The sequence below is a fragment of the Callithrix jacchus genome, chromosome 1, assembly GCF_049354715.1.
Source record: "Callithrix jacchus isolate 240 chromosome 1, calJac240_pri, whole genome shotgun sequence".
NCBI classification, from domain to species: Eukaryota; Metazoa; Chordata; class Mammalia; order Primates; family Cebidae; genus Callithrix; species Callithrix jacchus.
Genome location: NC_133502.1, coordinates 218,612,501 through 218,842,037, shown reverse-complemented (window position 1 = coordinate 218,842,037; position 229,537 = coordinate 218,612,501). Strand labels below are relative to the sequence as shown.

General features: G+C 54.8%; 10 protein-coding genes, 1 long non-coding RNA gene and 1 other non-coding gene across 69 annotated transcripts in view; 5 read left to right on the top strand and 7 right to left on the bottom strand.

Annotated features, from left to right (window-relative positions):
• The first annotated feature begins 793 nt into the window (after positions 1-793).
• Positions 794-11,609, top strand: MAPK12 (mitogen-activated protein kinase 12). 2 transcript variants are annotated; one of them, XR_008475439.2, is made up of 13 exons: positions 794-1,106; positions 1,194-1,323; positions 3,976-4,034; positions 5,066-5,177; positions 5,296-5,325; positions 5,616-5,663; positions 6,144-6,258; positions 6,458-6,529; positions 7,289-7,368; positions 7,452-7,530; positions 7,613-7,786; positions 9,591-9,773; positions 11,252-11,609. XR_008475439.2 is itself a non-coding variant. In XM_035274130.3 (12 exons), the coding sequence occupies exons 1-12, from the start codon at positions 982-984 to the stop codon at positions 9,668-9,670; spliced, it is 1,104 nt and encodes a 367-aa protein (XP_035130021.1). In that variant the 5' UTR covers positions 794-981; the 3' UTR covers positions 9,671-10,151. The 2 variants fall into 2 exon arrangements, 1 of the variants encoding a protein (XP_035130021.1); XM_035274130.3 differs by lacking the exon at positions 11,252-11,609 and having other exon boundaries at positions 9,591-10,151.
• A 50-nt stretch (positions 11,610-11,659) lies between these two features.
• HDAC10 (histone deacetylase 10) lies at positions 11,660-17,800 on the top strand. 12 transcript variants are annotated; one of them, XR_013524411.1, is made up of 20 exons: positions 11,660-11,971; positions 12,040-12,174; positions 12,413-12,509; positions 12,773-12,870; positions 12,954-13,058; positions 13,195-13,263; positions 13,439-13,565; positions 13,663-13,728; positions 13,943-14,002; positions 14,083-14,172; positions 14,352-14,458; positions 14,536-14,603; positions 14,682-14,937; positions 15,041-15,125; positions 15,995-16,086; positions 16,209-16,282; positions 16,579-16,657; positions 16,865-17,047; positions 17,130-17,282; positions 17,434-17,800. XR_013524411.1 is itself a non-coding variant. In XM_008980634.5 (20 exons), exons 1-20 carry the CDS (start codon positions 11,913-11,915, stop codon positions 17,455-17,457), a joined length of 2,010 nt encoding a protein of 669 aa, XP_008978882.3. In that variant the 5' UTR covers positions 11,660-11,912; the 3' UTR covers positions 17,458-17,800. The 12 variants fall into 12 exon arrangements, 4 of the variants coding, with proteins under 4 accessions (XP_008978882.3, XP_078200147.1, XP_054098782.1 ...); XM_008980634.5 differs by having other exon boundaries at positions 16,226-16,282; XR_013524412.1 differs by lacking the exon at positions 16,579-16,657 and having other exon boundaries at positions 16,226-16,282.
• Positions 17,801-17,967: 167 nt separating this feature from the next.
• On the top strand, positions 17,968-45,995 carry TUBGCP6 (tubulin gamma complex component 6). 10 transcript variants are annotated; one of them, XR_013524367.1, is made up of 25 exons: positions 17,968-19,247; positions 21,839-22,002; positions 30,393-30,603; positions 34,717-34,890; positions 36,123-36,244; positions 37,045-37,123; positions 37,254-37,363; positions 37,642-37,733; positions 37,830-37,969; positions 38,066-38,215; positions 39,326-39,407; positions 39,498-39,586; positions 39,660-39,775; positions 41,344-41,482; positions 41,800-41,874; positions 42,059-43,517; positions 43,757-43,815; positions 43,999-44,134; positions 44,229-44,397; positions 44,480-44,621; positions 44,800-44,987; positions 45,073-45,205; positions 45,277-45,490; positions 45,568-45,767; positions 45,860-45,995. XR_013524367.1 is itself a non-coding variant. In XM_054242787.2 (25 exons), the coding sequence occupies exons 1-25, from the start codon at positions 18,510-18,512 to the stop codon at positions 45,949-45,951; spliced, it is 5,202 nt and encodes a 1,733-aa protein (XP_054098762.2). In that variant the 5' UTR covers positions 17,968-18,509; the 3' UTR covers positions 45,952-45,995. The 10 variants fall into 10 exon arrangements, 8 of the variants coding, with proteins under 8 accessions (XP_054098762.2, XP_008978865.4, XP_078200074.1 ...); XR_008475405.2 differs by having other exon boundaries at positions 36,108-36,244; XM_054242787.2 differs by having other exon boundaries at positions 44,800-44,994; positions 45,151-45,205.
• A 69-nt stretch (positions 45,996-46,064) lies between these two features.
• On the bottom strand, positions 46,065-62,323 carry SELENOO (selenoprotein O). 5 transcript variants are annotated; one of them, XM_003732155.6, is made up of 9 exons: positions 60,002-62,323; positions 57,363-57,562; positions 55,498-55,678; positions 53,922-54,052; positions 53,385-53,665; positions 47,855-48,005; positions 46,796-46,981; positions 46,566-46,722; positions 46,065-46,489 (listed from the first exon to the last, which is right to left on the bottom strand). In XM_003732155.6, exons 1-9 carry the CDS (start codon positions 61,031-61,033, stop codon positions 46,325-46,327), a joined length of 2,484 nt encoding a protein of 827 aa, XP_003732203.5. In that variant the 5' UTR covers positions 61,034-62,323; the 3' UTR covers positions 46,065-46,324. The 5 variants fall into 5 exon arrangements, with proteins under 5 accessions (XP_003732203.5, XP_035130001.2, XP_078200087.1 ...); XM_035274110.3 differs by having other exon boundaries at positions 57,363-57,566; positions 60,002-60,578; XM_078343961.1 differs by lacking the exons at positions 46,065-46,489; positions 46,566-46,722; positions 46,796-46,981; positions 47,855-48,005 and adding an exon at positions 48,954-51,193.
• Positions 61,805-76,704, bottom strand: TRABD (TraB domain containing). Of its 11 annotated transcripts, none has more exons than XM_078344072.1 (11): positions 75,587-75,663; positions 74,112-74,424; positions 68,794-68,860; positions 67,816-67,894; positions 66,688-66,854; positions 66,144-66,284; positions 64,029-64,139; positions 63,792-63,931; positions 63,380-63,552; positions 63,190-63,301; positions 61,805-63,030 (listed from the first exon to the last, which is right to left on the bottom strand). In XM_078344072.1, the coding sequence occupies exons 3-11, from the start codon at positions 68,824-68,826 to the stop codon at positions 62,856-62,858; spliced, it is 1,131 nt and encodes a 376-aa protein (XP_078200198.1). In that variant the 5' UTR covers positions 68,827-68,860; positions 74,112-74,424; positions 75,587-75,663; the 3' UTR covers positions 61,805-62,855. The 11 variants fall into 11 exon arrangements, with proteins under 11 accessions (XP_078200198.1, XP_035130051.1, XP_035130061.1 ...); XM_035274160.3 differs by having other exon boundaries at positions 74,331-74,424; XM_035274170.3 differs by lacking the exons at positions 74,112-74,424; positions 75,587-75,663 and adding an exon at positions 76,456-76,704.
• Positions 76,705-81,162: 4,458 nt separating this feature from the next.
• On the bottom strand, positions 81,163-90,601 carry PANX2 (pannexin 2). Of its 5 annotated transcripts, none has more exons than XM_035274093.3 (3): positions 89,847-90,601; positions 83,169-84,647; positions 81,163-82,662 (listed from the first exon to the last, which is right to left on the bottom strand). In XM_035274093.3, exons 1-3 carry the CDS (start codon positions 90,070-90,072, stop codon positions 82,319-82,321), a joined length of 2,049 nt encoding a protein of 682 aa, XP_035129984.2. In that variant the 5' UTR covers positions 90,073-90,601; the 3' UTR covers positions 81,163-82,318. The 5 variants fall into 5 exon arrangements, with proteins under 5 accessions (XP_035129984.2, XP_035129989.2, XP_003732204.5 ...); XM_035274098.3 differs by having other exon boundaries at positions 81,163-82,536; XM_003732156.6 differs by having other exon boundaries at positions 83,169-84,623.
• Positions 90,602-99,119: 8,518 nt separating this feature from the next.
• Positions 99,120-171,298, bottom strand: MOV10L1 (Mov10 like RNA helicase 1). 12 transcript variants are annotated; one of them, XM_078343967.1, is made up of 27 exons: positions 171,128-171,298; positions 169,271-169,455; positions 161,048-161,207; positions 153,419-153,531; positions 152,830-153,017; positions 149,678-149,818; positions 149,164-149,405; positions 148,454-148,586; positions 146,291-146,485; positions 142,408-142,522; positions 136,229-136,406; positions 135,849-135,919; positions 133,724-133,815; positions 128,269-128,327; positions 127,679-127,812; positions 120,586-120,688; positions 119,415-119,593; positions 118,465-118,611; positions 117,185-117,306; positions 113,786-113,885; positions 112,661-112,825; positions 110,351-110,524; positions 102,393-102,542; positions 101,189-101,296; positions 100,502-100,639; positions 99,768-99,859; positions 99,120-99,460 (listed from the first exon to the last, which is right to left on the bottom strand). In XM_078343967.1, exons 1-27 carry the CDS (start codon positions 171,222-171,224, stop codon positions 99,379-99,381), a joined length of 3,663 nt encoding a protein of 1,220 aa, XP_078200093.1. In that variant the 5' UTR covers positions 171,225-171,298; the 3' UTR covers positions 99,120-99,378. The 12 variants fall into 12 exon arrangements, with proteins under 12 accessions (XP_078200093.1, XP_035129884.2, XP_035129890.3 ...); XM_035273993.3 differs by having other exon boundaries at positions 127,712-127,812; XM_035273999.3 differs by lacking the exon at positions 171,128-171,298 and adding an exon at positions 170,083-171,046 and having other exon boundaries at positions 127,712-127,812.
• Positions 171,299-171,419: 121 nt separating this feature from the next.
• Positions 171,420-181,174, top strand: LOC103787903 (uncharacterized). 7 transcript variants are annotated; one of them, XM_054242839.2, is made up of 5 exons: positions 171,420-171,847; positions 173,669-173,825; positions 174,005-174,088; positions 175,857-175,900; positions 180,510-181,174. In XM_054242839.2, the coding sequence occupies exons 2-5, from the start codon at positions 173,693-173,695 to the stop codon at positions 180,672-180,674; spliced, it is 426 nt and encodes a 141-aa protein (XP_054098814.1). In that variant the 5' UTR covers positions 171,420-171,847; positions 173,669-173,692; the 3' UTR covers positions 180,675-181,174. The 7 variants fall into 7 exon arrangements, with proteins under 7 accessions (XP_054098814.1, XP_078200223.1, XP_017819755.1 ...); XM_078344097.1 differs by having other exon boundaries at positions 175,778-175,900; positions 180,510-180,612; XM_017964266.4 differs by lacking the exon at positions 180,510-181,174 and adding an exon at positions 180,386-180,453 and having other exon boundaries at positions 175,778-175,900.
• Positions 176,935-185,910, bottom strand: LOC118147718 (uncharacterized). Of its 2 annotated transcripts, none has more exons than XR_004734208.3 (3): positions 185,824-185,910; positions 185,166-185,282; positions 176,935-177,070 (listed from the first exon to the last, which is right to left on the bottom strand). It is a non-coding gene; the product is annotated as an uncharacterized LOC118147718 (long non-coding RNA). The 2 variants fall into 2 exon arrangements; XR_004734207.3 differs by lacking the exon at positions 176,935-177,070 and adding an exon at positions 178,817-178,954.
• Positions 185,911-186,040: 130 nt separating this feature from the next.
• On the top strand, positions 186,041-195,715 carry TTLL8 (tubulin tyrosine ligase like 8). The gene is given in 10 exon segments (XM_035274012.3): positions 186,041-186,378; positions 187,544-187,908; positions 189,723-189,845; positions 189,971-190,107; positions 190,175-190,241; positions 192,664-193,076; positions 193,078-193,133; positions 193,136-193,164; positions 193,951-194,446; positions 195,574-195,715. Coding segments are annotated over 10 exon segments (2,022 nt in total). The 5' UTR covers positions 186,041-186,050; the 3' UTR covers positions 195,582-195,715.
• A 15,129-nt stretch (positions 195,716-210,844) lies between these two features.
• Positions 210,845-210,985, bottom strand: LOC118147946 (U4 spliceosomal RNA). The gene has a single exon (XR_004734653.1). It is a non-coding gene; the product is annotated as a U4 spliceosomal RNA (small nuclear RNA).
• A 17,135-nt stretch (positions 210,986-228,120) lies between these two features.
• LOC144578751 (uncharacterized) overlaps positions 228,121-229,537 on the bottom strand; it is a 10,989-nt gene continuing 9,572 nt past the window's right edge. Inside the window, exon 6 of the mRNA XM_078346503.1 lies at positions 228,121-228,142. Within this exon, the coding sequence (XP_078202629.1) occupies positions 228,121-228,142 (22 nt within the window). The remainder of the gene's footprint in view (positions 228,143-229,537) is intronic.

Genomic DNA, 229,537 nt, shown 5'->3' with positions numbered 1-229,537 from the left:
CCACACGGAGGGGACAGGCTGAGGGCCCAGCAGGTCCTCGTCCCTGTAGGAGAGAGTGCAGCCATGAGCTTTGCAGGACGGAACAGGCAGGGGTGGGACAGGCAGATGCACTGACACTTGCAATGCGTGGAACAAGCACCCCACAGAGGAGAGAAGGGGAGGAGCTGGGGGTGCAGGAGGGCCCACGGGGACCTATGGGACTGGGAGGCCCAGGGTCAGTGGCCACAGCAGTGGGGTTGGGCATGCAGCTTGAGGAGTCTGGGAGACAGGGACGCAGGCAGGACAGGTGCAGGTGGACCCCACGTGCGGGGACAATGGTCAGGCACAGCGGCAGGGTATCCTTGGGGGTGAACCTGGGAACACAGGGCTCAGCCCAGGGAACTCAGGGCAGGGGGACAGTGACTTGCAGCTGCAGACCCAAGTCGGTTCTCAGGCTGTCACGGATGGGCCTGGAACTGTGGGGAGTAAGGACTGGAGCCCGGCGGGGATCCTGCTGAGAACGCCCCTCCTCACCCCCCAAGGCAGGGAAGTTCAGCCAAAGGGCAGAGGCTGGCATGGGTATCTCCGCGCCGCGTCCAGCCCTAGGTCCGGACAAAGCTGCGGGGCGGCGCTCCCCTCCCCCTGCGCTTCCCCCCAGGCTCCGGCCCTCCCCCGGCGGCGGCCGCCTCGGGTTTCCGGAGGGGCCGGAGGGCGGGCGAGGGCGTCACGTGCGCGCGGCCCGCGGGCCGGTTGGTCCCCGGGCGGGGGAGGGGCCGTGCGCTGCCTGGGTCGGGGCTGGGGTCGGGCAGGGGTTGGCACCTGGGACATCCCTGCGGGAAGAGCCGGGAGCAGGAGCGCCCCAGCGGCGGGCGGGCGGGCGGGCGGACAAGCCGCGCGGAGCGGGCCCGGGGCGCGCGCCGAGGGAGCCCCGCCGATCCCGGGTTACCGGTCCTGGGGGAACCGCCCGCGGGCTCTGCGGAGTGGGCGGCTCCCGGGCCTGCCATGAGCTCTCCGCCGCCCGCCCGCAGTGGCTTTTACCGCCAGGAGGTGACCAAGACGGCCTGGGAGGTGCGCGTCGTGTACCGGGACCTGCAGCCCGTGGGCTCGGGCGCCTATGGCGCGGTGTGGTGAGCGCGGGCCGGGTGGGGCGGCCGGCGGGGCGGGCGGGGCCTGCGCGGGGTGCCCGGCCTTCCCGCTAAGCGTGTGCCCCGCAGCTCCGCGGTGGACAGCCGCACCAGCGCCAAGGTGGCCATCAAGAAGCTGTACCGGCCCTTCCAGTCCGAGCTGTTCGCCAAGCGCGCCTACCGGGAGCTGCGCCTGCTCAAGCACATGCGCCACGAGAACGTGAGTCGCGCGGCCCCGCTCCGGGAAGGCGCCGCACCACGGCTCGGCTCGGCTTCCCCACCCAGCGACGCCCCCTCAGCAGGCGGCTGCGGGGCGGGGCGGGGACCGGGCCGTGGATCCCCAGGGGAGGAGGAGAGCAGGGCTCAGCCCCCGTCTTCTCTGCCAGCCCCGGGAAGGACTCACCCCCTCAACTCCGCGCCTCAGCCAGGCCCTGGTCAGGGGACACGAGTTGGCCAGGCTCAGGGATTCTCCAGCTCTCATGCCAAACCCTGCCCCCAGCCAGGAAGCCCGTGGTGAGAGGACGCTCCCAGTGGGCCGATTTTCCTGGAAGGGGCACCTCCCCTCTTTCCCATCCGGACCCCTCTCCAGCTCCTCTGTGGAGCCCACTCTGTTGCGGTCCATTTCCCGAGTCTTCTGACCCAGCGGGGGGCGAGGGGGGCGCGTCCAGAACGTAGGGAGTGTTGGACCCTCAGGAGCCCCTGGGGGTGCAGGGTGTAGGGAGCTGGGGTTTGGGGGCCACTGGGTGCGGTGGCCATCACACAGACACCCTCCCGTTCCTTGGGTGGTGGTGGGGGCCCATCCTTTCCAGCCCTGCCCATGAGATGCACAGCTGCCCTGGGCCTCTCTCATGGCTGTGGCTGGCTGTTGAAAGCCCTACCTTTCTGCCAGGGGCGCTCCCGTTTCTGGACACAGTTCCACTTGTTCACTGCCCCCCACGTCACTCCTGCCCTGCCATTTGAGCTCCTGGACCCTAGCTTCAGGGTCACACGCTCTGGACCCTCCTGGGTCATCCAAGCCACCAGCGCCCTGGGAGAACGAGTCCCTGCGTCCACCAGCAGACTGCCCCCACCACTCCCTCAGCCCTTGAGTGGGTGCTTTTCTCTGAGGCTTCCCATGCCCACCCTGACCCCAGCTCACCCCCCTGGCCCTGTGAAGCCCCTTTGTGGTGGACAGCAGTACCGCCGCCATCTCACCACCTCCCAAGTCACACCCAGGCCTTGTCCCAGGAGTGTACCCGCCCCCACCCTTGGTTTTATCCAGCTCCTCCCCTGCAGCCCCCTGGCCCCACCCACCCACTCACCTGTCTGTTCCTTGCCCCTGTCCAGCCAAGAGCCCCGGGCTTTTCTTTTTTCTCTGGAGACTTGTTGCCCAGGCTTGAGTGCAATGGTGAAATCTTGGCTCATCGAAACATCTGCCTCCCTGGTTCAAGCAACTCTCCTGCCTCAGCCTCCCAAGTAGCTGGGACTACAGGCACGCGCCACCACACCCAGCGGGGGATTTTGTATTTTTAGTAGAGCTGGGGTTTCACCATGTTAGGCTGGTCTGGAACTTCCAACCTCAGGTGATCCGCCCACCTTGGCCTCCCAGAGTGCTGGGATGACAGATGTGAGCCACCACGCCCAGCCACCAGGGCTTTTCTGTAGTCACTGCTCGCTGTGCCTGTGGGTCCACCCCCTGGGCTCCTGGCCTGCAGCTTCGGCTCTTCCCCTGGAACGCCATCATCCTGGGAGACTAAGGGTTTGCAAGGCCATGTGCCTTGCTCAGCTGGGGAGGAGGCTCTGGCACAGGCCCCAGTCCTGACGTTTCCAGGCGGGCCCCCATACCACAGAGGCCAAATCCATCCATCTGATGGCCCCAAGCCCACAGGACCCTGTTCTCCGTCGTGGGCTAAACCACTCTCCCAGGCACCCTCCAGCTCTCATGACTGCAGTCCCGGCTGCTCCCAGGCCTCCCTAGACCTCGCCCCACCCACCGTTCCTTCTCTTTCCACACTCTTGCCCTCAGCTCTGGCCCACGTGGCTACAGTGGAGCTGTCCTTCCAGCTTGTGCCCATTCTTGCCTCACTCCGGCTGGTCCCTATACCACAGCCAGGACACATTTAGCATCACACCCCTGTTTAAATCCTTCCCTGTCTCTTGGGATCAAAGCCAAACCTTCACCTGGTGTGTGCTTCCTGCCGGCTCCCTCTGGCCTCTCCTCAGCCCCTCCCTGGCCTGGGCCTCGGCCACCTGGCCTCCCTCCCTTTGTTCCTCAAACTCTCCCAGTGTTTTCCCTCCTGCCTCGGCTACTCTGTGTGTGCCCTCTGCCAGTTTCCCTCTGTCCACACGTCCACCTGCTCCTCTGTCCTTGGCTATGCAAAACTCCAGGCCTCTCTGGGACCCTGGAGGCCCTGTCACCCCAAAATGCTGAGGTGGCAGTTATCTTATGACCTGTCCACTGTCCGTCTCCCCAACCAGGGGCGTTGTGGGGACCAGGTCTGACTGGTCACGGTGCTGCCTGCCTGGGCCTCTCTCCCTATAGCGCTGTCCTCACCCTGGGCCTGGGTCTGCTTGGTTGGGGAGAAGATGGGAGAAAGGGTCAAGGGGCAGGAGCCCTTTGGATGGCAAGCCAGCCTAGGCTTGGGGTTGCCCCTCCCCCAGAAGATCCCGGCTGTCACCATCCAAAAATAACCTGTCTGTGGGTATGTGTGCCAGGGCTGGGCCACACTGCCAGTGGCCAGTGGGCAGAGCCAGGCCCTTTGGACAGTGGGGCATGACAACAACAGCTGCAGAGGGGGTTTTCTGCCCAGAGGGCTGTGCCACTCTTGGGGGGGTGCCCCAGCCCATGTCCTCTACGGCACCCTCAACCCTACCTGCCCTCCCCCCGCACCAGGTGATTGGGCTGCTGGACGTATTCACTCCTGATGAGACCCTGGATGACTTCACGGACTTGTGAGTGCTGACCTGGGCTGGCTGCCAGGCACAAGGGGTGTTGGGCAGCTCTGGGTACTGGCTTCAGGTTCTAGGTTGGCATGGGGCTCTCTTCCTGCAGGCTGAGTGGGGGATGCACATTGCCCAGCCCCTCCCCCACATGCTCCTGGGACCCACGGGCACTGGCACTGCCCAGCAGAGCTGGGGCTGCCGCCTCCCTCCAAGTCTGGCACCTGGGCCCTCTCCAGCACTGGAGGTGTGAACCTTGGACCTGAGCATTTGTTAACAGGAAGGTCCCGTGCCTGGGACCTTCCTGGCACCAAGTGTGTGGCCTGTAATGGGAGCTGCTGACCTTTTCCGACGGGTACAGGAGAAGCAGTAGGGAGGACCTGCCCTGCCCGTGCCCTGTAGCCGACCACCCTGAAACTCACACCTTGTCGGCCAAGAGTGAAGGTCCAGGCTGAGGAAGAGCTGGAGAAGGCAGCAGGCTCCTCTCGCCTGACTTGCAGAGGTCAAGGACCCACGCTGGCCTCAGTGGCCACTGAGAGGGGCTATACCATGCTTCTGTGTCTGTCCACCAGCCCAGCTGACCCCACTGACCCAGATGCCTTGTGAGCCCCTAACACCTCCAGGCACCTCCCTCGTCTCTGGCACAAAGTTCTGAAGTTGAAACCTGACTGCTTCCCTCCCCTGCCTGTGAAGACTTGAGCCCTGCTGCCTCCACCACGCAGCCTCAGCCCCTAGACTGGCACGCAGGGCACTCAGTGGAGGGTTCAAAAACCCCAAAGTGCATCCTCCACTCTGCCTGACAGTCCTCGGGGTGGGAGGGAGGTGTGAGCATTGCTGGCAGTGATGGGGTTGGGTCTGGATGGAGCCTGGCACTACAAGGTGCAGCTTCGAGGATGCCGAGGCCAGTGGGGATAGGTGCTGCAGGGGGATCTTCCCAGAGGCACTTGCTGGAGCGGGATGGGTCTGAGCCTGGGCCTGCTGGGTGGGCCTCCAGGATGCAGAGGCTGGCCCTGCCTACTGATGGCACCCGGCCCCTTCCACAGTTATCTGGTGATGCCATTCATGGGCACTGACCTGGGGAAGCTCATGAAGCACGAGAAGCTGGGAGAGGACCGGATCCAGTTCCTCGTGTACCAGATGCTGAAGGGGCTGAAGGTATGGACCCCGGGGGAGGCTGCAGGGAGGTGGCAGGGCCTGGTGGCCGGGTGGAGGAGGGTCTTGTGGCTCTGAGACCTTGGTACACTGATGCCTGCCCAACCCTCTGCCCCCACAGTATATCCACGCTGCCGGCATCATCCACAGAGTGAGTCCTGGAGAGGAAGCCACCCATCAGCCCTCTCCTGGCGCAATTTCCCCGCCTCCACGTCCCACCTGTGAGGATCTCACAGGGTCTGGGGGGGACTGAGCCATGCCCCATGCACAGCCCCTGTTGGGAGCCTGCCTGGTGTCCAGGTCCCTCCCTCCATCCTTGAAGGGCTGCAGAGAGCAAGGGGGCCAGGTCTGGTGGCCCTGTCTCTAGGTCCCACCCAGGCTCTTGGCTGTGCCCATGCCTGGGAGGGTGGGACACAGTGGCCACCTTTCCTCTGCCCCCAGGACCTGAAGCCTGGCAACCTGGCTGTGAATGAAGACTGTGAGCTGAAGGTTTGTGCAGCAGGCCCTGAGCTGGGGCACGGGCTCCCTCAGATCTACCATCTATCTACCTGTCCTCAGGCCTGGGCAGGGGACCTGATCCCAGACTCTAGGCAGTAGCTGAGGAGCGGGTGGGTGGTTGAGCCCCAGGAGGCCGTGGTACAACCCATTGCCATACCTGCAGTGGGTGAGGGTGGGAGGCGCCCCCAGGCCCCTGCCTGGTCCAGGGCAGGGCTGAGGCCTTGTCAGGCAGCAGGTGACAGCAGGGAGAGGGCACCTGCTCTGGAGGGCAGCTGGGCTCAGTGCATTGGCCACAGCGAGGAGCTCAGGGCAGTTTGGGGTCTGGGGCTGTGGCCTCAAGCCCTAGAAGGTTGTCAGGAGGTCCCCGATTGGGGGGTTCAAGTCCAGCCCTCTTGGGGTCTCCTACATTATGGGTGGCCTGACCACTCCTTGGGAGTGCCCTAGACCCCACTTCCCCAATTTTTCCCACAGATCCTGGACTTTGGCCTGGCCAGGCAGGCCGACAGCGAGATGACTGGGTATGTGGTGACTCGGTGGTACCGGGCACCTGAGGTCATCTTGAATTGGATGCGATACACACAGACGGGTGAGGAGCTGCCCAGAGATGTGGGCCTCTCAGGCTGCACCATCTGCTTCCCCTCTTCACGGAGAGCCCCTGGTGGCTGCTTCCAGGGAGGCTGTTGAGCTGGGGTGGGAGCCGGGCGAGTGGGCTGTGTCAGTGTCTCCTCCCTTCCTGTCTCATTCTGGCCCCCTGCCCACGGAGCTGACCAGGGCTTCTATCTCAGTGGACATCTGGTCTGTGGGCTGCATCATGGCAGAGATGATCTCAGGCAAGACACTGTTTAAAGGCAGCGACCGTATCCTCCAGCAGCGGGGCGGCACGGGGCAGGTGGGGCTGGCTCCTGCCCACGTGGAGGGTATTGGGGGAGGATGGCTGCTGCCCAGGTGGAGGGTATTGGGGGGGAAAATGGCTTCTGCCCAGGTGGAGGGTATTGGGGGAGGATGGCTCCTGCCCAGGTGGAGGGTATTGGGGGGGGAAATGGCTTCTGCCCAGGTGGAGGGTATTGCGGGAGGATGGCTCCTGCCCAGGTGGAGGGTATTGGGGGGGAAATGGCTTCTGCCCAGGTGGAGGGTATTGCGGGAGGATGGCTCCTGCCCAGGTGGAGGGTATTGGGGGGGAAATGGCTTCTGCCCAGGTGGAGGGTATTGGGGGGGAAAATGGCTCCTGCCCAGGTGGAGGGTATTGGGGGGGAAATGGCTTCTGCCCATGTGGAGGGTATTGGGGGAGGATGGCTGCTGCCCAGGTGGAGGGTATTGGGGGGGGAGTGGCTCCTGCCCAGGTGGAGGGTATTGGGGAAGGATGGCTCCTGCCCAGGTGGAGGGTATTGGGGGAAGTGGCTCCTGCCCAGGTGGAGGGTATTGGGGAGGGAATGGCTTCTGCCCAGGTGGAGGGTATGGGGGGGATGGCTCCTGCCCAGGTGGAGGGTATTGGGGGGGGGTGGAATGGCTCCTGCCCAGGTGGCAGGTATTGGGGGTTGGGAATGGCTTCTGCCCAAGTGGGGGTGGTGAAGGTCCCAATCTCTGGCACCCGAGCTGTGCTCCTGACCTCAGTACAGACCTGGACCAGCTGAAAGAGATCATGAAGGTGACAGGAACGCCTCCAGCTGAGTTTGTGCAGCGGCTGCAAAGCGATGAGGTCAGTGGTCAGTGGGGCGCTTGGTGGGATTGGGGGCAGACTCAGGCCTCGGTGCTGGCCCCTCACCCTTTCTTCCCACACAGGCCAAGAACTACATGAAGGGCCTCCCTGAGTTGGAGAAGAAGGATTTTGCCTCCATCCTGACCAACGCAAGCCCTCTGGGTAGGGCTGGCTAGCGTGGGGGCCACAGGGTGCTGTAGTGTGGGACCTCCTGAGGTCTGGCCTGACATACCTTCCCCCACAGCTGTGAACCTCCTGGAGAAGATGCTGGTGCTGGACGCGGAGCAGCGGGTGACGGCAGCTGAGGCGCTGGCTCACCCCTACTTTGAGTCCCTGCACGACACGGAAGACGAGCCCCAGGCCCAGAAGTATGATGAGTCCTTTGACGATGTGGACCGCACACTGGATGAATGGAAGCGTGAGTGGGGGCTCTGGGCAGGGGCTCTGGTCAGGGCCTGTGTGGACTTGGTGGGCTCTCTGCAGGTGGTCAGGCTCAGAGTGCTGGATCCCTGTCCCCGGGATGCAAGTCAGGTAAGGAGGATGGGAGGTCAGAGGGCAGTGTGGGGCCATGTGGCCTGGTGGAAGTGACCTCTGGTTGGAGCTGAAAGATAAAGGGAGGGTGTTCCTGGTGGGCTTAGCACAGAGGCTGGCACAGAAGGAGCCTGGGAATGGTGAGGGGCACCTGTGAGCCAGGGCACGAGGGCCCACTTAGCTCTGCCTGGCCCCCAGACCTGCTGCCCTTCCCCATGTCCAGGCTAGAGACCCAGGCCCCCCCGACACCCCCACCACGTCCACTCGTCCCTATGGCCAGAGACCCAGGCCCCCCCACACCCCCACCACATCCACTCGTCCCTATGGCCAGAGACCCAGGCCCCCCCGACACCCCCACCACGTTCACTCGTCCCTATGGCCAGAGACCCAGGCCCCCCCGACACCCCCACCACGTCCACTCGTCCCTATGGCCAGAGACCCAGGCCCCCCCCGACACCCCCACCATGTCCACTTGTCCCTATGGCCTCTCTGCTCACAGCTCCTGAATTCATCGTTGCCTTTCCTTGCCCCATTTTGGGATTCCCCCCACCTGGACAGCCGTATACCCAAGATAGTCCCCAGGGCCTCATCTGTCTCTTCCTAGCCCCCGTGAGCAGTCTAGACCCCAAGCCCAACAGCTGGGCACTATGTCCTCTATAGCAGGGGCCATCCCCTCATCTTGGAGGGCTGGCCAAGGCCTATGAAGCCTCAGGCTGCACTCAGGGAAGCCTCCCCAGCTCCCATAGCTATGATGCAGCCTGGGGCTGTGCTGGACCTGGCTTTATTTCTGCCCCAAGATGGCAGGCTGTGCTGTCTTCTTCATAGCTGCATGACTAGCCTGGGGCTGGGTGCCTGGGGACAGCAGGTGGGCTCTGGGATCAGTGTCGTGTTCCAGGCCCTGTCCTGGCTCTGCCTTGGGCTAGATGGGCTGAGATTCTTTACCTGTGCTCCTTAGGGCAATGGGTCCCTGAATGCCTGCAGTAGGGCCTCTACCCTTAGCTGTTCTTAGTCATGTGCTTATGAGTTTGGGCCGAGAGCAGTGGCTCATGCCTGTAATCCCAGCACTTTGGGAGCCTGAGGCGGGTGGATCACAAGGTCTGGAGTTCAAGACCAGCCTGGCCAACATAGTGAAACCCTGTCTCTACTAAAAATATAAAAAATTAGCTGGAAGTGGTGGCAGGCACCTGTAGTCCCAGCTACTCAGGAGGCTGAAGCAGGAGAATTACTTGAACCCAGGAGGCAGAGGTTGCAGTGAGTGGAGATCGAGCCACTGCACTCCAGCCTGGGTGACAGTGTGAGGTGTTAGGCTCTGTCTCAAAAAAAAGAAAAAAAAAAAAAGATTGTTTATGAGATTGGGTTTGTTTGATGAAAGGTTTCTGCTGCTGAACAAGATGACTTGAAACCATGGGCCGTAGGAGCCTCTGTAGTTCCCACCCACAGCTGTGGCTGGGGCTTCCGCTCTTAGGGCAGACTGTGGTGGACATGCGGCCAAGCTCTGGTCACCTCCCCTTCTCTCTGGACATCCGGATCTAGGGCAATGGCCTCTTCACACAAACCTTCCCTCAGTGGCTCATACCCATTAGGACTAGAGAAAGGCCCCATGAGGCACCACCAGGCATGTCTGTGAGTGATTCCTGGGATGGAAGGCAAAGGCTGACCCCCATTTCTGTTACACCCTGCTCCCCTGCCAGGTGTCACTTACAAAGAGGTGCTCAGCTTCAAGCCTCCCCGGCAGCTGGGGGCCAGGGTCTCCAAGGAGACGGCTCTGTGAAGACCTCTGGGCTCTGGGGGTGGCAGTGAGGACCACCTTCACCTTCCACCTGAGAGGGGACCCTCGTTGCCACCTTGACCTTGGCTGGGGCTTGCATCCCAAGGTATCCGTCAGAGTGGACCCCAGGTTCAATGGATCTTCCTCCCCAAGCCCGTGCCTTTGCTCTTGGGCACCCATCCTGGAGGAGCACCTGAACTTTATGGACAGGACCTCTGCCTGACCTGGGATGGCCTCTGAACCCTGGAGCAGTGGCCCCCTTGCCAGTTGCCTCAGAAACCTCGGAGCTGGTGGGGCTTCAGGTCAGGCCCTGCTCTGGGCCATGCAGAGGAAGGACAGAGGGTGGGCACAGGGCACCGACTCAGGGACATCCCCTCTCCTGGGGGGCATCAGTGGACCTTCCTGTACCCCCAGCCTGGAATGTCATTCAGTTGTGTGGCACCCACATGGCTGGAAGGAAATAGACCCTTTTGTAGCTCCCTGCTCTCGCTGTGCATCCTCATGCTGGGTCCCACCTTGAGGCCTCCAAGCCCTTGGCCTGCATAGAGGAGAGTGGCCTGAGAGTTCAGACCCTAAGAGCTAGTGGGGGGACGTGAGCATCCCATCTACGCCAGGCCACAAAGCTGGTGCCCACTTCCCTAGGCCTGTGCCAGTGAGCCCTGAGCCCCCAGATTAGGACTTGGCCTCTTCCCCTCTTATGGGGTGAGCTTCCTCTAAAGGCTTAGAGTGTAAGCCACTGTGTGTGGATCCGAAGCCAGACCCAGGGCAGGGCCTGACGGGGAGGAGTGTAGGATCTATCCTAGCTCTGCACCCTCCAAGGCCAGCAGGTTCCTGGGGCGGGAGGGACACACTGTACACGTTGAGTGGAATCTGGTCCCTGCGGTGGAGTGGTGAGCACAGAGGGCTGGGTTTTGTTCTTGATCAAACCTTTAGCCCCCACCCACTACAACGCCCCCGTGGTATCTTCATGCCTAGGCTGCCCTCTGTGGTCCATTCCGTGTTTCCAAGGGTGGCTGGCGGCTGGACCACAGGCCACGGGCGCCTCCACACCTGTGCCAGGGCAGGGGTCACAGCAGAGACCAGTGAGGGGCAGGGCAGGCTGGGCATTCTCCTTGGTGGACATGCCCACAGCTGGCCCAGCCAAATTGGGCCCAATGAGCTGCCACGATGGACTCTGGCCTTCTCTATCCAGCGACCCTCATGCCTTTCCAGGCATGGAGGCGGGGGGATGTGACCATTGGCTCTGATGTGACATGGCTGATTTGTGACATGGCTGCTGCCTATGCTGGGCCCAGCTTCCTGCCACAGCTGGCCTGAGGAATGGGACTGGGGGCCCCAAGACTGTGACCCAGTTGGACACGAACTCTGGCGGGGGCAGGGTGGTTCCTGGGCTCCAGGTGGGCTCAGGTCTCTGCAGACACCTTGCCCCATCCCACGCCTCCTGCCTTCCTCGACCCCTCTTTGTCCCCCTCTCCCTCCGCCCCCCACAATTCCAGTCCAGCGTCCCTCCCTCCACCCTGACCTTGACTCTGAACTTGGTCCGGGGTCTTGTAACTAGAGCCGGACTCTCACTCCCTCCTTAAGCCTCGGGATGCAGCCACGACCACCGCCCTGAGCCCTGAGCCGGCTGCAGCGCCACCTGCGTCCCCACCGGCTCCTCCCACCCCGTGTTTTTTACCCTGAGGACCCCGCGTCTCACTTTCCCTTCACCCCGACTCTTCCCGCGCCTGGCCCGGGTAGGCCTTGAGGCTGCGCTGGACCCTGACCCGGGAGCTGGGGCAGAAGGGAGCTCGCACGGGTGGGCTCGGGCACGGACGCTCGGGTGGGACCGCGCCCCTCTAGGAGGGGATTGGGGTGGAGCCGAGGGGGAGGCGGAGCCGCAGCAGAGCTCGGAGGGCGGGCGGCCCGGGACGCCAAGGTGTCCGCGCCTGCTGCTTCCTCGCTCCGGGGCGGGGCTCGCGGCAGCGCCGGAGCAAGGCGCAGGGCGGAACCGAGTCCCAGGAGAGGAAGCCGGAAGCCGGGCGCGGGGAGCCTCCCGCTTCGACCTTCGCCCTGCTCGGCGCCTCTTCCGCGCCTGGGACCGCGGAGCCTTCCTGGGTTCTGTGCGCTCCCGCCGCCCGGTGCCGCTCCCCCCGCCCGGTGCCCGCCGCCCGCCTGGGCCCCAAGCAGGTCCCAGGTCTCTGGCTAATCCTGGCCTCACCGCTAGCGAGGGCGTTTGGGGACCCTGGGTGACCACGGCGCAGCCATGGGGACCGCGCTTGTGTACCACGAGGACATGACGGCCACCCGGCTGCTCTGGGACGAGTAAGTGGGACCTGGCCGAGGTGGGGTGCGGGGAGGGAGCTCTGGACTGAGCTCCCCATCTGCCCCAGCCCCGAGTGCGAGATTGAGCGTCCTGAGCGCCTGACCGCAGCCCTGGACCGCCTGCGGAAGTGCGGCCTGGAACAGAGGTGTCTGCGGTTGTCAGCCCGCGAGGCTTCCGAAGAGGAACTGGGCCTGGTGCACAGGTCAGGACGAGGGCGGGCCCCATGATCAGGGGACGGCTCACCTAGAAACAGAGAAACCTGGGCCGGCCCGAGCCTGCCAGCCTCGAGGACAGAGCCTCTTCCCATGGACCTCGGGTGGGCTTGAGGAAGCAACAGGGTGGCCACTCCCACCACGAACCCCAGCACACACAGGCTTCCCCTCCTGCACTGCCACCTGCTCCTGCTGGTGACCCTGCCTCTCCTGCCTGCCTGTCTACAGCCCCGAGTACGTGTCCCTGGTCAGGGAGACCCAGGTCCTGGGCAAGGAGGAGCTGCAGGCGCTGTCTGGACAGTTTGATGCCATCTACTTCCACCCGGTGCGTGTCCCTGGACACTCAGCCGTCCTGACACACATGCACGTGCCTCTGTGTGTTCATGGGCATGGCTGCCAACCCCAGCCAGTGTACCCTGGTCTGTGCACATGACCATGCCCTGCATACCTGCCTGCTGGCACTGCCAGCACCTGGGATGGCCTGTTCTGCTCAGCAGCTGGGGCCTTGCAGCCTGGCACAAGTGTGGGTATGACTTGCAAAGGGCAGCAGGGAAGGCAGGGGGCTCATCCATGCCCCTGTCCCCACAGAGTACCTTTCACTGTGCACGGCTGGCCGTGGGGGCTGCACTGCAGCTGGTGGATGCTGTGCTCACGGGAGTGGTGCAAAACGGGTTTGCCCTGGTGAGGTGAGAACTGCTCCTAACCCCGGCTGCTCCTCCACGGGCCTTGTGAGGCGACCCTGACATGCCCTAAATCTCTCACGCAATAGGCCACCTGGGCACCACAGCCAGAGGGCAGCTGCCAATGGGTTCTGTGTGTTCAACAATGTGGCCATAGCAGCTGCACATGCCAAGCAGAAACACGGGCTGCAGAGGTGTGTGCCAGGCTGGCTGCAGGGGTGTGGCCAGGCCACACAGCAAGGGGTGGTGCAGGTGGTGAGACAGCCCACCCCACACCTTCCTGGAGGTGGGAGGCCCTGCCCCTCGGCCACCAGCGCTGTCTGTGTCCAGAATCCTCATCGTTGACTGGGATGTGCACCATGGCCAAGGCATCCAGTATCTCTTTGAGGATGACCCCAGGTGAGCAGGGGTGTGGAGTGTGCATCCCCATTTGTGGGGTGCGCAGCCTGGCCTGGGAAAATCCAAGGGTGAGATACAGACATGTGCTCAGAGGTCAGGGTTCTACCGGGCTGCAGAGCTGTTGAGGGTCCTGACCTCTGACCTCTGACCTCTGACCCTGGCTGGCTGTTGGCAGCGTCCTTTACTTCTCCTGGCACCGCTATGAGCATGGGCGCTTCTGGCCTTTCCTGCGAGAGTCGGATGCGGATGCGGTGGGGCGGGGACAGGGCCTCGGCTTCACTGTCAACCTCCCCTGGAACCAGGTGCCCACCCTCAAGCCCCAGGACCCCCCCCAGCTCCCTCCCCCCAAACCCCTCCCCTGCCCCACAGTTCAGGATGTAGCCTGGGATGTCCCGCCAGGTCGGGATGGGAAACGCTGACTATGTGGCCGCCTTCCTGCACCTGCTGCTCCCACTGGCCTTTGAGGTGACTGCATGGTGGGCCCCTCCAGGGCAGTTGGGTGGGAGGGGGACTTGGTGCCTGGAGCGCCACAGGGAAGGCAGGAGAGGAGAGTTATGAGCTGTTCCACTCCTGTGTGGCTGGGGAGGGTGCTCAGGAGGGGCCAGGATGGGCCTGGCTCACCCTCACCCGGGCTCCAGCCTCTCTCTTTTAACCCTCTGCACCTCTGTGTGGCCTGTAGTTTGATCCTGAGCTGGTGCTGGTCTCGGCAGGATTTGACTCAGCCATCGGGGACCCTGAGGTGAGGACCTAACCCTAACCAGGGAGGGCTTCTAGGGTCCTGGGGTCCAGTCCCCCCATCACACATGGCTCTGGTTCCAGGGGCAAATGCAGGCCACACCAGAGTGCTTCGCCCACCTCACACAGCTGCTGCAGGTGCTGGCTGGTGGCCGGGTCTGCGCCATGTTGGAGGTGAGTGACGGGAGGGCACACAAGGAGGGCTGGGCCAGGAGCGTGGGAGCCAGCCAGGTGCCCACGGGGTATGTGGGAGGGTTGTCCTGCCCAGGATAGAGAGCCAGCCAGGGGCCCTTCCAGTGATACCCCACCCCAGTGACATCCCTGCCCCAATTATGTCTCTGCCTTCCTCCCAGGGCGGCTACCATCTGGAGTCATTGGCAGAGTCGGTGTGCATGACAGTGCAGACGCTGCTAGGTGACCCGGCTCCACCCCTGTCAGGGCCCATGGTACCGTGTCAGAGGTATGACGGGAGGGAGGGAGGGTGGGCAGGGCTGGGGCGTGAGGCCAGCCATCACCACTGTTTTGTCTGCCCCACAGTGCCCTGGAGTCCATCCAGAGTGTCCGTGCCACCCAGGCCCCATACTGGAAGAGCCTCCAGCTGCAAGGTCACCTGGCTGGGTGCTGGGCTACAGGACCCCACCTCAGGCTCCTGTGCAGTGGCTGTGACTTTGAACTGTCCCTAGATGTGACCCCCGTGCCGACGAGTCCCAGCACCCATTCCCCAGAGGGGAGGCCTCCACCTCTGCTGTCTGGGGGTCCCGTGTGTAAGACGGCTGCATCTGTACTGAGCTCCCAGTTGGACCAGCTGTGCCTCCACCCTGCACCCCCTGTCTGCCCAGCTGTTGCCCTTACAGCGCCAGATATCACATTGGTCCTGCCCCCTGATGTCACCCAACAGGAGGGGGCAGCCCTGAATGAAGAGACAGAAGCCTGGGCCAGGTGGGCAGGGCTGGCCTGGAGAGAAGGATGGGGCCGAGTCTATACCTGTGACTGATGTGCAGTCGCTTCATGTCTGTGTGTCCCTCTGGTCTCTCTACTACAGGCCACACGAGTCCCTGGCCCAGGATGAGGCCCTCACTGCACTTGGAAAGCTCCTGTACCTCTTAGATGGGATGCTGGATGGGCAGGTGGGGGTGCCTGGGAGGGGTTGGGGGTGCTGTGGACCCAGGGGCAGGGACCAGGACCTGTCAAGGAAATGTGGCCTGTCCAGAGGAGGGGTGGGTGGTGCAGAACCACATGGATGTGAATGTCGTCTTATGCCAGGGGTTGCTCCCAGAACAGCCCCAGGGGTGGGGATCACTAGCGTGTCTGACCTCAACTTCTTCAGTTAAATGCTCTGTGGCAGAGAGGTGAAGGGGATGATTTAAAGTATAGATTTAGGCACGGTACAGTGGTTTGTGCCTGTCATGACGGCAGTTTGAGGGGCCAAGATGCGAGGATTGCTTGAGCCCAGGAGTTCAAGACAAGCCTAGACAACATACGGAGACCCTGTCTCCACAAAAAATAAAAAAAATCAGCTAAGCATGCTGTCATGTACCTGTAGTCCCAGTTACTTAGGAGGCAGGAGGCTGAGGCAGGAGGATCGCTTAAGCCCAGGAGTTTGAGACTGTAGTGAGCTAGAACTGAGCCACTGCACGCCATGCCAGCCTGGCTACAGAACAAGACCCTGTCTCAAAAAAAAAATGTGTGTGTATATAGATAGATACATACATGCACACACACACACGCACACAGCCTTAAGCATCTTATTTACAGAAATGGAGTGATATATACATATGTTACATCTACATATAGACTTAATGACTTATATAGACTTACACACACACACACACATATATATATATAGACTTAATGTCTTACAGAAATGGAGTGATTTGACCTGAGTGTAGGGAAAGGCTGACAACAGCCACGTAGAGACCGAATGAAGGGAACTGTGGGTCTCTTTAACTTGGGAGTTGGCTGGTACCTCATCCTCCACTGTTTCTTCATTCTGCAGGTGAGCAGTGGGATGGTAGCCACTCCACCCTCGGCTGCAGCAGCCACCTTGGAGGTGGCTATTCAGAGAGGCCTGTCCCACGGAGCCCAGAGGTAAGCCTCACTTGGCCACCCCGAGTCTCTGAGGGCAGGACCCGTGGGCACCCCAATCTGGCTGGCCAAGCAGAGGGCTCTGGGAGTAGGCTCCAGACAATGTGAACACAACCTGTCCTCAGGCCAGCTCTTCCTCCAGGCTGCTGTGTGTGGCCCTGGGACAGCTGGACTGGCCCCCAGATCTCGTCCATGATGGGTAGGACTCTCAGGTCTTTTATCTGTCCAGCCATGCATGCGGATGGGCATGTGATGGGCATGTGCCTGTGCCCCAGGGTGACGGGGGGGGGTGGGGCACTGTGTGGTCCTGAATGGAGCCTTCCTCAGCTGGGGTTTGGGAGGGCTGCTGGAGGAAATGCCAGGTGGGTCTCCAGCAGAGGCTCAACAGTCATAGCACCCCTGCCCATGGCCTGTGAATGCTCCTCCACCTCTGCCTTTGCTGCCTGGGCTTAGAGGGGTGAGCAGGGCCTTACGCTTATGCATGTGTCCTGAAAGGAGGATTTTGTGGCTGAACATCAGGGGCAAGGAGGCGGCTGCCCTATCCATGTTCCAGGTCTCCACACCACTGCCAGTGGTGAGTGATCACGCCACGTGGCAAGGCAGGTGGTGGGGAGACTGGATGTGTGCAGCTGCTGCTCGCTGGCACTGTTATGACAGCAGGCCTCTGGCCCTTCCTGTCTCCCTGCTCCTCCTCCAGGGGCTCTGATATTGGGAGGTGGGGGGCCAGAGCCAGCAGGAGGGATATCCGTAGATGAGGAGCTGTGCTCTGCTGTCTCCACAGCTGACAGGTGGGTTCCTGAGCTGCATCTTGGGCTTGGTGCTGCCCCTGGCCTATGGCTTCCAGCCTGACCTGGTGTTGGTGGCGCTGGGGCCTGCCCATGGCCTGCAGGGCCCCCACGCTGCACTCCTGACCTCAATGCTTCGGGGGCCGGCAGGGGGCCGAGTCCTGGCCCTCCTAGAGGAGGTAAGTTGGGCAGGGTGGCGGTGCTGTGGGGTGGGAGGAGGGGAAGGACCAATGACTGCCTCCGTCTTCGCCCCTGGCCCAGGACTCCACACCCCAGCTAGCCGGGATCCTGGCCCGGGTGCTGCACGGAGAGGCACCTCCTAGCCTAGGCCCTTACTCTGTGGCCTCACCAGAGGACGCCCAGGCTCTGATGTACCTGAGAGGGCAGCTGAAGCCTCAGTGGAAGATGCTGCAGGTGACCAGTGAGGCTGACTGCGGAGGCATGGCCTTGCCTTGGGGCCCGGCTCTGCCGCAGAGCTCGGTGGGGAGGGCAGGGCATGGGAGTGCCCTGAACCAGCTCCAGCGCGGGAGGCCAACTGCGCGCCTCTTCCCGGCTCCTGTTGTAGTGCCGTCCTCACTTGGAGGCTTGAAATTGGCCAAGGTGGGAGCATTTACACCGCAGAAAGCACACCGTACGCCAGTGCCCCGCTGCCTGTGGCCGCCGACCCCAGGTCCAGGCCGCTCCTGCCGCTGCGGTGACCCGGTGACCCGGTGACCCGGACCTCCGGCCCACAGCTCCCGCTGCACCGGGGCACGGAGCCCCGCCCACTCCCACGCCTGCGATTCGGCCTCGCCCCGCCCCCTCACCCCCCTGCTCCCCCGCCTCACCCTTTCCGGCCCGTACGCCCCACCCTCGGTCCCATCCTGGCCCCTGCGCCCCGCTGCACTTCGCTCCCAGCCCTGATGCAGTCAGTAAATATCGGCCAAACGAAACCCTGGCTCTGCTTCCTTTATTGAGGACGCTCGGCCTCAGTCTTCCACCCGTGGTGCCGGACTCAGGCCGGAAGTGCGCCGGTGCGCAGGCCTCGTCTCCTCCACGGGCCGTCGGCGTCCTCGTGACGTATTTCCGGCGCGTCCGCACTAGCGCTCTCCCCAGTCGCGGCTATGACGCGACGGAGGCGGCGGGAATGGTAGCAGTGTGCTCTTTCCGTGGGTGAGGCCTGGAGAACAGGCGGACCTGCGGGAAGACCCGTGCAGGCCAGACCCCGGGACCACTCCGCTGGGCTCCCAGACTCTTCGCTGCCTGCGAGCCTCGGAGTGGCACCCTCTCCTGGCCGTCTCTTCTCGTGGGACCTGAAGAACGCGTGCAAAGCCGCGTTCGTCCGCTGTGTACTGCCCGGGCTCACGTTCCGTTCTTCGGGTTTGCCACGGTTCTGTGACTCCCTAAAGGTTGAGTGTTAGTGAATTAGAAGAAACACCGAGCTGGCTTCCGGTGGGCTGCCGGGTGCCGGGCAGCGTGCTTACTCCGAGTAACCGCAAGACCTGCTTTAAAAATACCAGTTCTGAGCTTCGTCGTTGGAGAGGCTGCCTGTCATTCAACCCCTTCCGACCCTCTCTCACTCCCTGTCTTCTGGAGCGTGAGTGAAGCCCGGGTGAGGTGTTTTCCCACATGCCAGGGGCCCGGAGCTGAGAAGGGGCGGGCATGGCCAGCATCACGCAGCTGTTCGACGACCTGTGTGAGGCCCTCCTGCCGGCTGCCAAGACTTACCTGGGCCAGCGCAGTGTGAACCGGAAGAGGGCAAAGCGGAGCCTCAAGAAGGTGGCCTACAATGCTCTCTTCACAAATCTTTTTCAAGAGGAGACTCGGCTGCAGCCTGACACATCAAAACTACCAGCGAGAAACAAGATCCTCATGTTGTCCTTTGACTTAAGAGTGGGTGGCCTGGGCCCCAGGGCTGACCGTTTGGAGGAGCTTGTGGAGGAGCTTGAAGCGGCCCCTAGCTGTCCGCTTGTGGAGGTGGGGTCTGTTTTGGACCTCCTGGTTCAGCTGGCAGGGAGCGGTCCCCCTCAAGTGCTGCCGAGAAAACGAGATTACTTCCTTAACAACAAGCACGTGGGGAGAAACGTTCCGTACGGCGGCTATGATTGCTACAACCTGAGTGTGTGGGAGAGGGACGTTCAGTCTCTGATCTCCAGAGAGGAGTATTTGTGTCACAGCATGATCCAGGATACACTTCAGGTTATGGAGGCTACTCCAGGCACTGGCCTGCCCACCGTCGGGCTCTTCTCATTTGGTGACCCTTGTGGTGACAAGTTCGAGAGAGACACCCGGGTCTCACTCTTTGGTGCGCTTGTGCACAGCCGCACCTACGACATGGATGTCCGACTGGACCTGCCCCCCGTGCCGGACAATGCAGACCTCTCTGGGCTGGCCATTAAGGTAGAGTGTGTGTTTTTTCTTTCATCCCTCTCAGGGTTTGGAGAATGCTTTCTGTGACTCTTCTTCTTCTTCCTCCTCCTTCCTCATTCTTCCTCCTTCTCCCTCCTTCCTCCTCCCTCCTCCTCCTCCCTCCTCCTCCTCCTCCTCCCTCCTCCTCCCTCCTCCTCCCTCCTCCCTCCTCCTCTGTCCTCCTCCCTCCTCCTCTGTCCTCCTTTCTCCTCCTCCCTCCTCCTCCTCCTCCTCCTCCCTCCTCCTCCCTCCTCCTCCCTCCTCCCTCCTCCTCTGTCCTACTTTCTCCTCCTCCCTCCTCCTCCTCCTTCGACAGGGTCTCACTTTCACCCAGGTTGGAGTGCAGTGGTGGGATCCTGGCTCTCCACAAGCTCTCCCGCGCTTAAGCAATTCTCGTGCCTCAGCCTCCCAAGTAGCTGGAATTACAGGCACCCGCCACCATGCCCAGCAAATTTTTTTTTTTTTTGAGATGGAGTCTTGCTCTGTCACCCAGGCCGGAGTGTTAGTGGTGAGATCTCGGCTCACTGCAACCTCTGCTTCCCGGGTTCAAGTGATTCTCCTGCCTCAGCCTCCTGAGTAGCTGGGATTATAGGTGCCCACCACTATGCCTGGCTAATTTTTGTATTTTTAGTAGAGACGGGGTTTCACCATGTTGCCCAGGCTGTCTCAAACTCCTGACCCCAAATGATCCACCCGCCTCGGCCTCCCACAGTGCTGGGGATTACAGGCTTGAGCCACCCTTCCCGGCCCTGTGATCTTCCTTTCATCATGGTAAAAGGAGGATAGTCTGGTGGCTGCGTTGTTCTGAGGTGGGGCTGCTGGAGTGAGCTTACTGGCGGCCACTGTCTTCTGCAAGGACAGTGCTGCCCGTCTGCTGGCCAAAGCAACATGCTGGTTTTCACCTTTACCTAACAGGGCATGCCTTTAAGCCACTTCTGCCTTGTAGAGCTGCCGTTTAAATTTAAGTTAATTAAAACAAAATGAAAAATTTAGTTCCTCAGCCCCACAAGCCACATTTCAAGTGCTCACATGTGGCAAAAGTGTCTGTTTATGTTATATAAAACAGGCAATTGGATATACTTTTGCTGTCTGTAACCTGAGGCTTTTTCCTGTGGTATTATGTAACTCCTCACTGAGTTTTGTATGTTACTGCTTTATCAGGATTGCTAAAAGGATACATTGTTATTAGTCATTCTATTCCTATGAGATACCCGGCTATTTATAAACATAATGCTACAGCAAATATCTTGGTGTACAGTAGTTTTGTTTTGTTTTTTTGTGTTTGAGAAGAGTCTTGCTCTGTTGCCCAGCTGGAGTGCAATGGCGTAGTCTCGGCTCATTGCAACCTCTGCCTACCGGCTTCAAGTGATTCTCTTGCCTCAGCCTCCTGAGTTCAACTGGCTAATTTTTGTATTTATTTTTATTTTTATTTTCTTTGATTTCACATAGTTTTTTGAGATGGAGTCTCGCCTTTCTGCCCAGGCTGGAGTGCAGTGGCACAATCTTGGCTAATTGGAACCTCTGCCTCCCAGGTTCAAGCAATTCTCCTGCCTCAGCTTCCCGAGTAGCTGGGACCACAGGTGCACGCCACCATGCCCGCCTAGTTTTTGTATTTTTAGTAGAGATGGGGTTTCACCATGTTGGCCAGGCTGATCTCAAACTCCTGACCTCAGGTGATCCGCCTGTCTCAGCCTTCCAAAGTGCTAGGATTATAGGTGTGAGCCACCATGCCCGACGTGTATTTTTAGTAGAGATGGGGTTTCACTATGTTGGCCAGACTGGTGTCAAACTCCTGACCTTGTGATATGTCCACCCAGCCTCCCAAAGTGCTGGGATTACAGGTGTGAGCCACCGCACCCAGACAGTGGACAGTAATTTTTTAATGTTTAGTGTGATTTTTTTTTATGCTAGGTTTCCTAAAATGGAATTTCCTATAATGGAATGGTCAGAAAGTTTCTCAAAAGCATCTTTTCAGAAAGCATCTCAGAAAGTCATTGTAGGTTCCACTGAGGATTATGTGTTATATGGAATTGGAAATTTGTAGTCTTAACAAATTATTTTGGGCCGGGCGCGATTCCTCAAGCCTGTAATCCCAGCACTTTGGGAGGCCGAGGCGGGTGGATCACGAGGTCAAAAGATCAAGACCATCCTGGTCAACAAGGTGAAACCCCGTCTCTACTAAAAATACAAAAAATTAGCTGGGCATGGTGGTGCGCACCTATAGTCCCAGATACTCGGGAGGCTGAGGCAGGAGAATTGCTTGAACCCAGGAGGCGGAGGTTGCGGTGAGCCGAGATTGCGCCATTGCACTCCAGTCTGGGTAACAACAGCGAAACTCCATCTCAAAAAAACAACAAAACAAAACAAAACAAATTATTTTGTTTAATTCCTTAAATGGCTCATTGGGGAAAAACATTGTATGGTACACCTGTGCTTGAGAAAAACAGAGAAACGTTTTGCTAGGTCTTTGCCTCTAAGAAGTAAATGGAACTTTGTGGATAAAGTTTGTGGAATTCTTATTGCCCTTGGATGAAATGTGGACACAGGAATGAGTGGCGGTTTGTTCTTCCCTGTGTCTCCAGGTCCCACAGAGTGTGGATCACTGGGAAGATGAAGGGTTCCAGTCAGCATCCAACCTGACTCCTGATTCCCAGTCTGAGCCCAGCGTGACCCCAGACATGGACCTGTGGGAAGCCGCACTCACCTACGAGGCCAGCAAGCGGAGGTGCTGGGAGCGAGTTGGATGGTGCGTGCCCTTCTTTGCCTTGGCATGCAATGCCCTACACCTGTGTGAGCATGGCCTTGGGTGTGTGAGGGGCATTGCTGTCTCAGGGGCCCAGGCAGTTGTGATGGGTTAGGGACCTGGAAGTTTCGGTTAAGGTAGTGTCCAAATGCAGAGGGGCAGAGACCAGCAGCCTTTAAGGGGATCTCACCTCCCTGTGCCAGTAACCAGATCATATCTTCCAGGCAGAGCAGTAGGGGACAGCTAAGATATGTACTCACTATCAGTCAGAGGTGCCTGAGAGCTGCCTGGCAGGGTGTGTGGTCAGTGCCAGGAAATGCTTACCGGGCACTGGGTGCTGATGGAGCCTTTTCCATCCATGTCTGGAGGAGGTGGGGTGCTGAGGAAGGACCCTTTTCCATCCATGTCTGGAGGAGGTGGGGTGCTGATGGAGCCTTTTCAATCCATGTCTGGAGGAGGTGGGGTGCTGATGGAGCGTTTTCCATCCATGTCTGGAGGAGGTGGGGTGCTGATGAAGGACCCTTTTCCATCCGTGTCTGGAGGAGGTGGGGTGCTGATGAAGGACCCTTTTCCATCCGTGTCTGGAGGAGGTGGGGTGCTGATGGAGGACCCTTTTCCATCCGTGTCTGGAGGAGGTGGGGTGCTGATGGAGGACCCTTTTCCATCCGTGTCTGGAGGAGGTGGGGTGCTGATGGAGGACCCTTTTCCATCCGTGTCTGGAGGAGGTGGGGTGCTGATGAAGGACCCTTTTCCATCCGTGTCTGGAGGAGGTGGGGTGCTGATGAAGGACCCTTTTCCATCCGTGTCTGGAGGAGGTGGGGTGCTGATGGAGGACCCTTTTCCATCGGTGTCTGGAGGAGGTGGGGTGCTGATGGAGGACCCTTTTCCATCCGTGTCTGGAGGAGGTGGGGTGCTGATGGAGGAGCCTTTTCCATCCATGTCTGGAGGAGGTGGGAGTGGCACTCTGGGTGATGAGAAGCTGCAGCTGCAGCAGCTTTTCCCTGCCTGGTGCCAGCAGCTTGCTCTCTGGATGCAGTAGCCACTCTCTGGCTCATCTGGGTCCAGAGGCCTCTGCACTCAGGACCTCTCAGTCTGTAATGTGGTGGTATCTTTTCATAACTTCCAGAACCCAGGTAGAGAATATGCATTTTGGCTGGGTACGGTGGCTCACACCTGTAATCCCAGCACTTTGTGAGGCCAGGATGGGCAGATCACTTGAGGTCAGGAATTTCACCTGGCCAACATGGTGAAACCTCATCTCTACTAAAAATACAAAAATTAGCCATGTGTGGTGGCACTTGCTTGTGATCCCATCTACTCGGGAGGCTGAGGCACGAGAATCGCATGAACCCAGGAGGCAGAGGTTGCAGTGAGCTGAGATTGTGCTACTGCACTCCAGCCTGGGCAACAGAGTGAGACTCTGTCTAAAAAAACAAAGAGTACACATTTCCCAAAATGTTTGTTTGGCCATGGAATGCCCTGTTCACATCCAGTCCACTGGGGATTCTGTTGATACCGGTTTGGGGAGTGTTAGGTGAGAGAGTCAGGGCTGGCCAGGAGCTGAGTGCTCTCAGATGCAGTGTTGGGGCTCCTGCAGGGCCTGGAGAGGAGCATGTGCCCCCTTTGAGCTTTCCTGACATCATAGATTCCTCCAGGGATGGCTAGCTCCCTGCTTCCCAGCACAATGGTGGTGGTGGCATTGTCCTGACTGCCGGGGGCTTTCCTGCTTCTCAGCACAATGGTGGTGGTGGCCTTGTCCTGATTGCTGGGGGCTTTCCTGCTTCTCAGCACAATGGTGGTGGTGGCCTTGTCCTGATTGCTGGGGGCTTTCCTGCTTCTCAGCACAATGGTGGTGGTGGCCTTGTCCTGATTGCTGGGGGCTTTCCTGCTTCCCAGCACAATGGTGGTGGTGGCCTTGTCCTGATTGCTGGGGGCTTTCCTGCTTCTCAGCACAATGGTGGTGGTGGCATTGTCCTGACCGCCGGGGGCTCCCTGCTTCTCAGCACAATGGTGGTGGTGGCCTTGTCCTGATTGCCGGGGGCTCCCTGCTTCTCAGCACAATGGTGGTGGTGGCATTGTCCTGACTGCGGGGGGCTTTCCTGCTTCCCAGCACAATGGTGGTGGTGGCATTGTCCTGACTGCGTGGGGGCTCCCTGCTTCTCAGCACAATGGTGGTGGTGGCATTGTCCTGACTGCGGGGGGCTTTCCTGCTTCCCAGCACAATGGTGGTGGTGGCATTGTCCTGACTGCGGGGGGCTCCCTGCTTCTCAGCACAATGGTGGTGGTGGCATTGTCCTGACTGCGGGGGGCTTTCCTGCTTCCCAGCACAATGGTGGTGGTGGCATTGTCCTGACTGCGGGGGGCTCCCTGCTTCTCAGCACAATGGTGGTGGTGGCATTGTCCTGACTGCCGGGGGCTCCCTGCTTCTCAGCACAATGGTGGTGGTGGCATTGTCCTGACCGCCGGGGGCTTTCCTGCCCTGTCACTTCCTGCTGGGGCATCAATCCTGTCTTCCTGTACGTACAAAGCAAATCTAATGGTCCTGCTGTCTGCCAACCCCTCACATTTTTAAAAACTGGTCCTCTGATTTATTGCTTTGTTCTGTACATATTTGCTAATAGTATTTTTTTTTTTGTATTTGTTTATCTGAGGTGGAGTCTTCCTCTGTTGCCCAGGCTGGAGTCCAATGGCACCATCTCGGTTCACTGCAGCCTCCGCTTTCAGGTTCAAGTAATTTTCCGTCTTAGCCTCCCTAGTAGTTAGGATTACAGCTATGTCCCACCATGCCCAGCTAATTTGTATAAAAACTTAGAATCGGCCGGGCGCGGTGGCTCACGCCTGTAATCCCAGCACTTTGGGAGGCCAAGGAGGGTGGATCACGAGGTCAAGAGATCGAGACCATCCTGGTCAACATGGTGAAACCCTGTCTCTACTAAAAATACAAAAAATTAGCTGGGCATGGTGGTGCGTGCCTGTAATCCCAGCTACTCAGGAGGCTGAGGCAGGAGAATTGCCTGAACCCAGGAGGCAGAGGTTGCGGTGAGCCGAGATCGCGCCATTGCACTCCAGCCTGGGTAACAAGAGCGGAACTCCATCTCAAAAAAAAAAAAAACCAAAAACTTAGAATCTTCTAATACCAGGTTTCCTCTGCCTGGAACATTTTTCAGCTTACTGTAATTAGGCAACTGCTTTCATCCTAAACAAACTAGGTCCTTCAAACTCTCCTTCATAAGTTGGTTTGTTTCTTTCTTTTTCTATCTCTCTCTTTCTTTCCTTGAGATGTAGTCTCACTCTGACACCCAGACTATATAATTCAGTGGTGTGATCAAGGCTCCCTGCACCCTCTGCCTCCTGGGCTCAAGTGATCCTCTCACCTCAGCCTTGCTATTAGCTGGGGCCACAAGCATGCATCACCACACCTGGCTAATTTTTGTTTTTTCTGTAGAGAGAGGGTTTTGCCATGCTGCGCCGGCCGGTCTTGAGCACCTCAACTCAAACGATCCACCCGCCTCAGCTCGCTAAAGTGCTGGGATGACAGGTGTGAGCCACCGTGCTGGCTGTGTTTCATTTATTAGCTCCCACATTTCTAGGTTCAGTTTTTCATGTCACTGATTAGGAGACATGGTTGCTTGCTTTCTTCATCACCCTGTTCTGAATACACTGGAGACTGTAGCGCTCTGGTGCTGTGGGTTCCTGGTGGTGTTCCCTACACTGTGGAGCTCCAGTGCTGTGGGTTCCTGGTGGTGTCCCCTACACTGTGGAGCTCCGGTGCTGTGGGTTCCTGGTGGTGTTCCCTACACTGTGGAGCTCCAGTGCTGTGGGGTCCTGGTGGTGTCCCCTACACCCTGGAGCCCTGGTGCTGTGGGGTCCTGGTGGTGGTTCCTACACTGTGGAGTTCCGGTGCTGTGGGTTCCTGGTGGTGTTTCCTACACTGTGGAGCTCCGGTGCTGTGGGGCCCTGGTGGTGGTTCCTACACTGTGGAGCCCCGGTGCCGTGGGTTCCTGGTGGTGTTCCCTACACTGTGGAGCTCTGGTGCCGTGGGTTCCTGGTGGTGTTCCCTACACTGTGGAGCCTTGGTGCTGTGGGGTCCTGGTGGTGTTCCCTACACTGTGGAGCTCCGGTGCTGTGGGGCCCTGGTGGTGTTTCCTACACTGTGGAGCCCTGGTGCCGTGGGTTCCTGGTGGTGTTCCCTACACTGTGGAGCTCTGGTGCTGTGGGTTCCTGGTGGTGTTTCCTACACTGTGGAGCCTTGGTGCTGTGGGGCCCTGGTGGTGTTTCCTACACTGTGGAGCTCCAGTGCTGTGGGGCCCTGGTGGTGTTTCCTACACTGTGGAGCCCCGGTGCCGTGGTTTCCTGGTGGTGTTCCCTACACTGTGGAGCTCCGGTGCTGTGGGTTCCTGGTGGTGTTCCCTACACTGTGGAGCCTTGGTGCTGTGGGGTCCTGGTGGTGTTCCCTACACTGTGGAGCTCCGGTGCCGTGGTTTCCTGGTGGTGTTCCCTACACTGTGGAGCCCCGGTGCTGTGGGTTCCTGGTGGTGTTCCCTACACTGTGGAGCTCCGGTGCTGTGGGGTCCTGGTGGTGTTTCCTACACTGTGGAGCCTTGGTGCTGTGGGTTCCTGGTGGTGTTTCCTACACTGTGGAGCTCCAGTGCTGTGGGGCCCTGGTGGTGTTTCCTACACTGTGGAGCCCCGGTGCCGTGGGTTCCTGGTGGTGTTCCCTACACTGTGGAGCTCTGGTGCCGTGGGTTCCTGGTGGTGTTTCCTACACTGTGGAGCCTTGGTGCTGTGGGGTCCTGGTGGTGTTCCCTACACTGTGGAGCTCCAGTGCCGGGGTTTCCTGGTGGTGTTCCCTACACTGTGGAGCCCCGGTGCCGTGGGTTCCTGGTGGTGGTCCCTACACTGTGGAGCTCTGGTGCCGTGGGGTCCTGGTGGTGTTTCCTACACTGTGGAGCTCTGGTGCTGTGGGTTCCTGGTGGTGTTTCCTACACTGTGGCGCTCCGGTGCTGTGGGTTCCTGGTGGTGTTTCCTACACTGTGGAGCTCCGGTGCTGTGGGTTCCTGGTGGTGTTTCCTACACTGTGGAGCTCCGGTGCTGTGGGGTCCTGGTGGTGTTTCCTACACTGTGGAGCTCTGGTGCTGTGGGTTCCTGGTGGTGTTTCCTACACTGTGGAGCTCTGGTGCTGTGGGGCTCTGGTGGTGGTTCCTATAGGAGGTTCTGCTGAGCACCTGGCAGTGTTCTGAGCACAGCCTGGGCAGCTTCTATAGGGACTTTGTCTGGTCAGGGCCCTGCAGAGTGAAAGTGCTGTGGTCATCTCAGTGTCTAGTGGCTGACCTGCACAGGGCCACACAGTGGCTGGACCTGAGTTGACATCCCTGGGCCCTCTACTCCCTGATTCCACAGCCCCTGACACTGTAATCCTGTCAGCCTGATGCTGTGGTTCCAGTTCCTTTGGCAAATCCTTTGATCTTGTTTCCTTTTAAATCCCAGCCACCTGCTAGTTTGCTCCTGTGATGACCTCTGAGCAGCAGGTGGCTGAAGAGCTTGCTGCCCACAGGAGATGGATGCAGCAAACCACCATGGCACGTGTGTCCCTATGGAACCTGCACATTGTGCACATGTAACCCAGAACTTACAGTATAATTTTAAAAATTAAAAAAAAAGCTGCTGCCCAGCCAGAAATTGAGCTTCCTTCAACTCTGCTGCTGTCCCAAGACTTCATGGTGGGCCACTCTCCCCTGTTCTGGCCCACCCTGGGAGCCAGCATCGTCAGGCTCTTACGGCCCCCCTGCTGCTGGGCTGCAAGGGCTGGGTTAAGGTGGAGTGAGGCCTTTCAGACCCAGGAACGTCCTCTTTTTTTGCATGTGCCACCCACCTGAGGGAAGTGTATTGCTACATGTTGGGCTGTGTTCTTACTGGGGATCTGGGGGGGGTAGGTGTTCACTCCGTAGCCCCAGGGTGCTGCTCTGTGTCTTCGTGTTCCCACTGTGGGTTTTTTTCCCCTCAGCTCTGAGTCACCCAGAGGGGTACATGGCCATGGCAGTGCTGGGGGCCAGTCCTGGAGGATCTTGGGTGGGACTGGCTGCAGGGGGAAGCGGGGTTGTGCCAACAGCTTGCACCCCTGCCGAGGCTGTCTGCAGGAAGAAATGCAGGGGCAGACAGGTTCTGAGGGGCTGTCTTTCCTATGCTTGTCTCATCCTGAGGGAGCCTGGGTGGGTGCCCGGGGTCCAGAGAGGCCCCTTCTGCTGACTGGACACCTCAGGGCTTGTTTCCTTCCTCCTGCCCCCCTCCAGCCCCCCTTCACATAGCAGAGGTGGCCAGTAAAAGTGTTTTTTGAAGCTGATTGTTTTTGCAGGGAGGGCAGGGGTGCTAGTGTGTGCACGGAGTGAGTGCAGGGAGTGCAGGGTCCATGAGTGTGTGCAGGGTGTGTGTGTGCAGGGAGTATGGATGCAGGGAGTGCAGGGTCCATGAGTGTTGCAGGGTGTGTGAGTGTGCAGGGAGTATGGATGCAGGGAGGGCAGGGGTGCTAGTGTGTGCACGGAGTGTGAGTGCAGGGAGTGCAGGGTCCATGAGTGTGTGCAGGGTGTGTGAGTGCAGGGAGTGTGAGTGCAGGGAGTATGGATGCAGGGAGTGCAGGGTCCATGAGTGTTGCAGGGTGCACGAGTGTGCAGGGAGTGTGAGTGCAGGGAGCGTGTGTGCAGGGAGCATGAGTGTGGGGTGAGTGTGCAGGGTGTATGAGTGCAGGGAGTGCAAATGTGTGCAGGGAGTGTGTGCAGGATGCATGAGTGCAGGGTGAGTGTGCAGGGAGTGAGTGCAGGGAGTGCAGATGTGTGCAGGGAGTGTGTGTGCAGGATGCATGAGTGCAGGGTGAGTGTGCAGGGAGTGAGTGCAGGGAGTGCAAATGTGTGCAGGGAGCGTGTGTGCAGGATGCATGAGTGCAGGGTGAGTGTGCAGGGAGTGAGTGCAGGGAGTGCAAATGTGTGCAGGGAGCGTGTGTGCAGGATGCATGAGTGCAGGGTGAGTGCAGGGTGCATGAGTGTGCAGGGAGTGAGTGCAGGGTGAGTGTGCAGGGAGTGAGTGCAGGGAGTGCAAATGTGTGCAGGGAGCGTGTGTGCAGGATGCATGAGTGCAGGGTGAGTGTGCAGGGAGTGAGTGCAGGGAGTGCAAATGTGTGCAGGGAGCGTGTGTGCAGGATGCATGAGTGCAGGGTGAGTGCAGGGAGTGAGTGCAGGGAGTGCAAATGTGTGCAGGGAGCGTGTGTGCAGGATGCATGAGTGCAGGGTGAGTGCAGGGTGCATGAGTGCAGGGAGTGAGTGCAGGGTGTGCAAATGGGCAGGGAGCATGTGTGCAGGGTACACGAGTGCAGGGAGTGTGAGCGCAGGGTGTGCAAATGTGTGCAGGGTGTGTGTGTCAGGGCGTGAGTGCAGGGGGTGCAGGGTGCATGAGCGTGTACAGGGAGCATGAACGTGTGCAGTGCAGTGCCAGTACACATGGTTTTGCAGCCTCATAGCACCAGTGGAAGGCAAATTCCTCAGAGTTGCATGTGCCCAGGGCTGCCTGTACCAGCCCACCTTGCCTGTTTTAAAAATTCGTGAGCTTTTTTTCTGTATCCATCTCTTGTGTTTTTCTGAGGTGGGTTAGTAAAATTTATGTTTTTACCGTCTTAACCAGTTGTTCAGCTCTGTAATGCTGTGTATTTTCACTACCACACAGTAAATCTGCAGATAACTCTGAACCCTTTAAACAGCTCGCCATTCACTCCACTTTCTGTCTCTAGGATTTTGGCCGCTGTAGGGCCCTCATGTAAGTGGAGTTGCACAGTGTTTTGTGATGGCTCTTTTCACTCCTCGTGGCGTTCTTGAGCACAATCCCTATGGAGCGTGTGCCTGAACTGGCTTCCTTTTTATGGCTGAATGATGGGCCAGGGTCTGCACAGACTGCCTGTGTTTATCCTCCTCCTCTGTTGGGTGCTCAGGCTCCTCTCCCTCTGGCTGGTGTGGATGATGCTGCTGTGGACATGGGTGTACAAATCTGGTTTTGTTTCTAACAGAATACATTATGAGTGAGTCACCATCCTGAGGGCCACTGGCATGGCCTGGGGTGCTCTTCCAGGGCTGAGCCAGTCGGATACCCCGGCCACGCCCAGAACCCCAGGCAGGTACCCTGGACACACTTCCACACGAGTTGTCCTGATAGAATAGATTGTGCTTGTACTCACAGCAGCATTGTCCACAAAAGGCTGCATGGTTAGTGACAGTCATACCTGGTTGTGTTTCTTAGAGTTTGTTTTGAATAACTTCCATTCTTCTGTTCATGTCCATTTCTGAGAGAAAGCACCCAGGTGCTGAGGTGCAGGTCGCACGTCTGCTCATGGCCTCTCTTCTGCCCCCTCTCAGCCCGCCTGGTCACAGAGAGGAGCCTTACCTGACAGAGGCCGGAAGGGAGGCTTTCGACAAGTTCTGCAGGCTTCGCCTTGGGGAGCTACAGCTGCTTGCCGGGGGCGTCCTGCAGGCCCCACAGCCCGTGCTGGTGAAGGAGTGCGAGCTGGTGAAGGATGTGCTGAACGTCTTGATTGGGGTTGTGTCTGCCACGTTTTCCCTCTGCCAGGTGAGAAGTGCTCCTTGCCAGTCACAGTAGCGTGGGGCTGGCCGAGAACAAGACTCTCAGGGAGTGGGGAGTGGCAGGGAAGGCCAACTCCAAGGGCCACCAGTGATGACAGCCAGAGTCATCCCATTTTGGTTCTGAAAGGTGTAATTTATTAATGTTCTTTTAAAAAAGTAGAGCAATAAGATGTATATTGTCATTGATGAAGCAATAGAAAATGTCCCTCCCCCACGTTTCTACTTCTGTCCTGGAGAAGTGTCAGGTGTCTTCTGAGCCTTCCCACCTCGGGAGGAGCACCTGGCCTGCCAAGCGCGTCCCGAGATTGGGACGTGCAGCGCTCTCCTCCCTGGACTGCGGTGTCTCTCTGGGATGGGGCCGGGACTTGCTGATTCTGGCACCAGCTGCTCTTACTGGACACTTAAGAAGTAAATGAAGGCCGAACTCGGTGGCTCACGCCTGTAATCCCAGCACTGTGGGAGGCCGAGGCGGGTGAATCATGAGGTCAGGAGCTCAAGACAAGCCCGGCCAAGAAGGTGAAACCCCGTCTCTACTAAAAATACAAAAATTAGCTGGCACCTGTAATCCCAGCTATATTCAGGGAGCTGAGGCAGGACAATCACTTGAACCCAGGAGGTGGAGGTTGCAGTGAGCTGACATCGGCCACTGCATTCTAGCCTGGCGACAGAGCAAGACTGTCTCATAAAAAAAAAAAAAAGTAAATGAATACATTCAGAAAAATGAAGTCTTGTCCTGCAGCTTTTTCATGTAAGTGCTTATCCTTTTCCTTTGTCTGAAATGTTGTGTGGTGGCCATTCTTAGACTTCGGTGTGTACTAGAAGCACAGCCAGTGACTGCCCCAGAAAAGTGCTCACGAGCAAGCTCTAGCTGCAGCCGGCGCTGAGGGCACCTGTTTGCAACACTGTTCTCAGGCTCGTCGAGTCTGTTGTGGGGATAGCCTTACTGTGTGGAACCAACCCTCACTCCGGTGTTTTTTTTGAGACAGGGTCTTACTCTTGCCCAGGTTGGAGTGCAGTGGCGCCATCACAGCTCACAGCAGCCTCAATCTCAATCCTCCCACCTCAGCCTCCTGTGTAGCTGGGACTACAGGCACACACCACCACACCCAGCTAATTCTTTTTTGTTTTTTAAGACAGAGTCTCGCTCCGTCGCTCAAGCTGGAGTGCAGTGGTGCTATCTCAGCTCACTGCAAACTCCGCCTCCTGAGTTCAAGCGATTCTCCTGCCTCAGCCTCCTGAGTAGCTGGGATTACAGGTGCACACCACCACGCCCTACTAATTTTTGTATTTTTAGTAGAGATGGGGTTTCACCATGTTGCCCAGGCTGGTGTCGGACTCCTGACCTCACCTGATCTGCCCACCTTGGCCTCCCAAAGTGCTGGGATTACAGGCGTGAGCCACCGTGCCTGGCACCCCTGGCTAATTTTTAAAATGTAGAGATGGGTCTTACCGTGTTGCCCAGGCTGGTATGAACTCCTGGGCTCAAGTGATCTGCCTGCTTCACCCTCCCAAACTGCTGGATGTACAGGTGGGAGCCACCGTGCCCAGCTCTTTCTTTTGTTTCTGATTTTATTAATTTGAATTTTTTCTCTCTCTCTTTTTTTTTTTGAGACAGAGTTTCGCTCTTGTTACCCAGGCTGGAGTGCAATGGCGCGATCTTGGCTCACTGCAGCCTCCGCCTCCTGGGTTCAAGCAATTCTCCTGCCTCAGCCTCCCAAGTAGCTGGGACTACAGGAGTGCGCCACCATGCCCAGCTAATTTTTTTTTTTTTTTTGTATTTTTAGTAGAGATGGGGTTTCACCATGTTGACCAGGATGGTCTCGATCTCTTGTTCTTGTGATCTACCCACCTTGGCCTCCCAAAGTGCTGGGATTATAGGCGTGAGCCACTGCGCCCGGCCTCTTTTTTTAAATAGTCATTTTTTTTCCTTCTTATTCTAGCTAAGACTTTGCAATTTTCTTGATATTTTCAAAGAACCAACTTCTTTTTTTTTGGTTCTCTATTGTTTTCCTTTTCTGTGGTTTTTTTTTTTTTTTTTTTGAGATGCAATCTCATTCTTTTGCTCAGGCTGGAGTGCAGTGGTATGATCTCAGCTCACTGCAGTCTCCGCCTCCTGGGTTCAAGTGATTCTCCTGCCTCAGCCTCCCAAGTAGCTGGAACTACAGGTGTGCACCACTAGGCTAATTTTTTGTATTTTTAGTAGAGATGGGGTTTTACCATGTTGGCCAGGCGGTCTCAAAATCCTGACCTCAAGTGATTTATCCACTTTGGCCTCCCAAAGTGTTGGTGTTACAGGCGTCAGCCACCATGCTTTGCCTGCTCTCTCTCTCTCTGCTCTAATTGTTGCTTGTTTCCTTCTGCTAGTTTTGAATTTAACTTTTTTTTCGGAGGTGGAGTTTTGCTCTTGTTGCCCAGGCTGGAGTGCAGTGGCGCAATCTTGGCTCACCACAACTTTGGCCTCTCAGGTTCGAGTGATTCTCCTGCCTCAGCCTCCTGAGTAGCAGAGATTACAGGCCAATTTTTTGTATTTTTAGTAGAGACAGGGTTTCATCATGTTGGTCAGGCTGGTCTTGTCTCCATGCTTCATCATGTTGGTCAGCCTCCCAATTACAGGCGTGAGCCACCACATCCGGCCTGACCACCTTTTTTTTTTTGAGATGGAGTCCTGTTCTGTCCCCCAGGCTGGAGTGCAATGGTGTGATCTCAGCTCACCGCAACCTCTGCCTCCTGGGTTCAAGCGATTCTCCTGCCTCAGCCTCCTGAGTAGTTAAGATTACAGGCGCACGCCACCATGCATGCTACTTTTTGTTTATAGGAGAGATGGGGTTTCACCATGTTGGTCAGGCTGGTCTCCAACTCCTGATCTTAAGTGAGTCACTTGCCTTGGCCTCCCACAGTGCTGGGACTACAGATGTGCGTCATCGTGCCTAACTGCTCTTTTTTTTTCTGGAGACAAGATCACCCAGGCTCAAGTGCAGTGGTTCGAAGATGACTCACTGCAGCCCCAACCTCCCAGGCTCAAATTGATCCTCCTGCCTCAGCCTCCTGCGTAGCTGAGACCAACAGGCATGCACCATCATGGCTGGCTAATTTTTTAATTTTTTAAATTTTGAGATGGAGTCTCCTTCTGTAGCCCACGCTGGAGTGGGAAGGCACAGTCTCTGCTCACAGCAACCCCGCCTCTCGTGTTCAAGTGTTTCTCATACCTCAGCCTCTGGAGTAGCTGGGACTACAGGCACACACCACCACACCTGGTTAATTTTTGTCTTTTTAGTAGAGACGGGCTTTGCCATGTTGGCCAGGTTGGCTCTGAACTCCTGACCTGAAGTGATCTGTCTGCCTTGCTCCCCAAATCCTGGGATTACAGGCGTGAGCCACCATGCCTGGCTAGTTTACAATTTTTATAGGGCTGTGTTGGCCAGGCTGGTCTCAGGCTCCTGGGCTCAAGTGATCCTCCTGCCTCAGCCTCCCAAAGTGCTGGGATTATAGCCGAGAAGCAGCGTGGTTGGCCTGATAGCTCTTTTTAAAATCTCTTTAGAGTTGGCACAGGGTTGCTGTGGGTTTGGTATCTTTTTCGTTAGTCATTCAGGTGTTTGCAGCTGTAACCTTCCCTCCTGGGGGGCTTTTGCTGCATCCCATACATTTTGGTTGTGGGTGAGCCGTCTGTTGGGGTTTCCACTCTCTGGTTATAAACATGTAGAGAATGTGCTCTGATGAGTCCGTGTGTACATCTTCCATTATTTCTTTTAATTCATCCCTGAGAGTAGAATGAGCAGGTCTCATGGCAAACATGTTTTATAGCTTCTGCCCAGGAGGCTGTCTGTGTACTTGTGTCCTGTGAAGGTGCTGTTTTTTCCTACACTTTGTGTTTTAAACGTGTATTTTTCAGTGTGGTCAGTGAAAATTTATACCTTGTTTTGGCTTGTATGTTTTTATTCCTCAGTGCAGGAGTTCTGGGTATGCCTTTTGAGCATTTGCCTTTGGGTCCTGTGGGCACTCTAGGCGGTGTGGGGTTGGGTACAGCGGAGGAGGGAGATGGCCCCCTCCTGGGCATCTGGGTGCCTGTCCTCTGCGACCTGTGTCCTCTGCCCCTGTGTAGCTGGCTCAGGCCTTTATGGTGAAGCGGGGCGTCCACGTGTCAGGAGCGTCTCCCGAGAGCATCAGCAGCCTCCTCTCGGAGGTGGCCGAGTATGGGACCTGCTACATGCGCCTGAGCCGCTTCTCTCTGCAGCCTGTCCTGGACTCCTCGTACAGCAAGGGCCTTGTGTTCCAGGTACGGTCTCTGCCTCATGGTTGTCACGGACCTTTGAGAGAACGGTGCATGTGTTCTGGAAAAGAGAATCTTAGAGGCCCTTCTGCGGGACCACAGAGTCTAAACCTTTTACTTCCTTGTTAACATCTGAAACCCGACAGTGACTCTTCAGGGATGGGTCAGTGATGATGTTTTCCCTCACTGGAAACCTGGGGCAGATGTGTGTGGGCCCTGGGTTGGTGGGAGGCAGGGTGTGCAGGGCAGGCAAGGCAGTGAGTGGGGTTCTTGCTGCCTGTACCTTGGTGGGAGCATCATCCACATTGTGGGTGACTGACAGGGCAGGACTCTCGAGTTGGGTAAATTTATGGTGCTGGGAGTTCTGAGCCAAGCCTGGCTCTGGAATCTGCTGTTTGCGAGTCTTGAAGTTGGCTCATGTGTTGGGTAGAGGCCCAGGGGATGGGGGATGCACCTTGAATGGGAGAGAACAGGCAGGCAGATGACAGGATGTTGGGGGAGTGGAGAGGAGGGTACTGGGGAGCTGGGCAGAGAGCCCTCAGGAGAAGCCGTGCGGCCCTGGTGCCTTCGACTGTTGGTGCCACAGCAGGGGCTGTAGGGTGGGGTGATGCAATGAGGTTTAGGTTTTAGACGGGCTCAGGAGGTAGGCGTGGTGGGAGCTGCATGGGGTGGGGACAGCTTCTAGGCAGATGAGCAGCTCTGGGGTTCTTGAGGGCTGGAGATAGTGGAGGAAGGGGTCAGCAGTGGACACTGAGAAGGGTCGGACTGGTTCTCGCTTGTCTGGCAGGCCTGGCCAGGCCAGGCGGCTCCTGGGGTGGGTGGACTGAGATTGGTCCAGGGTTGCTGTGAACTTCAGCGCCTGCTGCTGTGGCGTTTCCCAGGATGCTGGTGCCACCAACACCACTGTGGTATGAGCGGCTGCAGCCCTCCCAGCACTAGTGTCTGTGCATGGAGCTCAGCTGCTCTTTCTACCCTCACCCCCAAATCCCGAAGCCACGTCCCTGGGCAGCTGGTCTCAGATGAGAGGAGGGATTGGTGGTGGGCCATGGCTTGTGGAGGTCCAAATGTCTACCTGGCCTGGTGGCTGGACGTGGCTTACAGAGGCCCATTGCTCGGAAATGAAGCCCAGAGCTGAGGCAGGGAGCAAACTGCTGTGCCCAGCACTGGTGCCCTCAAGCCCTGGGCGCAGGCTGTGTCCATGTTCCTGGCTGCCCTCCTCCCAGCCCCCTTGCCTACAGGCCTTCACCAGTGGCCTGAGGAGGTACCTGCAGTATTACCGGGCCTGCGTCCTCGCCACTCCGCCCACCCTGAGCCTCCTCACCATTGGTTTTCTCTTCAAGAAACTGGGCCGGCAGCTCAGGTGAGCCTCAGCATAGCGGCTGAGCAGGGGACTTTGTGGGCGAGGTGTGGGGCTTGCTGGGCAGTGGGGGGGTTTGCCCTGCTCCCCGGCAAGGAGGGCCTGTGAGAAGAGCCCTCAGCAGGCGACTGGACAGTCCTTGCCCTGCTGAATTCAGGTGCCAGGTGCTGAGCAGGTGTGTCTGCCTTGGGCCCACGACAGCTGGTCCATCCAGGCCCTCCAGGCCCAGCAGCTCCTGCCTAATCAGTACTCAGGGTCCCTGGGGCTGTGGCATCTGGCACACAAGCTGGTTAGTGAGCAGCCAGGCTGGGGGGCCGCTGGCAAGTGCTGCTGGAGAAGGAAGAATGAGGTTGGGGGGGCGGGAGCTGGTGGGACAACCTTCCAAGCAGAGGAGCAGTGTGGCAGCCCAGAGGAGACCCAAGGACTGAGACAGCGGCAGGCACTGTGGGGCGGGGAAAGCGGGCTGTGGCAGATGCTCGGTGCCACTGTGGATGGGAGGGGCTCTCAGGTGCAGCCCCCATGTCGGGTGAGGAAGTGGGAGGATCAGGGTGATTTGGGTGTTGGCCAGCGCCTGGGAGGGAGGTGCCTGTTCGGTGTGGGTACGTCAGTGGGGTCTGTGTGGACAGCACAGGGCTGGGCGTGAGTCCTGCAGGGCCACTAGGGTCCATCTGGTTTTTAAGGCCAACATCTAAAGTCAGTTGCTCCAGGGAGCATGAAGATTTATGGAGATTTTGCTCACAGTCTGATCCAGGCCTGGGGACCCTGAGCCCAGTCACCTGGTCTGATCCTGCCTCTGGGTCTAGGTACCTGGCCGAGCTCTGTGGTGTTGGTGGTGCACTCCCAGGCACCTGCGGAGGAGGGCCCAGGGCCGAGTTTCCCACTGTGAGTCCTGCGTCCCTGTGGAGCATGCGGCCTGGTGGGCTCCAGGATAGGGGGTGGCTGAGTGTGTCCCTGGGGGGCTGCTGCTGGCAGGGGTGCACCTCACTGAGCTGCCCCCCCTTGCCATCTGCAGGGCGTGAAGCTGCTGTCCTACCTCTACCAGGAGGCGCTGCACAACTGCAGCAATGAACACTACCCCGTGCTGCTGTCCCTGCTGAAGACCAGCTGCGAGCCCTACACGCGGTGGGCAGCGGGCTGGGGGGCTGGGCTGGCGTACACTCCCACCAGGCAGAAATCTGAGAGCAGCCCCTTGTCAAGACACCTGTTGAATGTGGGGTTCACACAGGAAGGGGAGAGCAGGATAGGTGGACTGGGCAGGAATCCCCCACCCCCTACCCCAAACCCTCATGGACAGCATGCCCCACCCCTGCTTCCATGGACAGCCATGCCCCCTCTCCTCACTGCTGGCCCCACCCACCTCTCCACTGACCACACCCACCCCTGCTGCTCTCCCACTGCAGCTTCATCCACGACTGGGTGTACAGTGGGGTGTTCAGAGACACGTACGGCGAGTTCATGATTCAGGTGAACCACGAGTACCTCAGCTTCCGAGGTAGGTGGCAGCTGGCTACAGGGCGGGGCTCCGTGCCTGTGGGCCTGGGTTCAGGGCCACAGTCATGCCAGCCATGCTGGTATTTCCCCACCGTAGATAAGTCATACTGGACCCATGGCTACGTGCTCATCTCCAAAGAGGTGGAGGACTGTGTTCCTGTGTTTCTGAAGCACATTGCCCACGACGTGTATGTCTGTGGGAAGACCATCAACCTGCTGAAGCTCTGCTGTCCCCGGGTGAGGAGGGGCTCCTGCGCAGGGAAGGGAGGGGCCGGGGCCACGGCTGAGGCCAGGGCTGAGTGCCAGTGGCTGTGCCTGCATACCCTTTGGCAGCATTACCTCTGTTGGTCCGACGTCCCTGTTCCCCGGATCTCAGTGATTTTCTCCCTGGAGGAGCTGAAGGAGATTGAGAAGGACTGTGCCGTCTATGTTGGGCGCATGGAGAGAGTGGCCCGCCACAGCTCTGTCAGCAAGGAGGAGAAGGTGCGTGGCACCACAGGTCTTGGGGGCTTTCTTTGTGTCTGCCTCTGCTTCCTGGGGTTTCAGGCTGGTGGGGAGGACGTGAGGGCCGTGCAAGATGGGGGGCCCCCTTCTGGCATTTTCTGTTCTGGTGGTGTGGGTGGGTGGGTGCCAAGGGGGAGTTGAGACGAATGTCCTGGAGCCAGATGCCAGGGAGGGGCTCTGTCCTCTCCTCCTGGGTCTGGGTGGCTCAGCCTGAAGCCCAGGCTTTGCTGGCTTGGGAAGCTCCACTGGGGCTTCCCTTGGGCCTGCTGGCTGTGGACAGATAGTCCCGATCGTGCTCCAGGGCGGCAGGTGTGTGGTTCTACACTCAGGTGGCCTTTGCAAGCTCCCCTCCTACTGGGAAGGGATGATGTGTCAGAAACGGGCCCCACCTCTCCTGCGTCCTCGGGGAGGGGCTCAGTGGTACATTTGGTGCCATTCCCAGGAACACGCTTTCTGGCCTGGGCAGGGGCAGGCCCAAGAGGCTGAGCAGGGAAGCTCCCTCTCCTCTCTGAGGCCCCTTGGTTTCCCTCCGGGATGGACACACAGCCTGGGGTCCTCAACCCCCAGATGTCTCTGTGAGAGCTGGTCAGCTTCAGTCCGTGGCCTGGAGCCAGCCTTGCCATTGTTGAGAGACGGGGCGGTGGGGAGGGGTGTCCTGCCATCACTCGGTGCCCTCCTCTCACCCTTGGGCTGTGTCTTGCCTGCCAGCCCTGATCCCAAACGTGTCCAAGATGAGGGGTCAGAGGACTAGTTTGCTTTTTTTTTCTTCGTGACAGGGTCCCACTGTGTCGGCCAGGAGGCTGGAGTGCAGTGTCACCAACATGGCTCCCTGCAGCCTCCACCTCCCAGGCTCAAGGGATCCTCCTGCCTCAGCCCATCCCCCAAGTAGTTGATACTACAGGCGTCCGCCACCACACCTGGCTAATTTTTGTATCTTTGTAGAGATGGGGTTTTACCATGTTGTCCAGACTGGCCTGGAACTCCTGAGCTCGCACGATCCACCCACCTCAGCCTCCCAAAGTGTTAGAATTACAGGCATGAGCTGTTGCGCCTGGCCAGCGTGCTTTGTTTACCAATTGTCTTTTTTAGGAATTACGTATGGAAATTGCAAAACAGGAATTAATCGCTCATGCCCGGGAAGCAGCCTCCAGGGTCCTGAGTGCACTGAGTGGTGAGTGGCCCCAAGTCCTCCCTTCTGCAGTTCCGGGGGGCCTTGCTGGGGCCTCCTTGTGACTGTGTGCCCCTTATTTTCCCAATGCAGACCGGCAGATGTCGGAGCGGATGGCCTTGGATGCCCGGAAGCGCGAGCAGTTTCAGAGGCTGAAGGAACAGTTTGTGAAGGACCAGGAGGTGGGTGAGACCTGTCCCTGCGGGGTCAGGCCTAAGTCCTGATTTCACAGCCCAGGCTGTGTGTGCTTTATAGCGACGCCAGGCGGCCAGGCAGGAGGAGCTGGATGACGACTTCAGCTACGCCCGTGAGCTCCGAGACAGGGAGAGGAGGCTGAAGTCCCTGGAGGAGGAGCTGGAGAGGAAGGCGAGGTAGGGCAGCAGGGGCCCCAGGCCCAGGGGTGCAGGTGCGGCAGGGGCGCCGGAGCTCTGCTTTGATCTTACTGATGATTTTACTTTGTATTTTGGAAGCCTTCAGGCATACATTAAGGTAGAAAGACCAACATGCTGAACCCAGAGTGGCTGTGACCATTCTGCCATACGCAGGCGTCCGCACCCGTCCTAAGTGTTGCCTTGTGGGTGGTTTGTGTGGATTAGGGTCTGAGCAAGGCCTGTGTGCTGTTTGGGATCCTCTTTATCTTCTTTCTAAATAGGTCCCAGCCGGGTGCAGTGGCTCACGCCTATAATCCTAGCACTTTGGGAGGCTGAGGTGGGTGGATCACGTGAGGTCAGGAGTTCAAGACCAGCCTGGCCATCATGGTGAAACCCCATCTTTAAAACATAAATAAATAGGTCCCTTATTTATTTTTAAGTCTGTTATTGGTCTGACGAAGAGGGTGTTTTTTGTTTACTATTTTTTTTTTTTTTTGAGATGGAGTCTTCCTCTGTCGTCTAGGCCAGAGTGCAATGTTGGGTGGAATCTCAGCTCACTGCAACCTCCACCTCCCAGGTTCAAGTGATTCTCCTGCCTCAGCCTCCTGAGTAGCTGGGATTACAGGTGCCCGCCACCACGCCCGGCTAATTTTTCTAATTTTAGTAGAGATGGGGTTTCACCATGTTGGCCAGGCTGGTCACAAACTCCAGATCTCAGGTGACCCGCCTGCCTCAGCGTCCCAAAGTGTTGGGATTATGTGCCCGGCCGAGATGGTGTTTGTCCAATACAGCAGTTGAGTCTCTCTATGTTGTCATCAGCCTGTCGCTAGTCTGAGCAGAGCTGGAGCTTTCAAGGGGCTGTTTGGGGTTTTAGAGAAAGACCTTCTCAGGAGGGTCTGGCTGCTTCCCGCTCAGCCCCACACGATGCTCAGCTGTCTCAACCCTAGATCTATTCATGGAGCCAGCGAGGGATGTTTGTGGAGGGGTGCATGTGCCTGTGTGCACACGTCTGTATGCATTTATGCATGTGTACGTGTTTGTGCATGTATTTGAGTAGATACTGTCCCATTAACATATGGAGAAAACCAGGCCTGGACACCATGTCCCTGGCCTATCATGGGCAAATTAGAGCTGGCCAGTTCAGGTTTCAGCCAGGGTTCCATTGGAGCCCAGCACAAGTTGCCTGCTGGAGAAAATCTCAAAAGCAGGGGGCACGATAGGTGAGGCAGGCTTTGAATTCAGCAAATAAAGCGTTTGTGTTGGTTTTGCTTAATCAGGTCTGCACCTGTAGGAGAAGAGGCCTTGCTTCTTAGGGGTCTGGGGCCCTCAGCTTCCTGCTCAGCCCTTGCTTTAGGCCATGCAGGATCTTATTCTGGTTTTCATCCAACAGACCTTGCTGAGCCCTGGCTGGGCACCGACTTGCCAAGGTTTTCCAGCCTGGCAGGGGGAGATTAGGGGCAGGGGCCCACTGGGGCCTCTATTGTACAGAACCATTCTTACCCGAGGGGCGCCAGGTGGATGGGGTGGGGTGACTCTTGTGGCTGTGTCCTTTCTGGGTGTGGCTTCAGGCAGGCGCTGGTCGACCACTATAGCAAGCTCTCTGCAGAGGCGGCTCGTCGGGAGCAGAAGGCGCTGTGGAGAATCCAGAGGCACCGACTGGAGAGTGTACGGCTTCGTTTTCTCTTAGAAGATGAGAAACGCATTCAGGTACTGCAGCAGCTCTTCCCCTGGGCTTTGGGGGTCTGGTAACCCCCTGAAACTGCACACAGACCTGCGTGCTCTTATGGGAGAGGGCTGGTGGTTCTCGTGTTTGTGGCAGTGCCACTGAATTGCAGATAGAGGTGGTGAGGAGCTTGTGGTTTTGGAGTGCTTTCTGCAGGCTGGGGTCCCAGTGGAGCCCGGCACAAGCCTTGTCTGGTTCGGTGCACATGGTTGCTGTGGGCGTAGGGGCTGTGGATTCTGTGTGGGACTGGGGCTGTGCTTTTCTCCAGCTCTGCTGGTCCTCCCTCTGGCTTGAATTTCAGGAGATGCTGAAAGCAATGCCTGAGGCTCACCAGTCCCGGGAGCCGCCAGACTGTCTGTTGAGCCCACACTCCCAGGTGAGCGGCAGAGTGGAGCCCAGGGTGCCCTAGCTCTGAGCTGGGGGTGCCGTGCCTGGCTGTTTGCTGTAGCCCTTGGCACCTGCTGAGTGTCGGTCATGGCTGCAGAGCTGAACTTGAGGACAGAGTTTGAGGGCTCGGGGAGCCTGAGACCAGACTGGGTCTGATGTCATGTGTGTTTCAGGTCACATCTGGCCCTGAGCACCCAGACGGAGGCCAAGGCTGTGATTCTGGCACTGCAGAGCAACATTCGGCTTCCTGTGATTGCCCAAACAGGCCCAACCTGCGGACCCCACAGCCGCCTAAGCCTTCAGCAGTGGGAGCTGGTGGCACAGGGCTGCAGCAGGCAGAGGAGCCTGGGCCCTTCTCTGATGGCCTCAGCATTGGAGACTTCCTACCTGTGGGCCCAGGGGCTGAGCAGTCTGTGCAGACTGGCACAGTCCCTCTTCTGGAGGCAGCGCTGCAGACCATCAGCTCGGACCTGCCTGCCTCAGCTCCTGGGGAGGCACCCGCAGCAGCCAGCACTCAGCTCGCCAAGCCCCAGGAGTATGACTTTAGTACTGTCCTGAGGCCGGCTGTGGCCGCCTCACCTTCACCAGGGCCCCTCCAGGCTGCAGAGTGCAGCTTGGGAGGCTCAGGGCTGCAGCCGTGGGAGGACACTGGTGGGAAGCTGGATGCCTGTGTCTCTGCCTTGCAGGTGGCCCTGCCTCCCTCACAGCCACCCAGGTGTGCCGCCCTGGAGGAGGGGAGCAGCCAGCACACACAGCAGCTTTTTGGGCATGTGTCAGGGGGTGGTGTTCCTACAAGGGGCTACAATTCTGGAATAGCTCCCACTCTGCCACGGAGGAACACGCAAGGGCACTTGTCCGATGCCAGCATCAGGGTCGGGGAGCAAATGTCAGATGTGGCTCCTACCCGGCCACGGTGGAACATCCATGGGCACGTGTCTGATGCCAGCATCAGGGTTGGGGAAAACATGTCTGATGTGGCTCCCACCCGACCACGGTGGAACATCCATGGGCATGTGTCTGATGCCAGCATCAGGGTAGGGGAGAATGTGTCGGACGTGGCTCCCATGCGGCCACGTTTGAACATCCATGGACATGTGTCCGATGCCAGCATCAGGGTTGGGGAGAATGTGTCAGATGTGGCTCCTACCCGGCCACGGTGGAACATCCATGGGCACGTGTCCGATGCCAGCATCAGCTTGGGGGGGTGCATGTCGGACGTGGCTCCAACCTGGCCACGGTGGAACACCCACGGACCCATCCCTCCGCCCCATGTGATGCTGGGGTCCCTCTCACCAGAAACTGAGCCCAACACACCCAGGCCCCAACAGAGCCTCCCTGGCCACATGTCCCAGTCAGTGCCTAGCCTGGAAGCACAGAACGCTGCTCTGGACTGTGGGCCACAGTTGCCTGTAGAAGTGGGGCCATCTCTCTCCTCCCCCAGCTTAGGCTGTGGGGAGGAGAGCGTCAGCATGGGAGAGAACGTGTTGGACGTGGCTCCCTCCTGGCCACAGTGGAACATCGAGGGACACGTGTCTGATGACACCATCAGCATGGGAGAGAACATGTCAGATGTGGCTCCCACCCAGCCATGCTGGCCCAACACCCCGGGAGACAGCATCTCTGAAGAACCAGGTTAGAGTTGGGTGACCGATGGCCAGGAGTGGGACTGTGGGACCTAGAGCCTGGGAGGTAGGTGGGAGGTGGGGCTGGCTGCGAGTGAAGGTCCCCTCAGGACTCCTTGTCTGTCGGGTAGGACCTGAGCTGCTGTTTGGGGGACATGAGAGGGGCTGCCTGAGCCAGGGCTGGCTCTGCTCCGTCCCCTCCGCACGCACTTGGCCCAGACACTCCCATGTCCACTTGTGTCCACACAGGCCCTGGGAGGAATGGGGACACTGAGGAGCTCTCTTCAAATTGGCCTCTGAACTCACAGGTGAGGCAGATGCAGCCTGGGGATCACACAGCACACAGGGAGGGCTCTATGCCTCTAGGTTATCACGTGGGCAAGTCCCACTTGCGGTTTTCCTTTTGACACAAAGTGGGCGAGTGGCGGCAGCAGCATGCGGCAGGGGCAGCGTGATGTGGGGAGGTGGCTCTCAGGCTGGTGTTTTGTTAGGAAGACACAGCTGCCCAGAGCAGCCCAGGACCTGGTGAGGAGGCGGCGGAGGCCTGGGACGGGGAGCAGTCCTACCTGGCAGGCCTGGCAGGGCAGTACCACCTGGAGCGGTACCCGGACAGTTACGAGTCCATGTGTGAGTGCAGTGTTGCTGAGGGCAGAGGCAGAGGCAGAGGCAGAGGCAGAGCCCTGGGTCAGCAGGTTTCTAGCACGCTCTCCGTCTCCCACAGCCGAGCCACCCATCGCTCACCTTCTACGCCCCATGTTTCCACGGGCCTTCGCCTTCCCCGTGGACACCCAGGTGCAGTCCGCCGCAGACGAGACCGCTGTGCAGCTGAGTGAGTTGCTGACGCTGCCTGTGCTGATGAAGCGCTCCATCACGGCGCCGCTGGCGGCCCAGTGAGTGCCCTCACCCCAGCCAGCCTGCCCGCCCCGCCCTGCCCGCCCCAGCGGCAGCCTGACTCCAGCTCCCTCCTGTCAGCATCTCCTTGGTGAATAAGGCCGCCGTTGACTACTTCTTTGTGGAGCTGCACTTGGAGGCACACTATGAGGCGCTGCGGCACTTCCTGCTGATGGAGGACGGCGAGTTCGCCCAGTCCCTCAGTGACCTGCTCTTTGAGAAGGTGACCTCCAGACATGGAGCTGGGGTGGGGCCAGGGGTAGAGGGGAGGCCCTGGGGAGGGGGAGACTGGCTGCAGGGCCTCAGCTTCCCTGCCGCTCTGGCACAACCCCATGAGGTGCCGGTGCGTGGCCAGGGATGTGCTTGGGGCTCCTGGGGACGCTAGTCCCTTTTCTGCGCAGCTTGGGGCCGGGCAGACGCCTGGGGAGCTGCTCAACCCGCTGGTGCTGAACTCCGTGCTGAGCAAGGCTCTGCAGTGCAGCCTGCACGGGGACACCCCGCATGCCTCCAACCTCTCCCTCGCCCTCAAGTACCTTCCCGAGGTGTTTGCCCCCAATGCCCCGGACGTGCTGAGCTGCTTGGAGCTCAGGTACAAGGTCAGCAGCAGCCCTGGCCACGGGAATGGGGCACGGGCCTGCCCATGGGATGCCTGCTGAGCGGGGGGCTCCTGGCAGGTGGACTGGCCCCTCAACGTCGTCATCACCGAGGGCTGCCTGAGCAAGTACAGCGGCGTCTTCTCCTTCCTGCTGCAGCTGAAGCTCATGATGTGGGCACTTAAGGACATCTGCTTCCACCTCAAGCGCACAGGTGAGGCCTCGCTGGACCCTGGTGCCCTGGGGTTGAGGCTGTGCTCACCTCTGCCCTCTCCTTTCTGCCAGCCCTGCTGAGCCACACGTCCAGCTCCGTGCAGTTCCGCCAGCTGCAACTGTTCAAGCACGAGATGCAGCACTTTGTGAGGGTCATCCAGGGCTACATTGCCAACCAGATCCTGCACGTCACCTGGTGCGAGTTCAGGGCCAGGCTGGCCACCGTGGGCGACCTGGAGGAGATCCAGCGCGCGCATGCAGAGTACCTGCACAAGGCCGTCTTCAGGTGAGGCCTGGGCACGGCTGCGTCCCTTCGTCCCTGTGGTCGAAGCTCAGCCCACCCAGTGGCACTGCTTCCCCCAGGGGCCTGCTGACGGAGAAGGCGGCGCCCGTCATGAACATCATCCACAGCATCTTCAGCCTTGTGCTCAAGTTCCGCAGCCAGCTCATCTCCCAGGCCTGGGTCCCTGCTGGGGGCCCGCGGGGTGCAGAACACCCCAACTTTGCACTCATGCAGCAGTCCTACAACACCTTTAAGTACTACTCCCACTTTCTCTTCAAAGGTGAGGGCCACCCCCGCTGGGAGAGCCAAGTTGGGGGGGCAAGGCGGGGTTCACACCGTGGGCAAAGGCCTGAATGGCTTGCTGATCCCCAGTGGTGACCAAGCTGGTGAACCGCGGCTACCAGCCTCACCTGGAGGACTTCCTGCTACGCATCAACTTCAACAACTACTACCAGGATGCCTGAGGCTGCCCTGGGCACACGCACAATAAAGGTGTCCTGGGACCCTGTCTGTGTCTGTTTCTCCCAGGCGGGGGCTGAGGACAGGGCAGGGGGGAAGAATGACCACGGCGATGGGGCCTGAGGGAGTTGCTGGTTTATTTAGGAGCCTGGGTCCAGCCCCCAGGGGCCAGAGGGGTGGTGGGGCTGCCCTGCTGAGCCAGCGTCAGACAGAGACAGGTCAGGTCCTGACTGGATGTCTCTGCCTTCATGGAAAGACGTGTGCGTGGGCCAGGGCAGAAGCCCCCAGCACAGAGGAGATAGCCTGGCACCGTCTCGGCCACTCAGCAACACATGGGGGCCTCGGAAGACTCCAGGGGTGTGGAGCATGCCGAGGCCATTACGATGATCATGTCACACACAGTTCTGCTGCCCAGAGCGGGGGCTTGCTGCTGTAGGAATGCTGCCCGCCGGTCGCCCCTCTGGCCTCCGTGGCCTCGGGCTCTGTGGCAGTGCCTGCCTCGCATTGGTAAGGGGTCTCCAGCAGCTTCAGTACCTGCCGAACCTGGAGGAGTGTGAAGGTGAGAGGGGTCTGAGCCTGACCCTCCTCCCACGGACCACAGGGATAGTCACGTGCTTGCCTCTGAGAAGTCCCCACGCTCGGCAGCCTCGATGGCGTTCTGCGCGATGTAGTTCCTCAGGACATACTTGGGGTTGCTGGCGCGCATCACACGCACACGCTCGGCCTGCCAGGCAGCAGCATCTCCGGCGCCTTCCAGGTCCTTGTCCAGCCGGGCTCTGGAATTACATCAGACTCTCGAATCACAGCCGGGCTGGACCTTCCCAGCATGACCGTGGACGCAGAGCTCACCTGTACTCCTGGAGCCAGGTGGCCCAGTGGTCGTGGTTCCTGCTCTGCAGCTCGGCCACGCTCAGCTGTTCCAGCTGAGACTGCTGCTCCACGCGCTCCAGCTCCCTGGCGATGCCTGCCCGGGTGCCCATGAGTGCGAACAGCTGCGGGTTTGACTGTGCCAGCACCAACATCATGGACAGCTGCCTGCAGGGAGGCCGGGGTGTCTGGGAGGCAACCCCTGACTGGGTCCTGCCCTGGAGGCAGGTGTTCCTTCCGCCCCACCCTTGAGACCCACTGGCAGAGATGGACCCAGGTGGGCACACACCAGCCATGCCCATGCTCTGCTGCCCAGCTTCCTGCTGGAGAGTCTGCGCCTCCAGAGTTCAATGCTTGTGGGAGAGGCACTGCTATTAGCACTTCCCTTATTTCCAGAAGGGTCCAGATGGGCAGGGGGCTTTATGTCAGCAGGGCCTGCTGGCCAGTGCTCCCTGCCAACCCCACTAGTATTGTTTAAGTTAAAAGCAACAGCTGGTGTGGTGGCTCATGCTTGTAATCCCAGCACTTTGGGAAGCCAAGGCAGGTGGATGACCTGTGGTCAGAAGTTCAAGGGCAGCCTGACCAACAGGGAAAAAATCTCCTTTCTACTACAAATAAAAATTAGCTGGGCATGGTGGTGAATGCCTGTAATCCCAGCTACTTGAGAGAATGACGCAGGAGAATTGATTGAACCCGGAGGCAGAGGCTGCGGTGAGCCAAGATGGTGCCACTGTACTCCAGCCTGAGCAACAAGAATGAAACTCCTCAAAAAAAAAAAAAAAAAAGCAACACCACTTGGGCAGGACTTCCCTTTGGAAGACAGTGCAGGAAAGGGTGGCCTCTGGGAACCTGTCCTCTCTGGCAAGTCAGAGGCTTTCTCTGAAGCTCACCTGCAGCAGAGACCACTGTCTCCCCTACACCTGTGCTGGCATCATCACCCTCTCCTCTGTAACCACTGGGCCCCAGCCAGCTCTGCCTTCAGCTTCCCCTCCGGCCCTCTTTCTGGAAACAAATCCAAGGAAGTAGGAACCAAGTACCCACCGGGGATCCATCTGGGGCCGGAAGGCTAGCCTCAGCTCCTCCAGGGAAGCACACTGCTCCATCAGCCTGGCCAGGAACTCCGCCAGGCCTGGTGACTCCGGATCCACCAGGAAGGAGCTCAGCAAGTAGAAGGTATTTGTGAAGTCGGCACCTGGAACACAGGCTGCTCAGAGAGCCAGAAGCAGAAGGCCCAGGGTCCTCATCCTGGTGCCACTTGGACCCACACACTCCCCTGGCACAGGTGCTGCACACACCGCCTCCCCCACCCCTGCCGCACACACACATCACCCCTGGCACAGGTGCCACACACACTGCTTCCGGGTACAGGTGCTGCATGAGCCCTGCTCAGCCTCGGATCCTGGGACTCCTCAGCCTCCACCCATCCACCACCCAGCAAGGCTGCCACTCTGACCCTGCAAAGCCACCTGTAACGTGGGCTAATACTGGGAAGGCATGGGGGCTGCTGCTGGCCTCACACCATCACAGTCACCACTGCCTGCTCTGGGAGCTACTGAGTGTAACCCACCTGCAGAAGACCCAACATGTGAAAGACAGATCCTCCCTGATCAGGGAAACACCGTCATGTGTGACCACGGTCAACCCTAAGCCCACATCTAAAAACACACAGAGAACGAGACAGGAATCAAAGCAAGTGCTGCGAAGTCCAGTACACACGGAGGAGGCAGCGACGGAGAACGCAAGGGACCAAAAACATGGCGGACGTTGTCCCTGATAAGTAATAATCCTCCAACAAGAAGCAGACAGGCAAAACAGGTGAAAGACAATTTCCATGCTGTCTACACCATCTGCAGGATGTTCAGTCACCAACAGGCTGAAGTGAAAGGGTGGAGAAACCCAGGCAAAGAGTGACCTGAAGAGAGGTGAGGCGACTGGAGTGCAGTGGTGTGATCTCGGCTCACTGCAGCCTCCAACTCCCGGGTTCCAGCGATTCTCCTGCCTCAGCCTCCCAAGTAGCTGGGTTTACAGGTGCCACCACCACCATGCCCAGCTAATTTTTGTATTTTTAGTAGAGATGGGATTTCACCATATTGGCTAGGCTGGTTTCGAACTCCTGACCTCAGGTAATCCGCCCACCTTGGCCTCCCAAACTGCTGGAATTACAGGCATGAGCCATGGTGCCCAGCCGGGTAAGATTTTAAATAAAAATTGTCACAAGGGCCGGTAAAGGTAGCTCACCCTTGCAATCCCAGCTACTTGGGAGGTAGAGGTGGGAGGATCACTAGAGCCCAGGAGGCGGAGGGTGCAGTGAGCCATGCCCAGGAGGCAGAGGGTGCAGTGAGCCGTGCCCGTGCCCAGGAGGCAGAGGGTGCAGTGAGCCGTGCCCGTGCCCAGGAGGCAGAGGGTGCAGTAAGCCGTGCCCGTGCCCAGGAGGCAGAGGGTGCAGTGAGCCGTGCCCAGGAGGCGGAAGGTGCAGTGAGCTGTGCCCAGGAGGCAGAGGCTGCAGTGAGCCGTGACTGTGCCCAGGAGGCAGAGGGTGCAGTGAGCCGTGACTGTGCCCAGGAGGCAGAGGCTGCAGTGAGCCGTGACTGTGCCCAGGAGGCGGAGGGTGCAGTGAGCCGTGCCCGTGCCCAGGAGGCGGAAGGTGCAGTGAGCTGTGCCCAGGAGGCAGAGGCTGCAGTGAGCCGTGACTGTGCCCAGGAGGCAGAGGGTGCAGTGAGCCGTGCCCGTGCCCAGGAGGCAGAGGGTGCAGTGAGCCGTGCCCGTGCCCAGGAGGCAGAGGGTGCAGTAAGCCGTGCCCGTGCCCAGGAGGCAGAGGGTGCAGTAAGCCGTGCCCAGGAGGCGGAAGGTGCAGTGAGCTGTGCCCAGGAGGCAGAGGGTGCAGTGAGCCGTGCCCAGGAGGCGGAAGGTGCAGTGAGCTGTGCCCAGGAGGCAGAGGCTGCAGTGAGCCGTGACTGTGCCCAGGAGGCAGAGGGTGCAGTGAGCCGTGACTGTGCCCAGGAGGCAGAGGCTGCAGTGAGCCGTGACTGTGCCCAGGAGGCGGAGGGTGCAGTGAGCCGTGCCCGTGCCCAGGAGGCGGAAGGTGCAGTGAGCTGTGCCCAGGAGGCAGAGGCTGCAGTGAGCCGTGACTGTGCCCAGGAGGCAGAGGGTGCAGTGAGCCGTGACTGTGCCCAGGAGGCAGAGGCTGCAGTGAGCCGTGACTGTGCCCAGGAGGCGGAGGGTGCAGTGAGCCGTGCCCAGGAGGTGGAGGCTGCAGTGAGCCGTGCCCAGGAGGTGGAGGGTGCAGTGAGCCGTGCCCAGGAGGTGGAGGCTGCAGTGAGCCGTGCCCAGGAGGCGGAAGGTGCAGTGAGCCGTGCCCGTGCCCAGGAGGCGGAGGGTGCAGTGAGCCGTGCCCGTGCCCAGGAGGCGGAAGGTGCAGTGAGCCGTGCCCAGGAGGCGGAAGGTGCAGTGAGCCGTGCCCGTGCCCAGGAGGCGGAGGCTGCAGTGAGCCGTGCCCAGGAGGCGGAAGGTGCAGTAAGCCGTGCCCGTGCCCAGGAGGCGGAGGGTGCAGTGAGCCGTGCCCAGGAGGCGGAAGGTGCAGTGAGCCGTGCCCGTGCCCAGGAGGCGGAAGGTGCAGTGAGCCGTGCCCAGGAGGCAGAGGGTGCAGTGAGCCGTGCCCGTGCCCAGGAGGCGGAAGGTGCAGTGAGCCGTGCCCGTGCCCAGGAGGCGGAAGGTGCAGTGAGCTGTGCCCAGGAGGCAGAGGCTGCAGTGAGCCGTGACTGTGCCCAGGAGGCAGAGGGTGCAGTGAGCCGTGCCCGTGCCCAGGAGGCGGAGGGTGCAGTGAGCCGTGCCCGTGCCCAGGAGGCGGAAGGTGCAGTGAGCTGTGCCCAGGAGGCAGAGGCTGCAGTGAGCCGTGACTGTGCCCAGGAGGCGGAGGCTGCAGTGAGCCGTGCCCGTGCCCAGGAGGCAGAGGGTGCAGTGAGCCGTGCCCAGGAGGCGGAGGGTGCAGTGAGCCGTGCCCGTGCCCAGGAGGCGGAAGGTGCAGTGAGCTGTGCCCAGGAGGCAGAGGCTGCAGTGAGCCGTGACTGTGCCCAGGAGGCGGAGGCTGCAGTGAGCCGTGCCCGTGCCCAGGAGGCGGAGGGTGCAGTGAGCCGTGCCCGTGCCCAGGAGGCGGAAGGTGCAGTGAGCCGTGCCCAGGAGGCGGAGGCTGCAGTAAGCCGTGCCCGTGCCCAGGAGGCGGAGGGTGCAGTGAGCCGTGCCCGTGCCCAGGAGGCGGAAGGTGCAGTGAGCCGTGCCCAGGAGGCGGAGGCTGCAGTAAGCCGTGCCCGTGCCCAGGAGGCGGAGGCTGCAGTGAGCCAAGATCGAGCCACTGTACTCCAGCTAGGGTGACAGATCGAGACTCTGTCTCAGAAACAAAAAACAAACCCCAAACACAACATATCAAAATGGATGGATACGGCAGAAGCAGTGACCAGAACATACACAACTGTAAATGGCTACACTGAGAAAAATATCTCCAATCATTGACCTCACCTCACGCCTAAGGAACTGGAGAAAGAACAGCCAAGACCGAAGTTGGCAGCAGGGAGGAAAATATGATTAGAGGGAGAAAAAGGAAAAACGGAATAGTCTGAAGAAGCAGAGGACAGACACTGCGTAACTCCACTTACATGAAGGATTCAGAGCAGGCAGATGCCCAGACTCGAAGTGGAGAGCTGCTACCCGGGGCTGCAGGGAGGGAGTGGGGAGCTGGTGACTGACACGCACAGGGTTCTGGTGGTGACGTGAACGGGCCCAGGCTCTGCTGTCCAGCACTGCTCATGTGCTTTCAGACAGCCAAGAGGATCTATGTCAACTGTTCTTACCACAATAAAATCGTTTTTAAAAAGCTGCTTTGAACAATTATATGCCAAAATTGCCTACATGACATGGATAACCCACAGGACACCTAGAAAACTGACTCGAGAACAGCAGGAAATCTAAATTGATCTAAGAGAAGCAAGGAGATTGAGCAGTAATAAAAAATTTCCCAACAAAGAAAATTCAGGACCAGGTGGCTTCACTGGTGAATTCTATCAAACATTTTAAGAAGTAATAGCAATCCTTCCCAAACTTTAAGGAAAAAAATGGAAGATGTGGGAATACCTCCTAACTCACTCTGAGGCCAGCACTGCCTTGATGTCAAAGCCAAACAAACACTAAAGAAAAAACGAAGCAAAACGATGAGCCAGTATCCCTCACGAATACAGATGCAAAAATCCTCAAAATATTAGCAAAATTCAGCACATTAAAGTAATTGTACAGCATATGGCCGGGCGTGGTGGCTCATGCCTGTAATCCCAGCAACTACGGAAGCTGAGGCAGGAGAATCGCCTGGACCTGGGAGGTGGAAGTTGGGGTGAACCAAGATTATGTCACTGCATTCCAGCCTGGGCAATGAAAATGAAACTCCGTCTCGGGGGCTGGGAGCAGTGGCTCACGCCTGTAATCCCAGCGCTTCGGGAGGCCGAGGCGGGTGGATCACGAGGTCAAGAGATCGAGACCATCCTGGTCAACGTGGTGAAACCCCGTCTCTACTAAAAATACAAAAAATTAGCTGGGCACGGTGGCGCGTGCCTGTAGTCCCAGCTACTCAGGAGGCTGAGGCAGGAGAATTGCCTGAACCCAGGAGGCGGAGGTTGCGGTGAGCCGAGATCGCGCCATTGCACTCCAGCCTGGGTAACAAGAGTAAAACTCCATCTCAAAAAAAAAAAAAAAGAAACTCTGTCTCAAACAAAGAAACAAACAAATAAATAATTACACAGCATATTAAAAGGACCAAGTAAAATGTATCCCCAGAATGCAGGGAGATATGAATGAAACAATAAAACAACATGATCATTTTCATTGCAGGAAAAAGCACTGAAGAAATACAATAGCCTTTCCTACGAGGTCAAAGCGCTCTAAAAGAAAACTTCAGCATCGGAAACGTTATATCTAAAAAAGGCCACAGCTAACATCACGCTCAATGGGTGAAACCCTGAACACTTCCCCCAAAGGTCAGGAACAAGAAAAGGATGCCCCTTCTCGGCTACTTCTATTCAATATGCACAGCTCCAAGTCCTGGCTAGTGCAGTCCAGTGAGTCACCCACATGATCCTGCAGTCCTACCAGCCGTGTGCCACAAAGACCCGAGAGCGGGGACCTGGAGACCTCTGCACTGGCGTTCACAGCAGCACTGCACCCCGTACACAATACGCTGCACACGACAGCCAGGAGGGGACAGTGTAGGTCAGAAGGTCACGGAGAAGCAGCAAACAGGCCTGTCCATGCAACAAGATGCTTCTCAGCCTTCAAATGGAGTAAAATCCTGACAGACCTGGATGAACATTCAGCATGTTACGCTACGTGAAATAAGCAGTCACGGAAGGACAGACACTTAGGAATCCACTTACAGGAGGTCCCTAGATTCACCAAATTCATAAAGACAGAGGAGAATGGGTATGCCAGGGCCTGGGGTGGGCATGGGAGTGAGTGTGCACCTGGAAAGGTAAACCATCGCTAACCACAACAGAATCAGAAACGCCTGCTGTGGACACACCTGGCCACTCACCTGTCAGGTGCATGGTCTGCAGGAGCCTGGACACCAGCGCCCCGTCTTCCTCCAGCTCCACCTGCACAAGGCCCAGTTTCCTGCGCATCTTCTGCAGGTAGTGCCTTTGGAACTCGGCGTCAAACTCCTCGGCCAGGATGGCCTCGCCCAGCTCCAGGGGCAGCTCCGGCTGCAGCGCCTCAGCCAGCTTCTGCAGGTTCCACTTGCACACCTCGGGCTGCTTGCTGTATGCATAGCGGCCGGTGTTGTCTGAGGCGTTGCACACGTGGTCGGGGTCGTACCTGTCACATGGGGCGAGAGCCACGCCCTGCCTGAGGGGACGCTCCCAGGAGATGGCACAGGCAGCCTGGAGGGGAGGCCCAAAGGAAGTTCCTGTGTGGCCGTGGCTCTCCTGCCCTGTCCCACAGGGGTCCTGTCTCTGCAGTGCCCCGACTCTCTCCTTCCTGTATTGGCCGCCAGCCCCGTGGGCTTCCCTCCCACACCACGGGCCAGCGCCTGGGGCAGCAGGTTTCAGGCAGCCTGCACTTTGCTGCTCACCTGTCCAGGAAGCCGAAGGGCCCGTAGTCGATGGTCAGCCCCAGGATGCTCATGTTGTCAGTGTTAAGCACGCCATGGCAGAAGCCCACGCACTGCCACTCGGCCACCATCCTCGCCGTACGCCGCGTCACCTGGGGCGGGACAGTGTGCTTGCTCCCTTGGGGTCCTCCCCAGACCCCCCGACTTGCAGCCGCCCTTCCCCTCCTGAAACCAGCTGAGCTTCACTGAGAAGCTCTCACTCTGGTATCTCCGGGCAATCTGTCCGGAGGACCCGTCACCGCTTCAACCACAGGGCAGCGATTAAGAGTGTGCTGCCAGGGTTCTCATCCCCACTTACACCATCTGCTCTTCTATATGCTCATAAAATCTGGCTTTTACCGAAACTAGAAAAATCAGGGAAGCCCAGACTCAGGCCCAGGAGAGACCCCAAGAAGCAGGGAAGGGCTGGCGCACTGCGGGGCCATACCTGCCCCAGGGTCAGGCCACTGTCCACTCCGGTGCCATCAACCAGACAGCAGATCCCACCCAGCCCAGCACTGGCAACCTTGAGAATAGGTGCCAATCAACAGGGAGGACAGGAGCCCCCAAGATGCAGGGTGCACTGAGGGCCCCGCCGAGCACAGGCCCGACACTGCCTCACTCCTGCAAGACCACTGACGCTCCTGGGAGGCAGTCAGCGCCGTCCTCTGAGGCGCCAAGGGGCAGAGTGACCTGCCCTGACCACACACCCACATGTACGCCAGAGCATAAGGCTGCGCCCAGTGGCTCCTCCCGGCCTTCTGTGGCCCCACTGCCCATCCACATGGAGCATGGCTGACGCGGACTGAAGGGATGGAGCCGGCACAGGACACGGCCCCAAGAGCACCTGTCTGGTGCCCACTTCTGCTGATGGCAGCTCAATAGCTCCCAGCCACATGCAAAAGCAGGTCCCCACACAGCCCTGACTGCAGCTGCTCCAGGAATGGCCTGAGACCTCTCAAAGAAGATGCTGTGCCCGGGCCCCCTGAACCCCCACTTGGCCTAACCCCACTGATGCTGCAGGACCCTAGCCCAGCCAGACCAGGCGCCGGGTCTCCCTACTGTGCCCTGAATGCCCTGTGACAAGGACGACACGATTAGACCGTGTGGGACGTATATGCTGTCCGTGGGGCAGGGACCCAGACCCAAGCTGGGCGCCCAACACCTCCCCAGTCAGGACCTGGCCGGCTGCTCTGGGCATCATGACATGTCGACCCACATGGGAGGTGCCCAGTGTCCATGGTTGCTTCCACCCAAGCCAGCTCCTCCCCACCCCAACCCCCCGAGCTGGCCCTGCAAGGCCTCCAGCAGGAGAGCACACCCAGGCCCCCAACGCCACTGAGCACAGGGGAGCTTCAGGTTTGTCCCAGGGCCCGATCACACGGTATTTGTGAGAAGTTGGCGCGAGGGATGGGGTTTGTGAATAGGACGGGGAGCTCGGAAAAGGGTGGGTGGCTGGGCAAAAGCCTCTGTCCCCTGGCCAAAATGAGGGTGTCTTCAGCACAGGTGGGGACACCCAGTACCCTCCCACAGAGGGGACGGTGTGCAGCCCACTGACCTCCCGGAAGAAGGCGGCGTTTCTCTGCACGCTGTCGCTGGCGTGAGCAGCCTGGATCTCAGGGTAGAAGGAGCCGATGACGTAGTCGAGCAGCTGCACACGAATGTCGTTCCTCCCCACGCTGGGGCCTGCGCGCCCCGAGTGCTCATCTGTGGACTTAAAAATCTCAAAGGATCCAAACCTGGAGGGAAGACCCGAGTTGTCTACAGGTCAAACCTGACCCCAGCCCCTTGTGATAATAAGAAAAAGAAAGACGTGTTGTGGCTGCTCGATCCTGTAGCTCTAACGCAGAAAGAGAACCCTGATTAAGACAAAATCAACCATCCAAGACGCACCCGGCCTGACCTGACACGAACACAGACATGCTCCACTTTTGGTCAACATCCGGCCACTGAACAAGCCCTGTTCGCAGTCTGGGGCACGTGCCGGGGAGGCCCATGGGCTAGAAACCACCAAGGCTCCCTGCACCCCGACCCCAACCCCATGAGGAGGCTTTCTGCAGGTTTTACACATGGAGGGGCTTGGCCTGCCACTGTGTCCTTGAAGAGGGAGCGCAAAGGAGAGTCAGCTTCTACAGACACGCATCTGTGAGCACTCAGCAGTGGCCATCCTCCAGGCTGACCCTTCCCTAGGGGACATCAGGCAATGTCTAGACACATCTTTTGTCGTCACAACTGGGGTTACTGTTGGCAACCACTGGGCCCAGGGCAGGGAGGCTGCACGGCGCACAGGATGGACTCCACAGTGATGCCCGCAGACCTGCTGGACGGGGCCTCAGAGGAAGTCGATGCCCCAGATCCTTCCCATCCCCCCAGAGGACAGGAAAGGCCAGAGGCCCACAGGCAGCCTCAGGTGTGGGCGGCTGGACAGGGCCACAAGCCCAAAGGCCACCTCTGGACCACTCTATATTCAGGCGTTCAGGAGGAGATGCTGGATGCCAGGTGGCAAGGTGACATCGAAACCTGATGGCTGGGCCTGTCATCCCAGCACTTTGGGAGGCCGAGGCGGGCGGATCACCTGAGGCCAGGAGTTTGACACCAGCTTGCGAACATGGTAAAACTCTGTCTCTACTAAAAATACAAAAAGTAGCTGGGTGTGGTGGTGCATATCTGCAGTCCCAGCTACTCGGGAGGCTGAGGCAGGAGAATTCTTGAGCCCAGGAGGTGGAGGTTGCAGTGAGCCTACATGGCAGCACTGCACTACAGCGTGGGCGACAGAGTGATGGTCCGTCTCCAAAGCAAAACGAAAACTGGTAACTGATGGCTCATGTCAGACAGGATCCAGCTCAGAAGGACGGCAGGCCAATGAGCAGCTGGACCATCAGTGAGAAAGCAGGAGCGCAACACCAGGCACAGCACGCTCGCAGCTCCTGCTGCTTCAGCGGCCCTCACAAAGGCCATTTCCTCGGTCAGGTCTGAGGAGTTCCTTGTCATCAACTCCAGCAAACAGCTCTGGATGCTGTCCCCCAACCTCAGGCAGCCCCTCCTGGGAAGCCCCAGGCAGGAACCCTTCTCTCTGCCCGTGGCCCTGTACCCTGCTGCTGGTGCTCCGAGGCATGCCAGCTCCCACAGGGCCGTCTCTGGCTGCAGCGAGAGCCTGGACAGGCACGTGGGAGGGCTTGGCACAGGTGTGCCGACCCAGGACCGAGCGCCTTTGTGTTCAAATCCTGGCCAGTGAGTGTGACGCAGCTGCTTTGCGGACAGGCAGCTTCTCAGGCTGCCAGGGATGGGCTGGACTCTGAGAAAAGGCCACGGCAGTCATCTGGGTTTCTTTGTTTCTGCCACAATCCTAGCAGCATAGGCCCAAATCTCCTAAGACTCTATAAGCAAGTGCGCATAGACAAGCCTAAAGGACCCCGGCATTACCTTATGAAAGTGGAAGCTATACGCAACACAACTGTGCATTTTTCATATTTGGGATTACCATCATAGAACACATCACGCGCCACTGTGGACTCAGATGTGACGCAGGCGCCGGCCCGTGTGGTGGGGACCCCCAGGTGGAACATGGCTTCGCTGCACAGGAACTCCCGAATGCTTGACCGCAGGACCTTGCGACCGTCGGCCTGTCTGAAACCAAACACAGAGTTCACTACACAGGCGGGCGGGAGTCACCCAACACCAAGACTCAGGGCAGCACACTGAGAGGAGGGAAAGCATGTAAGAGCCACAAGCGGCTCGAATGTCACTGAAAACAGCCCATCCTAGGGGACACCACCCAGTTCCAGCCACTGCATATCCAGCGGGTTGTTGGCACAGCCTCTGATGAAAGTGGGCCTGAACACATGAAGCAGCCTGTCCTGCCCAGGACAAGGTTCCACAGAAGAAGCTGGGACTGTGAGACTGTGCTGCAGGGGCGAAGGGCCTGGGGCAGCCTTGCCTCATGGGACAGGTCCAACTACAGCCTTTGTCTGCACCAGGACGGTGCCCAGGTACGGGCAAGCCAGGGAATCAGCTCCTCTGTGTCTGCTGGAGAGGTTATCCCGAAGCTCCCACACCACCTGCCAGCCTGCAGAACCCCACTCTGGGGCTCCAACAGTGCTGGGCTCAGGCCACTCACAGCCACTTTGGACCCCCAGATCTCATATCCCTTCCCTAGCCCACATCGTAGCTTCCTGGCCTCGGCCGGGCACTCTAGGATGCGTGTGGGGAAGGGGCTGCGAGCCCTGAGGGCCAGATGACTGCCCCTTTCTTCTCCATTATTTTCACTGTGGTAAAATACATATAATACAAATATACCGTCTTAAGCCACTTTTCTTTTTTCAAGACAGGGTCTCACTCTGTCACTAGGCCTGGAGTGCAGTTTTGAAATCAGGAAGCATGAGTCCTTCAGCTTTCTTTGTGTTACTTTTCAAAACAGGCTCTCACGCTGTCATCTAGGCTGGAGTGCAGAGAGACAATCACTGTTCACTGCAGCCTTGAATCCTGGGCTCAAGCAATTCTTCCACCTCGGCCTCCTGAGTAGCTGGGATTACAAGCACACGCCGCCTTACCCAGCTAATTAAAAAAAATTGTTTGAAGATACATGGTCTCCAACTTGTGGCCTCAAGCAACCCTCCTCCTCCCTTGGTCTCCCAAAGTGTTGGGATTACAGGAACGAGCCAGCACCACTGACCCCATGTGAACTTTAGAATGGACTCTTCTATTTTTGCAAAAACTGTCATTGCTGCCACAATCTCTTCAAAGAGCTTCTTTCTTTTTTTTTTTTTGAGACAGAGTTTCGCTCTTGTTACCCAGGCTGGAGTGCAATGGCACAATCTCAGGTCACCGCAACCTTCACCTCCCAGGTTCAAGCAATTCTCCTGCCTCAGCCTCCCGAGTAGCTGGGACTACAGGCACGCGCCACCACGCCGGCTAATTCTGTACTTTTAGTAGAGACGGGGTTTGTCCATGTTGACCAGGCTGGTCTCGAACTCCGGACCTTAGATGATCCATCGGCCTCAGCCTCCCAAAGTGCTGGGATTACAGGTGTGAGCCACCGCACCTGTCCGGGAGTTGTCTTTCTAGTAAGTTATCCAACCCATAGACAAGGGATGTTTCTACGTGTTTATGTCTTCTTTACTTTCTTTACTTTTTTCACTGTACAAGTCTCTTCCTTCTCACGGCCACTTCAGACATTAGCCTCAATCTCAGAGTCTGCTGAGGCCAGGGACCCCAGCTGCTCTCAGCCAACTTTTCAGACACAGAACCGAATGGGTTTGGGGGGTGGTGAGAAAGACCCCTGCCAGTCTGAGGAGCTTGCTGGCGAGATGGAGCCCTGGGAAAGGGACGCTGAGGGGCATTTCAGGCGCTGGATAGGGAGGAGATGAGAGCACAGGGAGGGGTCCGAGAGGCGGATTTAGCATTTTTCTGAACATAAAATATACACTTGTGGATATTTTTTTCTTAGTCATTCCTCAAGCAGTAAAGAATATGGAGTAAGTTCATTAACTGTTTAGTGGAAAAGAGCAGAACAGCCCGAAGCGCTGTCTGTACACAGGAGGCAGGTGGCGAGTGCATGGCCCCCCTGTGGGCCTGGGCAGCATCTGGACCCAGGTCTTGCCTTGGACGACCTGTGTGTCCCCCCCCCAGGAATCGAAACGATGCCCACCTCACTTCGGGGTCAAAGAGGGCTGCCCGCAGGGAGTCAGGGCAAGGCTTCTGTGAAGTCAGTCGCAGAGCGAGGCTGCTGGACCAAGCGGCCCGCCCCACAAGCTATGGGAGGAAGGCTGGGGAGCTGCGGGTTAGGGTTAGCCTAATCCCTCACTCCGGCTCCCGCCCCTGGGCTTGGAGCCCCAGCGAACGTCGGTAAACACCAGCGGCGTCACTGGTGGAGCTGACTCCAAGGTCCTCTGCAGGCTCATGAGCACAGAGCGCGGGCGGTTGGCAGCACCGCGTTCCCGCGCATGGAGGGCAGGCCCCACCTGGCAGAGGCCGCAGGACGCCCCCAACACCGCGCCGAGCGGAGAAGCAGGGGCGCCCCGGCGGGGAGGACCCACCCGCGCCCCTCGCCCGCCCTGGCCCACCTGGAGAAGGGCGTTGGCCCGGCGCCCTTGAGCTGCAGCTCCCAGCGCTCGCCGGCCGCCGTGCACACCTCGCCTAGGTACATGGCGGCGCCGTCGCCCAGCTGTCCCGCGAAGTGGCCGAACTGGTGGCCGCAGTAGCAGTGCGCGGCGGGCTCGGCGCCCGGTAGGAGCGCGTTGCCGCTGAAGAACAACGCGGCCTCGGCCTCGGCCTCGGGCGCGGGCGGCGCCCCCAGACCCAGCAGCGCTAGCGCGGGCTCCGACAGCGCCACGAGGCGGGGCTGCCGCAGCGGGGTGGGCCGCACGCGGGTGAAGCAGGCCCCGGGCACGAGCCGCGGCGTGGTCGAGGCGCCCTCGGGACCGGCAGGCGGCGTCTCCACCGGCAGCGCGCGCAGAGCGCGGTTGTCGAAGCGCAGTCCCGCCAGCCAACGCGGCGCAGGCTCCATGGCGGCGCCCGACAACGCAGAGCGGGGCACGGGCGACAAGCGGCAGCGGCCGAGGAGCAGGAGTCGGGCAGCAGCGAGCGAGGCGCCGACAGCTACCCTGTGCGCTGCCATCGGCGGCGCCGATTCCGCCGGAAGCCGGCCTGCCCCGCCCGGAAGCCCCGCCCCGCGTGCCCCGGAACCCAGTCGCCCGTGGGAGGGGCGGGGCGGTGTCGTACCGGGCACCGATTGGCTGCCTCGTTCGTCTGTTCGCGTCTCTGGTCCAGAGAGTCGGAGGTGTAGGGGTGGCAGCCGGCGTCTTGTGGCGCGCGCTGCCGGGGCGCGGGGTGACACATGGTGACGTCCCCGAGACCGCCACAGGCGACCCCGCTCGGGCAGCCCTGGATTTTCTCCGCTGCACCGGAGCTGGCAGTCTGTTCGGGTCGGGCAGGGGCTTAGCGCCGCGCCCCACATCTCGCCGCCTCTCGGGCCCCTCCTGTTGTCTAGGACGGAAGGGGTCTTGGACCCGGCACCGCCCCCGGAACCCAGCCCGGGCTCGGAGAGGCCCCGCGAGGCCGCAGGCGCAGAAGCTCCCGGAGGGCTGGGCGGGCATCGGCGTCCGCGGCTGGCTTGAGGGGCCCGACCCCCGGGGGAGGAGTTTGGGTTCCGTTTGGCCGAATGACCGCGGGGGTTCAGACGAGCCTGAGGCCCTCCCGCTTTCCGTCTCCTCCGCGATCGGGCCCCAGAGGACCGTCTGAGAGGCGGGTGTCCGCGGACCCTGGACGCGCTTCCCGCCTGCCTGTGGTCTCCGTTTTTTCCGGCAGCGCCGCGAGTCCACCCTTCACTTCCAGGAGCTGCATCCAGAACCTTGTCCTGGGGCCACAGCGTGGGCTTCCGAGACCCCTCGTGACCGCAGCTCTGTGCTTCGGGGCAGCCTGGCGAAGCCCTCAGGACCCTCCGCGTGGGTGGGTGGGTGGGTGACGGGGATAAGGCACAACGTGGTGAGGTCCCGGTGCCCGACACTACCCTGCAGTCCAGCCTTTCCCTCGGCAGCAGCCCCCACCAGGCACTCTGGCCACCCCTGCTCCGAGCATCCTCCCGGGCAGGTGTTACCCCCGGGGCCCTGGGCCCTCCTGACCCATCTTTTCGTTCCCTGGCCTCAGTCTGATCCACACTCTGGAATCTGTGGGACTGGGTATGGAGGGTCGCGAGTGTCAGGCCACTTGCATCCCACAGGCCAGCATGGAGGGACAGTGGCCCTGTGTCCTTTGCCGCGAACCAGGCAGGTTCCCCCTGAGCCCCGGCAGGGCTGCCCGGCAGCACAGGGAAGAGACCAGGGTCCTTCATTCCCTGAGCCCCATTTCCACACGTCACAGAACAGGAGTTTCCAAAATTAGAATTTATTTCAGTTTCTATGGAACAAATCCCCGAGTGTGGCAGGAAGGACACGGCCAGCTCCTGACGCACACCTGATTTGATTCAACATTGAGTCAGCAGACACAACCAGAGATTGCCGGGGTCCAGGCTGAGGCTGCACGGGGTACGTCCTGGTCAACCAGGAGGGACTCCCCGCACACAGGTGGCCGCCGGGCAGGAGGCCTGAGGGGGCAGGCCTGGCAGGAGCCAGGCACACACAGTCTGTCCACAGAGGGCCAGGATGCCCCTGGGCACCCCCTCGCTCCGGGGGGCTCAGGACACAGGCTCCCAGCTGAAGCCCCGCCTGGGCCCAGAGCTGACGTTCGGCTGTACACGAGCCCACTCGGGACAGACCCAAGAACACAAATTCTGTCCCCCCGGATTTAAGGCTGGTGTTTTTTTGACATTTACTTCAGTTTTTCTCTTTGAAGTTAAAATTACCTGAGTAAAGATTTTGAGACATTAAAAAAGCCAAAAACACAAAATCCCTGCTGGCAGACAGCGTTGGGGAGGTGGCAGCCAGGCCCAGGATGCCAGGGGCATGGTGGGGTTGGCTGGAGCTCGAGGGCCGGGCCTTTCCCAGTTCTCGCCTGCCAGGGAGGTCCCAGGAGCTGCCCCTGGCATGACGCTCCCATGGCCAGAGCACAGGAAGGCACAGTGAGGTAGGGACAGTGGCCATTGTCCCCCACCCGCCACCAGGGCTGAGAGGGCGCATGCCTCGGCCTCTTCTCCAAGCCCTTGCCCCCCCGGGAGCTGGGCATCTTGTCCAGAAGCCGGTGAACGGCCCCTGCAGTGTGGGAGGGGAGGGGCTGCGGGAGGCCTGAGCTGAGACATTAAATAATTCTTTATTTGGGTGGGCTGGTGGAGGGGTGATGGGACTGGGAGGGCAGGTGAGGCCCGGCCCAGACCCCCATGGGGGGTGGTGGGGGCCTCGGGTGGGCTTGGATGAGCCTGGCATCCAGCAAGTGCCTCGGGGGCACTGGCTCCTCAGGGGCTCCTGAGCGTGTGGGGAGCAGCTCCTACTTGTGCCTTGCCTCAGTCACCCTCTGCAGGCAGTACTGCGTGGCAGGCAGCGACAGGACCAGGCTGGCGGTGCGGCGGCCCATCCAGTACAGGCTGTAGCCCAGCAGGCCGAAGAAGGCGGCCTTCACGGCCAGCCGAGACACTCTGCTGGAGATGGACGGCGGGGGCACGCTGGGGGAGGGAGGGGGCGCTGGGCCTGGCTGGGCGTGGGCTCCCCACACCCTAGCCCCCAGGCCTGAGTCACTGCCACGTATGGCTGGCCTCCCAGGGGCTCAGCCTCCACCTGGGGGGCTCTTGGGGCGGGCTGGGCCTCGGGAGGTGGGCACTTACGTCATGATCTCCTGGATGTTGAGGTCGGTGCTCCAGTTCTTCTCTATGCCAGGCACGTGCCCCATGCCCACGACGCCCACAACCACGGAGGGGACACACTTCCTGGGCTCGGCTGTGGGGGAGGACAAGGGATTAGTATCTGCTCAGGCCTCAGCCTCACAGGGGCCCCTTGCCCACGGGCGGCCGTCACCGTCAGAGGCCCGAGGCAGCTCGAGGCGCCGGGCGGCCTGGCGCAGCATGTAGGTCAGGTAGACGTCACGCTCGGAGACGATGGTGCGGTGCAGGTCGGGGAACTCGCCGATCATCTCGGCCATCATCTGCTCCAGCAGGTCCTTCTGCTTGCAGCGTTCCACGTCATCCTTGCTGTGGAGAGGGGTGGCTGCAGCCCCACAGGGACGGGGCAGCGGCGGGGCTGGCACCGGTGCCAGGCAGGGACCACAGCACGTTTGTTTGGGATTCATGGTGGAAACGAAGGGTAGGAGGGAAGGCCTTGAGTGAGGCTCAGCCTGGGCAGGCGTGGCCACGCTTGGACACACACAGGAGGACCTGGAGCCTCCACAAACTACCCTGCAGGCCACCCGGGGTTCCGGGGGCAACCCTACCTGATGGGGTCTGACAGGAAGCACAGGCCCCAAGCCAGCCTGACTTTCTGCCAGAAGGAAAGTGCGGCAATGGCCCTCTTGAAGGTGACGGGGATGGGCCGGTCACCCAGGTGGAACTTGCAGAAAGGCACCTTGCTGGCCTGGAGCAGAGGCTGCGCGTTGGGAAGCAGTGGGAGCCCAGAGCCACCCCTGCGAGCCACGTCCCTGTGCTCACCCACCGCCTTGCCCTGTGCCCACCTCCTTGAAGGCCTCCCTGAACTCGCCACCTGGAGCCATGCCCAGCTGCTCGGTGATGTGTGCAGACACCTTCAGCAGCAGCATCTGCATAAGCCCCGACATGAGCCCGTTCTGCAGAGAGAAGGGTGGGGGTGGGGGGCACATGAGCCCGTTCTGCAGAGAGAGGGGTGGGGGTGGGGGGCACATGAGCCCGTTCTGCAGAGAGAGGGAGTGGGTGCCGGGGGTGGGGGGCACATGAGCCTGTTCTGCAGAGAGAGGGGCGAGGGTGGGGGGCACATGAGCCCGTTCTGTAGAGAGAGGGAGCGGGTGTCAGCTGGGTAGGGTGCAGGGGTGCGCAGGGGGCACCAGCACAGAGCCCCGCCGCAGCCCCCGTGTTGTGTCCTCTGCCCCCTTCCCGAAAGGCACAGGACCACCCTAGCAAACAGAAGGTCAGACCAGAGCAGGGAGTTCTAGCCAAACAGGCACTTCTCAAAGGTAGCTCCTTTCAGAAAAGGGCTTCATGAGGGAGCCTCAAAGGCTGAAACTCTCTGAAGCGCAGCGCTGGGCAGGCAGGCTCGAAGCTCACACCCGCCTGCTGGGGCCAGTACAGCACCGCCACAGGTGCAGACGCCAGGCCACTCACATCACAGCAACCACAGCCTAAGGCCCAGCTGGGGCCAAGGGGCTGTCCACATGTGAAGGTGATGCCTCCCTGGGAAGGGGGGCAAAGCCCAGGGGCCACACGCCCTGCACATGCCCAGGGAAGGCCTGGCTCTGAGCCCTGGGCGAGCCCTGCCTGACGGAGTGCCTGTGTTTCCCAGGGGCCCAGGCCACCCTGGAGAGTCCAGGCTGAGGGTGAGACGGGCACCGGGCCTTGGTTTGCTGGGACGGACTCTACCTCTGGAGGGGCTGGGGCCGGCGCTGGGTCAGGCTTATGACTGACCCCAGCAGAAACCCAGACGCTGGGGCACAGGGAGGTCTGCAACAGCCGTGAGTCACACCTCGGGGACACGGCCTGTTCCGTGCCCCTCGGCACAGCGGGCACCAGCACTCAGGGCCCCTCCCCGGCTCCCTCCGGAGGGGACAGGTGAAGTGGCACCTGGTGTCTCCCAGACCCTGCCCCACATCCTCTTCCCTCTGTGACGCTGCAGCAGTGAGCACCACAGCCCTGCCGACGTCTGTGCCGCTTTGAGATTCCTGGGCCCCAGGCTCTGGCAGAGTGGCTGCCCGGTGCTGGGCCCCAGCTGGACTGGAGACCGCCCTCTGCAGGGCAGCTCGCAGAGGTCTTTGGTGACTTCCCTCACCTGGAGAAACTAAAAACTGAAAGGCAGGCGCCAAATGTTTGGGGATATTTCTACATCTCATTTCAATGGTTTCCTTTAATCAAGGGGGAAGGCAAGCTGACCAGGGCTGGGGTCAGGCATGCTGAGTCCCCTCTGAAAACACAAAGACTGACCAGGCACAGTGGCTCATGCCTGTAATCCCAGCGCTTTGGGAAGCTGAGGTGGGTGAATCATGAGGTCAGGAGTTCAAGACCAGCCTGGCCAACATGGTAAAACCCTGTCTCTACTAAACATACAAAAATTAACCGGGCATGGTGGCGCACGCCTGTCGTCCCAGCTACTTGGGAAGCTGAGGCAGGAGAATGGCTTGAACCTGGGAGTCAGAGGTTTCAGTCGGCCGAGATCACGCCACTGCACTCCAGCCTGGCGACAGAGCAAGACTGTCTCAACAGAAAAAAACAAACAAAACAGAGACATGAGAAAGTCCTGCCTCTCAGGTTACCACAGGTCTGGAGGAGGGGACGGGCTCGGAGCCCCACTCTGGGCCTGGGAGGCCAACCTTGCACCGAGACCTGCCCCATCCAGTGATTGCTTAGCAACCCCATCCTCAGGCGACCAGCCCCTGCCTTGGCTCGGAGAGGCACCCATCTCCTCCTCCCTTGCCTGAAACCCAGTAACGGAGCCTCATTCCTTTCCCCTGGCCTGGGGGAGGTCCCCAACCCAGCAGAGCCCCAGGGCAGGCCAGGCCACGCTGACTGGGGGCACGGGCTGTGGGAGGGACCCAGGCACACAGGTGGCTTTGACCGCAAGCCTGACCCCGACCCCAACCCCAACCCTGGCCCTCGCTGCGTACCTGCCTCACAGCCTGCTGCAGCTTCTCCAGGCTGAGCTCCTGGGCCTCTCGCAGCAGCGTGCTCTCATCCATCTTCAGCATGGACACGCGGTACTGGCAGAGCTCCACGACCACCACATCAGGCTGGACCTCCCGGATGGTCTGCAACAGCCGTGAGTCATACCTCGGGGACACGGCCTGTACTTCGCCCCTCGGCACAGCGGGCACCAGCCCTCAGGGCCCCACTCCGGGGCCAGCCAGCATTGGCTTCGCCCCAGTGCTAGCTAACCCCGACGCTAGTGACCGTTCAATTCTTTAACAAGGAGGGAAAGCTGAGAAGCTGGCCCACTTGTTAGAGTGGGAAGACACACAAGGCGTTCACGGCTCCCAGGCAGGAAGCCCACCTCGCCACTCCCAGGGACCACGGAGTGTTGGAGGTAGCCTACAGCGCACAGGGGTCTCGGCCCCCATGGTGGCCACTGAGACACATGGGCCCTCCACGAGTGCAGGACGCAGGAGCTTATCACCGACCTGCGTCCGGGCCGTGGCGGGCCACGGTGCTCACCTTCACCACGTCCCTCTTGCTGTCGTCACTGAAGTGGGCTGTCCCTACCACGTACACCCTGCTCCCGTCCTCGGCTACCAGCTGGGTCACAGTGCGTGGCAGGTTGGGTCGCTGGCGCCGCCGCTTCAGCTTCATCTCCAGGAGCAAGTTGAAGGCGTCCACGTCGGCTGCAACGACAGCACAGGCCATTGTGGGGCGGTACCCGCTGGCAGCCTGGGTCTGGGACCCTCCCAGGTTCTGAGGACTGAAAGGTGCGGGGCACAGGCTCCCCGACGAGCCCCACGCCCCACACGCACCCCGACGAGCCCCACGCCCCACACGCTCCCTGAGCCCCACGCCCCATACGCTCCCTGAGCCCCACGTCCCACATGCTCCCCGACGAGCCCCACGCCCCACACGCACCCTGACGAGCCCCACACCCCACACGCTCCCTGAGCCCCACACCCCATACGCTCCCTGAGCCCCACGTCCCACACGCACCCTGACGAGCCCCACGCCCCACACGCTCCCTGAGCCCCACGCCCCATACGCTCCCTGAGCCCCACGCCCCACACGCTCCCCGACCAGCTCCACGCCCCACACACTCCCCGACCACATGCTCGCTGAACCCCATGCTCCACACACTTGGCCTGCCTGTGGCGAGAACACCAGCTACCACCTCTGAGCTGGACGCCTTTGAGAAGCCAGGGCCTCAGGAATCCTGTGCCCCATACACACCTTGAGGGCGAGCTTAGGGGCTGCGGTGGGTGACACACAGCATGGTGGACGGTGGAGGGGCGGGCGCCCCAGGGGGCTCAGCTAGGAACAGGGCTCTGAGGAGGCAAAGCTGGCATCTCCACCATAGGAGGGCTCTCATACTTCTCACACTCCTTGTGCTCAAGACCCCCTATGCCCAAGTCCAGCCTGTGCTGCTGGCAGCCCTTCCAAGAGGCTCTGCTGCCAGGCAGGGCCCAGAAGCAGCTGCTGTTGGGGGTCAGGTCTGCCCTCTGGGGCACTGGGCCTAGCAGCACCCACCCCAGGTCTCGGCCACAGACTCCAAGCCCCTGACAGTGGTCGGCCTCCCCCGCCTTCTCCCTGACTCAATAGCCCAACACCAGGGAACGAGCTGGGGCCCTGAGGGAGACGTACACAGGTTCTGGGGGTCTCCAGAAAGCACCCTGGGCACCGACTCTGAAGCCTCCGACGGCACAACAGGTTCCACATCGGCCTGCAGGTGAAGGGAGAGTTCAAGTCAGGGTCCATGCACCCCGAAAAGCTGGGGCTCCATGCCTACCCCATGGACCATGCACCCCGAAAAGCCGGGGCTCCATGCCTACCCCATGGACCATGCACCCCGAAAAGCCGGGGCTCCATGCCTACCCCATGGACCATGCACCCCGAAAAGCCGGGGCTCCATGCCTACCCCATGGACCATGCACCCCAGAAAGCCAGGGCTCCATGCCTACCCCATGGACCATGCACCCCGAAAAGCCGGGGCTCCATGCCTACCCCATGGACCATGCACCCCGGAAAGCCGGGGCTCCATGCCTACCCCATGGACCATTCACCCCAGAAAGCCGGGGCTCCATGCCTACCCCATGGACCATGCACCCCGGAAAGCCGGGGCTCCATGCCTACCCCATGCACCATGCACCCCGGAAAGCCAGGGCTCCATGCCTACCCCATGGACCATGCACCCCGAAAAGCCGGGGCTCCATGCCTACCCCATGGACCATGCACCCCGGAAAGCCGGGGCTCCATGCCTACCCCATGGACCATTCACCCCAGAAAGCCGGGGCTCCATGCCTACCCCATGGACCATGCACCCCGGAAAGCCGGGGCTCCATGCCTACCCCATGCACCATGCACCCTGGAAAAGGCCCCGTAGCCGCTCCATGGAGCCTAGGCCCTGCACTGCCATCACTGGCACGGCCGCCATCAAGCTGGGCAGACAGGGCCACCAGGCACGCCAGCCCAGGACCCCTCTCCCTCAGAGGTGCCTCCTGCCTGACCCTAGAGAACCTCGTGAAGATCATCTTTGCAGAGCAGCAGCCACGGACCGACCCCAGGAGCCCACATAGTGGAGAGGCCCCCACGCCTCTGTGCAGATAGCCCACCCTGCCTTACCTCATGCGCTGGCTGCTGCTCCTCCCCGTCCATGGCTGGGTGGTGACTTCCTGCACCAGTGGGGAGCCTGAGGAGAGGCATGAGAAGTGGAGTTTCCACCTGGAGCCCCAGGCCTGACACAGGGCTCACTGCATAATGCCTGGTCTAGAACCATCTGTTGGGCGGGACTGCGGCCTCCTTCCCCCATATCCCCGACTGCCTCCTGCCCATGAAAGGCTACTGAGGTCCAGGGTCCGGTCCGGTCAGGGCTGGGTGGGGAAAGGCCAGCAGGTCCCCAGGGACCCCCACCCTATGCAAAATGCAGACGGGCCTAGGTGGGTTGCTGATGCACAGGCCTCACTCAGAACAGGGCCAGGGCGGCCCACTCCCACAGCGGCACAGCGGGCACAGCCTGGGGTCCGCGCATGGTCTCAGGACACAGCAATGTGGCTGCTGACCAGTGGCGCAGACCCCAGGGCCTTCGTAAGAAAGCCACTTCCCCTTTTGGTAACCACAGCCCCGGCAACAATGTTAGCACAGAGTCGGTACAGATGGAGGAATCCACAAAGCACACAAGTCAGCGTGTTCGGAGCCAAGACCTTCTCTCCCAGTTTAAGATTAAAAAAAAGGCAAATGAAGCATGGAAGGCCCATGCTGGACAGGCTGGGGCCGCCACGCGAGGAGGCTGCCCCGAGGTGCCATAGCTCCCCACCAACTCTCCTGAGAGAAAGGAAACAGCCAGGCGCCTGAAGCGCTGGAGGCACACACCGGCCAAGGCCCGCAAGGCACTGCAAGACCTGCCTGGAGCTCTCCGAGGCCGGGGCAGGGACTGTCCTCCCACGTGGCTCTTCCTGAATGTGCTCAGCCCCGGAACGCCAGGAGCAAGTGTTTACAAAGTCACCAGCTTGTGCATGTCCTGGTGGATGGATGTATCGCCAGGCAGTCATTAAAATACTCAAAACAGGCCGGGTGCGGTGGCTCAAGCCTGTAATCCCAGCACTTTGCGAGGCCGAGGCAGGTGGATCACGAGGTCAAGTGATCGAGACCATCCTGGTCAACATGGTGAAACCCCGTCTCTACTAAAAATACAAAAAATTATCTGGGCATCGTGGTGCGTGCCTGTAATCCCAGCTACTCGGGAGGCTGAGGCAGGAGAATTGCCTGAACCCAGGAAGCAGACGTTGCGGTGAGCCGAGATCGCGCCATTGCACTCCAGCCTGGGTAACAAGAGCGAAACTCCGTCTCAAAAAAAATAAAATAAAATACTCAAAACAGGCCAGGTGCAGTGGCTCATGCCTGTAATCCTGGCACTTTGGGAGGCCAAGGAGGGTAGATTGCCTGAGCTTAGGAATTCAAGACCAGCCTGGTCTCGAACAGACTAGCCTGGCAAAACCCCATCTCTACTAAAAATACACAAATTAGCCAGGTGTGGTGGCACACACCTGTAATCCCAGCTACTGGGGAGGCCGAGGCAGGAGAACTGCTTGAACCCGGGAGGCAAAGGTTGCAGTGAGCTGAGATCACATCACTGCACTCCAGCCTGGGTGACTCCCGTCTCAAAAAAAAAAAAAAAAATGTGAGCTGGGTGTGGTGGCTCACACCTGTAATCCCAGCACTTTGGGAAGCCAAGGTGGACGGATCACCTGAGGACAGAAGTTGGAGACCAGCCTGGCCAACATGGCGAAACCCCATCTCTACTAAAAAAAATACAAAAATTATCTGGACATGGTGGTGCATGCCTGTAGTCCCAGCTACTGAGGAGGCTGAGGTAGGAGAAGTGCCTGAATCCAGGAGGTGGAGATTATAGTGAGCTGAAATTGTGCCACTGCACTCCAGCCTGGGCAACAGAGCGAGACTCTGTCTCAAAAAAATAAAGTAAAAAATAAAAGCGATGAGCTGTTGGAAACCATTCTAAGCTGCCTAGTTGTGCCCAGTATTGTGGTTTTGTCTTAAAGTGTCTACATCAGTCAGAGACAAGCATCTGGGGGGAAACAACAGGGCTTCTAGGATGCGCCTGGGAAGGTCCTGTGGCCGGGCTTCTAGGATGTGCTTCAGAAGGGGCCGCTGCCAGGTTCTCCTGCCTGTGCATCTGGGGTCATTTCCATGTCACTGTTGCTGCCCACTTCTCAGAACTCGTAGTAAAGAGGAACAATGAGTAAGAAGATGCTATGTCAGGTTCCTTTTCTCTGCACACCCTGTTGGCTTGCAACAGCTGCGGCAAGCACAGACTCCGGCTCCCGCCAGGACTCACAGACATCCCAGTTAACATGCCTCCAAGCTCGGGTTTCCTCACCTGTGAACAGGAAGGAGCTCTCCGTACAGCGTCTGGGAGGGCAGCTCACCCTGAGAATGGCTGGGACTTCTGGAAGAGGAACTGGCCTGGCCTGGCCTGGGGCGCATGGCGCAACAGGGCCATGGGGTGGGGGGAGGTCAGCTGGGATAGCTGATAAACACCTGGCTGGCCTGGGGACCTCATCCTCATTCCCCCAGGGGCCTTGAGCCTCTGCAGAGGGCAAGGGGAGCCCACCTACAGGCTCCCCTCTGGGGCCTTTCAGCCCTGGCAGGGGGTCCCACTCCTTTCCACCTGGGTTTCAGTCTGGACCTGACCCGGCCTGGGTGTCATAATGGTGGGCACATCCAGGAAGTGCTGCTGCTGGCACTGGTCAAAGCGAGGCCAGGCCTCAGCTCTTCGGGCTGCCTCCTTCCCCTTTTGTAGGCAAAAGCTCCACAGATGCAACCCATTGGGAGCTGTTGTGAGCAGCCGCCAGGCCAGCACCCAGACAAGCACCCAGCCCAGGGAACGGCCACCTCTCCAGGGTCCAGCTGCACACACGAGGTGCACAGGAAAGCTCCTTAAAGAAACATCCTGTGCGGCCGGGCGGGAGGCTGTCGGCCCAGCCAACGGCAGGCGGCCACGTCGCCACAGCCCTTCCCCCAAGGGTGTGGCAGCCCCAGGTCTGCGGTCAGCCCCGCCCTCCATCCAGCCTGGCCAGACCCGCCTCTGAGGCCGGCCCAGGGTGCACCAGTGGCCATGGACAGGGCAGGACCTCCATGCAGCAGCAGGCACTGGTCCTGACCCTAGCTGTGCCATGGGGTGGGCATGCACAGGTCTCCTGACCAGGAGCCAGGCCTTGGGCAGCGTGAAGTAAGGGCCACCGGAGGTAGCACCAGCCCCCAGCCCTGGACCCTGCAGCCTCTCAACAGGTGTACTGCCCGCACAGGGTCAGGCAGGAAGGCCCCTGAGGCCCCCCCAGCACCTGAAGCCTGTGATTCTGGGGGTCTCTCTGACAGTCACCCTCATACTCCCAGCACTCTCTTTCCTTCCTGGCCGAGGCCCTCTGGATAGGTGGTTTCAGGAGGTTACCAGGCCCCTTCCCTCTAGCCTGCTCCCAGGCACTGTGCTCTCAAGACACGTACGGCTGGGCCCCAGCCTCTCCCAGCTGCCTGTCGGTCAGCAAAGGGCCCTACCCGGAACACCCGCAGATGGACCTCGACTCCCTGCTCCCAGGCTGTACCCACTGTGCTTCCTACCGCCAACCTCTGGGTCCCAACAGAGCATCGCCTAGGGGTCCAGTCAGTGCACACGGCAGCCACCCACTTCCTATCTGTCCTTTTCATGTACGCTCGGGCCCATCAGCGAGACCAGCAGACTGCTGGCTGGCCCTCCGGGGGGACAGGCACCTTTCCTCTCTTGGCTGCAAGCACAAGCCACATTCAGACGCTGCTTTAGCCCCTGAGCTTTCCTGCTGCGGCGTGTTCTGTCCCTAAGGCACAGAACAGGGTGGAGACCCGTGGGGCGAGAAAAGACTTAGCACTCTGATTTCAGGAGACCCTAGAGCTTCTGAAGACACTTGTTCTCCACGCGCTGCTCCTCATCTGTAAAAAGTGACATCTGGCTTTGGAAACCAGGATCCTCTGCAGATAAAGCCTCTGAAAATTCCCAAGCAACAGCCCGCACAGCCCGCAGGGCGTCCGGTGTGAGCATCAGGCTCCAGGGCTGCCTCAGGCGGCATATCCCACCTGCCTGCTCAGGTCCCGCTGCTCAGACCGACCTATGTCCCCAAAACCCACAGGTTAAAGCCCCAACTCCCAATATGAAGATATTAGAAGGTGGGGTGATGAGGTTCAGATGAGGTCATGAGGGCGAAGCCCCTGTGACAGGCTCAGTGCCCCCTCTGAGAGACACCACGCAGCTCTCGCTCTCCCCAGGTGAGGATGCAGCCAGAGCGGCCCGTCTACAAGCCAGGAAGATGCATGGCTACCAGTGACCAGCACCTTTCATCCGGGACATCCGGCCCCTGGAACCGTGAGAAAACAGATTTCCCACCACCAGTGGGGCACAGAGGAGGAGCCTACTAACCCACAGCCCCAGCTACTCAGGAGAGGCTGAGGCAGGAGAATTGTTTGAGATCTAGAGTTTAAGACAAGACCTCATTTTTTTTAGATGGAGTCTTGCTCTGGTGCCCAGGCTGGAGTGCAGTGCACTATCTTGGCCCACTGCAACCCCTGCCTCCCAGGTTTAATTGATTCTCCTGCCTCAGCCTCCAGAGTAGCTGGGACCACAGAGGCACGCCTCCAGTCCCAACTAATTTTTGTACTTTTAATAGGTAGGGGGTTTCACTGTGTTGGCCAGGCTGATCTCGAACTCCTGACCTCAGGTGATCTGCCCACCTCAGCCTCCCAAAGTGCTGGGATTACAGGGGTGAGCTGCCGCACCCAGCCTGTTATTTTTTAAAGTTTCCTGCAGCCAGAGCCGACACCATCCTACCCCTTCCACCCTACTAGAAACTGCCTCCCAGACTCCAGCCTAGCTTCCTAGTACAGGCCAAAAGCTGGCTGGCACCAGACCAAGTTCCCGGAAAAACCCTCACCTCTCAAACATCCCACTAGACCAGCTCAGAAAGCCAAGGTTCCAACCTGGTCAGACTTGGGTGTTGCAGAAATGACAGACTTGGAGGGACCAGGGTGTGGCCCAGAGCTCTGATCTCCCCTCCTTCCCATTTCTGAGGCCAGGCATCTTTGGCCACAGGAAACCCCTCCCGGGTCTGGCAGGGCGCTTCATGCAGGTGTGGCAGAGCTGGGGGGTGAGGGAGGCGGAGCCCGAGGCCTTCTTGCCAGCACACCTGGTACCTCCCCATCCCTGGGGACCTGGTCACAGGCAATGCCGAACCCCCCACACTGACCACCACGCCCCAGGCCCTGCAGGCTCCTGCCACCCACCCACCCCGCCAGGCCCTCCTCAGATCCCACAGCATCAGGGTCTCCATCGAGGCTGGCTAGCAGCAACTCCACCAGTCACACTGCAGGGGTAGTGGCAGCAAGGGGGAGGAGAGACATACAGGGCCGTAGCCTGGCAGCCTCCACAGCCTCATCAGGGACCTGAAACCCAGGACGCGTCCACCTGGAGGCTGCCGAAGCCGCAGGAGTCCCTGCAGGGAGTTCAGCCCCTCAGCACGGTCCTGGTTGTTTCCGGGAGGCTGATGCCCAGACGGCTCCCACTCCGTCTTTCTAGTAAGAGTTTTGACAGACACACGGCAGCTTCATGGCAGCTGTTAGACCTTTCAAGTTTGGGCGCGCACAGTGCGGGAAGATCTGGCGTCCACTTCACCCATATGGGAACCCTGCTCTGCTCCACTTGAAGGGCAAAGGCACCTACAGACGAGTCAAGCCCCAGGTCTCAGCGGGGCTGGAGGGACAACAGGGGTCTGGGGCCTCCCGCTCCGCCTTCCCCAGGAGCACCCCGAAGGCCCGCAGGACTGGGCCGCCTGCCTTCCTTGGCTCCCACCTCGGCCGGGTCCACCACAGGCAGTAGGCGGGGGTGGTTGGGGCCTGGGGCTCTCCTGACCCGCAAGGACCCCGGGACTCGAGGTCCGACCCACGCCCTACCGCGAGGCCGCTGCTGACCCTCCTGGCCCCAGCCCTGGGGGCTTTGCTGCTCGGCAGCACTTCCCGGAAGCGGTGGCCGGGGACGCGCGGGGCCTGCTCCGGCCCTAAATCTGACCCAGGCCTGACCCCCACGAACTGCTCCCGCCCTAAATTTGACCCAGGCCTGACCCCCACGACCTGCTCCGGCCCTAAATCTGACCCAGGCCTGACCCCCACGAACTGCTCCCGCCCTAAATTTGACCCAGGCCTGACCCCCACGACCTGCTCCGGCCCTAAATCTGACCCTGGCCTGACCCCCACGACCTGTTCCCCCGGCCCCACAACTGACCCGGGCCCGGCCCCCCACGATCTGCTCCCCCGGCCCCACAACTGACCCGGGCCCGGCCCCCCACGATCTGCTCCCCTGGCCCCAAAACCTGACTCGGGCCTGACCCCCACGACCTGCTCCCCCGGCCCCAAAACCTGACCCGGGCCTGCCCCCCACGACCTGCTCCCCCGGCCCCACAACTGACCCGGGCCTGCCCCCCACGACCTGCTCCCCCGGCCCCAAAACCTGACCCGGGCCTGACCCCCACGACCTGCTCCCCCGGCCCCAAAACCTGACCCGGGCCTGCCCCCCACGACCTGCTCCCCCGGCCCCACAACTGACCCGGGCCTGCCCCCCACGACCTGCTCCCCCGGCCCCAAAACCTGACCCGGGCCTGACCCCCACGACCTGCTCCCCCGGCCCCAAAACCTGACCCGGGCCTGACCCCCACGACCTGCTCCCCCGGCCCCAAAACCTGACCCGGGCCTGCCCCACGCCCCCATCCCCCGACTCGGGCTCGTTCACCCCGCCCCCCACAGTCCCCCCACTGCCCCGACCTGGGCCCGCCCCCAGCCCGGTGGCGGGTCCTCACGCACGCGCCGTAGGCGCCACGCGGCGTACCGAGGCAAGGCGGCGGCGCTCCTCAGCTGGCCTCCATGCGGCGAGGACCCTCTACGGACGGGGCGGGCCGGGGCCGCGGGCCGGGGCGGGGCAGACGGACCGAGGGCGCCGACGGCCCCGCGGCATGCCGGGAAGGGTAGTCCTAAGCGCCTCCTACTCGGCCCTGGCCCGCGACTCCGGACTACACTTCCCAGGAAGCCGCGCGCGAGGCCCCCGCCCCGCCCCTTCGCCCCCGGGTCCTAAGGATCATTGGCGCGCACTCCAGAAAGTGGGTTCGAGTCTCGCCCCTGCCGCGGCCTTACGAGGCGCGCCCACGTTCTCTGGACGCAGCTCTCAAGCTGTAAAATGGGGACAGTGCTCGCACGGCGTCCACAGGATGGCTTTGCGTCGAATTAGATACCGAAATGTAACTGTTCTGCGAGCCGTCAGTCCCGCACGAAAGGGACAGCTGATAGTGGGCCAGGAGGAGCTGAGTACAAGGGATCAGGGAACGCGCCGACGTGGCCTCCGCCCGGCCCCCTCCCCTCTGGGGATCGGCCTCTTCCGTCCTCCCGGGGTCGCCCCAGAACCCTCCCCCACCCGGGACTCTTGCCTCAGCGGGACCTTGGCGGACCACAAGCTGGGGCACCCCGGGAGGTCGATGGCCAGCTCGGCGGAAAACCCGGACGCGGCGGGGGTCTCGGGGCTCACGGACCCGGGTGCGCGGCCACTTCCGATCGTCCGGAGGCCCCTAGGGGGGACCCGGCTGGCCGCAGCCATCCGGACGCCCGACCCTCCCCGCGCGCCTTCCGCCCCGAGGGGTGAGAGGCGGCCCAGCCCCACCCGCCGCGCCCTCCTGCCCGGGCGCCCGGACCCCTCGCTGCGCCCACCCTCTCCGCGGGCGGCCGGGGCCAGGCGGTCAAGGAGCTGCGCGCTGCGGGCCACGGCGCTGACGGGGGTGCGGGGTGAGTGGCCAACGAGGGGTCCGGGCGATTTGCCGCCGGTGCAGAGGACTCGCTGCCTGCCAGCTGCTGCGCCACCTGCCCGCCCCGCGCGCCTGCTCTGGTCCGGCAGCGCAGCCCGGGCCCACGACTTCCTCCGCCACGACCCGGCTTCTTGGCTGCCCCGGCGCTGGCGCTGGCGCTGGGCTTAGGCGTGGGCGTGGCGATGGCTCGCCTGTGGGCTGCACGCGCGGACCCCACAGCCAGCTCCCCGGAGTGTGCCCACCTCTACAGCCCTGCCCCAACCCAGGGATCAGGTCCTCAGAGCGGGCCCGCCCTGGGGCCGGGACTCCAGTCACAGGGAGGGCCGCTGTGTCTTCCTGCCAACACTGAAGAGTTGCCAGAAGGGGCCAGGTGGGCCCGGCTGGGGCCCTTTAGAAGACGGAGGAGGGCGCACCTCTCTGCTCAAGAGCCCTAGAACCTGCTACTCTCTGCAGCCAGAGTGAGGACCTCCGTGAAGGCTGCTCAGAGCGGGAACCTCAGCGAGCCTGGAAGGCCGACACAACAGGCTGGGGTTGGGGGAGTCCAGCGCAGTGCCTGGGCCTGGTGTGGGTGTGCCTGAGGCCGCCCATCAGGACTTGGCACTGGGGAGCCTGCTTCCTTCCAGGCTCCAGGAAGAGAGGCTGTGGCCCCAGCTCCAGGTTCTGAGGAGCTGCCCCAGCACGGGTGGCCTGCAGGGGTCCCAGGTTCCTCGATCCCAAGCCTGCGGGTGGTCCTCCCGGGGTCAGGCAGGTGGGTGAAAATACATGTCCACACAGCACCAGGCCGGGCTCCCCTCCAGCAGGCTGGGCTGGCTGCCCGCCGAGTTCTCTTACACAAGAGGCCCCACTCCCGCCTACAGCTTCCTGGTCCCCAAACGGCTGGGCCTGGCCTTAGAGAGGCCTCTGTCCTCCTTGGTGAAGGACACTCACTTCTGGCCGCAGGGCCTCGGGTTCACACCTTCTCCATTCATTCTCACTGTTGGCTGCCTTTGAGGTCAGTTTGCCTTTCTGACCATCTGGGTCACATTCTCACAGGAGGGCAGTGGGTGGCAGTGGCCCCAGCTCCACCTCACCCATTTCTCAGCGCCGGGCTGGTGTGGAGGGAAGATGCCTGGCCTGGGGGCTGGAGGCCTGGGTTCTTAGTCCTGGCCATCTGGGATGGGTGCAAGGTCCTCCTGGAGCCCCTCCTTCTCCAGGAGAGGGACAGCGCAGTCCATCTGCCATGCCTGTCCATCTTTAGGGAGGAGGAGGAGCAGACAGGGGCAGGGAGGGGCTCTATTTCAAACCAGCACCCACCCAGGGCTGTAGAACCACCCTCCGACTCACCTGGGCAAGGTGGCCAGTCAGGGAGGGGAGGGTGTCGGCGATCCCAGCCCCCGATGGGCAGCAGACACTGGAGAGGCAGGAAAACTGCCCTCCAATCCAGCTCGGTTCCCTGCAGGGCTGCACTAGGCTGTGAGGGGCGAGAACCAGAAAAGGGGGCGATTGAGTCCTGGGGAGTGTGCTTGGGGAAACTGAGGCAGGTTCTTAGCCACAGGCCCTGGGCCACCCCGCATCTCAGGCTGGGCCTGTCTGCTAAAGGTCTGCTCCCAAGCCTGCGTTTCTCTGGGCAGGCTCTGCTCCTTCCGCCACGGTGGGCAGGCGGGGTTGCCTTGGGAAGATGGTCAGGTGCAGGTGGAGGATGTGCACCCTGGGGTGCCAGAGCTTTTGAGGCCCCAACCCTGGGAGACTAGCCATGTGGATGCTGTGTTCATGGAGCAGCCAGAGGAGGGGTTTCTTGAGGTGCTCTGCAGGGAGGGAGGAGTTGTCCTGGGGAGGATGGGGGCAGCACAGCCTGAGGGGCAGAGGCCAGTGCCTGGACCAGCCCGGAGGGTGCCTGGGGCCTCAGGAACATAAACACACTCTGTGTGCTGGGAGGGAGCATCTTGGTCCCCAGCTGGCTCTGTCCTCAACGGGTGGACCTTGGTGGGGGGTGTTCAGTCCCATTCAGAGCAGAACAACAGATCCCACAGAAGCAGGCAAGGCAGCAGGGGGAGGGAGGGAGTCCCACGGGGGAAGGGGGTTGGGGCTGGTTCAGTCCTGACCAGTGCCAAGGGTGAGTGTCACCTTTACAGGCCTCTAGGAACATGGCACGGCAGGGCTGGTGAGGACACAGAAGAACAGGTCTGGGGACGAGATGGTGACGTCGCCTGGGAGAGGCGGGAGCCAATGTCTCACTGAAGGATGGACATGGGCACGGACTCCCCAGCACAGGCCGCATGGGGAGGGAGGGCTGGCCCAGCACAGGGCGAGTGTCACTCGAGGCAGGAGCCACTTTCCAGACAGGACTTGGTCTGACACCTCCTGCCAGGCAGAGGCCCACAGGAAGGGGATGGGCAGCGTGGCTGCTGCCCATGGCCCTGGTTCCATCGAAGACTCCAGGTGGCTCCACGTGGCCCCTCCTGTGTCTGCACACTCAGCTCAAGCCCCACCTTGGCCTAGATGTTTTCTGGACAGCCTGTGGGGGAAGGTGCAGGAGCTGGACTCACCACCCAGACTGGCTGCCCCCAAGGACTATGGGACATCACCCCTCTGGGCCGAACCATGTGGGATGCCGGGCAGCAAGGAGGACAGGTGCAGGAAGGCAGGTGCACGTATGAGGGGTAAGGAGGGCCCGGGAGGTGGGACCCCAGCCCCAGCTCGAGAGCAGCAAGGACGCCCATGGCAACTGCTGCCACCAAGGCCATCATCCCGTGGGTCCCCTCAGCTGCTACGCCCTGCCCACCCTCGCCACTGAGCTGGTCTGTGGGTGCAGGCCAGGGCTCAGCCCTCCTGCACAAGCAGGCTGGCTTGGGCAGGGATTTGTGGGCACCAGGTCCCTCCCCGGGATGCAGGAATGCTGGGCACATGGGCAAGCAGGCTGGGGAAGTGTCCTGATTAGGTGAATGTGAGGAACTGCGCCTTTTCTTTTTGGGACAGTCTCACTCTGTCACTCAGGCTGGAGTGCAGTGGTGAGATCTCAGCTCACTGCAACCTCTGCCTCCTGAGTTCAAGTGATTCTTGTGCCCCAGCCTCCGGAGTAGTTGGGATTACAGGTGCCTGCCACCACGCCCGGCTCATTTTTGTATTTTTAGTAGAAATGGGGTTTCACCATCTTGGCCAGGCTGGTCTCAAACTCCTGACCTTGTGATCCACCTGCCTCAGCCTCCCAAAATGCTGGGATTGTAGGCGGGAGCCTCTAATTATTTTTCGTTTTGTTGCTTTGTCAGCAAATAACTTTCTATGCAAGCCACAGTGTCCAGCAACCACACCCCCTCCAGGCCTCGTCTGTGGGCTCTCACACCCTAGACCCTACTGCCTGCCCTCATCGCCCTGGGCCACACACTGAGCAGCCAGAGACAGCCCCTGCCCAACACCCACTGGAGTGTCCACATGGAGTCCCGAGTCCATGGCCCCACCCTGCCCACTCCTTCTGTGGAGCCATAGTGAAGGCTTTGCCCTTGACAACCCCAGTGCCCTCCTGCGTGGCCCTGCGTGGCACAGGGTGTCCCTCCTTCGGGGATCTGAGTACATTTTTTATTTGTTTTAGAGATAGTGTCTGGAGCTGTCGCCCAGGCTGGAGTGCAGGGTTGCACTCACGACTCACTGCAGCCTTGAACCACCACCTCAGCCTCCCAAGGCACTGGGATGACAGGCGTACGCCCAGGCTCCTGCCCAGACTCCTGGAACCAGGCTCTTTTCAATGGCAGGAGGCCTCGCCAACCAGAAGGTATAAAAACCTCCATTTTAACATGGATGGCAGGGTGCACCCTCCAGCTGTGTCCTTGTGTGCCTCACGCTCGGGGCCCTGGCTGTGGGGGCCATACCCTGGGCTGGTGTCGTGGAGGATGGACACCTCTTCCTGACTCCTAAGAACCCAGGGGGCCCTGCCCCACCCGCTCAGGGCTGCTCCAGGAGGGCCTGGCGATGGGGCTTCCAGGAAGCCTGGGCCAGGTGGCAGACGGGCCTGCTCTGATCTCAGCCTGGCCCACCCTTGCAATTTGTGTCCTACACCCCCAACCCCACTCCGGCCCCCATGGGCCTCTCTCCTAGCTGCCCAACCACCTGTCTTCAAGGAACCTCTGTTCAGACCCTCAGGGTCACCTGCTGGGGTCTGCAGGGCACGTGACTCCATGGTGCACCCACAGGACCAGCCTTGTTCCATGCAGTCCTGGGCCTGGCAAAGGGGCCTGCCCAGGACCTCTGTATTGTTTTGAGCATCCCAGACCACACTGAGGGCGCCTCCTCTGGGAAGCCTTCCTGGATCCTGCCAGCTCTCTGTACCCCTAGAGTGTGTCTCATAGTCCCCCTCCTCTCTCCCTGCAGGAGCAGGAAGACTGAGGGGGTCATGTGTTCGTCTCCCAAGCCTGTGTGCCCCAGGGCTTCAGGCCACAAATGAATTACCTTCATGCCCACAGCCTGAATCCAGGGTGTGTCCTGCTCCAAGCATGACACCTGCCGTGGGTGCAGAAGGGCCCCTTATCATGCTTCTGGACGCAGGTGGTCCCTGCCCTATGTCCCCCAGCGTCCCCCACGCATGGCGCCGAGTTAGGGGATGGGCGTGGAGGGAGACGAAGGCCCCAGTGGGCACAGGCAGTTATCAGAATAATATTTATTGATATGCTCGGTGCTACCTAGTTAATTCTGCGTCACATGGCCTCCATGGCTGAGGTATTCGGGGTGGGACCCTCCGGGTGCTGGCCAGGGCTCCCACGGGAAGCCATGTGGCTTTGGCTGTGGCAGGGGCTGGGTGGGGGATGTGGTTATTGCGTTGGGCCCCTCCCTCCTCATACATGAACCACGTGCCAGCGTGCACCCACGCACTCACCGCCTGCTCACACACTCCCAAGCTGGCCCCTGCACACACCTGTGCACCACACCTTCTGTGCACACAAACACACGTGCACACACACGCACACACCTGTGCACCACACCCTCTGTGCACATGCACACATGCACACACCTGTGCATCACACAATCTGCACATGCACACACGTGTACACACACCCCTGTGCACCACACCCTCTGCACACACACATGTCCACACACGTGTACACACACACCTGTGCACCACACCCTCTGCACACGCACACGTGCACAAATGCACACACCTGTGCACCACACCCTCTGTGCACACACACACCATCCTGCTTTAAACACATCCTAAGTCTCCTGGTGATAAATACAGCAGTCTTAGGAAAATAAAATGTATGTCAGGCTACAAGGAGAAAGTGCAGGTGGATCTTTGACCCGAGGGTGGACCTCGGTCCCTCCCACCAAGGGCATCAGGTCCCTGCAGGGGTGACCCCTGAGCATGTGACCCCATGGGCATGACTGCCCACCCGGGCAAACTGGCCCCAGCTTCCTCTTCCCTGGCTCTGGGCTGGGGGTGCTGGGCTGTCTGGCCCCAGCCCGGGGCCAGAACGAAACCAACTAAAAAAATAAACTCTTCGCCTCCTGGCCCCCCGCCCATGGCTGGGCACCTGATGCAGGGGTGTGGGAGGCCGACTTCAGCCTTCCTGGCCACTGGCTCCACCTTTCCCTGCCCAGCCAGTGCCTGGTGATGCCGTGGGGTGGGTTCCCCTATCGACTGGGTGGGGGTGAGGGCCCCAGGCATGCGGACAGAGGCTGGGGGTGCGGGCAGTGCAGGCGAAGCAGAGGCCACGTCCACGCAGGGCAGGCATCCCTGGAGGTCAGCCCGGCCACACCACACTCACGCAGAGGGGTGCTCCAGGCCTGGGCGGTGGCATCCCTCAAAACTCCACAGTACTCACGACTGTTCTCGGCTCATCGAAGGTGGCGATGAGGATCTGCTGCGGGGCTGGGATGGCGATGAGTTCGCCCACGTCCTGCGGCAGGCGGGGACCCCCTTCATCCTCCTCGCGGGCCTCGTACAGCGTGTTGATGTGCAGCAGCGGGTGCGTGGCGTTTCGGCTCAGGATGGTCAGGGGCTCTGCTTTGCCCAGGCTGGCTGGTGACAGAGGGGCCACAGCAGGGGCGGCAGGAGGTGAGCGGACGTGGAACGGGGCCCCCGAGGGAAGCCCTGCCCGGGCTGGCTCTGAGGGGAACGAGATTTCCTTCTCGGGGAGTGGAGCATCTGCAAACAGCCAAGAGCACAGGCATCTCACACTGGGGCTGCCACTGCGCCCCTCCCAGCGCCCACTCAGTGCGGGCCGGCAGCGGGAAAGTGCCCTGGAGAGCCTGGGGCGGGACGCCCCTGAACACAGCAGCCGTCCTGGACACACGCGCAGCCCTGCTGTCCATGGGGCCACAGTGCCATCTATGGAATTTCCTCACCCGGGGAACTTGGCTCCACCATGCACGCGGAGCTCAAGGAAGCCGACCAGGAGCACATCCCTCCCAGCCTGCGTCCTTCCCATCTGCCTCCAGGGGGTCTCCAGGGCCAGGCCGAGGTGCACCTTGACGGTGAGCCCGTTTGATGGAGCTGGTTCAAACCTCCGCCTCCTCTACGCGGCTCCAGGCCCCCTCCCTTCCCTAGTGCCCTGGCCGGGCTCCCACAGGCCGCTGTGGCTACGGGCGCCCCTCCAGTCCCCCGTCCCCCGTCCCGCGTCCCGCGTCCCCAGTCCCCGGCCCAGCCCCTACCTTTGGCGGGCACCAGGCCCAGCCCACAGTCATCAGCCTGGGACAGGAAGCCTCCCTCCTGGCTCCGGGAGGCGGGCAGGGCAGCGGGTACCGCCTCGGGCTTGGCCTTCTTGGTGCCCAGGATGTAGGGGTGCACGTCCAAGGAGAAGTGGCGCGCATGCTTCTTGTCGGGGGCGGGCGGTGGGGCGGGGGCGGGGCCCGGGTCGCCACCTCCGCCTTTGTAGTGGTGGGCGGCACGCGCGCCCGCATCCAGCAGCGGCGCGATCAGCGTGTCCGTGGCCGTCTTCCTGCGCGCGGGCTTGGGCTTCTCCGCCTTGCTGTTCTCCACGCGCATGATGGCCAGCGGCTCCTTGAAGGACTGCGGCAGCGGGTTGCTGGTGGGTATCCACTTCATCTTCTTGCGCGGCCTCTTGACCACGGGCGGCTCCGCGGCGCCGTCGGGCTCGGCGGGGTTGGCGCTGGGGTCCACGGTCTGCACGCCCGAGTCGCGCACCGTGGGCGTGGCGTCGTGGTTGGACTGCGCCAGCGCCGCCAGCAGCTGCCGGACCACGTTGTCGTACATGAGGTCGCTCTCGTTGGTGATGAAGTCCAGCCGGTTGAGCGACTTGATGTGGTCGCGATTCTCGTTGCAGAACATGGCCAGGATGTTGATGTCGCAGAACTGCGAGCGGCGCCACTGCCGGCGCGTCTTGATGCCCACCTTGTGCAGCTTGTCGAAGATGAAGTTGCTCTTGCGGAAGATGAAGAGGTGGATGAGGTTGACGAGGATGATGAGGTTCATGACGCACAGCAGCACGATGTCCACGCCCGCGATGATGCGCTGCAGCTGCACGGACGGGAGCTTGCAGCTCACGCGCACCGCGGACCCCGCGCCCGCCGGCCCGTCCGGGGCTGCGCCCAGCGCGCAGGTGAACTCGTTCTGCTTCTGCGTGGCGTAGTAGGTGCACAGGTAGGAGATGGGCACGGCGCTCAGCAGCAGGATCAGCACGTGGCGCGCCAGGTACAGCTTGGCCAGGAAGTTGCTGCGGCCGCGGCGCTCCAGATACTTCTCGAACAGGTTCTGCTCCGGGCTCTTCTCCTTCTCCGCGTTCTCGATGATCTCGCGCTTCTCGCGCTCCGTGATGCCCGGCCCCTTGGACTGGATCTGCTTCTCGATCTTGGGCGCGCGGCCCTCGGCCGCCCGGTGATAGCAGTTGTCAATTTCCTGCAGCAGGAAGTTGAGCTCCGAGGTGAGGCGCGTGGAGGCCAGGAACTCCCAGCCCAGCGCGGGCACGTACATGATGGCGGCGAAGGCCAGCAGCGCGTAGGGCAGGAACTTGTGCTCGAACAGCGACGGCCACAGGCTGGCGTCCACGCCGGGCAGCGCGTCCCGCAGCTCCGTCCAGCAGTAGCCGCGGGCGTACAGCGCCTGGTCGCGCGTGAAGTTGTGCGGGGTGTAACAGTAAATGGGTTCCTCTGGGGGCAGAGAGGAGACACGGGCTGGGGCGGGGAGGTGGCACTGGCTGGGGTGAAGAAAGCCGGCTGGACCTGACCTCGTCCCTGCTGAACCACCCCCACAAAAGCCTCTCCAGCCTCCTCCCACACAGCGCCTGCTTCCTACAGGGCCTGCTGCTCCCCAGATGAGCCCCACTCCCCTCCCCCCACCTCGGTGGTGTAGGGGTCCTGCCCTGAGCACCCTCACAAGGTCAGCTGCGGTGCACCTGCAGGTTGAAGCCACGACCCCCCCGGGAAACCACTTGAGCCACGCATCTCTCCAAATTCCACAAAGACTGTGTGCACAAGGGGACACTGAGTTCCAGAGAGGGCCAAGGCAGGCTGGGAGTCCCAGCCAGGGTCTTTTCCATGCACACAGCCGGACCCAAACCAGGTCCCAGCCACCGGCCAGGTACAGCCCGGGGCTGCCCAGGGCTTGTGACTCAGGTGCTGCTAGGTCCCGGGGAAGCCAGACTGGGCTCTGCCAGGCCTTGAGGGTGAGGGGTGTCTCCCTGAGACCCACCGTTCTGGGGACCCCAGACACCAGGTGGGTTGGGTGAGGATGTCACCGGCTGGACTTCGGTATCTGCTGCTAAAATCGCAAAGAGGGAGCCTCTCCAACTGTAGGCAAATGGCCATTACTGAGCTTTGTTTTCCCTCAGAGCCTGTCTCTGCCTGCAGGTGACAATTCGCATGAACCGGCAATAAAGACGTGTTCAGGACACTTGCGCCTCGGCCCGGCGTAGGGTCCAAGCAGCTGGGATCTTGCTTACGTTTCCCAGGAAGGCTCTGGGCCTGGGGGCTGACAGCCATCCTGCCGTCCATCCAGGCTGGGCCCTTCACACAGCGCAGGCCCCGGGGCCCACACCAGCCTCAGCCTTGTCTCACAGCCCCAAAGAATGGCCCCAGGGCAGGGCCCATGTCAGCATGATCCCCTCTGCACCAAGCCCTAATTAGGGACAGAAATCGAGGCAGATGAGAGACCCCTGCCCATTCTGGGAAGAGCAGCATTCACTCTTGATGCCACACACGGCCTGGGGCTGGGCACAAGAGCATGCAAACCCCACAGCCTGCAGGCGCCTCCAGCCCTGACCCCGGCTCAGCTACGGGCCCCTGGGACCCCAGGTGGCCATCCTCACCGCGGAGGCACATCCACACAACCTGCTCAGGGAGGGTTCGAGGACAGCCCCTAAGGCAGGGCTCCCACAGGCCATCAGACCCCCCTGAGGGTCCTGGAGACTCTGGAGGGCTTGGGAAGGAGCCTGGGAAGGAGCAGGAAAAGCTGGGACCTGAGGCCCGCGTCCTCGTTGGGGACGTCGGGCTGGAGATGAGCTGGGCTCAGAGAAGAGCAAAGCGGACAAGGCAAAGGAATCCACTCTCTTGGTTGAGAAAATGGCATATTTTATTTACTTATGTTTTGTCCTCACAGCCAATCCCAGGAGCCAGAGAAGAGCGTCCACCCTGGGGAAGAGAACAGGGACAGGTTTGTGTCCCATCCTGAGCTGGGCGCATCCCTAGCAGCCACCCTTGCTGGGCACATGTGGCCAACATGGCGGGGAGAGGCCCGGGAACCCCTGGCCCTGACTCCAGTAGGGCCACAGGGAGACTGGAAGGAGGGATCCTTCGTTCTGGGGCACAGGGCAGCCTGTCCTCCTCCAGGGTGGATGAAAGCTGGAGCCCCACGCCCCGCCACATGTCTGGTGAGCTGCCCTTACTGTGAGGAGCCCCACTGGGACCGGGGCTCCTGACACCTGTCACAATCTCCCTGCTGTGTGGCGGCAGCAGCAGCAGGGGGAAGGCAAGCCCTGCTTTTCACTCTGACGTCAGTCTCCTCATCTGCTCAACCAAGGATACTGCCCTGGCTCACCGCAGGTGAGAGGCCTGGCCCTTCGGGGCCCCGGGGGCATGTCCAGCAAGGCCTCCCTCCTCCCCCGATCCGCCACACCTGCAGGGCACAGGGTGCTCCTGGAGGCCTCAGCAGGTCCTGATGGACTCAGCTGTGCTGGCGACCGGGCAAGGCCAGCCCTCTCCCAGTGCTGTTGGGGATGCTGGCCCGACTCGGGGTGGGGCCGCAGAGAGGGCCTGCTGACCCCAAATCCACGGGCCCATCCCAGACACAGTGGCTGCCACGGGTCTTCTACCTGAGGCCCTCCTCTGGGACTTGCCAGGGACAGTGGGGTCCTGCCGGGCCAGCGCAGGTGTCTGGGGGGAGGCAGGAAGGCCTGGCCCATCCAACAGGGCGGACGGAGCCGCGGCCAGGGCTTCTGGGAAGTCAGCACTGTGTGCACCCTGGCTACCCCAGCTGTGCCCCAAGAGAGGACACTGGCTTCCCAGCCAAGGAGCCTGTCCACACCGTCCTCAAACCCCTAAGGACAACGTCAGAGTCGGGCCTGGTGCAGCCTGAGGGAGGAGCACCTCGGAGTGGGTGTCTGAGCGTGCCCCAACACAGCCCATGTTCATATTTGGAGTGCTGTCCCCAGGGCCCCAGGCCACAGCCCAGCCCCCGAGTCCTCCCCCAGTCCTGCCCTTTCTGGTCCTGCCATCTCCAGCCCACCCCTGCACATGGCCCTGCAAGGGTGAAGCTGGGTCCCTCCCAGCCGCCCGGCAGTCCTTCCTGCCCCATCTTCTCATCTGGGGAGTGGGGATGCCTCTCCAGGACCCCCAGCTTTGCACAGGCTCCTCCTGTCTGCTGGCCGCACCCTGTCCATTCACCCCAGACCACTGCCACACCTTTGAAGACCTCGGCCCAGTCCCTTCCCCGATTCCCCTGGCCTTACAGACCTCCACAGGGGGTCTGCAGTGAGCGGAATGAAGACCCCAGAGATGCCACATTCCAACCTTGGAACCCAAGGCAGTGTCACATTTCCCGGTTCACGAAGACTTTGCAGCCATGACTAGGTTGGGGGTCTTGGTGGGAGGCAATCACAGGGCTCCTCTAAGAGGGTCAGAGTCAGGGACGGAGATGTGAGGACTGGAGGGGACGTGGGGAGAGGACGACACGGGGCCACCTCTGAGGACGCAGGAAGGGCTGCAAGGCCAGGAATGTGGAGGCCTCTGGAGGCCGGAGAAGATGGGAAGCAGATTCTCCCCTGGAGCAGCCCTGCTGACACCTCGTTGTAGCCCCATGAGACTACATGGCTTCTGGTTTCTGACCTGTAGGTTTGTTCCAGCAGCCACAGGAAGCTAATCCCGGTGGTGCCTGCTACCTTCTCCCGCCTCTGCAGGCTGAGGGCGGCTGAGAGCCTTCCTCGGCCCACCTGGAGACCCGGGGACTCGTCCCCTACCTTTGAGGGCACTGCATCCCCAGACAGCAGCTGGTCACACAGGCCCTCAGGCCCAACCCTGCCCTGTGGCATCAGGGAGACTGAGGCCAAAAAGAGGCACTAGCCATAAGGCTCCTGGGTGCTCAGGGGCAGAGCACTTCCTTCCTTTCCGTTCTAAAGAAGAAAGGGCGGGGTGTGGTGGCTCATGCCTGTAGTCCCAGCACTTCGGAAAGCCGAGGTGGGAAGATCACTTGAGCCCAGAAATTCGAGACCAGCTTGGGCAACATGGCACAAAAATTAGCCAGGCGTGGTGGCAGATGCCTGTGGTTCCAGCTACTGGGGGCTCGGGGCTGAGGCAGGAGGTTCACCTGAGCCGGAGAGCTGGAGGTTGCAGCTTGCACCACTGCACTCCAGTCTGGGCGACATACCAAGACCCTGTCTCAAAAAAGGTAATTTGGACACAGACAGGCAAGGAAGAAGCCCGTGAGAAGACAGAGGCAGAGACTGGGTGGCGGGCCACAAGCCGAGGCTCGCCAAGGAGTGCTGGCAGCACCAGAGGCTGAAGAGGAGGGAAGGTCCCTTCCCCAGATCCTCGGGAGGGAGCAGGGCCCAGCTGACACCTTGATTTTGGGCTTGTGGCCTCCGGAACCACGAGAGAGAAATGTCTCCTGTTTGAAACACTTTGTTGCCACGAACACAGAGAACACACATGGTGCCTGCGTACCCTGGGCCCGCCCCAAGGCCCCACAAGAACCTGGGTTCCCTGCTCTGCCTGAGTGTGCTGTGCACCTGCCACAGGGGTCCTCTAATTCTGGGTGTCTGAGCTCCAGTGTTCCAGAGGAGACCAGCAGAGGCCTCCTCCACCCCTGGGTGGGATCAGGCAGCCTGGCCAATGTCCACCCTCGGGCTGGCATCTCCAGGCCACAGGCCTCCTAAAGCCAAGGCACCTGGGAGATTTGGGAAGCGCCAGTGCTAAGGCAGGGTCCCTGAGGTTTAGAGGCTGCAGGAAAGGGGCCCCAGGGCCCCAGCACCCCCTCTGTGCTGCATCTCTGGGCCAGGAAAGCCAGGAGACCCGAACCCTGACCCCGTTGCCTTGGCCTAGACCCTAGGGAAGGAAGCTCTCGGCTGCACCTGCCTCACCCCACTCCTTGGGGAGGGCAGAGGTACCAGGTCCCCACCACACAGAGGCTCACAGGCAGGCTGGCTGCTGTGTCCCTCTCCTGCCTCCCTGGGTAGCTTCAGGTGCCCCCACAGGTCCTGCTCTAACCAGCTGGGTTCTGGGTTCCGCAAACAGCCCCTCTGTCCCTGCCCTGGTCCACCCCCATCTCCCTGCAGGAGCTCTGGGCTCCCTGCTCCACAGTTACCCCACCCCATACTAGTCCCCCTGTTTCAGATCTTCAGAGGCCCCCAGTGCACCGGGAAAGGCCTCGATCGCCTGAGGGGTGGAGGGTCTGGGCCTCTCGGAGACTCTCTCTGCCCTCCTTCCACCCAAGTCCAGCCTAGGGACACTGCCCAGCAGCGTGGGGGCTCCACCGGACCCTGGCACCAGCTCTCTGCTCTCAACAGACGTCCAGGCCTTTCCTGGTCCCCGCCTGGCCACCCTTCCACCCCCTCAGACGCTGCCGTGACGTTCTCCAGACCAGATCCCCAGTCTCATTGCATTTAAGACCCCCCAGGTCAAAAGGCCTAATCCCACCCGCGGCTCACGGGCAGACGAATGGAAGGCAGAACAATAAAAAGACGGGTCTGGGGCCGCCCCAGCGACCAGCGACACCTGCGACGATGGGGGCGGCTGTGGAAGGTCCCTGGGACGCGGCGGACGCAGCCAGGCCAAGGTGGGCGCGGCTGGACGGAGCCACCACGCACGCGGGAAGCGCCAGCGCCCGGACACCTGCGGACGCGCCCTCTCGGCCGCACCCCGCGCCCCGGCCGCCGGCCTCACCTGCGAAGTTCTTGGTGAAGACCAGGGTGACCAGCAGGATGGGCACCAGCACCGTGCCGATGGTGACCACGCGGTCGAACGGCAACTCCAGCTTCAGCTGCAGCAGCAGCGCGGCCAACGCGCCCGCCTTGTCGTCCTGCGCGCCCGGCAGGATCAGCTCCCGCAGCTTCTCTCCCGCCAGCAGTGCGGTCGCCATGTCCGCCGACTGCTCCAGGAGGTGGTGCATGGGGGGCGGGGGGCGCGGCCCGGCGGGGGGCGCGGGTGGGGCGGGGGGCGCGGGGCGGGGCCCGGCGCGGGGGGCGCGGGCGGGAGGGGACGCGCACGGCGCGGGGGCGGGGATCGGGGCCGGGTGCGGGGAGCCCGGGGTGCGGCACGGGGACGGAGGGCGCGGGAGAGGGTAGCAGGGGACGCCGGGACCGAGCGGGGGGCGCCGGGGGATGGAAGTAGCTGGGGGCGCGGGGCGGGAGCGGGACTGGCCGGGCGCGGAGCCCGCGTCGGGGCTTGGGGGTCGCTCCGCCGCCGCCCCCGGAGGCAGGGGTCGGGCGGCCCAGGCCGGCGCGGGGGTGGGGGGCACCGGAGCCGCCCGCCTCCGCCGCAGCCCGGCCCCCGCCCTGGCGCGTGCCTCCGGCGGGGGCGGCGGCGGGATCCCGGCCCAGAGCGCCGGCGGCTGCTGCTGTCCCTGCCTGGGGCCGGCGGCCCCGCTCCCGCGGCGGGGAGGGGGCTGTTTACCTGCGGCGACTCCGCGGCGTGGCTCCGCCCCCCCCCCCCCCCCCGCCACGCAGACGCGGCGTGGGCAATGACTTTGCAGAAAATATTTAAATGAAATGAAATGAATTAGTAATGACCGGTCCCTCTTCCTGGGAACGCGGGGCGGCTGGCTGGGGGCTGCCTTGGCCCGCGGGAGGGTGGGCGGCGGTGGGGGCGGCCCTGCGGGGCTCGAGGGCTTCGGGCCGGGGCGGGGGCGCCGCGAGGACTGGGAGCGCGCTGGGGTTGCACCCGCCGCACTGCAGGGCCCCTCACCCGGCCCAGGACGCGGAGGGGGCTTCCTTGCCCCGGCCCCTCGCCTGGGGTCGCCTCCTCTGCCTTCCTCCCTGCCTCGGCCGCGCCTTGCTGTGGGCCCGGAGGCTACCCCGCTCCTGGGGTGCTGCGGCCACGGGCGGGGAGGCCGGCGCCCTCTTCCCCGGGCTCGGGGGCCCCTGTGCCAACAATGAGGGCACCTCCCTGCCCCACTCGAGCCCCCCCCCAGTCCCGCCCTGAGTGGCCCCATCACCTCCGCGGGGGCCCCTCTCCTGCACCCAGCACTTCCTTCCCACCGCCGCATCCCATCCCCTGTTCCACAGACGTTCAGCTCAGGGGGTCCCCTCCGCTCCCCACAGCCGTCGCCCTCCGTCCTCTTCTCCCTCCTGGCGCCGCCGGGTCTGGTTTCAGGCGCGTCCCGAGTCGTCCGCGCCCGCAGGGCCTTCTTCGGTCAGCGGTTTTCCTTCGTGTAGGTCCCCTTCCCAGTATACCGGGACGTACGTACACGATCTTTTATATGAAAAGATTTATCGTGATTGGAGTTTTAAATTCAATCAATAATTCATTCCAAAAATGTAACTTGAGCCCAGTGCTCGCAGGCCCGGCCACCGCTGTGAGCAAGCCAGGAGGTCCCCCTGCCTCCCTGGGCTGCAGAGGGTGTGCACGTCCGCTGTGAGCTTTCACCTTGTCTGCGCTTTTAAAGACCCTTGCATGTTTCTGAGAGAGGCTGGCCCACAGCTTCCAGCAAACTTCATCCTGAGGCAGGCAGTTGTCCCTGCTACATCCAGTCCCTGCACCCAGTCACCCCAGATGAACCCAGTTACCCCAAGTAACCCAAGCACCTCCAGTTAGCAGTCCCTACCAGGTAACCCAGTCACCCCAACAATGCAGGCACCCCAGATAAATCAACTCACCTTCAGATAACAGTCGCTTCTCCCATAACCTATTCACCCCAGATAGTCACCCCCAGATAACCCAGTCACTACCAGATAAACCAATCACCCCAAATAATGCAGGCACCTCTCACATATTCACCCGGTAAGTCAGTCATCTCAGATAAAATAATCACCCCCAAATAACCAAGTCACCCTTCAGATAACCAGATAAACCAGTCATCTCCTGGATAAGCCAGGTACCCCTCAGATAACTCATCCCATATATCCATCACCCCCAAATAACCATCACCCCAGAGAACCCAGCCACCCTTCAAATAACCAAGCCAGCCCCAGACAACTCAGTCACTCCCAGATAACCCAGCACAGTGATTTCCAGACCCTCTGAGTGCCCTGGGTGTGGCTGCTGAGTGGGCACCTGTTTGTCAGATGCACTTTCTGCTTTCGCAGGGGTGCCTCTTGGTGCTTTCCACAAGTGCTGGGCCAGTCCATGCTCTCACCATCGGTGAAAAATCTTCCTGTCCCTGTATTCTTTCCAGCTCTCAGCCCTATCCACCCTCTAGTATCTGCCATTCTGAGGGGTGGAGTGTAGCTTCACAGTGCTTTTGAGTTTCTTTATTCCTCGTGGTTTGTGTACATGGGCTGTTCAAACCCCCTGCACACTGCATCACTGGTGCTCACTGCAACCCTGAACTCCTGGGCTCAAGCAATCCTCCCACCTTGGCACCCCCAAGTAGCTGGCATTATAGCTGCACACCACCACGCCCTGTTTTCATTTTTCTTGAGACAAGGTCTCAGTTGCCCAAGCTGGAGTGCAACAGTGTGATCTTGGCTCACTGCAACCTCCATCTCCTAGGCTCAAGGGATCCTCCCACTTCAGCCTCCCAAGTAGCTGGGACTGCAGGTGTGCACCACCACACCTGGCCTTAAAATTTCCTTATCTGTAAAAACAGGGTATCATTATATTGCCCAGGATGGTCTCAAACTCCTGATCCACCCTGCCTTGGCCTCCCACAGTGCTGGGCTTGCAGGCTTGGGAATGAAGGCGTGAGGCATGCTGGGCTTGCAGGCGTGGGACTGCAGGCGTGAGGCATGCTGGGCTTGCAGGCGTGGGACTGCAGGCGTGAGGCATGCTGGGCTTGCAGGCGTGGGACTGCAGGCGTGAGGCATGCTGGGCTTGCAGGCGTGGGACTGCAGGCGTGAGGCATGCTGGGCTTGCAGGCGTGGGATTGCAGGCCTGAGCCATGCTGGGCTTGCAGGCCTGGGAGTGCAGGCGTGGGAGCTTGAGAAGAGGAATGTCTGTGGCAGAGCCGAAACCGGAACTCAAACTCGGCACCCTGGCTGCCATCCTCATTCCGGAGGGGCCTGGACAAGCATAGCAGGGGCCAGAGTGAAACGGTGAGCAGAGGTCCATGATGACATCCTGGCCGCCCACCCTGTTACCCTCGTGAGCAGGATGTGTGGGAGGAATGAAGGGTCTACCCCTGTGGTCTTCGCACTCCAGTGGCCCAGACTGGAGGACACTCTTCCCAAATCCTGTATTGTGGGAGCAGATGGTTCTTTCTCTTGGTGATACATTTACATGAGATTTCAACACATGGAAGGATCTAGAAGACCGAGAGTGCTACACAAACTTGTGTTCCCATCTCTTTCTTTAGGTGAACAAGCTTTCTGAGCTTCTATATCCATGAAGATGAAAAACAGGAAAAGAACTGTCTCATTTCAGCCCTAAGTAATATCTTCCCATGAAGATATGAACTGTTTGCAAAGAAACACCATACAGATTAAGTAATGCATTTCTGGCCAGGCATGGTGGCTCTTGCCTGTAATCCCAGCATTTTGGGAGGCTGAGGCAGGTGGATCACTTGAGGCCAGGAGTTGAGACCAACCTGGCCAACACGGCAAAACCCTGTCTCTACTAAAAATACAAAACTTAGCCAGGCACGGTAGCACGTGCCTGTAATCCCAGCTACTCAGGAGGCTGAAGCAGAAGAATCGCTTGAACCTGGAAGGTAGAGAGGGCAGTGAGCCAAGATCGCACCACCCCACTCCAGCCTGGCCAAGAGTGAGACTCAGTCTCTCAAAAAAAAAAAAAAAAAAAAGCATTTCCAATTCAATTTTATTTTTATGCTTATTTTTGAAAATTGGAAATATATGCATATCGTTTTTTTTTAAAGAAAGATTTTTCAAATCTCCTGTAGATAGAAAATGAAGCCCCTCTTATTTGTGATGATGCTTTTAGGCCACTGTTTTCCTATGTCCACCTTTAATTGCCTCAACATGTATCAGGTTCGTACGTCATTCACATTGTCACAGGAAGGACAATGCTAACATAGTGATCCCTAGTTCCTGTTAAGTGCCATTTGTGTCATGGGACAACCTAACATTTGCAATACATTTCTAAATCAAGTTGGTTTTATTTATTTATTTATTTGTTTTTACATGCTCCCACCTCTCAAGCCAAGGAGCAGATGGGGGATAGGAGGAACGGTGTGTGTTGTTTTATTTTTATTTATTTATTTTTGCTGATCATTTATTTATTTATTTAAAGAAAAAAAAGGAGAGAAGGAGAGGAAGAAAGAGAGGGAGAGAGAACAGGAATATTGCTTTATTCTAAAGATGGGTATTAATAATGGCCGATCAATATTTTGTGTATTTAAAGTGGAGAATGTATATTTTGTGCATTTAAAGTGGAGAGCTCTATAAATATTTATTAAGTTTACTTGTTCCGGATCTGAGTTCAAGTCCTGGATATCCTTATTAATTTTGTCTCATTGAGTCTAAATCTCTTTATGGGTCTTATGTATCTGGGTGTTAGGATCGTTAGCTCTTATTGTTGCATTGATCCTTTTACCACTGTATCTTTGTTGCTTTGAAATGTTTTATCAAATGTGAGAATTGTAACTCCTGCTTTTTGTTTATTTATTTTTGCTCTCCATTTGGTTGGTAAATTTTTCTCCAACCCTTTGAGTCTTTGTGTATCTTTGGATATAAAATGGGTCTGGATGTAGCATACCGTTGGGTTTTGGCTGTATATTTTGATTGGGGGATTTAGTCTATTTAAATGAAGGGTTACTGCCATTTGATGTTAACTGGCTATTTTATCCATTTGTTGATGTAAATTCTTCTTTATGTTGATGCTCTTTACTTTTTGGTATGTTTTTAGAAAGGCTAATACTGGTTGTTCCTTTCTATGTGTAATGCTTCTTTCAGAAGCTCTTGTAAAGCCGGCCTGGTGGTAATAAAATCTGAGTACTTGCTTGTTCATAAAAGATTTTATTTTTCTTTCAGTTGTGAAGCTTGGTTTGGCTGGATATGAAATTCTGGGCTGAAGGTTTTGTTCTTTGAGGATGTTGAATATTGGCCCCCACTCTCTTCTGGCCTGTAGAGTTTCTGCCAAGAGATCTGCTGTAAGTCTAATAGGCTTCCCTTTGTGGGTAACCTGACCTTTCTCTCTGGCTGCCCTTAGTATTTTCTCCTTCGTTTCAACCCTGGTGAATCTAACGATTATGTGCCTTGGGGTTGCTCTTCTTGAGGAATATCTTTGTGGTGTTCTCTGTATTGCCTGGGGTTGAATAGTGTCCTGCTTTGCTAAATTGGGAAAATTTTCCTGGGTAAGATCCTGAAAAGTATTTTCCAGCTTGGATTCATTCTCTCCATCACATTCAGGTACAACGATCAAACGTAGATTGGGTCTTTTCACATAGTCCCATATTTCTTGGAGACTTTGCTCATTCCTTTTCATCCTTTTTTCTCTATTCTTGTCTTGTCGTTTTATTTCATTAAGTTGGTCTTCGACCTCTGATATCCTTTCTTCTGCTTGATCCATTCTGCTATTTAAACTTGTGCATATTTCACTAAGTTCTCGTGTTGTACTTTTCAACTCCGTTAGTTCATTTATATTCCTCTCTATATTGTCTATTCTTTTCAGCATTTCGTCAAACCTTTTTTCAAAATTCTTAGTTTCTTTACATTGGGTTAGAACAAGTTCTTTTAATTCCCAGAAGCTTCTTATCATCCACCTTCTGAAGCCTACTTCAGATAATGGAACAGAGTCCTTTTCCATCAGGGCTTGTTCCGTTGCTGATGAGGAACTGCAATCCCCTGTAGAGGGAGAGGGGTTCTCATTTTGGGTATGCTTGGCCTTCTTAGGCTGATTTTTTCCCTTTATTATAAATTTATCCATCTGTCGTCTTTACAATTACTGCCTTTCTAATTAGGTTTCTGAGTCGACATCCAATTTATTGATTCCCAGTGCTGGGATTCAAGCAACCCACTACGCCGGCCAAAATAGCAGCGATAAGACTGATGGTGCTCTTCTGCCCGGGAATCTCTGGTCTGGCTTCCTTCTTGAGTCCGCAACAAGCGGCTCTGCCTTCCCGGAGCTCCAAACTCCGGTCAGCAGGGGAACCAGTCCCGTTTACTCTGTACGAAGAGCTGCCGTGCCGAGGCACCGGCAAAACCGCTGCGCCGGCCACAAGAGTCACGCTGGTGACCCGTGGGGCTCCTCCACTGGAAGTCTTCTGGTCCTTGAGCGACGAAAATTCATCTGAAAGTGTGGTGTCCTCTCGTTCTCTGCGCTTTCACTGGGAGCTACAATCCCGAGCTGTTAGCGATCAGCCATCTTGGATCTCATTCATGCATATGCTTTTGATTGGGTACTTACAATAATCATAACTGACCAGATTATTGTTCTACGTTAAGCCTCAGTGCGTGTCTTTTGCCAGGGTGCTCTGAGACTGGTGTTTGGTACGGCCAGGCCAGGCTTCAGTAACAGATGCCCGGCAACAGCCCAGGTTGTTTGGCCCCACATTGCTCACAGCAGGGCGGGGGGGGGGGGCTCTGTGCCACCATCCTCAGCCTGGCACATGGTGGCCCCCACCCCAGGTGCCCAGTGGGGAGTGGGGATGAGCTGCGTTCTACCCTCAGAGCCTCCCCATTAGCGACACCACCAGCTTGACACACCTGTGGTGTGAGGAAAAGTGGACTGAAATCCCATCTGTGCCCAGGAGAGTAACAGAAAATATCTGTGATGCCCACACCTTTCATCGTAACATATTTTGCATTAGGACACAAATATGTGGGGGAAGTGGAACAGAAATAGGAGTTCGAGGAAAAGAAGAAATACGTTCTAGCTGTGGAAGAACAGCTTGTTGGTGTCCTCTAGGTGGAGGATGGTGTCAAATTGTAATGGTGTTTTTGTTCCACTGGATACACTGAAAAGGCTGTTTAAGCTGTTTTGCTTTAAAATGGCAATATTTACAATATGCTGTAAATTACATCATAAACAGGTTTAAAAAATGATGAAGAAAAATCTTAGATAACTAAAAAAATAAGGGAAGAGACACACTGCCTTAGGGTGTCATTTTGGGGATTCCAAACACCGAAACCTCTGTGCACCAGCCTGGTCAACACACCGAGACCCTGTCTCTACAAATAATAATAAACACATTAGCCAGGTGCGGTGGCACATGCCTGTGACCTCAGCTACTTGGGAGGCTGAGGTGGGTGGATCACTTAAGCCCAGGAATTTGAGACCAGCCTGGGCAACTTGGTGAAACCCTGTCTCTACAGAAAATTAGGTGTGGTGGTGCACACCTGTAAGTGTCACCTACGTGGGAGGCTGAGGTGGGAGGATTACCTGAGCCTGGGAGATTGAGGCTGCAGTGAGCCATGATATACCACTGTACTCCAGCCTGAGCAACAGAGCAGGACCCTGTTTCAAAAACAGCACAAAATCCTGTGCAGATGACACCTGCCTGCAGGACCCACCTGCCTTTGCTTCCTAGGTGGGCAGGGATGCATGGCTGGCGGCGCAGTGTTGCCTTCCCTTAGCCTCAGCCCCTCCAGGGCAGCCTCCTCACCCACCCCTTTCTCCTCCCCCTTCTTCCCTGTGATCTGACAGACCCCATGGCCACTCCTGCACCAGCACACAGGTGCCCCAAGTCCTTTATAGAATGACCCTGCCTGCTCTCCTGCCACCGTGGACACACCAGGTCACTGCTGAGGTGTCCCCCAGGTGAGAACACCTGCCCAGCCTCAATGCCGGCTCTGGGCATCTCTGCTCAAGCGCACTCCCCTCAGGCATGGTCCTCTCTCCCCAACATGCAGCACATCCAGGTCACTGAGCCCCAGGAGGCAGCCTGTGTGTTATCAAGGCTGACCCCACTGATCTCCTCATCTGCTCACCTGGGTCAGAAAAGTCCCCAGCCTCCCTGGGTGCATCAATTTGGGACTGACAGGATGGAGAGGTGCTTGGCTCAGGACTTGTGCTCCAAAGAGGGAGCCAGCAAATGCTGGCTGCAGGAGCACTGGGTGCAGTGGCCTCTGTGCCTGGGGGCACTGCCTGGGCCTTCATGCACCCCTCAGCACAGCAATCCCAGCTCTGCCTGGAGCAGCCCTTCAATTCCTAAACACAGCTCATGCAAAGCCACAGCAGGTGATGCAGGCCTGCAGTCCTGGGCCCTTACATGATCCACCTGCCTGGAAAGCGCTTCCTCCATCAAATACTTCGTGGAGCTGTGACCACAGATCTTAGTGTCACCCACAAGCTTAGTACATAGAGGTGATCCCTGGTGTCTTGAGACCTTCAGGAGACAGTGGTTTCTGCTTGGGAGGCAGATGCCATACCTGAGCGGAGATATTGAGCCTTTGTTTCCTAGGGGCAAATCCTGGGAGGGGGGACGGGAGAGGGCGCAGGATGGAGGATGAGGGTCCCAAATTTTGAGGTGGGCCAGGCCTGCACCCTTTCAGGTGGCCGCAGGTCTGTGTCTCGCTGTGGGGATGGTGGGCTCAGGCCAGCTAAGACCCCTGTAAAGTGGTGTCAGTCATCCTCCTCTGGGGCCCTGGGTGTACGTATGGGCAGTATCTCCGAGCCCGGGGGGTCCTGTGTTCTGCCCGGGCTGCTTCCCTGAGCCCCTGCAGCAGGTTGAGGACAGTGCGGGACTCACCCCAAGTGTTCTTCCCGCCACTGCTCTGCTCCGCCCGGCCTGAGATGCATCTCCAGTCTCTACATGTTTTATTTCTGGCCCAGAAATGTGTTCTAAGGACCCCCAAACACGGTGCCCTAGGATGCCGGCCTGCACCCAGGAACCTGCCCAGCTGCAAACTCCCAGAAACACTGGGCCTAGGGCAGGCCTGAGTGCCATCCCCCAACCCTGGCCCCATGTAGAGCCTCTGGCCCTATGGGCCCTGCATGCCTGCTCCATGGAGCTGGCAGCCTTGCCTGGAGCCTGGCACACAGGTGGTTCAGGAAAAGAGGACAACAAGCCATCCCCCAAAAACTGTGGCAGCAGGGGTCACAGGCCACACAAAATCCTGGTCATCATTGACACAGGGACATATCACAAGCTGGAAAGGATGCTGAGGGTCACTCGAGGGTTTATTTCAGGGTGGGGGGGGAATGACTGCCTGGTGGCAGAAACAGGCTGGCAGGTGCCAAAGTCAGGACAGGAGCAGCTGGGATTGAGCTGGCAGCCACACACCCACACGCAGCCCTGCCTGGCTGTGAGACAAGAGCAGGCCACATGAACCACAGAGCAGACTGAAATGGCGACATGGCCAGGCTGGGCTCAGGAGTCCACAGGTGAGCATGTGGCCTCCCTGCTGTCAGCCACTGCATATCAGCTGGGCTCGTGATGCTTCTCTGGTCCTGTAGATCCTGGCACCACTGGGCAGGAGGGGTCTGCCACCCCCTCACCACAGCTGCAGACAGAGGAGAAGCAGATGGCCAGGGAGTCAGGCTCCTGCAGGGTCTGGGGGCTGCACTTTTCCCAAGGTAGGTTTTACAAGGGACTTACTTTGCACTGTTGGCCTATGTGGGGAAAGGTGACATGACCCTAAATGTCCAGGAAACAGTGGCTGCTGCAGCCCAGGGTGAGCTGAGGAAGGTGCCAGTGGGGGACCAAGGCTGCAGTGGGGGGTATGTGGGTGGGGGTGAGGGGAGGAGGGGAGGACAGCCAAGAGTGTGTCCTAGAACCAGCCTGTCCTTGAGGAAGACAGAAGTGCTCACTTTTGCAGAGACTGCAGTTCAGGAGGTAAATCACATCCTATGTAAACACCATTCGTAATACTGTATTCCAGCAAAGCACCAAAACAGGGGTCCTGTTGGAAATAACAAGTAACCTGATGTGAGGGCAAGGGAAGGCCCCATGCCTCCTGGTGTGAGGGCACAGGGAAGTCCCCATGCCTCCTGGTGTGAGGGCACAGGGAAGGCCCCATGCCCCCTGGTGTGAGGGCACAGGGAAGGCCCCATGCCCCCTGGTGTGAGGGCACAGGGAAGTCCCCATGCCTCCTGGTGTGAGGGCACAGGGAAGGCCCCATGCCCCCTGGTGTGAGGGCACAGGGAAGGCCCCATGCCCCCTGGTGTGAGGGCACAGGGAAGGCCCCATGCCCCCTGGTGTGAGGGCACAGGGAAGGCCCCATGCCCCCTGGTGTGAGGGCACAGGGAAGGCCCCATGCCCCCTGGTGTGAGGGCACAGGGAAGGCCCCATGCCCCCTGGTGTGAGGGCACAGGGAAGGCCCCATGCCCCCTGGTGTGAGGGCACAGGGAAGGCCCCATGCCCCCTGGTGTGAGGGCACAGGGAAGGCCCCATGCCCCCTGGTGTGAGGGCACAGGGAAGGCCCCATGCCCCCTGGTGTGAGGGCAAGGGAAGGCCCCATGTCCTGGTGCCGAGTGTCTCATCCCGAGTGACCCAGACCCTCCGTCCCAAGTGATCACAGCCCACCCAGCGCCTGCAAACTCACTCGAAAGAGAACATGGGGGTTTCCCAGCACAATCAGCAAAGCTTTGGGTCTGGTGACTGCAACATTAAATCTTTTTGAGTTGGATAAGAAACCCAAAAAGTATCGATCGTCTTCAAATCTATCTTCATTGGACCGCACCTAAATGCACACAGAGATGAATAAAAATAGTATTTTAAGTTTTGGGGGGGTATGAAGAGAAACTCTTGATACATGAAAACATTTAGAAATGTTAAATAGCCGAATGACCTCATTTTTGGTTCAAGAAGAAACAGGAGGAGGAGGGGGAGAAAGGGGACCAGAGGCCAGCCTTATCGGCACTGGGTCTGCAGACAGGGAGCCCTGCACACTCATGGTGGTCTCAGGATGGCGGGGTCTTCAGGGCTGTCCTGTGGGTGCCTGCCCTCCCACTCTCTGCTCCTCAGCTGTCTTTTCTTCTAACTTCGTGTCCCTCCTTCTCCAAGGCATTCCCCATGCCTTCCTGGATCCCTTCTCTTCTGTTTCCTCGGTCTTAATCTTTGAGTATCCACAGTCACTGCTTAGGATGGCTCCTGGGCCCAGGGAGTCTCCGCCTGCAGCTGCTGCTCTGTGCTGGGAATCTGCCTCCACCCCTTTAGATCTGAAGCCCCTAGAACCCCAAGGGCACCAAGCGCCTGACTGGCCATCCCCACGGAGAACAGGGATACCTACTGTGGAAATGATGATGACCAGATACTCCTGTCCTTGAAACTCCTCTACGGACCCCACTTTTACGTCCATCAGATCAACGTTACGCAAAAGAATTCTGATCTTCTCCACCTTCAGAACAGATGAAAAGAAAGACGAAAGATAACACTGTACAAATCCATTTCTTCACACATCACGGTGTAAACCAAACACTGGCTGATGTGCAATACTGCTTTTCAATTCTTTATTGCATTGCTTCCAATCGGAGTTCATTAGAACACAAATTCCAGTTTTAGTAAAGCTAGGGAAAGGGGTCAATGCTTATTAGGAAAGCCAAGTTTCATGTGGAGAATCCTCCTCCCCAAAGCTCACACCAACCATGGAGGACACCCTGCAGGAGAAGTAAGGCGTGTCTGCTGCTTAGGGCTGAGGTGTGTGTCTCAGCAGGATGGCCCCTGAACCCACAAGGCTGCAAGCTGAGGCTGAGACAGCAGGACACGGGCCACGCGATGTCTCCATAAGCCTTCGTAGTCGCTGTTCCTCTGGGAGAACTAAGTATTCACCTCTTGAGGTCCCAGAGTCAGAACACAGGAAACGTGCCATCTGTGAAGGGCTCTGCATCTGGCACTCATGGTCCAGGTGATGTGTTACTGTGATGACCTAGGGGACCCACCTTCTCTTCTGCATGTTGCGGGTTCTTTCCAAGATCCGCTTGCTGGTGTGAGCACCACAGGGACACGTGCTTCACGAATGAAACCTTGTGTTTGGCATGGGAGGCACCCACGTCCCCACCAGGGCCACTGTGACTGTGTGGAGATGCTTCCTGGGAGCAGCCCCTGGGGGCTGGGGACACTAACCCTCCTACAATCACACTACAGAGTCATACGAAATGAGAAGTGGCCCTCCTGAGAAACACTGGCTTAGAACTTGGGGTTGGCAAATGTTTTCCCAAAGGGCCAAATATCAAGGGACATGCAAATGTAACCATTTCAAAATATAAAAACTGTTCTAGGCTCTGGCAGCGGAAAAGCTGGCAGCTGCCTGGAATGGACCTGTGGATGGCAGTTTGCTGATCTCTCATGCCAAACATCACTCAAGTGCAGTCCTGCTTCTTTAAAAACCCGCTGCCACTCACAAGGAGCTTGTTTCTGCCTTTGTGGAACTGCAGGAGCCAGGGAGCTGGACTGCAGGGACCTCACGACGCCAGGAGTGCCTGGGCAGGGCGTACCTGCTTCCGGTAGGGTGTGATGACGCCAATGTCGCTGGCAGACACCTGACTGGAAATGCTCCGGGTCAGGAGGCAGCAGTAGCGCAGGACCTGGACGGCCTCAGCCGGGTTGAACCATGACGGGCTTCTTCCCTCCCGTGCCTCACTGCCCTGAGTTGATGAGGAGAGAAAAACTCCTTTACTCCATGAATGTTCACCAGAGGGCTGCAATCCAGGAGCTGAAGTCAGTGCTGAGAATACACACTGAGTATGTCAGGAACAAATCGCTACTCTCACGCAGAGCTTACATGTGAGCAGAGGAGATGCCATATGTTAGATGATGATGAAATGGCTCACAGCTGTGTTAAACGCTACGGAGGAGGATGGGTCACATGAATCCATCACTCAGGACTGAGCCCTGGAGTGGAAGGCTGGCTGGTATTTCTTTCTTTCTTTTTTTGATATTAGACCTCGGATATAGCTATTTCTTATCTGACTCTTCCTTAGAAATGATTAATGAGATGCACTGACATGAAGGACAAACACATAGATCAAGTGGCAGAACGGAGAACCTCGACATAAACCCTTGCACACGTGGCTGGGCGGAGAACCTAGACATAAACCCTTGCACACGTGGCTGGGCAGAACGGAGAACCTAGACATAAACCCTTGCACACGTGGCTGGGCAGAACGGAGAACCTAGACATAAACCCTTGCACACATGGCTGGGCAGAACGGAGAACCTAGACATAAACCCTTGCACATGTGGCTGGGCGGACGGAGAACCTCGACATAAACCCTTGCACACGTGGCTGGGCAGAACGGAGAACCTAGACATAAACCCTTGCACACGTGGCTGGGCAGAACGGAGAACCTAGACATAAACCCTTGCACACGTGGCTGGGCGGACGGAGAACCTCGACATAAACCCTTGCACACGTGGCTGGGCAGAACGGAGAACCTAGACATAAACCCTTGCACACGTGGCTGGACAGACGGAGAACCTCGACATAAACCCTTGCACACGTGGCTGGGCAGAACGGAGAACCTAGACATAAACCGTTGCACACGTGGCTGGGCGGAGAACCTAGACATAAACCCTTGCACACGTGGCTGGGCGGAGAACCTAGACATAAACCCTTGCACACGTGGCTGGGCGGAGAACCTAGACATAAACCCTTGCACACGTGGCTGGGCGGACGGAGAACCTAGACATAAACCCTTGCACACGTGGCTGGGCGAATGGAGAACCTAGACATAAACCCTTGCACACGTGGCTGGGCAGAACGGAGAACCTAGACATAAACCCTTGCACACGTGGCTGGGCGAATGGAGAACCTAGACATAAACCCTTGCACACGTGGCTGGGCGGAGAACCTAGACATAAACCCTTGCACACGTGGCTGGGCGGAGAACCTAGACATAAACCCTTGCACACGTGGCTGGGCAGAACGGAGAACCTAGACATAAACCCTTGCACACGTGGCTGGGCGAATGGAGAACCTAGACATAAACCCTTGCACACGTGGCTGGGCGAATGGAGAACCTAGACATAAACCCTTGCACACGTGGCTGGGCGGAGAACCTAGGCATAAACCCTTGCACACGTGGCTGGGCGGAGAACCTAGGCATAAACCCTTGCACACGTGGCTGGGCGGAGAACCTAGGCATAAACCCTTGCACACGTGGCTGGGCAGAACGGAGAACCTAGACATAAACCCTTGCACACGTGGCTGGGCGGAGAACCTAGACATAAACCCTTGCACACGTGGCTGGGCAGAACGGAGAACCTAGACATAAACCCTTGCACACGTGGCTGGGCAGAACGGAGAACCTAGACATAAACCCTTGCACACGTGGCTGGGCGAATGGAGAACCTAGACATAAACCCTTGCACACGTGGCTGGGCGAATGGAGAACCTAGACATAAACCGTTGCACACGTGGCTGGGCGGAGAACCTAGACATAAACCCTTGCACACGTGGCTGGGTGGAGAACCTAGACATAAACCCTTGCACACGTGGCTGGGCGGACGGAGAACCTAGACATAAACCCTTGCACACGTGGCTGGGCGAATGGAGAACCTAGACATAAACCCTTGCACACGTGGCTGGGCGAATGGAGAACCTAGACATAAACCCTTGCACACGTGGCTGGGCGGAGAACCTAGACATAAACCCTTGCACACGTGGCTGGGCAGAACGGAGAACCTAGACATAAACCGTTGCACACGTGGCTGGGCGAATGGAGAACCTAGACATAAACCCTTGCACACGTGGCTGGGCGAATGGAGAACCTAGACATAAACCCTTGCACACGTGGCTGGGCAACGAAGAACCTAGACATAAACCCTTGCACACGTGGCTGGGCGGAGAACCTAGGCATAAAGCCTTGCACACGTGGCTGGGCGGAGAACCTAGGCATAAACCCTTGCACACGTGGCTGGGCAGAACGGAGAACCTAGACATAAACCCTTGCACACGTGGCTGGGCGGAGAACCTAGACATAAACCCTTGCACACGTGGCTGGGCGGAGAACCTAGACATAAACCCTTGCACACGTGGCTGGGCAGAACGGAGAACCTAGACATAAACCCTTGCACACGTGGCTGGGCGAATGGAGAACCTAGACATAAACCCTTGCACACGTGGCTGGGCGAATGGAGAACCTAGACATAAACCCTTGCACACGTGGCTGGGCAGAATGGAGAACCTAGACATAAACCCTTGCACACGTGGCTGGGCGAATGGAGAACCTAGACATAAACCCTTGCACACGTGGCTGGGCAGAACGGAGAACCTAGACATAAACCCTTGCACACGTGGCTGGGCAGAATGGAGAACCTAGACATAAACCCTTGCACACGTGGCTGGGCGGAGAACCTAGACATAAACCCTTGCACACGTGGCTGGGCAAATGGAGAACCTAGACATAAACCCTTGCACACGTGGCTGGGCGAATGGAGAACCTAGACATAAACCCTTGCACACGTGGCTGGGTGACTTCTGACAGGGTGCCAGGGCAGTTTTTCAACTAATGGTGCTGAGACAACTGGAGATCCACATGCATAGGGATGAGGACGGACGCTCGCCTTACACCAGCTCGAAATGTAAACTCCAGGTGGATCAAAGAGCTAAATCTGAGACCTGAATTCACAAAATTCTTGGAGGAAAATGGGAATAGCCCCATCACGCTGGGTCTGGTAATGATTTCCTGGATATAATGTCGAAGCCACTGGCACTAACTAAAAGTGATCATCCAAATGGTAACTATCTGGGCATCGAAGGACACAATCACCAAACTACAAAGGTCATCTGCAGAGGGGAGAAAACCTTTGCAAACAGTAAACATGAACTTAATATCTAAGACTATAAGGAAGTCTTAAACTCACTGACAACACCACCCCAGTTAAATAAGGGCAAAGGACCTGAATTCTCCAAAGGAGACATACACATGGCCAACAGGTACATGAAAGGCTACTTAATGTCACAGATTATTGGGGAAATGCAAATGAAAACTACAGTGTGATACACCTCACACCCACTAAGATGGCTACCATAAATAACAACCACCACCCAGAAAATATGTGAAGGTGAGGATGTGGGGAGACTGGACCCCTGTGGCGCTGCTGGCGGGAGTATGAAATGGTAGTTACTATGGAAAACAGGCTGATGATTTCTCAAAACACTTAGAATTAACCGGCTAAGTGTGGTGGCTCATGACCTGTAATCCCAGCACTCTGGGAGGCCAAGGTGGGCAGATCACTTGAGGTCAAGAATTCAAGACCAGCCTGGCTAATATGGCAAAACCTCGTCTCTACTAAAAATACAAATTTAGCCAGGCATGGTGGGGCACCCTTGTAGTCCCAGCTGCTCAGGAGGCTGAGGCAGAAGAATTGCTTGAACCTGGGAGGTGGAAGTTGCAGTGAGTCAAGATCATGCCACTGCACTCCAGCCTGGGTGACAGAGTGAGACTCTTATCTCAAAAACAGAAAAAAAGGTTATTAACATGACAAATTTTCTATTATGTTTACATGTATTTATTTATGAATGAATAAATGAGACAGGGTTTCACTCTGGTCGCCTAGAGTGCCAGGACATGATCACAGTTCACTGCAGCCTCGACCTCCCCAGGCTCAGGTGATCCCTCTTCACACTCCTGAGTAGCTGGAACTACAGGTGTGCACCCATCATGCCCAAATAATTCTTGTATTTTTTGTAGAGATAGGGTCTTGCTATGTTGCTCAGGCTGGTCTTGAACTCCTGGGCTCAAGCAATCCGCCTGCCTTGGCTTCCCCAAGTGCAGAGGTTATAGTTGTTAGCCACCAAGTCTGGCCCTACAATTTTAAAAAGTGACCACCAGGTTGGGTGAGGTGGCTCACGCCTGTAATCCTAGCACTTTGGGAGGCCAAGGCGGGTGGATCACTTGAGGTCAGGAGGCCAGACCAACGTGGTGAAACCGTCTCTACTAAAAATACAAAAATTAGCCAGATGTGGGGACAGGTGCCTGTATTCCCATCTACTCAGGAGGCTGGGGCCTGAGAATCGCTTGAACCTGGGAGGCGGAGGTCGCAGTGAGCCAAGATTGCGCCCCTGCACTCCAGCCTGGGTGACGGAGTAAAACCCAGTCTCAAAAACAAAAACAAAAAATAAAAATGAAAAACCCAAAAAGGTGACCACCAGATAAAACAGTAAGAATTTACTCATGTTTTTGTTAAGCCATGTAACTTATTCATTTACTGTAAATAACTGAAGAAACTAAAAAAAAAAAAAAGAAAAATCAGTGGGATGGAAACTTAACAGCAGAAACTTCTAAATTGAGAAAAAAATTAAATGAATAGCAACCAATCAAGTAGAAAACATAAAAAAAGCAAAAGAAGATAACTAAGAAAGGTAAGGAAGAAAGCATGTGAAATCACTATAGACTGGGCTGATTTATGTCACTAAAAGAAAACTGACTCTCAAAATGGATCAAATATAAAAACCCAGCGGCTCCTAGAAAATACAGCAATAAGAGAACGAACATAGAGGCAAAGACATATCAGGTAAAGAGAAAAAAGTGGCAGGCTGGACGCGGTGGGCTCACGCCTGTAATCCCAGCACTTTGGGAAACCGAGGCAGGTGGGTCACTTGAGGTAGGAGTTTGAGACCAGCCCGACCAACATGGTGAAATCCTGTCTCTACTAAAAATACGAAAATTAGCCAGGCGTGGTGGTTTGTGCCTGTAATTCCAGCTACTCAGGAGACTGAGGCAGGAGAATTGCTTGAACTGGGGAGGCGGAGTGTGCAGTGAGCTGAGATCATGCCATTGCACTCCAGCCTGGGTGACAAGTGAGCCTCCATCTCAAAAAAAAAAGAAAGAAAAAAGTGGCAATGTTAAATATTATGATTATGAGGTGGAATTTAAGACTAAAACACACAACAGTATGGAAGAATATTACATAATGAGGAAGAAGATAAAGCATGATAAACTGTATGGGTGAAACATGGCAGTTAAAATTCCTAAGACGAGAGTGATTAGAAACCCAAGGATAATTTGATAAGGAGCACAATTAGAATGAGAGACTTCACTACTCTTCTCCACCATGGCGTACCTAGAGGACAGACTCTAGGTCACAGCCTGCATGCATTTACTTATACACACAGACACACACACACACACACACAAATATATACACACATATATGTACAGACACATACACAATATATATACCCACACATATATACAGACACATATATAGACACACACACAATATATACACACATATATGTACAGACACATATAGACACACAATATATACACACATATATATACAGACTTATATAGACACACACAATATATACACACATATATGCAGACACACATATATACACACACACACAAATATATACACACATATATGTACAGACACATAGACACACACACAATATATATACCCACACATATATACAGACACATATATAGACACACACACAATATATACACACATATATGTACAGATACATAGAGACACACAATATATACACACATATATATACAGACATATATAGACACACACAATATATACACACATATATGCAGACACACATATATACATACACACAAATATATACACACATATATGTACAGACACATAGACACACAAATATATACACACATATATAGACACATATATAGACACACACACAATATATACACACATATATAGACACACACACAATATATACACACATATATGCAGACACACATATATACATACACACACACAAATATATACACACATATATGTACAGACACAGACACACACACAATATATATACCCACACATATATACAGACACATATATAGACACACACACAATATATACACATATATGTACAGACATATATAGAGACACACAATATATACACACATATATGCAGACACACATATACACACACACACACAAATATATACACATATATGTAGACACATAGACACACACACAATATATATACCCACACATATATACAGACACATATATAGACACACACACAATATATACACACATATATGTACAGACATATACAGACACACAATATATACACACATATATGCAGACACACATATATACATACACACACACACACACATTATGCATCAGATCTTTGGCCATATTTATATATTTTTTAAGAGACAGGGTTTCACTCTTTTGCCCGGGCTGGGGTACAGTGGTACAATTACAACTCACTGCAGCCTTAATCTCCTGGGCTCAAGCAGTCCTCCTGCCTCAGTCTCCCAAGTAGCTAGGACTAAGGGCACATGCCACCATGCTTGGCTAATTAAAAAAAAGTTTTTTTTTAAGAGATGAGAGTTTCACTATGTTGTCCAGGCTGGTCTCGAACTCCTAGGCTCAAGCAATTCTCCCGCCTCGGCCTCCCAAAGTGCTGGGATTACAGGCGTGAGCCCCTGTGCCTGGCCACTAATGTGTTTTCCTGATACCCAGGAAAGCTTCTGAGGATGGGCAGAGCTAGCAGGACAGATGGCAGGGGAGACCACTGCTGGGGTGCAACCTGCCTCAGAGTAAACCATGTCTCAAGGCGCCCGGCTCACCGCAGAATCCTAGGACTCTTTCACCCTAGACGCGAGCATCCCACAGCCGCCATACGCATAACCCTACTCCACACGCTTCGGACAGATCAGACAGATTTTCTCCCCCAGGAACTTATGAAGAGCAACTGAGGGCCACCGCTGGGTGGAGCATGGAATGCAGAGGCCCGAGACAGTGGCCGGTGTAATCTGAACCCCTGTCCTCTGGCGCCTGAGGCATGGAAGGTACACTGGCACCAGGGCTTCCCGTGCGGTCTGGGCACAGCCCTCACTGCAGATCTCTTGAGTGCCCCTTCTTTTGGGGTAGGGGGTTAATGCAAAACTTGATTTCTGGTTCTAACAACCAAATTCCTAATACAAACTGTGATTTTAGTGAATGCTTGAAATTTTGCTTGGCCACTCAGCATCTAACTCCGTCCCTCCATGAAGCCTCCAAGAGGGGGAGGTGGCCTATCACTCCTCAGGCCTGGGCACAGGGCTCAGGCTCGTGGCTGTTGTGTTCCCTGCTGGGGTCTTTCTGACAGCGCCAACCCTTGAGGGAAGCCCCAAGAGGGAGGTGGCGGCACCCTCTGGAAGCTTCCTGTGGTCCTGTGGTGTCCCCAGCCTCATGACCCCATGAGCTTCTCCAGGCCCCCCAGAGCTCACTGGGCAGCTTCACTTCTCTTGGAGCCCAGGGCTTGTCTGCTGCAACCACCTGAGCGTGGTGCCTGCAATGCCCTGTTGGTGCCAGGCACAACTCATCTGGAAGGAAAGATCTTTCCACTGTCTGGAGACCAGCAGAGCATCTTCCCCGTCACAGGTGGGTGACAGAAGCTCACCTGGGAGGAAGGACTTCCTGCCACACTGTCCTTACCCGACACAGTCACCTATGGGTTCAAGACACAACTCACCCGGACACCATGGAAGATGAGAGGGAAGCCTTTCTTAGGTAACTTCTCCCAGCCCAGCAAAGAGGTCACCACTGTGGGGTCCGCACAGACCTCCAGCTCCCTGTGGTAGAACAGCTGTGAGGGCAGCGCCAGCAGGGCCTCGTGGGACCGGTAGTTCTTCACCAGCTTTGTGATCTGTGAGGAGAGGGTAATGGGTCAGAAGGGGAAGGTGGCACCCGGCAGTTTGTCACAGGAAGAGGCTCTACAGGGCAAATGTGAGGTCCACCTGACTTCCAAGCCCAACTCTGCCCCTCTGCCCCTGTGTGTCGCCTGCCCCCAGACCAACCCCTTGGACAATGGTCAAGCCAAGGGTCCATCTGAATAGAAAATGTGAATGTCAAGAAGAAAAGGGTGAGACAGCCACCCATTGTTCCTCTCTTGGGTCTGGATTCGGCTGAGGGATCTCTTAAAGGGCTCCTGCCATCTGGGACCTGGCGGCTGGGTGGAGGGCACGTGGGTGCCTCCCGAGAGCTTCACTCTGGAACCAGCCCCATGCAGCTCCGTCTCTGCTCAGCCACAGGGAAGGAAGGGCTCCTGGGCCCCTGGGCCAGGATGGTAGATGCTGTGACTCTAGGGACAAAGTGTGGCTGTGACTTCACTGATACAGCTGAGCACGACTGTGATGTCACCAGCACGTGGGACACCTTTACTGTCTGCCTCCAACCTAGTCGGAAGCTCATCTGGGGTGGGTGTTCTTCCCCAGGCCTGGTGTAAGCAGGCAGGGAGGGTCTCCGGGGATGACAGGAGTTCAGCCAGTCAGAGCAGTGCTCAGTCTTTTGGCTTCCCGTCTTACAGCCTGTTTTTTCTAAGCCCTGTGTAGAATGCAGTCTTCTCACTGGCTGGAACTAGTTCCTGACAGACCCCAGCAGCTCACAGATGAACTGAGTGAATGTTGCTCATGGCCACACTCACGTCTCCACTCTGGAGGAGCGTCAGCATCAGCACATGTGACCCACGTGCTGGCGAGGACTCACTGTCTGTGCCGCAGGGAGCCCTCCTCTCACTGTCCCTCGGGGAGGACACACCCAGAGCTCTCCCTCCTTGGGATGAGTAACAAAGCCCGTGCTGGTGAAAACCTGGGTTCCCATGGTGTTGTCTGTTACTCGGCAGGTAAAGGACTGGTGCTTTCAGGTAACACTGGCACGAGAACGTCATTATTGGCCTCCTGACTGTCAAACCTAACTAGAACATGTCCAGCCTCCAAGGTGCTACTCAAAACTACAAATGTGACCTAGCGTCATGATGCCTCTGCTTTAGCTGGACACGGGCAGGTGCCGGGGAAGAGAAAGGAAGCATGCCGCGTCCTGGGGTTACTGTGGCAGCTGCTCCAGTTGGAGGGTGAGGGCACAGGACAAAGCCATCACCCCCGTGCAGTAGCGTCTGTCGGTACCTGTGGCCGTGTGCTGCATGGACGGCCCTGAAGGCTGTGTGGAGGGGACAGTGGTGACGGCAGCGTGCTGGTCTCCCCTGCTGCGGCCATGTCACCTGCATCCACACCTCCAGAAAAGCAGCCAGTGGGTGGAGGGGTGCAGCAGAGCTCTCAGGTGCCCTGTGGGCCCAGCAGCTGCGAACGTCTGGCCTTCTCTTCCTGGGTGCAGTTTCATGGGCCCCTGGCACAGCTGGTGCCTGTCTTAAGGGTGGTCCCTCATGAGACCTTCCTTGGCCTGAAGACCCCTACTGTTGACAACCAGGAATGGGTTCCAGTCTTTTTCTCTCAAAGTCTGCCCATGGTCACTGCCCCTCATTTTCTACTGATGTTAATACTGGCAATGGGAATCAGATGGAGACTGTTCTTCTGTGGGCTACAGGGGCTTACAAACTGGTCACTGCTTAATGACAGGCCCTGGAGGCCCAAGCTCAGTGTGCTGGGGGCTCCCAAAGATACAATTCCAAAGGCCGTCCCTCAGAATTTGGTACAAGGTTGGCCGAGAGCCCAGAACCTGCACTTCAATGGAACTCAGGTTGAAGACCGCTGAGGAAGACACTGCCTGCAGTCACTCTAGGGCAGGCTTTTCAAGTTAAAAAAGTTACTTCCTGTTTTTCTTATGTTAACAGAGTAACGCAAAGTTTAACTTATTTTACTGTATCTGACCCCAGAGTCTCAGCCATCAGCGTTAGGCTGCACTTCCTGTTGATGGGGGAGGTGCTGTGGTGGGTGCTCCCCTGTATTCTGCCTACGGATGGAGGTGACTCAGGTGGACAGAGGGTGAGCTGCTTGACTGCCCCGAGCCCATGTCAGCTTAACTGGGGACTGGAATGCGCTAGACTCACCAGCAGGGGGTTATGTGCGCCACAAGCACCAAAAGCATTTTTGTCCCTCTGGTATGCAGGTCGAGACATCAGCCGTTCCAACAAAGACACGTTCAGCCCATAGGCCATGGCGAGTCTGGACTTAACGACTGGGCCAAGCTGCATGGGGTCTCCTGCCAGCACGATCTGCACACAGAAGGCCCACCTCAGCTCACGCAGGGAGGGTGCCGCTGCGACTCCTACAGGCTCAGGTGGGAGCGGGGCTGTGCGCAGGATGGCCCCATGCTCACTCTGGCTGCAGGGGATGAGGGGAGGGGCTGGGAGACCAGGGGACACTGACAAGGCTTGGAGCCATCCCTCCGGGCTTCTCCCCAAAGTCCTGCCATCTGCCCGGCTCCTGCAGCCTGGCTTTCTCTCCTGCGAACCTCTCAAAATGGTAGGAGCCTCAAGGATGCTGTCTATCATGTGGAGGGTTCTGCGTGGCTGCCATCCTGCTTGCCCATTGCCCATGGTTGCCTTGACCTGGTGAGACCACCTGACGCCACTGCTCTGCCCCGACCAGTCCCTGTTCCCTCCCCAGGTCCGACCCACAGTGTCTGGTGACCGGGATGTGCATCTAGCATAGGTGCCAAGGAGAAGCCTGAAGCATCTAGCGCTGGATGCTGGATGAGCTCGCCTCGATGCAGTGCACACGGAGCGAACCATGGGAGTTTAAGGTGATGCCTGTGCCACCATCAGGGGCACCCAGGGAGAAGGCAGGCAGGAGCGGAGAACGAGGATGCACAGAGCTGGAGGCCGGGGCAACCCGAGAAGTGGGTGGGTCAGATGCGGGAGCACCGGCTCTGTCTGCCCCTCCAGGCACTGGGCAGCTGGCTCACTCAGACAGGGACCACATTTCTGGCTTCCACACTGCATCCTCAATACCTAGAATGGCTCTTAACCTCCATTTTACAAGTGAATGAGTCAAGATACTCACTCAATAGTCAAAGGAATAAGGTATAATAGAGACCCACGGCCCTAGCACCTTGGGGTCCTTGGCACAGCCACATGACCCCTGCTGTGACGGTTCCTGGCAGGACTGTAGCCCCTACCCCCAGAGGAGAACAGGATGAGGAAGAAGCAGCACACACGGCAGTGGGGCCTTACCTGGCTGCTGACGTCTGACATCAGCCCCAGGGGAATGAGGCATTCCGGCTCACTTGCCTGCCCGGCTTCGTCCACAAACACATGAGTGAAGTGTCCAACTCTAGAGCAAAGATGTTCTAAACGGTAATTCCTGCCAAATTGTTTTAGCAATGGATGCCTCTGACACACTGGCAAAGCCAAGCTCAGCACCACGGGGGCACAGCGGGGCTGCCCAGGGTGTGTGGTGGAGCTGGGGGTCTGGGTATCACCTGGCCGGAGGGAGGAAGGTCACAGGTGTCAAGAGAGTTGGCTAAGCCACATCAGCACCTGGTGCTGTGGAGGGAAGAAGGGGTGGGGCACAACACACGAGCGCCTCCTGGGGGCAGCTCATAGGAAGCGCTGTAGGCTCCTGGCCTGCTCTCCACCTGCATCTCACTCCTGTGATAATCAAAATGCCCAGGGTTGAGTGCTGACTTCCCCTCTGAGTCTCCACCTTCCACGTGTCCCTCAGGAGGCGGGTGAGGCAAGAGCAGCTGAGCTGGCCGCTGTAAAGCAATGGGAGCAGGCCTGGCCGGGCAGGCGGCCACAGATGGCTCATTTCCTCTTGACTCATCCTTGTGAGCCATACTTAGCTGGGCACTGCCCAGCCTGCCATGCCGACAGGCTGAGGCCCCGGGAGCCACTTCCTAATCTGAAGTGCCATTAAGAAAATGGGGTCTCGGCTGGGCGCGGTGGCTCAGGCCTGTAATCCCAGCACTTTGGGAGGCCGAGGCAGGTGGATCACGAGGTCAAGAGATCGAGACCATCCCGGTCAACATGGTCAAACCCCGTCCCTACTAAAAATACAAAAAATTAGTTGGGCACGGTGGCGCGTGCCTGTAATCCCAGCTACTCAGGAGTCTGAGGCAGGAGAATTGCCTGAACCCAGGAGGCGGAGGTTGCGGTGAGTGGAGATCGCGCCATTGTACTCCAGCCTGGGTAACAAGAGTGAAACTGTCTCAAAAAAAAGAGAAGAAAATGGGGTCTCTAGAATGGCTCCCCACAATTCTACAAACTCAGTGAGGTTCCCAGCTACAGAGCAGCCTCTCCTGGCAGGAGCCTGTCCGGCTCTCCCTTCTCTGTGTGTCCAGGCATGACAAGGGAGGTGCAGGGGCAGAGAGTCCACAGCATTGCTGATGGACAGGGTGGGGATTTTGCAGGAAGGAGTCGTCAGATGCGACTGCCAGGCCTGTGGCTCGGCCCCCACAGGAGAAGCTGCGAAGGCCGTGGGACTGAGGAGAGCAGGAGCTTGCTTGGCACACTGTCTGCTTCTAGAGTGCAGAGGAGCCACCCCACATGTGGCCACGAGCCGAGGAACAGGCACCCAGGCTTTCCTGGCTCGCCCATCCCAGCCGCTTCTACTCTATGGTCAGGAGGCCTCAGTGGGGAAATGCTGTTGGGGCAGAAACAGGTCCCGACGCCCGAGGAAGCAGATACGGGACAGGGAGAGTTCTGGGCCATGCCAACAATCGACAGGACACACTTTGGGCCTTCTCACTGCTGAGCACAGGTTCTCCTGTCTCCGGCCCGGGACAACAGGCAAATCCATCACCTCTGAGCCTCTGGTGTCCCACTGTGGGGTGAGACCCCATGGTCAGACCTGTGCTGGGGGTGGGTTCCTGCTCACAGCAGTGCTGGGTCCTGCATCCACTCATGGTCAGCTGACACCCTTAACTCCAGGTCTGAATGTGTAAATCTCAAGACATGGATTTCACAAGTGACCCTGTGCACCACTCCCAGTGAAAGATGCGGAAATCAGCACACTGCCATTTCCCCATCTCATGTCCCCATTTCTGTTGAAAAAAGTTAACATTATGTATCTTTCCTAGAATGTAAGCATTTGGGTTTCAATTCTGTATTAACTGCAGTCACTTTTGCCAGATGACACTGCTACTCATTTGCCCGCTGAAGAGACGTGAGCGACCGCTCTAGCCACTGTCAGCTGACCCTGGGGCCTCTGCAGCTGGGCTGCAGCACCTATGCTGCTCCTGCACAGAGTTTCTGAAACAGCAGCCTGCCCCGGCCGGTCGCCTCCTCTCACTATGTGAACATCAGCTCCGGGGTGCAGGGTCCACGCTGTGCTCGCCCCGCCCCGCCCCACCCCACCCCACAGAGCCCTCTGCACCCCAGTGAGGCCTGGCTCTTCAGCTCTGGACCTTTGACTCACCCACACACATGAACAAAAACAATCCCTCTCTTGTTCACACCTGTGCTGTGCGACCCAGTAGCCACACATGGCTCTCCGGCACCACACGGTGGCTGGTCTGAAATCTGACATGCTCTAAGTGTAGAAGACATGCTGGATTTTGAAGATTTGAGCCAACACAAAAGTAAAGTGTCTCCTCATTCATATTTTACTAATCTCATGATGACAAGACATCATGTGAGTGAAATGCAGCCATGAGACCATTCATAACACGTTGTGACAGGCGTGGTCGGCTGTGCCTCTGTTCCGTGTGGAGCTGACAGATCCCCAGAGCCCACAGCACCTCCAGGTGGGGACATGTGTGGGCCCAGGTGAGGCCCACCTCCTGTGGTCACCCACACGACCACTGTGACACTGGACACTGCCCAGGGTGACCCGTTTCTGGGCCATCAGGGATGGGCTTTGCTCAGAGGCCCTGGCTTCTTCCTCTCATCCTCAGCCTGTGTCCCCTACACTGCCTGGCTCTGCTCACTGTGAGGAAGCTGCTTGCTGCCTCCCAGACCTCACCTCCCTGCACTGGGGTCTCAGAGTGCCTTGGTCCTCGCTCAGTCTCCCTGGGCTCAAAGCCCTTCCTCCCAGTCCCCAGGAGGGCCCACCTATGACAGCTGGCACCCTATGCTGCTGCATCTCCTCCATCTGTCTCCCCTGCAAAGCCCCCAGAGCCAGGGGCACAAATGGTCCCCAAAGATCTGACCTTACAGAGCTGAGCTGTTTCCTAAGCAGCCTGCCTCCCATGCGCACTCCAAGTGACTCACTCTCCTGTTCAGAAGCCCTTCACTGGCTTCCCACCTCACCAGAGGTCAGTTCAAAGGCCCCTCCACGGCCCACCAGGCTCAGGCTCCAGGCCTCCCCTTTACCACTCCTTTCTGGCCGCTTCTGCTCACAAGGCTCCAGCTCCGCAGTTCCCTTTGGGGAGACATCAGTGCTCTCCAACTGCAGGGCCTCTACACATGCTGGTTCATCTGCCTGCCCATCCACTGCTGGCTCCTAAGAGTCCTTGGGGTCGCAGCCTCCCCGGCTCCATTCGAGCACAGCCTTCCCCCGACAGCCTCTCTCAGCCATAGCCCTGCCTCCCTCCCTGAGCACTCAGTCCCTGGGTCATCTGCCCCTCAGATGGAAGCTAAGAGAGGACACCAACCTCTGTCCTGGGAGACCCCCTGTGGCCCAGGGCTCACCTCACTCCTATTTGGTAAAACAGCCCTGAGCTGCTGCACGTGGTGATGATTATCCGAAAGCGCGAGGCTTTCCAGATGTCTTCTCCATCTCTGCAATACGGTCTGATGGCATCAGTGATCATCTGGGGGCACGGAGGGGTGGAGTTAGTTTACTTTTCCAATGGCTAAGCACTTCTATAAACTGGATGGGATCACCAGGCCTAAAATAATTCCGAGAGGGAACCTTGCCCTGGTGCCACTCCCTAGTTACATCTAAAGTCATAATTTAAGATTTTTTTCTCAAAATATTACATACTTATCAATTCAGTCTGTTTTAGAAACTCCAGAGCCACAAATATAACACATAATCCTGCAGATCCTTCCCCAAAACAACTTTGTACATTTTCTATTGTTTTGTTTTTGTTTTTTGAGATGGAGTCTTGCTCTGTCACCTAGGCTGGAGTGCACTGGCACGATCTTGGCTCACTGAAACCTCTGTCGCCTGGGTTCAAGCAGTTCTCCTGCTTCAGCCTCTCGAGTAGCTGGGATTACAGGTGTGTGCCACCGTGCCCAGCTATTTTCAATGTCTTTTTTAAAAGTAATACTTCACGCCGGGCACAGTGGCTCAGGCCTGTAATCCCAGCACTTTGGGAGGCAGAGGCTGGTGTATCACTTTTGGTCAGGAGTTTGAGACCAGCCTGACCAACATGGTAAAACCCTGTCTCTACTAAAAATACAAAATTAGCTGGATGTGGTGGCACAAACCTGTAATCCCAGCTACTTGGGAGGCTGAGGCAGAAGAACTGCTTGAACCCAGGAGGTGGAGGTTGCAGTGAGCTGAGGTCACACCACTGCACTCCAGCCTGGGCAACAAGAGCAAAAACTCCATCTCAAAAAAATAAGTGAATAAAAAACAAAAGCAATACTTCACTCTATAAGCAAACAGGCAACTTAAAATTTCCTTAAAGGGACATTGAAAGCCAAACCAAGGAAACTCTTTTAAAAACAAACAATACATTTGGGGATTAAATAAGAGGAAAGTGATAATTTAACAACACTGCACATGCCCAGGACAGGTCTGGTGAGTCACACAGAGGGAGGGTGTGATGAAATATTCAGGAATCAAACTTTACTATTTAGTGGTAAGGGAGGACCCAGGGCAGAGCCTCATTTCTCAAACACAGCTTTCTGTGGCAACTCTCTGCCCAGGCCCCTACCCCTGCCCTTCCCTGCCCACTTGGCATTTTCTGCGTTCCAGGAAGGGGTTCTGGTGCCCCTGCCTGCTTGCACTGAGGGCTTACCTCCTCAAACCTGCAGGTGGCGTTCACCCGGACCATGGCGGCTGGCTGCAGCACCCTGGCCTCGTGTAGCCGCAGACACACGAGGTCAGCGGCACTGTTGGAGGGCGCACAGACCAAAATCCGACTGTCCGGCAAGGCAAAGTGTACCTTCGTCAAAGACACACAAGAGACCAAGGCTCAGGAACATCCATACCGCAAGGTGGAAACTCGGAGTCTAACCTCAGCACGCACATTTGCGTGCAGGGACTCAGCTGCATGGGCTCGGATGCAGCCTCCAAGCCACTGAGACCCGGGCACGGCTCTGCCTCATCACACGGCTGCCAAGACCTGGGTTAGGTGGGAAAGTTCTCCGCACTCTCTAAGATTCTAAACCACCTTCCAGGGCAAACAGAGTCAGATTAACCTGCACACATCTGGCGTGCAATACAATTCTGCACTCAGCCTGTTTGCCAGTTTGAATCCTGAATCACACTAAATGTGGATGGTCTTCAGCTGACAAAGGTCTGACTTCATGATGGCGTAAGAGCCGTCCCCAGTCAGCCTGCTTCTCAACTTACAGTGGGTCACACCTTGCTGCATTTATTTGGTGGGAACCCCATCAAAAGTCAAGAAGCATCTATATATGATATTTTCATAAACTTAACTTCCATTACAAATGAAGACATCTGGAACTTCTGCAGAATGGTGGCTGTAGCTACTTTTCCTTTCTGCAGCAAAATTTCATGATTTGGTAGAATATAGAATAGTTGGCCAGGCTAAAAGTGAGTTTCCTTCTAAACCTATGAAATAAGCCTTTGAATACCTATATATCCACATACATAGACTTAACATTATGAATAACTTTCTCAAGCTCCTTACAACTTTCGGATTCTACAATCTAGACTCACACTTCCTGAAGACACAGATGACATGTGTGAACAGCAGCACACAGCCACAACCGCCGTAGTTACCTGTAAAATAGCCTCTATTATTGTCACGGTCTTTCCGGTCCCAGGTGGTCCAAAGAGAATATAAGGGAGGGGACGGCAGTCACCACTCAGAATCCTTCTAACTGCCAACTTCTGATTTTCATTTAGCACTGGATTGAAAAACTCTATCTTTCTTGCTTCAGGGGTCTGAATTTCATCTACTGTATTCAAAGTGGAAAAAGTTTCAGTGAGTTCCAAATAGCTCACGACAACTGTGGACACGTCTTCACTTAGGTCAGGCGTCAGCACGGCTGTGCAAAGGCCAAAACAGAGCCACAGACAGGGAGCAGCTCTTCAGTCTGACTGTGGGTAAGACATGCACAGGGCATTCCCTTTAATAATCTGCCTGTGCTTTTTTTTTTTTTTTGAGACAGGGTCTGGTTCTGTCATCCAGGTTGGAGTACTGTGGCGTGATCTCAGCTCACTGCAACCTCTGCCTCCTGAGCTCAAGCAATCCTCCCACGTCAACCTCCCAGGTAGCTGGGACCACAAGCACCCGCCGCCACACCTAGCTAATTTTTGTATTTTTTTTTTTAACAGAGACAGGGTTTCGCCATGTTGCCCCGGCTGGTCTCGAACTCCTGAGTTTATGTGATCTGCCCACCTCAGCTTCCCAAAAGTGTTGGGATGACAGGTGTGAGCTCCATGCTCAACCTGTCTGTGGTATGTTAAGGAGTCAAAAGAACTAACACAGCTTCTGAGAGGAAAACAACAGGCTGTCAACTGATTCTGCCGCTTTAGAGATCACCCTCAAATATTAGAAACTGGATTAAAAAATGTCCATCTCGTGGCGCGTGCCTGTAATCCCAGCTACTCAGGAGGCTGAGGCAGGAGAATTGCCTGAACCCAGCAGGCGGAGGTTGCGGTGAGCTGAGATCGCGCCATGGCACTCCAGCCTGGGTAACAAGAGTGAAACTCTGTCTCAAAAAAAAAAAAAAAAAAAAAAGTCCATCTCTGAAAAGAGCACCCGGAAAAAACAATCCAGAAATAAAAGTCTTCTTAAAGTATAACCTAAAACACCAAGTCTCCAGTCAAGGTGGAGACAGCAGCTGCCTGTCACAGGCCATACGCCTTCCCATGAGCACCCGCTCCCCAAAGTCCCAGTTTTCCAGGCGTGAGTCTCCGAGCTGCTCTTCTCCTCGCCAACACATACCCAAATCACTTATATCTGCAGCCAAGGGTGCCGGCAGGTCCTGGTCACCGGCACGCTTCTCCTTTGTTCCATGTTCAGCTTGGTCTTTCCTGGTTTTCCTATCCTAGAAATCATCATGCAGAAAAATGGTTTAAAAAAACAGCTCAGTGTTTACACTAGCTTGGCTGAAAGAGCAAACATAAACATCTAGGGTTCTGCTTATTCTATTTATTTAACAGCTCTTTGGATGGGTCACAGGTCAGACTCTTTGAAAAATAAAGAAAAAGCAAACTATGAGACAAACAGCTGCTAAACTGCTTTTTTGAAATTACTTTTAGAAATAAATATAAATAAGGCCGGGCGCGGTGGCTCAAGCTTGTAATCCCAGCACTTTGGGAGGCCGAGGCAGGTGGATCACGAGGTCAAGAGATTGAGACCATCCTGGTCAACATGGTGAAACCCTGTCTCTACTAAAAATACAGAAAATTAGCTGGGCGCAGTGGCGCATGCCTGTAATCCCAGCTACTCGGGAGGCTGAGGCAGGAGAATTGCCTGAACCCAGGAGGCAGAGGTTGCGGTGAGCTGAGAACGCGCCATTGCACTGCAGCCTGGGTAACAAGAGCGAGACTCTGCCTCAAAAATAAATAAATAAATAAATGGAAATAAACTAAAATTTGTAATGATGAAACCAAAGCACAGGACTAAATTTTCCTCTGCTAATCTCGTCTTCCCTTGTTACATCCTACCTGCTTTCCAGGCTGGACAGTGGGGAACCTGCAGGGGGAGTGGTCAAGGGTACAGCCCAGGGCTCTGGGTCTCCCAGGGACAGCCTCAGCACGACCTCACTGCTCTCACACCTGTCATCCCAGCACTGTGGGAGGCCGAGGCGTGCAGATCACTTGAGCCAGGAGTTCAAAACTAGCCTGGGTAACATGGTGAAACCCTGTTTCTAGCAAAAATACAAAAAAATCAGCCAGGCATGGTAGCACGCACCTGTGGTTCCAGCTACTCGGGAGGCTGAGGTGAGAGGATCACTTGACCCCAGGAAGCGGAGGCTGCAGTGAATGGAGATTGTGCCATTGTACTCCAGCCTTGGTGAGAGAGACCCCATCTCAAAAAAAAAAAAGGCCGGGTATGGTGGTTCACGCCTGTAATCCCAGAACTTTCAGAGGCCAAGGTGGGCGAATCATGAGATCAAGAGATCGAGACCAGCCTGGCCAACATAGTGAAACCCTGTCTGTACTAAAAATACAAAAATTAGCTGGGTGTGGTGGCACTTGCCTGTAGTCTCAGCTATTCAGGAGACTGAGGCAGGAGAATCGCTTGAACCCAGGAGGCAGAAGTTGTAGTGAGCCAAGACTGTGCCACTGCACTCCAGCCTGGGGACACAGCAAGACTCCATCCAAAAAAAAAAAAGATCCTGCATAAGAATTGGTTTCGTGTGTGTTTAACATAAATGGCATTTGTCCTGAACCAGTGGGATTTTCAATTTTTTCAGTATAATCTGTAATTCACAGCTTTGCACATCTATCTTTGTTAAATAACTTCATTACTTGTATAGGATAAATTCCGGAATCTGTGAAATCAGAAGTTCTGTGGCCAGGCATAGTGGCTCACACCTACAATCTGAGGGCTTCAAGAGGCTGAGGTGGAAGGACTGACTGCTTGAGTCCAGGAGGTCAAGGTTGCAATGAACCATGACTGCATCACTGCACTGCAGTCAGGGGAACGGGGGGAAAAAAGTTTCACATTAAAACATTTACACGCATTGCCAAGTTTTAGTCTAAAACAAGCTTGTCCAGCCAGCGGCACGTGGACTGCACGCGGCCCAGGATATGGCCCTGAATGCAAGTCCAACACAAATTTGTAAACTTTTAAAAACATTGAGTTTTTTTTTTGTGATTCTTTTTTTTTTTAAACTCATCAGCTATCGTTAGTCTTAGTGGATTTCATGTGTGGCCCAAGACCATTCTTCCAGTGTGGCCCAAGGAAGCCAAAAGATTGGACAGCTATGGTCTAGAAGCTTATGCCAATATATCCTCTTCCCACAACGACTGTGTGTTGCAGAGTGTAACTGGCACACAATGAGGTGCACATAGGGAGTGACTTGACAAGTCTGACATGTGCACATACCCATATAACCATCGGCACAACTGAGATGACAAACAGAACCGTCAGTCCCTGGAGCCTCCCTGGTCCCCTCTGGGGGCAGCTCCCTCCAGTCACAATGGCTGGCCCACGTGCTCTGGAACTTCATATAAACGCAACCTCACAGTGTAATTCATTGGAGACCCATCTGCGGTGTCTCACGTCAACAGTTTACTCCTTGTATTGGTGAGTCATGTCCCACTGTATGAACGTAATGTAACCTGCTTATCCATTCACCTGCTCACGGACGCTGGGCTGTTTCCAGTTTTTGGTGATTAACAATAGAGCTGCTGTGAACTTTGTGTATGAGTCCTCGTGTGGCTGTATGTCTTCATCTCTCTGGGGCAAACACCTGGAGAGGAATGGCTGGGTTGGATGGCAGGTGCACATCCCACTTTTTAAGAACACGTTTTCCACAGTGGTGTGCTACTCTCCATTGCCAGCTGCCCCACGTGCCGATGATTCAGCCCAGTTTCTGGCCATTCGAGTAGGTGCTCAGGGGCGCTTGCTGTGGTTTGTTTCCCTAACAACTAATGAGGCTGAACATCTCTTCATGTGTGTATTACGATCGTATGTATTCTTTGATAAGTGTCTGTTCAAGTCTTTGATCCATTTTAAAAATTGAGTTCTTAGTTTGTAGAGTAATATGTTTTCTGAATACAAGTTCTCGATCACATGTGTGATTTGCAAATATTCTCTCTAGTTTGTCACTTTTCCTTGTCTTACCAGTGTCTTTTTTTTTTTTTTGAGACAGTTTTTCTATGTTGTTCAGGCTAGCCTTGAACCCCTGGGCTCAAGAGATCCTCCAGCCTCAGTCTCCTGGGTCACTGGGACTAAAGGTATGTGCCATTGTGCCCGACTGTCTAACAGTGTCTTTTCAATAACAAAATATTTAATTTCACTGAAATCCAATTTATCAATGTCTTTGTAAGTCATGCTCTCAGTGTCACATAAAAAAAATCCTTACCCAAACAAAGGATGTACAGATTTTCTTCTATGTTGTTTTCTAGATGTCTAGTTTTAGGCTTTACATTATGGCTAGGAACCACACAATACGTTAGTTTCTGTCTATACTGTGAGGTATGAACCCAGGTTCACGTTTTTGCACGTGTCCTGCATTTAGAGGTCAATTTAGGTAAAATACGCAACTTGATAATAATGGAGTCTTCCGACCCAAGAGACACAAATAGTATCTCTCTCCATTTACTTATGATTTTTTTTTTTTATGAGACAGAGCCTTGCTCTGTCACCAGGCTGGAGTGCAGTGGTGCGATCTCGGCTCACTGCAACCTCTGCCTCCTGGGTTCAAGTGATTCTCCCGCCTCAGCCTCCTGAGTAGCTGGGATTACAGGCATGTGCCCAGCTAATTTTTCTATTTTTAGTAGAGACAGGGTTTCATCATGTTGGTCAGGCTGGTCTCGATCTCTTGACCTTGTGATCCACTTGCCTTGGCCTCCCAAAGTGCTGGATTACACGTGTGAGCCGCCACGCCTGGCCAGTGTTTACATCTTTTATCATCTACCTTTTGTCAGATTTATCCCTAATGTTTAAAGCATTTAGGTGCTACCTAAAAAAAAAAATTCTGAGTGTTTACTGGAAATATATAGAAATAAAGTTATTTTTCTATACTGATCTTGTATCTTCCAAAATCACTTATTAGTTCTGACAGCTTCATTTTAGATTCCATCAGATTTTCTTCTTCTTCTTTTTTTTGAGACAGGGTTTCACTTGATCACCCAGGCTGGAGTGCAGTGGTACAATCATAGCTCACTGCAGCCTCAACCTCAACCTCCCAGGCTCAAGTGATCCTCCTGCCTCAGCCTCCTGAGTAGCTGGGACTACAGGTGAGTGCCACCCACCATGCCCAGCTAATTTTTAAATTTTTAAAAAAGAGAGAGAGGGACTTGTGTGTTGCCCAAGCTGTTCTCAAGTTATTTTCCCACCTCAGCCTCCCAAGGTGCTGGGATTACCGGCATGAGCCACCACGCCGGGCCTCCATCAGACTTTCTATGGGATGTGGATGCCTTTTCTTCCTGCTTCATTACCTGTCTATAACGCACAACGCTGGGCAAAAATGTTGAGTAAACTGCCCTCATCCTGATCTTACAAGGAAAGAGCATTTAGTTACCACTAAGCAGGTTTTTTCTTAGGTAAAGGAAATTTCCTTTTATTTCTAGTTTGTTGAATTTTGACCAGGAATAGATGCTGGATTTTGTCAGGTGCTTTTTCTGAGTCTACTGCCGTGATTTACATGGTTTTTGCTTTTCAGTTTGTTAATATGGTATATTACAGATTGATTTTTGGAATGTTAAGCCATTCCTGGGATGAACCCTCTTGGTCTCATATACACACATTTTTGAGGCAGAGTCTTGCTCTGTCACCCAGGCTGGAGTACAGTGGCATGATCTCGGCTCACTGCAATCTCCACCTCCCAGTTCAAGTGATTCTCCTGCCTCAGCCTCTTGTGTAGCTGGGTCTAGAGGTGCATATCACCACGTCTAGCTAATTTTTTTCTGAGACAGAGTCTTGCCCTATTGCCCATGCTGGAGTGCAGTGGTGCGATCTTGGCTCACTGCAGCCTCTGCCTCTGTTCCATTTTAGGTAGTTTCCATGGCTCTCTCTTGAAGTTCACTAATCTTTTCTTCTGCATCATCTAGTCTGCTGATAATTCTGTCCAATCTATTTTTCATCCTGGGCAATGAATTTTTCATTCCTAGAAAATAAAGCTGTCTTTTATATATCTTTCGTGTCTCCGCTTTACATGCGCACGTCTTCTACTTTCTCGGACACATGGAGCATATTTATAACTGGTTTAATGTCAATGTCTGCTAATTTACCATGTTATTTTGGGGGTTTGGTTCCAGTTGACTGAATTTTTTCCTTTTATGTTTTCACTTTCTTCCATCTTTAAATCAGATGTCGGACAGTGACTTGCTGGGTGCTGGGTACGCCTATATTCCTATAAATATTCTTAAACTTCGTTCTGGGATGCAATTAAATGATCTGGGAACAGCTTGCTTCTTTTGAGGATATCACATTTTGTCAGTCTGGGCTGAAGCAGCCTTCAGTCAAGGGCTAGACTTTCTACACTCCTAAAACAACACCCCCCCGCAAGCACTCGACCTGTGAATTATGAGGTTTTCCTTCTCTGGCCGTGGGCACAGCTATTTTTTGGTACTGTGTCAACTTTAAGGATTGTTCTTGCTGCTCTTTCTGGCAGGTTCTTTTCTAGGCCTGGATATTTTACTCACATCATGCACTGATTAATACTCAGCTGAAAACTCAAGGAGGAACCCCAAATGTAGGTCCCCAAATGCTCTCCATCCCCTGCCCTCTCTCCAGCAATCTACTGTCAGCTTTATCTCCCCCTTGTTCACTCCACCCTTACAAATGCTATCTCTTTACTAGGATAGGCCACCAAGCTCAGCCTGGGCTCCCTCTTGGTGCTTTCTGGACTAGACACTCTTGGAAGGCTGTGAGTTGGGAAAACCATGAGGTCATCTCATTTGTCTCCTCCCTCAAAAATCCCTGTCCTATGATAGGTGATGTCACTGTCTGAAATTGTTGTTCCATACAGTTTGTCCGATTTTTTACTGTTTCAGGAAGAAAGGCAAATCTGGTCCCTGAAATTCAATCTTGGTTGACATATGAAATATTCTTGAGTTTATTTCCAATCTAGTTAATCCATAAGAAGATAATGTTCTGCATTTTAAAATCTTCAGATTCAGTCAATTAGGAACGTGTCCACCTAAATAATAACATCTCCCCCACCTCATATGCCATCAGCACCACAGACCCTCCCTGAGAATCAGGCAGTAGAATGAACCAGTAACAAGGTGATGAGATAAGAAGAAAAGCACTGTCCAGGAAGACCCCTACCTATTCGCAGACTAAAAAAAGAGATCAACTATAAAACACACCACAGATGACTTTCAAGGATAACCTCTGCTGCTTCATTCATTGTATTTTCCATGGTCGTGTAGGAATTCTACAACTATCATGTCTGCATTTCGTGGGAGGAACTATAAAATGGTAAGTGTTTTTGAATATTAGATATAACTTAAAACTTCATGTTATTCATTGAAAACATGCTCATAAAACCAAATTTGAATAGCACAGAGTAAGGTAGAAGCTCCACCATGGCATGGATGATTTTCTTGTTACTGGAAACACAAAGATAAATACAATTACTTCTATTGCATTCACAGAAACATACTGAGAGCCTAGGACAATACCTGACATGCAACAGGCACTACATTACTATTTGTGGAGTGACTGGACTGTAGAATTTTTTATAAAATATCTTTGGAACATTCATGAAGTTTGCAAATGTTAATTTGTGGGCTGTGTATCCTTCCAGACATTTTCTATGCATATACAATCACATACATGTACCTGATTGTACACATAAGCCATATAATTTAAAAGTAAAACTCTAAGGCCAGGCATGGTGGCTCACACCTGTAATCCCAGCATTTTGGGAGGCCAAGGTGGGTGGATCATGAGGTCAGGATTTCAAGACCAGCCTGTTTAACATGGCAAAACCCCACGTCTACTAAAAATACAAAAATTAGCCAAGTGTGGTGGCACGCGCCTGTAGTCCCAGCTACTCGGGAGGCTGAGGCAGGAGGATCGCTTGAACCTGGGGGCTGCAGTGAGCTAAGATTGCACCACAGCACTCCAGCCCGGGGTAACAGAGCGAGACTCCATCTCAAAACAAACAAACGAATACATAAAACAAAACTCTAAGATCATATAGACATCGTACTTTGCTTTTCCCACTTAATATATTGTAGCCATCTTAGCCCTACATCTTATCCCTTGCATATAAATTTACACTAAATTTATTTTGTGAATATTTTAGTTTGTTTCATTTTAGCTGCAATTTTGAGTTATTTGCAAACCATGCTGCTCTGGCAGTCCAGTCAACTGAGTGCTAATAGGCCAAGAAGGAAATTCCCATCACCTGCATAGAGACAGTAACGCCGCTCAGCACTACCTTTTTGCTGGTGGACTGCCCATCGTTTTTGGTGTCTTGTACATGGTTCCAATTTCCTGTCACTTGGGGAGACTGTAAAATAATTTCTTCCGGAAATAACACTTTTAAAACAAAAAAAGGTAAGAGCATAGGTATAACTACCAAGCTTAAAAAATACGAGTAGAGGCTGCTTATGGCTGACCCTAAAGTAATTAATATTCTATTCCCTTCCTTTCTTGACCTTCCTGTTATACTGTTTCTAAATTACATACAGCATCATAATTACTACATACTCTTCACAACAAAGTCATGTACTGGCCCATCTGTAAGAACAAAAATGAATTACATTTATGAGGGGAAAAGCAAGCAAGGTGAACTTATTTTCAGTTACTTAAACATGCTATTATTAATTGTTCACTAAGTGGAAATAGTAATAAAACACTAAAACTTGATAGAAAATTAAAAACATGGTAACAAAGTTTATTATGACTGAAGAGACTATTTTACACGAAATTTTACATGAAGCCTATAAAAATACTCTGTGAAGATGTAACACTATCATTCTATAAAAATAATACCTTTTACACCTAAGTGGATGACTTGTTCAAGTGCAAAGTGACACCGTCTGCTTGTGGTCCTGCCAGAGGGAAAATAACAAAATAACTAGCCTACATTCAGAACTCTTAAGGCTGACACAAAGAAATGAAATCTGGTTATACAATCTTTAAGCCAATGTAAAAAACAATCACAGCAACAATTCAACAATCAATGAAATAGAGAACAGAAAAACACTAGAGAGGCTGCACGTGGTGGCTCACGCTTGTATTCCCAGCACTTTGGGAGGCCATGGTGGGTGGATCACCTGCATGTCAGAAGTTTGAGACCAGCTCGGACAACATGGGGAAACCCTGTCTCTACTAAAAACACAAAAATTAGCCAGGTGTGGCGGTGGTGTAAGCCTGTAACCCCAGCTACTCAGGAGGCTGAGGCAGAAGAATCACTTGAACCCTGGAGGTACAGGTTGCAGTGAGCTGAGATGGTGCCACTGCACTCCAGCCTAGGTGACAGAGTTAGACTCTGTTTAAAAACATTTTTTTAAAAACTACTAGAGAATACCAATAAAGCCAAAAAAACATGTGACAAAATCCCACACTGATTCTTTCTTTCTCTCTCTCTCCCACCCCGCCTCTCTCTCTTTCTTTCTTTTTTAAAGAGACAAGGTCTTGCTCTGTTGCCCAGGTTGGAGTGCAGTGGTACAATCACAGCTCACTGAAGCCTCAAATTCCTGGGCCCATGTGATCCTCCCACCTCGGTCTCTCAAAGTGCTGGGATTAAAGGTGTGAGCCACCACACCTGGCCTCATATCCATTCTTGTTTAAAAACTCAGTAAAATAAGGATCTATCTCCTCAACCTGAAGGAGGGCCACCATGGAACCTACAGCCCACACCGTACTAACTTGTTTAGGACTGAATGCCCTGCCCCTAATACCAGGAATGAAGCCAGTGCATCGCTTCTCACCAGTTCTATTCCACACTGGCACAGAAGTTCTAACCAGTGTAGGAAGGCAAGGAAAAACAAATACAGGGAATCCAAATAAGAGGAAGAAGTAAAACTGTGGGTTTTTTTCTTTTTTTTGATGGGGTTTTGCTCTGTTGCCCATGCCGGAGTCCAATGGTGCAATCTCGGCTCACTGCAACCTCTGCCTCCCAGGTTCAAGTGATTTTCCTGCCTCAGACTCCCAAGTAGCTGGGATTACAGGCACCCACCACTATGCCTGGCTAATTTTTTAGCCAGATTTCACTCATTAGAGATGGGGTTTCACCATGTTGATCAGGCTGGTCTCGAACTCTGACCTCAAGTGATCCACTCTTTTTTTTTTTTTTTTTTAAGATGGAGTCTCGCTCTGTTGCCCAAGCTGGAATGCAGTGGCATGGTCTTGGCTCACTGCAACCTCCACCTCCTGGGTTCAAGTGATTCTTGTGCCTCAGCCTCCTGAGTAGCTGGGATTACAGGTGCATGCCACCACGCCCAGCTGATTTTTTGTATTTTTGGCAGAGACGGGGTTTCCCCATGTGGGCCAGACTGGCCTCAAACTCCTGACCTCAGGTGATCCACCTGCCTCAGCCTCCCAAAGTGCTGGGATTACAGGCATGGACCATTGTGCCCAACCTAAAACTGTCTTTCTTTGAACGTACAATTGTTTCTATCGAAAATCCTACAGATTCTATGAAAAGCTTCTAGAGATACTGAGTTTAGGAGACTTGCAGAATACAAGATAAACATATAAAATCAATTCTTTTTTATAAATACTAGAAACAAGCAATTGGAAATTTAAGTTCAAATTACTGTTTATAATAGCATTTTAAAAAGTTTAAATAGGGATAAATCTGACAAAAAATATGCAAGACCTATATGATGAAAAGTATAAAATATTGCTAAAAGAAATGAAAAAAGATGCAAATAAATGGAGAGACATACCATTTCCAAGACTCATTATTATTAAGATTTCAATTCTCCCTTAAACCGACCTATAGATTCAATGTAATCCCACTCAAAATCCCAACAGGTTTTTTTGTAGAAACTGACATGATCTAAAATCCATATAAGAATAAAGAAGACCCAGAATAGCCAGACAACTTTGAAAAGAAACAAAGCTAAGGGCTTGATACTACCTGATTTTGAGACTTATCATAAAGGCACACACATCAGACACTGTGTTTGTGTTCCCCCCAGCTTCATGTGGTGAAACTTCATCCCCAGTATGATGTTACTGGGGATGAGGAGTTGAGGCCTTTGGCAAGTGATTAGGTCATAAGGGTGGGGCCTCATGAATGGAATTAGTGCCCTTATACAAGGGAGCACAGAGAGCTCTCATCCCTCACGCCGTGTGAGGACACAGGGAAAAGACAGCTGGCTACCAACCAGGAAGCAGCCTCAGTAGGACACTGAACCTGCTGGTGCCTTGACCTTGGACTTCCTGACCTCCAGAGCATGAGAAATATATTTCTGTTGTTTTGAAGCCATCCTGTCTATGGTGCTATGCTACTGCAGCCTGATGGACTAAGACAGACAGTAAGACCCAGTACCATTCGTGTCAAGGCAGAACAGAGAGTCTTTAGAAACAGATCAACAAATATTTGGTAAACTGATTTTTTTTTTTACAAAGGTACAATAGAATTCATTGGAGAAAGGGCAGTTTTTCATCAAATAATGCTTGGACAACTGATGTCCATTCCACCCCCCAATTTCCATTCATACCCCACATCATTTGCAAAGCTTAATGAGATAGATCATAATTCTAAATGTACAGGTTAAAGCTGCCAAGTTTCTAAAAGAAAACAGGATAAAATCTTTGAGATCCAAATTAGTCAAAGATTTCTGAGATGCATCACTAAAAGATCTGTGAAAGAAAATGCTGATAAACTGGACTTCATCAAAATTAACAATTTCTGCTTTTCAAAAGGCACTATCAACACAATGAAAATACAAGCTACAGTCTGAGAAGATATTTGCACAAACACGTATCTGATAAAGTACTGTACTGAGACTACACAAGCATCTCTGCAAGCTCCATCATGAGAAAACCGCTTTTTAAAATGGGCCCAAAGACTTGAGGAAAGACCTCAACAAGGATTTTGTACGAATGGCAGAAAAGCACATAAAAGATGTTCAGCACCATTAGTCATCAGAAGAACACAAATTAAATCCACAAGGAGAAACCCCTTCACACACAAGATCACCTCTGCTCCGGAGTTAAAGCGTTCACTGGAGTCCAGGCTTACACATCGGCTGCAGTCTCTCTGGCTGCCACCATGGAGGCTGTGTGCCTTCTGCCAGTGCTGCCGCTCCCTATGGCCCCAGCCAACCCTCACACAGCGCCCAAGACAGCAGCGATGTCTTCCCCATTCCTGGGCCTTCTCATGCCACTCACATGCTGGGGTCTCTCATCCTGCACAGCAAACAAAAAGCACCCCCTCCCTGGGCCTCCTTACGTCTTTGGCCATCAACTTCTAACTCTTTCTCTATCCTGCCCTCCCTGCTTTGAAGGCCAAATGCCTTAAAAAGAAATCAACAACGTTTATCCATTCCCCCATAGTCCATTCATTCATTCTCAACACATTCCAATCTGGCTGTAGCCCAAACACTGCCGATTTCTCAGAAAGAAATAAAAAAGCACTAATATTAAAAAAAATTTATAAATTTGACTATGTTAAAACTAGTACCTTCTATTAATCAAAAGACATATATTGAGATATGTTAAAAATACATATATATTTTTAAGACAGAGTCTTGCTCTGTCTCAGGCTGGAGTGCAGTGGGGTGATCTTGGTTCACTGCAACCTCTGCCTCCGAGGTTCAAGTGATTCTCCTGCCTCAGCCTCCCGAGTAGCTGAGACTACAGGCATATGCCATCATGCCCAGCTAAGTTTTGTATTTTTAGTAGAGACAGGGTTGCCCCATGTTGGCCAGGCTGGTCTCAAACTCCTGACCTCAACAGATCCGCCCACCTTAGCCTCCGAAAGTGTTGGAAGTATAGGCGTGAGCCACCGTGCCCAGCCTCAAAAGATAGTTTGTAAAAAGCTGAAAGACAAGGAACAAACCTGGAGAAGATATGTATCTAAGAATAACTTGTCATAAAGAATACAGAAAGGACTCCTACAACAATAAAAATCAGATAAATTACTCAATAAAAAAGAGGGCAAACGACACGAGCGAGCATTTCACAGAAGACGAACATTTTATGGCCCACAAACAAAAAGATTTTCAGCCTTGTAAATGAACCAGAGAAAAGTAAACCAAGACCATCATAAGATGGATTACACACCTACCAGACTGGCACCAATTAGGAAGCCTAACAAAATCAGACTACAGGAAGGGCACCCAAACAGGTGGTCATACACGCTGATAGTGGAAGTCACTTGTAAAGCTGGAAACAGAAACACACCTCGAACCCAGCAACCCGACCCCTACACATGCAGCGGCTCTAGGGACAGCAACAAATGGACCATCATAACAGGAAACAAGGAAGATGAAGAGTGGGTGTTCACACAACCATAACGAACAGCGGCTACAGACAGCAACACGGAGACAGCTCAGGAACACAATGTGTAGTGAAAAACTGCAACTCCTAGGAACCAAATACAGCAAGTTTCAAAAGAATTAAAACCGAAGAATACATTTTTTGTGCCTATCTAGTTAATGGTTTTGTGGAGGAAGAAAAAGCCAGCTGGATGACAGGTCACAGCACCCCTCATCTGACAAGAAAATGAATAAAGGCAAGGAGCTCGTAGCTGACAGTGGCAGTGAGGCATGAACCAGAGATCTGGTGCATGTGAGGTCTGAGAAGGAATAAACATGCAAACGTATGCACCTTTATATCTCAAAACAGAGTTGACAATAAAGCTATAAACACAGGGCATGCAAAATGCTGCAGGAGCTCACTTCCATCCATGAGGCCTACACATGTCAGCCATAGGCATGGTGGGCACTCCTACATCACTACTTAGATGTCAGTGGACATACTTAAGAGAAGACTGACCAATCAAAGAACGAAGAGACAGATTAACTAGGCATGGTGCCTCACGCCTATACTCCCAAAACCTTGGGAGGCCGAGGCAGGAGGATCACTTGAGCCTATGAGTTCATGACCAGCCTGAGACCCCATCTCTATTTAAAGAAAAAAAAAAAAAAGAAAAAGATGGCCAGGCATGGTGGCTCATGCCTGTAATCCCAATACTATGGGAGCCCCAGGCGGGCAGATCACAAGGCCACAAGTTCAAGATCAGTCGGGCTAATATGGTGAAACCCCGTCTCTACTAAAAATAAAAAATGACCTGGGTACGGTGATGGGTGCCTGTAGTCCCAGATACTCAGGAGGCTGAGACAGGAGAATCACTTGAACCCAGAAGGCAGAGGTTGTAGTGAGCCAAGATCACACCACTGCACTCCAGCATAGGCAACAGAGGGAGACTCCATCTCAAAAAAAAAAAAAAAAAAAAAGACATTGAAAGAAGACTCACTAAAACCATTACCTATTATATGTAAATTCCACATCCATAGGTTCAAAGTTATAGGCTTGTTCAAATTCTGGATTAATTTTAAGAGTTACATCTTCTTCATGAATCTAAAAAGGAAACAAACAATATACCTGATTTCTTGGAATAATCTGATATCTATATCCAGCAACACATCATCAAAAATTCATTCTATAGCTTTAAAATTTGATATCTGCAAAATTAGTTGAAAAGGATTAAATCATTATGCCATTAAATAATACAAGCAAGAGGAAATGGTTGACTATGCACTCATGCTTACCGAACTTCTATTCACTGGGCTCTGGGCTCGCCTAAGACTCTGAGACTACAGAATGCATGGGAGGTCACAGACTCCACAAGTGTAGCAAAGCATTACCCACTGTAAGAAAGCATTGATAAGGAGGTCTGCTGGGTGCAGTGGCTCATGCCTGTAATCCCAGCACTTTGGGAGGCCAAGATGGGAAGATCACTGGAGGTCAGGAGTTTGAGACCAGCCTGGCCAACAGGGCGAAACCCTGTCTATTAAAAATACAAAAAGGAGTCGGGAGTGGTGGTGGGCACCTGTAATCCCAGCTACTTGGGAGGCTGAGACTGGAGAATCTCTTGAACCTGGGAGGTGCAGGTTGCAGTGAGCCAAGATGGTACTACTATACTCCAGGCTGGGAGACAGTGAGATTCAGCCTCAAAAAAAGAATGTCATTACAAGTCTTCTTCTTTTAGTAGAAAAGCCCTCCAGCTGAAGTAAGATCCTGCATATTATTTCCTAGACAGTATGGGTAGAAAAAGAAGAAAATTCCTGAGCTGAAAAGGAGTTCAAGGTCTTCTCCAGGTGACTCGGGGGACACCCTGGCAGGGCGGGTTTCCTGAGCCTCAGGGCTGACACCAGCAGAGAGTTGGGAAGCTATGCCCTGGGCTTGCTTCCAGCTCTGTGAGGAAGGCGAAGCAACAGTGGTACAAGGCTGTGGGATCGTTTCCCCTGAGGGTGAGGAAGACAGACTAAGTCATCACTCTACACAGGAGACATTTGTGAGTCTACCTGAGAAGAGGAGGAGGTGGCATCCAAGATAGCCTGAAAAGGCGAAAACAATTTTTGGAGGTAAAAAGGATAGGGAAGGTCATTTCAGATGCAAGGGTTTGAGCGATGGCATGGAGGCCAGGCCATGTGGCTCAGGAACCAGGAGTGGAGGCGGGCGGGTGTCTCACACCTGAGGTCTCTGGCTTTGCTTCCTTGGAGGTTTCGGTATGCAGGGCTTCCTTTCCTGGCACAGCTGGTCTACTATTTGGAGGCTAAGATGGTCACATGGCCATCTTGGGCTCCTCACGTCAATCTGGTCAACAGCAAAAGTGGGTAATGGAGAGCTGGTGAGGTCATCTCACTGGGGTCTCACATCTCAGTCCACAGGTGATGGACTAAGTCATTACAAGATCTGAGATCCTGCCATGATTTTGCTTTCTGGGAACTATCCCATTCTACAAAGTCAGCCACAGTGTGGACCCTGTGTGAATATGTAGCATGGAGTGACTATGGCGGCAAAGGTCAGAGGTTGCCTCTTCTCGTTCTCTCAGCCCTTCTTCCCTCTGACAGTGAAGCCTTTGACATTCTCCCTTCAGGTTTTCTTCTCTGATACACAGATGAAGCACCTCCCTTCTCATGCAGATCCCGGCATCCTTCCCAGTGCTGTGCTCAGTACCTGCTCAGTAAAATCCAGCTCAAGAGTCACATCCCATGCAGATATATCTGGAGCACCAGGAGCTACTCAAAGCCAAATAATGGCTTTACCTTCACATGAACGTCAGAGCTGCAAACTTTTAGAGACGTTTTTCCTTTTAAGGCTTCCACTCTGTTAGCTCTTCCAGAATATACTCAGAATGCGCAAATATAACTAAATGCAAACATCATGACTTACATATCACTTAAAAGATAAATATGCTTTACACGGTTGAAAATTATAGTATTGTTTCCTTTATGCATCAAAAATGTAAAGATTCTCTGTATCTTCACATTTTCCAAAATAGCCAACACACACGGGAACACCTCCCCAAGAGCTGTGGGTAGGATGTTACCTTTCTAACAGGTCAGATGGGGCAGTCCAACATTAATGTATGAAGAGTGTCCTCTCACCTCAATCACATAGCTGATGTATTCGATGGCATGTCCATTGTACTCTTGAGTTTTTAAAATCAGTTTATCACCTAGTTAAAAAAATATATTACCATGTTTAAAGCTAATACAAAATCACAAATTTCTGTGCTGTCCTATAAAATCCAGTATGACGAGGTTCCATAAAACATGACTGAGGTCAACTGCTTAGAAATAATGAAATACAACAGAGGAACCTGCTTGAGGTACACAGGCTGCTGATTTTTAGTGAAATTCTAACCCATAAGAAAGAAAACGCAGTAACGTGACTGTCATGTTGCCAGTTAAACAGAACTTTCTCTCTCGTTAAGTGTGGTTTGCCTGCTAGTCTACCAAGGGAGGCAGGCAAGTAACAAACATACCCGCATACAGAGAAGGCCTGCCTTCGGCCAACCCTGGGACCTCCAGAACCAGCAGATCCCCATTCCTTTTCAAGATGACCCCGCTCATGTTGTACTCTTCCAGTTCCATTTCTGCATGAATCTCCTCAAGCCACAGCAAAGCCGAGAACTTCTCCTTGTAATTTGACATGTTCAGAAGCTGGAAAACACCCAAACGTTATAAAATCAGTGAGAACACAGCAGCACGTGGAACACACCCACATCTGGAAAGCAGCAGCTCTGGAGCTGGAAAGTCCCAGGGGCTCCAGTTCAGCAGATGGCCTCCGAGGTGGGGCGATCCTTCCCAGAGTCTGCTGATGCCTCAGTACCGTGTGGCTCCAGCACGCTCCCTGGCCTTTGCCACGTTCCCCGGCCTTCGGCACGAAGCCGTGGGGCTCTAGCTGCTGGTGTCCCTCCGTGCATTGCTCACCACTATCCACCCTCCCACTCTTTTTCCGGTCTTCCAAGTTTATTCTGGAAAGGCAGAGCTTGGCTTCCAAAGACATTTGTGAAAAAAGGACAAACTTCCAGGTTGGGCCAAGATGGACAAACAAGGACCAGATTTACCCTTCTACTTGAAAAAAACAAAAAAACTTAGAGACAGAGAAATACGAAATGATGGTGTTTAAACAAAGAACATCATACGCAGCACAGGACTGTGATCCCAAGACTGGGGAAATAATCCATGGTAGGCCCCACCTGCACCTGAACAGAGCTCCTAGGCCCCAGCACAGAGGACCCAGGGGAGCCGGGTGGTCTCTGAGACGAGGAGAGGAGCTGAGTGCTGAGAAGAGCAAGCAGCACAGAATGGTCTGGAGAAGGTCAGGAGACCTACCCGGGACCATCAGCTTAGCACTGATCAATGCATGAGGCACCATCCTGCAAGACCCATTGTGGGGCCAGACCAGAGCCTCAGCACAATGGACCCTTGTGGCTGGGTCATTCTGTGGCAGTGGCCGTCCTGTGCATCACCGGTGCCAACGGCACCCCTGTCTATACCCACCGCATACTAGCAGCACCCCCTCACCCAGTTGTGATGACCCAGCATCTGCTGGGAAAACAGTCACCTATGGCGAACCCCCAAATCAGGAATGACTCCTCACGCTCAAACAGACAAGGGTGCTGTGGGCCCCACCGGCTGGAGCAGGAAGGCTTGTGATAAGGGGAGCACTGGGTGGAGTCTTCAAAAAGCATGACACTAAATAAAAAGTCACTCTGCTCCCACCTAACAAAACTGAAACGCCAGGCTTGCAAATATCCAGCCGTTTCTAAGTAACTTAACTGTATCCCAGAAAAAAGATCGAAAATTTCTTTAGAAAAACAAAAAACATCCAATACAAAACACAGCAAAATTCAGAACATTTGGCATCCAAACAAGATTACCAGGCATGGAAAGAAGCAGAAAACTACAACCCACAATGAGGAGAAAAATCTATTGATACAAACACAATCAGGAATAATGCAAACAGTTAGTTAGTAGCAAGGACATGGGAACAGCTGTTAAGACTGCAGGACGGACAGCCAGACAGCAGAGAGACTGGGCATGAGGAGCAGGAAAGGAGAGGCATAGGCTGGGTGCATGGAGCAGAAATAGGGGAGGCAGAGACTGGGAGGATGTGTGGAGCAGAAATAGGGGAGGCAGAGACTGTGGCGAGCATGGAGGAGGAAAAGGGGAGGCATCGACGGGGGGAGTGGGTGAAGTAGGCACGGGGGAGGCATAGACTTGGGGGCTCATGGAGCAGGTATGGGGAGGCGTGCCCACGTGGGACTTGTAGCAATGACAACTACAATGTCTGATTAAAAACATACTGGATAGATGACACATTGCAAAGAAAAAAATAGAGCAATACAAACGACTCAAAATTCAACACAGAAAGGACTGGAGGAAGGCGAGCCGGGCATGACTGGGCCAGGGGGAAACGAAAATCGGTAAGTGGGAGGGCAGAAAGTGCATCTGAACACATGGTGGCTGAAAATTTCCAAATCTGAAGAAAACTCAGGCTCACATAACTAACAATCCCAATGATCCCCAAGCATGAAAACAGGAAGAAAAGTACGTGAACCACCACACATTGTAAACCGCATCTATTAACACCAGCCATTGAAGAGAGAATCTTAGAAGCAGCTAAGAAAAAACGTTATGTGCAAAAGAGCAGAGATAGGAATTAAAGCAAAAGAAGAAACCATAAGAAAAACTAGAAAATACTTGAGAGATAAATGAAAACAAAAACAGAACATGCCAAGACTTACAGGGGCAGCGCGAGCGGTGCTGAGGGGGAATTTATGACTCTGAGCACTGGCAAAGGAGAACAAACCCAACCCACATACAGCAGGAGGAAACAAAGCTCAGAGGAGCGATGAACACAACGGAGAGCTGAAAAACAACAGGGAAAACCAGGAAAACCAAAAGCTGGTTCTCTAAAAAGAGCAACAAAATTGACAGAGGCTTAGCAGATTAACCAGAAAAACAGAGACGATACAAATTACTAAAATAAGATAGGAAAGTAGGGACATTACTATAGATTCTACAGAAATAAAAAGGATTATAAGAGAGTACGAGCAACTCTGTCCCAACACCCAGATGAAATGGACAATCCCTAGAAACACAAAATCTACAAAGACTAAGCCATGAAGACACAGAAAATCTGAACAGACCGATCGCTACTAAGGAGGTTAAAACAGTCATCAGTATTCTGAAAAGGAAAACCCCAGGGCCGGATTGCTCCGTAACTAGATTCTATCAAACACCTGAATAACTAATACCAATCCTTCTCAACTTTTCAAAAAGATGAAAGAGGAGGGAACACTCTCTGACTTATTCTTACCAGGCTGGCATTACCCTGATGCCAAAATCAGACAGAGACACTACAGGAAAACTACAGACCAATAAGAACACTGACGTAAAAATCCTCAGCATGATACTGGCACACAAAATTCAGTGGCATGTGAAATAGATGAGCTGGGTGTGGTGGCTCACTCCCGTAGTCCCAGCTACTTGGGAGGCTGAGGTGGAAGGATCGCTTGAGCCCAGGAGCTTGAGCAGTGAGCTGTGACTGAGCCACAGCACTCCAGCCTGGGCAACACAGCAAGGCCCTGTCTCAAAAACACATATATGAAATAAAAGGATTATATACTATGATCAAATGGAATTTATTCCTGGGATGCAGGGAGAGTTCAACATTTGAAAAGCAATTACTGTTACAACACACATTAACAGAAAGAAGGGAAACTTCACATAACCATCTCAATACAGAATAAGCATCCGAAAAAAATGTTTTTTTTTTTATTTTTTATTTGAGACCGAGTTTCCCTCTGTCCCCAAGGCTGGAGTGCAATCGTGCAATCTTGGCTCACTGCAGCCTCTGCCTCCTGGGCTCAAGCGATTCTTGTGCCTCAGCCTCCCAGGTACCTGGAATTACAGGTGCGTGCCACCACACCTGGCTAGCATCTGACAAAATCAATACCCTTTCATGATAACACTTAATGACCTAGGAAGAGAAGAAAACCAGGTTGGGTGCCGTAGCTCACACCTGTACTTGCCTGTAAATCCAACACTTTGGGAGGCCAAGGCGGGAGGATCACAAGACCCTGTCTCTATAAGATATATAAAAGTTAGCTGGGCATGGCGGTGTGCCCCTGCAGTCATGGCTGTGGGCTGCGATCACACCACTGCACTCCAGCGTGGGTGACAGGAGGAGAGCCTGTCTCAAAAAAATTGGAAAAAAAAAAAAAAAAGGCTGGGTGCGGTGGCTCAAGCCTGTAATCCCAGCACTTTGGGAGGCCGAGGTGGGTGGATCACGAGGTCAACGGATAGAGACCATCCCGGTCAACATGGTGAAGCCCCGTCTCTACTAAAAATACAAAAAATTAGCTGGGCATGGTGGCGCGTGCCTGTAATCCCAGCTACTCAGGGGGCTGAGGCAGGAGAACTGCCTGAACCCAGGAGGCAGAGGTTGCGGTGAGCCGAGATCGCACCATTGCACTCCAGCCTGGGTAACAAGAGCGAAACTCTGTCTCAAAAAGAAAGAAAAAAAAAAAAAACAAGGGAGAGAGAGAGAAAAAAAAAAAAACAAAAAGGAAAGGAAAGAAAAGAAGGAAGAAAGGAAGGAAGAAGGAAAGAAAGAAAACCACCTCCTCAACATGATAAAAGTCACACATGAAAAACCCACAGTTAACATCATTCTCATACTCAAAGGTGAAAGATTGGAAGCTTTCCCGGTAAGATCAGGAACAAGGGCAGGGTGCCTGTTTCACCGCTGCTATTCAGCGTGCTACTAGAAGTTCTAGCCAGAGCAATCAGGCAAGAAAAAGAAATGAACGTCATCTAAACTGGAAAGGAAGAAGTAAAATTATCTGTTTGTAGATGGCATAATTTTATATGCACAAAACTCTAAAGAGTTCACAAAAAACTGTTAGAATATATAAATTCAGCAAAGTAGCAGGGTACAAAATCAAAGGGCAAAACTTATCTTCATTTCTAAATAACAACTATGTTTCAGGAAAAGGGAACTACGAGAGCAATTGCATTTACAATAGCAGCGACTTAAGAATTAACTTAACCAAAGAAGTGAGAAACTTTTACAGAGAAAATGAAAAAAACACTGCTGTAAGAAATTAAAGAAGAACTAAATAAATGTCAACAAATTCCATGTTCATAGCCTGGAGGATTTAATAGTTAAAATGTCCACATTAACCAACGCAATCTACAGATGCAATGCAATTCCCATCAAAATTCCAGTGACAGGTTGGGCATGGTGGCTCATGCTTGTAATCCCAGACTTTGGGAGACTGAGGTGGGAGGAATACTTGAAGCCAGGAATTTGAGACCTGCCTGGACAGTGTAGTGAGACCTCATCTCTGGGAAAAAAATTCCAATGATGGATTTTGCAGAAATAGAAAAATGCATCCTAAAATTCATATGAAAGATCCCAAAAAGCAAAACAAATTTTGCCAAAGAACAAAGCTGGAGAACTCACACTTCCTGATTTCAAAACTCACTACAAGCTATAGCATCAAACATGAAATCGATGGCCCTAGGAAGGAACTGAGGAGCACCTCTCCAGCCCAGCAGACCCAGGTCCAGCTTTTTCTGTCACTTCCTTTCAATGAACCATTCAGGCATTTGCCTGCAAACTCAAAGTGACTGGGGGAGAGAAGACCGCCCTCCTGACTCATGGCATCCTCCCCACCCAGGATCCGTAAGTAATACGTGTTTGAACTTGTTTCTATCATGGCAGTGGACTGAATTTGCACCTTCCATCCCAAGAACCCAGGGCTACCCAGACTGAGTTTGCCTTCATGTTGGGGAACACAAGGTTGGGTTCCTAGTACCAGATGTCAGGCAGGCATAACCTGGACACAGGTCAGATGGGAGCCACTGGGACATCTGCCAGTATAAATAAGTTTCCTGTGTGAGGAACCCCTGGTCATGGGCGAGGTAATTAGGCAACAGCCCGTTTTCCTAGTAAAACAAGGATCCCCTGAAAGGTACATCGTGAACACCCAGGTCCTGGTCCCTTCATTCTCCTTAGGACAGGGCTGCCAGCTGCTCTGGCACTAGAACTCCAGTTTAGCTGGGGACTCTCAGAATACCTCAAACCCCTACAGAAAAAGCCCTCCTGGAGAAAGGACAGCGTGCTCCCCTCAAACTGCCAAATTTCAGACTTTTCCTCCTTCCTGGACTTTTCTTCTCCAGCCACCCCACTCAGAACATGCTCCTCTGTCTCCCATGTGGGTGGGGGACCTGAGTTCTCCTCCCCTGGACCCTTGGCCTGCTGGCTCTGTCAGGGTGATGTTAAGAGCCTGGAATGGTTCCTGCTCATAACAAAGGCTGCCTAATCTAGCAAGAGAGGCTGGGCTGATGGCAGAGGTATCCCTCAGTTCTTCTTCTGCTCCGGACCACAAAGGCCCCGTGTGTGACCCAGTGAGGCTGCAGGACACAACCCCCTGGTGCACAGCAGGTCTGGCGGCCTGAGTACAAAGGTGCCTCATCCCTCATCTTTCATCCTTCAGGGCTAGGCAGTGACCCTCATTATCCCAGCTACCTGTGAAGAAAATGAGCCAGATGAAGGTCTGAACCTGAGAAGGAACCTCCTGGCTTTGTCAAAAAACAAGAGGGTTAAAAGATGCAAACACCCCACATGCCATCAGACACTTCCTACCTCTGCAAGTAACGGCTGGAAAGTCAGGATGTCAATTTTTTGTTCCACACATTTTCTAAGTCTATCTGGGATTGGATATTGTGGAAGAAAACTTGGAAGTTGTCGTCTTGAGTTCCTTAAAAAAGTAAGTTCACAAGTTAAAACCAGGCATCGCTAGACATTCTTATCCAGACGTCCTTTCCTACCTTAGCAGGACCAAAGTTCATCCCCTCACTGAAAAGAGCTGATGTATGAACAGGGTCTAAGGCGGTGGTTTGAAGCTGTCGTTTTAGCTCTGGGATCCTTTCCTCACACAGTTCCCACAACGTGCTCTACCATTTGTAAAGAGGCAAGTGCGGGAAAACAGGGCTGGACCCCCCCGAGTCTCCTGGAACCAGGAGTTTGAAAACAATGAGCTGAGCTCTTCCTACTGTATTTGTCATCAGGACCCCATCTGGGCCCATCCCTGCAGAGCACGCATTAGGAGAAGGCTGCTCTGTCTGGCTCCTGCCTTCCATTTGTTGTTGTTTTGTTTCCCAGCCTGTGGTTTCTCTGGGGAAATCCGGTTTGCTTGGGATGAAGAACACCGCTGCTCTGGAGGCAAGCCCAACGCAGTAACAGGATCGACGGGAAAGGGACAGACAGCGGAGGAGAAACCAGGAGAGAACAGGGAAGCAGAAAGTCAGAGTGAGGTCAATGAACCTGAATCCAGTGACCAAGGATGCTGGGCCTTTCTCCCTCCCTCCTAGCTCTCCGTCTCAGTGCAGTCTCACCTGGGAAGCGCACACCGCTCTCCTTATTGCACTCACTGTCATCTCAATTTGGGTTTCACTGGCTCAGCCCTCAACAGGAGAAATGGGGTGAAGACATTCCCCACAGTTTGTGGCGAGGGTTATGCCAGTGCTCATGTGTGAGTTGGTTTGGAAAGCACCGATTACTAGCATGAACAAAGTAAAGGGAAACTAGGATGGTCACCACAGGCTTAGGTAAACAGCCCGAACAGCAAACAGAACCACATGGCCTCAACAGACACGCTGGATTAACAAAAGGTGGCTATGATGATGGGCGGCTGGAAACTCGACTGGGAAGGTGCTGGCCTACAGAGACCCCCGGAACAGATCTGCTAAGTGAACACACTGTTCTAAGAGCCAAAGCTGCCTGGCACCAGGGGTCCTAACAGGATGTTCAGGGCCTTTGATGGCCGGCATGGATGGACAGCTCTAGAAGCGGGCACCTGCCAATGCCCGGTGGGCAAGTCCAGAAACCTGGTGCTGCAGGTGTGCTCAAGCCAACCCGGGCCAGGCACTCTGGGTCACCAACCTGACTGGCAGGAAACTAATGTCCTTGTTTTAGAGACGCTCCCACACAGCATGTTAATATTCACAGGGAAGTAACTGACCAGAGGGTTAAATCCTTGTGGCTGTCGCTCTGTGTATTTCACTTTGTGTTAAGGCAAATGATAACTAGAAAGTTGCTTGGTTTGTCCTTAGATGAGAACCAGGGATCCTCCAAGGCTCCTGCAATTAAAACTTGATCCTTGGGGACTCTGCTCTGCCTGGCCAGCTGAGGGCCCTTCCTGCTCCTTCTCTGGGTTACATCCCTACAGCCCCTTGATGTTGAAACTGTGCCCCGGGCCGGGCACAGTGGCTCATTGCCTGTAACCCCAGCACTCTGGGAGGCTGAGGCAATCATGAGGTCAGATGTTCAAGACCAGCCTAGCCAAGATGGTGAAACGCTGTCTCTAATAAAAATACAAAAATTAGCTGGGCATGGTGGCAGGCACCTGTAATCCCAGCTACTAAGGAGGCTGAGACGGAGAATTGTTTGAACCCAGGAGGTGGAGGTTGCGGTCAGCTGAGATCGTGCACTGCACTCCAGCCTGGGTGACAAAGCGAGACTCCATCTCAATCAATCAATCAATCAACGGAAATAAAGAAACTGTGCCCCAAAGAGTCAAAGGAACCAATGACCAACAGAAATTCTTGAGCCTGCAGGATGGGTGATAAGAGAAGAAACAACTCCAATACTGAGGCTCCCTCTGCTTATGACATCGAAGGACTGGCTGAGATTAGCTGGAACCAAGATGGACAACTGGAGTTTGTGCAGAACCTGCTGATGTCCCAGCCTGGATTCCCACCGTGTGCTTCATGCTAACTCCCTCTGAACTGGCACATGTGACTCGTGCGGTAGCATGAAGAGGTAACTGCGCACACCCAAGGACTTTCCAGGCCTCCATTTTCCTTCCACCCATCACCGACTAATCCCAGAGTCCACCTGCTAAACATTTTCTGATAAAACTACTGTCTTAAAGCCAGCACAGAGAGATACATTTGAGCTTGACTCCTGTCTCCTTGGGGGTTGGTTTTCGATACAAAGCTCTTTTCTCAGAAACCCAGGGCCACAGCAATGTCCCCTAGTGCATCAGTGAGCCCCTCCTTCTCAGTAACAATGTGCCCAGGGACCAGAGCTGCTTATTCCCTTACTGAGCAACTGCTCTGTGCCAGGAACTACACATTTTACCTGCCTGACCTCATTCAATCTTCAAACCACATGAGACAGGAACTATCATTTTACAAATGAGAATAAAGCTCAGAGAGGCTAAGAAACTTGCCCAAGGTCACACAGCTTCTTGGTGGTGGTGCTGTGATTCAAACAGTGGTCTAACCTTCAAAGGTAAACAACCACATGATATTCTTCTCTGCTAACAGGTTTTTCCTTTAGTCTGCAACTTAGTAGTAAGTCCGTAATCCCTCGTCTTGAACTATCATGGGGCAACACGTGATCTGAAATTCAGAATTTTCCTCCAGGTGAGAGGTACACACACACACACACACACAAAAGAAATTCAGAATTTTCCAACATTGGAAAAGTGACCCATCTCACCCTCAGGGTGCTCTGGGGTAGTAGCAGAGCTCAGACCCATCAGTTATTACAGCTGGTGGAGGAAAAGTCACATTACGAGGGACAAAGTCATCATACTTTAAAGCTGGCTATTCAGGGCTTTTTGGTTTTACAACCACAGAAGAGAACACGTGAACGTGAAGCACTTTCCTGAGACTGTACTCCAGTTAAAATCTGGGTGGTCCACCTGTTCCTCAGCCACAAGTAACAGATCACACACTGCTTCTCCTAGCTTCATTCTTTTTTTTTTTTCTTTTTGAGAAGGAGTCTCACTCTGTCGCCCAGGCTGGAGTGCAGTGGCACAATCTTGGCTCACTGCAACCTCGGCTCCCTGGGTTCAAGAGATTCTCCTGTCTCAGCCTCCCGAGTAGCAGGGATTATAGGCACCTGCCACCACGCCCGGCTAATTTTTTTATTTTTAGTAGAGACGTGATTTCACCATGTTGGTCAGGCTGGTCTCGAACTACTGACCTCAGGTGATCCGTCTGCCTCGGCCTCCCAAAGCGCTGTGATTACAGGCGTCAGCCACTATGCCCTGCCCCTTGTCACTTCATTCTTAAGTGGTACCACAATCTTCAAACAGGCTTCGGGTGACCCCACAATCCTGCTGGCCCCAGTACAAGCTACATGGGGATGCCGTGCACTGCACACCGCACACCAAGGCCTCATCAGGATGGAGAGGTAGCGGAGGCTGGGTGAGGCCAGCCTGCTCTGAGAGCTGCCTTGAGAACTGCCAGGGCAGAGTGGGGCCTGGGGGAGTGAAGGCCACCTTCCTTGGGCTTCACGCTACTGTCGGGCAGCTGCAGAGACGACCTTGACCTTTAGAGCTCCATGGAAATGTGCCCCCACACCCCAGCTACAATCAGAGAAAGAGGCTCGAACCCCAGCTTCACCCTCTTTGTCACCTCCCCAGCCAGGTGGTGCCCACTGCCTGCCAGCGCATACCCGCTTTCCTTCACAGACAAAGCTGCCAGATCAGACACACTCCTTTCACTTACGCTACCTTTTCTGTGTGGTCACAACAACTGTAGTTTTGGCAGATGTTAATGCTTGGGAACCTTTAGGCTTTTTCCAAGAGAACGGTTCACGGACAGCAATCAGTGACTCCTCCCCGCTGATAACGCTGACTTCCAGGTATCGCCCAATTAGGAAATTGGAAAAACAAAGCAAAAGGAGCTCCTTGCAGCGGCCAGGATCTCTTGAAAAAACAAAATGAAATTTAGTTTTAGTCATAAATAAGATAGGCAGAGTCAACACAATTTTCCTTTGTACATACAAGAAAAGTGACAGAGCTAACAAACAGTCATCTTTTTTTTTTTTTCCGAACTCCTGACCTCAAGTTATCTGCCTGCCTTGGCCTCCCAAGGTGCTGGGATTAATTAAACTCTTTTTTTTTTTCCTAGGATGTTGAAAAGTAAAAAAAGGAGAGAAGGAGAGGAAGAAAGAGGAAGAGAAAGAGGGAGAGAGAACAGAAATATTGCTTCATTCTAAAAATGGGTATTAATAATGGCCGATCAATATTTTGTGTATTTAAAATGGAGAACTCTATAAATATTTATTGAGTTTACTTGTTCCAGATCTGAGTTTGTCATCTTCAGTCTTCAATAATTATTTTTACAGAGAAAAAGGAGATCTTCTAAAATAAGCTATGTAATTAAAATTCTCGCAAGATAAAATGGAGCATCTCTGGGCTGAGTGCAGTGGTTCAGGCCTGTAATCCCAGCACTTTGGGAGGCTGAGGCAGGCAGATCGCTTGGAGTTTGAGACCAGCCTGGGGAACATAGGATGAACCTGTCTCCGCAAAAAATACAAAAATTAGACAAGCAGGGTGGCACGTCTGTGGTTCCGGCTACTCGGGAGGCTAAGGTGGGAGCACAGGGTGGTGGAGGCTGCAGTGAGCTGTGATCATGCCTCTGCACTGCAGCCTGGGCAAGAGTGAGACCCTATCTCAAAATAAATAAAGCATCTACAATAGTCTTTCTTGTAATTCTTACACTTAAGAACAGGAAAAATTTTCAATATTCCCAACTTTAAGTCGGAATTGTATGACATGACCAAAAATAGGCAGTGTGTCTGAAGCACTTCCTGCCCAACCCTTGCTGTGGCTCTAACTGAGGCTCTCTCATCCAGACTACGCTTTGTGTCCACCTGTGGCTTTTTTTAAAAAACATATTTCTATGTTGTCATAATGTCAAAAAAAAAAAGCACTGAAGCTGGCTGCACCTCACACAGCTGACTGTGCACTTGCCACCCACAGCTTGATGTTGATAACCTGTGATTTAACCAGATTTAAGTTTTTAAAAAGATTTAGAATTAGACGCCCAGCTGGAAGGTGACCACGCACTCTCAGGCAGCTCAGGCAGGGATGCGGGGACACAGGAAGCTGGAGGACAGGGCCTATCTGGTCAGCAGATGCAGTCAAGCACACCAGAGAGAGCAGGGGGCTCAAGGTCGGTATGCTGGCATCCCAGCTAGGAAGCGGCTGTCCCTGCCCTTCCCTCAGCACACTGTGCTATCCATGCCTTGGCCAAATGCCCAGGTGACAGGATGGAGATGGACTGAGGTCCCTGGGCTCGGCTATGGGGAACACAGGCAAGGTAGTAAGAGGAGCTGATGTGATGTTTCAGAACAGAAGGACTCAGAAGCACGCGGAGCTCAGGTCTCAGAGATCATCGGAGACGCCCTGTTTTCTCTGTGAAAGTGGGAGTCAGGCCATCTGGTGAGGACCCTCATGACTGGTGCGAAGTTACAGAATCCATTGCTTTAAGTGGGTCACACTTGGTATCCAGACTCTAGACCAATGGTTTTTTTTTTTAGTATTCTGTCACATCAAAACAGTCAAGAGTACCTTTTGTTCCTTTTTTTGAGAGTCCTGCTCAGTTTCAGGCTAGAGTGCAGTTGTGCAATCTTGGCTCACTGCAACCTCTGTCTCCTGGGTTCCAGCGATTCTACTGCCTCAAGCCTCCTGAGTAGATAGGATTACAGGGGCCCAAGTAATTTTTGTATTTTTAGTAGAGGTGGAGTTTCACCATGTTGGCCAGGCTGGTTTCGAACTCCGGCCTCAGGTGATCCGCCCACCTCAAAGGAGTTACCTTTTATAACACCCAACCTAGATTTATCAGAGAAACTTTAAAAAGTGGCTCTCTCCAGACCTCCAGGCCCTTACTTTGCATCACATATGACCACAATGCAGGTTTTTCCCCCTGGAGGTACAAGCCCCCCAGGCTCAGGCTCTGTCATCTGCTTCCTTGATAGAATGTTGTCTTTTTCTCCATTTTCTCCTTTATAGGTACAATCGCCTGGCAAATAAAATTTTAATACAAAATTAGACCAAAAGGTAAATTATTTTTAACAGTGCTGGCATGCTCAGTGGAAATGAATACTCACACACTCACAAAGACAGACGTACACAAAAACATGGCACGAAGCCTCAGATGGTGGCTGGAAAAACACAAACAGAGAAAGCAGCTGGAGTAGGAGAGGGCTGGGACTGGTACGATCCCAGTGCTGGGAGCTGGAGTAGGAGAGGGCTGGGGCTGGGACGATCCCAGTGCTGGGAGAGAAGGCCTGCCTTGCGCGGCTCGGAGTGCCTGGCAATCTTCCCCTGCTTAGAAACACTCAGAAGCTGGCTGCCATTTGAAGCACCTCTTGGTATCTGTCAAGCTGCTTTCTGTCCCTCTCCCTAACCTCATCAGCAAGAGAAGGACTCGAAGCCGAAGAGCTCAGCACACAAAGCACCACAGCTGCTGGGTGTTCTATCCCTGGTTGCTCACTTCTGTCCAGAGCTCACAGCCCCATGGCCCATTCGAGAGCTCACAAACACACAGCCCTCAGCCCACCTGACCTCCCGCAGTGACAGCCGAAACGTCCACTTACCTGGAGAGATTTCTCTGTTGTTCGCCAAACTACTCTCTGACATCTGAGGGGTTTTGTTTTTTGTGTGGCTAGTTAATGAATTAATATTTTCATCTGATGAATTTTCCTTCTCAGGAACAGAAACCAAAGATGCCATGGGGCACGTCTGGTCTTTATCCAGCATTTGAAATCTGAATTGTTTAGATTTATCCCAGCCAGCCAGTTTACAGCTGACTAAGTTTTGAGGAATGTCTCCTTTATTCCTAGAAAAAGAAAATTTAACCGTGAACACAGCCAGGATTTCGAAAACCAAAATATTCAGTTCATAAAACACAGAACTCAGTCTAGGAAATGGCGACTGCAAATACCCTTATGAATATAAGTAAAAAGCATATTTTGAGGTAGAAAATTTTGAAAAGATTTTCACAAAGGGAAAAATAAGCAGCCAAAGTAAAGTTGTTTTTACAGAAATTATTAAGTCACAGTTAAAAGCCATTAATGTACCTTTATACAAAATGTTTCAGCTCAAACTTACTCTATCCAGATCAGCATGGTTTTACTTCTTCCTTCCTGTAGGGTTCCAAAATGTGTCATCTGTGTAACTTCCACACCACCCTTGTCCTTCAATAAGATGGTTCCACAGAACTGAGCAGCCTCATCAATGGGGGTGAAGTCTCTGAAAAAAGAGCCCCAGAGAGGTGTCCCTCTGCAGCAGCACCGTCCCGTTTTCACCTGCCACTGCTCCTGAGGACAGACTGCTGGTGGGGGCGGGCAGGGCTTCCACAGGACTTAGGGTTTCTAAGAAGGGTGGCACATCGTAGGGAGGAAAACGGTACACTCCATAAAGTCTAGAGAAAAGGGAGCAGCCCAGGGAACAGCCACAGGCGATGAGCCTGAGATCGGTATCCTGAACGTGCTCCCCAGCGCTCCCCCACCTCCTGCTCAGAGCACAGTTAGGGAGGCATTTGCACCCCTCTTCTCTCCAGCCACCTCCCAGGCTACAGGGAGGAAGGAGGCCTTGCTTCTTAGGAATCCACTAAACTTGCTTTGGAGAGTTTTGTTGCTTTGATGTGTTTGAAGACAATGAAATGAAAAGTTTTCCTCTTTTTTTTTTGAGATGGAGTCTTGCTCTGTCACCAGGTTGGAGTGCAATGGTGCAATCTCGGCTCACTGCAGCCTCCGCCTCCTGGGTTCAAGCGATTCTTCCGCCTCAGCCTCCGAGTAGCTGGGACCACAGGCTTGTGCCACCATGCCCGGCTAATTTTTGTATTTTTGTAGAGATGGGGTTTCACCATGTTGGCCAGGATGGTCTCGATCTCTTGACCTCGTGATCCACCCACCTCAGCCTCCCAAAGTGCTGGGAGCCACTGTGCCTGGCCGGTTTTTCTCTTTAGAAATGAGGTGAGATTTTACCTTTCCCTGAAAATGAACCTATTTATTTCCCTTTCTTCTACTGACACTGCGGGCTTGATTCTCCTCCCTGCCTGTCCACAAGTTCTTTCCAGAAGGTAAACCTGCCTTACGCCACTTCCTAATCTGAGGTGCCATTAAGAAAATGGGGTCTCTAGAATGGCTCCCCACAATTCTACAAACTCAGTGAGGTTCCCAGCTACAGAGCAGCCTCTCCTGGCAGGAGCCTGTCCGGCTCTCCCTTCTCTGTGTGTCCAGGCATGACAAGGGAGGTGCAGGGGCAGAGAGTCCACAGCATTGCTGATGGACAGGGTGGGGATTTTGCAGGAAGGAGTCGTCAGATGTGACTGCCAGGCCTGTGGCTCGGCCCCCACAGGAGAAGCTGCGAAGGCCGTGGGACTGAGGAGAGCAGGAGCTTGCTTGGCACACTGTCTGCTTCTAGAGTGCAGAGGAGCCACCCCACATGTGGCCACAAGCTGAGGAACAAACACCCAGGCTTTCCTGGATCGCCCATCCCAGCCGCTTCTACTCTATGGTCAGGAGGCCTCAATGGGGAAATGCTGTTGGGGCAGAAACAGGTCTTTTTCAAGCATTTCTAGCCTAAGGAAAAGAGTGAGGAAAGCACAGGTTTAATGCTGAAGTGTTTCCTTAGCGGCACTAGTGAATCCCAGAGCTGGCCCAGGCCACACTGCAGGCCCATGCTTCCCAGGCCTCAGGCAAGTATGAGACGCCAAAGCTTCTACCTGGGGATGAGGTGAGAGAATAGACAAGAAGCCTGAGGAGTCCAACTGGGACACAGGGAGGAGGTGCAGATCAAGGAACCCTGCCCTGTCTTATTTCCTGGCACCACCAGGCTCCCCCAACTGGGCTGAAAGCAGAGTTCCTGTGCATCCTGGGCCTCTGTGCTCAGAAGGAGTGAGGGCAGTGCATGCACCCTCCCAAAGGAAAGCAGGGTCCAGTGGGGAGGGGAAACTGGGCTCTGAGTGGCCAAACAACCATCCGCCAGTGGGCTGTGGGGCGAGGTGCCCAGGAGGCAGAGCCCACCAGATTCTGTCCCACAACACCCCCCACAGCCCTGAGTCCACCCTCCAGCGGCTCCCTTAGCGGGGCACACTGCTCCGCGCACCCTTGGGGCTCAGTTCATACAGGGCTGTCTGCTTGCACCCAGAAGCCCAGCCAGGCGCCAGATAAGGGGTGGGAAAGCAGATGCTTTCTGCAGACAGAATGTACATTCTACCAGGATAAAAGTAAGTGGAAAGATGGAGGAGATGTCTCAGAAGCTCACTGGTGGTGAGTGAGGAGTGTGAAAAGAAGATAAAGACTTGGGACTCCACTCACCACATCAAAAGGAAAAAGCTCAGCTGGAGGCTGAGTCATGCAAGAAGCTGCCTTTCCTTCCTCCCTAAGCTGTCCCTAAGCCGAGAGCTACAGAGACCAGGGTCAACATCTCCACAGGTAGCTACTCTACTTATCTCATCTTACATCAAAGCGCTGATTTACATAACCCACTCTCCCTTCCTGCTCCTTTTCCTTTCTTCTTGCAAATGTGAACTCAGTCTTGTGACCACCCCTTCTTTCCCTCCAGCCCACTTTTCCCTTTTAAATATTGAAGCCCTCAAAATCATCTTTGGAAGAAGGCATGAACCACAGATTGTTCCTATGGATTTGTGGTCATTTATTGCAGGCATGTCCCTAACCTTGGCAAAATGAACTTCTAACTTCATTGAGACCTGTCTCAGATACCTTTTGGTTTACAGGAGGAAAGGCAGGCAAAAGGGAGCAGTCAGAGCTGGGGCTGCCTGCAAACAGGGAGCTCAGGGAAGCCTCGACACGTCTGGCACACAGAACACAGATGCAGGAAAATAGATAATTTTAAGAACCAACTATGTCCAATACATTTTTTCAATGCCAAAATGTGAAAGAATAAAAGAGAAAATCCATGGAGATGGCTGGAAGCCTCCAAAAGACAGTCTTTTTTTGAGACAGAGTCTTGCTCTGTTGCCCAGGCTGGAGTGCAGGGGCATAATCTCGGCTCAGTGCAACCTCTGCCTCCTGGGTTCACATGATTTTCCTGCCTCAGCATCCCAAGTAGCTGGGATTACAGGCATGCACCACCATGCCCAGCTTATTTTTGTATTTTTAGTAGAGATGGGGTTTCACCATGTTGGCCATGCTGGTCTTGAACTACTGACCTCAGGTGATCCACCTGTTTCTGCCTCCCAAAGTGCTGGGATTACAGGCATGAGCCACCGCGCCCGGCCGGAAGTGTTTTCTTACCGCCTGTTCACTGGGGTCAAACAGAGCGCCCTCCAGACGTAGCACGACTGGCTGCTCTCCACCACCACTGCATTGACAACATCGCCTCTCCGGGGCGTGTACCCGTCTGGCAGCTTCAAAGAGTCCAAGGTGAAGAAGATGCTATCCTCTATCACCCCGTTCCTTCCACAGAGGCTAGAGACGCAGACCTGGGAGCAGAGAGCTGAGTGTCACTAGAAGCAGGTACTGCACAACGTGCCAGGGTGCAGCTCCAACGCATGCCGAAGTCAGCCCAAAGCCCAGCAGCTGCACCAGGAAGCTCAAGTTCTACATCCCATACCACTCGTCCCACGATTCTCCAACACACCTTTCTCCTTAGAGCATTTCAGTGCTGTCCTAAGCTGCATGCCTTAGGATTTAAGTGCGTAAGCACACTCTGTTTCCTTAAGGGAATACAACATTCAATAGGGAGACACACTCCTCTCTGGCCATGACTAAGCTTTATTTTTCCCGGCTCCCAACACATGCAGGAGAGCTCTGGGCTGTGCCAATTACCCCCGATGGCAGGAGTGGTAGAAGCAGAGAGAAGAACCACTTGTCGGCACACTACCTTGTCCACGCGCTTGTACCTCAGCGGCTTCACTGAAGTGGCTTCGCTGCTCCAGGTGCCGGGCCGGATCCAGTACTCAGCCTCCACCCAGTCCCCCTTGCAGGGCTCGAAACCTGAAACCGCCCGGGGAACAAGCCGTGGTAGTTCTAAAGTGCACAAGTTATTCTGAGGTTGTGATGCACTGAAATAATTTCTATCGTATCTGAGGATACATTTCAACATTAAAAAGGCACCTTCTACTACTGTTAGAAACAAATTTTGCAATACAAACCCTGAAGTATCATTATTAACCACTGCAATAAAATGGGCTGAGCTGGTGCCTCTAACTCACACCTCCAGGCTCTAGAAGGCGCAGTGTGCAAGCTCGTGGCAGTCCCGCCCCATGTGGCATATCTGAGGGCAGGAGGCATGCCCTGTCCCCCATCCTGCAGTGTTTGTGGCACCTCCCTCTTGGGGACACACACAGGGTGCTTGGGGACAGAGAGGCACCTGCGCTCCAGTGTGAGGGAAGCACTCAGTGCTCCAGCTAGCCCCTCAGCGAGCCAGAGAGCTGTGGGGAGGCCCAAGCCATGGCCTGCCAAACACAAGACACTGCTGGGCCTCCTGCAGCTGGTGGACAACTGCAGGGTCAGTGACATGAAGTGGCTGGGCGGTGCTGATAGAACAGAGAGCTGGTCTGCACAGGTGTGTCATTGTACAGGTAGTTAAAATATTTTTGTTATTTTGCAATATGCGCTCTGGCAGCTCTATGAAAAACTGTATAATTGAACACTGACTTTGTTTCTCTAGAAAGCTGGTAAGGAACATGTAACAGCCCAAATATCAGCTGACATCTATATTCAACACGTGAGCCACGGTGAAACCACTGTCCGTGTGAAAACGGAAGACACATGAGCCACGGTGAAACCACTGTCCGTGTGAAAACGGAAGACACGTGAGCCACGGTGAAACCACTGTCCGCGTGAAAACAGAAGACACGTGAGCCACGGTGAAACCACTGTCCGCATGAAAACGGAAGACACGTGAGCCACGGTGAAACCACTGTCTGTGTGAAAACGGAAGACACGTGAGCCACGGTGAAACCACTGTCTGTGTGAAAACGGAAGACACGTGAGCCACGGTGAAACCACTGTCCGTGTGAAAATGGAAGACACGTGAGCCACGGTGAAACCATGTCCATGTGAAAACGGAAGACACTAAAATACACTAGGGCACGACTTCAAGGTCAGGGGCATTTTAAAAAGACCATGTCCTAAAACCACAATTCAACACATGCCACTCTGGAGATACATTTATACAGCATTTTGTAAACCATGCCTTCATTTATTCCACAACTGTTTAACATAAATTTGCTGATTTTTATTCTAAATTTCCCTGGACGTAAATGGAAAGTGAAGCAATAGCTATTAATGTACTAGTTCTATACACTGTAAGGTTACTTTAAAGAAAAAAAAAGTTAAACAAATTCAAGTAATTTTTTTTCCCCAACAGAATCATGGCATCATAGTAAAGATTTCCAGCATGTTGGGAGGCTGAGGCAAGAAGATCACTTGAGCCCAGGAGTTTGAGACCAGCCTGGGCAACACAGTGAGATCCCATCTGTAAAAAAAAAAAAAAATGAGTTGGGTATGGTGGCATGGACCTGCAGCCCCAGCTACTCAGGAGGCTGAGGCACGATCACTTGAGCCCAGGAATTCCAGGCTGCAGTGAGCTCTGATTGTGCCACTGCATTTCAGTCTGGGCGACAGAGCAACACCCTGTCTCTAAAAAACAAAAACGAGCAAACAAAAGTAAAGATTTCAGAAGACCATTCTATTGAAGGAGAAATATCTGACATTATGGTGAATGCTACTGTAAATTAAGGTTAGAAATTCAACACTGGAGATAAAAATATGCCTTTCTACAGTGACAAGAGGTTGTTAACAGAGTAAAGCACCACAGCACAGATGAGACCCCGTACGCTGTGGAGCCAGGGCAGCAGAAATGCACTTGGATGCCTGTGGCGCACATATGATCCTCCGGACACACCTGGGGCTGTGGCCAGCTGGAAGACATGTACCTGAACTTCCGCGACACGCATGCATGCCGAACTCCTGTGACGAAGCTCATGAAAATGAGACACAAGCAGACCATCGGGGGCTGGCAGCCCTCATTTTCTCTTTGCTGCTCCCACCACCTGGATTTTACAAGTGCTTGAACCTGAGGAACCATTCTGTAAATCCACCAAAAGGTCCTGTGATGATGCCCCTTTTACTTCCTTTTTAAGTGAGGTATCTAAATTTTGGCTACGCTTTGTTCCAATCAGCTGAAAATCTTTAATTATGTAATACATGTAGAACCCGAAATCTTCAGCTTTTGATGCCTTTTACAAGTTGCAGTTATGGAAAATAAAGCTGATGAACAGCAAGATACAAAAGCAATGGAGAAAGTGAACCAATCAGATCTCAGGAGCTCAAATGGAATCCACAGACTAACGCTGAGATTCTGAGACTGGACTTGAGAATATTTCAAACCTTCAGAAGAATCTTTCAGTGAAATCCTTTTTAAAATTGGACAAGCTGATATTCTGTAATGGTATGAATGGCCCTGAGACACTGAGAAGGCCTACACACGAAAAGAATGACAGAGACAAACTTACTTGATAACATCGGTTTATAAAAATGTTTGACTATTTATCGGCTCTGAATCGATGCAAAAAGATAGTATCTGTGAAAACATCTGGGCTGGAATAGTAATACATTTCCATAGAAAAACATACATCATTGTCAATGTCCTACATTTCACAGATTTTGCGTTGAGCTTACTGATATTTCCTCAATTAAAAACACTATAGCCTGAGAACAGCCTGGCCCAATGTGGTGAAACGCTGTCTGTACAAGAAACACAAAAATTAGCTGGGCATGGAGGTGCACGCGTGTAGTCCCAGCTACTAGGGAGGTTGAGGTGGGAGGACTGCTTGAGGCCACGAGTTTGAGGCTGCAGTGAGCTATGACTGAGCCACTGTACTCCAGTTTGGGCGACAGAGGAAGACCATGTTTAAAAAAAAAAAAAAAGCCTAGGGGAAAGAGTCAATCAAAGGTGTTTACAATTTCAATTTCAAATCCATCAACCATAAAATGTAACTTTGAAGAAGATGCCAGGCAATTATATGAAATAATAAGAGAAAGATCATATTGAAAAAATGTCTCAGATGCTAAAATATTTAAGTATGTTACTAGGTACCAAGAATATAATGTCTATCTAGATAATCAGTATGACATTGTTTTAATATGCCCAGCTGTTTTTCTTGTAGTTTCTGAATAAACACTACCTTAAAAGTCCACTAACATAATAAAATCACTCTGTTAACCAATACATATTTCAAAAATCAATGATCTAATTTTAATTCTAACGTCCCCTTTCCTTCTCAAACGTGTACCAGTTGAGAGGCAAAACCACATGGTCATTCTAGCTATAGCTCCGGCTGTGAGGGGCTGTGGCCTCATGGGAAGGACAGAGGCTTCCAATGGGCACCAGGCAGGGAGTGCCCCTCTCAAACTCACTCCCTCGCCCCCTGCCAATTTCTGCTGGTGCTTTCCACAAGTACCAAGAACAAGGCCTGCCACACAGGGCGGGCCTGCGGAGAATAGACAGAAGGCACCGGTCCGTGGCCTGTTAGAAACCAGGCTGCACAACAGGAAGTTAGTGGGGGGAACAAGCAAAGTTTCATTTGTGTTTGCAGCTGCTCCTCACTGCTTACAAGATAGTGTGAGCGCTGCCCCCCCCCGCCCCCCGTCAGATCAGCGGGGGCTTTGGTTTCTCACAGGAGCTGGAACCCTACTGTGAACTGCCCACGCGAGGGATCTAGGTGGCTTCTTATGACAATCTAATGTCTGGTGATCTGTCACTGTCTCCCATCACCCGCAGATGGGACTGTCTACTTCCAGGAAAACAGGCTCAGGGCTCCCAGGCACCGTGTTATGGTGAGTTGTATAATTATTCATTATACGTTGCAATGTAATGATAATAGAAATAAAGTGCATAGCAAATGCAATGCGCTTGAATCAACCTGAAACTATTCTCCCTCCCTGGTCCATGGAAAAATTGTCTTTCACAAAACTGGTCCCTGGTGCCAAAAAGTTTGGGGACTGCCACTCTAAGTAGATGCACAAACTAGTATAATTTGAAAATAACAAAATCCCCTGACGTGTAAGGACGTTGGGTGCTGCAGCTACACAGACTACAGTAGGAACCTGAGAAATCTCGATCTCATCACAGGACTACCCAGTGCTCAGCTGGGAATGAAGAGGGCCGGGATGGAGCCAACACATACTCACAGCTCAGACCCCACCTTCAGGCCAGTGGATCCTATCCAGGAGCCATTCTGCCCTCAGGGGCCATTTGGTGGCATCTGGACACACTCTAGGTTGTCATAACATGGCCAGGGCAAGACACTGCTAACCAGCCTCCAGTGCCCAGGACAAGCCCCATCACAGAGAGTGTTTCAGCCCAGATGCTGGAATGCTGAGGGTGAGAAACTGAGCTTTAGCTGAGTGTCCAATTACATTTTAGCTGCCTTCACCCAAATGGCAGAGGGTTTACCAGACATTCATGTACAAAACGACCTAAGCCCCACCACTGATGTTAAGAATTCCCATCTCACACGTGTCGTCTACAGACCTCCGCAGGCCAGGGCTGGGGCGACGACATGCACAAGCATGGTCTCCTCCACCAGCCATGTGCCCCAGCATGCTATCCACAGTTGCTTCTTCCCATGCTATAACCATGTGTTCCCCTCTGCTGCCCTTGTGCATCAGACCTCACCTAGGTAGAGGGTTGTGTTTAGGACAGAACCTGACCCAGGCCAGCTGGCATCACCTGGACCCTCCCACCACACCTGTGACCCACTCAGCTTGCCCCAGCCTCAAGGCTACACTCAGGGAGGAACTCCAAACCAGCCACCCCAGTCCTCCCACATGACCCTGGACACCACCCACCCAGTCCTCCCACACGACCCTGGACACCACCCACCCAGTCCTCCCACATGACCCTGGACAGGTGCAGCCTCAAGGCTACACTCAGGGAGGAACTCCGAACCACCCACCCGGTCCTCCCACACGACCCTGTACACCACCCACCCAGTCTTCCCACAGGAACCTGGACAGCTGCAGCCTCAAGGCTACACTCAGGGAGGAACTCCGAACCGCCCACCCGGTCCTCCCACACGACCCTGGACAGCTGCTCTAGAGCAAAAGATGCTGTTTCTTTGTTGACTTGCTTATTGTCTGTTCTCTCGCCCACCAAAATGCAAATTCTCTGAAGCAGTGTCTGGCGGAGTAAGCGCTCTACTATTTGTTGAATTAACGTCAAGAAGGAAACAGCATTTTCTGACTCTCAGAGTAAATGAAAAATGTAGCATCATTCTTCCTTTTGTCACCTTTAGGTCAGAATTTATAAACAAAGTTTCACGGGGACACAGCCACACCTCTTGCTCAGGTACAGCTATGTCTGCTTTCAGCCGTGTGGTGCCACCATCCAGGGGCAGGGGCTCTGAGGGAGACCTGCCTGGCCCACAGCTGCACCACCTGGCCCTCAATGGAGGCTTGCTGACCTCTCTATTAGATTCTCTGTATCATCCTTTTTGCACCTTGCATTTTCTCTTTCAAAACAGTTATTTTGCTGTGGTCCTGAGGTTTTGTGATTGTGTCCACAGCAGTTCTGACATGGTCTGAACGTGACCCTCTTAGCCTCAGGAGGACCTGACTTTGTCTCACTTGAGTTTCCTGCAGTGGGAAATCCCTTGGCCTGGGCTCCGGATTCCTGCCCACCTTTATTCCTCAGGGGAACCTTCTCTTCTCTGCCCCATCAACATCAGGAACATCAAACATTTCTGGTCCTCCTCCTCTTGAGCCATTTCCTGGTGAGGCCCCTGAGAGGGGCTTCCTGTTGGCAGGACTGAGTGGCCTTAACAATTACAGGCGCCTTTCCCCAGAACTGAGCATTTCTCTGGCCGCACAGAGATTCCAAAATCCCGGTAGACACCTATCGATTTCGTCCTGGGGGATCCCAGGATTAACAACCAAGGTCAAGCTCAGGTGTGGTGGCTCACCGCCTGTAATCCCATCACTTTGGGAGGCTGAGGTGGGTGGATCGCCTGAGGTCAAGAGTTCCAGACCAGCCTGGCCAACATGGTGATACCTTGTCTCTATTAAACATACAAAAATTAGCTGGACATGGTGGCACACACCTGTAATTCCAGTTGCTCGGGAGGCTGAGGCAGAAGAATTGCTTGAATCTGGGAGATGGAGAACCAGGGAGGCCTGAGATCAGGCTACCACACTCCAGTCTGGGTGACAAGAGCAAAACTGTCTCTCAAAACGGAAAAACGAAAAACCAAGATCAAAGAGTGATTCAGCAGCTTCCTGGTGGGCAGAGCCTCCCCCTAGACCTCCTGCCCCCAAGCTTAAAGCAGAAAGCTTCTATTCATCTTCTGACAGGCAGTGCTATGAGCTGTGCAGGTGGACTTCAGCTCAGCAGGCGCCTCCCCAGGCAGCTTTTCCAATTCCTGCCCCATCACAATGTATGCTCAGGTCTCTCTCTCCTTGAGAGAAAGAAACACATCTGAATATGGAGTCCAGCTCTGTATTCACCACCACAGGCAGCAAGACCACAGTAACCAGATTCAGCTGAGTCAATGCATCCACACATTCTTTCTTTAGGTATCAAAACAAAACCTCAGATCAGCCAAAAACAAATGCAATAAAAAATAGATATATACTTTTGGAAAGGCACAAAATTATCCCTGAGCCCTATTTTAAAACATCTAAAGCATTTTAAACAGTACCTCAGTATGCCTGTAACACCAACTTAGCTCATATCATTACAATTATATGAAAGCAACCACTACTCAGAAATTACTGACTGCACTTAACAAATGAGCACAAAACACAGGAGAGCACAAATTTAAATAGTGATCTGGCTTCATGCAGTGGCTAATGTCTGTAATCCCAGCACTTTGGGAGGCCAAGGTGGGTGGATCACCTGAGGTCAAGAGTTCAAGACCAGCCTGGTCAACATGGTGAAACTTGTCTTTACTAAAAACACAAAAAATAAGCTAGGTGATGCATGCCTGTAATCCCAACTCCTCAGGAGGCAGAAGAACCCAGGAGGCAGAGGTTGCAGTGAGCTGAGATAATGCCACTGCACTGCAGACCAGGTGACAGAGTGAGACTCCATCTCAAAAAACAATAACAAAAAAACAAAACAAATAAAAAAAAAAACCAGTGACCTGGTCCCCCTGCCAAAGTTCACTCAATATCCAGACGCCTCTGTGTGAAGCCTGCACCTGGGGAAGCGACTCTAACCCCCAAACCCTCTCAACAAACAAAGCATGCCCAAAGCTGACCCTTTCAATGATGTGTGGAGCCACCGCAAATCTAGAGACAGGGTTGTGTTCTGTCATCCAGGCTGGAGTGTAGCAGCTGGATCACAGCTCACTGCAGCCTCCAACTCCAGGCTCAAGCCATCCTGCCGCCTTGGCCTGACAAAGTGCTGGGATTACAGGCGTGAGCCGCCATGTCTGCCCCAGTAACAATTCTTTAAAAGACAAAACCTAATTTTAAATGTAAAACATAGACCCCTCTTGCATACCTTCACACACACTCTCCAGAGAGAAGTACGTCGTCTCACTGATACGACCTGCACCCTCCATCATGGAAGTCACACAGCCAATCAACACTCGGGGGCTGGAGTCTGAGGGACTGTCATGGTTTCTGCTGTCATCTTCCCACTTATCAGAGACAGCTTCTACCTGTAAAACAAACGAACTGCTCTTTAAATCATAACACAAGGACTATAAGAAAAGCAAACTGCAGGCTGATATGCCTGTCTGGGTCTATTAGGGCTAGAAGTCCAAGATCAATGCCCTGGCAGATTCCGGGTGTGGCGAGGGCCCTCTTCCTGCTGCATTCTCCGTGGTAGGAACGGCAAAGGGGTTCTGGGGCATGTTTCATAAGGGCTCTGCCCTCGTGACCTAATCACCCACCACAGCCTCCTCATAACCTCACACTGGGGTAAGGACTTCAACACACGAATTTTGGGGACACCGATGTTGAGTCTGTAGCAAACCCTTATGAACGCCGATGCAAAAATCCTCAACGAAATGTTATCAGAGCAGATGCGGCAGCATGCTAAAAGGGTTACACGCCATTACTATGCGGCATTTTCCAGAATGCAAAGTGTTTCAGCATATGAAAATCAGCCGACATATCACATCGATAGGATGAAGGAAAAAAACCAGGATTATTTCAACTGATGTACAAAAAGCATTTGATAAAATCAACACCTTTTTATTTACGATACAAACACTCGATAACCTAGGAAGTGTAGGGGGAACCCTGCAATTGCTGGGGCAAGGGTCTGAAGCCTCGGCCTGTTCCCACATAAATATCGATTTAGGAAAGAATTAGAAATGTAGGCACATGGTTGTTCCTTTATATGATCATACATAATCTTATAGTTACTCACTTATAATCATAAGGACATACACTCAATATAACCTTTAATTTTGCTAATGACTATCGGGTTACGAAGCATGGAACTGAAGTGACACTGTGAACAAAGTGACCCTAAGGTAAGATGCTCTGAGCCCTGTCACGCCCCATAGGGCTGCCGGAGGGTGCCTCGGCTGTGCGGCAGCGCCAGCATGGGAAAGTGCCCGCCGTTCAGCCAGCTAGGGAAGGAGATGTCCAAAATGACCGAGACAGCTCCTTCCTGGGGAAGTTAGGAGAAAATGCTGCTTCTCCAAGTTCTTGTGGCAAGGCCTGGCGGCTGTCAGGGAGGCCCGCAGACATCTGGGGGCTTAACTGTCTCTATGTGATGCTGGCTTCAGTGGTCACGCTCCATGTCTACTCTCATGCCCTGCTTCTGCACCTGGTTTCTCTTTTTCTCAGAAGGTAAGAATAAGAGTAACATAATCTTAATGTCCTTGACATTTCTGACAAATATGCAAAGAGTGCTGATGCATTAGGTTTTCTCCTCGCCTCGGCTACTTCAAAGTCCTGGGCCCCCTATCTGCTAGACACATGATTTACCTGACCTATCTCCGACCACCATTACCTCACCCTACCTTCCCTGCCCACTGCTTTGTACTCAATAAAAGTCAGAGTGTCCAGGCACTTGGTGCCACTGCAGGTCTCTGTGCTTTGGTTGGCAGTGGACCTGCGAGCCCAAACTCTTTTCTCTATCTCTGTGTCTGAGTCTTTTATTTCTACAGTTTCTTGTCTCTGCACCAAAAGGAAGGGGCTCACAAAACCCTATAGGGCTGGGCCCTATAAGGAAGAGCAGGAAATCTCTTCAACACAAGAAAAGCCATAAATAAAGAACCCACAACAAACACCACACTCAATGAGGAAAGGCCGAAAGCTTTCTTTCCCCTAAAGTGGGGAAGCAGGCAAGGATGCCCATGCCTACTTCAAGGCTTTCAAATTGTCAGATTAGTAATATAAATCTTTACTCACAGATGGAAGTATCTTATCTGTGGAAAGCTCTAAGATTCCACACACATAAATTTAAAAAAAAGGCCAGAGCTAATAAATGAATCCAGCACAAGACACAAAGTCAACACAGAAAATCAGTTTTTTCCATACATTTGCAATGCAAAATCAGGAAAACAATTCCAACAAAAGAGAAAACACTATCATTTATAACAGCACTGTTAGGTCAGCAGGTTAATTCCTAAGAACAGAACACTGAGCAACCTAACTAACGAGATGGAAGACTCATACAATGACACCAATGAATGAATTAAATACCTCAATAAACGGCAAGACAACTACGTTCATGAATTGGAAAACTTAGTATTATTAAGCTGATAATCGTGGTCGCTTTGGCAGCACATGTACTAAAATTGGAAAGATGACAATCTTAAGCTTAATTATTTACATGACAATATTACCCAAAGTGATCTATTATACAAATTTAGGCTGGGTGTCGTGGCTCATGCCTGTAATTCCAGCACTTTAGGAGGCTGAGACAGACGGATCACTTGAGGTCAGGAGTTCAAGACCAGCCTGGCTTACATGGTGAAACCCCATCTCTACTAAAAATACAAAAAAAAAAAATTAGCTGGGTTTGGTGGCAAGCACCTGTAATCCCAGCTACTTGGGAGGCTGAGGCATGAGAATTGCTTGAACCTGGGAGGCGGAGATTGCAGTGAGCCAAGATCACATCATTGCACTCCATCCTGGGTGACAGAGTAAGACTCTGTCTCAAAGAAACAAACAAACAAAAACCCAACAAATTCAACACAATCCTATAAATCCTATGGGTCTATTTTTACATAAATAGAAAAACCCATTCTAAAATTTTAATGGAATCTCAAGGGACCATGAATAGCCAAAACGGTCTTGAAAAGGAGTAACAAAATTGAAGGTCTCATACCTCCTGATTTCAAAACTTCCTACAAAGCTACAGTCATCAGACAAGTGTGGCACCAGTTTAAGTACAGAAATATAAACCAATGGAATAACAAGGAGAGCCCAGAAATAAACCCTTGCATATGTAGTCAATTGATTTTTGACAAGGATCATTCAATAAACTGCAATTATGAGGTCTTAAAAAAAAAACAGTGCTGGGAAAATTACCATGGGCAAAACAATGAAGGTAGACCCTCATCTTATACCATACACAGAAATTAACTCAAAATGGATTAAAGAAGCCAGGCATGGTGGCTCACACCTACAATCCCAGCACTTTGGAAGGCGGAGGTAGGCAGATCACTTGAGCCCAGGAGTTCAAGACCAGCCTGGGCAACACAGGGAGACCCATCTCTACAAAAAATACAAAAATTGGGTGTGGTGGCATACCCCTGTAGTCCCAGCTGCTCAGGTGGCTGAGGTAGAAGGATAACTTCAGCCTGGGAGGTTGGGGCTGCAGTGAGCTGTGATTGTGTTGCTGTACCCCAGCCTGGCTGGCAAAGTGAGATCCTGTCTCAAAAAAATTTTTTTTAATGAATCAAAGACTTAAATTTAAAAGCAAAAACTATAAAACTCTTGGCAGAAAAAACTCTTCATGATCTTGGATTAGTCAATCTCAAGCATGACATCAGGAGTACAGGCAATAAAAGAGACAAATTAGACTTCCATCAAAATTTAAAACATCTGTGTATCAAAGAAAGTGAAAAGACAATTGATAGAATGAGAGAAATACATGCAAATCATGTGTCTAAAGAGACAGAGATTAATATCCAGAATATATACAGAATTCCTACAATTTAGCAAGAAAACAACCCAATTTTAAAACAGGCAAATGACTCGAATAGACATTTCTCCAAAGAAGATACGTAGACGGCCAATAAGCACATGAAAAGATGCGCTTCAAATCATTAGGGAAATCAAAGCCACAGTGAGATACTACCTCACGTCTGTGAGGAATAGCTACCGTCAAAAGAAAAATAAAGAAAACAGCAGGTGTCGGCAAGGATACGAAGAAAGTGGAAGCCTCGTGCACCGCTGCTGGGGACATAAAATGGTGCAGCTGCTGTGGAAAACACTGGGTTCCTCACAAAGTCAAAGCTGCACTCACCATACGGGCCAGCAACTGTGTTCCTAGGCGGAGCCCCGAAAGAGCCGAACAGGGACTCAGACACTTGTTCACATAACCAAAAGGCAGAAACAACCCAAGTGTCCATCAACAGATGAATGGAGAAATAAAATGTGATTTACTCACACAATGGAATATTAGTCAGCCATAAAAAAGAATTAACTTTTGATACATGCCATATGGGCAAACCTTGAAAACAAGTCAAGTAGCCACACGTAGGATTCCACTTATATGAGGCAGAATAGGCAACTCCACAGAGACATAAAGTGAACGCTGACGCACTGCTGACGGTACAGTGTCTCCTGGGATGCCGAAAGTGTTCTGAAGACGGATTGTGGCGGTGGCTGCGCGACAATACGAATGTGTTAAATGCCACTGAACCTACACTTAAGTAGGGTTACAGTGGTTTATTATGCATATTTTACCACAAGAAAATAAAACATAAATCCAAATAAATAAAATATAAATAAATCCAAAAGTACATTCAAGTTTACACCAAAGGGGATCATTCTCATCAACTGAGAAGGGCTCACAGTACAGAAACTGTTCATGTTTTCCACCGTATTAAAAGTTCAAAAACTGCGGGATCATCTGGAAGATACTGAGAAGTACATCAAAAATCTCTCACTAATTTCTAAAAGCAAGAATTGTGAGTAGAGATGTACACTCTTGACCACACCAGAAAAGGTCCTGCATTCCTTACAAGATGGAGCAAGTAAAGGGCAGCCGACCACCAACAGGACTGGGACTTGCTGGACACCCAGGGGCCGGCTTGTCCACATGTTCACATTTCTCAGATCAGAGGGAGTCTCACAACCTATGTTTCCATTTTTGATTGTCATTATCAAATTAATGGTGTGTCTTAAAATCAATGGGAATCTGGTAGGAGAACTTGCTTTGGAAGGCTGTGTGTGAGCTACATGACTACAGCTCAGAGAACGAGGTAATCATCATCTTCACAGGTTCTGGGTTCAAGATCCCCTGTGTAAGATTCTGAATCCAGGGCTGGGTGCGGTGGCTCACGCCTGTCATCCCAGCACTTTGGGAGGCTGAGGTGGGTGGATCACGAGGTCTAGAGATCGAGACCGTCCTGGTCAACAAGGTGGAACTCCGTCTCTACTAAAAATACAGAAAATTAGCTGGTCACGGTGGTGCGTGCCTGTAATCCCAGCTACTCAGGAGGCTGAGGCAGAATTGCCTGAACCCAGGAGGCGGAAGTTGCAGTGAGCCGAGATCGCGCCATTGCACTCCAGCCTGGGTAACAAGAGCGAAACTCCGTCTCAAAAAAAAGATTCTGAATCCAGAGTAAATACACATAAAAACACGAGGATTATGGTATAATTTCAAATTCAAAGGAATCCTCTGGAGGAAAAAATATAATTAAAAAATGGGGAGAGGAAAAGTCAGGGTAGCGTGAATGAGCCAGTTCTACGTCTCTCACGATGAGTCCACAAATACCAACATCGGTGAATTAATAAAAGAGACAGGCGTATTGTTCAAGTGCCTCAAGAACCTCCCAGATAAGGTAGAAACAGAAACGCAGCAGAGCATCGGGACTGCGGCATCAGAGTGCACGTGGGGAACACGGAGGGAGGCTCTTCCACTTTTCATTTCAGTCTCTAAGCCAGAGCCGAGAGAAAGGCTCTCTATGTGTGCTACCCAATTTGGTAGTCACCGGCTTTACTTGGCACTTGCAATGGGGCCAACGACACCTAGGAGATAATTTTAATTTTCTTTTTAAGAGACAGGATCTCTACGTGCCCAGGCTGGTCTCAAACTTCCGCCTCACCCTCCCAAGTAGCTGGGACCACCATGCCTCACTGTAAGTTGCATTTAGCTTAAATTTAAATAGCTGCACATGGGTGGTGGCTACCACAATGAATGATGGAATTCTAGACTTGGAATTATTTTATTGGGTATGCATTATTTTTTTAATTTGAGAAAGACGGCATTAGCATTAGATCGTACTAAACCTAATAGCATAATAAAGTACATCTCAAGCATTTTATTTTATTTTAGATGGAGTCTTGCTCTCTCTTGCCCAGGCTGGAGTGCAATGGTGCGATCTCGGCCCACTGAAGCCTCCACCTCCCAGGTTCATGTGATTCTCCTGTCTCAGCCTCCCGTGTAGCTGGGATTACAGGTGTGTGCCACCACGCCTGGCTAATTTTATTCTTTTAGTAGAGATGGGGTTTCACCATGTTGGTCAGGCTGGTCTTGAACGCCTGACCTCAGATGATCCACCCGCCTTGGCCTCCCAAAGTGCTGGGATTATAGGCATGAGCTACCACGCCCGGCCATCTCAAGCATTTTTAAAAAGTCGTTAAGAGCGCAATAAGTTTGCCAGGTTCCAAATTACATTTAAAAATCAAAAGCTTTCCCACACAGGAAAAAAAGATTAATTTGAAAACACAATGGAAAACGATGTTGATAATAGAACATATAAAAACCACTGAAAATAAACTGAAATGAAGAACCTAAATAAAGCTATTATACTATAAAAAGAATATAAAAAAAGACTTAAATAAATGGACAAACATAATCTGTGGTTGGAGAAGACTCCACATGACCAAAATATCAATTCTTCTAAGTGAAATCCATAAACTCAGTGCCATCCAAAGCAAATCTGGGCAGAGGAGGAGAAATAAAAAGATTCCAAAATTCATCCAGAACATGTGAAGAGCCAGAAAAATACCATCTGCTAAGAAGAGCAAGGAAGTGAAACCTGCTCACCACCTATCATAGCAACCCTGCCATGGGGCTCCTGTACAAGCATCAGGACCACATCGCATGCAGGTGGGATTCTGATGCATGTTTAAGGGATTTTCCAAAGCAGCACAAATCAGCAGGAAAAGAGTGAGCAACTCAGATGACTGGCTAGCCATTAGGAAAGCAATGTCTGGTTCCTTCTCTCAGTCTGTGCACCAAAGTAAATTCCAGGCAGGTCAAATAGTTAAATATCAATAAACAGGCCAGGCATGGTGGCTCATGCCTGTAATCCCAACACTTTGGGAGGCCAAGGTGGAAGGACTCGAGGCCAGGAGTTTCAGATCAGCATAGGCAACACAGTGAGACGCCATTTCTACAGAAAATTTGAAAAATTAATCAGGTGTGATGGTGTGTACCTGTGGTCCCAGTTACTCGGGAGGCTGAGGTGGAAGGATAGCCTGAGCCCAGGAGTTCGAGGCTGCAGTGAACTGTAATCACACCACTATACTGCAGCCTAGGTGACAGTGCAAGGCTCTGTCTCAAAATTGTTTTAAAAAAATTTCTAATTGTCAATAAACAACTTTCAGAGTAAAATGTGAATATTAGGAATAAGAAGCCTTCCCTAAGGCTTCTTACAGCATCCAAAAGTTACATGGAAAAGAGACACATTTAACTACAAAAAATGAAACTATGAAATACAGTCAAAGATGATCCTGGGGAAAACATTCTTAACACTTTCATATAATAATTCTCCTTAAAAAGCTCTCATTTCCCTAACATGTAAGCTTTAACAAGAGAAAAAGCTGAACTCAACAAAAATGTGGATGAAAGACACAAAAATAATTCATAGAAAAAACATGAAAAGTTAATGTACTTAAGGCTTAAGTGCAGATGAAGCAGAGTCTCTCGTTCTGCTCCTAAGAGCATGACTTAGTGTATTATTGATGTTACTTTGCCGATGACCATTAAGCTGAGGAAGGAAGAGAATAGACGTAGACATATAAACTGCTACGTTCTCCCCAGCAGAAATTCACAGGCAAACTCTGCTTTCTAAAGCATTCATTTTTATGTGGTTTGAATGATTTACAATGACTGCAGCTTATTTATTTATTTACTGAGACAGGGTTTTTCTCTGTCACCCAGGCTGGAGTGTGGTTGTGTGATCACAACTTACTGCAGCCTCGACCTTCTGGGCTCAAGTGATCCTCTCGCCTCAGCCTCCCATGTAGCTGGGACTACAGGTGTATGCCACTACACCAGGGTAATTTTTGTGGGTTTTTTTGTAGAGACGAGGTTTCACTCTGGTGCCCAGGCTGGTCTCCAACTCCCGAGCTCAAGTGATATGCCTGTCTCAGCCTTCCAAAGTGCTGGAATTAGAGGGGCGAGCCACTGTACCCAGTCTCTTTTTTAAAACAGAAATCAAAAAGAACAAAAGCACCCCCCCGAAGATACACTCCACTCTTTCTCCCTTGGCCAGGTCACGTCTGATCAACTGAACACAAGGAGAAACAACGCAAAGCCCGTGGTGAAGGAAGACCGTTCCCACGTGAACTCAAAACTTACCCTGACCGCTTTCAGTCCACGGGACACTTTATTTTCTTCCACAGCTGCAATCACTTCCTGTCCAACGTTCAGAAGCGCTCTGCTAGTCACAGCATCACTGGAGAAGTAGATCAAATCATCGATCATGCCGTAGTCACTGCAGTACCTTGTCACGACACCCCGTACAGTTTTCAGCGTAGTGTCACCTGAGGTGGGTAAACAAAGAGGTGATCTTGGCCATAAAAGTAAGTGCATGCCACAGAGAAGCCCCACCAGAGCAAGAGTGCAGCACAAGCCTCCATGAGGGACCGGAGCCTAACGGGCCACACTTGAGACACAGAGAATCCCATCAGAGTGCTGTGTCTGGAACGTGGGGTTTGGAGGCAGGCAGCCCAGTTTCCTCTGAAGGGCACAGGCAATGCCTGTGGAGGTGACAGCCCAGACTCCATGGCTGGACTGAGGGGGTTTGACTCCTAGCTCTTCTACTGCCATTGCTGAACCCTAGACTAGGTCCTCAACTACTCTGGGCCTGTTGCCATCTGTAAGATGGAGACTAATTGTCATTACCCAAGGGAGCTGCCAGAGGAGGCAGAACACACGTGCATGTATGGACCTCTGTGTGGTTGACATGGGTTAAGTGCTATGCAAATTGTGCTTATATTAGCATTTGGGTTACTAGGAGTATTGATCATTCCTCGTCATCAGCAGCAGCCTCAGAAGACTGGAGAATCTCCATAAACATGGTGCTGGAAGAGGCTCAGGGCTGGCCAGACAAGCCCTGGCCTCAGCCATCTGGCCACTGTGGCAGCCACAGTCCTGAGTCCTGAACGCACCTTCCCTGCAGCTTCCCAGCCACGGTTGGAACTTGGGTTTACAGACATGGGATCTCAGTGCTGCCATGAGCTGGAGCTCCAACTATCGCTGAGTAAGTGTTCGGAGCTGCAAAGCAACTGCTCCAGGTAACACAGCGTCAGCCCCTATGGATCCAGAGGCCCTTAACACGCTGCCTGCAGCAGGAAGCTCCCCTCCTGAAGCTGCTCCTGGCTTCTCTCACAGAAGGCAACTAGGGACCCACGACTGTGGATTCCGTTCCCACAAAAGGGAACATCGGGGGAAGCCATCAGAACCTCGGGAAAGGCCAGGCTTGGTGGCCCACGCCTGTAATCCCTGCATTTTGGGAGGCCAAGACGGGTGGTCACCTGAGATCAGGAGTTCGAGACAAGCCTGACCAACATGGTGAAACCCCGTCTCCACTAAAAATACAAAAATTAACCTGGCGTGGTGTTCGGCGCCGGTAGTCCCAGCTACTCGGGAGGCTGAGGCAGGAGACTCGCTTGAACCCGGGAGGTGGGGGCTGCAATGAGCCAAGGTCGTGCCAGTGCACTCCAGCCTGGGCGACAGTGAGGCTCCATGTCGGGTCGGGGGAGCCTCGGGGGCAAGGAACCGGGCAGGAATCCAAGTGAATCCCGGGCGTTAGGAAAACAAGGTCAAGAAAAGGCGTGCGTGGGCGCCGCGCGTTCTGAGCCGGCGTGGCGGTGTGTTTTGGGGCTTTCCAGGCACACGACTGCCGGTGCCGCCGCGGGCAGGGAGGAGAGACACGGAGGCACAGCTCGGCGGCTGCTCGGCATCAAAACACAAAGCGGGGGCTGGTGACAACCGTGACACCCGGCCGAGGACGAGAGCCCAGAGCCGCGGGGCCGCTGGGCCCGGACACCTCCCGAGCGAGCGGGGAACGAGCGGAGTCCGGGGAAGGCCGCGTCCAGCGTCTCCAGCCTCCCGCGCGGCTCTCAAACACCTCCGGGGGCAGCTCCCTCGAGGCCCACGCGCGGGCCCGGGACCCGCCTCCCACCCCGCCGCCCCACCCCTCCGGCGAGGCACCTTCCGCGAGCTCGGGCTCCTGCCGCCCAGCTTCCTCGCTGGGGGCGTCGGCCGTCCTCCAGAAGAAGCCCACCAGCTTGGCTGCGAGGCCCAGCATGACCGGCGCTCGGCCTCGGCTGCCTCAGCCGCCGCCCGCACGCGCCCTCACGGCTCCAGCCGCCAGCAACCAATGAAGGCCGGGGTCGCCGCTCCTGCGCATGCGCCCTCACGGCTCCAGCCGCCGGCAACCAATGAAGGCGCGGGGGGGGGGGTCGCCGCTCCTGCGCATGCGCCTTGCCTTCGGCGCACGAGCGGGGACCCGTAGCTGTCCGAGGTCGGAGGTCGGCGCACGAGCCGGGGCCCAGTGGCTGTCGGAGGTCGGAGGTCGGCGCACGAGCGGGGCCCCGTAGCTGTCGGAGGTCGGAGGTCGGAGGTCGGAGGTCGGCGCACGAGCCGGGGAGGGGGCGGTTCCGGTTAGAGTCAGCGGTCGGCGCTTGACATCCATAGGCTCTTCACAGTCGGGCTTGGCGCTTGTCTAAGGCTTCGGCCGCTCCGGGAACTCCACGTGCTAGGCCGTCGTGGATGGGGGCGGTCTTTAGCAGTTCTTGCAGAGCAGCACTAACGTCCACGACACCTCCAGCAGCACTGCCTCCCTCCGCCACGTTGGCGGTTTACCGGTGAAGCCCAGTCTTGAACGCACCCAGGTCTCCGCCTCCGCAGGCCCGGTGCTGGGGGGGGCAGGTAAAGAGTCGTTGTTCTTTATCGAGTGGAGGAACTTCCCTCTCGTCCTATTTTCTCAAGAGTTCTCATGAGAGGGTGTGAAATTTTCTGCAGAGCTTTTCTGCATCTATTCAAATAATCCTGTAGTTTTTTTTGTTTTTGTTTTTTCCCCGAGACGGAGTTTCGCTCTTGTTACCCAGGCTGGAGTGCAATGGCGTGATCTCGGCTCACCGCAACCTCCGCCTCCTGGGCTCAGGCAATTCTCCTGCCTCAGCCTCCTGAGTAGCTGGGATTACAGGCACGCACCACCGTGCCCAGCTAATATTTTGTATTTTTAGTAGAGACGGGGTTTCACTGTGTTGACCAGGATGGTCTCGATCTCTTGACCTCGTGATCCACCCGCCTCGGCCTCCCAAAGCGCTGGGATTACAGGCGTGAGCCACCGCGCCCGGCCGGTAATTTCTGCCTTTTAAGGAATGTGTCCAATTATTGGATGTGACATTATTGACATAAAGTTGTTCAGAATATTTCCTTATTATCCTTTTCGGGTCTGTATGGTCCAGAATGATGAGCCATCCTTCATTCTTGACATGGGCAATTTATCTCATCGCTCTCGATTTCGTTGAGCAGCCTATATCAATTTTATTGATCTTTTTTAAAAAAAAGCACCTCTTGATTTCATTGATTTTTCTCTATTTGAAAAATATCTTTACACTTTGCGAGGCCAAGGTGGGTGGATCACCTGAGGTCAGGAGTTTGAGACCAGCTTGGCCAACATGGCGAAATCCCATCTCTGCTAAAAATACGAAAATTAGGTGAGTGTGGTGCCGGGCTCCTGTAAATCCAGCTACTCGAGAGCCTGAGGCAGGAGAATCACTGGAGAGGCGGAGGTTACAGTGAGCCAAGATTGCACCACTGCCCTCCAGCCTGGGGAGGGGGGCATATATATATGTGTCTTTACTATTACAATGATTGCTGTTCTTCATTGTTTCTTTCTTTCTTTTTTTTTCTTCCTTTGAGACAGAGTCCCACTCTGTTGCCCAGGCTGGAGTGCAGTGGCATGATCTTGGCTCACTGCAACCTTTGCCTCCCAGATTCAAGCGATTCTCCTGCCTCAGCCTCCAGAGTAGCTAGGATTACAGGCGCATGCCCCTACGCCTGGCTTTTTTTGTATTTTTAGTAAAGACTTGCCGTGTTGACCAGGCTGGCCTCAAACTCCCAACCTCAGGTGATCCACCTGCCTCGGCCTCCCAAAGTGCTGGGATTACAGGCATGAGTCACCACACCTGGCCTCTGTTCTTTATTATTTATTTCTACCCCCTACCTTTTTGGTTTAATTTGTGCTTTTTTTTTTTTTTTTTAATTAGCTTCTTTTTTTCTTCCTCTTCTAACTAGAATAACCAGCGTATTTTTTTAGCTTCTTAAGTTAGACAATTAGATGATTAATTTTCCAACTTTCTTTTACTTTAAACATAAGCATTTAAAAGAACCACAGATTCCCCTTTAAGCTCAGATTAGGTGCATCCTATAAAATTTGACTTGTATTTTTATTTTCATTTAGTTTCTAATTTCCCTTGTGATTTCTTCTTTGACTCATGGGATTTTTTTTTTTTTGTAGAGGTATATTGTTTCATTGCTAAATATTAGAGGATTTTCTAGATAATTTACTGTTATTTACATCCCAAGACACCCCCAGGAAGATGGTGGATCGGAGGCTACCACGGACTGGCTGTGTGCCCCTGACCAACCCCATTTCTTCCAGGGCCTCAGTTTCCCCATTTGTGATGTCTCAGCCTCCCGCCAGGCTCCAGCCGCCACAGTGACTACTCTTCTTCATTTCAGGTCTCTTGGGGCCTCCGGGGCCCCATGGGCTTCCTGGAGAGATGGGGCACCCTGGCCCCCCAGAACCACCTGGCCCAGCAAGGCAGCCTGGGCCCCTCACCAAACAGCAGCCCCTGGGGCGCCCTCTACTCCCTGCAACCACCTACAGACAAAGACAGTAAGTGTGGCTTGTGGGGAGCCAGGGGCGTGACAGTATCTGCTTGCGGGGGCTGCAGCGGGGCCCAGGGTGATGAGAGGAGCCCCCTGGGCTCCATGTGGCCTGGCTCAGGGCTCAGTGCCCCCCAGCACTGCCAGCTCTGCCCTACCAGAGCCCTGGCCACTCTGCTCTTCCCACAGATGGAGACTCAGGACTGGCCTCTGCTATCGTGGACACAGTGCTGGTGGGTATCCCAGGACCCCGGGGTCCCCCCGGCCCACCAGGTAAGTGAATGGTGGGCTGACCTGCATTGAGGACTCCAGCCTCCCAGGGCTGGGCCTGAGCCAAGGGGCCTCGAGGGGAGCTGGAGGCGCGCTGGGGGTCTGTGGCTTCCTGACAGTGCTGGGGACTGGGTCTATCCCACCCGCCGTGTGGCAGGAAGTAAAGCCCCTCATTTCCTGGTGGCTGCACCCCTGGAGGACTGGATGCATGAAACCCACATGGTTCTGCTGGAATAAGATGGCTGCATGTGGCTGCCTTTGCATGGGCCACAGAGGGACACACACCGGGGGAATGGGGTCAGGACAGGGGTGGCAGGAAGTCACTAACTTTGAGGCAGAAACCAAGGGCCTGGGGGCTCAAAGGGACCGGGACCTAGCTGTCAGTCCTGGCCTGACCTTCCATCGTCCATGTTCCCCAGTGAGGGAGGAGTGCAGGGCTGATCACCTTGCCCCTCTCTCCTGGGAATGGAGTCATTAATTAATTCATTCATTCATTCCTCTCTGCATTCCACAAACATTCATTGAGCCTCTGCTACTCCATGTGCTGGACAGTGATCTAGGCCTCCAGGACACCTGAATGATCAAAACAAACATCACCGTGACACTATCTTTCTAGTGGAGGACAGGAATGTCATCTTAAATCCGTGACTTCCATAGGATCTGAGAGCTATAAGGGAGGAGCTGGGGCGTGGTGGGGAGGCCCTGTCTAAACGTGAGATTTCAGCAGATGCTCTAGGGAGGAGAGGGAGTGAGCTCAGCGGGTACGTGGGGGCCTTTGGGTGACAGGCTAGGTCTCAGGAGAGCTGGATAAGGTCCTGATGTTTGTTCCCCTGGAGTGCCTGTCCTCAAATGCCCTCTCCAAACCTGCAAGCTGGGCCATGCTGGACAGCCCAGCCCGGGGCTCCCTGCGCCATGGAAGGCATGGGCCTGTGCAGGTCGTGGGAGACTGAGGCCTCACTCTTCCAAGCAGGCTGGAAACTAGTCATGAATCTTTCTCTCGGAGCTGGGCACACACATGAGACCCAGCCTGGCCCTCTGGATACTCCACGGCCCATGGGGGAGACAGACGTGTAAACCTCAGTGGTCATGGACGGTGGCTGATTTACATAAGGGATTTGCCTAAAGGAGCATTGGAAAGCTGGGAAGGCTTCCTGGAAGAGGTGACGCTCTGTGACAGACTAGTAGGAAAACCAACAGGAAAGGGTTTGCAGGGAAAGTGGAGGGCTAGGGAGGCTCCAGGAGGAAGGAACAGCTTAAGCAGAGACGCCAGGAGGGTGTCCAGCTGGGGCAGCCAGGGTGGGAAGGGGCCGGGCTGAGGACTTCGGGAAACCTGAAAGAGAATTTAACTGAGCTTGCATTTTTGAAAGCATGCTCTGAGCGGGGGCACATGGAGGGTGGAAGGTCAGGAGGCTGCTATAGTAACCCCGGCAAGAGGGAGGGGTCCCAGGTCCCGAGGTGGACCACCTGGCTGGGGCGTGGGGCCGGTCTGGACGGACTTCCTCCCTCATTTGCCAGGTCTTGGGATTTGGGAGGCCTCGTGGATGAGGCCCTGGGAGAAGGAGGTGTGAGGGCTGTGGGCAGCCGGTGGATACGGCTCTGGGCCCTGAGGATGGAGAACTGGTTGGGGGTGGGGGTGCCTCCCTCCTCCCCCCCACTCATTTCCAATCCCTCCTTTGCTGCCCATGGAGACAGATCCAGAACAGGTGCTGGAGTGGGAGGCTGGGGGCGCCCCTCTCTGGCCCCAGATGACCAGCTGTGACTCTGCCCACAGGTCCTCCCGGGCCACGAGGTCCCCCAGGACCACCTGGATCCCAGGTAAGGATGTTGCCATGTTAGGTATGGTGTGGGAGATATCGGGTGGGGGTGATGCTGTCTCCCTAGAGAAGAAGCACCTTCTTACCAGCAAGAATCACTCAGGAAGGAGCCGGTTGGCCTGACCGATGAGATTTTATTTTGTTCTGTTTTATTTTTATTATTTATTTATTTATTTTTGAGACTCAGTCACACTCGTCCATCAGGCTGGAGTGCAATGTCATGATCTCAGCTCACTGCAACCTCTGCCTCCCAGGTTCAAGTGATTCTTCTGCCTCAGCCTCCAGATTAGCTGGGACTACAGGTGCCTGCCGGCACACCTGGCTAATTTTTGTATTTTTAGTAGAGACGAGGTTTCACCATGTTGGCCAGGCTGGTCTCGAACTCCTAACCTCAAGTGGTCTTCCTGCCTTGGCCTCCCAAAGTGCTGGGATTACAGGCGTGAGCCACCGCACCCGGCCCCACTGGGCACTTTGATGGCTGGAATCAGAGGTCCCTGAGAAGCAGTGGCCTGGAGAGGGGAAGGGACACCAGCTGGGTTAGTTGTGAAGACAGCCAGCAGTACCAGAGGCCGTGCCGAGGTCAGGCAAGCCTGCAGGAGCCAGGACACAGAGCTGGGTTTTCAGCTCAGATCAGAGGCTGGGGGTCAGCCAGGGTGGAGGCCAGGATCCCAGCAAGGTGAAGGCAGAGCCAGCAGAGGAGCCAGATGGGCAGATCCCAGACCGGAAAAGCAGCAGTCAGGTGGCCTGTATAAAACAGCAGCAACCCAGAGCCTGGAGAGTGGGGCTGCTTCTCTCTTAGACAAGAAGTTGGCTTTGGTATGTCAGGAAGGAGGCACATGAGAGAAACCTGGCTCATGGTAGCTTATTCCTTAAGCGTATTTACTATTTATTCAACAAGAAGTTCAGGAGTGGAGGTGGTCTCGGGAGTGGTTTGGTGGCCAAGGAAGCCAGGCTCTCTGCTGACTTGTCGCTGTGGGCTTTTATCTGCATTGGTTGATGCCTCATGATGTTAAAGTGGCTGCTTCAGCTCCAGGCATCACATCCTCACCTTGTGTGTAAAGGCAGGAAGTGGAGGGTAAGGCAAAGCACTGAATAGACTCCTTGTCTTTCATGAGCCGTGCTGGGCTATGTGATGACCTCCTAGGCTCAAGGGAGTTGGGAAACTGAGTACCTGGAAGAGCAGAAAGGGATTGCTAGGCCTGGCTCAGGCCAGTCCTGATTCCTTTCTGGGCCACATGCACAGAGACTCAGCAGGGAGTTCTGGAACAAGGGAGAAAGAGGCAGCAGGGGCCAGGCAACCAGCAGAGTCCACTCCATCTGCACTCCCCCTGGTGCAGGCCTAGGAGCCGGTCCAGGATTTCTTTTTTTTTTTTTTTCTTTTTTGAGACAGAGTTTTGCTCTTGTAACCCAGGCTGGAGTGCAATGGCACAATCTCGGCTCACCGCAACCTCCGCCTCCTGGGTTCAGGCAATTCTCCTGCCTCAGCCTCCTGAGTAGCTGGGATTACAGGCACGCGCCACCAGGCCCAGCTAATTTTTGTATTTTTAGTAGAGACGGGGTTTCACCTTGTTGACCAGGATGGTCTCGATCTCCTGACCTCGTGATCCACCCGCCTCGGCCTCCCAAAGTGCTGGGATTATAGGCGTGAGCCACCGCGCCCGGCCTCGGTCCAGGATTTCTGCCACCCTCTGTTCCTGGGACGGGCCAGCAGGCAGAAGCCATGTCGGGCGGGGAAATTCCTGCCTGCCCTCCCCGCTCCTACCCCAGGCTTTACTCTCTGACTTCATGGACCACAGACAGCACACAAGAGCCAGAGAGGCCTCAGACTCCCAGCAGTCTCCAGTGTAGAGGGCGGTGCCCTGGCCAGCCTGCCAGGCTGCAGTGACATCATCGAGGCCACTGTCCCCCAAGGCCGTAGCCTGGTTTTCCTGGGCTGGGTCCCCACACCCACAGCTACCCACCTGGGTGAGCTCATGCCTGGGCAGAAATGGGAGCAGCTTCCCCAGGTCAGCCACAGCCAGGCCAGGAGGGCTGAGGCATTGGCCAGGGCAGATTCCAACCAGGGTCCCTCTGCCCAGGTCTGTGGGCTCTGTGGGCAGGGGTGTCCCAGTGAGAGGTGCCCCAGGAAGGAGAGAACTTTTGTACTGGCTGGGAGGTCACTTCAGAGGAGGCTGGAGCTTTGCCCGGAATGGGGAGCCGCCGGGGCATGCCTGCAGGAGCCCAGGGTGGGGGTCCTCCCCAAATCTCTCTCAAGCTCAACCCTGCTCCCTCTTCCTCCACCCCAGCCTCTCATGGCCCCCTACCTCCTCCTCCCAGTCCTTAGGACCACCCCTGTTAATTATGGCCATCTGGGCATCCCCCAGGATACTGCAACCCACCCCGCCCCAGTTTACCACCCTCACTCCCAAACCTGCCTCTCCTGTGCCCTTGTTCATCTGGGGGCGTTTCTATTCCCAGCAGCCAGGCCTGACAGGGGAGAGACACAGCCCAGCCTGACCAACATGGAGAAACCCCGTCTCTACTAAAAATACAAAATTAGCTGGACATGGTGGCGCATGCCTGTAATCTCAGCTAACTCGGGAGGCTGAGGCAGGAGAATCGCCTGAACCCAGGAGGCGGAGGTTGCGGTGAGCCGAGATCATACCATTGCACTCCAGCCTGGGTAACCAGAGCAAAACTCTGTCTCAAAAAAAGGAAGAAAAGAAAAAGAAAGGGGAAAGACACTCCAGCCTTCACCCCACCTCCTGCCCCCCGCCCCAGGAGCAAGAGCACCTGACAGTCCTCCAAGTCCCCTGCACTGGCCGTCCCGGTCCCCTTCCATCACGTGACCTGGCAGCTACAGTCTCCTTGCTCCTCCCCAGAGCCCCTAACCTTGGCTGTGGCCCATCAGCTTCTCCAGGGATGCCAGCATCCAGGGCAGGAATTGGAACCCGTCCCTCCTCCTGGGGATTCTGGGGGTCGGGAGACTGGGGTCCACCCTTCATTGCTGTGTGATCTGAGCCAGCAGCCCCGGCTCTCTTTGCCTCCATAAAGCTCAGTCGGGGTCGAGGCAGCGCTGTTGGGAGAATAAACTGGTCTGAAGGATGAGGCACCACGTGCGGCCCCGGCCTCACTGTCCATTTGCTAAGTGATCTCAGGCAAGTCACTTGCCATCTCTGAGCCTCTGTCTCCACCTCATTTGTGATGTCTCCGCAGTGACCCTCCCGGTTTCATGGGCCCTTCTAAAGACCAGAAAGGGGAGGGGCTGAAATAATTGGCCCTGGGTAGTCAAGATGGCCTGGGCCAGCCATCCAGGTCATCAGAGGGCCGTGTCCTGCAGGGAGGTGGGGGGAGAGCCCCTTCTGCAGCCCATAGAGGACCTGAGCCCAGGGGGCCTGGCCAGGAGCCTGGATGCAGGGTCAGAGCCCTGAGCAGCAGAGTGTGCCCTGGGGACGCACCCGCTGGGGAGGAGCCCAGAGCAGGCCACTTTGTCCCCAGATCCCAGGACTGACCCCCAGGCCCAGGGGCACTGTAGAACTGCTGAAGGGGCTACTCAGGGAGACCATCTGCCTGTGCACCATGGTCCCTCAGCCCAGCCCAGGGAGTCCCTGACGCCCCTCGGCCCTGGGGCCCACCCAGGTTCCCAGCAGGAATCTCCACCCACCCTGAGCCCATTTCAGGCACACAGCACCCCCTGCCTGCCTCTTTGGGGGCAGCAGGGACTCAGGGGGCCTGAGTACTGGCTTTCAGGGGGTTTAAAGGAAGGAGAAAGTCTCCGGGTCCCAGGCTGTGGGTCTCTGCTGCCTTTAACTCCTTGGTCCCTCAAGGAGAAACAGACAGGGCCACCTGTAGGCTGGTCCCAAGCAACCGTGTCTACTTTTGTTTTTCTGGAAAACCTTCTAAAGATCACGTGCCATAAAGGATATATTTATACCCACCCTTCCTCTCTCCTCTCTCCCTTTCTTCCCTTCCATTCTCTCTCTCTCCCTAATAGATATAGAGTCTTCTTGATCTGTTGCCCAGGCTGGAGCGCAGTGGCATGATCATAACTCACTATAGCCTTCAACTCCTGAGCTCAGCCTCCTGAGTAACTGGGACTGCAGGCCTGTGCCACCACACTTGGCTAATTTTCCTTATTTTTTGTAGAGATGAGGGTCTCGCTGTATTGCCCAGGCTGGTCTCAAACTCCTGGCCTCAAGTGAGTCTCCTGACTCAGCCTCCCAAAGTGCTGGGATGACAGGCGTGAGCCACCGCTTCTGGCCAGCACAGGGACTTTGAAGGTGTCTGAAGGACACTGCTTGAACCTTAGGGCCCAGGAGGACTTTCCTGATGTGAGGAGGAGGATAGGGCTGGGAGGGAGAGCACCCCAGTGCGGGTGACGTGCTCCCACTAAGGAGTGTGATGGGGCACACGCAGAATGGACAGCTGCAGTTCTCATGGGGTGCACATGCGTGTCCCCCCCGCCCCAGCCCGACTGGGACCTGACTGTCTGCCTCGTTCAACCCAGGTCCTCCTGCTAGAAGCAGCAGAACGGCCCTTGAGCCCAGACAATGACCTGCCAGCCCCCCAGAGCACGTGTCCCCCCCGCCCCACCCCAACTGGGACCTGACTGTCTGCCTCGTTCAACCCAGGTCCTCCTGCTAGAAGCAGCAGAACGGCCCTTGAGCCCAGACAATGACCTGCCAGCCCCCCAGAGCACCCCGCTGCCCTGGAACGAGTACTTCCTCCCTGACGCCATCCCTCTCGCTCACCCGCGGCCACGACAGAGAAGGCCCACGGGCCCAGCTGGTGAGTGAGGGCTTCAGAGAGGACAGGCTGGAGCAGCCAAAGGGACCTCGGGCATGGCCTCCCGAGGAAGGCCACACACGCAGCTCTCTGGTTCCTACATGCCACGTGGCATTTTGAAAAATTAAGCTTAACTGTTGGAAACTGGGAAATTTCACCTAAAAGCCAGGAATTTTAGTTTCTTTTAAAAAGTAGGCCATCTGGCCAGGCGCAGTGACTCACACCTGTAATCCCAGCACTTTGGGAGGCTGAGATGGGTGGATCACCTGAGGTCAGGAATTCGAGACCAGCCTGGCCAACATGGTGAAACCCCGTCTCTACTAAAAATACAAAAATTAGCTGGGAGTGGTTGTGCACGCCTAGAATCCCAGCTACTTGGGAGGCTGAGACAGGAGAATCGCTTGTACCCCGGGAGGTGGAGGATCCAGTGATCTGAGATTGCACCATTGCACTCCAGTCTGGGGTACAAGAGTGAAACTCCATCTAAAAAAAAAAAAAAAAGAAAAGGAAAGTAGATTGTCTGGAGGGGAGTAATGGCTCACACCTGTAATCCCAGCACTTTGGGAGGTTAAGGCGGGCAGATCACTTGACGTCAGGAGTTCAAGACCAGCCTAGGCAACGTGGCAAAAGTCCTGTTTCTACTGAAAATACAAAAATTAGCCCGGCACGGTGGTGCATGCCTGTAATCCCAGCTACTCCTGTGGCTGAGGCATGAGAATTGCTTGAGCTGGGGAGGTGGAGGTTGTAGTGAGACCCAAGACCGTGCCACTACCCTCCAGCCTGGGCGACAGGAGTGAAACTCTGTCTCAAAAAAAGAAAAAGTAGATGATCTTGGCCAGGTGCAGTGGCTCACACCTATAATTTCAGCAGTTTGGGAGGCTGAGGTGGGAGGATTACTTGAAGCCAGGAGATCGAGACCAGCCTGGGCAACATAGTGAGATCCTATCTCTACAAAAAAAAATTATAAAAATAAAAACGAGAGAATTGGCCCTCAGGACTGGCCGTCCCGCATGGAAACAATCATCTACTGTGGAGTCACAGTTGCCACTGCCGGTCCGGTCCAGGCCGTGCAGTTTGCCACAGTCCCCACCATTCCCTATTGTCTTACCTCTCAGCTACTGTCTTTACTCTCAGATACTCAGGTGTCTGCCCTGCCCCTTGGCTTCTGCACTTAGGATCCCCAGCCCAGCCTTCTGGGTTTAATTTTACAGTATTCTGCCTGGCCAGGGAGCGGGAACTTACTGCCTCCCACCTCTTTCTGGAGTTTGCTGTCTGAACACTCTGGCTAGAATTGGAGGACATCTGCCACTCTGCCTTTCTGCCACACTTTTACAATTTAATGTAATTTAATTTAATTTTGAGACAATGTCTTGTGAGGGATCTGTGGGGATCTCTCCCATGTGAGGCCCCTGGGAAATGGGCCTCGCCATACGGTGAGCTTGAGCCTGGACACAGATCCCTGGTTGGGGGAGTCGAGCTGAGGGAAAGCAGGAACCGAGAGAGGGACTATGTTATTCAAAATAGTTAACAGACATTACTTTATGAATATGAGGACTTGGGAGGCATTGTGTCTACTTTTGGCTCCTTATGGTTTATTGTCTCATTGTGTTCATTTTGGACCAGTGTTACCTTCATTGCAATATATTAACTTAAATATTTACACTTGGTAACTTACTTACCGTAACTTACAGGGCGTAACTGTAACTTATTTACCTTAATTTACAGGGCGTAACTGTAACTTATTTACCATAGCTTGCAGGGCGTGATTGTAATTTACTTACTTTGACCTATTGGGCGTAACGTACTTAATGGGATTAACTTACTTACTGGGCGTAACTTGCTTACTGTAATTTAAGTATGTTGATCTGGCGTAAACAACTTTAACTTCAGAAAAGTATATAATGAAACACATTGCAAAAATAAAATTGCTGCATGAGCATAGCGCATGTAGCCCTCCAGACCTTGCCTTTTCTATCTCCTTTTTTTCTGGCACACGCTCTCTTGCAGGTTTGGGACCCTCTCGCTGGACGAGATTCCCGGGCTCGCGTTCAGTTCACAACAGTCTTGCTCTGTCACTGAGGCTGGAGTGCAGTGGTGCGATCATAGCTCACTGCAACCTCCATCTCCCAGGCTCAGGTGATCCTCCCACCTTAGCCTCCCAAGTAGTTGGGACTATGAATACACACCACCACACCTGGCTTTTAAAAAAATTTTTAGTAGAGATGAGGTCTCACTATTTTGCCCAGGTTGGTCTCAAATTCCTGGCTTTAAGCAGTCCTCCTGCCTCGACCTCCCACAGTGCTGGGATTACAGGCATGAGCCACCACATCCAGCCTACAGATATCATTTTTCATCTTCACACAAAGCTTGGAGACCTTGAGGTTACAGGGAAGATGCCTGAGGCTCAGAGAAGTTAAGTGACACCCCTGCGGTGTCACTCGATGATTCTCTGCCCTTAGAGCCCTTTGGAGGGGGCAGGGCACTCTCCCTCTTCCCTCTCTGTCTCCCATCTGTTCTGTGTCTATTCTGGTGCCGGGCTGGGGAGCAGGGCCAGAGCAGGGAGGAGAGATGCGTGACAGAGGTGGCCTCCAGTGGCCAGTCCCAGGGCTGGAGAAGGAGAGGTGGGCATCCTGCCTTCTTCAAAAGGGACTGAAGGCTTCAGGAAGAGGGTCGAGCTCAGTTCTTCTATGAGAAGGGAGACATCTCTCACTCTGGCCCCGTGGCCCACCCCTCGAGCCGCTGTCCCTAAGGTCTCATCCCCAGAACGTCACCCCATGCCCACAATCTTCAAATCTTTCTTTGGGGATGGAGGAGGGGGCTTCCCATCCCACCGGGGACCCCCAAAGGGGATTCCTGGTGTTGGAAATAGATGCTTGGTGCCACAGAGACAAAGGATCTTTTAGCAACACAATTTTTACTTCCTGAACTGCAGGAAGGGGCCCTCACTAGTCATTGTGCCATGAGAGTGCAGTGAACGAAAGAAAACACACAAATTTATCCCTTGTGCATCTGGGGTCGTCCTTACTGCTGTGTCTGCTCTCCGTTGGCTGGAGCCAGATCTCACAAGCTAAACTAAAACCCGGATGGCTAACAACTTAAAATTTTTCTAAACAGGTAAAAGCAATGGAGAGCTGGGGCATGTCTGTGAGCACGTCCAGCACAGATATCTCGGTTAAAGTACAAGGACGTAGAATGTATTACGTGCCTGTAAACATGGCGTGTCTCACAGCTACAGAGAATAGGACTTAACAAAGTCATTAGCTCGCTTATTCTTTAACAAGAAAGGAAACTTTATTTTATTTATTTATTTATTTTGAGACAGAGTTTCGCTCCTGTTACCCAGGCTGGAGTGCAATGGTGCGATCTCGACTCACCGCAACCTCCGCCTCCTGGGTTCAGGCAATTCTCCTGCCTCAGCCTCCCGAGTAGCTGGGATTACAGGCACGCGCCACCATGCCCAGCTAATTTTTTGTATCTTTTTTTTTTTGAGACGGAGTTTCGCTCTTGTTACCCAGGCTAGAGTGCAATGGCGGGATCTCGGCTCACCGCAACCTCCGCCTCCTGGGTTCAGGCAATTCTCCTGCTTCAGCCTCCTGAGTAGCTGGGATTACAGGCACGAGCCACCATGCCCAGCTAATTATTTGTATTTTTAGTAGAGACGGGGTTTCACCACGTTGACCAGGATGGTCTCAATCTCTCGACCTCGTGATCCACCCGCCTCGGCCTCCCAAAGTGCTGGGATTACAGGCTTGAGCCACAGCGCCCGGCCCAATTTTTTGTATCTTTAGTAGAGACGGGGTTTCACCATTTCAACCAGGATAGTCTCGATCTCTTGACCTCGTGATCCACCGGCCTCGGCCTCCCGAAGTGCTGGGATTACAGGCGTGAGCCACCGGAAACTTTAAAAAGGAACTTTTCTACTTCCCACACTTAGCGAGACCTCGGGCCAACCAGGGAAGCTGCAGTTTCAAGAATGGCCACCAGGTGGGGCACACACCCCAAACATGGTGACACCTGCCGCCAACCTGGATCCCAGAGAGCGGGTGGGGTTCTTCCGAGCCCAGCAGCGCCCAGCCAGGCCCTCCCCATCGTGCCACAGTCCCATGCAGCCGGGGTCAAAGGGGCCCGAAGACTCAGCGCAGTCCTTCATCAGATCAGCAAACATTTTTTTTTTTTTTTTCTGAGACAGGGTCTTGCTCTGTAAGCCAAGCTGGAGTGCCCTGGCATGATCATAGCTCACTGCAGCCCCGACCTCCTGGCTCAAACCATCCTCCCACCCCAGTCTCCACAGGCACGCGCCACTACACCTGGCTAACTTTTGTATCTTTTGTAGAGATGGGGGTCTCACTATGTTGTCCAGGCTGGTCTCAAACTGGGCTCAAGGGATCCTCCTGCCTCAGCCTCCCAAAGTGCTGAGCAGACATTTTTGAGCATCCTCTCTGGACCAGAGAGAGAAAGGACTGTGTCCCCTGGCCACACAGCAGGCCTTACCTCTCCCTCACCTTGTCTGCCCTTGGGGCATGGAGACCTGGAGCTGGGAAGATGCATCCTTCAGGACCTCCTGGGGCCTCCTGGGAGGCATATTGGGAAGCATTTTCTCACAAGCCTGGTTCTTGACCCTAAGCAGAGAGACAGTAGGGTGTGAGAGAGGGATTTGGAGCTAAGCAACTTCAGCTGTGGCCTGGCTGTGTCACTTTGGGCAAGGGACCAACCTTCTCGAGCCTCAGTTTCCCCACATTTAAAATGGGAACGAAAGCAGTTCTTGGTATTAGTGATGTTCACACGTGCAAAACTGGCTTGTAAGTTGTAAAACCAACAACTACAAGGTGATGTGAGCGCCTTTGTCTGTTCGGGGAGGCCCAGGTAGGTTTTGGAAAGGTCCCATGAGTCAGGGTCCTGATGGGGGTGTGTGTCTTCCCTACCCCGACTCCAAGGTGCTAGATCAGACCCAAGCTAATGGGGTGGTGATCTGATCTGGGAGGCCAAGGACACAGGCTGTGAGGACCTAGGTGGGCTCAGAACGCCCGGGGGTAGGCAGCTGTGTGGGACCCCAGGTTCCGCCACGGGAAGGGGGCGCTGCTGCGGTCACCCCATCGCCCACAACCGCCAGGACCCCCGGCACGCAGCCCCAGAGAAGCCCAGCGCCTGCTGCATCCTCACCCGCCCCTCCAGCCTCGTGGGGTCCCGGCCCAGGGAGAGAGGGCGGCGTGAGAGCCTCGAGGATGGGCGGGAAGGCCCGGCAAGGCTGGGGGGCTGAGAGGGAGGGGCAGGGTGTGACCCGCGGGTCTTTGTGACGTGGTGGGGGATTGAGTGTGACGCCCACAGCGGGGGCGCAGGGCCGCAGCACATAACTTTGGGCTACAGCCAGGCCCTCCCCAGTAGGCACCATGGCGCGCCCTGTCCCGCGCCCCGGACCCCGCAGCCGCGCCTGCTCCAACAGCTGCCTGGGACCCGGACTGGGACCCCAACCCGAACCCCAACCCGGGCCCGGCCCCAATACCGCCGACTGCTGCCCATCAGGGCCCGAGGCCCCCGCAGGCCGCCGCCCCCGCGTCCCCCGCCGTCCGTGGAGCCCCACGCCCCGAGCCAGCCGCCGGCGCCCGCGGGGCGCACAGTGCGAGGGGCCGCCCCAGCACGTTGCTCTGGGCAACCGCAGGACGCTGGGTGGCGCCAATGCGGACTGGGGCGCGATGGGAGCCACTGACCCAGTCCCCGGTGAGCACGACACCCCCACCTCAGAACCGCAGACCCGCCCCCCACCGGCGAACTCCAGGCCTAACCCCTCCCTGGGCCTCCAAATTCTAGACCCCAGAATTCCTAGGAATCCCAGGAACCCAAAGACACCTGCGCAGCTCTACCCACCCCGCCCTCCTCGAAAGCTCAGAACTGCTCTCCCCACCTTCCCCCATCTTCTGGAAACTCCACAGCTGTCCACTCCCCTCTGCCTTCAGAACCCACCTCTCCTCATTAACCCAGACCTGCCCCCAACTAAAACTTTCCCCTCAACCTAGACCTGATCCCTAATTGAGACCTGATGCCCCCAGCCCAGACATGACCCCCTAACCCAGACTTGCCTCACAACCCAGACATGACCCCCCAACCCAGAAGGGACACCAAACCAGTCGTGACCCCAAACCCAGTCCTGACCCCCAATTCCAGACCTGACCCCCAACCTAGACCTGATCCCCCACCTAGACCTGATCTCCCAACCCAGACCTGCCACTCAACCCAGACCTGCTCCCCAACCCAGACCTGGCCCCCAAGCCTCAGAGCTGACCCCAAACACAGACCTGACTCCCCAGCCAGACCTGATGCCCAACACAGACCTGAACCCCAACCCCAACCCCAGACCTGATCCCCAACCCTAGGCCCAATCCTCAACCCAATACCTGACCCCCAGCCCGGACCTGAACCTCCAACCCCAGAGCTGACCCCCAACCTGGATGTGACCCCCAATGCCAGACCTGACCCCTAACGCAGACCTGACCCCCCAACATAGATTTTATTCCCAACCCCAGACTTAAGTCCTTAATCCAGACCTGATCCACAGCCCCAGAGCTGACCCCAACCCAGACCTGACCCCCAACTCAGACCTGACCCCAACCCAGACCTGACCCCAACCCCAGACCTGACCCCAATCCCAACCTCACCTCCAGCCTCAGACTTATCCACCAACCCAAACCTGACCCCCAACTCAGACCTGACCCCAACCCAGACCTGATCTCCAACCCAGACTGCTCCCCAACTCAGACCTGATCCCCCAGCTAACACCTGACCCCCAACCCCAACCTGACCCTCAGCTTGGGCCTCAGAACCCTCTTGCTCCTGGGGCCCTCCACACCCTCCCCGTTTCTCATAACCAGCACACCCCCTCCTCTAGGGGCTGGAGGAGGGAAGGGTGAGCTGTCTGAGGCCAGCATGGAGCCAGAGAGGAAGGGGTTCTGGTCGGCTTCTTTGGATGGAGATGGAGCAAAGAAAAGAGGGGGTATCCTGTATGCCTGCGAGCCAGCCACTCACCCAGAGCTGTGCTGCGGCTCCGAGGCTCAGAGGCAGTTCTGGCTGCAGCCTGCTGCCAGGAAATCAGGGAATCCGGGGGCGGCCACATCACTGAGCTACAGAACCAGGCGCCTTCTTTTGGATGGTCCAGACGGAGGACTCCAGGGGTGTTGGGGGTGCTGGGTCCTGCCTCCTGTGCCCCAATCCCACTGGCCAGCTTCCTGGGAAGCTGGGAAATTAAATGTGTGGGTGTGAAGGGCTCTCCTGGCGGGTCATGGGGGACTGTGCACTTTCCCTTCTCTTCCTTCCTGCCCTTGCCCTCTCTTCTACTCCACAGACACAGCATGATCATTTAATGGCTATTTCTTGATGATATGCTAAGCGAGGGGTGGAATATTCATGCCTCCCCTCTTTAGACCACCTAGGGTAACTTCCTGACATGGCCACGGCACTCGTAACTGTCATGGCACTGGTGGGAGTGTAGCGGTGAGCATGACCAGAGGTCACTCTCGTGACCATCTGGTTTTGGTGGGTTTGGGCCGGCTCCTTCACGGCACCCTGTTTTATCAGCAAGGCTCGTATGACCTGTGTCTTGTGCCGACCTCCCGTCTCATCCTGTGACTTGGAATGTCTTCACCACCTGGGAATGCAGCAGCCGGGTAGGTCTCAGCCTCCCTTTACACAGCTCCCTTTCAAGATGGAGTTGCTCTGGTTCACGTGCCTCGGACGCTTCTGCTGCTGTTGGTTTCTTGGGCCATTCTCCGGCCACACCCACCTCCCACGGCTCTGGTCTCAATGAAGGTGGATGGATTTTGCTGACTCATGGATGGCATTCCTTAGAATATGCCATTTCATGTCTGGCCTCATTAGACGTTTGTCATTTTTTTTGTGTGTGTATATGATGGAGTCTTGCTCTGTGCCCAGGCTGGAGTGCAATGGCAGGATCTTGGCTCACTGCAACCTCCACTGCCTGGGTTCAAGTGATTCTCCTGCCTCAGCCTCCTGGGTAGCTGGGATCACAGGCACACAGCACCATGCCCAACTAATTTTTGTATTTTTAGTGGAGATGGGGTTTCACCTTGTTGGTCTTGAACTTCTGACCTTGTGATCTGCCGCCTTGGCCTCCCAAAGTGCTGGGATTGCAGGTGTGAGCCACCGCGCCTGGTGAGCGGATGTCTTCTGAATTTGTTCTCTAGTCTGTGCTTTACCTCTTCATTTTCTTAACAAAGCAGAACATTTTAATGTTGACAAAGTCTAGCACACTGATTTTTAACGTGGATGGTTAGGGCTTCCGGGGCGGTCTGAGAAACGTTCTCCTGACCCACTGTCATCGTGAAGGCACTCTCCGTGTTTTCTCCTAGAGCCTCTGTGTGTTCAGCTTTCACACGGTGAAGATTAGTTTTTGGGCACGTTGTCAGGCAGCAGCTACAGTTTGCCCTCTCCACACGGACGTACAGTTGTTCTCGCGCCGTCCCCACTGAGGTGCTTCGGAGCTTTAGTCTAAATCAGTCTAGAGCTTCAGTCTAGATCAGAAGTTCGAGACCAGTCTGGCCAATAGAGGGAAAACCCATCTCTACTAAAAATACCAAAAAATCAGCCGGGTGTGGTGGTGCGCACCTGTAATCCCAGCTATTCAGGAGGCTGAGGCAGGAAAATTGTGTGAACCAGGGAAGCAGAGGTTGCAATTAGCCAAGATCGCGCCACTGCACTCCAGCCCTGGTGACAGTGTGAGACTCTTGTCTCAAAAAAAAAAAAAAAAAAAAAAAAAATTAGCCAGGCGTGGTGGCCGGCACCTGTAATCCCAGCTACTCAGATACTCAGGAGGCTGAGGCAGGGAGAATTGCTTGAACCTGGAAGGTGGAGGTTGCAGTGAGCCGAGATCGCACCACTGCACTCTAGCCTGGGCGACAGAGCTAGATTCCGTCTCAAAAAAAAAAAATTACATATGGGGTGACAGGTGCCCCCAAATCTTAAAAATCACCACTAAAGAGCTTATCCATGTAACCAAAATTCACCTGTTCTCCAAAGACGATTGAAATAAAAATATCCTCTTGCCATCTTAGGGAAAAAAGATTTTTTCCATCTATGGACGCTACCCGGTGGTGCGTGCGGCTCTACGGAGGAAGGGCTGGGTGGAGAAGAAGCTCCAGGATGGAGGCACCGGGGTTGCTGCTAGGGTATTGGAGGTGTGAGTCTCAGTGCAGGGCATGCCAGTCTGCCACTGGCATGGTGGGGGGAGGGTCTGTGCCAACCTGAGCGTGCTGCCTGCCCTCGGGTCCTGGTGTGCATGATGGAATCTCTCCGACTCCAGGTCTCCATCGTCCTCCTGGCCTCCCTGCCCCAGGTGGTCATGCAGGGCAAACCCTTTCAAGCCCCTGGCACTGCTCCCTTCTCAGTGTCCCCGTGGCCCCCACTCAGGCTGGGCCTCGTCCTGCTGCGGTGGTTTCCGTAGTCCTGCTCTGCCCCGTGCAGCCATCCCTCCTCTGGCTGCAGCTTCCTGAAGTCCACTCTTCAGGCCCCCACGGTACCCGCTGCTCCTCACTGACCCTCTGCACAACTGTGTCTGTGTCCTCTTGGCCCCAGTGAGACCCAGATCAAATGTCCCCTTCCGCACCCCAGGACATCTGGGCCCCCAGGAATCCTGGGACCTCATGCTCTGTCACAGCCCTGGTGGGATTGCTGTCCTGTGGATGCTCACTGGATGTGTGGGGGCCGCCGGGATGTCCCCAGCCTGACTCAGCACCCACACAGGCACGGGCTCTGCCAGGAGAAGCCTGACTCAGCACCCACACAGGCACGGGCGCTGCGTCTCGTTGGCAGATCGTAAACGTGAGGTCAAGGAAAATCAAGAAACGGCTTTGGAGAGAGTAGAGAACACCCACAATGTGATGGTAGGTCCCCTGCGTGCATCCTAATCAGTCAGCCTCAGCCGATGTGATGGCACATCCCCTGCATGCATCCTGATCAGCCTCGGTCTCTCCACAGCTTCTCACACCATCACCCTGCTCTGTGCCCACTTGCCCATGTCCTGGGGAATGGCAGCCTGGTGGGGGCAAAACCTCAGTCACAGCAGGGCCCCTTGACCCTTGATTCAAGGGCTCACCCCACCCCTTTGGTGCTGGATGAGCCGCTGTGCAGGGGGCAGACCTGGTGCGCCCAGCTCCTTCTACCCACACTGGGCTGGCCTGCCGAGTGCTCGTGGAAGCTGAGGGCCTTCCCGGCGTGTGTGTTGCAGGCCAGGCCTGGCCAGCGAGTGAGCTGGGGTCTCCAGCAACACAGCAGTGTGCCCTCCCACCGCCCCAGCCCAGTCTGGTTTCTCGGGGACACCCCACACTCCCCCATAAAGAGGGCGAAAGGGAAACCAGAGTGGGAGCCAGCATTTGTAGTGCTTACAGTTTAAAAGATCAAATATCCAGGGTATGTAAAGAACTCACAAGTCAGTAATGAAAAGGCAAAATGGGGCCAGGCGTGGTGGCTCATGCCTATAATCCCAGCACTTTGGGAGGCCAAGGTGGGTGGATCATGAGGTCAAGAGATCGAGACCATCCTGGTCAACAAGGTGAAACCCTGTCTTTACTAAAAATACAAAAAATTACCTGGGCATGGTGGTGCGTGTGCCTGTAATCCCAGCTACTCGGGAGGCTGAGGCAGGAGAATTGTTTGAACCCAGGAGGCGGAGGTTGCGGTGAGCCGAGATCGCGGGCACCCTTTTGCCTGTGCCCGCGGGTATCAGAATGGTTGGGGCAGCACCTGGACCCCAGTGCAGGAGAAGTGATGTGTGGGGTGCCTGGTGGAGGCTCAGATATCCGTGAGCCCAGGGTGGAGAGACCCCTGCCTCACCCAGTCCCCTCATGGGCAGGATGGCAAGAGCCTGTGGTGTCCTCGGGAGCGTGCTGTCCACAGGGCAATGTCTGCCAGCCTCTGTCTTTGACTGTTGTGTGACCCTCGCTTGGTGTGAGGGGCTGGGGGACCTGATGGCTGGGCAGGAGTGGGGGCTGCTTTACAAGGGAGTGAGAATCCAGGGAGGCCCAAGAGTCACTTAACAGAGACCTTGCCGGGGGTTCAACTCTGGCCCAGGCTGGGGGCTGTGGTCACGCTGGAAGTCACACCCAGAAGAGGACCTGGGAGGAGCCAGCCTGGGGCCTTGACTCTTACCCGCCCGCTGCCTCTGGTCAAGTGTGCCTGGAGGGGGTCCAGGAACTCACCTGCACAAAAGCAACTCCTATGCAGTGGGAAGCCAGGGCCCCTTCCAGCCACTGTCCCCGGACTTCCAGCTGAGAGCCATGTGCCGTGTGCTGTGTGCCGTGTGCCTGGCCAATCTCGGGGCCTCTCTAAGCTGCTTCTGCATCTGGGACATAAACACGCATCCCAGTGATGGGAGAGTCCCTGACATCAGGTCAGATACGTACTGACAGAAATTAAAGAAAGGGGTTAAATGTTAGCACGGTAGGTCTGAACCCTGATGAGCTCTTTTTGCCAAAATGCTCTTCTACGTGCCTGTATCTTTTTTCTGTGGATCCACTTCCCAGTGGAAATATAACATATACAGTCATGGGCGGTCTCATCCCCCCCCACGAACAAGGCGGAAAGTTCCTGGGCCAACACGCCTACAGTGGAAGTGAAAATGCTTCTGATGTGCATACGGCATAGTGCAGTCTCCTAAACCATGTTAGTAGTTCTAAATCCTGTTTAGAAATAGGGCAAGAGTAGAACTAATTACTGACGATTTTAGGTAGGTGACTGTTTCTCACCCTGTGTCACCAGCGTCCCCTGGCCACATGCAGATGGGGAAACTGAGGTGCAGGGAGGCTCTTGCCAGCAGTGCCTAGATGGGGGCCCTGGGCTGGTGGGCTTCTGCCCTGCCCCCAAGTGCATTCCATGGCATCTGCCCACTGGACTGAGGGTTGTCCTGGGCTGTGTCAGCAGGGGAGCCAGGAGAGTCCCCCCAGCTGGCCTGGGTTCCTCTGGCAGGGCGTGGGAGTCCTTGGAGATGAGGTTCTCTAGAGCCAGCTGAGTGGGCACAGCACTGCTGGGAGGACCAGCCTTGGGCGCCTTCCTGGGCTGATGGAGGCTGAGCACCTGCCCCTCGACCGCCGCCCCCCCACCCCACACAGCACCATCCACTGGTGCAGCAACGTGGTCCAGAAGCACCTGAAGAATGATGGGGGCCGCAGCCCTCTGCTGCCAGCACACAACATGTGGACCAGCGCCAGGTTCCAGAAGTACCTGCAGCGCTGGGGCTGCGGCGCCGCGTGGGGCAGCGCCATTTACCCGTCCATGAAGAAGGCCATCGCCCACGTCATGAAGGTGGCGCAGGATCACGTGGAGCCTTGTAAGAACAGCTTTGAGCTCTACGGGGCCGACTTCAGGCCCTGGCTGATCGAGATCAACTCCAGCCCCACCATGCACCCGTCCACTCGTCACGGCCCAGCTGTGCGCAAAGGTGCAGGAGGACATCATCAAGGTGGCCGTGGACATCGCAACTTCCAACTCCTGTGCAGGCAGGTGAGCCTTGCCCTCCCCTGCCCAGGTGGTGGGTGCCATCCTCTGGGGGGTTTGGCGGCAGCCCCCCGTGTGGACGCTTTGCCACCTGGTTACTCAGCGAGGGTGGAGCTGCAGGCCGCCAGCTCCAGAGGGTCCATGGAGGATGCCAATACTACTCCGTGACTCCCACTCCGTGACCCAGGCCTGCCCTGCCCTCCCGTGGGACTCGGTGCCTCGTTGGCCTTGAGGAAGGGGCTGCTACAGGCGTCTGGGTGGGCGGGGCGGCCCTGCTGGCTCGGCTCAGAGCTCCATCCAGCTTTCCTCCCTCGTTCCCAGCCCCGCCCAGCCCTGACTGATGTTGGAGGTGGGGGCTCCATGCCGGCAGCCTCCAGGCCCATCATGCTGCTCCTTCGCTTTGGCCTGCAGTGTCTTCCACTCCGAGGCTCTTTTGGGGGCCTCCTTCTCCCCTTGGGAACTTCCTGGGGGGGTGAGGCCTGTGCCTGGAGACATGCTGGAGCCATCAGGAAGTGTGGCCGATGCCTCTCTCTTGAGGCCTCTTTGTAGCTAAACTGGAGAAGTGGGCAGCCCAGTCCTTGGGTGTGGGGCCCCCTAGATTGCCTCTCAAGCTTCAGGAAGCCTTGGCTCCCTAAAGGCTCTACAGAGCCTGGGAGCCTCCTGAGGGTCTGCATGGGACCCCAGGTATTCACTCCTGAGTCGGGCGGGGGTCTGTGCCCGACCAGCCCCTCCTGCACAGACTCCACCATCCTGGCCACATCCCAGCACCTCCAACCTGTGCCTTCCCCTCAGCCTGTGGTCAAGCTGCCGCCATTCAGCAGGTCTGACCTCTGTGTGGTGGGCATTAGCGTGAGGAGGGCAAGGAGGCAGGTGCTGCCTGTCTGCAACCTGAAGGCCTCCGCCTCGCTGTGGGATGCACAGCCGCTGAAGGCACGGTGCCCCCTCGCCATGCCAGACCCCACCCAGGGACCCACACGACCGGCTCTCCAGCAAGACCTCGGACTGAAGGATGAGAAGGGGCTCCCTCTGGCCTTGCTGGCACCCCTAAAAAGGCCAGCCGAGAGCGGCAGAGCCGCGCAGCCCACCCGCACCAAGGCTGCCGGGAAGGCAGAGCTCCCTGCCTGCCTCTGCCACCACGTGGACAGTCAGGCCCTGAACACTGGTGACCCCAAAGCCCAGCCTACCAAATGCTCAGATCCAAACCTTTTTAATGTGCACCCCCTGGCGCCTGTGCTGCAGGGCCTGAAGACAGAGGAGGATGCCCTGCGTCCACCACCCAGAGCCCCAGGTAACGTGGGGGCCATGGGGGCTGCCTGCTCCATCCCAACCCTCCCTCGCCAGCAGCCGCTGCTTGGGAGGGGGTCCCAGCCCCGCATGGGGGTCGGGGGCGGGGAGTGGGAGTGCTGACCAGGTGGATAGTGGGGTCCCCTCTGTAGAACCTGGCGGGTGATGCCTTTCTCACTACCTCTGGGGTGTGGCACGGGTCGGGAGGATTTGAGTTCGGGCCTTGAACCGTGCCATGAACAGCACAAACTCGCTGGCTGAGTGAGGTGGGGAAAGTGACCACTGAGCTTTTGCATCTGGTTTTCTGAAGGCTCTGAGGGGCTGAGGTTACAGGTGGAGCCACCATGCTTGGCTCCTGTCAGGCTCTTCTGAGCTTTGGCTAAACCTTCAGAATTAAGGGGCTGCCACTGGGTGCTCTTGGCCTCAGAGTAGCTGAGAAGGATGTAGGGCTGGGACGCGACTGGCCAGCAGGCAGCTTCACCTGTTCCTCCTGCTCGAGGGTCTTTACCAGGGCGTGACGGGGTCTTCAGGAGGGCGTGATGGGGTCCTCAGGAGGGCGTGATGGGGTCTCAGGAGGGCGTGACGGGGTCTTCAGGAGGGCGTGACGGGGTCTCAGGAGGGCGTGACGGGGGTCTTTAGGAGGGGTCTTTAGGACAGCATGCAGGTGTTGCCGCCTCCCGATTCCCGCTGAGGTTCAGGGGCCGGGACTCCACTCACCGAGATGCTGCCTGTCCCACAGGAGGCTAAGTCCCTCCTGCAGCAGCCCCATAGCTCAGGCCCGCAGGGCACACGCCCCGGTGTGGGGGTCACTCAGGAAGGCCAGTGACTCGGGCCCCACCAGGCACAGATGAGTCTCCAGCCCCCACGTAGCCTGCCTGCCACAGGGCAGATTTGCCGTGAGCGGTGCTGCAGACTATGGGAGTTGATGTTTACCATCACCGGGTCATCCGTGGAGGCAGCTGGAGACTTAGCCCAGTGCCAGATTCCCATGTATTTACCCACGTACATTCCTCTTGCCCCCGAGTCTCAGACTTCCAGTCACATTCATTCTGAACCAGTTTCCTTCCACTCAAGACAGTGTTCTTTAGGGAGGCGCCAGCGGCGGGACGCTCAGATGACCTTTTCACACAGGTTCATGACAGAGTCAGACGCTCTGCGGCCGGAGTCCAGGTTGCAGCCGCGCTCCCTCTGAACGTCGAATTCGTCCTTCCACTGTCCCGTCTTCACCGTGGCTCTCAGAGCATCGGCAGAGCTGCCATCCCTCCAAGGGGAGCTGTCTGTCCTACCTGCCAGCTTTAATATGATATCTGAGTACTCACTTTGGTTTTCCTTTATTCAGCCTGGAATTTGAATGTCTTCGATGTGTGCCGTGTGTCATTATTCAGTTATGGGAGTCTCTCAGCCACCGTGTCTTTAAATGTTGCCTCCACCCCGTTCTGTCCCCTTCCCTTTGGAACGCAGACTAAATGCTTGCTAAGCCTTCTCACTTTCCCTGTGTCTCCTGATCTCCCACGTCTGTGTTTGATTTATGTGGCTGCCTAGGCTGCGTTCTGAAAACGTCTCCTCGCCTGTCTCCCGTTCATTTCAGGGTGCTACCAACCCACTGAAGTTTTAATTTCTCATCGTTTTCATTTTCACAAGTTCTACTCTTTAATACATTATTGGATCTTTTTTCTTTTTTTTGAGACAGGATCTCACTCTGCCGCCCAGGCTGGAGGGCAGTGGTGCAGTCACAGCCTCCACTGCAGCCACCAACTCTCGGGCTCAAGCGATCCTCCCACTTCAGCCTCCGGAGTACCTGGGACCACAGGCATGCACCACGCCCGGCTGTTTTTGATTCATCCTGCACCCAGTGGTTTGGGCCTCCCATTTTGTGGGGGGTGTGAGGTGTCTTCTGTCCCCACACACTGGGGTCTTGGGACCCAGAGCTCCAGGTGGCCCTGGTGGTGAAATGTCAGAGGAAGGAACTTTGGGGCCTGGTACCTTTCAGAGCGCCCTCACCTCCGGCTCACCTTCCCTGGCCTGGCCCATCTTCCCTTACCATCTTACCTGCTGCTTTTCCCCATTTTTATGATGCTTTTCCTACCTTATGCTCCTGTTTGGTGGTTTTCTCTGGAAGGACTGGTCTGGGAGTCCCAGACCCCCCATTACTGAGTGCACCCTATGGGCTCCCTGGAACCTGCTGGCGCCCCACTGTGACTCTGACTCCAGCCCCAGCCTCCGTAGAGGGTTGGAGCCCAGGCCTGGACCTCCCCTCCCTCAGCAGGGCCCAGGCCCCACACCAGCTGCTCAGCCAGCTCATGCATGTTCCATTGACCACACACAGACACACGAAGGGCCACAGACACCGAGTCCCCTATCCTTGGCTTAGGGCAGGCCCAACCTCAGCCCTGACTCACTGGACACACTTTCTGGGCACCCTGGTGGGTCCCAGCTGGCCCTGGGTGTGTGGGGACAGAGCCCTGCCCAACAGCACTGCCTGGCCTGCTGCGCCGAAGTTCCCTAGCTGATTTGACCTGCCAGCCCTCGGCCCAGCCTCCCTGCATCTCCCCTCTGGGATGAGAGCCCCAAGGAGCGGGAGCTGCTCCCACCTCGTTCTTCCTGCTGTTCATGCCCTGCTTGTGCCACGCAGGCCCTGGCCCGTCTCGTGTGCCAGGCTGGCCCAGCCCTTCCAGGAGACCCAGTTTCAGGCGCTGCTCAGCTTCCACCTGAGGTTCCCGGAAGCCAAGGGCTGCTTTGCATAGGCACTGGGGGCTCTCCCCACCCAGACCGTGAGGAAGAGTGACTCAGCCTGGGGCCCGGAGTTTGCTCTCAGTAGTGGGTGCCCCAGCACTTCTCGGCCAGGCTGCAGCTGCTTGGGAACTTTTAGCCCCAGAGGCTGGGAAAACTGGGGAGTCTCCCCTTTATCCCACATTCCTGCCCCACCCTGGGATTCCTTCTGTCCCTCCCCCACCAGGTACAGCTGCAACAAGTGTATAGGCTGGGCTTCCCTTCACCCTTCCTGGCCTTGGCAACCTGAGGTTGACTCATGGCCCCAGTACATGGGGGATGGGGATTGGCACAGGCTCACCCCACTGAGGAGGGCTCGCCAGAGACCCGAGACAGCCTCAGGGCAAGGCCAGTGGCTGGAGGCCAGCGAGAGCCAGGCCAAGGTCCCAGCATCTCCGGTTGAGAGGGCCCCTCTGGGAAAAGACGCATGGTGGCCACACCTGCCGCCCTTGCCTGTCCTGGGACACTCGAGAAACGGTGTGGAAGTCCTTGAAAAGCAGCAGCTCCCATGCAGGGGTGGCCTCGAGGAGTGGCCCCACAGTGGACAGCACCTACCTGCTCTTGCTCATCACGGCTGCTACCTCTGAGCCCATGCAGGAAAGGGCACGGGCTGCAGCCACCTCTCAGACCACGGGCACCACATGGGATGCCGGGCATGGGGCCTGCTCCCTCTAGCAGCTCCTGGCATCAGAACAGCCCATGGGGCCTGGTGAGGTCTGACCACAGGTTGTGGGCAGCGGGTCTTCTAGCTCCACCGGGAACCCCAACCTAGGCCTGGGTCAAAGGTGCCAGTGTGCCCAGACCGCCTGCACCAGCTGCAGCTTTTCATGGGAACAGGCACACCCTCAGCCTTGACACTCCCACCTCCCTACTGACCTGTACAGCCGCTGACCTGCCTTGGGACTCTGGGGGGCTGCCCCAGCTGCTGGCCCTCAACTCCAGGCACTGCCCTGTGCCCACCACCCACTTGGTCCTGGCCCAGCTCAGCACCAGGCATCTGAACCTGAGCCCAGGCACAGCAGTGCAGGAGGAGTTGGGGTGGGGGCTGCTCTTCTCCGAATCCCCCAGCTGGTTGGGTCCTTCTAGGCAGGCCTCACCTCGAGGAGAGCTGGATTCCCACTCTGGGGTGAGGGGCCAGGTGGAGGGGCATCAGGCAGGGTGAGGAAGGGGACCTCCCCATCCACAGAGCCTTCACTCCAGAGTGACAATGCCCCACCCCTGCCCCCCTGCCCACGTTTTTAATTTTGAGAAGTAGTTTTGCCCTTGTTGCCCAGGCTGGAGTGCAATGGTGTGATCTCAGCTCACTGCCACCTCTGCCTCTGGAGTTCAAGAGATTCTCCTGCCTCAGCCTCCTGAGTAGCTGGGACTACAAACGCCTACCACTACACCCGGCTAATTTTTGGCATATTTAGTAGAGACGGGGTTTCACCATGCCGGCCAGGCTGGTCTTGAACTTGTGACCTGGTGATCTGCCTGCCTCAGCCTCCCAAAGTGCTGGGATTACTTACAGGCGTGAGCCACCGCGCCTGCCTGGCCTGCGTTTGAGTGGAGGTCTTTCGTTTTCTGAAAGCTGGGGGAAGCAGGTGGGCTCCATGCAGGAGCGGGTTGGGAGCCACCTGGAGCTGGACTTTCCGCTGGGCTGCTCTGGCTGGTGGTGCGATGCCCCCGAGGAGCCTGCCTGGGGGCGTGGCCCTGAGGGGCGTGGGCGTTGCCTGTTGGTGGGTGTGGACTGAGGGACCCACGGGGCGGGGGATGAGGCTAGGGGTGCGGCCGGGGGATGGGCTGGGGCGGGGGAGGACGTGGGCGAGGATTCAGGGGTCTGTGGCCCGGAGTGAGGGTCACCGGGCGTGGGCGCAGCGTCTTGGACGCCGTCCAGAGGCCCCGGGGGGTGTGGGACGTCATGGGGCTGGACGAGCGGTGGTGGGTGGTTGGGGAGGGCTCGGGAGGCGTCTGCAGGTGGAGGAAGGCGCCGTCGGGGTGGAGGGTCCCAGAGCCCGGGGGCGCGGGCAGTCGGGCTGAATGGGGCGGAGGGAGGCGCGGCTGGATGCCGGGCCTGCGCCCGCGGTCTCAGCACCCGTCTCTCCCCAGGGCTGCAGAGGGACCCCCGAGCGCTGCCTTGCCTCGTGTGCGGTGGTCCTGCTGGGCGGGCGGAGCTGCAGCCCGCGGACCCCGTGAGCCGGGACCCACGCGGGGGCCAGGACGACGACCCGGAGCCAGCGCGGGCGCTGGGGGAGACCAAGGTTGGACCCTGCGATCCCTTTGCAGTTGGGCTTCTTGGGGCACAAGAGGTCAGTGGGCCGTGTGGCCATGCTGCCCTGGAGACCCAGACATGGGAAGACTCCCCCTGCCACCCCAGGCCTCGTCCAGGAGGTGGCTGGGGCCTGCCTGTGAGCCAATGGCCTGGCTCTTCTTGGATACTGAGCGGGGCCGATCCCGCAGCCCTCAGAGCCAGCGCCAGAGCCCCCGTCCTCGGGTTGGAGAGGGTGGCTGGGCCGGGGCAAGGGCCTGGCTTCACCATCCTTCCTGGCCTTGGGACTAGCACCAGCCACACCCCATGGGCCGTCCGCACACGAGGTCACTGGCTACTGGCTGCCTGCAGCCCCTGCCTGTGTCACGGTGCTGGGAGGACACCTTCAGGCAACTGGGTGTCATGGTGGGGGCCTGTCCCAGTGAGGCCTGGAGACAGAGAGGTTCAGGTGTGAGGGGCCTTGGGCGGGAGGGACATTTGTCCTTTCTCAAGGATCCTGCTGGCCGTGCCCATGGACGTTGCCTGGGACACCTGCCATGGCTCAGTAGCCCCCCCCCCCGCCTTATAAGGAAGGCTGGACGCCAGGCTGATGGGTGAGGCCCAGCTGCAGTATCTGTCTTACAGCCCAACCAGCATGAGACAGTGGGTGACAGAGACCATCCTGGGCCACCCCCAAACATACCTGCCTGCTGACCACACTGTGGCGTGGAGGCCAGCACCGGGCACTCTGCAAGGCACCATGGCCACAGGCACACTGTGGGCGGGGGGTGCTCAGCCCCATGGACTCTGCCCAGCAGTGACTGCATAAGTTCCAGCCCATGGAGGTGCGGGCAGGGCTGAGGTGCTGGCCCAGGAGGCAGGGAGGTGGGCAGTGGGCGGTGGCAGAAGGGAGGGAGGAGTTCATAGCCATGGCAGGCCCCTGCCGCCTTCCCTCCCCTGGGACCCAGTCCCTCCCCTGGGACTCCCTCCTGTGGCTCCCCGAGCCCACGGTGTGAGGCCCATGGCCTCTCCCAGTCTGGGGGTGGTGCCACTCTTCACACTTGGGGGGTCCTGTGGGTATTCCAGGCAGAACACCCCAGCTCTACACTCCCTCCATCCCCCACCACACACACACACACACGCACACGTGTGCACACACACATATGAACACACGTGCACACACACACGTGGGGCAGTGCCCTTTCAGGAACAGAGGCAGGAGCTTCTCTGCTGCCGAGACATGGTGATTGGGCTGAACACAGAGACTCTGGGCCTGCCCAGGAGAAGAAGAGCCAGGTCACCCAGAACCACACCCTGGTTCTCTCCAACCCCCTGCGCTGGCTGGAGGCAAATGGGAAGCAGTGAGCTTCTGCCCAAAAACTTTCCTACGCATTGGATGCTCCGGAAAAGAAGAGGACTCAGAACAGCTGCCTGAGCAGAAGCCGAGCCCCAGAGTTCCCAGCCCTGGGGGCTGCCCTCTGGAGTGGGGGACCTCACAGTGAGGACCGAGCAGGGGTGGTGGCCTCTCGCATCTGGAGGGGAGCCGAGGGCTGAAGACTTGGGGTGGAGTCTCAGATCCCAGGAGAGGGCTCTCCCTTAGAGGCCAGAGCTGAAGCCAGGGGCTCTGGGGTACCAGATCCCAAGACAGATTCTGCCCCCACTTTGCCAGCCCAGCCAGCTTTCCAGGGCCCTTGTCTACTGTCCCAGCCTCATGCACGCCTGAAGGGGGTGCACACAGGCAATGCCTAGATCCCGCTGGCCTGGAGCCATCTGTGCTCCAGTGGCCCGCCCTGTGGGGAACCCCATTAGGGTGTTTTGGGACTCCAAAGACCTCAAAGTTTCTGGATGCTTCCTTTGGAAACCTAGGAATTCCACAAGTGTGTGGCCACCGTCTCATGGCCCCAGGCGGTGGAAAGTCTCCGGGCTGCTGTCTGCAAAGGGAGCCGTGTCTTGCCAGGAGGGGCGTGTCCGCTTGCTCCTGCTGTGAGGAGCAGCCTTCTCTCCTCTGTCTTTGGGGCTGGAGCCGCTGCCACAGGGCACCCTGCAAACTCGCCCCACTCACGTCCACAGTCTCCAGTGGGAGCTGTCACTGCACAGCCACATGCTGGCTGGGCAAGTACTTGCGTTCCTCAGCCTGACCTGGGGCACCTTCCAGAGCCTGGCCATCCCCGGGATTGCGTAATGTGGCCTGTCTTGTTCTCAGGTAAGCTCCTTCCTCCTCCTAGGCCCTGGTTTCTCCTCAGGTGGGTGTGGCCTGATGCTCTCAGCACGTGGACAGGGACATGTGAGGGGTTGCAGGAGCCTGGGGGCCCCTGGCAGAGCCGGTGAAAGGAGGCTGGGAGACCTGGCCTGACCCTGCCGAACTGCTCTGGGAAGTGTTTGCTAGAAGCTCTAGGCAGGGTGAGCCCACCTCCGACCCACCTGTGACCTCCGAGCAGGCTGTTAGAATCCAGGGCAGAGCGCAAGCCCATCCTGGGCTCCCCACCCCACCCCTCAGGCTGCTCGGAGCCATCGGGAGCCAGTGGCTACGCAGGCTTGTGTAGACACCTGCCAAGGAGACACTTGGGGAAGGTGCCTGGGGGGCTGGGGTGGGGGGGTGCCCCCGCTGCAGGGCCGGCTGACTCAGCCTTACAAGAGAGGGTATTTCATCACCTGCAGGAAGAAGTGTGCCAGCTGTCCCAGGAAGAAGTGCCAGTGCCCAAGGCTGGCCGAGGCACAGAGGGGACACAGGCGTGGAAAGAGCCCGGAGGGGGTCCCGGGAAGGGGGAACTCCCTGAGGACCTGCTGGGTGCACCGTTCCTGGCATGGGGACAGCAGACAGCAAGATGTGCCTTTAGGGTGGTGGCCTGGTCACCTCAGGGGACACTTTCAGGACACCCAGCAGCTCCACAGGGCCTGAGATGGGTCCAGCAGCGGGCTCAGGGAGGGGAGGGAGCGGTGGGTGTGGGTGCCACAGGCAGGCTCCGATTCACAGGCATTCGTGGAACAAGGAAGACAGCAGGCTGGGATGCATGGGGGTGGGTGGGGGAGGTGTTAGCTGGATTCCCTCCTGCAGGGGAGATGGAAAACAGGGAGGGACAGGACTGGGGGCCCTGGCTGGGGGGAGGGAGGAGAAGTGAGAGTTGAGACTCAGAGGTGACTTTTGCCTGTCGGTGGATGGAGGAAATGGTTCCTGAGTTGGGAGACCTGGGGGAGGCAGCCTTGAAAAGTGAGCTGGAGAACCTTGCGGAGGTGGCTGCGGGGTGCCAGGGGGGTGATTGATAGGGCTCCCGGTGCCAGGGGGGTGATAGGGCTGTCTCACACTGCTATGGGCAGGGTGACCCTGGGGAGCGGGTGGGGCCAGGACTGAGCCCTCCCTACTGCAAGGAAAGGGACAGGGGCAGGGGCAGGGGCTCAGGCAGGCAGACGAGGCGAGGAAGGAGGGGAAAAGCTGCAGGGGAGGGGAGAGGAGGGGTTCACAGGGCTGAGGGAGGGTCTCATGGAAGATGGGGTGGGGAGGGCTGACCAGGAGGGGTCGAGGGGTGAGTGGAGTGGGAACCGGAGGTGATCTAGGGGTGCTACCCACGGCAGCCTTAGGCCAGGCGGTGGATGTGAGGGGTCATGGGAGCCCCTGTCCGAGGTGGGAAGCCTGGGAGAGGAGGCCGGGGCTAAAGCCGGCCTGGGGGAACCTGCTCGGGTAGGGGTGGGAGGCTGGGCCTGATGCTGGGGACCTCAGGGGGGCGGGGACCACATGGGGGCCAAGAGAAGCCACCCTGGGAGTTCCCTACAGATACCCCGACGCTTGGCAGCTGTGGGAAACCCCGAGAAGCACAATGGGAAACCCCGTAGCCAGGAGGTGCCCAGGGCCCAGGCTCAGCCCTAGCTCCCCCCATCCCCCACAGTGTGCCCAGAGCCCAGGCTCAGCTCCAGCTTCCCCTAACCCCACAGCGCACCCAGGTCCGGCTTCCTGTGCCCCTTGGGGGACGGGCAGAACCTCATGGACGTCCTTCGCCCCTGACAGTGGCCTCTCCTACAGCCCCAGACACACGGGGCCACTTGGCCAGCCCTGCGTGGGCTTCAGCACTGGCACTGGGTTCAGAGTCCAGGAAGTCAGGAGAAAGAGCTGACCCCCTTCCCATCTCCAGCCCACGCTGGCCTGTAAGCCCCCAGAAGGGGTTCTTTCTCTCCCTGATTTGGAGACAGGGAGTCCAGGCCACAGCTTGTGCCCAGAGGGGCTTCAGGGCACCTGGTGGGAGGGGTGGGGACCCGCCACTGCCCCCCCGTAGTTCCACACAGGGTCCTCACTGGGCCTCCCACACTGCCTCCCTGGCTCCTCCTGTGCCCAAGCTGGTCTGTGCTGCCACCACCTGCCCACCCCACCTCCCACCCTCCTACCCTGCCCCCACCTGCCCACCTCCCACCCCCATCCCACCCTGCCCCCACCTGCCCACCTACCATCCCCACCCTGCCCCCCTCCCATCCCTGCCACACCCTACTCCTGAGCCTGCTGGGATCAATTCCTAGAGGCTGCCCAGGTGAGCCCAGCCCCTTTTGCCTGCCAGAGCCCTTGGCCGCCTGCAGTCAGCTCCGCCAGCCCCTCGAGGCCCTGCTCCTCACCAGGAGCCGAAGCTGGGCTTCCATCCGGCCGCCCCCGTCCAGCCAGCCCTCCACACTCAGGCAACCAGTTTTGTGGCCATTGCAGACGGAGAAGGGTCCCGCATGGCGGTCTCTCTCTGGGGAGTTATCGGGGTGGTCTGCAAATGGGTGGAGACAGTGGGCAGAATGAAGACCCGGAGGCCATCTTAGTGTAGGGTCCTGGGCTGGGACCCTGGAACAGAATTCACTGCGATCCACAGCTCCACACGCAGGCTGAGGGTCAGTAACTGCCACCCACGTGTGGCTCCCCAGGTTTTGCAAATGCCCCGGACGCTGTTGAGATTTGGGGAAACTGGGTGAACTCTGGTCGTCATCTAAACGCATTCCAAAATAAAAAGTATTCAGAAAGAGGCGGGAGATGTAGACACTGGCCACGATGGCTTCACAATTCAAGGAACAGAAGTGGGCCCGACTTTCGCTTTTCCGTGTTCCCACCTGGGCCAGGATCAGAAGTCCAGCTCTCCACCTTGAGCTCCCCCCACTCCCACCCCCACCCCCACCCCCACCCCAACAGTCTGAGCTCGTCCCGTCCATAGAGGGTCAGCTCTTTTCAAGAATGGAGTGCTGTATTGACCAGCGGCTGCACAGTCCAGCACCCCAGCATAGTGGCCTGGACTCCGGGGTCCCACCCTGCTCTGAGGATGCTGGGGGCCTGGACTCTTAGGTCACACCCTCCTCTGAGGGTGCTGGGGACCTGGACTCCTGGGTCCCACCCTGATCTGAGGGTGCTGGGGGCCTGGACTCCTGGGTCCCACCCTGTTCTGAGGGTGCTGGGGCCTGGACTCCTGGGTCCCGGACTCCTGGGTCCCGCCCTGCTCTCAGGGTGCTGGGGTCCTGGACTCTTAGGTCACACCCTTCTCTGAGGGTGCTGGGGACCTGGACTCCTGGGTCCCACCCTGCTCTGAGGATGCTGGGGACCTGGACTCTTAGGTCACACCCTTCTCTGAGGGTGCTGGGGACCTGGACTCCTGGGTCCCGCCCTGTTCTGAGGGTGCTGGGGCCTGGACTCCTGGGTCCCGGACTCCTGGGTCCCGGACTCCTGGGTCCCGCCCTGCTCTCAGGGTGCTGGGGGCCTGGACTCTTAGGTCACACCCTTCTCTGAGGGTGCTGGGGACCTGGACTCCTGGGTCCCACCCTGCTCTGAGGATGCTGGGGGCCTGGACTCTTAGGTCACACCCTTCTCTGAGGGTGCTGGGGACCTGGACTCATGGGTCCCACCCTGCTCTGAGGATGCTGGGGGCCTGGACTTTTAGGTCACACCCTTCTCTGAGGGTGCTGGGGACCTGGACTCCTGGGTCCCGCCCTGTTCTGAGGGTGCTGGGGCCTGGACTCCTGGGTCCCGCTCTGCTCTCAGGGTGCCAGTGCCACCCTGTGCTCTCCAACCTCAGCTCCCATACCATTGTTGCAGGGGTGCCAGGTGCCTCCTGCCTCACAGGCCACTGGGGAGCAGCCTGTCCCACAGACCCTTCTAACCCACAGGAGCCACAAGTCCTCCTCATGCACCTCTGAGGGTGATAATAAATTGGAACCGCAGCTTTCCCCAGGACTGTCCAGGGCCTGTTCACCCAGCCGCACAGTCCTGCCACCACCAGCTCAGCCTCAGTTCCCTCCAGGCCCATGAAATTGACCTCAAGCACCTCTTAGATTTCTAGCCTGCACTCCCCAGGCTCTCCAGACCCCTCTAGCTCCTCTGCCCTCTGTTATTTTCCCGCCTCTCTCCTTAGTTACATAAAGTGTAAGTTGCTGATTTCCTGGGTTTCGGATCGTTCTGTCTCCCACTTCTTGGAATGTGGGCTCCTCTAGAGGAAGAGAGGGTTCACTGTTTTCCTCTTTTCACAAATCCCAGCACCTAGGCAAGCCTGCCACGTGGTGGGTGCCCCGCCGGTGTCCACTTAACAAATGCTTAAGTGGGTGGGGGAGCCGGGGTCTGAAGGTCCACGGGGATTCAGACCACATTGTTTACTGAGTGACCGCGCGTGGCAGCCCTGGGCCAGACCCCTGACACTGAGGGCAGCCCAGCCCTGGGAGTGAGGGCCAGGGCAGGAGCAGGACGGACTGGGGAGGGGGTGCCCGCAGCCACTCACCCTCTCACTGTTCTGTCTCCAGGGCTTCGCCTGCAGGAGCCACAGGAACCGTGAGTACATCTCAGCCCGGGCACGCTCAGGGCCTGACTCCCCCGTGCCCCTCTCAGTAGACCCAGGTCCACCCAGGCCCCCAGGGCCTCTTTGTCCACTGTGGCAGGCAGGTCTGTCCTGCACTGTCCCCAGCAGCCGGGGTTCCCCTTCTGAGCAGGGCGAGCCGCCATCACTCACCTATGGGTGTGGGGCCCTGTACACACAGGTCACCCTGGCTCCTGCCCAGAAATGGGTCAGCTGCAGATAGAGTCCCGCTCCTCCATTTAACTCACAATGCCACGATGCGTTCCAAACCCCGGCCCAGCTGCCATCCCACCAGCAGCAGGTGGAAACCCCTGTCATCCAGCAAACCTTTTCCCTCTGTAAAGTGATCCCTCCTGGGCTTTGCACAAATACCTTGGTTGTCTTTGTAAACAGCGTACATATTTATAGAAGGACTCTGAGTGATGCCGTCGGTACGGGAAGTTGACACTCACTGGAAAGCCCCCACGTAGACAGAAACAGTGCTCACCTAGACAAACATTGCTGTAGCGATTTGGAGTTTTTTCTTATTATTTTTGCCTTTTTTTTTTTTTTTTTGAGACAGAGTTTCGCTCTTGTTACCCAGGCTGGAGTGCAATGGTGCGATCTCAGCTCACTGCAACCTCTGCCTCCTGGGTTCAGGCAATTCTCCTGCCTCAGCCTCCCGAGTAGCTGGGATTACAGGCACGCGCCACCATGCCCAGCTAATTTTTGTATTTTTAGTAGAGACGGGGTTTCACCTTGTTGACCAGGATGGTCTCGATCTCTTGACCTCGTGATCCCTTTTTATCAGAAGAGAGACGAGGTCTCCCTATGCCTGGTTGGTCATCCAAACCCTGGCTGTTCCCAAACTCCTGGGCTCAAGCGTTCCCCCTGCCTCAGCCTCCCGAAGGGCTGGGATTATGGGCGTGAGCCACCCCACCCAGCCCGTTCTAGACTTTTGTGTATGCAAATATACAGATGTTGGCAGAATAAACAGATAAAAATTATTTTATAGAAATTACCTTAGATCATTTAAAGCATTTTATGTATTTTCACTTGAATTTAACAGAAAAATAAAGAGATGGCTAAACTTCAATTAAATGTTTCTTCACCTTAGGGCCGGGCGCGGTGGCTCACGCCTGTAATCCCAGCACTTTGGGAGGCCGAGGCGGGTGGATCACGAGGTCAAGAGATCGAGACCATCCTGGCCAAGATAGTGAAACCTCGTCTCTACTAAAAATACAAAAAAATTTAGCCAGGCATGGTGGTGCATGCCTGCAATCCCAGCTACTTGGGAGGCTGAGACAGGAGAATCGTTTGAACCCAGGAGGCGGAGGTTGCGGTGAGCCAAGAAGGCACCATTGCACTCCAGCCTGGGTAACAAGAGCGAAACTCCGTCTCAAAAAAAAAAGATTCTTCGCCTCAAGGACCTCTAAGCTTAAAATGGGAGATTAGATCAGCCTGGCCCTGTGCAAGGATGACACGTAAGTTTACTAAGCGCTTCATATTAACAAGCAACAATACATACAAAGCATGGCAGGGCGCGGTGGCTCACACCTTTTATCCCAGCACTTTGGGAGGCTGAGGCAGGCAGATCACCTGAGGTCAGGAGTTCCAGACCAGCCTGGGCAACATGGTGAAACCCCACCTCTACTAAGAATAAAAAAAAAAAAAAAAAAATTAGCCAGGCGTGGTGGCACTTGCCTGTAGTCCCAGCTACTTGGGAGGCTGAGGCAAGAGAATCACTTGAATCTGGGAGGCAGAGGTTGCAGTGAGCTGAGATTTTGCCACTGTACTCCAGCCTGGGCGATGGAGTGAGATTCTGCCTCAAAAACAAAAACAAAACCAAAAAAACCTCTTCAGTATTTCTAATGGATTTCCTATCTAGTCTAAGTTTTTTAAAATAGATGATCACGTATTCTGCAGCTAATGACATCTTGTAAACCTGTATGTTGGGCAGAGGGGGTGGATTTTGTGGAATTGACTCAGCTGTCCAGGGCAATGCGGAATGAGGGAATTCCTGTCTGAGTCCTGGTACTAATGGTAATGGTTCCAAAGGTTTACTGTTCAGTATTCGTTTATGGGATGTTTGCACTAGATTTACACAAAGAGGTGTCTTTCTTTTCCTAGTTTGCTGAACATTATTTTATCATGAATAGGTGTTGAATTGTATGAAGCATTTCTGCGCCTATGAAAAGTATGTTTTCTACCTTTTTTTGAGATGGAGTCTCACTCTTGTTGTCCAGGCTGGAGTGCAGTGCTGTGATTTTGGCTCACTGCAACCTCCGCCTCCTGGGTTCAAGTGATTCTTCTGCCTCAGCCTCCCAAATAGCTGGGATTACAGGCACCTGCCTCCATACCTGGCTAATCTTTGTATTTTTAGGAGAGACGGGGTTCACCATGTTTGTCAGGCTGGTCTCAAACTCCTGACCTCAGGTGATCCACCCATCCTCGGCCTCCCAAAGTGCTGGGATCACAGCTGTGAGCCACCCTGCCCAGCCCCAGAGTGTTTTTAAAGACAGAGTGGTCCTCAGCCTCCTCCTCTGTCAACACCAGTTTGAATTCCCGATTCCCCACCAGGTTTTCCCAGTCCCTGCGCTTGTGGCTGCCTCTGTAACCCATTTGTTCCTGTTGAGCCCCTTCTCCCTCCTGAAGTGAGCACATCTGTTAGGCACTCTTTCAGGAAGACTCCGTGGGTGTTATCTGTGTGCCTTATTTTGGGTAAGGCAAAACATATTTATTTCTAAGTGTTTATGATGAATTTTAGTTTCACAGTTATTTCCATGCAGTAACAATGAATTCTGTTCAGTGCCACATCGTTTGGGTGTTTCTGCTTCACCCGCCCTTCCCTCTACACACCCTCCTCTTCATTTTGTCAGCATAGTTGGGAGAAGAGCCCGTTCTTATTTTATACACTTTATTTTACAATGAGCAGCTTCTCCTTCTGCACCCCTTTCACTAACTCTGTATATGTCCTCATTGCTCGTACTCACCGTGAGTCCTTCTCCTCCGTGGCTTCACCAATTTTTTTTTTTTTTTTGCTTTCTGGTTTTGATTCCTTTCTTGGTTAGCTGGAATAGACCTTTGCCTTTTCTCCAGAAAGGGTCAAAAGATACAGGTTTCTCATTTCTTGCATAAAGGAGCTTGTCTTTTTTTTTTTTTTTTTTTGAGAAGGAGTCTTGTTCTGTCACCCAGGCTGGTGTGCAGTGGTTTGGTCTCTGCTCACTGCAGCCTCCGCTTCCCGGGTTCAAGTGATTTTCCTACCTCAGCCTCCTGAGTAGCTAGAACTACAGGTGTGCGCCACCACACCCTGCTCATTTTTGTATTTTTAGTAGAGACAGGGTTTCCCCATGTTGGCCAGGCTGGTCTTGAACCCCTGACCTCTGGTGATCCATCTGCCTCAGCCTCTCAAAGTGCTGGGATTAAAGGGGTGGTTTTCGTCTTTTTGGCCTCACACATATGGATGACAACACAGACACTGAATCCTAAGGCACAGTCATTTCTCTGAAGATTGCTGCATGCCAAGCCCTGGGTACGATTCTCCGAGGGAAGGAAACACCAGCCTTGGGGCCACAGCTCCCCACTCCCCGCTCCCCAGCATGACCCAGCTTCTTATCCCCAAACCATCAGACTTCATTTATTTTTAAATTTTCAATCTGTAGTTATTCTTTACTAGTATATAGAAATACAGGGTTTGGGAGGCTGAGGTGGGTGGATCACTTGAGGTCAGGAGTTCAAGACCAGGCTGGCCAACATGGGGAAACCCCATCTCCACTACAAATAAAAAAAATTAGCCAGGCATGGTGGCAGGTGCTGTCATCCCAGCTACTCTGGAGGCTGAGACAAGAGAATCGCTTAAGCCCAGGAAGCAGAGGTTGCAGTGAGCTGAGATCGCACCACTGCACTCCAGCCTGGGCAACAGCGAGACTCCATCTAAAAAAAAAACAAACCCAAAACCAAAACCAACCAACCAACAAAAAAGAAATACAGTGAATTTTTTTCTTTTTTTTTTTTTTTGAAGCTGAGTCTTGCTCTATTGCCAGGCTGGAGTGCAGTGGCACAATCTCAGCTCACTGAAACCTCTGCCCACCAGGTTCAAGCAATTCTCCGGCCTCAGCCTCCCAAGTATCTGGGACTACAGGTGCCTGCCACCACACCCAGCTAATTTTTTTGTATTTTCAGTGGAGACGGGGTTTCACCGAGTTGGCCAGGCTGGTCTCGAACTTCCAACCTTGTGATCCGCCCACCTCGGCCTCCTGAAGTGCTGGAATTACAGGTGTAAGCCATTGAGCCCAGCGAAAATATCTCACATAATTACCACAGTTACTATTTATGATATCTTTATTCCTTCGGTGCCCTTTTCATATGGGTCTTCTGGTGAAAATTCTTCCAGCTTTTGTCTGCAAAAGAAACCTTTACCCTTAATTTGGAAAGGTGTCTTTTACATGGAATAGAATTTTCTCTTTATCATTGGTTTTTAGGCAAATTCATTATAGTATGCCTTGGTGTCATTTTATTCGTGTTTCTTATATTTAGCCCTCATTGATTTTCTTGGATCTGTGACTTCCGTAGTTTCATCAAGTTAGGAAAATTTCTATCATTTTTTTTTAGTTTAAATTTTTTTTTTATTCAGTCTCCATAGAGACTGTCAGAAATTGCCAATGCCGACTATATTTCAAGTCCTTGCGGCGAGGTATTGGGAAAAGTTTTCAATAAGCAATAATCGCACCTTGGATAAACCTCACTGGCTAGGATACCGCCACTGCGCAAAGCTGAGCTTTTAAAATGTCTTCCTTTCCTTCAGGGACTCCAGTTATACACATGTGAGGTCACCTCAGACATTGTGGTTTTTGGTTCTAGAAGTTGGATTTGGTTTTTTTTTTTTTTAATATGTGTCCTATGTCTATAATTAACTTTTGAATGTATGGAATACATTAATAATTGTATTAATATTCTTGTCTACTTTTTTTTTTGAGTCAGAGTCCCCTTCTGTCACCCAGGCTGGAGTACGGTGGCATGATTTTGGCTCACTGCAACCTCTGCCTCCTGGGTTCAAGCAATTCTCCTGCCTCAGCCTCTCGAGTAGCTGAGATTATAGGTGTGCGCCACCACACCCGGCTAATTTTTATATTTTTATAGAGACGGGGTTTCACCATGTTGGTCAGGCTGGTCTCGAACTTCTGACCTCATGATCTGCCCGCCTCAGACTCCCAGAGTGCTAGGATTACAGGCGTGAGTCACCGCGCCTGGCCTTACCTTACCTCTTTAAAGCCCCTGTCTCTAAGTACGTACAATCACGTAGTGAGGTACTGGGGCTGAGAATTCCACAGGTGAATTTGGGTGGGGAGGCAGGTTGGCCAAAAACAACAAGCATAACCACGGCCACTGAGTGAGGCTCAGGCACTTCTGTTAGAGAAAATGACACCAGGGCGGTGCCATGACAGGACAAACCCTACGAGACACAATATTGTATAATAAACAATTTGTGGGAGGGAATCTCTAAATCTTCAGAATTTTCTCAGCAATAGGAATGTCTTTGTTATCCGTGGGCCCCTTTGAAACAACCTGAGTGTATGCCAAAGGCAGAGGGTTCAGGATGGGGCTGGCCCTAGGAAGACCAATCATGTGCTTGGAGGGCTGGGGTTTGATCCAGCTGGAACTCCGCAGAGGCAGGGGGGCTGTAGAGCATGTGCATTCCAGTGGCCAATCATGGATCAGTCGTGCCTAGACGGTGCAACCCCAAGCCCGGTGGAGCTTCCAGATTGGTCAGCACATCAGTGTGCCTGGAGGGCGCTGCATCCCGATTCCACAGGGAGAGGGCAGGGACGGTCCCCATCCAGGACCTCCGAGGCCTCTCCCCACGTGGCTCCTTACTCTGCTGTTCTTGCTGTATCCTTTGTAATTGAACTGTAACTGTATGTGTAGTGCTTTCCTGAGTTCTGAGTCATTCTAGCGAACTATGAAGCCTGATGGGGTCCCCGGGAATCTTCCCGACGTTTACTCAGTCTGTCAGAGGTGCAGATGTCCTGGGGACCCTGCTTGTGGGTGGCGTCTGCAGTGGGGAAGTCTTATTAGGGCCCATATTCTTTTATTTTTATTTATTTATTATTTTTTTTCAGGGCTCGTATTCTGAAAGCTGTGGAGCTGATGCTCATCACCGTGGGTGGTTGGTGTCGGAAGTGAGTTGCCGCAGGCCGGGCACTGTCTCTAAGCTGTTAGAACCGGTGGTGATGTCGGAAGACCGTCAACTCCACAAAAGTCCAGCAGGGCACAAATTTACCTGATGGTGTCCGGAGGCTTGAAATCATCGCCAGAGTCTACATATAACATGTAGAGTTAGAACAGAGACTCCTACTCTCCTTTACACCTAATCGGAGTACCTGAGAGGCAAAGAGAGTTTTGTCTTGTTTGAGACAGGGTCTTGCTGTCACCCAGGATGGAGTGCAGTAGCATGATCTGGCTCACTGCAACCTCCACCACCCAGGTTCAAGTGATTCTTTGCCTCTCCTCCCAATTAGCTGCAGCTATAGAAGCAAACTACCATGCTCAGCTAATTTTTTTTTTTTTTTTTTTTTTTTTTTTGTATTTTTCGTGGAGACGGAGTTTCACCACATTGGCCACATTGGTCTCCCTACGTTGCCCAGGCTGGTCTCAAACTCCTGACCTCAAGTGATGCACCCACCCCAGCCTACCACAGTGCTGAGAGTGATTACAGGTGTGAGGCACCGCGCCTGGCCAACAGTTTTAGCTCAATGCGCTTTCTGAATTCATCTGGGAGGTAATGCTGCGGTATGATGTGAAGAGCTGGATTCAAATCTAGTTATTCCAGGTCCTTCGCCAAATTGCTCAAGTCTCTTTGGGTGTCAGGTTTCCTCGGCCTTAAATCAGGATAAATGCCTGGGCGTCTCCCAGATTTGTACCCAGTCTGTCAGAAGTACAGATGTCCTGGGGACAGAGCATCCAGCAAATATTAGACATAATATCTCATAACCCAAATGCCCATCAACAGTGGAATGGATAGATTGTTTGTGGCATATTCACACATGGGACAAAAGCAACGAGAATGTGCTGGGTGTGGTGGCTCACACCTATAATCACAGCACTTTGGGAAGTTGAGGCAGGAGGATCACCTGAGCCCAGGAGTTCAAGACCAGCCTGGGCAACGTAGGGAGACCCTGTCTCTGGGGGGGAAAAAGAGCGAAAAGTATAAAATAACATGTACAATATGGGTGAATTTTACATAATGTTGAACAAAAGAGATAGGCACACTGTACCTTTACATAAAGTTCAAAAACCAGGTGCATCAAATCCGTGCTGTTAAGGGCCAGGTATGTGGCTATCCTTGGGGTGCAGCTGGGACTAATGGCTGGGAGCGTCTGCAATGTTGGTAATGTTCTGTTTCTTGAGCTGGGTGTGATTACACAGGTGTGTCCACTTGGTGAAAATCCAACAGGCAGCGTATTTAGGATTTGTGCTCTTTTATGTACGTAGTAATTACAAAATAAACAACATCCAGGCTGGGCATGATACCTTCCACCTGTAATCCCAAGGACTTTTGGAGGCTAAGGCAGGAGGATCACGGGAGCCCAGGAGCTCCAGACCAGCCTGGGTAACATGGTGAGAGACAAAACTTCTTTTTAATTTTTTTTTTTTTTTGAGGTGGAGTCTTGCTCTGTTGCCTAGGCTGGAGTGTAGTGGCGCGGTCTTGGTTCATTGCAACCTCCACCGTCCGGGTTCAAGTAATTCTTGTGCCTCAGGCTCCCAAGCAGCTGGGATTATAGGCATGTGCCACCACACCCAGCTACTTTTTTTTTTTTTTTTTTTGTATTTTTAGTGGAGACAAGGTTTTGCCATGTTGGCCAGGCTGGTCTTGAACTCCTGACCTCAGGCGATCCACCTAACTTGGCCTCCCAAAGTGCTGGGATTACAGGCGTGAGCCACCGTGCCTGACCTTGCAAAACCTTTTTAAAAGTTGGGTGTGGTGGTGTGTGCCTGTAGTCTGAGCTACTCAGGAGGCAGAGGTGGAAGGATCATTTGAACCCCTAGGAATTCAAGGCTGCGGTAAGCCATGACTGTGTCACTGCACTCCAGCCTGAGTGACAGAGCAAGACTGTCTTTTAAAAAATACATACATAGGCTGGGCACAGTAATAACGCCTGTAATCCCAGCACTTTGTGAGGCTGAGGCGGGCGGATCACCTGAGGTCAGGAGTTTAGGACCAGCCGGACCAACATGGAGAGACTTTGTCTCTACTAAAAATACAAATGAATTTATTCGGACATGGTGGCACATGCCTGTAATCCCAGCTACTTGGAAGGCTGAGGCAGGAGAATCACTTGAATCTGGGAGGCAGAGGTTGTGGTGAGCCAAGATCACACCAATGCATTCCAGCCTGGGCAACAAGATCGAAACTCCGTCTCAAAAAAACCGAAAAACCCATACATAATGGCCAGTCATGGTGGCTCATGACTAATCCCAGCATTTGGGAGGCAGAGGTGGGTGGATCACCTGAGGTCAGGAGTTTGAGACCAGCCTGGCCAACACGGTGAAAACCCGTCTCTACTAAAAATATAAAAGCCAGGTGTGGTGGCATGTGCCTGTAATCCCAGCTACTTGGGAGGCTGAGGCAGGAGAATCCCTTGAACCCAGGAGGCGGAGGTTGCGGTGACCCAAGATCGCATCACTGCACTCCAGCGTAAGCAACAGAGTGAGACTCTGTCTCGAAAAAAAAAAAAAAAAGAGGAAAGTCCAAGTGAATATGCCAAGGAGCACACTGGGCAGGGAAAGAATCATCAGTGCACAGGGAGGAGTAGAATGGGGCCAGGAGAGAAGGGCACAGACTGGGGGGCTTTGCATTTACGCTCTTCCACTGACCAGGCAGGTCACTTAACCACTCCGAGCTTCAGCCTCCTCATCTGATGATTAAATGACCTACGTGAAGCTGCCGTCTGGGCACCCAAGGAGCTGCACGCACGGGACAGCTCAGCAAGCTGTAAGCACGGTGGTGAGGAGGTGGGAGCCCCATTGCCTTGCAGTTAGCAACCTCGTCCAATGGACCTATTCGTGGCTTCAACTGTGATGGCCAAGGTGACAGGCAGGCTGGTACTGGCATGGTCAGCAGGCAGCTGCAAAGAGAGGCTCTCCACAGCCCCGGACACCTCTGCATTCGTCAGCTGAAGCTTTCCACGTTGCTCTAGAAAACCAACTCTCCAAGAAACGCCGTTCACAACTTGCCTTCAAGGCAATCATTGCAGTTACAGCTGCCACGTCCTCACGTTAAGCTCATCGCTGGTGACGATGGTGGCAAGACAGTGGTGCCAAATACGGTTTTCCTGAGTGACCTTAAGAAAATTAAGCTAATGGCAGTTTTACATCTTACGGAAGCTGTTCTTATCTATTAACTGCCAACTTCTCATCCCGGACATTTCAGGAAACGCAGCAGGAAATTTTCTTTTTAATTTTTGTGGGTACATAGTGTAGGGTACATGAGATTTGTTTTTGTTTTCATTTTTGAGATGGAGTTTCATTCTTGTCACCCAGGCCGGAGTGCAATGGTGCAATCTTGGCTCACTGTAACATCCATGTCCTGGGTTTAGGTGATTCTCCCACCTCAGCCTTCCGAGTAGCTGGGACTACAGGCACCCACCACCACTCCCAGCTAATTTTCGTATTTTTAGTAAAGATGATGTTTTACCATGTTGGCCAGGCTGGTCTCGAACTCCTGACCTCAGGTGATCCCCCTGCCTTGGTCCCAAGATGCTGGGATTCCAGGCTTGAGCCACCGGGCCCGGCTGATATATCTTGATACAGATATATAATGTGTAATGGTAAATGGGGTATCCATCACCTTAAGCGTTTATCCTTTTTTTGTGTTACAGGCAATCCAATTACACTATTTTTAAATTTCTATTTCTCTCTCTTTTTTTTTTTTTTTTTTTTTTTTGAGACATGGTCTTGCTCTGTTGCCCAGGTTGAAGTGCAGTGGTGGTGCCCTCTCACTCACCGCAGCCTCAACCTCCCAAGCTCAAGTGATCCTCCCACCTCAGCCTCCTGGGTAGCTGGGACTATAGGGGTGCACCACCCTGCCTGGGTAATTTTTATCGTTGCTGTTTTTTGATAGAGACAGGGTTTTGCCATGTTGCCCAGGCTGGTCTCGAACTCCTGGGCTCAAGTGATCTGCCCACCTTGGCTTCCCAAAGCGTGGGGATTACAGGCATGAGCCACTGCACCCAGCCTGGTAAGTAGCATTCTTTTCTCTGTCTCCATGAGTTCAATCATTTCAATTTTTTGCTTACACAAATAAGTGAGAACATTCGAAGTCTGTCTTTCTGTGCCTAGATTATTCTAATCAACATGATGACCTCCAGTTCCATCCCTGTTCTTGTAAATGAAGGGATCTCATTCTTTTTTATGGCTGACTAGTACTCCATTGCGTATATGCATGTCCGCAGGAAATCACGTATGTGCAGATTCAGATGCCAATCAGTTGTATTGTTAGTCTGAGGAGGTAAAATCATACAACTAAGTTCTCATGAAAACACAACATTGAATGTACATTAATATGCACAGTAGCGACGTCCGTCGCTTGGTGAGGTCCTGCTATCCTGCTAGAAGGCAGACATAATGGCAGGCAGTTCCCACATGTTTCTTCAACAACAGTTTCATATGTTTAGCCACCAGAGGTGCTGAGGAGCCCCTGTCCCTCTCACGTCACTGTGGTCCTGCAAGGGATAAGAGGTCACGCACACAGTTTGCTAGGTACATCAGGTCAGTGTAATACACTCATAGAATAAGTACATTAGAGACCAAGAATGAACTGTGCCCGGTCTCAGGGCTGGGCACAATGGCTTGTGCCTTTGGGAGACCGAAGTGGGAGAATCACTTAAGCTTGGGAGTTTGAGACGACCCTGAGCAACACACCAAGACCCTGCCTCCACAGAAATAAAAATGACCAGGCGTGGTGGTGCACACGTGTGGTCCCAGCTATTCTAGAGGCTGAGTGTGAGGATCACTTACCCCAGGAGGTTGAGGTTGCAGTGAGCTGTGATTGCACCGCTGCACTCCAGCTTAGGGAACAGAGTGAAATCCTTTCTTAAAAAAGATAAAAGAAGGCCAGGCGCGGTGGTTCACGCCTGTAATCCCAGCACTTTGGCAGGCTGAGGTGGATGGATCTCGAGGTCAGGAGATCGAGACCATGCTGGCTAACACGGTGAATCCCCGTCTCTACTAAAAATACAAAAAATTAGCTGGTCGTGGTGGCACACACCTGTAGTCCCAGCTACTCGGGAGGCTGAGGCAGGGGAATCGCTTGAACCCAGGAGGCGAAGGTTGTGGTGAGCCAAGATCATGCCACTGCCCTCCAGCCTGGCAACAGCATAAGACTCCATCTCAAAAAAAGAAGAAGAAAAAAAAAAAGAAATGGTTTTAGAAAGTGCTAACTTAATGAACGTTTCATATTCAGACATAAGAGAACCTGGCATTTTTAAATGACAGCAAATTAGGGACTTAGTGTTTGTTTTTTCTTGAAGTGAGACGATGACATTATACTTAATGTTTGCTAAGGTGAAGGCAAATTAAAAGGAAGTAGCAACATTGTTAGGGAAACTCAGCTGAAGACAAAGTTCTACCGTGGGAAATACATTTAGCAACATTGTTAGGGAAACTCAGCTGAAGAGAAGTTTCTACCGTGGGAAATACATTTAGCAACATTGTTAGGGAAACTCAGATGAAGAGAACCTTCTATGTGGGAAATACATTTAGCAACATTGTTAGGGAAACTCAGCTGAAGAGAACATTCTAAGTAGGAAATACATTTAGCAACATTGTTAGGGAAACTCAGCTGAAGAGAACCTTCTACCGTGGGAAATACATTTGCAACATTGTTAGGGAAACAGCTCAAGAGAAGGTTCTACCGTGGGAAATACATTTAGCAACATTGTTAGGGAAACTCAGCTGAAGAGAACCTTCTACCGTGGGAAATACATTTAGCAACATTGTTAGGGAAACTCAGCTGAAGAGAAAGTTCTACCGTGGGAAATACATTTGCAACATTGTTAGGGAAACTCAGCTGAAGAGAACATTTTAAGTAGGAAATACATTTAGCAACATTGTTAGGGAAACTCAGCTGAAGAGAACCTTCTATGTGGGAAATACATTTAGCAACATTGTTAGGGAAACTCAGCTGAAGAGAAAGTTCTACCGTGGGAAATACATTTGCAACATTGTTAGGGAAACTCAGCTGAAGAGAACATTTTAAGTAGGAAATACATTTAGCAACATTGTTAGGGAAACTCAGCTGAAGAGAGGTCCTACCGTGGGAAATACATTTGCAACATTTTTAACAGTCAAAAGGTTAATCTCCAGAGTGATTATAGATTGTTGATTGCAAATCAATAAGACAAAAAAAAAAAAAAGAGAAATTCCCCATCACATGAACAGGCAATGCATAGCACCAGTAATGCTAACGACTAATAAACTACACTAAGGTGACCGATCCTCTTGGCAACCAGAAAGGTGTAAATTGGAACCTTTTTCCGACTTAGGCTGGTAAAAGGTAAAACCATTGACACTTGCCGGTGTAAGGGAGTGTGGAGAAGTGGGGAAGCGGTGGTGTGGCCTTTCTGGAAGGCAACTTGGCAACACCTGTCAATCCAACTGCGATTCCGCTTTCATTACTACAGACACCATGATCTAGTCCTCTGTGTGTATGTATTTCTTTGTGTACTTTTCTGTCCCGATGTCACAGCTTGGAAAAAAAAAGACTGGAAGGACATATAGCAGCTGTTAACAGCACCTTCCTCTGGAGAGCTGTCACAACCTTGCTTCTAGCTGTCATGCATATGTGCAAAACATCAATACCAGCCAGGTGCACCATTATTTGTGATGCAAAAAAAGAATTTTTGCCACTTGATCTTTTTTTTTAATAAAAACAAAAAAACCCTCGTGTGTATTATTTTTTCTAATTTTGAGATGGAGTCTCTCTCTGTTGCCCAGGCTGGAGTGCAGTGGCACAATCTTGGCTCACTGCAACCTCCGCCTCCCAAGTTCAAGAGATCCTTCTGCCTCAGCCTCCCTAGTAGCTGGGATTACAGACACCCATCATTCTGCCTGGCTAATTTTTGTATTTTTAGTAGAGACAGGGTTTCGCCATGTTGGCAGGGTGGTCTCGAACTCCAGACCTCAGGTGATCCAGCCCCTTCGGCCTCCCAAAGTGCTGGGATTATAGGTGTGAGCCACCATGGGGGACCTATGATGTGTTTATATAAGAAAAACTCTACAGCTGGGAAAAATAGCCAGGTAGATCTCTATACACTGATAAAGAAATTGTACAGTGAAAAACGCAGCCTCTTATACTAGTGTGAAATCACTGCTGTGTGTCTCTGTACAGGCATACCTCAGAGACATTGCATGTTCCAGGCGACCACAAGAAAGCACATACTGGAATAAGGTGAGTCACATAATTTTTTGTGGTTTCCCAGACATATAGAAGTCATGCTGGCTGGGTGTGCTGGCTCACGACTGTAATCCCAACAATTTGGGAGGCCGAGATGGAAGGATCACTTGAGGCCAGCTGTTCAAGACCAGCCTAGGCAACATAGTGGAACAAAAAATGAAAACCTTAGCCAGGCGTGGTGGTCCATGCCTGTAGTCCCAGCTACTCAGGGGTTTGAGGAAGGGAGATCGCTTGAGCCCAGGAGTTTGAGGCTGTAGCAAGCTATGATTGCACCAATGCACTCCATCCTGGATGACAAAGAGACACCCGGTCTCAAAAAAACTTGTTTTCACTGTACTCTAATCTATTACGTGTGAAATAATATTATGTCTAAAAACCACAATGTACATATCTTAATGAAAAATACTTTATTGCTAAAAAATGCTAGTGATCGTTTAAGCCTTCAGAAAGTCCGGATCTTTTCGCTGCGGGAAGCTTTTGCCTTGTTAACGGCTGCTGACTGATCAGGGTGGTGGATGCTGAAAACTGGGGTGGTCGTAGCAATTTCTTAAAATCAGACAAATAATTTTTACCACACTGATGATCTCTTCCTTTTGGGAAAGATTTCTCTCTAATATGCAAGGCAGTTTGATAGCATTTTATCCACAGCACAACTTTCTTTCAAAAGTGGAGTCAGTCCTCTCACACCCTGTCAACTCAGTTTATGTCATATTCTAACTCTTTTCTCATCATTTCAACAATGTTCACGGCATCTTCCGTGGGAGCAGATTTTTCTTTTTTTTTTTTTTTTTGAAACGGAGTTTTGCTTTTGTTGCCCAGGCTGGAGTGCAATGATGTGATCGTGGCTCACTGTAACCTCTACCTCCCGGGTTCAAGTGATCCTCCTGCCTCAGCCTCCTGAGTAGCTGGGATTATAGGCACGCACCACCACACCTGGCTAATTGTTTGTATTTTTAGTAGAGATGGGGTTTTACCATGTTGACCAGGTTGGTCTCAAAGTCCTGACCTCAGGTGATCCACCCACCTCGGACTCCCAAAGTGCAGGGGTCACAGGGGTGAGCCACCGTGCCCAGCCCCCTGGGAGTAGATTTCATCTCAGGAAGCCACTGTTGGTCAAACTCAGTGGCTCATGTCTGTAATTCCAGCACTTTGGGAGACTCAGGCTGGAGAAGTGCTTGGGAGTTTGACAGTAGCCTGGGCCACATAGTGAGACCCTGTCTCTATGAAAAATGAAGAATTAGCCAGGAATGGTGGTGGTGTGCCTGTAGTCCCGGCTACTTGGGAAGCTAAGGCAGGAGAATCACTTGAACCCAGGAGGTCAAGGCTGTAGGGAGCCTTAGTCACACCACTGCACTCCGGCTTGAGTGACAGAGCAAGATCCTGTTTTTTTTTTTTTTTAAAAAAAAGCCTCTTTCGGCTGGGCGCGGTGGCTCATGCCTGTAATCCCAGCACTTTGGGAGGCCGAGGTGGGTGGATCACAAGGTCAAGAGATCGAGACCATCCTGGTCAACAAGGTGAAACCCCGTCTCTACTAAAAATACAAAAAATTAGCTGGGCATGGTGGCGCGTGCCTGTAATCCCAGCTACTCAGGAGGCTGAGGCAGGAGAATTGCCTGAACCCAGGAGGCGGAGGTTGCGGTGAGCCGAGATTGCGCCATTGCACTCCAGCCTGGGTAACAAGAGCGAAATTTTGTCCCAAAAAAAAAAAAAAAAAGCCTCTTTCTTTGCTTATTCCATAAGAAGCAATTCCTCATCCATACAGTTTTGTTTTTATTTTTGTTTTAAGACGGGGGTCTCGCTCTGTCACCCAGGCTGGAGTGCAGTGGCACCGTCTCGGCTCACTGCAACCTCTGCCTCCCAGGCTCAAGAGATCCTCCCACCTCAGCCTTCTGTGTAGCTGGGACTACAGGCATGCACCACCAGGCCCAGCTAATTTTTGTATATATATATATTTTTTTTTGTAGAGATGGGGTTTCACCATGTTACCCAGGCTGGTCTCAAACTCTTGGGTTCAGGTGATCCACCTGCCTCAGCCTCCCAAAATGCTGGGATTACAGGTGTGAGCCATCACGCCAATGAGAGATTTGGTCACTTTAAAACAAGAAGAAGGTCGGGTGCGGTGGCTCATGCCTATAATCCCAGCACTTTGGGAGGCCGAGGCGGGTGGATCACATGGTCAAGAGATCGAGACCATTCTGGTCAACACGGTGAAACCCCGTCTCTACTAAAAATACAAAAAATTAGCTGGGCATGGTGGCACGTGCCTGTAGTCCCAGCTACTCGGGAAGCTGAGGCAGGAGAATTGCCTGAACCCAGGAGGCGGAGGTTGCGGTGAGCCGAGATCGCGCCATTGCACTCCAGCCTGGGTAACAAGAGTGAAACTCCGTCTCAAAAAAAAAAAAAAAAAAAGTAAAACAACAAGAAACCAAAACCCGAGTGGAGAAACCCAAGTCCCTGCCTGGTGCTCCCTGCCTGGTGATCCCTGCCTGGTGCTCATCTGTCTACCCTCACTCTGTGACGAGGATGCCCACTTTGCTCTAAGGGGCCCCCATCTATCTCCCAAGCTCCAGACCCACATGTCCAGCTTCCCATCCTGCAGAACATGCCCTCCTTGGTGACCCCAAGGGGCCGTGCATGACAGGACTCTCTGAAGAGTCCATTCAGCCCTGGCTCGGACTCTCACTGTGATGGTCCTGACCCTCAGTTTCTTTTTCGGGAAGTTGGGGATACTCAAGGGGCCCCCTTGCAGAGGGGTGGGACGAAGTGCAGTCATGGGTGTGAGTGTGCACTGTGACTGGGGTGTTGGGCAGCAGCAGGGTCCCACAGTCCCCAGGTGTCACCCCCTGCCCTGGACTCTGTTGGGCTAGTCCTGTCTCCTCTGGGTCATCTCTTCCCTTTCAGGCCCCTCTCAGGTAGAATCCAAACTTACTCAACAGACGTTTGTTGAGTGCCTACTGCGTGCTGGGCACACGGCTCTTCCCAGTGACTCTGGAACCTGCCTCTTCCTTTCTGATGCTGCCACTGCTGCCTGGCACGGTGCATTCATGTACTGGGGCTGCTGTCAGGAGTAGGCAGACCTCTCTCTCTCTTTTTTTTCCAAGACTGAGTCTCATTCTGTTACCCAGGCTGGACTGTAGTGGAGCAATCTTGGCTCACCACAACCTCTGCCTCCTGGGTTCAAACGATTCTCCTGCCTCAGCATCCAGAGTAGCTGGGTTTACAGGCATGCGCCACCACGCCTGGCTAACTTTGGATTTTTAGTAGAGATGGGGTTTCTCCATGTTGGTCAGGCTGGTCTCGAACTCCTGACCTCAGGTGATCTGCCCACCTTGGCATCCCAAGTGCTGGGATTACAGGTGTTAGCAAGTGTCCAGCCATTTACTTCATTGTTTCAGAGGCAGGGTTTCGCTCTGTCACCCAGGCTTGGGTACAGTGGCCCAAACATAGCTCACTGCAACCTCAACCTCCTGGGCTCAAGCGATCCTCCTGCCTCAGTCTCCTGAGTTGCTGGGACTACAGGCACACACCATGGGGTCTTGCTTTATTGCCCAGGCTGGTCTCAGACTCCTGATTTCAAGCCCGCTTCCCACCTTGGCCTCCCAAAGTGTTGGGATTATAAGCGTGAGCCGCCATGTCTGTCCAGGATCGACTTAAAACCTGTGTTTTTGCCCCATTTGTTCCCCAGTGTCCCCTTCTACAAGCAGGCGTGCTTGTTTACGCAAATGTGAATCAAACCACAGTCCCTCTCTGCTGCCTCTCCCAGCTCAGACACGGAACACTTCTCACTTGGTCGTTTCTGACATTTTCCTTTGGCTGCTAGTTCCTGTTTTGGGAACATTCTGCCAAAAACCCCAGCTCCAGAACTAGTTCTCTATTTCACATCCCTGTCCAAATTCAACCCCTGTCAGCCACCAGCCTTCAAGTCCTAACAAACTTGTTCACAGGGGCTGTGAACGCCTCCAGCTCTCTCGGGCGGTTTCCTGGGGAGGCTGAAAGGCATCAAGGTTAAGCCCAAAGCACTCATCTCTGTGGCCTTGGGCAGGGTGCTTTGCCTCTCTGCACAGTATCCACATTTGAAAATGATAACCATGGCCAGGCATAGTGGCTCATGCCTGTAATTCCAGCACTTTGGGAAGCCAAGGAGGCAGATCATCTGAGGTTGGGAGTTCAAGACCAGCCTGACCAACATGGAGAAACCCTGTCTCTTAAAAATACAAAAAAAAAAAAAAAAAAAAAAAAGTAGCTGGGCATGGTGGTGCATGCCTGTAATCCCAGCTACTCGGGAGGCTGAGGCAGGAGAATTGTTTGAACCTGGGAGGTGGAGGTAGCGGTGAGTCAAGATCACACCATTGGACTCCAGCCTGGGCGGCAAGAATGAAACTCCATCTCAAAAAAGAAAAGAAAGAAAATGATAACCATCATTTCTCGGCGTTTGGCTAAGATCAAGTGGAAATGCTGACAATCTCTCCCTTGTGGATCAGCTGCTAGGATTAAATAAGATAATGCACACAACAATATTCAATTGTGAGGATTAAATGAGGCAGGGCACTGGGTGAGTGAATCCTGAGCATTTGCTAGTTTAGTGGAACCTTACTTCAGACGACCTGCACTAACGGATGAAACACACCGAGGCGGGGGGCAGGGTGGGGCGGGGGGTGTCTTTTGGGAAGAAGCAGATCTCTCACTGCACCTCAAATCAGTCTGTCTGGCCAAGCTGCTCCTTTCTCTATAGCCCCTAGACACATGTGGCTGTTTAAAGTTGATTAAAATTAAATTTAAAAATTCAGTTTTTGGCTGGGTTTGGTGGCTCATGCCTGTAATCCCAGCCCTTTGGGAGGCTGAGGTGGGAGGATCACTTGAGCTCAGGAGTTCAAGACCAGCCTAGGCAACATGGCGAGACCCCTTCTCTACTAAAAATCCAAAAAAATTAGCCAGGTATGGTGGCACACGCCTGTAGTCCCAGCAACTTGGGAGGCTGAGACAGGAGAATCGCTTGAACCAAGGAAGCAAAGGTTGTGGTGAGCTGAGATGGCACCACTGCAGTCCAGCCTGGGTAACAGAATGAGAGTCAGTCTTTATTTATTTATTTATTTATTTATTTATTTTGAGATGGAGTTTCGCTGTTGTTACCCAGACTGGAGTGCAATGGCACAATCTCGGCTCACCGCAACCTCTGCCTCCTGGGTTCAAGCAATTCTCCTGCTTCAGCCTCCCGAGTAGCTGGGACTACAGGCAGATGCCACCGTGCCAAGCTAATGTTTTGTATTTTTTTAGTAGAGACGGGGTTTCACCTTGTTGACCAGGATGGTCTCGATCTCTTGACCTCCTGATCCACCCACCTCAGCCTCCCAAAGTGCTGGGATTATAGGCGTGAGCCACCGCGTCCGGCTGAGACTCAGTCTTTAAAAAAAAAAGAGAGAGAGAGAGAGAGAGAGAGAGAGAGAGAGAGAGAGAGAGAGAGAGAGAGATGGAGAGCGAAAGCGAGAGAGCACAACCTCTCTCACGTGAGGGCACTAATCCGGTTATGATGGCCCCACCCTCATGACCTCATTGAACCTTAACTACATCCTTCTAGGTCCTATCTCCAAATACAGGCACTTGGGGCTTCAATGGACGGATTTAAGGCAGACACAAACATCCAGAGGTTGGGCATGGGATAGGCAGCGCAGAAGAGGATTTCAGAGCTCAGAACAGTCAGGTAGTAAGGTCCCCATGGCTGATGAGCCAGAATTTGGATCTGAGGCTGTTGGAAGCCAACGCCCCTGGTCTTAGCCACGGTGTGGCACTACCCCTGACCTATGCATTTATTCATTCATCCACTCAGCTGACACTCGGAGCTCCTGCTTCTTCAAATCAGGACCTGGACTCCCACCCCAGAGTGAAAAGTTCTCTCCCAGGAAAGGAGGGTAGCCGCGTTCTCCCTGCCCCAACAATTCAGCCCTCTCCTTCCTCCAGGAGTTCTCAGTCAGGACGATGAGTGGGGGAGGACAAACACAGGTGCATCCCCACGTGGGGCCAGGGTTCCATGAGAGGAGTGTGAGAAAAGATGGGCCAGGCAGGTTCGCTCCTTCTCCCCTACTTCCCTGAGCAACCCTGAAGGCCTAATAACATTGCTCACTGTTAGCCCCTACCGAGCATTCATCCGTGCCCCACACCCTCCCGAGTACACCACGTGCCGTTTCCTCAGTCAGCCTGAGAATCCCAGGAGTAGCTCTAACATCACCATCTCACTTTACACATGAAGAAACTGAGGCACAGAGAGGCTGAGTAGTTTACCTAAGGTCACACAGCCAGGGAAAGTGGAGCTGGGATTTAAAGGCAGTCCACTTCCGTCTGCCCGAACCAGTCACCTGGTACCTATGTAAGCCTGATGTCAGCACCGGACCCCAGGAAATGAAAGGCTGAGTATTTGCAAGACTTTCTGAAACCACCAAGTCTGCAAGGTTGCAAATGAGTGAGACAGATTGCTAAAGGGATACGTGGAATCCTCTCTACTATTTGTAAGAAAATAATTTTCAAACATCTGTAAGTAGTTTATTATGGCTCACAAGTTGATGGCAAGTCCCCCACCCCAGCTGAACAAGGGAACAGGCAGAGACTGTGAATAGTCCCTCCTGGTGGAGGGACTGCAGATGCAAAAGCCGGGCTGGAAGCTGGCCTGCTAAGGATCACCTTCAGAGCCTGAGGCTCTGCAGGAGGAAAATTCAGCCCTCAGAAGTTACAGATGGGGTCTGACCGGCTCCGCGAGGAGCCAGGGAACCCAGTGACTTACTGAGCATGTGGTCCCAGACTCTAAGCAAGGGTCACAGGACTTTCACCATCAATTATCTGAGTAAGCTGAGTGGGGGCTCCCAGCTCCCAGATTTATTTCACCTGAAACACATTCACCACCTGCTCATTCTAGGATCGTGGGTGACCCAGCCCAATCCTGGTGGGGTGACTCATTGTCCACTGTCCCAGGAGAAGAATACAGAGTAACAGTGCGGCCAGGGGGCCTGTGGGAGCCCAAAGGAAGCCCTTGGTTCAGCCTGAGGCTCGGGAAGGCTTCCTGGTGGCGATGGTGCCTCGACTGGGTCTTGAACCGGGAAGGGATGCCGCGTGTTCCCGGTGGAAGGTACGGTATGCACTACGCCGGGCGGGGAGAAAAAGTGCAGGGGGTCGGGTTTGAGTGCAGCCGGGACCGCAAGGGTGGACCAGGGCCGGGAGAGCCGGGTCCTGGCGGTCGAGCTTGGCTTTGCCCCCCCGGGGCCGCCCCCAACCCCGCTGCCAGCCCCGGCCCCGCCTCTCCCCGCCCCCTGCCTGTCCAGGCCCCGCCCCCACCTCCTCCCGCCCCGGCCCCGCCTCTCCCCGCCCCCTGCCTGTCCAGGCCCCGCCCCCACCACCTCCCGCCCCGCCCCTCTGCCGCGTGAGGCTGTGCGTTGGTGTCGGGCGCCCCCTGGCGGCGCGGCGCGGGCGGTTCGGCCGGGAGGGGCAGTGCCGCATCCACCGCAGGGCTGACTGCCTTAGATTCTGTTCGCAGCAGAACCGCTCTCGGGGGGAAGCAATTGTTTCCGCGTAAAGTTTCCATACATTTTCCTTCATAGCAGCGCAGTCGCGAGATGCTTTTGCTTTAATTTATTACTTTTGGCCGGGCGTGGTGGCGCGTGCCTGTAATCCCAGCACTGTGGGAGGCCGAGGCGGGTGGATCACGAGGTCAAGAGATCGAGACCATCCTAGTCAACATGGTGAAACCCCGTCTCTACTAAAAATACAAAAGCTGGGCGTGGTGGCGCCTGCCTGTAATCCCAGCTACTCGGGAGGCTGAGGCAGGAGAATTGCCTGAACCCAGGAGGCGGAGGTTGCGGTGAGCCGAGATCAGGACATTGCACTCCAGCCTGGGTAAAAGACCAAAACTCCATCTCAAAAAAGAGAAAAAAAGGACTGAAGTCCGACGAGTGACATATCGTGGGTCAACCTTCAAAACATGGTGCTCAATGAAAGAAGCCGGACAGGAAAGGCCACAAATTCTAGGTTTCCATTTGTATGAAATGTCCAGAATAGGAAAACCTACAGACACAGAAAGATTGGTGATCGCCAGGTGCCGGGGGCATGGGGGAGGGTGCAGGGTTTCTTTCAGGGAGACGTAAATGTTCTGGAATTAGATTGGTGGTTGCATAATCTTGTGACTATACTAAAAACTACATCGTATGCCTTAAGAGGGTGAATTTTATGGTATATGAATTGATCTCAGGTTTTTTTTAAAGGCCCTCCATACTCCTTAGCTGGCATTTAGGAGCCGCACCAGCAGGACCCACAGCCTCTCCTGCCTCATCTCTCACTCAGACCTCTTAACCACATCCTCTACCACCATGGGAAGCCTATGAGGTCACACCCCAGCCCCACTGGGCAATCACAGCACTTGTCACCCAGCATTGGGGTGGTGAAGTGTCCTCCCACCCACTGTGAGCTCCCCTGGGTCAGGGACCAGACTGGCTGTCCCTGTGTCCACAGCAGCCAGAAGAGGGCCCATAGATCCACAGAGCAGACATCAGACAAGGAGCAGAGGTGGATGAATGGATAGATACGTGTTTGGACCATAGATAAATGAATGTATCGATGGATGGACAGTTGGATGGGGGGATGGAAAATGGGTGGGTGGATCAGTGGGTGGAGGAATGATTGAACAGATAAATGGATGGGTGGGTGGATAAATGATGAATAGATAGATGAATGAATGGATGGTCAGATAGGTGGAAGGATAACAGGTGGATGGATAGTTAGATGTGGGGGATGGGTGGTGTGAATGAATGGATGGATGATGGGTAGGTGGATGGATGGATGGCTGAACAGAGAGATGGATGAATGGATGAGTGAATGAATGATGAATAGATGGATAAATAGCTGGATGGGTAGAAGGAGTTGGCTGGATGGATGGATGGATGGTTGGATGGTTGGACAGTTTGATGGGGGATGAATGATAAGTGGATGGGTGAGTGGATGGATGGACAAATGATTGAACAGATGGATGGATGGGCGGGTAGCTGGGTGGATGAATAATGAAGGGATATATGAATGAATGTATGGGTAGACGTGTGGATGGGTTTTCAGGAGCCTAAAATGTCTGACCATTGCCCCTGTTTTGGGACAAGAGAATGGCCACCACTTCTTTCATTCCTGTACCTTCTTTCCCTGCTGACTCTAATGGCTCCAGAGAGACTGACGGCAATAGAAGGGAATGGTCAGGCCAAGCCGGCTGGGGAAGGAGGGTAAGAGTCAGTGCGGTGCTTTGCCTTGGATTTCACAGCCCAGCAAGCATTCCTTGCTAGGAGCTCTGGCAGTGAGAACAGGACCCATGGGAGTGCCTCAGAGCAGACAGGCCACCTGTCCTCAGCCAAATGGAGACAAGGGCCCTGGTCAGGGAGGGGAGGGAGGGAGGGCCCAGGCTTGGCTTCTCTGCTGAGCCCAGGGAAGGTGACAACTCAGCAAGGTACAAGCAGGGAAGAAGATAGACACGCCCCAAAGTGGCCCAAGCTGGCTGGAGCCTCACGGATACACAGCATCCCCCAGCAGCCCGCACACCATCCAGCCAAGGGGCGCACTGGCTGGCCTGGACCACAGCCACCCCACTGCTGTCTCAGAGTAGATCCCACCACCACCTTCTGAAGTTAACGAGGCAGGGTTCCTTGTGGCCATTTCACAGAAAGGCAAACTGAAGTCCCACAAACCGAGTGGCTCGGTCTGAGCCTGGTTCCCCCAACCAGTACTCCCACTCACTGATCTACAAAAAACAACAGTGGCTTCCAAGGAACCCACAGCTGTCACTGTCCCCGTGGAGGCGCAACCTTGTGGGTCACATCAGTGGTAACAATGCTCATTTTCCTGCCCACAGCCTTC

Bases quoted from the DNA above. Each gene is read 5' to 3' on its own strand.
- MAPK12 (XM_035274130.3), top strand. From the start codon at position 982: ATGAGCTCTCCGCCGCCCGCCCGCAGTGGCTTTTACCGCCAGGAGGTG. The intron at 5,326-5,615 runs GTGAGTCCTGGA...CTCTGCCCCCAG, and splicing joins CTGCCGGCATCATCCACAGA to GACCTGAAGCCTGGCAACCT. The intron at 7,369-7,451 runs GTCAGTGGTCAG...CTTCCCACACAG, and splicing joins AGCGGCTGCAAAGCGATGAG to GCCAAGAACTACATGAAGGG.
- PANX2 (XM_035274093.3), bottom strand. From the start codon at position 90,072: ATGCACCACCTCCTGGAGCAGTCGGCGGACATGGCGACCGCACTGCTG. The intron at 84,648-89,846 runs GTGAGGCCGGCG...TCCCCGCCCCAG, and splicing joins CTTCACCAAGAACTTCGCAG to CCCGTGTCTCCTCTCTGCCC. The intron at 82,663-83,168 runs GTAGGGGCTGGG...GGCTGTTTGCAG, and splicing joins GGGCCTGGTGCCCGCCAAAG to ATGCTCCACTCCCCGAGAAG.
- LOC103787903 (XM_054242839.2), top strand. From the start codon at position 173,693: ATGGGCTTCCTGGAGAGATGGGGCACCCTGGCCCCCCAGAACCACCTG. The intron at 173,826-174,004 runs GTAAGTGTGGCT...CTCTTCCCACAG, and splicing joins ACCACCTACAGACAAAGACA to ATGGAGACTCAGGACTGGCC. The intron at 174,089-175,856 runs GTAAGTGAATGG...CTCTGCCCACAG, and splicing joins GGGTCCCCCCGGCCCACCAG to GTCCTCCCGGGCCACGAGGT.
- HDAC10 (XM_054242807.2), top strand. From the start codon at position 11,913: ATGGGGACCGCGCTTGTGTACCACGAGGACATGACGGCCACCCGGCTG. The intron at 13,264-13,438 runs GTGAGCAGGGGT...GGCTGTTGGCAG, and splicing joins CTCTTTGAGGATGACCCCAG to CGTCCTTTACTTCTCCTGGC. The intron at 17,048-17,129 runs GTAAGTTGGGCA...CCCCTGGCCCAG, and splicing joins TCCTGGCCCTCCTAGAGGAG to GACTCCACACCCCAGCTAGC.
- TUBGCP6 (XM_054242771.2), top strand. From the start codon at position 18,510: ATGGCCAGCATCACGCAGCTGTTCGACGACCTGTGTGAGGCCCTCCTG. The intron at 36,245-37,044 runs GTGAGCCTCAGC...CTCTGGGTCTAG, and splicing joins AAACTGGGCCGGCAGCTCAG to GTACCTGGCCGAGCTCTGTG. The intron at 39,408-39,497 runs GTGAGTGGCCCC...TTCCCAATGCAG, and splicing joins GGTCCTGAGTGCACTGAGTG to ACCGGCAGATGTCGGAGCGG.
- SELENOO (XM_078343961.1), bottom strand. From the start codon at position 61,033: ATGCCCGCCCAGCCCTCCGGGAGCTTCTGCGCCTGCGGCCTCGCGGGG. The intron at 57,563-60,001 runs GTGGGCCAGGGC...GGTTTCAGACAG, and splicing joins GGGCCAACGCCCTTCTCCAG to GCCGACGGTCGCAAGGTCCT. The intron at 53,666-53,921 runs GTGAGCAGCAAA...CCCATGTGACAG, and splicing joins CCCTTCGGCTTCCTGGACAG to GTACGACCCCGACCACGTGT.
- MOV10L1 (XM_078343967.1), bottom strand. From the start codon at position 171,224: ATGCTGGGCCTCGCAGCCAAGCTGGTGGGCTTCTTCTGGAGGACGGCC. The intron at 149,406-149,677 runs GTAAGTTTGAGC...TTCTTTTTCTAG, and splicing joins ACCATGCTGATCTGGATAGA to GAATAAAGGAGACATTCCTC. The intron at 136,407-142,407 runs GTAGGAAGTGTC...GGTGTTTTCCAG, and splicing joins TCCAGCCGTTACTTGCAGAG to CTTCTGAACATGTCAAATTA.
- TRABD (XM_035274145.3), bottom strand. From the start codon at position 71,172: ATGCGCCCCAGGCCAGGCCAGGCCAGTTCCTCTTCCAGAAGTCCCAGC. The intron at 67,895-68,793 runs GTAAGGCAGGGT...CTTCACCTGCAG, and splicing joins AGCAGCAGCCAGCGCATGAG to GCCGATGTGGAACCTGTTGT. The intron at 63,932-64,028 runs GTGGGCACAGGG...CCTCTGCTCCAG, and splicing joins TCAGGGAGGCCTTCAAGGAG to GCCAGCAAGGTGCCTTTCTG.